Genomic DNA, 288,358 nt, shown 5'->3' with positions numbered 1-288,358 from the left:
CAGCCTCCGTCTGATCATGCTGTACTCCGGATGACATTGAACCTCCCTCTATATTGTTCAGACTGCTTAGCTGTTTAGTGATTTCTTGCTTGGGTAATTTGACAGTTTTGCTCTGTAGTTTTTAATCGATCTTCTGACCGCATCTTATGGCAGGTGAAGTTAAAGAGCTGGACTGAAGCCAGTTGTAGACTGGATAAGAGGAATTGGCTTTTATATAGTGTGATGTGGATGAGAAGGTATAAGACTTTTCTTGGATGGAGAATAGTTGAGTCAGTTTAGGCCCTTGGGTGCAAGAAGTGTTATATTTTTGACATATGTTAATGTGAAATATTGCTTAAAGGTCTGTTTATTTAATTCTGTAACTTGTTTTATTGAGTGATAATGAATAGCAATACTTCACATGTCACTTTGTATTCTTTTTTGTGTGTCAGTTTTATAATTTCTGCATCTGCTGCTGTCATTACTTGCAATATGGTTTAAAAAAGGCAGAACAGCAAAACATTTTTAGACAAGTCCGAAGTTGTTCTACTAGCAAAGCAATGAAATGCATACCATGCATCACTCCTAATACTATGTATGAAAAACTACAAGCAATTTCCATCCTTGTTAAATTCAATAGAAACCTTTAAGATATATGTGTGTGTGTATATATATATATATATATATATATATATATATATATATCTGCATTACTGTGCAAATGTTTTAGGCAGGTATAAACAAAAAATAGTAAAGTAAGAGTGCTTTCAAAAGTAAAAGAATTAATAGTTTTTTGTCAATTAATAAAATGCTAAGTGACTGAGCAAAAGAAAAATGTAAATCAAATCACTATTTGGTGTGACCAACCTTTGCTATCAAAACCCTATTAATTCTTGTAAGTACACATGCATATAGTTTTAGAAGGACCTCAACAAGGAGGTTTTTCCAAACATCTTGGAGAACTAAGCACAGATCTTCTGTGGATGTAGACTTTCTCAAATCCTTCTTTCTCTTCATATTTAATCCCAGACAGATTCGATGATGTTGCGATCAGGGCTCTATGTGGGCCATATCATGACTTCCAGGACCCCCTGTACTACAAATCATATATAGAGATGTAGCAATACACATAAGAATACATCTGGAATGAAGAACTAAGCATTATCTATGGAACATGTGAAAAAATCCCCAAATGAAACTTATGTACTAAAGTATGTATTTAATATAACTGAAATTAGTACATAAGAATATATAAGTTCTGAATGTACTGATCATTATTTCAACATACGCAATGTGGGCTAAAATCATATATTAGAGATTATCTAGCACACAAATTACATGCTAAAATTGAATTAGTAACTCTTTGGTGTCATAATATGCTCTAATAGAAAATCTGATATAAATTGCTTTACTTTCATATACATGTTGTTCATCCATTAACTTTAATTTGTTCCTTACTCATTTTCTAATCTTAATGCTTTCCTTCTATTCTGTGATTTGCGCTAATAATAAGAATATTACACTATAAGACAATGTGTAGCACTAAGATATTTCTATAAAGGGGAAATATTGGATGGACTGTTAAATAATAAGCATTGTTACATAGCTTACATGAATATAAAAGAACTCATTACAACTAGCAGGGCATTGTTGGAAATTCAGTTAAGTTTCAAACTTTGATTTGTTCATAGTTTCTTTGAGAAGTTTAGAAGTTGAGATTTAACACAAGTAAAACTTTTCAAGGAAACTGCAGTAAAAGATAGATAATAGAAAAAAAATAATATGTGACAATGATTTTATGAATATCTAATATACCTCATTCATTTTGGTGTTATTACATTCAGCTTTTTCAGCTACTGTATTGCCAACTTTCTAATACATGGAGTAAGGCCAATCTCTTGATAATTTTGCTTCTGTGTCGAGGTGCTGCTACAACTTAAAAGATCCAGGCTAATATTCTCCCAGGAATTTAGGCTGGTTATTAGCTTCTTTTTTGGGACTTTATGCTTCTCAGTATAGGTTAACTGTTCTGTACAGTATAACAGGGTAATTGGATCGCACTGGTTATAAACTTAGTGGTTTAGTACACCAATTGTAGCAAAGTGATTTTATTACGCAGGTTATTATTCTACTGGTCTAATACATCATTATGAATACACATATTAAGAAGGAAGTGTAAAAAGTTACATACTGTATAAGCATAGTAGTTTAGTGTATACATAGTAATAATACACCCAACTGTGGCTATTAAGTGAGAGCCATAGGAATCAGAAGTCTGTGTAGATAAAAGTATACTTTAGTCTGGCTTTTTATTCTATAGTATATTCGGAATATATTTAAAGGGTACTTTGATGCACAACAACATAAATTCAGAGTGCTGTATGCATCTTGGATTTTACACATTCTAATCTAATTCCATGAAGGTGGAAAGTCGTTTTACAAGTTGAAACATTTTACATTTTTAAAATTGTGATGTTTTGGAATGGCAACTCAAGTAAGAAGCAGAAACTTTTCATATAAGTTACGCATTATATGCACACCTGCTAACACACAAACACATTATGCACACCATTAAGTACTCATACAAAATACTATTACCAGCTAAAATGTCTTCACTCATATTAAAAACAATGTAGAAAATATTTGTACTGTAAAGACTAAGTAAAAAAAGTGTTTATTTTACTAATTTATATAGTGAATACATATTCGGCAATGCTGTACAGAGATTGCCATCACTTATGGTCTCTGTCCCTATTGGGGCTCACAATCTGAATTCCAAATTATCCTGTTTTGTATGTTTTTTGAGTGTTTGATTAAACAAATGCAAACATGGAGACATAACACAAATTATATAAAGATGTTATCTTTGGTTGTATTCAAACCCAAGACCCCAGTCCTGTGAAGAATTGTACTATTGTCCAAAATCCAGTAAAGCAAGGAGCTGGGGTAGCATTTTTGGCAACTGAGACTTTAATGATAATTGAAAAGTATTTATCTCACAAAGACCAATTCCTTTAATGTTTCCTACATATCACTATAAACATATTTAAATTGCCCTGGATAGACTGCTATCACTATATTTTTTATTCTTGCAAAATATATCTCACTCTTTTAGTAACTACTGAGTGAGTTGATGTACTTTACCTAAAATGTGAATCAAATAATCGTTACTTTTAAGCATATAATATTATTAAAGATAATTTAAGTTTATATTAACTTTTCTCCTATGTTTGGCAGATGGTGCAAATGCTAATCTGAAGTTAAAATCTCAACATGCAAAACACTTCACATTATCAGTGTAAAGTGTCAGTTTACTAAAATGCCATCAACACAAATAAATTCCTGAGATTATATTGTGGGACATCACTAGTATACTGGTAGAGACCAGTTTTCTCGTGTTATGGAAAAAAGACTTATAGCAATGTATATATTTTTTCTCTTGTGGCAACATCAGGTACATATTTTCATTCTAGTTTTCCCTTAACAACCTATATACATCCAAAGTTATTGTAGGAGTTTTAAATTTAGTATTGGTTTTCATTGCTAACAAACACCAGTAATTATGTTATTGTTATTTCCTCATATTCTACAAGCCACTAGTGTTGACTCCTTGGTGGTCCCATTATAATAAATCACAGAGTAGAGACACTTTACAAAATATGCAACCACTATCTGTAGATGAGCCCATCTCTCATTGGTGTGTATTCCTCACTGACTGCAATATCAGTGTCATGTGAGAGAGCAGAACAGATGTCAAATTTACATTTATGATGCTTGGAAACAAGAGATGTGAATGTGTCAATGTTATCTCTTGAGTATTTACATTCTTGTCAATCTACTAAAGTACTTCTTCAATAAAAATTCTAAGAAATTATGCTTTGATTGTACCTACCAATGGTTGACCTCAGTGTCCCATAGTTTGCTAAATATTGTGAGGGCCTCATATAAAGTGGTTCTACAACTACAAGAAAACTATTCTATGTACTTGCTTACACATACAGCTTTCACAACATAGAATAATAGGTAAAGTCATTAAGTAGTACTGTCTAAATGATGGCATTCCATTAACAACGGCTTAATAAACATTTTTCTTTTTCACTTTTATATATATATCAAAATATAGTATAGTGTACATAATGTATTTAGTAATATTTCATGTTAACTGTGATCCTTTAATATGTAAATATCAAAAGGTCTCTTCTATAGGTTTGTCATGACACCCTAGCAAATACTTTCTTATAGTAGATGTTTCTGTTAAAATTCCTTTCCGCTGTCATTGCAGTGTATTTAAAATATGTTGATGTGTGTATATACAAGTGCTCTGCAAACGTATTAGGCAGGTGTAGAAAAAATGCTGCAAAATAAGAATGCTTTCAAAAATAGAACAGTTAACCTTTTTTTGGTGAATTAACAGCATGCAAAGGGAATGAACAAATTAGAAATCTAAATTAAGTCATTATTTGGTATGACTACTCTTTGTCTTCGAAGCAGCATTGATTCTTCTAAGTACACTTGCACACAGATTTTAAAGTAGCATGGAGGTTGTTCCAAACATCATGGAGAACTAAACACAGATCTTCTGTGGATGTAGGTTTGCTCAAGTCCATCTGTCTCTTCATGTAATCCCAGACAAACTCGATGATGTTGACTCATGGCTCTGTGGAGGCGGTATCATTACTTTCAGCACTCCCTGTTCTTCTTTACGCTGAAGATACTGTAGTTGTTCATTATATTTGCTTTATGTGTAGGACTGTTGTCCTGCTGCAGAAACTGTCAGAAACTTTTACACAGTACAATATACAACATTATATATGTATATATATGTATATATATATATATATATATATAAATATATATGTATCCAGGTATATATGCACATATATAATATTAGTATTCATATTTACAATTCATACAGTGTCTGTTTTGCAATCCTATTTCATGCCACTTTCCAAATCTTCTGGACTATTTCTACAGTTTTTTTATTCAGAGACATCTTTATAGCAAAGTAATATTGGAAAATTACTAGACCCTCCCGCTGGGTTACAGTTGTTTATCTTAATGCACTTTAAGAAGTGGGAAACTGTGAGATATCCAGCAGATGGAGCAATGGCAAACTGTGTTTAAAATGATCAAGAAGAACTGTTTGTCTGTGTATCAAATGAAAGATGCCACAGTTCAGATCACACTAAACAAACCAATATTGACTTGTTTACCGCAAAGTTCATTGCAAAGATTTCTCAAATAAAGTTTCAAAAATATTTTAGCATAAAACTATTATACTATTTGTTGGTTAATAATCTAGTTTATAGCATGTACAATATATGATGAAATTAGCAGTATGAATAGTATGTAACATATTAGGCTGGTAACACTAGTAATACTATGATATCTCAGTTTTTACTGCTTTAATGATGGAAATCTAAAAAAATATTAGGATAATAGTCTCTAGGGAAACTTCCTTTAACTTACAGTATAAGTTTATAGCTAAATATCTTTGCATTGGAATGATCATACTCGCATCTACAGCTGCCTTTAAGAGCCTGTCAGCTTTAACTAGTCTATTCTTAACTCAAGCTAGATATATATATATGGAAAGGTTTCATTATAAAACTAAAGTAAATTATGTAGATTACTAATATGTACATTGTATGTTCAATAGTGATTTGAATTCAACAGGAGAAATTAAACAAATAAAAGTGTTTTGTAGTGTGGTCTGATAAAGTTCAACTCCTAAATAGCAGTACAATACAGTAGTAAACAGTGCTTGCTGAAATTTCTGGACAAGCTTGTATAACACAGTCAAACAGAACATTTCAACAAGGAGGTTGAAACAGGCTGAACTAGATGGATATTGTCTTCATTCCGCCTAACATACTATGTTACTATTCCAGACACAGCAGTTTTTTTGCTATAGCTCTCTACTCTAGCTAATAGAGGGGGTTCTAAGCTGATATATGAACAGGTGTTTTCCTGAGTAAACAGCATCTTAAATACATATTATTTTGAGTAAATTATAAGTATTGGAAGGTGGACTGTGAGGACTAAAAAGGATTTTATAGTTTACTCTTTGTGGTGAAAAAAGGAAGCATTTATATTCATTTATTTTGCATTAAGTTTATGGATACAACAAAATGCTGTATCAATTAAGCTATGCGATGTATACTATCAGGGTTTTTTCCTTAATTAGGCCTCAGTCACACGGGCGCATCGGCATCCGTACACCGGCACCGATGCGCCCGTGTGACTGACACCAGCAGACGGACGTACCTGCAGACGGCTATCTCTCTGCAGCGCTGGAGGAAAGAACATGTGACCAGCTTCATTGCCGGTCATGTGTTCTTTCCTCCGGCGCTGCAGAGAGACGGCCGTCTGCAGGTACGTACGTCTCCTTCCTGCAGTCAGACGGGCGCATCGGCGCCGGTGTACGGGTGCCGATGCGCCCGTGTGACTGAGGCCTTAGGTCTTAGTCAGACGGGTGTTTTTTTGCGCGATTTGTGCATGCGCATGCATCCGGCGATTTTTTAAAACCATTGCTTTGCAATGGTATCGGACACATGAGCGCTTTTTATGCGCTCGTCCGATAAATTATAGAACAGAAATCGCAGATCGCACCTATCTGCGATCTGTGATTCCTGTTCTCTTCTCTATATGCGCTCAATGGGGCCGGCGGCAGCAGCGCCGACCCCATTGAGAACATATAGAGGACAAATCATTCTTCTCTGCCACAGCTGTAACAGCTGTGGCAGAGAAGAACGATGTTTGCCCATTGAATTCAGCGCTGAGCCAATCAGGGGGCAGGTCTGACTCACACCCCCTTCACACCCACTGCAGGCCGGCCGCGGGGAACTCCGACTGCCGGGAGCAGGTGAGTATGTATATTTTTTTTATTTTAACACTTTTCTGGATGAATTGCAGGGAAGGGCTTATATATTTAAGCCCTTCCCGACAATTCATCCTACACTCGCCCGCAGCGCATTGCTTTCAATGGAGCCGCTGTATTGCCGGTTTCATTCAATGCAATGCGCTGGACAGCTCCGGCCCGTTTCTAATGAAATGCGGCTAGGAGCAGATTTTCGGGCGATTTTCGGGCACCGGTCACGCAATTTGCGGATGCGCATCCGTCATGCGATCCGCAAATCGCGCGAAAAAACGCCCGTCTGACTAAGGCCTCAGATTGCATTTCCTGGACAAAATAAAGAATGGCCTTCTTCTTCTATCTTCTTAGTTGTAGAAGTATTGCAGCCAGACCAGGTAGCATTCCCAACTGAAATCCATAGAAAGCTCACTGTTTTGAATTAGGGTATTTCATAAGGCACACATTCTAATCTTATGAGTTGTATCACAGACTTTCTTAGACATAACTATTATTTATCGGGCCTCCCAGCAAAACTTAAAAATGGAACTTACTCCGCTATGAATAAATGAATTAACATATGAAAAAGCAATCATTTTTATGATCCTTTTAACTTTGTTGCTCATAGTTTTATATTCCATTGAGCTGTGCTCTTTCATTTTCTCTTACCTTCTCCTCATCTCCAGCAATCATATTCTGTCTCTTAATTCTGAAACTATATGCCTTTAACTCAAGTACAAGACCCCATAATAGCTGCTATGCTTATTATCCTGGTAGTTATTCCTCAGATGCTTGTGCTGAAGATGGGAAAAAGAAAAGTCATTCTTAGTTTTCAGTTTCGGCAGATTATTAAGCATGGACTCTATGGCTCTAGATGCAATATCTCAAATAAAGTAATCCACCAAATAGTCTTACTGAATGCATATCCTGCACTGTAAGTTCTGCATATTTAGGCCTTAGTCACACGGGCGCATCGGCACCCGTACACCGGCGCCGATGCGCCCGTCTGACTGTCAGTGAGAAGACGGACGTACCTGCAGACGGCCGTCTCTCTGAAGCGCTGGAGGAAAGAACACATGACCGGCAATGGAGCCGGTCACATGTTCTTTCCTCCAGCGCTGCAGAGAGACGGCCGTCTGCAGGTACGTCCGTCTTCTCACTGACAGTCAGACGGGCGCATCGGCGCCGGTGTACGGGTGCCGATGCGCCCGTGTGACTAAGGCCTTATAAAGAAGTTATGTAAATGTTAAAATTCTGAAGTTGAAAATGTGTACACTACAAGTGAGTTTAATCAAAGACTCTTTAAATTGAAGCGTTGACAAAAGAGAATCTTTACCTTAAAGGGGTTTTCCAGAACTAAACTATTGATAACCTTAGGATAGGTCAATATTAGTCCACCGCAGGGGTGTGCCACTTGTAACTCCTTCTGATCAGTTAACAAGTCATTATGCTTTGCTGAGTGCCATGGCCTCTTAACAGGCTTGTGACATCACATTCACAAGTCACAAAGCTTCAGAGCAGCTCAGTTTCATTCAATTGAATGTGATTTAGATGCTTTACAAGGTTTAGCCACTATACAATATACAGTACTGTGCTTAGTATGGACTAAAGCGGCTGTGGCATGCTCCTGAGTGCCACTTCAAACAGCCAATTGCTGGGGATCCTGGGCAGTAGACCCCCACTGACTATTGATGACTAGAAATGAGCGAGTATACTCGCTAAGGCTAACTACTCGAGCGAGTAGTGCCTTAGCCGAGTATCCTCCCGCTCGTCTCTAAAGATTAGGGGGCCGGCAGGGGGCGGGGGAGAGCAGGGAGGAACGGAGGGGAGATCTCTCTCTTCCTCTCTCCCCCCCCCCCCCCCGCTTCCCCCTGCTCACCGCCGCAACTCACCTGTCACCCACGCCGGCAGCTGAGTCTTTACAGGCGAGCGGGAGGATACTCGGCTAAGGCACTACTCGCTCGAGTAGTTAGGTTTAGCGAGTATACTCGCTCATCTCTATTGATGACCTATCATGTGGACAGGCCATAAATAGTTAAGTCTTGGAAAACCCTATAAAATGGATCTCAACGTTTTTGTAAAATAGCCTAGTTACAGAATATTAGATGCTATACTTAGCTTATATATACTGTTTAGGTTATTAGATATGAGTCCACATTTAAAACTAAAACTAGTGTCCTTGGTCATTATGAATATTATTACATTCAAACAAGATAATGTGAACAAGAGTTGAAATCTCTGCACTCAGTATTCTGCTCTTTTAATTTATGGTGATATATTTGAGCATTCGTGACTCATATACATTTACCTTGTGAAATAACTAACAAGAAGATATCATATCAAAAGAATGCCTCTTTTTGGCTAGCACCATAAGATAGCTTGTTCATCACTCACTGATTATGTCAGCATTATGTTGTTAAATTTACATTTTGTAAAGTAGGAATGTTTTTTGTAGGTTGACAGTTATGAACATTCTTATTGGTCCAAACATAACTTTATTATTACACATACATAGTGTACAGTGTTTGAGAACACACTGATTCACATCCGCCCATTTTCTCTCTTCTTCTTCCCTGTCCTATATTTCCAATTCAATACCAAAACATAATTCTTGAGCAAACCAGGCTTCCCTGTTAGTTTATTTAATTGTTTTTCAAACAGGAACACCTGCATTGTTAAAATAATGTATGAAGATAGTTTAGAAATTCTTAGCGAAAAGGGCCAAGTGCAGTTCAGTGTAATTATTAACTCAAAGAAGAAGTACACTTTTCTACATTTACTGAAGGTAATGAGCTTGTTCTGTTGCACTGTTGCTATTGGGAAAAATGTTAAATTAAATGTAGTAACCTGAATTAAATAAGAAATGTTAAATGTCAGCTTGAAAAGTAGCACTGCTATATTTTTTAAACCTGCTTCAGGGAATAATAAAATATTAAAGAATATTTTTTTTTCTCTAAGGTTTCACATTCATATAATGGCATTTCCAAACAAAATGTAATAATGAGTCACTTTACTCAAAGAATCTTTTTGTTTCAATGTCATGTAGTTCTGATTACTTTTACAGTCTTTTATAATCTTTTGTCTACTTTTTAAAGCACAAACACTTAAGTGTAATGTTCTATTTAATTTAGAATTTCTACCTGTTGTTTTTAGACTTCCTAACAGAATTATTTCAGCCTATTCATTTGTCATGAATTGTCACACATCAATGTTTCTGGTGTTAAGGGCCACTCCATTATTGTCCTTGCTGTCAGCAAATGAAACTAAATATCTGGCATATTAAATTATTTACTGGGGAAATAGGAGGGAAATATTTTGTATCCGACAATATAGTATATCTGCATTTTACTATAAAGCCACGTACTCTCTTCAATAAAAAGTTTAAATTGTCAAAAAATAAAGGACAGTGGGTAAGTTGCAAATTAAACTGACATTCAGCAAAACTTGCATTTGTGTACTTGGTAATAGTTTTAAGTGTAATTTGGCATAACTTTGTAATATTATAATATACACAGTTGTAGATTACATATATTTTCTAATAATTTCACAGTCAATTTTCGGGTCAGCAGTGATGGCCCAGTGGGCTTATTCATAATAAATGAATGGCACACTTAACATATAAAAAAGAAAATTGTGCATAGAAAATGTATGTTTACAAACAATACAAAAAAGGAAAAACCTGCAGCTCATAATATTTTAAAGGGCTGTCTTGAATGTCAAATCCTGCACTAGCATTTAAGAAATTTAAGAAGTAGCAAGTCTTATTTATGGTCTCATAGTAAAATAACTACCAAAATGGCATACAAAATAGTTTTAGTGCCTTTTTTTATTGTTTGATGACATTATTACTTTATTCTAAATTCATAAAACTTGGAAAGTTGTGACAAATTTACCTACAGCATGTTGTGTATTATATACTTTACGTAAAAAGGGATATGCTTAAATTCATACAAAAGTCATACACAATACACCTTCGCAACAACAATAAAGTTTATATTTTACCCCAGTTATATTAACATTTGGTAAAGTTTTGTCTGCCCAAGACATTGAACCTTTAAATTTTTACAGACTTAATGCATTTTGAGAGAATGCTTTTATGCGCTGTAGAGATTGTACAAGTCATACAGATGTACAATAAACAAATGTTGAGTTCACTACATTTAATAGTGCAGTTCATTGAAAATTTGTAAGCTATTTATGTAGCATGGCTATTCACATGCAAATAGCGTAGGTGTGCTATGCTGACAGAATGATGTGCCACACAGGCATTTTAAGGCTTGCTATATCAGTATGTCTTTTGTCAAAGGCTTCTTTCAGGCCTTAGTCACACGGGCGCATCGGCACCCGTACACCGGCGCCGATGCGCCCGTCTGACTGTCAGTGAGAAGACGGACGTACCTGCAGACGGCCGTCTCTCTGAAGCGCTGGAGGAAAGAACACGTGACCGGCAATGGAGCCGGTCACATGTTCTTTCCTCCAGCGCTGCAGAGAGACGGCCGTCTGCAGGTACGTCCGTCTTCTCACTGACAGTCAGACGGGCGCATCGGCGCCGGTGTACGGGTGCCGATGCGCCCGTGTGACTAAGGCCTAATAGCGTTTTTCAATCTAGCACCAGTTCCTTTTTCTATTTCCATCTTTTAGGTCAGGAATGGCATGAAAATGTAAACTTGGATGGAACTGGGATGGAACCATAGTGTTAAATGTGTAAAATAAAGACCTCTTTGGTTCCCATTTCATCATGTTTCCATTCTAATCAGTCCTTCTAGCTTGATAGAAAAGCACCATTCTCCATTTCATCCATCATGGTTTGTATTCACTGCGTATACAAATATGATTGTTTCTGTGTTGCTTATCATTTGCTCTCTCTGATTAGATGGGAATATTTGGGAGTACTTATATTTGCTATAATCTCCAATAGATTGTCCTTGCAGAATTATGTTTATGCTGATTATTACATTATTTTAATGTGGAATCTGACTTCACAGTTACTGATAGTTATGCATGCAGAGGTCATTTATACTTAATATTATTAACCACCCCAGGTGGTGCATGACTGTGCCCTGGTCTTTTAATCATGTTTTTTATTTTTGGATATCAATAAAGATATAATTTAATAGTGATATTGTGGTATTCTGTGTGTTATATGTAGGTGTTTATAACCACTGTCATGCAGAAATAACCATTACTAAGATATATTTAATGTGATAATATTTACATGCTAAACAAAGACTATATTGAATGATATGCTCCTATTGGAATTTAACAGTATATTACCGTCACCAAATTATAAAAATGGCAGTAGAGATAGTTTTCCTTCTTCATGTAAGGAGACCTTAATTGCAAATAGATTATTGAACAAATATGACACTCTTTATTTGGAATTTCTTACCAGTATTTGATTATTTATTTACCTGCTACCTGGTTATAATTTATTTTCTAGGCAGTCTAAGACACTTTAAGTAGATTGGTATTGTTTTAGCTTGAGTCGCTGATATATTCAGGATAATACTGTACTTGATTATTGTAATGTATTTTGCTTATTATACAAAAATATTATACAAAAGCAAAGTTGAATTTTTATGTTCTTTTACAAATGTGCAATACTACTAAACATATAGCATAGTGTTATAAAATATGAATTCATTTTAGAAAGTAATCATAAGGCATGCAATCCGTTATTATGTATTAAGGCTGGTTTCAGACAACTGTATTACGGTCTCTATGTTGCGCAAGTTTGGGTCAGTAAACATTGAAATGGGTCAAGACAAATTTCCATATTATGGATCCTGAAATGCAGGTGTAATATGCTCGTCTGATAAACATTATTAATAATAGATATCAAATAACATATTTGAAGGACTTACATTTCCTTGTGGTGTGGTAGAAGAAATTAGTAGCGTACATAGTGGATAGTAATGCTCTGATAATAATTGCCTCATTATGATAATATAAAAAAATCCACATGAAAAAAATGTACTTTCTGCTATTTTTAATCTCAGAGAAGAAGTTATTAGCTACAATATGCAGCACATTTTGAAAAATTGATGCAGACAGTATTTTGAAGTAGATCCGAAGCAGAAATGTTATGCATATGTATGTTATAGCTATGTATCGTTTTTGCCTTTTATCTTCATGGCAGATAATTTGTACTTTAAGCATGTGATTTCAATTGATGAAATTAATGTAACATTATCTACTCCAAAAAAACTTTTGGCCAGGTGACATAAAAGGGTTATGATAAAAAGATTAATGTTCTTCACTTATTTATAGATTTCATTAATTTGGTGACATGTCAGCTTTTAATAATTAGCATAAGTAAATAAGTTAACTGTGTGTATTTTGAACTGGGTGTATACTTGCTGGAATTTGTTTTTGATCGCTCTTCATATTACTGTTAGAATTTCCTATACCTCAATTAATGGTTTCAACATGCTATTCCAAGTACAGCACATGTTTCACATCTGACAAGACATTTTTCATTTCAAATGAGAAAAAGTTGCAAAATGTTTCTTTTTCTTGGACTTGTTACATATATATGTTTAATTTTACTGGTCGTCTATTAAAGAACACCTGTCACCAAGAAAATCAATTTAAGTCTGCCTTCATAGCGTTAAGCAGTCTTAAACAAGCAGGTTACACATGATTTTACAAAAAAAAATTAAAGTTTCAGCATTCTTACTTTTTTGATGCGCACCCAGAATGCAAATTATTTGCTTCCAGTCACTAAGAGCTCTCTGAGTCAGTGTGTTTGTGCTTAAACATTGCCTTTCCTCCCGGTAGCCACCAACCATAAGTCTATATGCCAGCACTGGTAGTTCTGAGGACTTGCACATCTGCTATGCACCACTTCTTACACATCTTCTGGGGCATGCACAGTGTGACAGCAAAATAGCTGTATTAAGACTTTGTGGACTTCATTGTTAGCCTGCATGTGTGCCATAAGACACAGGGTTGACAGCCAGCGGTGAAGAGGCAATGTTTGAGCAATGACATGCTGACTCACAGAGCTCTTAGCACCACCCTTGTGACTTGAAGCAAATAATTTGCATACTGCACACACATCAATAAAAGTAAGAATGTCTGGAAATGCAAAAAATGCTTTTTTTGGTAAAAGCATGTATGTCCTGTTTGTCTTAGACTGCATAACGCTATTAAGGTAGATTTTTATTGATTTTCCTGGTGACAGATATCCTTTAAATGGTAAAAGCAAATATCAGGGCTCAGTCACACGGGTGCATCGGCGCCCATACACGGGCGCTGATGCGCCTGTGTGACTAAGCCCTCACTGCAGGAGGAAGACGGCCGTACCTCAAGACGGACGTCTCTCTGCAGCGCTGAAGATAGAACACATGACCGGCAATGAAGCCGGTCACATGTTCTTTCTCCCGGGGCTGCAGAGAGACGTCCGTCTTGAGGTACGGCCGTCTCCTTCCTGCAGTAACACGGGCGCCGATGCACCCGTGTGACTGAGCCCTCAACAGGAATTAAATATGTATTTTCTCCAATCCAGTAATTCCTTTGCTTTATTATAATATAGAAACACAATTAAAGGTTAAGAAAACTAAAAAGAAGTATGGAATTTAAAAGCAAAACAACAGTTTTAGAGCATTTTACAGTTTTCTGCTTTCCAGTTTCTCTCCATGTCTTCAAAAGGGAACTTGTTGGTTTGTCTTGCTTGTACTATTGCATTTTGTATTATTGTTACCTCTATTAACAATCATTGAGTTTTGCTTTCTTCTGTCTAGAATGTAACTGTTCCATAGTAAGTTCCTTGTAGCGTTTTTCCAGTTTTATTCAAAAAAAGCTTATGTTATTTTTAGAATTAAATATTCAGCAATTTTCAAATATAGTTGGCTTTTAATACTGCACTATTTTAAGTTGTTTATTTCAGTATCAATGGATACAAATATTATTTTTTTACATTCAGAATCTGAAAACCTTGACAAACTTAGGCTCTGTTCAGACTTTCTATAGCTCCAGTAACTCTTTCTATCCAGGGGTTCCATCATAAATTCTGGAACAAATAGCAAATACTGTGCTATTTCTCTCAGTAAAATAGTGGAAACCCTGGCAGACACCGTCAGCAACCCTTTATAGTCAATGGGATCCATCAGACACTAATGTTGTCCATCATTTTGACAAATTGGGTATGCCATTTTACTTTCCTTCTTCTATTTCATAACAAAACAGAAGACTGAAAATGTGAACAAAGCCTTAGGCCTCCTTCCCACGAGCGTGACGGGCTCCGCCGCGTAATATTCCGCTGCGAAGCCCGTCACGGCGCCCCCCAGAGCCCCTATACTTACCTGCGGGAGATAGCGTGAAATCGCTTCCCCGCCCACCGCCGCCGCGTCACCGCCCGTCACCGCCCACCGCCGCCACGTCACCAGCCGTGTCACGTGCCGCGGCCGGCCGTGTCACGTGACGCGGCCGGGCGCGTCATATGACGTCATATGACGCGCGGCGGTGGGCGGGAAAGCGTTTTTTCACGCTATCTCCCGCTGGTTGCAGCGGGAGATAGCGTGAACGGACGGCTTCCATTGACTGCAATGGAAGCCGTCAGTGCGTACAGCCCGTCCTCACCCGCAGAAAATAGAGCATGCTGCGGGTGAGGACGGGAGAAATCGCGGTGCGTAATTCCGCGGTGGAATTACGCATCGTGAGCACTGAGCTATTAGGTTCAATAGAACCTAATAGCTGCGGGCAACGCAGCGGATTTTCGCCGCGAATTACGCGGCGGAAATCCGTTCGTGGGAAGGAGGCCTTAGTCCTGCAATGCCCAAAGCTGAGAATTGAATACAATTCTATCTAGACATGGTAATAATGTGTGAGCTCCTATAAATACATCATCAGTAGCACAAAGCTCTCTGATACAGAGAGCTTAATCTATTGGTCTGAAGCCCTGGCCATTTAGATCAGAGAATTTAATTGTATCCGCTGCTCAGCTAGGAGAAATATTAGGTCTGTGCAGATTTTCAGTCTCTGGATTTAACCCTTTCCAATCCAATTTCCCTGCACACTCCGCAGCTCTATTTTTGGGGGGTGGGGTGGGAAAGCATGTTGGAATTGCTCAAAAGAAACACATAAAAATGAACTGTCACGATGATTTTATTAGCAATTTTTAGAAAATTAAATGTTAGTTAATATGTATATGATACTATATGTATATTACATATGCATTTTATTAAATAGTATTATTATATATGTATATTACACTATGCAGGAGAGAGGTCTGTTAACAGAGTTCTTTTCAGCATATGCATATTACACTATGCACGAGAGAGGTCAGATGTCGGATCTTTCCTCTACATACTGTAATATACATATGCAGAAGAGAACTCTGAAGTCGGGCCTCTCTCCTGCATAGCGTAATATACATATTCAGAAGAGAGCTCCGATAACAGAGCTCTTTTCTGCATAGTGTTCGAAATGTGTCAAACTTCGTCCGATATGGGAGCTATGCAGAGAAATCTCAATGTTGGACAAGGTCTAACACTGGATTAAAAAGGGTTAAACAAGATTTGGACAAACTTATAAATGTTTTATGCCAGTTCTGTGGCATAAATGAAGATCATAATTATAAAGACTTGGTAACAGGTAAAACTTTCCTTTATACATATGAATGTGAATTGAAAATAGAGCTTTGGGACTTCAGAATTGTAACTACCATGACTCGATTATCAAAGTATTTGGACACAGATGTTTCAGAAAAACAATTATAGGTTAAAATTGCTTCTATTTTTAGTCAACAGCCAACATTTCGTAGTGATATCCCATTATTAACTTAAGAGGCAGGAATTCCTGAAAATGGTCAAAAACACAGTATATTAGTAACTTCCCAATATACAAAGATTAAAAGGGGGATTTTACCAAAATATTTATCACTTCTCCACATGATATGGGATTCATGTATGATTGTTGGGGGTTCGACTGCTGGGACCCCGAGCAATCACTAGAAAAGTGTGCATCAAGTTGCTCTAGTGAATAAAGTCTTGGTGTGTAGGCTTGACCATGGCTCTATTCACTTCTATGGTTCTGAGGGAGTTATCCAAGCACATTGCTCAGCTATAGCCATAGACAGTGAATAGAGTGATGGTCACACATGTGCACCACCTCTCCATTTACTAGGGTGACTCAGTATGCACCATTCTCAATCATACATTTGTCACCTATCTTGTGGTTAGGTGATAAGTAATTTTGCTGGAATAACTTGGTAATTTGTAACTTGGCAATTGATAAGTTGATAATTTGTTGCTTTTTTATCACCAAATTGCAAGCTCAACTTGCATAAAATCAGAAAGCCAATTTTAATTTTAGTTTAATTAAATAAGAGTGATCTATAAAGGAAATTAAATACCAATAGAAAGTGTATATTAAAATATAACTGGTTTATTTGGACCATCATTCAAAATAAGCCAGTTATTGTACAGCTGCAGTCAAAAATATTGAAACAACAGCATTAAACAAGAGTAATTTGGGGTGCTCTGACATGGGTCAGAATTTTCATGCCCTCCTGGGGGATCTTCAGCACCAATATCCTTACTGCTAACATGAAGATTTTGATGCAGAAAAGAAAGTGGCAGAGTTCTGCAGTCAATTCCAAATCCACATAGGATTTTGATGTGCTGTTGTGCAATATTCTGTCCGGTGTGAAACAAATAAACAATTTACCACAGCTAATATAACAAATGTTTTTCTCCAAATTCAACAGAAAATATCACTTTTAAGAACTGCTACAGTCACAGAATTATTCATCATCTTCATGACAAGCATCTTTAATATACATAGACAGACACCAGCTTCTGTCAGTGTTCCTGAGAAATCTTCGCTCATTCCTCATGAGCAATGACCTCTAGTTTACTAATATTTTTGGGTGCACATTCTGTAACTGTAATCTCAATTCTCACCAGAAATTTTCTATGGGGTTCAAGTCAAGAGACTATGCAGCCACTTCAGAATCTTGCATGGCCTCTTATGAAACCAAACTTTGGCGGACTTTGAGGTATGCTTGGGATCATTGTCCTGTTTGAAGGTCTAGTGACACTACTGCTTCCTCACAGAAGACATGATGTTTTCTCTTAGGATTTACTGATATTTAATTGAATCCATCCTGCCCTTCGTATGTTGCAGGTTTCCACTGCAAAAGAAAGCAAAGCTGCCCCAGCGCATCACTGAGTAACTGCCATGCTTAACGGTAGGCAAGATGTTGTTTTCAGCATATGCTATATTCTTTCTCCTCCACGCATACTGCTGAGCCATAATCCCAAAAAGTTCCAGTTTTGTTACATTGCTCCAAATAATAGGATCCCAGAACTTCTTTATATATTTATTTATATGGTTTTGAGCATATTGAAGCTGACTTTTCTTGAACTTTTGGGTCAAAATAGGTGTACATCTTAGAGTTAAGGCATGAAGACCTTCAGCATTTAGTATGTGCTTTACAGTGTAAAAAGAAATCTCAATACTTGCTGCCTCACCAAAAACTCCGCTCCAGACCTTGCACAAACTGTTGGGTTTCCCTCGAGATCCGGGGATAACCAGTATCTGGAGGGGGGCTCACAACGGACGGGTAGAAGACTTGCAAACTATAATTCACAAACCCCAGAGGAAATAAGACAGACTCTACTTCCCCGCCAAACCTTCTCTTTCTTGCAGATAAGACATATCCACAAGATCTTCAGCGAATTCCAAGCAAAATATAAATCTTCACGCCCTAAAGCGCAATTTGAAAGAATTCTTAACGAAAATAATCCTAAAATGCATAAAATCTCAAATTTGAGAAAATATTTTATTTCCCCACAGATTTCTACCAAACCCGCTTTTCTCATATCATGGGAAAAAGAACTAGGAATATCTAATAATGAAGATGGCCTACGGCCTATCTCCATGCATTCTTATGCAAGAGAGTCATTATAAATTGCTAGTTAGATGGTACAAAACTCCACAATGGCTTTTCAGCTACAAGCTAGCATCCCGCAACAGATGCTGGAGATGTGACTCCGGGGTGGATCCTACTCCCACATCTGGTGGGACTGCCCAGACATTATACCCTACGTCAAAAAAGTCCTTAGATTGATCCACCCAAATCTAATCATAAGAGCAGAAATGATCTTTTTATGGAAGCCTTCACCTAACTTCCACCCTCTGAAGAACAAACTGACGGCCTTCCTTTTGGATACCGCCAAAGCCCTGATCCCGCTACACTGATTGCAAAAGACACCTCCTACCATAGTCCAATGGAAGGAAAAAGCAGACTTATTGTGTAACATGGAGGAGCTTTCGAGCTGGTCAAAAGGTTCTCATGACAAATTCCTCCAGATCTGGACCCCATGGAGGAAACTGAGATCCAATCCCTAGCCCAAGAAATACCAAAAAAATATCTAGCTAAAGAGGAGAACAAACCGCTTCCCCCACTTCTCCCCTGGGGACCAACTCTGGCTGGCCATCTCCTCTAAGACATCGGGCCCACTGAAACTCGAGACCTTGGGCGTTGGACCTCGGCCTTGGACCCCAACCGTGGACAACAGTCGGAATTGATGCCCCCGCCGGTCCGAAGTGGGTAAGAACCGAATATACACATTTAGGGGATTGACTCCCCACCCATCTACACTCAACCCCCCCACTTCCCTCCCATCCCTCCCTTCCCTTTTCCCATCCCTACAATCTCTCTCCCCCCTCCCCCCTCCCTACTACCTCTCTTTCTATAGTTACTTCTGTTACAAATTTTGACCTTACTCCCAGTATGTGTACTCACATACTGCAGGAAAATTGTTATTAAGAGCATGATTTACAGATGCTCTAATTTGTTTTTGACAAACTTAAGTTTCAACAAACATTGTACACCATCTATCACTATAATTGTAAAATTGCTACTGGAATATCTGTCAGAAGGAGTAATATTTTCAATTTTGGAGCCTTTAATGCAACTTTTACTGTATGGAATATATATGAAAACTCAATAAAAATTGATTTAAAAAAAAAAAAATCTTTTGTGAGTGCATTAATTATTCGTGGCATCATAGGCGACTGTGTTTTTTTATTCCTTCACTCAGCATCTATGGAAGAAATATTCAGTCTGTGAGCAGATTACTACCAGCAACCAGACGAACTGATGCATATTTTGCTTAGAGATGACTCTTTATGACATCATTCACTTGAGAATTTTATGTATATATGTATATAATCTCTATTTCATAACCCTTAAATAAACAACACTGGTCTAGATAGTATTGTTAGTTGGTTAAGAGCTGTATCCAACCATAAGTACAAGTACAATGTCAATGCCGCCTGTATCCAACCTAAGTACAACGCCAATGCCACCAGGACTTATGGTTCGTATGGTTGCAAAAGTTAGACTTTTAGAAAAACAAACAGAAGGAAAATTGATGTGTTTGAACTATGATGCTGGAGGAGAATGCTGCAGATACCTTGGACTGCCTTGACAATGAACAACTTGGTGTTAGATTGCATTAAACTAAAAATATCACTAGAGGGCAACTATCAAACAGTGGTTCTCTTTTTTTGGACACGTGATGTGCACTAACTCACTGAAAACAGTATTGATGCTTGGCAAGGTCAGTGAAAAGATAGGATCAGGATGACAAAGAACAAGATGGCTAGATACAACCAAGGCCACCACTAACATGTCAATCGCCAAACTGTAAGACATGGTGCAAGACAGGAATGCGTGGAGAACATTAATCCATAGAGTGACTGAAAGTCGAATGCGACTGAATGGATAACTATTACTAGGACTTAAACACAATCATTTTCTTTTATTGGACTCAATAACTTTGTGTGACCTGTGATAGCTCTGTTTATAAGTCCTGCAATAACTGGAGTTTTAGGAGCATAACTATTACTATAGGACAATAGGGTACTATGGTGTAAAAGAATATGATCCACTAGGACCTGATTTCTAAAATATCACAATATATTATTACCTAAAACAAACAAAGAATCATGCAAAATAAAGTTTTGATTAATATTTTTAATATCATAACAAGCAAACCAGGCTTAAGCTGTTTGGAATCCTCTTAAATAACAAAATTTCCAAATAACACTACAAAGCAATCATTGCTTAGGTTCCGTTCCTAAGTAGCATTTTGCTGCTAAGCAAACAGATTTTTCTGTGTACTTGGTATGTGGATAGAATTTTAAACATTATTGATTATGCAGAATCCATTGATATGCTGCTTAATAATTTATCCATCTTAAATGCCTTGGTGCAGAAAAGACAAACACAAGCTGAAGACATTAGGAGTTTGTTATGCTCAAAGTGAAAGTATAGTACAGATTATCGATTAAAATGTTCTTGACAAAATATGTACTGGATAATCTGATTTATAGTTGGGATATGTTAAGATATATGAAGTTGTTAATGTCTAGGAAACATAAGAAGGTTTACATTTGTTATATGTATATATTTTTTCTTGGAATCTCTAATTTTAAGACAATACTGTACAGATGTTGCAGGAATGTGTTTGTCATTTAGCTTCTTATGCACAATGATATCTCAAGAGGATAAAATAAAGTTTCACTTTTGGAGTAGCATCAACTAATATATTAAGAACCTGCATGATGAGTAGTTTGCTAATATACTACAGTTACAGAATTCACTCATGTTGTTAGTTGAAGCAATTCAGGAAATGGGGGGGTCAGTAGTTGTGAAAAACCCATTTCCCACTGCACACCTGGCATTTCCCACTGCGCACCTGGCATCTCCTTTCTGTGAAGGAGAAATTTTTTTAGGTTAACAGACCTATTACATTCCACACCCAAAGACTACAGGCTTCTTAAATAACATCTGGATTGTGATGATGGCACTGTAATAGAATAGAAGCAGTTTGAATGGGTAACATGTTGAAATGGCATCCAAAGTAAAGCCTTCAACATATTGCCCAGTATGGTTTAAGGATGGCAGTACACATTAGATAATAGTCAGCCTAGGTTTTCCTATTGCATCTGTGTTTGTAATCTATGTATAGATTTTTCTGTAATATTGCATACAATCCGAGCTCCTCCTTAAAAACACAACTTTATTATTTATTCCATAAAAAGCAGTTTTGATGACATGTATAATACAGCTCCTATGCAGTTCTAACATTGCCACTTTTAGTCATGGCATCCTAACTAAGAAAATTGGGTTTGTTTGTGGTGAATGATGGTGTGACTGACAATACCACGTGACTACCTGTATTGTTTCTGATTGGCTGAGATTGCTTTTACTGTTTTTCATGCAACGTTAAGTTACTTTTTAGCTACAATTCTTCCATGAAGACTGCTTCTCTACAGACTTTTCCGATGGTAGATGGGTGTATCTGGGTCCCACTGGTTTCAGTCAATTCTGAACTGAAAGCACTGCTGGATATCTCCTGCTCTATGTTTCCTTGCCCAACTGCTGTTTCTACAGTCCTTAACATTACCTGTTTCTTTCTGCTTCTTCAAAAGAGCTTTAATAGCACATCTTAAACCCCAGTCTGCTTTGAAATCTTTGTCTGGGAGAGACCTTGCTGATGCAGGAGAACTACCTTGTGTCTTCTTGCTGTGCTTAGTCTTGTCCTGGTGTATGACCTGTGACATGAAACTGCCTTCCACAACCTCACATTTGTAGTGGAATTTGACTATTCCACACCAACTTTTAAGCCTTCTACACAGCTGTTTCTGTTTCAGCTACTGACTGTATTTCAACCTGTATATGGGAATTATGATCATCATCACCTGCTTCATATGATTGTTAAGTTATACACCTGACTATAATCCTACAAAACTCTTAACTTTGTTCAAGTCTACCCAGAAGAATTGATGATGTTTTAAAGTAAAGGGTGGTCACACAAAATATTGATTTGATTTAGATTTCTATTTAGTTCATTCACTTTGCATTTTGTTAGTTGACAAAAATAAACTATTAGCACTTCTATTTTTGAAAGCGCTCTTACTTTACAGCTGCCTAAACCTTTTGCACAGTACTGTATATATAACAGCATAAGACAACTTTTTTTAACACAGAAGGCTTACAATAGCTCACCGCTATTCAGTGAAAGTAATTACAATGCAGTTACTGCATCTCCAGTAACTCATAGGTGATGTCTCCCCCAATTGTAGTCCTTCCCTTTTTATTTTCTTCTCCATCTGGGCCCAGACCCCATTGAAACTTTCTTCCAATTATGACTCATTTCTGCACACTCTATTTATCTTGCAGCTATCTTCCCCTCTCAGTGTCACGCTTTAATAAATTGCCTTTATGTTGTACCCTATCTCCTTTCTAGCACACATATGGTGTTATATTATCAGAGTGCCAGAGCAGGAGACTGGGGAAGGAGTCTGGCTATGCTATGCATGGAGCTGTGCTGTGTTGGGCAGCTGCATGAGTAGGTAATGAAGTTGTTCCTCTACTGGCTGGAGTTTTTAAAAAGAGGGGACTAGTGACAGCAACCCTTGATGATACTTTGATGAGGCCAGACATTTAGACTCCCTAGCTTATGGTGTTCATTTGCAGTTGTGACTATTGCGGTCCCTACAGTCACACCACTGGTGTATCTAAAACAAGAGACAACTATAGAAATCCTACATTAGACTAATAATTCTCTTTTTTATCTAGTCCTGGTTTCAGCTGAAATAAAGCTCTAACAATATCAAAATCTGTGATTTTTAAACTAAACTTTAATGGGATTTACCAGTTTGTACAATCTCTTATTATATAGTACTCCTGTCCATGGACTATGTCTAAGACTGCAGCTCAACTCCTTTCAAACGAATGAGCCTGAGCTACATCGCCATTCATAACCCGTGGACAAGAGTTGTGCTGTTTCTGGAAGAAAGCAGCTATGTTTTTCTAAGGGACCTTTCACATGGGCTGAAATTAGGACACATGGCACACCCACAGCTACAGAATTCCACAGCCAATTTTGCAGATCTAACTGCGGACTTTGGTGCAGAATTGCAGGTAGCTTTCAAGTCATTTTCAATTCCACATCAAAGCTGTAGATTTTGGTGCAGAATTTACAGTGGCTTGGGATGCATCCTGTGTTCTAATTCTGGCCTGTGTGATAAGCCCCTAATTTGATGTTCCCCATTTTAGCTCTTCAGCAAAGGATACAGCATGCTGTGGATCTGAAAATCCACAGCATGCCTAAAATCTATGGTGGATTTTTTATGCTGTGAGTGAATAGAGTTTGCTAAAATTCCATTCACTAACATTGTACTATTAAAATTATGTGTAGATTCTGCAACAAAAACTACTTAGCAAGTACATGATGCATGAGTCCACACTTAAGGACTTTCTAGATATGATTTCTCTCGACTGGCCAAAGGCTGAATATACAATATGCCCAGTTAAAGGGAGTTTGTCAGCTCGAACATGCTGTCCAAACTGCAGGAATCATGTTATTTTTCTTACAGTGTTCAGTTTGTGGTGAAAATTTTGTGTTAGGTAACCACTCCATTGAATCTTTTCTTTTCATTCATTCTGTAACTAGTCCCCAAGTATATATAAGTTATATAGTATTATCTTATTTAGTTATTCCTTTCTATCTGAAAATTCTCAGAGACCTTCTTTTCAGGTGGCTCATGTAATCTCAATGTGACCACCTGGGATTTACAGACACTTCACATAGGGGTAGATACTCCTATATCAGTTATTGCTGTTAAATATACAGCTCTCTTCACACAGCGGATTCCACAAATGGCCACAGCCATGGGACATTTTAGGACACTTTCTTACCTGTCCAGCTGTGGTGCAGGTCTTTTCTGTCCCAGCCGGATCTTCTTTCTTCTGCACAGCATATGCGCTCGGCATGCCGGCCGACGTGCCATGCGGATACGCAGTGAATTTTTTTTTTAAAGTCTTCTGCTTTCCTGAAGATCTGCTGCACAGCCACAGTGTCAGCTGCAGGACTGTTACGGATCACGTGGCTTCGATGCACTTCAATGGAAGCTGTCTGTGTGTGAATCTGGAGAAAATTGAGCATACTGCGATCTTTTCCCACGCGTGCGATCCGCACGCCGGGATAAAATGACATCTGCATACTTTTAATTGTTTTGCGGACGCTAATGCATCCCTATGGGCAGCTTGATTTGTGGATCTTCCGCGTTGGTTCTGCAAATCAAATCCGTCCATGGACATTGGCCCTTATTTTCTCATACAGTACTTAAAATTGTCTTAAAAAAACATAGAGCTAGACTTCTGCAGCTGCCACTAGAGGGAGCCAAGTATCTTACTCATAATGTGTATACTGTTTCTTGAATTCAATGATAACAAAGAATGCAGTAAGTTGCTAAGTGCCCCCTAGTGGTGACTGCAGGCAGCTAGAATGGTATGGTATATTTTAACTTTAAGTCCAAAGAAAATGACTTAGTGCTTTATCAATAAAAGAACTCCATCTGCTGAAAGGATGTGCAAAAATTTAACTGCTGTTAATGTTGGATGTATATCTGGAGACCTTTCACATTGAAAGGAATATTCCACAACAGCATTGCGAAATATGCTATCCCTGAATTGCGCACCTAAATCCGCATGGCTTGCTGTGGATTTTGATACAAAATTGCCGTCAAAATTCTGATGTTCTCAATTCCGTGGAAAAATCTGCATGTTAGCAGCGCAGATCTTGGGGTGTATATTCCTCAGGAGAACATATTTTGCAATACTGTTGCGGAAGATTCCTGCGAGAGAATGCAAATATATAATGTTGTTGTGCAATAGGTGAACATTCACTTTTCTACCTATATTCACAAATGCCACTGTGATTTTACTGTGATTTTTTAAAGTACTTTTTAAACTCCCAAAAAATATTTAACTGTTATTTAAAGAAAAACAGACATTCATCATAATAGCCACGGAACCACAGTTATTTTGCTGCTAGTATTCCGTTAGGTAACAGTGGCCACAACAGGAAGTTGTGATTATTAAATTCTTTGGGCCACTGCAATTAAAAACATCTCATCAATTGCAAAGTAAAGTTCTATATTTTGACAGCTTCAGTAAAAAAAACATGCCAGCCATCCGTAAACAGTATGTAAAACTATCAGTGTGATTGAGTGTTTATGTTACTAGAACACTTGATATAGATACTTAGTGAAATGTCAGCAGCTTATGAATACAAACCTTCTTGCGGCTCATTATTTTTCATTACGATTTCTGTTTACCATCTACTTTGTGTGTTTTGTATACATTGCAAACAATAACCTTTGTTTTGTCTTCTTTATTTCTTACACTGCTTATTGAAATGCTTGCAATGACTTACACTTATAACGTTACAATATTTCATTATAAGTATGGCATATCACAGGCTTGACTAATAAAGCTAAAGTAGAGCCCAACCAGTAGAGGGCATGTATCTTGAGTAGGAGATAAGTTATTTAGGTTAAGAGCAGAGGTCCTTGTTTGACAGTGAGGGCGCTTTCAGAAGGCCGTATATGCAAGTGCGCTCACCGCTATAGAGTGTAGTTGTGCATAAATAGGGTTATTTTTCCCCTATTCATGCTTTTCAAACTCTGCGTCAATACCGCACGAGAATCCTGCTAGTGAAAACAGAATCATTTAAATTGATGGTTTTGTTTTGTCTCGTTATGTGGCCATGATTATCACGGCCACATAACAGGGCAAAAACACATTTATCTGTTTCAGCCCTCACATTGAGACCTAATATGTAGCTTGGAACCTGAAAACACATTGAGGGCTTAAACACAGGGGCATGTATTAACTACATGCAAGAAAGAAAGGGCAGAACCTATCTTCCCGGGTTTTTTTTTTTTCAAACTTCTGCGTTATGGCGTGGAGTTTGAACGTCCTGAGGGGAAAACAAAAACCCTGTTCATGCGCAACTACGCTCCGTAGCCGTGAGCATAGTTGCACATACAGCCGTCAGAAACTGCCCTTATACTTTTTTCATGTAATCATCTGCAGGAATAGGATTGTCAAATGCGGAATAAAATGTAATCAGGTCCACATTCCTATTGCACTTCCTGTTACTGGCATGGTCACATCCATTATTGGCCAGGAGAGAAGTAGGAAGTGGAGTAACAGCTTGGTGCTCCCATTGATTTTGATGGCAGTGAATCCGGGGCACCAACTTCCTGTGCTGACCACTGTACTGGATAGTGAGATGGATGATCAGCTGTTGGACGGTAATCCCATGGCATTTTGTGCCTTTCTGAAAAAATGTCATAAAACCTCTTTAAAAAAGGATACATTTTCCCACCAAGTCACATTGAAAAAATACAACTAGGCCACCATGTGTGGTATTTTCACTAAGGTTTAAGAATAATGTAACAAACAGTTAAACACTAATATATTTACAGACCAGACCACCACATTATCAGACTCCAGACCAGACCTCTTAATTATAAGACCTCCGAGTGGAAAAAAAAACCTCATCTCAGACCAGATCTCATTATACTTATCATGTCACTCCTTATAGATTGTAAGGTCCTTGACTGTCAGAACATTGTGCACTAGCTGGCCTGAATCCCTGTGACCATAAGCATCATAGCAGATGCTACAGCTACTATAATGATAGTTAATGCCCTGCACCCAACATGTGGCCTTTCTACAGCTCAGTCCCATTCAAGTAATATGTACAGTGTTGTGCCTGGTATATGGTGAAGAGACCACAGTGCTTGTGGCCTCTTCAAACTGCTGATTGGCAGAGGTCCTGGGAGGCAGACCCTCACTGATTGGATATTGATGAGCTTTCTTGATGACAAGTAATCAATATCCTAGTTTTGCAAAGCATCTTTAAAATATAATCCACATTGAGATTTTTTTCTTGCATTGTTGAATTGAATAGTATTATAGCATCTATACACATGGTTGTACGTACTGCATAAGCATTTCCCTTTAAAGGTGCTTATCAAACATGAAGTGTTTTATACTTTCCTGATTTAAAGCGTTTCTACCTCAGCTTTGTTCTCAGGGGTTTCCCATTGTAATGTTTTCTGCATCCTGCCATGTGGTTGCTCTCTCTGTGAATTGTCTAATTTTCATGTACTGTGCTTTCATTTCTGCCTCACACATCTTAAATGCATGTGCTATTTTAATTGCATTACCTATGGTGAAATCATCTTGTAACAACTTTTTCAATTCCTTCACTTCTTTTGAATTTGATCCCATCAGACTTCACTTTTATCATATGATCACTGTCATAAAAGCTCTGTCTTTTGCTATCAAATGTAATTTTGTAACACATTCATCTATGGTTTGGGTTGCTCCCTGCTGTCTTTCATAAAGGCCCGTTATTTTTTTTCTTTCAGCATTACAGGATGTTTGAAATATTTTAAATGCCATCAAGGTTTTTTTTTTACTTGGCAGAAGAACATTCCCCACTCAATTTGTTAATAGGTCACCTACCTATTTGCTACTTCCTCTGTTTATCTGTAATTGACTTTTCACATATACAGCCTGTTGTACATACATATTCCAGGATTTTTTTTTACTTGGATGTTAAATTTCGGTAAAAATGCATCCAGTTTACGAATAAGAAGAGACCTCTCTTGAGATTTGTGTAGTCACACCATGGAGAAATCATAGCTTTAATAGCATTTATATGTTGCTAGATTTATAGAAACTCAACTGCATATCTATCTATATGTATTATAGATAGATAAATATGCAGTTGAGTTTCTATAAATCTAGCAACAGATGGATACTATATATATATAAATAAATATAGATACATACATAACTACATACAAAACTATAGGGCAGAACCAAATAAAAATGCTTTGACTCTCACATTGCCTTAATGTCCCATGCTGGTTGAACTTCAGGGGTGGTAACAGATTCATAAAACATGTAGCCTTATCTGTAAGTTCTTTAAACATGACAAATCACAGACCAATCGTATAGTGAACTTATAACCCTGTCCTAAACCACAATGCATGGTTCTTACTTCTTATCCATTAATTGTGACATTCTCCTATATTTTACATTTCAACTGTCTCATATATTTCCCTGGTGACAACATTTCGTACTATGTTATTTTCCTTGAGAAATTTAGACCTCATACCCTACTGACACTGAGTATACACAACAACCTTTATTGGTTTCTGCCCAAAGTATTTCTCTCTGAAGATCTTTGAAAACCTCCAGTTTCATTATGATTAGTGATGAGCGATTAGTGGAAAAACTGGTTTGTGTTGTTATCAGGCCGATTTCACATTCACAAACATCATGATAGACTCTCCTCAACATTTTATTCTGAAGACCTTTCACCATTTTGTATGGGTAGCTAGTCATGCTTATAGGCCAGAAACAAGTGCAAGAAGTTAGGAAAATAAGATCATAGTTGTAGCTAGGGATTTCCTTCATCTGGGGAAACAAATATTTTGATGCCCTCACTCTGTTTTTAAATACTCTGGCCAATTCATATTGGCTTGTTGTTAACCAACTGCCAACCAGCAACCTAGCAAATGCCCTAACAGCACCTCCCCTTCAGCTACACCCAATAGGAGAACATATAGAAATTTACACAATGCATGGAATTGCTGTGATAAAAATCCAAGAAGCTGCCTTCGATAGACCTGGTATAAGGCCCAAATAGCCAATTTCTCTAAGAGGTGCCAAACCTTGGTATTCTCAATGCATATTAAAGTTGCAAAGAGTAAGTATGATGTAGGTAGCCCTAGATTAAAATGAAATATTAGACCTTATCTGCCAACATTACAATTCTTGCTAATCTTTATTATGTGATAACCAAGACTAACTCTGCAAAAAAACTGCTACTTACTATATACACAGCACTCATTGAGCATGATATATTTACAGTTCTACAAAGCACATTCCTATCTTCTTTATACAATGTCCAGCTCTTTAATTTTAAAAAAAGAAGAAGAAAACATGAAGGAAGCAATTGGTAGGAGACATGTCAGTGGTGGTGGTCGAGGTGGTAGAGGATGGACCAAGTATGCACCTTAAGTGTCTTCCACTGAAGCAACAGCTCCGGTCAGGATTTTGACTCAGCTATTCCAAAACTTTAACTTTATTCTTTTTTAACCATTCTATTGTAGAATGATCTGAGTGTTTTGTTTTGTTTTTGTGCTGCATGACTCACATTTTCTTGAAATTCAGCTTAAAGACAGGTGTCCTGGCATTTTCCTTTAGAATTTGCTGGTATAATTCAGAAGTCATTGATCTATCAATAATAGCAAACTATCATGGCCCAGATGCAGGAAAACAGGCCAGAACTATGACACTACCACCACCAGGTTTCACAGATGGTATGATGTTTTTATGTTGTAATGCAGTGTTTTTCTTTTCCAAACATAAAGCCTTGCATTAAAGCCAAAAAGCTCTATTTTGGTCTTTTACATTCACAAAACATTTTTCCAATAGCACGCTAGCGTGTCTTCAGCAAACTGTGGATGGGCAGCAATGTTCTTTTTGGAGAGGGTCTGCTTTCTCCTTGTAATTCTGCCATGCACAATATTGTTGTTTAGTGTCCTCCTCATGGGGGAGTCATTAACATTAGCTAATGTGAGAAAGGTCTTTAGTTGCTTAGAAGTTACCTTGGGTTTCTTTGTGACCTTGCGGACTATTATATGCCTTGCTTTTGAAGTGATCTTTGTTAATCAACCACTCTTGGGAGGGTAATATTGAGATGTTTTTTTCAGTCTGATGAGCATTAACAACTCTTCTATCGAGGTCCTCAAAAAACTCTAGTTTGTTCATGCCATGATATATTTTCACAAACATACTATGAAGATCAGACTTTGATAGAACCTTGTCCGTAAAATAAAACTGGTCGCCCGCTTACACCTGATTGTCACCCTTTTCAGTGAAAACACCTGACTTTCATTTCAAATCCACAAATTCTAAAGACTCACAGGCATGTGATATTGGATAATCTTCCTCAATAAATAAATAACTAAGTGTAAAATTTAATCTCATTTGCTTCATTTGTTTGTCTTTATCTACTTTCAGTAAATCTAGTTTAATTTAAGGTCAAATACACTCACTGTAAAAATCAAGCACCTAGAAGGAATTGTCAGAATCTAATAAACCTTTAGATTGTAATGTGTGATTGTAACATTGATATAAGTAAGCAATTACAAGATATTATTCAAAGGTTAATATTGCAGAAAACACAACACTTGAAGTGAGGATCTAGTTCCCTGTTTGGCCGCCTCTAGTTTGGATGCCAGGTGGGCATGGAGGCATATAGATTCGGTATGGTATTCTGAGGCATATCAGTCGACACTTGCTGTAACTGAGCCCCTAGATTATGCAAACTTGTTGGCTGTCAAAGTTAGCATCCCAGATGGTCATGGAGTTAATGCGGCTGAGCATTATCCTGCAAGAAAAGACCTTTTGGAAGCTGCCATGAGAGGAACACATGTGGCTGCAGGATGTCCTGAACATATTGCCAAGCTGTAATTGTGCCTTGTACTACTACTACCAGGCCATGACACCAGCAGTAGGAACAGTGTGCCACTTAACAACAAAGACAGGATTGAGGAGCTCAACCTTAGGTCTCCAGGCATGAACACAGCCAAGTTATACCTCGATTCATCACTGAAGGCAACCTGGTTCCACTCTGTAGCAGTCCAGTCTCATCATTCATGACACCACTGCAAACAGAGGCGACGGTGGGTAGGTGACAAAGGCAGTAGGTGTAATGGAATCCGTGAGACTAATTGTCCTTCAAACAAGCACCTGGAAATACTTCCAACACACACAAGAGCCTGTAACAATGGTGCCACCTGTCTCTGGATGGCGGACATTGAAACAGTTGGAGCTGCTTGTGCTTGTCAGACAATCAGATGATCCTATCTACTTGTCATATGTTGAGGGCATCCTGAGCCTGTTTGCCTTGTGTGCATGCCCTTACACATCTATTGGTCCCAACTAGAGATGAGCAAGCACCAAAATGCTTGGGTGCTCGTTGCTCGAGTCGAGCTTTCCGCGATGCTCGAGGGTTCATTTTGAGTAACGAACCCCATTGAAGTCAATGGGTGACTCGAGCATTTTTGTATATCGCCGATGCTCTCTAAGGTTCTCATTTGTGCAAATCTTTAAAACCTACGAAAGTGATGGAAATGACACAGAAATGGATAGGGCAAGCGAGGGGCAACATGCTGGGCTGCATCTCAGGCTCCCAGGACCCACTATTAAGCCACAATAGCAGCAAGAGCGAGCCCCCCTCCCCCCAAAAATTTTTACTTCAGACAAACCCTCATTAGCAAGGCACACCTTAGCTAAGCACCACATTACCTCCAACCAAGCACAAGCACTGCCTGCGGGACACACCGCTGCCTCTTCTCCTGGGTTACATGCTGTCCAACCCCCCCCCCCCCCCCCCGCGCACGACCCTGCATCTGCAGCGCACACAAAAGTGTCCCTGCGCAGCCTTCAGCTGCCCTCATGCCACACGCTGGCTGCATAGCCACACCACCCTCATGTATATTTATAAGTGCGTCTGCCATGAGGAGGAACCGGAGGCACACACTGCAGAGGGTTGGCAGGGCCAGGTAGCGACCCTCTTTAAAAGGGGCGGGGTGATAGCCCACAATGCTGTAGAGAATCGATGAGAAATTGACGTTCGATCTTCATTCCAATCCTGTGCCACCTCCGTCAGGAGCTGCAAACGTGGGCATGAGTTACTTAGCTATGGGGAATCCATGTGCCCACACAGTATTCATTCTGTCTAGGTGTCGCATAGCTCAATCGACACTGCAAGGAGAAAGCCATCTGCACTCTGCCCCCTACCCAAGTCAGTCAGTGACTTTCTGCCAGACAGGTCAAACACCGCGATGGGAACTAAGTGTGCACCAACAGCATAGGTGGATCCTAGACAACCCAAGACATGAACAATAAATAAATCAGAGCGGCCAAACATGGCAGACTTGCACCGCGCCGACGACATAGGCCTCGGCCCAAAGCTTCAGCAATCGTAGGCATGAAGCAGGCTTCAATGCTAGTTCATCTGCGACAGGCTCATTAAATCAGTTAGCTTTCCTTTCACCGCTCCAATGACTGGATTAGCAGGAAAAAGCTGCACAGCCCCAACCTGGCGTACTTGCACTTCCTCCGGGACATAGGCCTCGGCCCACACCCTCAGCAAACGCTGGGATGAAGCGGACTTCGATGCTAGTTCATCTGCGACTGGCTCAGTAAATCAGTTACCTTTCCTTTCACCGCTCCAATGACTGGATTAGCCAGGAAAAAGCTCCACAGCCCCAACCTGGCACAGTTGCAGTTCCCCCGGGACGTAGGCCTCGGCCAACAGCTTCAGCAATTGTAGGCAGGAAGTGGACATTCACTGCACCCAGGACATAGGCCTCTGCACAAACCCTCAGCAATCGCGGGCCTACAGCAGACTCCAATGCTAGCGTAGCTGTGAACGTCTCATTAGCACTGTATCGCTCCTCTTGTTTGTCCCAATGAAGTGCCCCGGATAACTGAGCTAACGTCAGATAAAATACAGGTGGGCTTCGGCCCACACTGCATGCCCTAGTCAGACTGGGTTTTTTTTATTAATAGTCACAGGCAGGTACAACTCCGCTTTGGGAAGTCTGTGAGGACCCACAGCATGGGTGGGTCCCAGGAGCTACCGACGGTACATAAATAAATCCCATTGCAGTGCCCCCGGACAGCTGAGCTAACATCAGATAAAATACAGGTTGGCTTCAGCCCACACTGCATGCCAGAGTCAGTCTGGCCTTTTTTCATAGTCACAGGCAGGTACAACTCCGCTATGGGAAGTCTGTGTGCACTCACAGCATGGGTAGCTCCCTGGAACCCACCGACGGTACATAAATAAATCCCATTGCAGTGCCCCGGATAGCTTGAGCTAACGTGAGATAAAATACAGGTGGGCTTCGGCCCACACTGCATGCCCTAGTCAGTCTGGGTTTTTTTCATTAATAGTCACAGGCAGGTACAACTCCGCTCTGGGAAGTCTGTGTGGACCCACAGCATGGGTGGGTCCCAGGAAGCCACCGACGGTACATAAATTAATCCCATTGCATTGCCCGAATAGCGGAGGTAACGTGAGATAAAGTACAGGTTGGCTTCGGCTCACACTGCATGCCTTAGTCAGTCTGGCCTTTTTTAATAGTCACAGGCAGGTACAACTCCGCTATGGGAAGTCTGTGTGCACCCACAGCATGGGTGGCTCCCTGGAACCGACAGACGGTACATAAATAAATCCCATTGCAGTGCTCCGGATAGCTGAGCTAACGTGAGATAAAATACAGGTTGGCTTCAGCCCACACTGCATGCCAGAGTCAGTCTGGCCTTTTTTCATAGTCACAGGCAGGTACAACTCCGCTATGGGAAGTCTGTGTGCACTCACAGCATGGGTGGCTCCCTGGAACCCACCGACGGTACATAAATAAATCCCATTGCAGTGCCCCGGATAGCTTGAGCTAACGTGAGATAAAATACAGGTGGGCTTCGGCCCACACTGCATGCCCTAGTCAGTCTGGGTTTTTTTCATTAATAGTCACAGGCAGGTACAACTCCGCTCTGGGAAGTCTGTGTGGACCCACAGCATGGGTGGGTCCCAGGAAGCCACCGACGGTACATAAATTAATCCCATTGCATTGCCCGAATAGCGGAGGTAACGTGAGATAAAGTACAGGTTGGCTTCGGCTCACACTGCATGCCTTAGTCAGTCTGGCCTTTTTTAATAGTCACAGGCAGGTACAACTCCGCTATGGGAAGTCTGTGTGCACCCACAGCATGGGTGGCTCCCTGGAACCGACAGACGGTACATAAATAAATCCCATTGCAGTGCTCCGGATAGCTGAGCTAACGTGAGATAAAATACAGGTTGGCTTCAGCCCACACTGCATGCCAGAGTCAGTCTGGCCTTTTTTCATAGTCACAGGCAGGTACAACTCCGCTATGGGAAGTCTGTGTGCACTCACAGCATGGGTGGCTCCCTGGAACCCACCGACGGTACATAAATAAATCCCATTGCAGTGCCCCGGATAGCTTGAGCTAACGTGAGATAAAATACAGGTGGGCTTCGGCCCACACTGCATGCCCTAGTCAGTCTGGGTTTTTTTCATTAATAGTCACAGGCAGGTACAACTCCGCTCTGGGAAGTCTGTGTGGACCCACAGCATGGGTGGGTCCCAGGAAGCCACCGACGGTACATAAATTAATCCCATTGCGTTGCCCGAATAGCGGAGGTAACGTGAGATAATGTACAGGTTGGCTTCGGCTCACACTGCATGCCTTAGTCAGTCTGGCCTTTTTTAATAGTCACAGGCAGGTACAACTCCGCTATGGGAAGTCTGTGTGCACCCACAGCATGGGTGGCTCCCTGGAACCCACAGACGGTACATAAATAAATCCTATTGCAGTGCCCCGGATAGCTGAGCTAACGTGAGATAAAATACAGGTTGGCTTAGGCCCACACTCCATGCCCTAGTCAGTCTGGGTTTTCTTTTTAGGGCCAGATACGTAGAACACTGCGATGGGAAAACTTAGTGCACCCATACTATGCACAGAACCCTGTAAAATTTCTGTAGCAAAAGTATAAGCTGACCCCACTAATAGTTATGTTGCAGAAGTCTAGGGAGACCCCAGTAAGATTTCTGTAGTTACAGTATAGATAGACCCCAGTTACATTTCCGTAGCAGCAGTATAGGCAGAGCCCAGTAACATTTCAGTAGCAGCAGCATGGGCAGAGCCCAGTATTAGTAACATTTCAGTAGTAACAGTTTAGACAGACCCCAGTAACATTTCAGTTGCAGCAGTATAGGCAGAGCCCAGTAACATTTCAGTAGTAACAGTATAGACAGACCCCAGTAACATTTCCTTAGCAGCAGTATAGGCATAGCCCATTAAAAATTTAAGTAGTAACAGTATAGACAGACCCCAGTAACATTTCAGTTGCAGCAGTATAGGCAGAGCCCAGTAACATTTCAGTACCAGCGGTATAGGCAGAGCTTAGTATTAGTAACATTTCAGTAGTAACAGTATAGACAGACCCCTGTAACATTTCAGTTGCAGCAGTATAGGCAGAGCTCAGTAACATTTCAGTAGTAACAGTATAGACAGACCCCAGTAACATTTCCGTAGCAGCAGTATAGTCATAGCCCAGTATTAGTAACATTTCAGTAGTAACAGTATAGACAGACCCCAGTAACATTTCAGTTGCAGCAGTATAGGCAGAGCCCAGTAACATTTCAGTAGTAACAGTATAGGCAGACCCCAGTAACATTTCCGTAGCAGCAGTATAGGCATAGCCCAGTATTAGTAACATTTTAGTAGTAACAGTATAGAGAGACCCCAGTAACATTTCAGTTGCAGTAGTATAGGCAGAGCCCAGTAGCATTTCAGTAGTTACAGTATAGACAGACCCCAGTAACATTTCAGTTGCAGCAGTATAGGCAGAGCCCAGTAGCATTTCAGTAGTTACAGTATAGACAGACCCCAGTAACATTTCAGTAGCAGCAGTATAGGCAGAACCCAGTATTAGTAGCATTTCAGTAGTAACAGTATAGACAGAGCCCAGTAATATTTCCGTAGCAGCAGTATAGGCAGAGCCCAGTATTAGGTACATTTCAGTAGTAACAGTATAGCCAGACCCCAGTAACATTTTAGTTGCAGAAGTATACGCAGACCCCAGAAACATTTATGTAGCAGCAGTATTGGCAGACCCCTGTAACATTTCTGCAGCTGAAGTATAGGCAGACCCCTGTAACATTAATGCAGTTACCCTCCTCTCCATGGGCAAAATCAAACCTTCAGATATGAATAATAGCCAATGGACAAAGATAAAGCCAAAGAACAAAAGTGAAAGCAACAGCAGCTATATGGAAAAGCTAGTATTTTCTGAGACAAGAGGGGCATTTGATAGCAATGAAAAGGATATTCTAGGTACTAAAAGTCTAAGCGCCTCCTCATCTCAATCAGAAATATGGAAAGGCTTCATTCATATGTTTTCTGTTGACCATTTCAAAGTGTTAGCAATGCAAGTTTTTGGCTATACCACTCATCTTTGTCAGGAATTACCAAAGATGATGACAAGTAAAGGCCTCATCAATCAGTCCAAAATCAGTCCGGGAGTATGTGGATCTCAGCTGGCCTGCTTCCACCAAGGATATGTGCCTGCTGCTCCTCTGTCCCCAGTCCTGCAGGGATGCTGTGTTCTATAGTCGGCTCTATTCCTACCTCAGCTGTACACTAAAATATGTAATTATTATCAGTACCAACAAGATGGAAGCCACTATTGCTCTACCGGTCGGCTGAATGCTTCAGCTAAGAATAATCGCATACGACCCCTGTTGTCATTAGTTGGTTTTCGGAACTGTGGCCAGGATTAAGCCAGCGGTCGGTCTGCTCTGTCAGACCATGCAACAGTTCGTGGGCCGCGTGCCTCTTCTCTCCTAAGCTGATTAGTTTCAGCACGGCCTGCTGACGTTTGCCCACCGCTGTGCTGCCGCGCGACACCGACTGCTGGCGACGTGCTGCTGACACATCTTAATTGCGAGGTAGAGGTTGCGTAGGAAGAGGAGGAGGGGGAAGGTTTAGTGGAGGTGGCATACACCGCAGCAGATACCAGCACCGAGCTGGGGCCCGCTGTTCTGGGGGTGGGTAGGACGTGAGCGGTCCAAGGCTGTGACTCGGTCCTAGCCTCCACTAAATTCACCCAATCTGCAGTCAGGGAGATATAGTGGCCCTTCCTGCCTGTGCTTAATATATTACAAACACAATAGTCAATATTTGAGAAGGCCTAAATAACACACAACTTAGAAATTTAAGGTAGAGAGTCATAAAACATTAACTATTTTGCCCAAATAGATAAATGTTGGCTAGAATTACTCAGTCTCTAATGCATCATTTGTTCCAAGGCATAGTTATGAGAGATGAGCGAGCACCAAAATGCTCGGGTGCTCGTTACTCGGGACGAAATTTTCGCGATGCTCGAGGGTTCATTTTGAGTAACGAACCCCATTGAAGTCAATGGGCGACTCGAGCATTTTTGTATATCGCCGATGCTCGCTAAGGTTTCCATTTGTGAAAATCTGGGCAATTCAAGAAAGTGATGGGAACGACACAGCAACGGATAGGACAGGCGAGGGGCTACATGTTGGGCTGCATCTCAAGTTCCCAGGTCCCACTATTAAGCCACAATAGCGGCAAGAGTGCCCCCCCCCTCCCAACAACTTTTACTTCTGAAAAGCCCTCATTAGCAATGCATGTCTTAGCTAAGCACCACACTACCTCCAACAAAGCACAATCACTGCCTGCATGACACTCTGCTGCCACTTCTCCTGGGTTACATGCTGCCCAACCCCCCCCCCCCCACACACACGGCGCAGTGTCCACAGCGCACACCAAAGTGTCCCTGCGCAGCCTTCAGCTGCACTCATGCCACACGCAGGCCTCATAGCCACACCACCCTCATGTCTATTTATAAGTGCGTCTGCCATGAGGAGGAACAGCAGGCACACACTGCAGAGGGTTGGCACAGCTATCGCCCCACTCTTTAAAAGGGGTGGGGCGATAGCTCACAATGCTGTACAGAAGCAATGAGAAATATAATCCTGTGCCACCGCCATCAGGAGCTGCACACGTGGGCATAGCAATGGGGAACCTATGTGCCACACACTATTCATTCTGTCAAGGTGTCTGCATGCCCCAGTCAGACCGCGGTTTTTTATAAATAGTCACAGGCAGGTACAACTCCGCAATGGGAATTCCGTGTGCACCCACAGCATGGGTGGCTCCCTGGAACCCACCGGTTGTACATAAATGTATCCCATTGCAGTGCCCATCACAGCTGAGGTAACGTCCGATTAAATGCAGGTGGGCTTCGGCCCACACTGCATGCCCCAGTCAGACTGGGGTTCTTTAGAAGTGGACACATGCAGTTACAACTCCGTGTGGACCGACAGCATGGGTGAGTGCCAGGAAGCCACCGGCGGTACATAAATATATCCCATTGCATTGCCCATCACAGCTGAGGTAATGTCATGTTTAATGCAGGTGGGCTTCGGCCCACACTGTATGCCCCAGTCAGACTGGGGTTCTTTAGAAGTGGACACATGCAGTTACAACTCCGTGTGGACCGACAGCATGGGTGGGTGCCAGGAAGCCACCGGCGGTACATAAATATATCCCATTGCATTGCCCATCACAGCTGAGGTAATGTCATGTTTAATGCAGGTGGGCTTCAGCCCACACTGCATGCCCCAGTCAGACTGGGGTTCTTTAGAAGTAGACACATGCAGTTACAACTCCGTGTGGACCGACAGCATGGGTGGCTCCCTGGAACCCACCGGCTGTACATAAATGTATCCCATTGCAGTGCCCATCACAGCTGATGGAACGTCACCTTTAATGCAGGTGAGCAAAAAATTAATTGGATTACACTGTAGGCGAGGGCCCCAAAAAATTGGTGTACCAACAGTACTAATGTACGTCAGAAAAATTGCCCATGCCCAACCAAGAGGGCAGGTGAAACCCATTAATCGCTTTGGTTAATGTGGCTTAATTGGTAACTAGGCCTGGAGGCAGCCCAGTTAAAACAAAAATTGGTTCAGGTGAAAGTTTCAACGCTTTAATGAGCATTGAAACGTATAAAAATTGTTTAGAAAATTTATATGACTGAGCCTTGTGGGCCTAAGAAAAATTGCCCGTTCGGCGTGATTACGTCAGGTTTCAGGAGGAGGAGCAGGAGGAGGAGGACGAATATTATACACAGATTGATGAAGCTAAAAGGTCCACGTTTTTGATGGTGGTAGAGAACAATGCTTCCATCCGCGGGTGCAGCCTACGTATTGTTTAGGTATCGCTGCTGTCCGCTGGTGGAGAAGAGAAGTCTGGGGAAATCCAGGCTTTGTTCATCTTGATGAGTGTAAGCCTGTCGGCACTGTCGGTCGACGGACGGGTACGCTTATCTGTGATGATTCCCCCAGCGGCACTAAACACCCTCTCTGACAAGATGCTAGCCGCAGGACAAGCAAGCACCTCCAGGGCATACAGCGCGAGTTCAGGCCACGTGTCCAGCTTCGACACCCAGTAGTTGTAGGGGGCAGAGGCATCACGGAGGACGGTCGTGCGATCGGCTATGTACTCCCTCACCATCCTTTTACAGTGCTCCCGCCGACTCAGCCTTGACTGGTGAGCGGTGACACAGTCTTGCTGGGGAGCCATAAAGCTGTCAAAGGGCTTAGAGAGTGTTCCCCTGCCTGTGCTGTACATGCTGCCTGGTCTCTGCGCCTCCCCTGCAACTTGGCCTTCGAAACTGCGCCTTCGGCCACTAGCGCTGTCAGATGGGAATTTTACCATCAGTTTGTCCGCCAGGGTCCTGTGGTATAGCATCACTCTCGAACCCCTTTCCTCTTCGGGTATGAGAGTGTAAAGTTTCTCCTTATACCGTGGGTCGAGCAGTGTGTACACCCAGTAATCCGTAGTGGCCAGAATGCGTGTAACGCGAGGGTCACGAGAAAGGCATCCTAACATGTAGTCAGCCATGTGTGCCAGGGTACCTGTATGCAACACATGGCTGTCCTCACTAGGAAGATCACTTTCAGGATCCTCCTCCTCCTCCTCAGGCCATACACGCTGAAAGGGTGACAGGCAAGCAGCATGGGTACCCTCAGCAGTGGGCCAAGCTGTCTCTTCCCCCTCCTCCTCATCCTCCTCATGCTTCTCCTCCTCCTCAACGTGCTGAGATATAGACAGGAGGGTGCTCTGACTATCCAGCGACATACTGTCTTCCCCCGCCTCTGTTTCCGAGCGCAAAGCGTCTGCCTTTATGCTTTGCAGGGAACTTCTCAAGAGGCATAGCAGAAGAATGGTGACGCTAATGATTGCAGCATCGCCGCTCACCATCTGGGTAGACTCCTCAAAGTTTCCAAGGACCTGGCAGATGTCTGCCAACCAGGCCCACTCTTCTGTAAAGAATTGAGGAGGCTGACTCCCACTGCGCCGCCCATGTTGGAGTTGGTATTCCACTATAGCTCTACGCTGCTCATAGAGCCTGGCCAACATGTGGAGCGTAGAGTTCCACCGTGTGGGCACGTCGCACAGCAGTCGGTGCACTGGCAGATGAAACCGATGTTGCAGGGTGCACAGGGTGGCAGCGTCCGTGTGGGACTTACGGAAATGTGCGCAGAGCCGGCGCACCTTTCCAAGCAGGTGTGACAAGCATGGGTAGCTTTTCAGAAAGCGCTGAACCACCAAATTAAAGACTTGGGCCAGGCATGGCACGTGCGTGAGGCTGCCGAGATGCAGAGCCGCCACCAGGTTACTGCCGTTGTCACACACGACCATGCCCGGTTGGAGGCTCAGCGGCGCAAGCCAGCGGTCGGTCTGCTCTGTCAGACCCTGCAGCAGTTCGTGGGCCGTGTGCCTCTTCTCTCCTAAGCTGAGTAGTTTCAGCACGGCCTGCTGACGCTTGCCCACCGCTGTGCTGCCGCGCGACACCGACTGCTGGCGACGTGCTGCTGCTGACACATCTTGATTGCGAGACAGAGGTTGCGTAGGAGGAGGAGGAGGGTGGTTTAGTGGAGGAAGCATACACCGCCGCAGATACCACCACCGAGCTGGGTCCCGCAATTCTGGGGGTGGGTAGGACGTGAGCGGTCCCAGGCTCTGACTCTGTCCCAGCCTCCACTAAATTCACCCAATGTGCCGTCAGGGAGATATAGTGGCCCTGCCCGCCTGTGCTTGTCCAAGTGTCTGTTGTTAAGTGGACATTGGCAGTAACCGCGTTGGTGAGGGCGCGTACAATGTTGCGGGAGACGTGATCGTGCAGGGCTGGGACGGCACATCGGGAAAAGTAGTGGCGACTGGGAACTGAGTAGTGCGGGGCCGCCGCCGCCATCATACCTTTGAAAGCCTCCGTTTCCACAACCCTATACAGCAGCATCTCCAGGCTGATAAATTTGGCTATGTGCACGTTTAACGCTTGAGTGTGCGGGTGCGTGGTGGCGTACTTGCGCTTGCGCTCCAACACTTGCGCTAGCGACGGCTGGACGGTGCGCTGAGAGACATTGCTGGATGGGGCCGAGCGCAGCGGAGGTGAGGGTGTGGGTGCAGGCCAGGAAACGGTAGTGCCTGTGTCCTGAGAGGGGGGTTGGATCTCAGTGGCAGGTTGGGGCACAGGGGGAGAGGCAGCGGTGCAAACCGGAGGCGGTGAACGGCCTTCGTCCCACCTTGTGGGGTGCTTGGCCATCATATGTCTGCGCATGCTGGTGGTGGTGGCTCCCCGGCTGATCTTGGCGCGACAAAGGTTGCACACCACTGTTCGTCGGTCGTCTGCACTCTCAGTGAAAAACTGCCAGACCTTTGAGCACCTCGGCCTCTGCAGGGTGGCATGGTGCGAGGGGGCGCTTTGGGAAACAGTTGGTGGATTATTCGGTCTGGCCCTGCCTCTACCCCTGGCCACTGCACTGCCTCTTCCAACCTGCCCTGCTGCTGCACTTGCCTCCCCCTCTGAAGCCCTGTCCTCAGTAGGCGTAGCAAACCAGGTGGGGTCAGTCACCTCATCGTCCTGCTGCTCTTCCTCCGAATCCTCTGTGTGCTCCTCCCTCGGACTTACTGCAATTACTACTACCTGAGTGATAGACAACTGTGTCTCATCGTCATCGTCCTCCTCACCCACTGAAAGCTCTTGAGACAGTTGCCGGAAGTCCCCAGCCTCATCCCCCGACCCCGGGAACTTTCCAAAGGTTGGGCATCGGTCACGACAAACTCCTCCAGTGGGAGAGGATTCGGAACCATTGCTGCCCATTCTGGGCAGGGGCCCGAGAACAGTTCCTGGGAGTCTGCCTGCTCCTCAGAATGAGTCATTGTAATGGAGTGAGGAGGCTGGGAGGAAGGAGGAGCAGCAGCCAGAGGATTCAGAGTTGCAGCAGTGGACGGCGTAGAATTCTGAGTGGTCGATAGATTGCTGGATGCACTTTCTGCCATCTACGACAGGTCCTGCTCACACTGCTCATTTTCTAATAAAGGTCTACCGCGTGGACCCATTAATTGTGAGATGAATGTGGGGACGCCAGAAACGTGCCTCTCTCCTAATCCCGCAGCAGTCAGCTGCGATACACCTGGATCAGGAGCTCAGCCTGTGCCCACACCCTGACTTGGGCCTCCGCGTCCTCGCCCGCGTCCACGTCCTCTATGCCTACCCCTACCCCTCAGCATGCTGTATTACCAGTAGTGCAGAAACAGAACGCTGTAATTAAATGTGCCGCTTATTGGCCTGTGGTTGGAGGCTGACTTCCCTTATGGAACGCACAGCAGAGCCAGGAAACAATTTTGCGCACGCCTGTAGTGACACGTAGGTGCGTATGACTGAGCTAGTGGAATTCACAGCGCAGAAGCAGTCAAGTGGCCAAAGGCCAGTAGTAGGCCTTAAGTATTTTGCTTCTATTTTTTTAAAATGCTGAGCTGATACAGCAGACAGATACTGTAGGCAGCGTATAATATTATGTATACTCTTTCCCTCTGGCGGGATGACAGCGATCATGTAACAGAGGCAGCAGAACCAGATAACAATTTTGCGCAAGGTTGCTGTAACGCTTAGCTGCGTATTAATTAGGACTACTACCCCCAGCAGACAGATACTGTAGGCAGCGTATAATATTATGTATACTCTTTCCCTCTGGCGGGATGACGGCGATCATGTAACAGAGGCAGCAGAACCAGGAAACAATTTTGCGCAAGGTTGCTGTAACGCTTAGCTGCGTATTAATTAGGACTACTACCCCCAGCAGATAGATACTGTAGGCAGCGTATAATATTATGTATACTGTTTCCCTCTGGCGGGATGACGGTGCTGATGTAACAGAGACAGCAGATCCAGGAAACAATTTTGCGCAAGGCTGCTGTAATGCCTAGCTGCGTATTAATTAGGACTACTACCCCCAGCAGATAGATACTGTAGGCAGCGTATAATATTATGTATACTATTTCCCTCTGGCGGGATGACGGCGATCATGTAACAGAGGCAGCAGAACCAGGAAACAATTTTGCGCAAGGTTGCTGTAACGCTTAGCTGCGTATTAATTAGGACTACTACCCCCAGCAGATAGATACTGTAGGCAGCGTATAATATTATGTATACTGTTTCCCTCTGGCGGGATGACGGCGCTGATGTAACAGAGACAGCAGATCCAGGAAACAATTTTGCGCAAGGCTGCTGTAATGCCTAGCTGCGTATTAATTAGGACTACTACCCCCAGCAGATAGATACTGTAGGCAGCGTATAATATTATGTATACTGTTTCCCTCTGGCGGGATGGCGGCGCTGATGTAACAGAGACAGCAGATCCAGGAAACAATTTTGCGAAAGCCTGCTGTAACGCTTAGCTGCGTATTAATTAGGACTACTACCCCCAGCAGACACGCTGTAGGCAGCGTATAATATTATGTATACTATTTCCCTCTGGCGGGATGACGGCGATCATGTAACAGAGGCAGCAGAACCAGGAAACAATTTTGCGCAAGGTTGCTGTAACGCTTAGCTGCGTATTAATTAGGACTACTACCCCCAGCAGATAGATACTGTAGGCAGCGTATAATATTATGTATACTGTTTCCCTCTGGCGGGATGACGGCGCTGATATAACAGAGACAGCAGATCCAGGAAACAATTTTGCGCAAGGCTGCTGTAATGCCTAGCTGCGTATTAATTAGGACTACTACCCCCAGCAGATAGATACTGTAGGCAGCGTATAATATTATGTATACTATTTCCCTCTGGCGGGATGACGGCGCTGATGTAACAGAGACAGCAGATCCAGGAAACAATTTTGCGCAAGCCTGCTGTAACGCTTAGCTGCATATTAATTAGGACTACTACCCCCAGCAGATAGATATTGTAGGCAGCGTATAATATTATGTATACTGTTTCCCTCTGGCGGGATGACGGCGCTGATGTAACAGAGACAGCAGATCCAGGAAGCAATTTTGCGCAAGCCTGCTGTAACGCTTAGCTGCGTATTAATTAGGACTACTACCCCCAGCAGATAGATACTGTAGGCAGCGTATAATATTATGTATACTGTTTCCCTCTGGCGGGATGACGGCGCTGATGTAACAGAGACAGCAGATCCAGGAAACAATTTTGCGAAAGCCTGCTGTAACGCTTAGCTGCGTATTAATTAGGACTACTACCCCCAGCAGACACGCAGTAAACTGAAGACGGTCACAGGCAGCCCAAATATAGTATGTTTCCCCAATTTTTTGGAAAAAGCCCACTGCCTATATAGCCTGAATATCTCTTTCCCTGCCTCACCAGTACTGGCCCTATACTCTGTACAATGACTGTAGACTGCGGACGCAATGCTCTGCACGGCCGATATAGAAAAAAAAAAATTGTGCAATACTGCTAAAAGCAGCCTCAACAGTACTGCACACGGTCAGATGTGGCCCTAAGAAGGACCGTTGGGGTTCTTGAAGCCTAAAATCACTCCTAACGCTCTTCCTATAGCAGCTCCGGCACCAGCAGCACTTTCCCTGATCTCTGTCAGAATGCATCTGTGGCGAGCCGCGGGAGGGGCCGATTTATATACTCGGGTGACACCTGATCTCGCCAGCCACTCACTGCAGGGGGGTGGTATAGGGCTTGAACATCGCAGGGGGAAGTTGTAATGCCTTCCCTGTCTTTCTATTGGCCAGAAAAGCGCGCTAACGTCTCAGAGATGAAAGTGAAAGTAACTCGAACATCGCGTGGTACTCGTCTCGAGTAACGAGCATCTCGAACACGCTAATACTCGAACGAGTATCAAGCTCGGACGAGTACGTTCGCTCATCTCTAATAGTTATAGTAAATGGCATTGATAATTTCAACTAGTGAAAGAAGATTGGTACTCCTCCAGTTACTAGCAATATGGTATCTAACTACCATGAGAAAAAGCGAACTTAGAAATCGGTCTAAGATAGGCAATGAATCCAGCATTTAGGAGAGTAGGACTGTGGCTGGAAATAAGTGAATAGGTTAGCCTAGTATATATTTAATAAAACCAAAGACAACCTTCCAGAAACGCTGCAGCAGGTTACAAAACCCCCAAATATGGAGAATACTGCCATATAACATACAGTATTTTGGAAGCTTTTCAGTATATTTTGGATAGGCTATAGAGTGTACCATATGTATATGAGTTTTCTGGATGATCAAGATTCTTAGCACATTTTGAAGATTTGGGGTTCAGTGAGAAAATTAAATCCCATTGATAGAAAACTTAATATCCAAATCTTTTTCATACTTGTTAACAAAGGGAAAATCATGAAAGGGGTCCCAATAATCGCTCTATAACAATGAAAGAGCACTTTGGTTAGCTTATTAGAATTATAAAAAAAAAAGCTCAAAAGAGGTCCCTGGGAGTTAATTGAACTCAGCCAGGGATGGCAGGAAATTGTGAAGTCTTGGGTATTTGAAGAATTCCCTACCTGATAGGGAGTAAATGCCTGCCATTTGCTCAAATGGGTCTGAAAGAGCATTAAAAATAATATCTTTTAGATAGGTGATATGGTTATCAATATTAAATATTATGTTTTGTATAACCTCAACGGGAATGCTCCTCATAGCAGGTGGTTGCAAGACTTTTAAATCAATAATCTTTTTCTGCAAAATAAGGCCGATAGAGATTGGAGGAGTTAGAAGCATTTACTGAGAGAGGCGATGGGTAGGAAACCAGAGAAATGAAGAAACACCTGGAAGACTTACAACATCAAAGTCCATAGAGAATCATTGTTTGTCAACATTTAGCAACTACCAAAACTGCATTGATCCAGAATGGCAGCTCTATAGTAGGAAACAATGTTTGGGCAACCCAAAGCACCTTCTTCAATTCTAGCCTATAGTGTTTAGGCTGATACTCTCATTTCTGAATATGGGCCAAATGGGAGCTGGAAAAATGAATGGGAATGTTGCAGACATGGTAAATATTTTTGGCTGGAATAAGCATTTTACCTGTTGCAATCCTGCCAACCCATTAGGTAGGGAATTTAAAAAGATTGGAGATGTCTTTTTGGAGTGTTTTTAATTATTATTATTAAATTACAGTGAATAACAGTGAATTAATAGTGAAGTTTAGATATGATATAGGTGATTGTGATAGGGTAGGCTGTCCATTGTCCATCTGAAGGGAAATGAATTCTGTAAGCCAGATTTGATATTAGATCAAATTCCTAAGTCTAAAATGAATCATTTTGGAGCATTGAGTTTGTAGCATGAAATATCCTCAATTCATTTCAAAAGACTGAATAATGCTAGTAAGGAGGTTTTAGACGAGGAACGTGTGAATATTACGTCATCGGCCAGAAAGCCTACTTTATGTTCCCTCGGCCAACTATGATACCTTTGAAATAAGAAGAATTTCTAATGTGTTGGGCTAGCGGCCCCATAATATTAAATATCAACGTAGATAATGGGCAACACTATCTGGTTTTGCTAAAAAGAAATCAAGGAAATCATTCAGAGCTTCTGTTTTAACAGACTCTGGAAAATTACTGAAATGGACATTATTACGCCTTGACCCATCCTCCATATACATTACTTTTGTATGAAGGCTTGAAATTTCAGCATCCAAGGTATTAGTTGCATCTGCTAGTTTATTATGAGCAGAGGTAAGATCTGACATTTTAGATTTAATATGGTATGTGTGATTACCCAGAGACAATATTTTATTACAGATTTTGTAAAGGTGGAATGCAAATCTTTTTGCAAGGAGATTTACAAACAGCTTCACAGTCTGAGTTTGTTTGCTGCTGAACATAATCATTGAGAGCTTTGACAGACAAGCGCATGCACAAATACGCTTCCTGCTACAGAGCATATTTGCTCATGAACAAGCCCAAAGTTCTTTTTTTTTTGCAGTTCAAACTCTGCGCTATTGCGAGCGTAACAACAAAAAAGCAGAAAGATAGGGCAGGATCTATCTTTTTTGCACAAACAAAAACTACGTACGAGAAGGATAGTGCACAGCCTATCTTATCTTGCGCATTGGAATATCAAGTGAGAAACACGCTCGTGAGAACAAAACCATTGAAATCAATGGCTTTGCTTCGTCACGTCTTGCGGGTATGAAAATCACGCCCGCAAAATGTTCCGCAAATACGGTCATCTGTTTAAGCCCTGAAGGAGAGCAGCTTTGGAAGCAGTTTCCTCTGTATGATAGGAAGTTCTTGACACAATGTGGATGCCAGCACTATGATCCTGCCAGAGAAGAAGCACTCTGTGAATGGAACCATCTTGCTGAATTGCTGCTGCTGTTAAGGGGAAAAATTCAGTGATTTTGAGATGACTCTTCTTGTTTCACCATCCTTGCAGCAGGATCTAGAGAAACTTCTGAAGTTGGATATGGCTCCTGAATGTGTCCTATTTTCAGGGAAGTGGGGGCTTATACTCACTTGATCTGCAGCGTTTGGGTCCCTGGTGCTGCTGATCTCTGGCGGTGATGCAGCAAGCCGCAGTGTCCTCAGCGTTCACGCAGAACTGTCCTTCTGGTGACGGAGCTTTGAATACCCCACCTCCAACAAACGAGTGCTGTGATTGGCTCATGAGCTCCGTGACTCAGCCAATCAGAGCCGGCACTTGATGAGCCAATCACAGCCATTCAGTGATGTCATTCACTAAATGGCTGTGAATGATCGAGCGTCGGCTCTGATTGGCTGGCGCTCGATCTAATCACAGCACTTGCTTGCTGGATGCAGGGTATTCAAAGCCCCATCACCAGAAGCAATGGTCTGTGTCAGTGAAGAGGAAGCGGCAGCCTGCCACAGCCCCGGGGACCAGCACAAGAGACTCCGGCACCACCAGCTAGGTGAGTATTGATGTTTTTAATTTTTTTTTCTGTTTTCTAGGGCTTATTATCAGGGTAGAGATTATTTTCATGGAAAACTGGTAGTTCTGTCGTGGACTATTGTGTGAATTCACATGCAGGTTTAGACTCTGTCAGCGATGGCTGCCTGGTGCATTTTCATACATGCCAAATTTATTTTTCCACAACTCGGACTTGCAAATCCTTATGTGGTAAAGACCCCGAAAAATGGGTTAATGTGTTTAAGCCCCTAGAAATACTATTACTACTACTCATTTATATCATAACATCCCTGTGTACAAAGTTCTGAAGTAGACAAATTAAACTGGCTTTCATTTCCCCTGACTGTATATTTGTATTCAATAAAGAAGGAGAAAAGTCACTGCCAGACAGATTCAGCAGTGACTTATCTCCTAACAGTAGTGAAAAGTGTAGCTTTTTATATCTTACAATTTACAATTTTTACATTTTTATATTAACATATTACTGTCAATTTCTCATTGTAGAGCTGTATTTCCCATATAAAAGATAACAGAGGTTAAATTTCTTTAATACAAATACAAATTTCAGCCTCCATTGTATTAAACAAGAGAAATATCACCCCAAATAGGAAAACTCTCACTTGTCAGAACAATAGCAAGGAAAATTTTAGCTGATTTGATCATTTTTGCTTGTCAGAACAAAAAAAAAATCGATCTTGTTGGAAGGTTAAGCCAACATTTCTCTAGTACAATATGAGCAGCTTAAGCTACAGTATAAAAAGGTAAGTTGCTGCAAATGGAGGATTCCTTGATGTATGTAAAGTCTAATGTACTGTTAAGGTAATGCAGAGGGAAGGACGCAACAACATGATATTATTGTGACTAAGGCATATGCGAAGAACACTGTGCATCTCTTCAATTTTCCCTGAGTATGATCGCGTATGCATGTGTTTTTGGGCGCGTATACCTGCATATGTACATGCATATGCTGCAATTTAAATCCCGCAAGCGGAGAATCACTATGATTCTCTGCTCGTGGACAGCGGGACTGCTCTTTTCATAGTAAGTTTATGGAAAGCGTTCACTGCATGTACGCTGCTGTGTTCATGGCCGGCCGATATACGCTACGATCTGATGCTTTGGATTCCAATGCATCATATCACACAGGCGTATTTCAACGGCGCACAAGTGCCTGGCTGGTTAATATAGTGATGGGCGTTTTTACGCTGAGCAGAAAAGATAGTCCCGGAACTATCTTTTTTCCAAGAATACGTCAGCGGCTGCATAGACTCCTATGGGAGCCAATAACAGTGGCCAGAGAAGGGAGGTGGGAAGGAGATTAGAAGCATGACTGCTAAACTCCCTCCCCCTTCTCTCCTCCTATCTCCTCTCCTCCGGTTGTTTGCAATAGGGGGGGGGGGGAGCTAAGCTTTGCCCCTCTCATTCCTGGCTCCGGACAAGGAGCGAGAAGGGGGTGGGAGCTTAGCTCCACCCCCTCCCCGCCCCCTTTGATTGCAAACAGCTAGAGGGGAGGAGAGAGGAGGTGAGCTAGACTGTCTCCCCATGCCCAATGGCATTGCGGCCTCAGTGTACATGCGCCAGGCCTGTGCGTCTGAACGGGCACTCAAACGTTAGATTTGTGCACCCATTCATGCGTTTTTACGGCGCCGGTGAGCAAATAATGTGAAAAACATTGCAAACTGCATAAGAAAATATCTTCATACTGTGCATTTCCGTGATATATATAAATAAATTGTGTGACTGTAGGCTTTCTATTATAAAGACAGGATTTGTATTTCATAATATAATTTTTAATAGCAATAAGAGTTTAAAATTACTGAATAAAATGGGAAAGGAAAAATCTCTCCAGCAATTCCATCTGCTGCACTCAGAGGTGCTTTTTGCACTTGGGAAATTTCAACCATCTGTTGGTCGGATGCTTAAATGCAGACTGGTGCCTAAAAGGCATTGTCACAATTTTGTGACAGTGTGTAGCTACCGCACTGCTTTTTAAAAGGAAGGAAGGCGGTGGGGGGGGGGGGGGGGGGGACCTTGTAAATGTTTAGTGTACTGTAATAGGTTTCTTTGTAAAGTAGTATCAGAATACATTGTTTCTTAAACGGAACATTATGAATAGATATCATGAGACAACTAAGGGCTCATGCAGATGACTGTTTTTGCACACATTTCCGCACACACAAATAGCTTGCACAAATCACAGACAATAGAGCCCATCGGTTCCTCATATTCAGCATTGTTGCACTATATTTTTACACAGGCGAACATATGCAAACATGCTATATTTTTGTGTGCACTAGTGCACCCAAGGCATCATAGGAGTCTATGAGGGTGTGCAAATGTGCACCCGAACCGAATGCACAATTTTGTGGTGTTAATTGATAATCTGGGGTCTAATTAGACAGCTCAGTCGGATAAACCACGGCGCGAGTGTGTCACCTGCCAATGTGAATGGGACCAGCAGCGCAAAAAAGTACAGTAAACAGCACTACTACATGTGTAAAAGCGCTTGATAGTGTCCCTTCACAGCGCAAGCACAGCACACTCTCACAAGCATATATACACCTAAGAAGGAGCTCCAAGAGCTAAGAGATCATTAAGTCTCGCATGAGAATCTGAATGATTGTCGTTCAGTGTAAAAGCATGCACAGACCGAAGTGGAACAAAATGGCGAATGATAATTAGTTTATTGTTCAGTTTTTGCATGCTGGAAATTCAAATGGACTGCCTATTTACTGTCAATGAAAGCGTACGGGCCGGAAATATCACAGACCTGCTCTGCCTCCATTTAGTCATTAAAGATTGTTCCTGTATTAAAGCACAGGAACTATCATTGCTGGGACAATCTGTCGGATGCCTGCGCCCAAAAGGTCATCCTGTATAAAAGGACCCTAAGATTGTATAATTAAAATGTGCTGTTTAATTGTTTTATACAACATCCTGTTCTATGCAATATTGTGGTGATATTGGTATTTTCCATCTGTTGTAATAAAGATATGTGCATATTTTCGATGTCTATATCGAGGAACACATGTACGTGTTGCAGATTAATTTTTACCTTTGGTGTAGATGCAATTTTGTAATATAGAGTATATTATATTGTACTGTGTATAATGTGTGTTTGAAGTGTCAATATTAAAGGTGTTCATTTGATGAGACAATCTTTTAGGGTCCCTAAACACATTAAATGCATTTTGGCCATACCCGTCATTTTTAGCTGACCTGTTGACTATTTGATATTGTGGTGCTGTAGTACACATAATGGCCTGCAGAGGGCTGTAGACAGGCATTCAGGCTGAAGAAACAAGAGGTAACATCTGTGGGTGTGGCAGGAAGCAAAATAAGTGTCAGTTCCTGCCACACTCAGAGGGAAAGTTGATAGCTCCCAAGAGCTGAAAGGGCTGCAAGTCTGAGGTCCAGTGTTGACCAGTGGAGGCCTTGAGTCTGACAGGAAGGAGGACCCTAGACTCACACCCTGGTGGGGTTCGAATAATGGACTGTGTTGTATGTTGTATACATGTTTGTTGTGATGTGGATTAAAAGGAAATACAAGTTTCTGGAGTTTTTGTATATGTGTGTGGCCAGTCCAGACGGAAAGGATGGCTCTATTGCAGACGAGTGACCCCAACTTGTCACAATATATACGGTGACTTGACAGCTCTCTCGCAGCAGATGATGTTAGTGGAAAAAAGAATTGGGTGCGTTGAATTTCAATGCACAATGCTTTTTTCCTATATGGAAAATAGTTGCCTCCAAAGCTGTCTAGATGCAGCTTTTTCCACTCTACCTATTGCAGAAAATTCATGCTCAGGAGACAGCTATTGATGTGTATAGACATCTCCAGAACATATAGACATAGTTAAGAGGAATCATCCAGAGCAGAGAGAACCCAACAATTCTTACTTTCTCCATCATATAGACCCAACCTGCACATGTATATGTACATGGTGGGCCATTCACATAAGCTCATTAAAACTAAAACCAATAAGATAATCACAAACTCCAGTCGCAAAGGGATTATTCAATATTCGATTGCTTGGGTTTGCTGACCAGCTAATTGAAGATGTTGGCCAGGGGTTTGCATATTACTGTCCCGGGGGTAATTGGCACACTCATGAACAGCTCCTATGTTGTCTCCCAGTTCCTGCTGTGCTGCCTCAACCTGTTCGACACCACCACTGCAGTGTCAGACAAATGCAGAGAGGGAGACTTCCTTTTGTCCCACATGTTGCAGGGCGCTTCACTGCAGGGATCTGATCGGTCTGCCATTTATATGCCCACTGTAGGGTGCCAGAATCCCCCACACTTAGTGCTTAGGGAGAGTGCAGTGCTTTGTACTTGCAAACATTCACATGTGTGAACATTCACCTCCACGAGTGAGGGAATCTTCTCTAATGCCTTCACATGGAACTCTTCTACACATATTAGACCTAGTTGCAGATAAAATACCGCCTTCTGACATGCACTGCATCAGGGTCTGCTCAGGCCTTGCAGCTACCCATGATTGCCACGACTGTAGCAGTAAGTGGCATTAGCGCTTCCTGATCTGCATACATGGAGCTAAGGGCTCAGTCACACGGGCTCATCGGCGCCCGTGTTACTGCAGGAAGGAGATGGCCATACCTGAAGACGGACGTCTCTCTGCAGCGCCGGGAGGAAGAACATGTGACCGGCTTCATTGCCGGTCATGTGTTCTTTCATCAGCACTGCAGAGAGACGTCCGTCTTCAGGTACGGCCGTCTTCTAACTGTCAGTCACACGGGCGCATCGGCGCCGGTGTATGGGTGCCGATGTGCCTGTGCGACTGAGCCCTAATTGAGCACCATATATACAGTTATCTGGAAGGCAGAGATAGAAGTGAACCATCTCTGCCCTCTCTATGGGAAATCTAGGTTTCTGACAGCTAGTTTCTCTGTCTACAGCTGCGTGATCTCCTTGCAATTAATTGCAAACTTTGCAGGACCCTTAGAAATTTCTATCAAATGCAGACCAATTGGACATTTTAAGATGTTCAGCGGTCCTCAAGCAGATAAGCTTGATAAGTAAACAGCAAAAATTTATAAAAATCAAATTATAAATTAAAGGTGTATTATATTTCATTTTTATATTGGACGGTGTCAGATATATAAATTCTGAAAAAATGAATTAACTATAACAGCATATACCCTCCAAATATTACTTTCATTGCAAAGTCATCAGTACGATAAATTCATCCTCCTTTACACTAAATCTGTTCTTAACTGAATTTATAATATACTGCAAACTCTCAGCATAGAAGAAGAAAAGTATGCAAATCACTTTAACAGCAGCATAGTTAAAGAAGATAAAATGTGTAATAATCTATTTTAAAAGTATTTTTAACACTATTAAATTTGTTTTTGGCACTTTATACAATAATGATATAAATTAAAAAACAACCCCCTCCAAAAGCTAACATCCTAGAACTTAAAGAATGTATAGAACATTAAATTGTAAACTGCATTATCATTACCATAAGTCGCAAGCTTCTTCGTAATTGTTAAAATGAAATACAACAGCAAATAATGGTAATAATAATAAATAATAAAAGGAAAAAACCTGGCTATGGTTAACACCGGGAACTCTAAAAAGACAGAAGGACTGGGTTTAGCTGCATAGAAACAGAAAATCAGAACTAATGTGTTAAAACCAGGGTGGAAAAATCTACAATAAATACAAAATGCCAACTGTGTAAAGAAATAATTGAACACAGATTAAGTACACACAAAATGATTCATTGAAACATCTGTAAAAAACTACCATATGCCAACAGCAAAGAACTGGTGGGACAATAACCACAAAAAGAGGTTACAAATTAAGCAGTTAAAATGCTGTGGGGCATTCCAAATATAAACAAAGTCCTGGTCTATAACTCGCCCAATTTGACCATCATCGAAAAGAAAAGAGTGTGATTTGTAAAAAGTGCTATAACTGGTGATAATAGGGTCTATGAGAAACAACAGAAAATGACCAAATATGAAGATTTGAAGGTCGAAATAATTAACACCTGTCAGTTATAAAAACCATGCTACTGGGCTCTGCACATATTTTACGCCAATACATAACATCATGCTAGGTTCCTGGGTGGTTTACGATGCATTATGAAGAATAGTAACCAAGCTGTGGTCTTGTGCTTGTATTGTACTGCATAATAACAATCATAATAATAATATGTACCACATACACTACACAAGTCTAGAAACTTTAAATCTAAACAAAAACATATTCATGTTGCTGCAGAAAGCAGCTGTATTAAATACATGTCAGGAAGTTTCTAGACCTGGACACACACAGGTTTAACCCTCTCCAATCCACTGTCTGACGTCTAAAGACATTATGATTTAAGGCTGTACAGCTCCGATGTTGGAAGACGTCCATTGGGGTTCTCTTACTGTATATGGCCAGCCTCTCTGCTGTCGAAGCCTATCCAAGGTGTCACCTCAAGCAGTACTGGCTTTAGCCAGCATATAGCGCCATTGTATAACAGTAGATAAAGAGTAAGCCCCCTAGGAAAATCAGGATACAAATTGGATTGGAAAGGGTTAATATTTGCATTGCTTTGGTCGCTCTGCCTTGACCACTGCCCAACTCAGCACTTGGTACTAGTAATAACCGAGTTAAACATTTAACTAATAATGACAATAATTCTTTCTTCCAGAACACTGGAAGACAGAATTGTTAGTTGTAAACAGTCACATCACGCATGGAATCTTCCAGGATAACTCTCTGTTATCACTGCTGTTTATCATCACTAAGAACTCAAAATTTCACATCTGCTGTACATAGATTACCTGAAACTGTGCAGAAAAACAAAAATACAAATCCAGTCATTGTTTAAACCGTTTGAATCTGCAGTACAGATATCGCCATGGATTTATACTTGGAAAGTAAAGAATGGACATTGATTGAAGTCAACAAGCAGAGGCTGCTTAAAGTGCAGCAAACAAAACAAAAGAAGAATGCCGGAAAAAACTTGTATTGTTATGAGTGCCGTTCATTAAAGATTTCCCCTGACCCACTTCTATTTATTTATAATGACATAAGTCTCTATAGGTTACATGCCAATTTGCAACTCTGAATTGATAACGGTCTCTTTTTTAAAGGTGCTGAAGTGGTGTAAGGTCTGATAATGGACTCAGAGGAATACAGAGCAGTTATCAAGTTCCTTTACTTGAAAGGCCACACACCAAGGGAGACATTCAATGAGATGAAAAAGGTTTATGGGGAGGATTCCCCATCATATGATGCAGTCAAGAACTGGCATCATCAATTCAAATGTGATCAGACTTCGGTGGAAACAGCTCCAATTCCAGGGAAACTCCACTCCACTATTGATGAACACACCATTCTTTATATGCATAAGGTATCCTCTCGCTTGGTTTCCCAGGCTGCTCACAGCTTTCCAGAAGCAGAAACAAATCAAATGCTCCCAGGCTTTTTTGACTGTGTGCCATGGAAACCAGGAGGACTTTTTCAACAGATTGATCACACGGGATGAAAGCTGAGTCCATCACTATGAGCCAGAGACTAAAGTCCCATCGATTCAATGGAAGCATTCGGACTCACTGCCTCCAAAGAAGGCACATGCCCAACTCTCTGCAGACAAAGTCATTCTCATATTCTTTTAAGACTAGCACAGAGTACTCTTGATGAATTTCCTAGAAAAGTGTTCCATGATTACTGGGGCATACTATGTTTCACTGCTGTGGAAATTGCGGGAGGCCATCAAAACAAAGAGACGTGGCATGCTCACCAAAGGTGTCCACCTTCTGGAAGACAATGTCCCAGTTCACAACTCACATGTTGCCCAGATGGAAGCATGCTGCTGCGGGTATGCAATTCTACCGCATACCCCTTATTCACCTAACCTCGCACCATCAGACTTCCACCTCTTTCCAACAATGAAATGATTTTTGAAGGACAAGCATTTTCCTGATGATGAGACTCCGATGTCCGAAGTCACAATGTGGCTTTTGGAGCAATCTATCGACTTCTACAAATGAGGTGTTTACAGTTGCATAAAGAGATGGGAGAAGTGTGTGCGTGTGTTCTCCTAGGTGGCACCCATGTAGAGAAGGACTAATAACTGTGCCAAGTTTTGTTGCTCTCAGTCCACAGAAAGTGAGTCAGGGGAAATCTTTAATGCATACCCCTTATAACTGGCACAGCAGAGCATCACATGGCCAGTTTCCAGAAACAACAAGGGTAAAGTGGATAAAGAAAATACCAGATTTTGGTTAACCTTCGGAACTCTGAAAAAAGGAACAGAAGGACTAATTTTCACTATACAAAAAAAGGCAATCAGGACTAATGTGATTAAAGGTGGTTGGAAAAAAATCTACAATAGATGCAAAATGTTGACACTGACACATAACAGCAACGTTCGACCCCACACATGGGATTTTCTCAAGCTGATTAACATATATTGTCATTATCCAAACATTTATATAAAAAATTACCCAATCATTACATCAACATTAATTTAAAAAACTCCCCCACAGCTGCATAATAGCCTTTTACCTTATCTGCCATAGGTTGGCGTGTGAGTGGCATAGGCAGAGACCAATGAGCTGGAAAAATGAACAAATCCTGTTTTGATAATCCTGTGTTTTTGGCTTACTATTACACCTCCGATGCTGCTTCTCTCTTTGAATTTACTGGAGCATACTGGGATTGGGGTCTGATTCCTTGCAAGCGTGCATCTATTCCACTCTACCCATATTTTGGAGTCTGGTGAGTGCTGTCGACAGTTTTTGCCTTTCTTTGAAGTTTATGCGATAGACCCAAGTCAGTGGGCACCTGAAAGGAATGAGAACTTATTTGTGGATCTGGGTGGTGGTGTCCCAGAATCTTCCTGGTCATTCACTTATATTGATGCAGATGCCACTAGAATACTTGCAGATGTTGCAGTTGATGGTGCCTTCCAAAGTTCCCCATCTGTGAATATTCTGCAGAATAAATCTGAGACAGAAAGAAAACGGATGATTTCCTATAGCCTGCATATGGTGACCTTAAAAGAATATTTCAATACCAAACAAATTCCATGGGGATTACAGATTAACATCTGTTCTACCTTAATGGTAGATAATATGGCTTTTGTGCAAAATTTGAAGCTTTTTCAAATAAATTCTGATTTGATATCATACTTCTAAACATTGAATATCAAGCCTTAAAATAAAGGTTGACAAGATGTGTAAACAACATAAAAGTGAAATAGAAATTTTTAAAATGGGCAAAATGGCAACGAGACCTAGAGGATTATAGATCTGGGAAAATTTACAGTTGGCAAGATGAGTGGAAAAATGGCCGACAAAGATTAACATCAATAACTAATAGACTTCCCAGAAGCAAGACACGTCTAGGCCGCTCTCCACATTATGGGTTTACGTCAGCAGGGTCAGACTCTACTGATAACTCATCCCGACACGTTAATGAAGCTGTCTCTGAGTTATCTTTTTTAGACTGCTGTCCATCCCCCCCCCCCCCCCCCTTCATTAGATCAAGGGGACAACCATATTCAACAAAAGAAGATGTCATGGAGATCACAGACACAACAGGGCAAGGAAGAGGGATAATGAAGACACACTCGGGAACCAAATGAGCGCCACAATGAACGCTCCTACTTCATTGGTGGTAAACCTCTCTAGTAGAACACTTACAGATAATGAAGCTAAAGTGTTATCTAACGGTTTATCCTTTTGTCCCTTCTCTCCTGTAGATTGGCTCCAGCTGGAATTGGATCGTGATAATTTCCTTAGAAAACTTAAATTTAGATTATTCTTTATGTTAATCAGCTTGAGAAATACCCATATGTGGGGTCGAAACATAGCTGTTATGACCATGGAAGAATAAACAAATACTGTGTTTTTGGATTACTATTGTCCCATAAAACAATTGATTTGACCATCACTGAAATAGGAAGAAGGTGTGGATCATTGACATTACTGGTGATGGGAGGGTCGATGAGAAATAACAGAAAATGGCCAAATATGAAGACTTGAAGGTTGAAGTACAGCATCTCTGGCACAAGCCAGAAGTAGTTGTCCCAGTGGTATTTGGCACACTAAGTAGAGTCCCTAAAGACCTTGACCAGCACTTTAAACAACTCAATATCAACAAAATTAACATCTGTCAGTTATGAAAGGCCACACTGTTGGACCTGTACACATTTTACACTGATACATAATGTTGTCCTAGGTTCCTTGGTCATTGCTAATACGTTATAAAGAATCATTATACGCTGTGATCTTGTGCTTGTGGTGGTCTCCTTTCCAATTCCAATTATTTTTGTTTGTTAATAATAATAATAATAATACACACAGGTTTATTTTTTGCATTGCTTTGGTTGCTCTGCCTTGACCATTGTCAGGCTTAGCATTTTGTAATGGTATTAACTAAGTTAAGCATTTAACACACCCTAATAATATCTAAATAATAGCAATTGTTTGATCAGTAATGGAGCAAGAAAAAATGACATTATAAACAAACTTTAAATAAAGTAAATACTCAGCAGCACTCACTAAAGTCTGAATATGGGGAGGTTTGCCTGGACCGAATCCAGGTCCCAAATGTCATAAAGAAGAAAGCAGTCATAGCAGCAGGTTATGGTGCAAATTCATACATCCATAAGGATGCTTCTTTATTCCATGTTTATCACACTAGATATGTGACTTTTCAACCTCTTACATGGGTTTTTGTCAAGCTAACTAACAATACCATAATGCTGACTAAAATATAGGTTACACCCGAACACCAGCATTAAATTATAATGCAAATTAATTACAGGTGTCAGACATACCTCAATATGTGTCCTTCATTGCTCCACACCTCCTCAATGTGATAGTCAATTGACTGGTGTCATATGATGTTTAAAGTGCATATTTGAAAGAAGACATATTCAACAGTGGGACTTCACAGTGGGTTTAGGCGATGGATGTTAAAGTTTTAGTTGTAATTCATCGATCCACCAAATATACTCAAACTACAGACAATATATCAATGTCCATATAATATACGATAGTGCATCACTCTTTAGGTATGATTACAGTAGAGAGAAAATAATATCCATAGGATATAAAGAATCAGGTTCTATCAATACCTACCAAAATTAGGGACATAGGCCATAGTATTGTAAAGACAAGCCCAATATTTAAAGCCCCATTAATGCATCACATATTAATAATCTCTCATGTCCTAACGGAATCAATTCTCTATCTACCATGAACAACACAACTTCATTTCACATATTAATATATTCTTTTAATTTTTATTAAGATTACAAAAAAAATAAATATAACACCATCAGATAATGTTTTTAAAAATTAAGTTTAAGGTAGTACTCATCTATCTTTTCATCAAGGCAAATTGTTTATATGTCTGTAGGTACCGTATATACCGGCGTATAAGGCGACGGGGCGTATAAGACGACCCCGCAACTTTCACCTTATACGCCGGTATTACAATCGAGAAAAAAAAAATCATTACTCACCTCCCCCGGCGTTCTGTCGCGCTCCGGCAGGATGTCGCTCGCTCCTCGTCCCCGGCGCAGCATTGCTTTCTGAATGCGGGGCTTGAAATCCCCGCCTCCAGAAAGCTAATACACACGCCGTCAGCCAGTTACATCCATTCAATGACATCATTGAATGGCTGTGATTGGCTAAAACACACGTGGCTTCAGCCAATCACACTATTCAATGACATCATTGAATGGGTGTGATTGCTAACACACGCGCGCCTTCAGCCAATCACAGCCATTCAATGATGTCATTGAATAGTGTGATTGGCTGAAGCCACGTGTGTTTTAGCCAATCACAGCCATTCAATGCTGTCATTGAATAGCTGTACCGGCTGACGGCGTGTGTATTAGCTTTCTGGAAGTGGGGATTTCAAGCCCCGCATTCAGAAAGCAATGCTGCGCCGGGGACGAGGAGCGAGCGACATCCTGCCGGAGAGCGACAAAACGCCGGGGGAGGTGAGTAATGATTTTTTTTTTTACACTTTTTTTTTTGTATTACCGGCGCATAAGACGACCCCCGACTTCAGAGCAGATTTTTCGGGGTTGAAAAGTCGTCTTATACGCCGGTATATATGGTAGGTATTACATTTGGGAATCAGAATGGAGCACGGGAGTAGACACTTGAGGAGTCAAAGACTGACACAAAAAGTGTCAATCAAAATATCTCTAAAAAGACAAAAAAACACATAAACATATGAAAACCATATATAAACAAGTGAACAATAAAAAGTAAGGAAGCAGCAAAATTCACAGGAATGACAGTGTGTTATATTCAAAATTAAGGCCCAGTGGGGTGAGCGTATCAAGATTAAATATCCATCCAGCTTCCTTCTTTTTCAATAATTTGGCCCGGCCACCACCCCGGATGTTATAAGGGACATGATCTATTACCCTGAATTTTAATTGGCTGATGTTGTGGCCTGCATCCAAAAAATGTTTGGGGATTGAAAGATCTGAGTTTTTAGTTCTTATAGTACTTTTGTGCTTAATTGACCTGATCTTTAAGGTTGTCTTCCCCACATAAAGGAGGCCACAAAGGCATGAAATCAGGTATATTACAAAGGATGATTTACAGGTGTACCTATGTTTGATATGAAAAACGTTTCCTGTTCTTCGGTGATTAAATGTGTTGCCTCAGCTCATATTACCACAACACGAGCAACTGAGGCAAGGAAAGTTCCCATTTTTAACCAGATAGAGGACATGCTGGCTTTCTTGCTGTGCATCAGGTAAGTATGAATAAACCAAACGGTCCTTTAGATTCTGTCCACGCTGATAGGCCATCAATAGCGGAGTTTGAAATTCCTGGATGTTCTGGCAATTTCTAGTTAGCAAGGGCCAATAACGTCTCACAATATTCGCAACCTGTTCACTTATTGGGTTATACGTAGAGACAAAAGGGTTCCGTGCATATTTAGGATCTTTGTTTTTGGGAGTTAACAATTTATCCCGTGTCACCTTTCATGCTTCAGAAATAGAGGAAATAAGATCAGGCAGATAGCCCCTTGACAGAAATTTCACGCATATTTGATCTAATCTATTATCGATCGTATCATTACAGACAATACGCCGTGCTCTCAGGAGCTGACTCCAGGGCAACGACTCAAATGTTCTCTCAGGATGAAAATACTAAATGTCAATAAGTTATTTCTTTCAGTGGGCTTCACAAAAAATGTCTGTATCTAAACAAGTACCACTTTTAAATACCAGAACATCCAGGAATTGTAATTCAGTGCTAGAAGCAGACATGGTAAATTTGAGCTTAGGGAGCACTCTATTAAGTTCAGAATGGAAAAGTAATAGTTTCTCACATGACCCCTCCCAGATCATAAAAATATTGTCAATATACCTCCACCATCCACGTACATTAGACCAGGATGGGGAGGTAAAGACTTCGGTGTTTTCAATATGATTCATGAAGATGACCGCATAGGTCGGGGCCACATTACAACCCATCACAATCTCGCAGCACTGACAATAGAAAATATTCCCAAAAAGAAAAAGGTTGTTAGTCAGGATAAACTCCAACAATGACAGAATAAATTGCATAGCATTGTTTGCAAGACTAGACATCATCAGGCATTCATGTACTGCCTCCAACCCTTTTATCATGATTAATTATGGTATATAGTGATACCGCATCAAACGTGACTAGAATGGTATGCTCGTTAACCACGACTTCCGTGATCTTAGCGAGGAATTCACTGGTATCACGTACATATGATACAGCATTAGGCCTCGGTCAGACGGGCGTTTTTTCGCGCGATTTGTGCATGCGCATGTGACCGGCGATTTTATAGAAGCATTGCTTTGCAATGGTATCGGACACATGAGCGCTTTTTATGCGCTCGTCCGATTAATTATAGAACAGAAATCGCAGATCGCACCTATCTGCGATTCCTGTTCTTCTCTATATGCGCTCAGTGGGGCGGGCGGCAGCAGCGCCGACCCCATTGAGAACATATACTAGACAAATCATTCTCCTCTGCCACAGCTGTAACAGCTGTGGCAGAGAAGAATGATGTTTGTCCATTGAAAGCAATGGGCTGCCAGCGAGCGCGGGATTAATTTTCGGGAAGGGCTTAAAAATATAAGCCCTTCCCTGGAAATCATCCAAAACTGTGTTAAAATAAAAAATATATACTCACCTTGTCCCGGCAGACGGAGTTCAGTCGCAGCCGGCCGGCAGTTCTCCTGAACTGTTGTGAGTAGTATTCAGCAGCCGGGGATTTAAAATCTTTCAGCTGAGAGCTGCCCCTGATTGATCCCTGCGCTGAGCCAATCAGAGGCAGCACTCACCCACCCATTCATGAATTCATGAATGGGTGAGTGAGTGCTGCCTCTGATTGGCTCAGCGCAGGGACCAATCAGGGGCAGCTCTCAGCTATTGAATGACAGCTGAGAGCTGCCCCTGATTGGTCCCTGCGCTGAGCCAATCAGAGGCAGCACTCACTCACCCATTCATGAATTCATGAATGGGTGAGTGAGAGCTGCCTCTGATTGGTGAGGGCTGTGACCAATCAGAGGCAGCCCATTCAGCAGGCGGGGATTTTAAATCCCCGACTGCTGAATACTACTCAGAGCAGTTTAGGAGAACTGCCGGCCGGCCGCGGCTGAACTCCGTCTGCTGGGACAAGGTGAGTATATATATTTTTTTCATTTTTACACATTTTTGGATGATTTTCAGGAAAGGGCTTATATTTTTAAGCCCTTCCCGAAAATTCATCCTGCGCTCGCCGGCAGCCAATTGCTTTCAATGGAGCCGCTGTATTGCCGGCTCCATTGAATTCAATGGGCAAACATCATTCTTCTCTGCCACAGCTGTTACAGCTGTGGCAGAGGAGAATGATTTGTGTAGTATATGTTCTCAATGGGGTCGGTGCTGCTGCCGCCGGCCCCATTGAGCGCATATACAGAACACAAGGAATCACAGATCGCAGATAGGCGCGATCTGCGATTTCTGTTCTATAATTTATCGAACAAGCACATAAAAAGCGCCCATGTGTCCGATACCATTGCAAAGCAATGGTTCTATAAAATCGCCAGTCGCATGCACAAATCGCGCGAAAAATCGCCCGTGTGACCGAGGCCTTATTTGCAGTTTAATGATTGATTTATTTTCACTCAAATTATTAATCACTTTTATTTCATCCTTATTTAAGTTGGACCTAGACGACACTTGAATACTACGCCATCTTAATGGATGTATATCATGTTTCAATAACTTAGCAAACGTCTCAACAGGAGTCCATCCTGTCGCGTATATTTCCTCTTATTTTCAAGTTGTACTGACAGCGTGGTACATGTCTACTTCCGTACATGCACTGCAAATATCACATAACACCAGTCAATTGACCATCACATTGAGGAGGTGTGGAGCAATGGAGGAGACATATTGAGGTTTGTCTGACACCTGTAGTTAATTTGTATTATAATTTAATGTTGGTGGTTGGGTGTGACCTATTATTAAGTCAACATGGTGGCATTATAAACAAACTTGTCTTATTCAGTATCCACAATGAAAAGGTATTAAGGGTTTTATGTATGGTAGTTAAGGCCCATTTAGATGGGACGAATGTCGGGCGAACGATGCCCGACACTCGTCCCCGCACATACTTGCTCTCATGCAGCTGCATGGGAGCTAGTATCACTGTCTCACAGCAGGATGGCTGGAGGAGATTTCTCTCCTCGCGCTCTCCCGCTCCTCTCCGTTGACTTAACATAGCAGCCATTCAATACTGAACAGCTGCTATTTACACTGAACGCTCAACTCTCAGCTCCTCATCCATCATTTATGCTGCATAAATGATGGACAATCAGATGAATGATCATTGTTCTATGTAAATAGCAGCTGTTCAGTATTGGATGGCCACTATGTTAAAGGGGTTGTCCCGCGAAAGCAAGTGGGGTTCAGCACTTCTGTATGGCCATATTAATGCACTTTGTAATGTACATCGTGCATTAATTATGAGCCATACAGAAGTTATTCACTTACCTGTTCCGTTGCTAGCGTCCTCGTCTCCATGGAGCCGTCTAATTTCAGCGTATAATCGCCCGATTAGACGCGCTTGCGCAGTCCGGTCTTCTCCCTTCTGAATGTGGCCGCTCGTGCCGGAGAGCTGCTCCTCGTAGCTCCGCCCCGTCACGTGTGCCGATTCCAGCCAATCAGGAGGCTGGAATCGGCAATGGAACGCACAGAGCCCACGGTGCACCATGGGAGAAGACCTGCGGTCCACCGTGGGTGAAGATCCCGGTGGCCATCTTCGCAAGGTAAGTAAGAAGTCACCGGAGCGTGGGGATTCGGGTAAGTACTATCCGTTTTTTTTTTTAAACCCCTGCATCGGGTTTGTCTTGCGCCGAACGGGGGGGCTATTGAAAAAAAAAAAAAAACGTTTTGGCGCGGGACAACCCCTTTAAGTCAATGGAGAGGAGTGGGGGTGCGAAGAGTGAAATCTCCTGCAACCTCCTGACTCCCCTGCTGGCTGCTTTGTGAGTGAGCCAGCAATGCTAGCTCCCGTGCAACAGCACGGGAGCAAGTGTATGAGGGTGATGAGTGTCGGGCATTGATTGTCCAACATTTGTCCCATCTATATGTACCTTTACACTGTGTTTTGTTAGAGACTAGCTGATTATCCGGCGTTGCACATGTATTTTATTTTTAAAAACGAAAAGAATGTAAGTGTGTGTTTATGTGTGTGTACTGATTTAATATATTAGTATATAAGGAGGAAGAGGTCATCTGTGTAATATATTAGTATATGAGGAGGAGGTCGTCTGTGTAATATATTGGTATATGAGGAGGAGGTCATCTGTGTAATATTAGTATTTGAGGAGGAGGAAGTTGTCTGTGTACGATATTCTTATCTGAGGAGCAGGAGGTCTGTGTAATACTGGTGAAATTAAAAATCAAAAACTCACCGACTTCCCTGTAATTTTTTTGTTTGTTGGTTCTTATACAGCTGAGGTAAAATGAAAGCTGCACTGTGATTGGTTGCTATTTATTATACTGCTGAGGTAAAATGAAATGAAAGCTGCACTGTGATTGGTAGCTATTACTTGTACTGCTGAGGTAAAATTGAAGTTGAGCTGTGATTGGTTATTATATATTATACTGCTGAGGTAACTCGAAAGCTGTGCTGTGATCGGTTGCAATTTCTTATACTGCTGAGGTAACATGAAAGCTGCACTGTGATTGGTTGCTATGGGCAACACAGATTTCCTTTACGACAGCTTTCATAAGAGTGGGTGCTGGGCTCATTTCTGTGTGGTACACAGTGGCTTAGTGCTGGTGGGACGTTGTGTGATATTTGGAGCAGAGGAGGAGGTTGTCTGTGTAAGATATTATCTGAGGAGCAGGAGGTCTGTGTAACATGTATAGATTACTTTATTACAGAAAAATGTTTACTAGTGGGACATGTCATAGCAGGTGACAGGTGCTCTTGAAGGAATTTTATATTTCATATGAGGTATTGTAGCTTTTTTTTTGTCCATCTTCATGTTTTGAATTTACTGTACATTAATGTTCTTCCACAAATATCTGTAACACATTTTCAGCATGATACCTTTTCATTATTACATTGCTTTCTTGCCATGCTATGTACCGTAGTAGTAAAAAAAATCTGTGACTTTTCATCTTGTTTTGAACTTTAACTGTGCAGATGAGTAAATTGAAGCTCTACTTAGCATATTTTTCTGCTTAAATGTCAATATATTAAATGTTCTAGGTCTACGCATAGCAGATATTCATGCAAATGATGTATTAATTTTAAATAATTTAGCATTGAATAGATTTTTTTCTGACATTCAAGGAGAAGATTAATTATAACTTAAAAAAAACTTTCAGTTTATATGTGAGTGCCTCCAATGTCATTTAACATATTTCAGGTACTCAGCTTCTGAGGTACTGTATTGCCACTGATTTGTTCTTTGCTAAAGAATGCTTGTTATTTGAAAGTAAAATGTTGTGTAGTGCCAAGCAGTGCATTAATGACATTAAAAGAGAGTAATTTAGAAAAGATTTTAAATTAGTACTTCAGTTTAATTGACCATGGAAATATCCTTAAATTAGCCAATGAATAAATTGAGCTTCATCTTTTGCCTCCACTTCACTCATATAGACTCTTAGCTTTAAGGTGGAAATAGTGTTGAAGTATAGACCAGTAAGAAGAAACATTATATCTAAGTTATAAAAATGTAATTGTGCTTTATATTTGTAATTGGTAGGTCAAAACACGTTAGCATCACAAATGGTTTGTAACATAAAGCAGACTGTAGCTTCAAGTAAAGAACTCGGAATTCATTATAAAAACTATTAAACGCAGATTTTAATAATATACTGTATAGTTTATAACCATATGCATATTTGTAATATAAAAGTATAATATCTTCAACTAGTTCTCTGCTTATTCATTATGGTGTTCTACCACACTTTTGCTAATCCTTATCTGTTATCAGTCAGCTATTGCTATCGGAGGCTTAGGGGACACAACTTCGGATGCCCTTTTGGAAAGTCCATATCCCTGTGAGGGGTGATTTTAGATAAAAAATAAAAGAATAAGGGCTCTGTCCCTGGTTTAGCCCTAAATCTATTAGTAATGCCATGAGCCTCCACTCTATTTCTGTCTGTGAAATAGAGTGGGGGCCCACTTGACATTTTATGTCAATCAGTTAGTTACTGGTGGAAAAAAAGCATTCTGCAGAAAAGAGGTTCTGTGTTTTAAGGGACAATGTGTTTCCAAGTGCTGTCAAGGCTATTCCCCTTTGCTTATTGCAGCCATCATTATTGTGAAATGTCATTTGTACTGAAACCTCTAGCATCGACAGGCTGTTGTACACTAACCTTATTAATCTGATACTTAAAGCCTCGCTTCAATGCATAGATAAGTTATTGCAATTACTGAGAATTTCAGAGTGCTGTGAATTTTTCTAATTCCATTAATACATATGTTTAGTCAACCATTTTTGCCACAATTTTCTTATAATATAAACCAAAAAAACTACTAGTAGTCGACTACTAGAAGGAAATGGCTAGTGAAGTTGCTTAGCATCTATGGAACTAAAATGGAATAATACCTATTAAGCAAACTATCAGCAAAGTTATCATTCATAAATAGAGATGAGCGAACGTACTCGGATAGGCACTACTCGTCCGAGTAATGTGCCTTATCCGAGTACCTCCCCGCTCGTGCTGAAAGGTGCGGGAGCTGCCGCTCCTGACAGGTGAGTCGCAGCGGGGAGCGGGGCAGAGCGGGCGGGAGAGAAGGAGAGAAAGATCTCCCCTCCGTTCCTCCCCGCTCTCCCCTGCAGCTCCCCGCTCCGTGCCGGCACCCGAACCTTTCAGCACGAGCGGGGAGGTACTCGGATAAGGCACATTACTCGGACGAGTAGTGCCTATCCGAGTACGTTCGCTCATCTCTATTCATAAACATATACTATAATATCTAAGGGATGACGAGATGTAAAACCAGGTTTGCAAATTAATATTCACTTACCAAATGTAGCCCATCTGCACATATAACCAGATATAGGGCTTAAACAGATGGGCGGGATTTCGTCCCATTATGTGGCCGTGAAAATCACAGTTGCATAACGGAACGAAACAAGCCATTGATATCAATAGTTTAGTTTTTACTATCTGACTAATCACTGTGACAGTAGGGTTCTTTTTAAACTTAATTATTTACACTGGGAAGAGCCCACTAACTAATTTTAAACATAAAATATAACTTTTATTCACTCTGTTAAAAATTGAGCTCACTGACAAACATACACAGATATATATCAATCTAAATGATCAATTTACGATCAGTAAAGTATCAACACTGTAGTTCCAATATTAATAGATTCTGTTGGTGGACAAAAAGTATATAAATTATGCACGATCAACTTGTTTTTGTGTATCGTGCAGAAATTAATTTATTCTCCCACAGTCGACGCGTTTCTTCAGTCACCTCCAACCTGTGACTGATTCATCAGGATGGGGAGACAGTATATTACAGAAATAGGTCCACTTTGATGATGGATAGTGAGGATGTATTAATCACTTATCAAAAACTCCCTTTTTTTTCCATTTCCTGTGGATTTTTATATAGTACGGGAGTTTTCTTTTCCCCAAAATTTGATGATACTTGTGTTGCAAATGGTCTGAATTCTGATATTAATTGGTTTCAGCTCAGTACTTGAAGTATCCAGCCCAGATTGATTTAGGTTTAATCATGGTTAACGGATGCCACCCGAGCTAAATCTCTAACCACATTAATGATATCATTCAGGAATCATGTGGTTACGATAATACACTTAAATGAAAGGAGCAAACGACAAACATTCATTCAAGCCATTTGGAGCCACTGAATTCAAGCGATGGATCCATCTTGATTCCTTCTGAAGTAGATCACGATCTACATTGCCTCTACGTGCCGTCAAACGCAGGGTCTCGATTCCTCTAAATACCACCTTATGGGGATCATTCCCATGTACGTCTCGGATGTGGTTTGCTAAACTAGTGCTCTCATTCCTGTTTATGTTTCCTATATGTGAGAGCACTCTTCTTCGCAGTTCTTGTATCGTCTTACCTACATAGTCCTTTGGACAAGGACATGTTGCGACATATATAACGGCTGTGGTTCTGCAGTTTATGAAGCTCCTAATAGAGTAGGTTTTACCCGTTGCTGCACCAGTGAAGGTTTTGGTCCTCTCCATAAAAGGACACTAATGATAACACAGTTTATCAATGGGCTCATAATATTGAGGCCCAACTGTGTTTATGACCGCCTATATAAAAACATTTCAAGTAGCTGTGTAACATCTGTTAGCTACTTACTGATGGTTTATAAACAAACATCAGGGACAGCTATACAGAAGTACCCCAGTAAGTTACTAGAATAATTTATGGAATAAGATCACACTGATGACCATTAGTCTAACAGAGTCACAGTGAAGATACATACATCAGTTGGATACCAGTCCGTGTATTATCGTAACCACATGATTCCTGAATGATATCATTAATGTGGTTAGAGATTTAGCTCGGGTGGCATCCGTTAACCATGATTAAACCTAAATCAATCTGGGCTGGATACTTCAAGTACTGAGCTGAAACCAATTAATATCAGAATTCAGACCATTTGCAACACAAGTATCATCAAATTTTGGGGAAAAGAAAACTCCCGTACTATATAAAAATCCACAGGAAATGGAAAAAAAAGGGAGTTTTTGATAAGTGATTAATACATCCTCACTATCCATCATCAAAGTGGACCTATTTCTGTAATATACTGTCTCCCCATCCTGATGAATCAGTCACAGGTTGGAGGTGACTGAAGAAACGCGTCGACTGTGGGAGAATAAATTAATTTCTGCACGATACACAAAAACAAGTTGATCGTGCATAATTTATATACTTTTTGTCCACCAACAGAATCTATTAATATTGGAACTACAGTGTTGATACTTTACTGATCGTAAATTGATCATTTAGATTGATATATATCTGTGTATGTTTGTCAGTGAGCTCAATTTTTAACAGAGTGAATAAAAGTTATATTTTATGTTTAAAATTAGTTAGTGGGCTCTTCCCAGTGTAAATAGTTTTTACTATCTGGATTCTTTTTCTACGTGCAAGAAAGATAGGGCAGAAACTATCTTCTGGCTTTTTTTCCCAAGCTCACGTGCAATAGCATGGATTTTTAATAGTAAAAAAAACTTAGGGTTCATAGGGGGTTGTCTTTGGTGTTTATGTGCCATCGGACCATAATTACTACTGCTTGGGTTTCCCTTTGGGTTCAAGTTACCAAGGTTAGCAAGAGACTACAAAGTGGAGCTGTGTGTGAACTGGAAAATATAAGCATGGTTTTTTGTTTCAAAATGACTTGCGATTTTATCTACAATACTTTGAAAAAAACAAGTGATTTTTATGGCCACTGACTGCCAGGGTTCAGGTCATCGATCCATTTATGATTATTATAAGTGACAACACTAAAGGATTGCTGTCTCAGCAAACGTTGAAAAAAATGAGTAACACATTTCTGAAAGTGTACTGCACTAAAAGCATCATATTCATTAATGAATTTGATGAACTCCAGACAAGAAAATGTAAGGTTGAAACATTGAAAGTTGTAAGCTTTACATTCTGTATACTATAAATGACTTGGAAATAAAGAAACACTTGCCAAAAATTTGGCTTCAGTGGAAACTAATGTTTTGCCTTAATTTGTAGCTTTTTCCTGGTGAAAGCAATAAAAATTGCATATTTGCTTTACAAATAAAAAATTCTCAATTTGTAAATATTAAGAAGCTGTTAATCCTTTAGTGACTGATATATTTTACACTCTAATAACCAAGCACTTTTTTCATTGTTGTGTTCCAAGAACCATAACCTTTTTTATATTTTGTTGACATAACTGTATAAGGGCTTATTTTGTGCAGTACGAGTTGTATTTTAATGGCACCACTTTGGGGTATATAGAAAATGTGGTTTAACCTTTTAGAAAAACTTTTTGATGGGAGGATGACAAAATAAAAAAAAAAAAAACAAGTCTAGCCATTCCTTTATCTGGTTTCCTCTTTGCAGTATTCATCTTAAAGAATAAATGACATTTTACAGTAGCTTTATCCTGCAGATCAATATATTTATGGCTACACCAGATTTACATTCTTTTTATGTGTTACTACTATTGCACAATACAAAAACTGTAAAAAATGAAATTGTATTTGCATCACCATATTCCAAAGCCCAGAAGATTTTTATTTTTTCATCAATGAAGCTGCATGAGGTATTTTTCTTTAGACAAGTTATAGTTTTTACTGGTACCATTTTGAGGTACATGGGATTTTTAAAACACTTTTAATTGTATTTTGTTTGGAAGCGGATGAACAAAAAAACAGCAATTTTAGCATAGTTTATTTTTACTTTCTAAGTTGTTCACCATGTGGCCTAAATTACATATTTTTTAATAGTTTGGATCAGTACTGATACGGCAATACCTATTGTTTATATTTGTAACTTTTTTTTTCCATAAGAATTTTTTTTTGTGGAATAATGTGTTTTTATTTTTCTTTTGGTTCCTCAAGGGGAAAATCATTCCATTGCTGATATACTACACTAGGATGGCTTATATAGCAGATATGGAGGCCTTGAGCAAGCCTCTAGTTGCCATAACAACCTTCTGGCACCCTGTGGTCTTATTATGGAGTGCCAATAGATGACAGAGGGAGTCCCCAACCCCTTGTCAACCACTTGCATTTCATGGTGGCTATTGGGGGGTTAAATGGCTGTGATCAGAGTTTCTCCACACCCATCATTACAGCAGGAGGCCAGCTCTGGGTAAACAGCCAAGCCTTGGCTCTTCCTAGCACATGACTCAGACTCGGCTTCTGTGTTTTTACAGTGGCCATGCTTAAGGCCCCTTAGTGACTGCTGTAAAAACTGGTATGGCTGGTCACTGAGAGGTTAAAGGGGCTTTTCAGCACCTAAAAATGCAGGGAAAAAATGGTATGTACTATATTGGCATAAATATGTGGTTGAGCCATCTTTTGCAGCTAAGGCAGCCTCCATTTTTATGGAAAGAAATTCTTAAATATTTTAGAATCATGATTGAACAAAAAGGGCCTTCCACAATCTATTGTTACAAAGATGGTAGCATAAGTCATTGTGTGCTGTAGCATTGCCATAACTTTTTAATATAACATAGAGACCCGATGAAAAACTTGAAAAGCAGTTCTACATCATTATCCCTCACTCAATCTTAAAGCAAGTGCTATGCATTCTAGTAAGTGTGCTCTTCCATCAGCTACATGTCTAGATTTATTCATCTAAGGCCTTAGTCAGACGGGCGTTTTTTCGCGTGATTTGCGGATCGCATGACGGATGCGCATCCGCAAATCGCGTGACCGGTGTCCGAAAATCGCCCGAAAATCTGCTCCTAGCCGCATTTCATTAGAAACGGGCCGGAGCTGTCCAGCGCATTGCATTCAATGGAGCGGCAATACAGCCTGCTCCATTGAAAGCAATGCGCTGCGGGCGAGTGTGGGATGAATTGTCGGGAAGGGCTTCAATATATAAACCCTTCCCTGCAATTCATCCAGAAAAGTGTTAAAATAAAGAATATATATATACTTACCTGCTCCCGGCAGCCAGAGTTCCGCGCGGCCGGCCTGCAGTGGGTGTGAAGGGGGTGTGAGTCAGACCTGCCCCCTGATTGGCTCAGCGCTGAGCCAATCAGGGGACAGGTCTGACTCACACCCCCTTCACACCCACTGCAGTACGGCCGCACGGAACTCCGGCTGCCGGGAGCAGGTGAGTATGTATATATTTTTTATTTTAACACGTTTCTGGATGAATTGCAGGGAAGGGCTTATATACTTAACGCCTTCCCGACAATTCATCCTGCGCTTGCCGGCAGCCCATTGCTTTCAATGGAGGCGGCTGTATTGCCGGCTCCATTGAATTCAATGGGCAGACATCATTCTTCTCTGCCACAGCTGTTACAGCTGTGGCAGAGAAGAATGATTTGTCTTCTATATGTTCTCAATGGGGTCGGCGCTGCTGCCGCCGGCCCCATTGAGCGCATATAGAGAAGAGAACAGGAATCGCAGATCGCAGATAGGTGCGATCTGCGATTTCTGTTCTATAATTTATCGGACGAGCGCATAAAAAGCGCTCATGTGTCCGATACCATTGCAAAGCAATGGTTTTATAAAATCGCCGGACGCATGCGCATGCGCAAATCGCGGCAAAAAACGCCCGTCTGACTAAGGCCTAACTGTGCGATAATGAAAGATGACTCAGCACTCCAGAGAACATGTTTCAGTACTGGTGTGCTATGGAACAATATACTGCAGTGCCTGCCACTCAATGCACTGACATATAGTGCCTCTTTATGGAACTGCAATGTTTTTAGAGGAGAATATCTCATTAATATGGAATATGACAGTTTGTGTCTGTCTGTTTTTCAGCTCTATTCAGAGGTGCAGTATAGACTCATATACATCTGTGGGTGCAGTATTACAGTTCTTTACAACACAGTACTATTATGTATTTGACTTGGTCTAAGTAGATACCGAAATTACATTTAAAGCAATCCTTTTAGGTTCAGGGGCAACATTTGAAATGTGATGAGCTATACAAAGTGTTGGGGTATGTGGTGGCCCTCTTCTTTGTCCCTTCGCTTAGGATCTACTATTGTACAGTCCCCTACGCATCTTCACATAATGACCACAGTGCTTCTCAGACTATCCATTGCTCAAGTCTGAGACATTCCTTGTGTTCTTAGAATAGCCAGTACTGTTCAACCTTTCAAAAAAATATATTGTTAACCTGAAGTCAAAGAGAGTTGTTGAAAGCATTGAGAATCTGTTTAAGAAGGAAGCCGCTTTGGACAGAGAGTAACTTGGTTAGACTGGGCTCAGATTAGCGTAAATTTATTGCATATTGCACTCACAATGTAGGTGCATGTGATATGCGGTAATTCGCAGGGAATCAAATAGTTGCCTTACACTGTTTCACTCACATTTGCGTGTATGCATTGCGTAATACATGAATGCAAAAATAAACACAACATATTCTATTTTTCCCCGTATTATGCGCAAGAGGGCCCGTTGTTCTCTGTGCATGTGCAGTGACCAGGACACAAAGCCCAAGCTGAGGAGCTGGTGGGGTAGAGATGGCACTTGTCACAGTGGCTCTACCAGACTCCTCCCCATAGGGACGCATGCAACCTCAGCCAAGGCACCGCTAGGCCTCTTCCAGACAACGCTGGGGCAGTGGTTACCTGTATAGATGTGTAGGGGACTGAAGAAGTTGTCACTCGTGATGCCACCATTCCTTCACACCATTGATTCTCCGGCAGCAGAAAATAACAGAGTCTACATACTTGGGAAAAATCAATCACTGGGAACAGACAGTGATCGGAAAACTTTAATTCTTGCTTTGCAAGATACAGCTCTACTCGTCAGTGCAGAAAAATAGTTTAGCAGATGGTCAGGGAGGAAGGATACAGGATACAGGATGAAATCAGGACTACAGTTGCCTTCGGTATGACTCCCCTCCTGGACACACACACACTCCGAGATGCAGGATAACACTGGAGTGGGACATAACACTCTGCAGACACTCACTTGGGATTTAGGAGGTTAAAGGGGTTGTCCCGCGAAAGCAAGTGGGGGTATACACTTCTGTATGGCCATATTAATGCACTTTGTAATATACATCGTGCATTAAATATGAGCCAAACAGAAGTTATTCACTTACCTGCTCCGTTGCTAGCGTCCTCGTCTCCATGGTGCCGTCTAATTTCAGCGTCTAATCTCCCGATTAGACGCGCTTGCGCAGTCCGGTCTTCTCCCTTCTGAATGGGGCCGCTCGTGCCAGAGAGCTGCTCCTCGTAGCTCCGCCCCGTCACGTGTGCCGATTCCAGCCAATCAGGAGGCTGGAATCGGCAATGGAACGCACAGAGCCCACGGTGCACCATGGGAGAAGACCTGCGGTCCACCGTGGGTGAAGATCCCGGCGGCCATCTTCGCAAGGTAAGTAAGAAGTCACCGGAGCGTGGGGATTCGGGTAAGTACTATCCGGGTTTTTTTTTTAAACCCCTGCATCGGGTTTGTCTTGCGCCGAACGGGGGGGGGGGGGGGGGGGCTATTGAAAAAAAAAAAAACCCGTTTTGGTGCGGGACAACCCCTTTAATTGCTGCATGACAGACTCTTTCTCTTCTTTCTCACTCCTCACAGGCGGTTTCTGGAATTGGGGACCTCAGGATATCTGTCTTCTGCTTCCATCCCTTCACCACATGAGAGTTGAAGCTACTCCCATGTGGCCAGCACTCTCACTCCTCTCACAACACAGATGGATTCAGCTGAAGACCACACCTAGCTTTCAATCACTCATATTTATATTTATACGACACAACATGACAAGACAAACTTGATACTTTTCCCAGACATATCCCAGCTACTAGCAGACATTAACCTCTTACATGCTGCTGCTGTGCAATACACATAACTAGAGACAAGACACTTTGCACAGCGCATCCACATAAAAGACATGACATGTTTGACTATTATGGAGGGGACAGATATACAGACTTCGTGCCCCTACACGTGCATAATCAACACTGCACATACATGTGCGTGAGATGCAGGTACACAGTTTATTATGTAGTAGATCCTAAGGGAGGCTATCAGATGGATCAAAAGTCTTGGGGCTCATTCACATGGGTGTATTTGCACCACCTATTTTTGTGCATAATGTACAGTGTATAAAACACCTTGACTTTAATTGGTTCATTTACTTGATTTTTTTTCATGTACTGAAAATATATGCAGTATGTACTAATGTTGGTGTGTATTACATTCCACAGTAGGCCATTAAAGTGAACGGTATAGCACAAACATGCAGTAGACTTGCGTATTCACTGCTTATTTGCACAACACAGGCCCTTCTGCATATTTTTTGCATGCACAAATGCGTAGTGTATTTGTGCACACAACAACCCTCAACATTTGGCGAAATACGGAGGGGCATAATTACGTGACTGAAATACGCTTACACCCGTGTGAATGAGCCATTAGAAAGAGTATCTGCTCTATGATTCTTACCAGCTTGGCCATACCCTGTAAGTCAAGATGAAATCAAAACATGAAAGTAATACTTCTCAATGTGTTTGGCATGGGTTGTGTCAATAATCACACTTGGTTAGTCCAGATATTTGTGGTCAGTGAAGATGGTGAAATTGTGTGTAAGGAGAATTTGATTTGTTTACCCAAGAGAAGACAATCTCAGATCTCATGTAGAAAGAATGGGCCCTTAGGAGAAATACAAATCACACCAGCCTGATGCAATATCAAATGATTTTCAATGTATTCAAAGTTGCATGTGGTTTGTATATCATAAATGACATCACAGGAAAAGTATATACTTCCAAAGCCAATAAGATCACATGATAGGCTACAACTAAAGTGATTAACATATGTTACACCTTTTAAGGTGTAACTCTAACACACAAAGAAACAGTTATTATGTCAGTGGGAAGGAATGCAAGAGAGGGGGTCTGGTTACATTTAACCCCTTTACTACTTATACTAGCAGCATGCTATATCTTTATAGTCTACACTCTAATAGCAAAAAGTAATTAACTGATATATTGATCTAAAATTTTCTTAACAATCCCCACTTTAGATCAATACATCAGCACAGTATCTTAGTAAGACTATGCCTCAAATACATATATAAAATGGCTTTACCACAGACCCCCTGGCTTTCTCAGGTGCGAAGCTTTATTACTAGAGATGAGCGAGCATACTCGTCCGAGCTTGATGCTCGTTCGAGTATTAGGGTGCTCGAGATGCTCGTTACTCGAGACGAGCACCACGCGGTACTCGTCTCGATTAAACGAGCACTGACCATTGAATTCAATGGAGCCGGCAATACAGCCGGCTCCATTGAAAGCAATGGGCTGCCGGCGAGCGTGGGATGAATTTTCGGAAAGGGCTTAAAAATATAAGCCCTTCCCTGAAATTCATCCAGAAATGTGTAAAAAGTAAAAAAAAAATATACTCACCTTGTCCCGGCAGACGGAGTTCAGCCGCGGCCGGCCGGCAGTTTTCCTGAACCGCTGTGAGTAGTATTCAGCAGCCGGGGATTTAAAATCCCCGCCTGCTGAATGAGCTGCCTCTAAATTGGTCACAGCCTCACCAATGCCTCACCAATCAGAGGCAGCTCTCACTCACCCATTCATGAATTCATGAATGGGTGAGTGAGTGCTGCCTCTGATTGGCTCAGCGCAGGGACCAATCGGGGGCAGCTCTCAGCTTTTAAATCCCCGGCTGCTGAATACTACAGAAAGCAGTTCAGAAGAACTGCCGGCCAGACACGGCTGAACTCCGGCTGCAGCGGAAAGGTGAGTATTAGAGATGAGCGAGCACCAAAATGCTCGGGTGCTCGTTACTCGAGACGAACTTTTCGCGATGCTCGAGGGCTCGTTTCGAATAACGAACCCCATTGAAGTCAATGGGCGACCCGAGCATTTTTGTATATCGCCGATGCTCGCTAAGGTTTCCATTTGTGAAAATCTGGGCAATTCAAGAAAGTGATGGGAACGACACAGCAACGGATAGGGCAGGCGAGGGGCTACATGTTGGGCTGCATCTCAAGTTCACAGGTCCCACTATTAAGCCACAATAGCGGCAAGAGTGGGCCCCCCCCAACAACTTTTACTTCTGAAAAGCCCTCATTAGCAATGCATACCTTAGCTAAGCACCACACTACCTCCAACAAAGCACAATCACTGCCTGCATGACACTCCACTGCCACTTCTCCTGGGTTACATGCTGCCCAACCCCCCCCCCCCCCCCCCACGACCCAGTGTCCACAGCGCACACCAAACTGTCCCTGCCCAGCCTTCAGCTGCCCTCATGCCACGCCACCCTCATGTCCATTTATAAGTGCGTCTGCCAGAGGAAAAGCAGGCACACACTGCAGAGGGTTGGCACAGCTAGGCAGCGACCCTCTTTAAAAGGGGCGGGGCGATAGTCCACAATGCTGTACAGAAGCAATGAGAAATGCAATCCTGTGCCACCTCCATCTGGAGCTGCACACGTGGGCATAGCAATGGGGAACCTATGTGCCACACACTATTCATTCTGTCAAGGTGTCTGCATGCCCCAGTCAGACCACGGTTTTTTATAAATAGTCACAGGCAGGTACAACTCCGCAATGGGAATTCCGTGTGCACCCACAGCATGGGTGGCTCCCTGGAACCCACCGGCTGTACATAAATATATCCCATTGCATTGCCCATCACAGCTGAGGTAATGTCATGTTTAATGCAGGTGGGCTTCAGCCCACACTGCATGCCCCAGTCAGACTGGGGTTCTTTAGAAGTGGACACATGCAGTTACAACTCCCCGTGGACCCACAGCATGGGTGGGTGCCAGGAAGCCACCGGCGGTACATAAATATATCCCATTGCAGTGCCCAACACAGCTGAGGTAATAATGTCATGTTTAATGCAGGTGGGCTTCGGCCCCCATTGCATGCCCCAGTCAGGCTGGGGTTCTTTAGAAGTGGACACATGCAGTTACAACTCCCTGTGGACCCACAGCATGGGTGGGTGCCAGGAAGCCACCGGCGGTACATAAATATATCCCATTGCAGTGCCCAACACAGCTGAGGTAATAATGTCATGTTTAATGCAGGTGGGCTTCGGCCCACACTGCATGCCCCAGTCAGACTGGGGTTCTTTAGAAGTGGACACATGCAGTTACAACTCCCTGTGGACCCACAGCATGGGTGGCTCCCTGGAACCCACCGGTGGTACATAAATATATCCCATTGCAGTGCCCAACACAGCCGATGTAATGTCGTGCTTAATGCAGGAGGGCTTCGGCCCACACTGCATGCCCCAGTCAGACCGGGGTTCTTTAGAAGTGGACACATGCAGTTACAACTCCGTGTGGACCCACAGCATGGGTGGGTGCCAGGAAGCCACCGGCGGTACATTAATATATCCAATTGCATTGCCCATCACAGCTGAGGTAATAATGTCATGTTTAATGCAGGTGGGCTTCGGCCCACACTGCATGCCCCAGTCAGACTGGGGTTCTTTAGAAGTGGACACATGCAGTTACAACTCCCTGTTGACCCACAGCATGGGTGGGTGCCAGGAAGCCACCGGCGGTAAATTAATATATCCCATTGCATTGCCCATCACAGCTGAGGTAATAATGTCATGTTTAATGCAGGTGGGCTTCGGCCCACACTGCATGCCCCAGTCAGACCGGGGTTCTTTAGAAATGGACACATGCAGTTACAACTCCCTGTGGACCCACAGCATGGGTGGCTCCCTGGAACCAACCGGCGGTGCATAAATATATCCCATTGCAGTGCCCAACACAGCTGATGTTACGTCAGCTGTAATGCAGGTGGGCAAAAAAATTAATTGGATTACACTGTAGGCGAGGGCCCCCAAAAATTGGTGTACCAACAGTACTAATGTACCTCAGAAAAATTGCCCATGCCCAACCAAGAGGGCAGGTGAAACCCATTAATCGCTTTGGTTAATGTGGCTTAATTGGTAACTAGGCCTGGAGGCAGCCCAGTAAAAATAAAAATTGGTTGAGGTGAAAGTTTCAACGCTTTAATGAGCATTGAAACGTATAAAAATTGTTTAGAAAAATTATATGACTGAGCCTTGTGGGCCTAAGAAAAATTGCCCGTTCGGCGTGATTATGTGAGGTTTCAGGAGGAGCAGGCGGAGGAGGAGGAATATTATACACAGATAGATGAAGCAAAAAGGTCCCCGTTTTGGATGGTGATAGAGAACGATGCTTCCATCCGCGGGTGCAGCCTACGTATTGTTTAGGTATCGCTGCTGTCCGCTGGTGGAGAAGAGAAGTCTGGGGAAATCCAGGCTTTGTTCATCTTGATGAGTGTAAGCCTGTCGGCACTGTCGGTTGACAGGTGCGTACGCTTATCCGTGATGATTCCCCCAGCCACACTAAACACACTCTCTGACAAGACGCTAGCCGCAGGACAAGCAAGCACCTCCAGGGCATACAGCGCGAGTTCAGGCCACGTGTCCAGCTTCGACACCCAGTAGTTGTAGGGGGCAGAGGCGTCACCGAGGATGGTCGTGCGATCGGCTACGTACTCCCTCACCATTCTTTTACAGTGCTCCCGCCAACTCAGCCTTGACTGGGGACCGGTGACACAGTCTTGCTGGGGAGCCATAAAGCTGGCAAAGGCCTTGGATAATGTTCCCCTGCTGCGCTGTACATGCTGCCTGATCTCTGCGCCTCCCCTGCTACCTGGCCCTCGGAACTGCGACTTCGGCCACTAGCGCTGTCGGATGGGAAGTTTACCATCAGTTTGTCCACCAGCGCCCTGTGGTATAGCATCATTCTCGAACCCCTTTCCTCTTCGGGAATGAGAGTGGAAAGGCTCTCCTTATACCGTGGGTTGAGCAGTGTGTACACCCAGTAATCCGTAGTGGCCAGAATGCGTGTAACGCGAGGGTCACGAGAAAGGCATCCTAACATGAAGTCAGCCATGTGTGCCAGGGTACCTGTACGCAACACATGGCTGTCCTCACTAGGAAGATCACTTTCAGGATCCTCCTCCTCCTCCTCCTCCTCTGGCCATACACGCTGAAAGGATGACAGGCAAGCTGCATCTGTACCCTCAGCAGTGGGCCAAGCTGTCTCTTCCCCCTCCTCCTCATGCTCCTTCCCCTCCTCCTCCTCCTCTGGCCATACACTCTGAAAGGATGACAGGCAAGCAGCATCTGTCCCCTCAGCAGTGGGCCAAGCTGTCTCTTCCCCCTCCTCCTCATGCTCCTCCCCCTCCTCCTCAACGTGCTGAGATATAGACATGAGGTTGCTCTGACTATCCAGCGACATACTGTCTTCTCCCGCCTCCGTTTCCGATTCCAAAGCGTCTGCCTTTATGCTTTGCAGGGAACTTCTCAAGAAGCATAGCAGAGGAATGGTGATGCTAATGATTGCAGCATCCCCGCTCAGCATCTGGGTAGACTCCTCAAAGTTTCCAAGGACCTGGCAGATGGCTGCCAACCAGGCCCACTCTTCTGTAAATAATTGAGGAGGCTGACTCCCACTACGCCGCCCATGTTGGAGTTGGTATTCCGCAATAGCTCTACGCTGCTCATAGAGTCTGGCCAACATGTGGAGCATAGAGTTCCACTGTGTGGGCACGTCGCACAGCGGTCGGTGCACTGGCAGATTAAACCGATGTTGCAGTGTCCGCAGGGTGGCAGCGTGCGTGTGGGACTTGCGGAAATGTGCGCAGAGCTGGCGCACCTTTCCAAGCAGGTGTGACAAGCGTGGGTAGCTTTTCAGAAAGCGCTGAACCACCAAATTAAAGACATGGGCCAGGCATGGCACGTGCGTGAGGCTGCCGAGCTGCAGAGCCGCCACCAGGTTACGGCTGTTGTCACACACGACCATGCCCGGTTGGAGGCTCAGCGGCGCAAGCCAGCGGTCGGTCTGCTCTGTCAGACCCTGCAGCAGTTCGTGGGCCGTGTGCCTCGTCTTCCCTAAGCTGAGTAGTTTCAGCACGGCCTGCTGACGCTTGCCCACCGCTGTGCTGCCACGCCGCGTGACACCGACTGCTGGCGACGTGTTGCTGCTGACACATCTTGATTGCGAGACAGAGGTTGCGTAGGAGGAGGAGGGTGGTTTAGTGGAGGAAGCATACACCGCCGCAGATACCACCACCGACCTGGGGCACGCAATTCGGGGGGTGGGTAGGACGTGAGCGGTCCCAGGCTCTGACTCTGTCCCAGCCTCCACTAAATTCACCCAATGTGCCGTCAGGGAGATATAGTGGCCCTGCCCGCCTGTGCTTGTCCACGTGTCTGTTGTTAAGTGGACCTTGGCAGTAACCGCGTTGGTGAGAGCGCGTACAATGTTGCGGGAGACGTGGTCGTGCAGGCCTGGGACGGCACATCGGGAAAAGTAGTGGCGACTGGGAACCGAGTAGCGCGGGGCCGCCGCCGCCATCATGCTTTTGAATGCCATCGTTTCCACAAGCCTATACGGCAGCATCTCCAGGCTGATCAATTTGGCAATGTGCACGTTTAACGCTTGAGCGTGCGGGTGCGTGGCGGCGTACTTGCGCTTGCGCTCAAACAGTGGCGCTAGCGAAGTCTGGACGCTGCGCTAAAAGACATTGCTGGATGGGGCCGAGGACAGCGGAGGTGAGGGTGTGGGTGCAGGCCAGGAGACGGTACTGCCTGTGTCCTCAGAGGGGGGTTGGATCTCAGTGGCAGGTTGGGGCACAGGGGGAGAGGCAGTGGTGCAAACCGGAGGCGGTGAACGGGCATCGTCCCACCTTGTGGGGTGCTTGGCCATCATATGCCTGCGCATGCTGGCGGTGGTGCCTCCCCAGCTGATCTTGGCGCGACAAAGGTTGCACACCACTGTTCGTCGGTCATCAGGCGTCTCTGTGAAAAACTGCCACACCGTAGAGCACCTTGACCTCTGCAGGGTGGCATGGCGCGAGGGGGCGCTTTGGGAAACAGTTGGTGGATTATTCGGTCTGGCCCTGCCTCTACCCCTGGCCACCAGACTGGCTCGGCCTGTGCCAACACCCTGACTTGGGCCTCCGCGTCCTCGCCCGCGTCCACGTCCTCTAGGCCTACCCCTACCCCTCAGCATGGTGTATTACCAGTAGTGCAGAAACAGAACGCTGTAATTAAATGTGCCGCTTATTAGACTGTGGTTGGAGGCTGACTTCGTTTACGGAACGCCAGGAAATAATTTGGCGCAAGCCTGCTGTAACACTTAGCTGGCTGCGTATGATTTTGTAGAACTACTACACCCAGCACAGACAGACCCAGAGCACTGAGCACAGTGACAGGCAGGCCAAATAGATTTTTTCCCACAAATTTTTTTGCAAAGGCCCACTGCCTATATTCAATCAATAATATGTCTTGTGTCCCTGCCTACGCACTTCTGTCCCTGGAGTATGTCACAGAACTGCAGAGTGTTGCACTGTCAACTGCAACACAGCGGTGATTTCAGAGCCCAGACAGAGCCAGGAAATAATTTGGCGCAAGCCTGCTGTAACACTTAGCTGGCTGCGTATGATTTTGTAGAACTACTACACCCAGCACACACAGACCCAGAACACTGAGCACAGTGACAGGCAGGCAAAATAGATTTTTTGCCCAAATTTTTTTAGCAAAGGCCCACTGCCTATATTCAATGAATATGTCTTCTGTCCCTGCCTCCACACTTCTGTCCCTGGAGTATGTCACAGAACTGCAGGGTGTTGCACTGTGGACTGCAACACAGCGGTGATTTCACAGTCCAGACAGAGCCAGGAAATAATTTGGCGCAAGCCTGCTGTAACACTTAACTGGCTGCGTATGATTTTGTTGAACTACTACACCCAGCACACACAGACCCAGAACACAGAGCACAGTGACAGGCAGGCCAAATAGATTTTTTGCCCAAATTTTTTTAGCAAAGGCCCACTGCCTATATTCAATGAATATGTCTTCTGTCCCTGCCTCCACACTTCTGTCCCTGGAGTATGTCACAGAACTGCAGGGTGTTGCACTGTGGACTGCAATACAGCAGTGATTTCACAGCCCAGACAGAGCCAGGAAATAATTTGGTGCAAGCCTGCTGTAACACTTAGCTGGCTGCGTATGATTTTGTAGAACTACTACACCCAGCACACACAGACCCAGAACACTGAGCACAGTGACAGGCAGGCCAAATAGATTTTTTGCCCAAATTTTTTTTAGCAAAGGCCCACTGCCTATATTCAATGAATATGTCTTCTGTCCCTGCCTCCACACTTCTGTCCCTGGAGTATGTCACAGAACTGCAGAGTGTTGCACTGTCAACTGCAACACAGCGGTGATTTCAGAGCCCAGACAGAGCCAGGAAATAATTTGGCGCAAGCCTGCTGTAACACTTAGCTGGCTGCGTATGATTTTGTAGAACTACTACACCCAGCACACACAGACCCAGAACACTGAGCACAGTGACAGGCAGGCAAAATAGATTTTTTGCCCAAATTTTTTTAGCAAAGGCCCACTGCCTATATTCAATGAATATGTCTTCTGTCCCTGCCTCCACACTTCTGTCCCTGGAGTATGTCACAGAACTGCAGGGTGTTGCACTGTGGACTGCAACACAGCGGTGATTTCACAGTCCAGACAGAGCCAGGAAATAATTTGGCGCAAGCCTGCTGTAACTATTAACTGGCTGCGTATGATTTTGTTGAACTACTACACCCAGCACACACAGACCCAGAACACAGAGCACAGTGACAGGCAGGCCAAATAGATTTTTTGCCCAAATTTTTTTAGCAAAGGCCCACTGCCTATATTCAATGAATATGTCTTCTGTCCCTGCCTCCACACTTCTGTCCCTGGAGTATGTCACAGAACTGCAGGGTGTTGCACTGTGGACTGCAATACAGCAGTGATTTCACAGCCCAGACAGAGCCAGGAAATAATTTGGTGCAAGCCTGCTGTAACACTTAGCTGGCTGCGTATGATTTTGTAGAACTACTACACCCAGCACACACAGACCCAGAACACTGAGCACAGTGACAGGCAGGCCAAATAGATTTTTTGCCCAAATTTTTTTTAGCAAAGGCCCACTGCCTATATTCAATGAATATGTCTTCTGTCCCTGCCTCCACACTTCTGTCCCTGGAGTATGTCACAGAACTGCAGAGTGTTGCACTGTGGACTGCAATACAGCAGTGATTTTACAGCCCAGACAGAGCCAGGAAATAATTTGGCGCAAGCCTGCTGTAACACTTAGCTGGCTGCGTATGATTTTGTAGAACTACTACACCCAGCACACACAGACCCAGAACACTGAGCACAGTGACAGGCAGGCCAAATAGATTTTTTGCCCAAATTTTTTTAGCAAAGGCCCACTGCCTATATTCAATGAATATGTCTTCTGTCCCTGGAGTATGTCACAGAACTGCAGAGTGTTGCACTGTGGACTGCAATACAGCAGTGATTTCAGAGCCCAGACAGAGCCAGGAAATAATTTGGCACAAGCCTGCTGTAACACTTAGCTGGCTGCGTATGATTTTGTAGAACTACTACACTCAGCACACACAGACCCAGAACACTGAGCACAGTGACAGGCTGGCCAAATAGATTCTTTGCCCAAATTTTTTTAGCAAAGGCCCACTGCCTATATTCAATCAATAATATTAATATGTCTTCTGTCCCTGCCTACGCACTTCTGTCCCTGGAGTATTACTGCAGGGCGCAATGCTCTGCACGGCCGATATACCAAAAAAAAAATGTGCAACACTGCAAAAAGCAGCCTCCACACTACTGCACACGGTTAGATGTGGCCCTAAGAAGGACCGTTGGGGTTCTTGAAGCCTACAATAACTCCTAACACTCTCCCTATAGCAGCTCCAACACGATAGCACTTTCCCTCAGCTATGTCAGAACGCATCTGTGGCGAGCCGCGGGAGGGGCCGATTTTTATACTCGGGTGACACCTGATCTCGCCAGCCACTCACTGCAGGGGGGTGGTATAGGGCTTGAACGTCGCAGGGGGAAGTTGTAATGCCTTCCCCGTCTTTCAATTGGCCAGAAAAGCGCGCTAACGTCTCAGAGATGAAAGTGAAAGTAACCCGAACATCGCGTGGTACTCGTTACGAGTAACGAGCATCTCGAACACGCTAATACTCGAACGAGTATCAAGCTCGGACGAGTACGTTCGCTCATCTGTAGTGAGTATACTTTTTTTTTTTTTACACATTTTAGGATGATTTTCAGGTAAGGTAAGGTATATTTTTAAGCCTTCCCTGAAAATTCATCCCGCGCTCGCCGGCAACCCATTGCTTTCAATGGAGCCGGCTGTATTCCCGGCTCCATTGAATTCAATGGGCTAACATCGTTCTTCTCTGCCACAGCTGTAACAGCTGTGGCAGAGGAGAACGATCTTTATGCTGACAGTGCGGGGGGAGGGGGGGGGTCTCACTCTTGCCACTATTGTGGCTTAAAAGTGAGACCTCGGAGCCCGAAATGCAGCCCTGCATGCTGCTCCTCGCCTGCCCTATCCATTTCTGTGTTTTTCAAATGACTTTGGTGATTTGCTAAGATTTTCACAAATGAAAACCTTAGCGGAGCACCAGTCATATACAAAAATGCTCAGGTCGCCCATTGACTTCAATGGGGTTCGTTACTCGAAACGAACTCTCGAGCATCACTGAAAGTTCGACTCGAGTAACGAGCACTCGAGCATTTTGGTGCTCGCTCATCTCCATTTATTACCAGAAGGTCCGGGTTCCCACTTCCAGACTAAGTATGTAATTAATTCATATAAAAGTATTACATTGTTCTATATATACAGTAAGTATATATAAGTATAAAGTAATTTTACCAATTCTATTCAAAATTAGGCTTGCCCCCAAGAGAAACCTGGCCTTGATTTATTATCCAATTGATGTTTTTTCTTTCTTCATATCATAGAGATTATTGTCCATTATGATATAAAATCTTACTTATCGAAGTGTCAATCAGTTATTTAGAGCAATCCTCTGGTACACAATCAGAGCACACTGGAACCAAAATGTCACACTTTAAAATCATCAAAGTAAAATAGCACTTTCTTTATAGAACATTTAACCATCACTTGCCATACAGAGGTGGACACCTGACCCTGTAACTCATCTTGTTCTTTTTCATCTTGTATATTTTGGAACATAGTTTTGGTAATGGAAATGTCAATAAGGTTTTGTAGCAGTCGCCAGATACATGGAATACAGCAGCAACCGCAGAGTACTAAAATGGAGGCAAATACTGACACAGAGACTAGTATGGAGTATATGACTTGTGACCAGTGTCCGAACAAGCTTTCCAACCAGTCCCTGAATAGATCGTCTATGCCAGAGTTTTCAGCTAGTTCATTTGATAATGTATTTAACTCTTCCAATGCTCGGGTACCATCTGGTGCAGTCCTTTTAGGAATGAAAGTACAACAATATCCTCCAATTATTTTACAAACTCCACCTTTTTCTGCTAGCAACATATCAAAAGCCATGCTATTTTGCTATGCAAAAAGTGAGGGGGGTCCTAGTTGCCTCGCTAGGCCCCTGATTGCATCTCTAGTATAATTAACAAATCTCTGTTTGTTATAGTATATGTATTTAATCCAGTCTACATTTTTATTCACTGTTATCCACCATGCAAGAAGAGACTCAAACCCTGCTGTTATCTGATTCATCACCTCATACTCGTTTGGTACCCTCCTTGGGACCCCGATTGTGTCAATATAAACATTGGCATCAAAGGAACCTTTGGGAGAGGTGTCCCTAGTTTTCCAGAAAGGCCCTGCTATTGCACTCTGAGGTCATGAGGTGCACAGACATTAGCAGCTGTACCAAAGCACAGTCCCTGCCAGGGCCTGTACCTGGCACCTGTTTTAGCCGTCTGTCACTCACAACCACTACACATCTTTGTGTGCTCCTTGTTGCTCAGGCCATATCCCAGAAAACAACAAGCCCTTTCCTGTTCTCCTCTCCATTCAGTACTCCTCAGACAGTCTCCCATAATCTGCATTGGCCCTATTACCAGGTAGCACAAAGCAAGTATAATCCCAGGATCGGAGACAACAGCCGGTGGTATTTGGTCCCCACCCACAAGTGGAAACAGCAAATTTAATGTATAACATGGATCACTTATCTGTGGTGTGTAGGTAGAGTTTAAAAGCGTAAACATTAGAGATGAGCGATCACCAAAATGCTCGGGTGCTCGTTGCTCGAGTCGAACTTTCCGCAATGTTCGAGAGTTCGTTTTGAGTAACGAACCCCATTGAAGTCCATGGGCGACTCGAGCATTTTTGTATATGACCGATGCTCCGCTTAGGTTTTCATTTGTGAAAATCTGGAAAACATACGAAAGTGATGGAAACGCCACAGAAACAGATAAAGCAGGCCAGGGGCAACATGCATGGCTGCGTCTCAGGCTCCCAGGTCTCACTATTAAGCTACAGTAGCGGCAAGAGTGTGCCCCCCCCCCCCACCAATTTTTACTTCGGACAAACCCTCATTAGCAAGGCACACCTTGGCTAAGCACCACACTACCTCCAACCAAGCACAATCACTGCCTGCGGGACACACCGCTGCCTTTTCTCCTGGGTTGCATGCTGCCCAACCCACCGCACGACCCTGCGTCCGCAGCGCACACAAAAGTGTCCCTGCGCAGCCTTCAGCTGCCCTCATGCCACACGCTTGCTTCATAGCCACACAACCCTCATGTCTATTTATAAGTGCGTCTGCCATGAGGAGGAACCGGAGTCAGTCTGGGTTTTTTCTATAGTGCCAGGCAGGTACAACACCGCTATGGGAAGTCTGTGTGAACCCACAGCATGGGTGGGTCCCAGGAACCCACAGATGGTACGTAACGAAATCCCATTGCAGTGCCCCGGATAGCTGTGGTAGCGTGAGAGAAAATACATGTTGGCCTCGGCCCAGAATCCATGCCCTAGTCAGTCTGGCTTTTTTTTTGTGCCAGGCAGGTACAACAGCACAATGGGAAGTCTGTGTGCACCCACAGCATGGCTGGGTCACAGGAACCCACAGACGGTACATAAAGAAATCCCATTGCAGTGCCCCGGATAGCTGTGGTAACGTGAGAGAAAATTCATGTTGGCCTCGGCCCACAATCCATGCCCTGGTCAGTCTGTTTTTTGGGGGGGCCAGATAGGTAGAACACCGCGATGGCAAGACTTAGTGCACCCATAGTATACACAGACCCCTGCAATATTCCTGTAGCTAAGGTATAAGCTGACCCCAGTAACAGTTATGTTGCAGAAGTCTAGGGAGATCCCAGTAACATTCCTGTAGTAACAGTATAGACAGACCCCAGTAACATTTCATTAGCAGCAGTATAGGCAGACACCTGTAACATATCTGTAGCAGAAGTATAGGCAGACCCATTTATGTGGCAGAGGTATAGGCAGACCCCAGTAACATTTTAGTGGCAGAAGTATACGCAGACCCCCTAGTAACATTTCTGTAGCAGCAGTATAGGCAGACCCCTGTAACATTTGTGTAGCAGCAGTATAGGCAGACCCCTGTAACATTTCTGTAGCAGAAGTAAAGGCAGACCCCAGTAACATTTCTGTAGTAACAGTATGGACAGACCCCAAGTAACATTTCTGTAGTAACAGTATAGACAGACCCCAGTAGCATTTATGTAGCAGCAGTATAGGCAGACCCCTGTAACATTTCAGTAGCAGCAGTACAGGCAGAGCCCAGTATTTGTAACATTTCAGTAGTAAAAGTATTGACATACCCCAGTAACATTTCTGTAGTAACAGTATAGGCAGACCACTGTAACATTTCAGTAGCAGGAGTATAGGCAGACCCCTGTAACATTTCAGTAGCAGCGGTATAGGCAGAGCCCAGTATTAGTAACATTTCAGTAGTAACAATATAGACAGACCCCAGTAACATTTCTGTAGTAACAGTATAGACAGACCCCAGTAACATCCTTGTGGCAGCAGTATAGGCAAACCCCAGTAACATTTATGTAGCAGCAGTATAGGCAGACCCATGTAACATTTCAGAAGCAGCAGTATAGGCAGACCCCTGTAACATTTGTGTAGCAGCAGTATAGGCAAACCCCTGTAACATTTAAGTGGCAGCAGTATCGGCAGACCCCTGTAACATCCTTGTGGCAGCAGTATAGACAGCCCCAAGTAGCATCCTTGTGGCAGCAGTATAGGCAAACCCCAGTTACATCCTCGTGGCAGCAGTATAGGCAGACCCCAGTAACATCCTTGTGGCAGCAGTATAGGAAAACCCCAGTTACATCCTTGTGGCAGCAGTATAGGCAGACCCCTGTAACATTTACATGGCAGCAGTATAGGCAGACCCCTGTAACATGTATGTGGCAGAAGTATAGGCAGACCCCTGTAACATTTAAGTGGCAGCAGTATCGGCAGACCCCTGTAACATCCTTGTGGCAGCAGTATAGGCAGACCTCAGTAACATCCTTGTGGCAGCAGTATAGACTGACCCCTGTAACATCTAAGTGGCAGCAGTATGGGCAGACCCCAGTAACATCCTTCTGGCAGCGGTATAGGCAGACCCCTGTAAAATTTACATGGCAGCAGTATAGGCAGACCCCTGTAACATTTACGTGGCAGAAGTATAGGCAGACCCCTGTAACATTTAAGTGGCAGCAGTATCGGCAGGCCTCTGTAACATCCTTGTGGCAGCAGTATAGGCAGACCCCAGTAACATCCTTGTGGCAGCAGTATAGGCAGACCCCAGTAACATCCTTGTGGCAGCAGTATAGGCAGACCCCTGTAACATTTAAGTGGCAGCAGTATAGGCAGACCCCTGTAACATTTACATGGAAGAAGTATAGGCAGACCCCTGTAACATTTACGTGGCAGCAGTATAGGCAGACCCCTGTAACATCCTTGTGGCAGCAGTATAGGAAGCCTCAAGTAACATCCTTGTGGCAGCAGTATAGGCAAACCCCTGTAACATCCTTGTGGCAGCAGCATAACATAGTAACATAGTTCGTTAGGCTGAATGAAGACAATGTCCATCTAGTCCAGCCTGTCTATCCTCCTGTGTTGATCCAAAGGAAGGCAAAAAAACCCAAGAGCAGAAGCCAAATAACCATTTTTGGGGAAAAATTCCTTCCCGACTCCCTAATGGCAATCAGACTGTTCCCTGGATCAACCCCTAATAGTTCCTTCCTGCCTGTATACCCGTATTAATAATTGACCTAAGATTTATAACCTGTAATATCCTTCCTCTCCAGAAAGACATCCCGTCCCCTTTTAAACTCCTCTATGGATTTTGCCATCACCACTTCCTCCAGCAGAGTGTTCCACAGTCTAACTGCACTTACAGTAAAGAACCCCTTTCTATGTTGGTGATGAAACCTGCTTTCCTCTAAACGCAACGAATGCCCTCTTGTTACCGTCGCAGTCCTGGGTGTAAACAGATCATGGGAGAGGTCCTTGTATTGTCCACTCATGTATTTATGCATAGTTATTTGGTCGCCACTTAGCCGTCTTTTTTCTAAAGTAAGTAATCCCAGTTTGGATAGCCTCTCTGGGTATTCCAGTCCTCTCATTCTGTTTATTAGTTTAGTTGCTCTTCTTTGAACACCCTCCAGTACTGTAACATCTTTCCTGAGCACCGGTGACCAGAACTGTGCCTAGTATTCCATGTGGGGCCTGACTAGTGCTTTATATAATAGAAGAATAATGTTCTCCTACACCCCTATACCTCTTTTAATGCACCCCAAGACTTTATTTGCCTTTGCAGCAGCTGACTGGCATTGGTTACTCCAGTTCAGTCTACTATCCACTAGCACCCCCAGGTCCTTTTCCATATCACTTTTCCCTAGCTGTACTTCATTAATTGAATATTGGTGACATCCGTTTTTGCTGCCCATGTGCATAGTCTTACATTTTTCAACATTGAACTTCATTTGCCATTTTTCTGCCCAAGCCCCCAGCTTATCTAGGTCCATTTGTAGCCGTACATTGTCCTCCGTTGCGTTAATTATATTGTATAATTTTGTGTCATCTGCAAATATTGATATTTTGCTGTGCAGTCCCTCTATCAGGTCGTTGATAAATATATTGAACAGAGTGGGGCCTAATACTGAACCCTGTGGCACCCCACTAGCGACTGTGGTCCAATCAGAGTACGAACCATTTATTACCACCCTCTGCTTTCTATCATTGAGCCAATTTTTTACCCAATTACACATGTTTTCACCCAATCCGAGCTGCCTCATTTTGTATATTAGCCTATTATGTGGCACGGTGTCAAAGGCTTTAGAGGAGTCCAGATATACGAGATCAATAGATTCTCCCAGGTCCAGCCTAGAGCTTACTTCATCATAGAAACTGATCAAATTTGTCTGACATGAGCGACCCTTCATGAATCCATGCTGGTGAGGAGTAATTTCCTTGTTCTCCTGGAGGTATTCATCGATGGCGTCTCTCAGAATCCCCTCGAAATTTTTTCCTGTTACTGAAGTGAGACTTACTGGCCTGTAGTTACCAGGCTCACTTTTGGCCCCTTTTTTGTAAAATGGAACCACGTTGGCAATGCGCCAATCCAATGTCTTGATAGTGTCTAGAAATATTAGATACAGCGGCCTAGCTATCTCGTCACTTAGTTCCCTTAGTATCCTTGGGTGTATTCCATCTGGGCCTGACGATTTATCGATTTTAGTCTTCTTTAGTCGCTTCCGCACCTCCTCCTGCGTTAGGTGTGAGATATTTTGTGAGGGGTTCATTTTATTCCCGTGCATCTCGTGTGGCACTTCCTCTTCGTTTGTGAATACACTTGAGAAGAAACTGTTTAGTAGATTTGCCTTCCCTCCATCATCTTCAATGATCTCTCCTGCATTATTTTTTAAAGGGCCAGTGCTCTCCCTGCAAATCCTTTTGCTGTTGATATAGTTGAAAAATAGCTTCGGGTTGTTTTTGCTCTCTTTGGTGATCAGTCTTTCTTCTTCCTCCTAGGCAGTTTTGATCCTATCTGTGCATATTTTGTTTTTTTCACTGTACGATTTTAGCACTTCTTCACTGCCTTGTTGCTTTAGTAGTTTGAGCGCTTTCTTTTTATCGTTAATTGCCTCTCTTACCGTCTTGTTGAGCCACATTTGTTTCCTTTTAGTTGAGATTCTTTTATTTTTAAAGGGAATGAATCGCTCACATGAGGTGATTAGGATCCTTTTAAACTTTTCCCATTTGTCCTCTGTACCGTTATTTTTGAGGCTGTTGTCCCATTTAATGTTACCGATAGTAGTTCTAAGCTGATCGAATTTTGCTTTACTAAAGTTTAGTTTGTCGCTCCCTGATAAGGCTTCCTATTGAATGACAGCTGGAAATTGATTATATAGTGGTCACTGTTCCCCAAGTGCCCCTCAACCTGTACCCCCTTTATCCGTTCCGGTTTGTTAGTTAGTACTAGGTCCAGAATGGCCCTCCCTCTTGTTGGTTCTTGCCCCAGTTGGTTCAGGTAATTTTCTTTAATTACTTTCAAGAACTTATCACCCCTATGTGATTTGCAGGTTTTGTTCTCCCATGTTATACCTGGGTAATTAAAGTCCCCCATGATAATTACTTCATTGCAGTTTGACACCTCTTCTATCTGCCTTAATAGTAAGTTTTCAGTTTGTTCTCTTACTTTTGGTGGTCTATAGAAGACCCCTATCAGGATTTTGTTATTTCTTCCTCCCTGTATTTCTACCCACAGAGATTCCACCTGTTCTTCTCCTACTCCTATATCCTCCCGTAGCCTCGGCTTTAAATTCAATTTGACGTACAGACGTACCCGTCCCCCTTTCTGGTTCCTTCGGTCTCTTCTGAAGAGATTGTACCCCTGCAAATTCGCCGCCCAATCCACTTATCATCAAGCCATGTTTCTGTTATTCCGACTATATCATAATTTTCATTGGCCATTCTTGCTTCGAGCTCACCCACTTTACCGATCAGACTTCTTGCATTCGTGATCATACAATTTATATCTTTTTTTTGGTTTTTTAAATTTGCTTTGTTGTTATTCATACTAATGGCTGAACTAACAGTTCTAACTGTACTAACCCCACCCGCTGCTCGACCCCCATTCCCCTTGCTTGGACCCGGGTCGCTAGTTACACTGGCTACCCCACTATTTCTCAATTTACCCTCCCCCCCAGTCCCTAGTTTAAAAACTCCTCCAGCCTTCTAGCCATCTTCTCCCCCAGCACAGCTGCACCCTCCCCATTAAGATACAGCCCATCCCTACGGTAGAGCCTGTAACTGACAGCAAAGTCAGCCCAGTTCTCCAGGAACCCAAATCCCTCCTTCTTACACCAACTCCGGAGCCACTTGTTTACCTCCCTAAGATCCTGCTGCCTTTCTAGTGTGGCCTTAGGTACAGGTAGTATTTCCGAGAAAACTACCCTGGAGGTCCGCGCCCTAAGCTTCGACCCTAAGTCCCTGAAATCATTTTTGAGGGCCCTCCATTGACCTCTAACTTAATTGGTGCCAACGTGCACTATGACCGCTGGATCCTCACCAGCCCCTCCCAGTAATCTGTCAATCTGAACCGCGATGTATCGAACTCGGGCGCCAGGAAGACAACACATTGTTCGACAAGCCCGGTCTTTATGACAGATTGCCCTATCTGTCCCCCTTATAATTGAGTCCCCCACCACTAGGACGTGTCTAGCCTGCCCTGCGCTCCCCGTCCCCGTCTCACTGGAGCAGTCATCCCCCTGGCGTTCAGAGGGCATGTCGTGCTGGATCTGTAATGGCATCCCCCTCATCTGCCAATGTTGCAGACATGTCAGGTTGTGCCAGTTCAGGACCAGCCTCCCTGGTTCTATTCCCTCTATGCCTCCTTCTATCTGTCACCCAGCTAGCTGCCTGCTCCCCCTGCACTTTCGTACTACCATCCGCCCCCGCCTCTACCCCAGCGAGTGCCTGCTCAGTGAGCAGCAAACTCCTTTCCATGCTGTCAATGGCTCTCAGTGTTGCCAGTTGCTCATTTAGATCCAGAATTTGGGCTTCTAAATGTGCGATGTGCACGTATCTTGCGCAACAGTATGCACCCTTGATCGGCTGATCAAGGACAGCACAAGTAGCACACTGGATGACATTGCCAGGCATGGAGCTCTTCCTAATGGGCATCTACAATTCACTTGTGGAAGTAGTAAAGATAGACTTATTCACACTCCGCTCACACGCTGCCGCCTCTGCGCAACCACTCACACGCTGATGCTCTCGCGCAACCACTCACTCGCTGCCGCCTCTGTGCAACCGCTCACACACAAAAAAATTTTTCCCCCACAAACACTTAGACCCCCAGACACAAACACACACAGAAGACACAACTAGGTTACACTAGAAGACACACACTTAGATTCCCAAACACACACAGAAGATACTTATCGGCTCCTGCTGCAGCTCCTCCACTCCTCCCGGCTCTCCCGTCGGCCGCTCTCTTTGCCCTCCTGTCTCGGTACCTGCTGCTCCGCTCTGCTCAGCCGCTCCGCTTCGCTTCTGCCGCGCTCCCCTTGAATAAAACTTCTGCCGGCGCTGGACTCCGGGTGGCCTCTTGGCTCCGGCTCCTGCTCCACTCCGGTCTCCTCTTTCTGCCCCCCGCACCTGCTTCGGCGCTTCTGCCTCAGAACGCTATGCTGCCACTGGCGTCTGACGTCACTTCCTCCTGGCAGACCCCTGTAACATTTAAGTGGCAGCAGTATAGGCAGACCCTAGTAACATCCTTGTGGCAGCAGTATAGGCAGAACCCTGTAACATTTACAGGGCAGAAGTATAGGCAGACCCCTGTAACATTTAAGTGGCAGAAATATAGGCAGACCCCTGTAACATTTAAGTAGCAGCAGTATAGGCAGACCACTGTAACTTTCTTGTAGCAGAAGTATAGGTAGGCAGACTCCAGTAAAATTTCTGTAGTAATAGTATAAGCCAACCTCTGAAACATTGGGGTACCATGAGTGTAGGCGAAGGCCGGAAAAATTAGTTGGATAAGAGTGTAGGCGTGGGCCCGAAAAATAAGTGTACCAAGAGTACAAGTGTACCTCTGAAAAATTTATCAACCGAGAGGGCAGGTGAAACCCATAAATATTTTTTGAAAGATACAGCTCACTGTTGCTTAATTTGTAACAGAGCCTGTAGGCAGCCCTGTTGAAAAAAATGGTTCATGTTAAAGTATCAATACTTTTGAAACTGAAAAATTGTAAAAACATTGGTAGATGAGCCTTTTGGGCCGCAGAAAAATTGGCCGTTCAGCATGATGACATGTTGTTTCTGGAGGAGGAGGAGCAGGAGGAGGACTAATGTCAGAGACAAATTGACAAAGCTAAATGCCCCGTTTTTCCCATGATAGAGAAGAGTGCTTTTATCATGGTTGCAGCGAAAAGAATCTTTAGGTTCCGCTGCTCTCCGCTGGTGGAGAAGAGAAGTCTGGGGAAATCCAGGATTTGTTCATCTTTATGAGTGTAAGCATGTCGGCACTGGCAGTTGACAGGCGGGTATGCTTGTCCGTGATGATTCCCCCAGCTGTCTCTTCCCCCTCCTCCTCCTCCTCCAAAATCCGCTGAGATATAGACATGAGGGTAGTCTGGCTATCAAGCGACATACTGTCATCCCCATCTCCTGTTCCAACCGCAAAGCATCGGTCCTTATGCCTTGCAGCGAACTTCTCAGCAGGCATAGCAGCAGGATGGTTACGCTAATTCCACCATAATCCCATCGTGTGGACACGTCACACAGCAGTCGGTGCTCTGGCAGATTAAACCGATGTTGCAGGGTCCTCAGGGTGGCAGCGTCAGTGGTGAACTTGCGGAAATGTGTGCAGACGCAGCGCACCTTGCCGCGCAGGTCAGAGAAGAACCACCAGATTGAAGACATGGGCCAGGCATGGCACGTGTGTGATGCTGCCGAGCTGCAGAGCCACCACCAGGTTACGGCAGTTGTCACACATGACCATGCCCGGTTGGAGGCTCAGAGGCGAAAGCCAGAGGTCGGTCTGCTCTGTCAGACCCTGCAACAGTTCAGGGCCGTGTACCTCGTCACCTAGGCTGAGAAGTTTCAGCACAGCCTGCTGACGCTTGCCCACCGCTGTGCTGCCGCGCCGCGCCACACCGACTGCTGGCAACGTGCTGCTCACATTTCTTAATTGAGAGGTAGAGGTTGCGTAGGAGGAGGAGGAGGGGGACGGTTTAGAGGAGGTGGCGTAGACTGCCGCAGATACCCGAACTGAGGAAGGACCCGCTATTCTGGGTGTGGGTAGGACGCGTGCGGTCCCAGGCTCTGACTCGGTCCCAGCCTCCACCAAATTCACCCAGTGTGCCATCAGGGAGATATAGTGACCCTGCCCGCCAGTACTTGTCCACATGTCCGTGGTTAAGTGGACCTTCCCAGTAACCGCGTTGGTCAGGGCACGATTGATGTTGCGGGAGACGTGCTGGTGTAGGGCTGGGACGGAACATTGGGAAATATAGTGGCGACTGGGGACAGAGTAGCGTGGGACCGCCACCGCCATCAGGTTTTTAAAAGCCTCAGTTTCCACAAGCCTGTACAGCAGCATCTCCAGGCTGATCAATTTGGCAATGTGCACGTTTAAAGCTTGAGCGTGCGGGTGCGTGGTGGCGTATTTGCGCTTTCGCTCCAACGCTTGTGCTAGCGACAGCTGGACGCTGCGCTGAGAGACATTGCTGGATGGGGTCGAGGACAGCGGAGGTGAGGGTGTGGGTGCAGGCCAGGAGGTGCTCGTGCCTGTTTCCTGAGAGGGGGGTTGGATCTGAGTGGCAGGTTGGGGCACAGGGGGAGAGGCAGTGGTGCGACACAGGTAGCACACCACTGTTCGACGGTCATCCACTCTCTCACTAAAAAACATCCACACCTTTGAACACCTAGCCCTCTGCACGGAGGCTTGCCGTGAGGGGGTGCTTTGGGAAACAGTTGCGGGATTCTTCACTCTGGCCCTGCCTCTACCCCTGGCCACTCCACTGCCTCTTCCAACCTGTCCTGCTGCTGCACTTGCCTCCCCCTCTGAAGCCCTGTTCTCAGTAGGCTTAGCAAACCAGGTGGGGTAAGTCACCTCATCATCCTGCAGCTCTTCCTCCGAATCCTCTGTGCATTCCTCCCTCGGACTTACCTCCCCTACTACTACCTCACTTACAAACAACTGTGTCTCATCATCATCCACGAAAAGCTCTTGAGACAGTTGCCGGAAGTCCCCAGCCTCATCACCCGTACTCCGGGAACTTTCCAAAGGCTGGGCATCGGTCACGACAAACGTTTTTTCCCACTCAGGGCAGGGACCTCAGAACAGTTCCTGGGAGTCTGCCTGCTCAGAATCTGTCATTTCCATGGAGTGAGGAGGCTGGGAGGAAGGAGTAGCAGCCAGAGGATTCAGAGTTGAAGTCCCTAGGCCGGGAGTAGTGGACTGCATAGAAGACTGGGTGGTCGATACATTGCGGGATAAGCTTTCTGCCATCCACCACAGGACCTGCTCGCACTGCTCTGTTTGTAATAAAGGTCTACCACACAGACCCACAAATTATGATATGAAGCTGGGGAGCCCAGAAACTTGCCTCTCTCCTAATTCCTCAGCAGCCGGCTGTGATTCACCATGCCCAGGAACTCGGCCTGTGCCCACACCCTCATTTGATAAAAGATAGGAGGAAGCGCCAGAGAAAAAATGGATCCCAGAAAAAAATCCAATACAAATTTCTGGTATCTCACCTCAATATGAATTTTCTGCGGTTCTGTATTGAAAATAATCCACTTTTCAAAGGGGAGAGCTGCTGGAAAATATTCAGGGGCCCATCAAAGGTGCCCCCATATATAATGCAAAGAAATATTCATTCAGTAAAAATTTCCTGCCCTCACAGAACCCACTAAAAAAGCACAATATGTATACTTTCAAGTAAGAGGAAACTTACTTTGAAGGAGGGGTTATGATGTCCATTATTCCCCCTCCTATTTCCAATATATCTGATAGCCACCAAGGATTATTCTTCAGCCGAGAAATTTCTCCTTTTTTCTTTATTTAGATCAGTCTTTACAATCCACCAAACAATGGTATACTGACAACGCATTTCGGCACTTAATGTACCCTTGATAAGGCTGGGAACAGGCCTAGATGCGTAATACAAAAGATGGTGCACTACTGCTCACAGCCAGCCACAACTATAATGCACATGGTGAGATGTAGCCCTAAGAAGGACCGTTGGGGTTCTTGCACAGAGGATCAGGAGGACTATAAAACTTTCCCTATATAGGCAGCTCTGTCCCTAAACTCAGCATAATGCACTGCACACACAGAACGGTATCACTGAAATATTTTGCAGTAGCCTAGGAAATTTTAGAGTGAAGTTTCACGGTGAGAGCTTGTTGTAAGGCACTGCAGGCTGAGAACGCTATAACTGCAAGGCTAGGAACAGGCCTAGATGCGTAATACAAAAGTTGGTGCACTACTGCTCACAGCCAGCCACAACTATAATGCACATCTTGAGATGTAGCCCTAAGAAGGACCATTGGGGTTCTTGCACAGAGGATCAGGAGGACTGTAAAACTTTCCCTATATAGGCAGCTCTGTCCCTAAACTCTGCATAATGCACTGCAGGCTGAGAACGCTATAGCTGAAAGGGCCTGCACAGCCTGAGATGCTTAAAAAAAAAAAATGGGTGCACTACTGCTCCAAGCGAGCCACAACTATATTGCAGACAATGAGGAGTAGCCCTAAGAAAGACCGTTGGGGTTCTTGAAGACAGGATCCTACGCTAACACTATCCCTGTATAAGCAGCAGCACTTTCCCTAACCTCTGCCAGCATGTGTCTGAGGCGAGCTGCGAGCGGCACCAGTTTAAGTACTCGGCAGTCACCTGATCGGCCCAGCCACTCACTGCTGTTGGCGGGCAGAGGTCTGGCACGTTACAGCAAGAAGTCGTAATGCCTTCCCCACATGTCTATCGGCTAGAAAATGGCGCTAAACATGCGGGGAAGGAAATGCAATAGACTTGAGTACCGCGTGGTGTTCGTCTCGAGTAACGAGCATCTCGAGTACACTAATACTCAAACGAGCATCAAGCTCGGGCAAGTGTGCTCGCTCATCTCTAGTGACTACCCACTAGCATTTTTTTTCCCGCTGCGAATTTGCTGTTTTTTTCCAGATGTCAATGGGGCTTGCTAATGTTAAAATCGCAATGCACCAGAAATGCAAGTTGCCGTTTTTGGTGCGTTGCAGCGAATTCGCAGTGGAAACAAAAGTGCTAGTGGGTAGTCACCCTTAGAGTTCAGTGAGAAGAAGGGTGGGGGATTGTGTGACTGACCTTGGAAAATCTTAAAGCTGTACTCATATGTGAATGGAATAGAAACTTGTAATCAATCAAGTGAATTATGCTGTCTTAAAAATAAGAAAGATGGGCATTTTAAGGTATATTCTTGCTGTTATTTGGTACATGTTGGTTCAGTGATTGGTTGGATGTGTGTATACTTGTTAAATGGTGTTACTGTTGTGTTTTCCCCGTGAGAATGTCCTGTAGGAGAAATGAGTTATTGATTAACTCTATGTGAGACCTGAGTGTTCCTATTAAGGAAAAAAATATTACAATGATGCTACAGCTAGATGTAGAATTCAAGAAACAGTTAAAGCATTGTATATCTTACTTCATCCCCTCTCCTTGATAAGAGAGGTTCCTGAGGGGGGAGGTTGTTTAGGTTGGAGGATCAAGCCAGTCTGCAGATGATTGGACTAGTAGTAGTTGTGTGAATTTTTAAGCTATGCAGTAAACATTGTGTGTAGAGAATTATAGGATTAATAATATAATAATTAATAATAATAAAATGTATGTTTACTAGAGATGAGCGAGCATACTCATCCAAGCTTGATGCTAGTATTAGGGTACTCGAGATGCTCATTACTCGAGACGAGCACCATGTGGTACTCGAGTCAATTCAATTTCCTTCCCTGCATGTTTAGCGTCATTTTCTGGCCAATAGAAATGCAGGTAAGGCATAACAACTTCCTCCTGTGACGTTCCATCCCTATCCTACCCCCCTGCAGTGAGTTGCTGGTGAGATCAAGTTACCGCCGAGTACTTAAAGCGGTCCCGCCCACGGCTCGCCACAGACACACACTGGCAGAGATCAGGGACAGTGCTGCTGCTCATTCAGGGATAGTGTTAGTGTAGGTTCCTGTCTTCAAGAGCCCTAACGGTCCTTCTTAGGGCCACATCTCACCGTGTGTATTACTGTTGTAATTGCTGGGAGCAGTTTTGCACCAAATTTTTTTTTTTTCATCTCGGGCTGTGCAGGCTATTACAGCTATAGCGGTCTCAGTCTGCAGTCAATTATACAGAGTATAGGGGCAGTGCTGGTGAGACAGGGACAGTGGTAGTGTAGAATCCTGTCTACAAGAACCCCAACGGTCCTTCTTAGCGCTACCTGTGACCGTGTGCATTTTACTGCGTGGCTGCTGGGAGTTGTAGTGCTTCACTATTACGCAGCTAGGCCTGTTTGCAGCCTTCCGTATAATTTTTTTCTGGCTGCAGTTTGTGTTACATTACCGCTGTCAGCCTCCAACTGTACGCCAATAATTCCATAATTTTTTACACCGGTCTGCGTTTGCCGTCAACTTCACGCACAGCATACGGCGACAGCCTCTGATAGAGGGAAAGTCATATACACGCTATATAGCCTGTATTCTTTTTAAAAAAAAATTTTTTAAAAAGCTCCTTCTTACGGCTACCTGTGACCATGTGCATTTTACTGCATGGCTGCTGGGAGTTGTAGTGCATCACTATTGCAGAGCCAGACCTTTTTGCAGCCTTCCGTATAGTTTTTTTTTCTGGCTGCAGTTTGCGTTACATTACCGCTGTCAGACTCCAACTGCACACCAATTATTCCATAATTTTTTACACCGGTCTGTGTCTGCCGTCAACTTCACGCACAGCGTACGGCGACAGCTGCTGATAGAGGGAAAGTCATATACACACTATATAGCCTGTATTCTTTTTTTAAAAAAATTAAAATAAAAGCTCCTTCTTACGGCTACCTCTGACCGTCCAAGTGAGGGTGTGGGCACAGGCCATGTTCCTGGTCCTGGTAAATCGCAGCCGGCTGCTGCGGGATTAGGAGAGAGGCAAGTTTCTGGGGTCCCCAGCTTCATATCACATTTTTTTGGTCCACGTGGTAGACCTTTATTACAAACAGAGCAGTGTGAGCAGGTCCTGTCGTGGATGGCAGAAAATGCATCCAGCAATGTATCGACCACCCAGTCTTCTACGCCGTCCACTGCTGCAACTCTGAATCCTCTCGCTGCTGCTCCTCCTTCCTCCCAGCCTCCTCACTTCATGAAAATGACACATTCTAATGAGCAGGCAGACTCCCAGGAACTGTTCTCGGGCTCTTGCCTTGATTGGGAAAAAATGGTTCCTCTCTCACCTGAGGAGTTTGTCGTGACCGATGCCCAACCTTTGGAAAGTTCCCGCGGTCTGGGTGATGAGGCTGGGGACTTCCGGCAACTGTCTCAAGAGCTTTCAGTGGGTGAGAAGGACGATGATGATGAGACACAGTTGTCTATCAGTGAGGTAGTAGTAAGGGCATTAAGTCAGAGGGAGGAGCGCACAGAGGATTCGGAGGAAGAGCCGCTGGATGATGAGGTGACTGACCCCACCTGGTTTGCTAAGCCAACTGAGGACAGGTCTTCAGAGGGGGAGGCAAGTGCAGCAGCAGGACAGATTGGAAGAGGCAGTGGGGTGGCCAGGGGTAAAGGCAGGGCCAGAGCGAATAATCCCCCAACTGTTTCCCAAAGCACCCCCTCGCGCTAAGCCACCGTGCAGAGGCCTAGGTGTTCAAAAGTGTGGATGTTTTTCAGTGAGAGCGCGAACGACCGACAAACAGTGGTGTGTAACCTGTGTCGCGCCAAGATCAGCCGGGGAGCCACCACTACCAGCCTCACCACCACCAGCATGCGCAGGCATATGACGGCCGAGCACCCCAAAAGGTGGTACGAAGGACATTCACCACCTCCAGGTTACACCACTGCCTCTTCCACTGTGCAACAACTTGCTACACAGATCCAATCCCCCTCCCAGGACGCTGGCACGAGCGCCTCCTGGCCTGCACCCACACCCTCATCTCCACAGTCCTCTACTCCATCCAGCAATGTCTCTCAGTGCAGCGTTCAGCTGTCACTAACACAAGCGTTAGATCGAAAGCGGAAATATGCCACCACCCACCCGCACGCACAAGCTTTAAACGTGCACATTGCCAAATTAATCAGCCTGGAGATGCTGCCTTACAGACTTGTGGAAATGGAGGCTTTCAAAAACATGATGGCGGCAGGGTCCCACACTACTCGGTCCCCAGTCGCCACTATTTTTCCCGGTGTGCTGTCCCAGTCCTACACCAGCACGTCTCCCGCAGCATAAATCATGCCCTCACCAACGCTGTTACTGGGAAGGGCCACTGTTTCTCCCTGATTTCACATTGGGTGAACTTGGTGGTGGCTGGGACCGAGTCAGAGCCTAGGACCGTTTACATCCTACCCACACCCAGAATAGCGGGTCCTACCTCGGTGCTGGTATCTGCAGCGTTTTATGCCACCTCCTTCAAACCCTCTCCCTCTTCCTCCTCCTCAGCCAACTCTACCTCTCAATTAAGAAGTGTGAGCACATTGCCAGCAGTAAGTGGTATGGCGCGGCAGCACAGTGGTAGGCAAGCATCAGCAAGCTGTGCTGAAATTAATCAGCTTTGGTGAAAAGAGGAACACGGCCCCCGAGCTCTTGCAGGGTCTGACAGAGCAGACCGACCTCTGGCTTTTGCCCCTGAGCCTCCAACCAGGCATGGCCGTGTGTTACAACGACCGTAACCTGCAGCTCGGCAGCCTAACACACGTGCTATACCTGGCCCACGTCCTCAATCTGGTGGTTCAGCGGTTTCTGAAAAATTACCTCCACTTGTCTGACCTGCTCGGCAAGGTGCGCCGCCTCTGCGCACATTTCCGCAAGTCCACCACGGACGCTGCCACCCTGAGGACCCTGCAACGTCGGTTTCAGCTGCCAGAGCACTGACTGCTATGCGACGTGCCCACACGCTGGAATTCTACGCTGCACATGTTGGCCAGGCTGTACGAGCAGCGTAGAGCAATAGTGGAATACCAGCTGCAACATGGGCAGCAGAGTGGTAGTCAGCCTCCGCAATTCTTTACTGGGGAGTGGGCATGAATGGCAGGTATCTGCCAGGTCCTCGGAAACTTTGAGGAGTCTACCCAGATGGTGAGCGCCGATGCGGCCATCATTAGCGTTACTATCCTGATGCTTCGCCTGCTGAGAAGTTCGCTGCAAAGCATAAAGGCCGACGCTTTGCGGTTGGAACAGGAGACGGGGGAAGACAGTATGTCGCTTGATAGCCAGACCACCTTCATGTCTATATCTCAGTGTGTTTTAGAGGAGGAGGTGGAGGGGGATTGGAGTAGGAGAAGGGGGAAGAGACAGCTGGCCACACTGCAGAGGGTACCCATGCTGCTTACCTCTCATCTGTTCAGCATGTATGGGCTGAGGAGGAGGAGGATCCTGAAAGTCATCTTCCTAATGAGGACAGCGATGTGTTGCGTACTGGGACCCTGGTACGCTTGGCTGACTTCATGTTAGGCTGCCTTTCCCGTGACCCTCGCGTTAGACGCATTCTGGCCAACACGGATTACTGGGTGTACACCCTTCTAGACCCACAGTATAAGGCAAACCTTTTCACTCTCATTCCCGAAGAGGAAAGGGGTAAGAGAGTGATGCAATACCACAGGGCCCTGGTGGAAAAAGTGGTGCTAAAGTTCCCATCTGACAGTGCTAGTGGCAGAAGACGCAATTCAGAGGGCCAAGTAGCAGGGAAGGAGCAGGGATCAGGCAGCATGTCCAGCGCAAGCAGGGGAACACACTCCAAGGCCTTTACCAGCTTTATGGCTCCCCAGCAAGGCTGTGTCACCACTCCCCAGTCAAGGCTGATTCGGAGGGAGCACTGTAAAAAGATGGTGAGGGAGTATGTAGCCGATTGTACCACCTTCCTCCATGATGCCTCTGCTCCATACAACTATTGGGTGTCAAAGCTGGAAATGTGGCACGAACTTTGGCTGTACGCCCTGGAGGTGCTGGCCTGCCCTGCCGCTAGCGTCTTGTCAGAGAGGGTGATCAGTGCAGCTGGGGGAATCATCACGGATAAGCGTATCTGCCAGTCAACTGCCAGTGCCAACATGCTTACACTCATAAAGATGAACAAATGCTGAATTTCCCCAGACTTCTCTTCTTCACCGGTAGAAAGAAGCAGAATCTAATGATTTTTTTCGCTGCAACAGGAGAAAAATGCATCCTCTATCACCACAAAAAAGGGGGAATTAGCTTTGTCAATCACTCTCAGATATTTTTACTCCTCCTCCTCCTACTCCTGCTCCTAAAATAGCATGTCATCACGCTAAACTGATCATTTTTCTGCGGCCCAAAAGGCTCTGTTTAAGTTTTTTACGATTTTTCAAAGTTTCAGAAGTATTTATACTTTAAAAGAATCCGATTTTTTTCACAGGGCTGCCTCCAGGCTTTGTTACAAATTAAGCAACAGCGAGCTGGATCTTTAAAAAATGTTTGTGGTTTTCACCTGCCCTTGCGGTTTAGCAATTTTTTAGGGGTGCACTTGTACTCTTGGTACACCAATTTTTCAGGCCCTTACCTATACTGTTATCTAACTAATTTTTCTGGCCTTCGCCTACACTCTTGGTAACCAAATTTGTTCCGCCTATACTCTTGCTACAGAAATGTTACTGGGGTCCGCCTATACTCTTGCTACAGAAATGTTACAGGGGTCCGCCTATACTCTTGCTACAGAAATGTTACAGGGGTCCACCTATACTCTTGCTACATAAATGTTACTGGGGTCTGCCCATACTCTTGCTACAGACATGTTGCTGGGGTCCGGCTATACTCTTGCTACATAAATGTTATTGGGGTCCGGCTACACTCTTGCTACAGAAATTTTACTGGGGTCTGCCTATATTCTTGCTACAGAAATGTTACTGGGGTCCGCCTATACTCTTTCTACAGAAATGTTACAGGGGTCCGCCTATACTCTTGCTACATAAATGTTACTAAGGGTCCGCCTATACTTTTGCTACAGAAATATTACTGGGGTCCGCCTATACTCTTGCTACATAAATGTTACTGGGGTCCGCCTATACTCTTGCTACAGAAATGTTACAGGGGTCCACCTACACTATTGCTACATAAATGTTACTGGGGTCCGCCTATACTCTTGCTACAGAAATGTTACAGGGGTCCGCCTACACTCTTGCTACATAAATGTTACTGGCGTCCGCCTATACTCTTGCTACAGAAATGTTACAGTGGTCCGCCTATACTCTTGTTACATAAATGTTACTAAGGGTCCGCCTATACTTTTGCTACAGAAATATTACTGGGGTCCACCTATACTCTTGCTACATAAATGTTACTGGGGTCCGCCTATACTTTTGCTACAGAAATGTTACAGGGGTCCGCCTACACTCTTGCTACATAAATGTTACTGGGTTCCGCCTATACTGTGTATGCACAAAGGTTTCCCACTGCGGTGTTCAGCTGCCTGACACATACACAGAATGAAGTGTGTGGGGACACATGGATTTCCGATAGCTATTTAACTCATGGCACCTTGGGTCACACAAGGTGGAGGCTGGGACCAAGCCTGACCCAGGACCCGCTCACGTACTTCCCACACAGTGTATTGCTGCATTGTGGAGATGTGTAGAATTGCTGGCACCTGAGTCCCCTTTATGCCCACGTTTGCGGCTCCTGACAATTTTGTGACAGAAGTGGCACGGGATTGGAATGATAATCGTATCTCAATTTATCATCAATTCTCGACAGCATTGTGGGCTATCGCCCACACTTTCAAAGAAGGTTGCTGCCTGGCCCTGCCAACCCTCTGCACTGTTTGCCTCTGGTTCCTCCTCATCCAGTATGCACTTATGAATAGACATGAGAGTGGTGTGGCTATGAAGCGAGTGTGGGGTATGAGGGCAGCTAAACACTGTGCAGGGAAAATTTTGTGTGCGCTGTGGACGCATGGTCGTACGGAGGGTTGGACAGCAATGCCAGCATGTAACCCAGGAAAAGAGGCAGCAGTGTCACCCTCAGGCAATGATTGTCCTTGGTTGCAGGTAGTGTGGTGCTTAGCTAAGATGTGCCAGCGCGTGTGCCTTGCTAATGAGGGGTTGTCCCAAGTCAATTGTTAGGGGTGACCGTCAGGCTCTTTCCCCCATTTTGGCTTAATAGTGGGACCTGGGAGCCTCAGATGTAGCCATGCATGCTGCCCCTGCCATTCCCTATCAGTTTCTGTGGTGTTTCCATGACTTTCTGATGTTTTCTGGTGTTTCACAAGTCATGACCCATGCGGAGCATCGGTCCCATACAAAAATGCTCGATTCCGCCATTGACTTCAGTATGGTTCGTTACTCGAAACAAGCTCTCGAGCATCACGAAAAGTTCAACTCGAGTATCGAGCACCCGAGCATTTTGGTGCTCGCTCATCTCTAGTAGTCACCCTTAAGCTGAAGGGTAGGGGTGAGGGTGAAAGTGAAACTGCAGCTTTATCAGAGGTTTGCGAGAATCAAGCATCCTTTAACCATTTATTCTTTTCATCATATTCCCCTTCTAAAGCTAGCTGGTGTTCCATTGTGAGATTTGTGAACCTTATAGTGTCACCCAAGTCTTCAACCATTGTCTCACACTGTGTCTTAGTTATTTCCATATGTTCTATTTTATTTTGAATTACTTGTATAAAGAAATGTCCTATTGGATTTATTCCAGATACCCATGCACCTATAGCAAAGAACCTTTGGTCTTTTAAGATAAGATCCTGCAGTGTGATCAACAATTGATTACAATCTTTGCTATGCATGCATGGAGAATTTACTGCCTTTATTACTAATAACCTTTTTTAAAAAAAACTTTGTGCACTTGTCCTTAATATAATAATTGTATAACCCCAATTCTGGGCCGCCGTGGTCCATAGCGCATGAGTCCATCCTTCACACTGAGTCCTGAGGGAGATGAAACAGATGTATCTGTCTGCCTAGATAAGTTTTTTTGCCTCAGTTTGATCCCCACAGTCTATTATCTGACACATATCTACCAAAATGGTGCTCGTCACTCCTTCTGTAAAAGTTAAATTCGGGCATTTACCAGTTCTATCCCACCATGTAGGTTCAGATATTCCCCAGTAACAGTTCTCTGGTCCCCTCCCCCCCCCCCCCCCAACAAAAAAAACACTCTTCAGATACACCAATATTGCGTAATACTGCCCCTCCCATCCTGTACTAAGGGTGCCCCATGGGTATGGGGGGTTGGAATTCTTCACTGACATCGACCACCTTATGTAGTATCTTTCCTAGTCACCAGACTATTCGGGGAACCTCCAGCGGACAGTCCCTGCTCTGTCTGAAAAACCTTTTTACAATGGGACAGGTGAACCCAGGTTTGTCATTTAGCAATCCTTATTGCTGTGGAGGTAGTGAGGAGTACTTGTTAGAGTCCTTCCCACTTTGGGGTCTTCCAGTTCTTTTTTTATCACTTTGATAAGGACCCAATCACCTGGTCTTATTTCCCTTAGTAATGCTTTAGCCACTGTGGCTGCATCCCATTGACCTGTGGGAAACAATTCTATCCACTTGGTCAGAGCAACTATAATAACTAGACAATATTTTTACCTTCACATTTGTTTAATTCAATATAATCTGTACAAATGTGTGGAATAGATACAGAGGTGTTGGAAAAATACCCCCTTTTTAGTCCTATATTCCTTTGTGCATTGTGTTTTAGCACAAACAATACATGACAAACAAACATTTTTTTTAGAGTAATTTGTGAAGCCATACAATATAAATACTTTAGATATGAGTACAACCATGTTACATGTTACTTTAGATTGGAGTACAACCATGTAAAGACATGGCAAAGGCCATGGCCGAATACTGCTGCATATCTAAATGGTGACCTTTTTACCCTGTGCCCATTGACAGGTCTTAGTCAGAGCTACTAGTTGTGCTGCCTGTGCAGAATAGTGCCTTGGCAAGGACACAGCTATTATGGTCTCTTCTAGTGTAACCACAGCATATGCAGTGGCGTTGTTGCCATTGGGGTTCTTCCCAGATGACCCATCTACAAAGAGAGTGTATTCAGCATCTACAAGAGGTATATCCTGCAGATCTGGTCTGGGTAACACCTTTTGTGCTGTCTCTCCTAGACAGTTGTGTGGAGTACCATCTGAAGAAATAGGCAGTAAGGTAGATGGATTAATTACAATACATTTCTCAGTTGTCAGGTGTGGCTATGAGAGCACTAGTGTCATGCAGGAGATATGTCTGGAAGGACTTAAATATGAGATCTTGTTTTGTAGTAGAACCAACTGCATGCAGTACTTTCAGTGTGAGTGGGTGGAACAGTACTATTGTGGCAGAGGATTTGACTTCTTCAGCTACCGCTGCTACCGCTTGTGCACAGGGTGGGAGTGCTCGGGCCACTAGATCTAGTCTGGAAGAGTAGTATGCCAGTGGTCTTTGTTTCCTACTGTGTTCCTGAGTTAACACAGAGGTCCTATAACCTTCCCTTGAATCAACAGTTTGCCCAAAGGGCTTGTTGTAGTTTGGCAGTCCACAAACTGATGTGCCCACCAGAGTCTGTTTTAATGTGACAAAGGCTTTCTCAGAGAGTGCATCCCACTGCATCCTGTCAGCTGCAGACAGAGGTTCATCATAGATGTGTCTGGTAAGAGGAGCTGACAAGAATGCATAATTTAGGATCCAGGCTCTGCAGAAGTTCTAAAGAAGCTCTAAATTGTTGATCAAACTATCGGGGATCTATTTTTTATATGGGCGTGACGGTTTCTGGGTTCTTTTAACCAGGTTTCAGCAGCGGATAATTCGTAGTTCTGCTGATTCTAGCTTATTTTGTCCATATTTTATCACATAATTCCTTACAACTATAGATTTCTAATTTATTTTTAAATCCATATTTCTTTGCCCCCTTTTCACAATATTTGACATAGTCAGGATTGAACTTGTGCATGTACTTCTTAACTCCTTCAAGGACTTCCTGTCATTGATAACAACAACAGAGGCATGCACAGGAGAATGCCTTATGGTTTGTATTTCCCATCGTTAGTACTTATGTTCTTGACAGTGATTTAAAAGACAAACCACATAAAACAAGCCTTTGGCCACTGAAATGTACAGTGGAACTACAAAGGGTCCAGACCAGAATCAGTGCTTCGCTATATACACGAAGACTCCTTCTTGCCATTTTGAGTAGGGCCTGTGAACATGGAACACAATCAAGGGTCTAGTCCGAAAACAACCTGCACACCAAGGTTGGTCCTTAATGTGTCCAAGAGGTCAGTGCCCACATATCGGATCATCTTATCTCAATCAATCACTCATTCGCTTCATGCAGTAAAAGACAGAGTTATTCTTTCCTGTAGCCTTCTCCCAATGACTATTGTCTCACATAGACTACTGGTATTGACCCTTGACAACCAATTTGTCTATACTTCCTTCTCATTTACAATACACATTGTAAAATCTTCTAAACAATAAAGAATACAGAAAAAAAGCAGAAAGGGAAGGAAAAAGGTATACAACCTTAAGTATACTTAAGTAAGTATATATACTTACTACACGTTATCTGGAAGACTTCTAAATTCTCAGGCTAGTTGGAAAAAAAGGTCACTATTTCGGACAGGGTGCCCGACTTGCCTCTAATGACATCTAAGTAAGACTGAGGTCTTTTAGTGAACAGAGAGTACTTCAGACCCACCTATTCACAGTTAGACTGTCCTTTCCCTCTGCAGTGAGATTTTCAGGCTCGAAGGACCAAATGTAAGGAGAATTTGATTTGTTTACCAAAACGAAGACAATTTTAGATCTCATGTAGAAATCATGGGCCCTTAGGAGAAATACAAATCACAACAGCCTAACGTATTCAAAGTTGCATGTGGTTTATAAATCATAAATGACATCACAGGAAAAGTATATACCTGCAAAGCCAATAGGAATACATGATGGGCTACAAGTAAAATGATTAACATATGTTGCACCTTTTAAGGTGTAACAATAACATACAAGGAAACTGTTATTATGTCAGTGGGAAGGAATACAAGGGAGGGAGTCTGAGGGACTCTTATCTCTGTTCTATACACACTGGTATATAGAAATAGTTACATTTAACCCCTTCACTACTTATACTAGCAGCATGCTATATCTTTTCAGTCTACACTCTAATAGCAAAAAACAATTAACTGATATACTGATCTAAAATTTTCTTAACATTGTGTGCCTTTTAATAGATGCTACTATTTTCTCCAGGGTTCTCAAGTTTCACTATCAACAATGTCTCTCTCTCTCTCTCTCTCTCTCTCTCTCTCTCTTATGGATAGCCTTTTTGTTTGCTGAATAGAACTTCAAGGAGAAAAAGTAATGTGGAATGTGTTTACTATCCTAAGACTATTGAAGAGAACAATACTGACTCCTAATGGGGAATGGACCTCCAAAAAGAATCGCTTACTTGCATTACAATGAGGAAGAAAATGAACTGATAAAAAGCATTATATGAGGTTAATTAAGGTTTGATCTGCAAAAGCTAGCCAATTCCGTTTATTAGCCCCCTTTTGAGTTAAGGTACTAAATACAGAGACCAGCTAAGATAAACTTTTAATTTATTGTCAGAAATAACTTACAAAGCCCATATATCTCTGGGGAGTTTTGAGATTTATGGACTGAGGCCAATTTACAATAGCAGAAATCATATCATGTCTTTAGAGTCCTAATTAAACCAGGGAGGAGCAGGTAGATGCAGTGACAGTACCAGGTGAAAAGCACAGAAGGGGTAGATAACCACAGCTATTTTCTGTAACACAGATCCTACAGATGTCACAGGAAGTGTGGGTTGCAAAATGCTCATGCAAGATGATTAGCAGTTGCTCAGCAATCACCCCTTGTGCCTAATTGGCAGTTTATATACTTTAAGACCAGGACATTTACTAGAGTTCAGATTGTGGCTTCTCACTCAAATATTTATTTATAAAGTTAAAATGTTCTTTACCAATCTTTCTCAAGTCCATCCCTCAAGCACCCTTAGCAGGCCATGTTTCCAGATTTCTTTACTATTTCACTACTGATATAATTTACAATATTGTTAGGGCCTTAGAACTTGCCACCGGTCATTATTATATTCATCTATAGGACATCCTGAAATCAGTGGCTCAGCTATAGGGGTCATAGCAGTTGCAGTTTTGACTGGACCCCTAGGTATAGAGGCGCAGAGTCCCCTTGCCCCTGTAGCAGCTAGGGCTGCCATCACCAGGCTCCCTCTACCTGCACACAACTCAACTCAGGACAAACTTTCTCATTCACATTGATGGTGCTGCCTAAGCAACCCAACTCCTCCCCTGCACATTCTTCTTCCCAGTGAACTGCTCATTATAGTATGAGCTGGGGAAGTGTTGAGCTGCTCAGACAGCAGCATCAATGACCGTAAGGAAGGGTGTCCTTTTTGTTGGTAAACTGCAGGAAAGAGTGATTACAGAAATATAGAGTGGACTTTACAATTATGTGGGGGCACTGTGAAGACACTACAGCTATGTGAAGGTTTAAGAGAGGTAAGCAATTTCCTGCTACCCCTCTTACTCAAGAGGATCCCTGAGTAAGCCCGGTCCTCTACAGATAGTGCTGGGGCCAGAAGGGGCAGGGAGAAGAGATAACGTTGTTCAAGTGCTATGAAGAAGAGCACCCTACTCCAGCCAGTGCCAGGGATGAGGAGGGGAACGTATAGCACCATTTTCAAGCCCTGCCCACTGCCTGTGACACAGCTTGTCAGGGAAAGGAGGAGAGAAAAGAAAGAAAATCTGTGAAACACTGTAAAGGAGGCCCTACTTCCCCCTCCCTGCTGATGTCAGTGGTGATACAACTAGTGTATGACCACTGGGAAAATTTCCCCTTGCTTGTGAAAGTGTATGGGGACTAAGCCCTAACCTCAAACCAAGGGGAGAATAGTCTCAGTGCCTCTGGCACAATGTAAAAAATTTTAGGAGCTGTGTAACATCTCACAGTGGATGCAGCACTAGTGTGTGTGTGCAGCAATTTAGAGAGGGGGACAGAGTGCCAAAATAGTAACCATAATGAGATATCCACAGGCAGCATGGCAAAGTAGCTGTTTTACCCATGCTGCGAAACTGCTAGGAGAGAGAGAGCAATAAGAGGGCCCTTATGATTTGTGGGCCAAAGCGAATGTCAGCCATGGAAGATGGTCAGACTGGCCAGAACGATGAGGCATTAGAGTGGCTTCACACCAGCCTGTTTTTGTGCGTGCGTACGCACGCACAAAAACACGCTTCTATTAGCAACACTGCATTTCCTATGGTGTGTGCACATGTCCGTGCTTTACAGGCATGTGCCTGCAAAGATAGGACATGCGTGCACCATAGGGAATGCACGCATTGTTTTCAATGGAGCCATGGCTGCTGCTGGCGGCTCCATTGAAAACAATGGTCTACCAGCACCCCAGCATTCATTCTCACCCGTCATTCATTCGGTGAGAGCTGCCTGTGATTGGCTGAGCACGTTAGCCAATCACAAACAGCTCTTTCAGCATGCGGGGATTTTAAATCGCTGCCTGCTGATAGATCAGCACTACAGAGCCCGGGACAGCGAGGAGAAGACGCGGCTGAGCCCCGGCAGTCGAAGGGAGATAAGTATGTATTTTTTTTTTAATTTTTAAACCACTTTTACTTGTTTTTCAGGGAAGGGCTTATATTTAAAGCCCTTCCCTGAAATCAATTGACGGCAGCAGAATCCTCTACCGCAGCTGACATGTGTGACAGCTGCGGTAGAGAATTGAAGAATTCCTTTGCTGCATCTGTCACAGATGTGGCAGATGTAGCAGCAGGAAATTCTTTGTACTAGCGGGGATGAAGGAAACATCTGCCACATGCGGCAGATGTGTTCTTCATCCTTGCGGGGGTCACGGCAGTGGCGAACAGGTAAGTATATATATATATTTTTTTTTTTTACACTAAAATTTGTCTTTTTCAGGGAAGGGCTTATATGTAAAGCCCTTCCCTGAAAAAGAATGCAGGGGTGCTGGCAGACCATTGTTTTCAATGGAGCCGCCGGCAGCACCACTGCTCCTTTGAAAACAATGCACGGACCTGCATTCACGCGTGTTCTTGCACGCACATGGGTGCGCACCTATGTCCGCACTTATGTACGCACAAAAACACACTTGTGTGAAGCCACCCTTAGTGTCAAAGGTGAAGTACCTCCAGCCAGTTTGCCTGGACATCAGGAGAGAGGCCAATCTGCAGTGAAGCCTGTTAAGTTCCTGGCCAGGGTGGTAGATGTAGAACTGTGTGCATGTGAGCATAGTACGATAATGGCACCATAGTATTGAGTAAGGCCTTGTGTAGTTAGCTAAGGAATGTATGATGTGATATAATGTTCATGATGTTGGAGAGTAGGACCTCTATGCAATGTGAGTCAGTTATCACGTATCTGGGTGTCAGGGTGTCACGGAATGCACTGGAATATGGAAAATTTAAACCTAGACCCATTGATGTTGAGATTTAGAAAGAAATATAATGTCTGGTGTAAGCTCCCTTTATCGATTGTAGTGAGAGTAAACTTGATTAAGATGATATGGATGCTGCAGCTGCTTTACCTACTCCATAATTCACCCCATTGGATTACACAGAGCCTCTTTTATAAGATAAACAGTCTGTTTAGTTTAATTCTAGGTCCCTTTTTCCTCCAGATCAAGTCTCTAGAGATACTGAGTAATCCAAAGGGAGAGGGAGGGCTTGCACTGCCTAATCCTATGTCGTTCTTTTTAGCTTCACAGATGCAGCACTTTAGAGGGTGGGAATCAGTGGATACATGAGATGGGAGCTTCCAACTGTTTAAAACATTAATAATGCACATTTATTTAAAACCTTGGAGAGCCTCAAATTCAGAGGTGATTTGGGGCTTTGGAATTTTGGAAATTTTTATCAGCAGAAATTATAGGTGAATCCACCTGTACAAGAGGAAAAATATCACAAATATATACATGCATACAGCGTCAGATAAACCTGCATGATCCTCTCGCAACAGGAAGTAAGTGGGAGGAGGATATTGGCCCCATTGAGGAATCATTGTGGGAGGAGATCTTACAGATGACCCCCCAAACTGTCTTTGAGTGAATCCCACAGATTATCACAAATATATCTGCTGCATATAGTATATTCTACTCCAGCGTTTTTACATTACATAGAGGGTTGTCTCTTGGACCTATGTAATAGATGCAAGATTCACACAGCAGACCTTATACATATGATGTGGCGCTGCCTGAAGCTAAAAAGATATTGGACCGAGGTATGCAGTCTGATCTATGATGTGTACGGGCTCAAATTAGGGTTCACACTACTGGTGTGCATTTTGGCATATGTACATGAGTTACCCCTAGATGAAAACGAGAAATTAGCAGTGGCTAGGCTGTTGTACTTAGCCAGAAAACTAATAGCGCAACATTGACTGGATGAAAGCCTGCCCAACTTGGGTGAATTCAAAAACAAAGTTACTTGAATTTTAATGTGGGAGAAAAGTGCTTATTGTAAAAGAAAAACTCTACAGAAATATTACAACATATGCCTCAAATGGCTGCATGCCTTCGGTTTTCTTAGTACAGATTTGCTCAGGAGATAATGTCACAAACTCACCATAGTGACTGTATTTTGGGTAAAGGGGAGACAAGCAGGGAAGGAGGGGAGAATAAAGAGACTGTAACGTGTTATCCTTTGGATTGCAATATATAACAAATACCATTATATGAAGAATCCACATACGACGAAAGAACAGAAAAGGATCATTGATAACTTATTCACGTAGTACATATGAGAGACTTATGGGGTATGTTTAGTTGGGTGTTTTTCCTTTTGTATTGTTTGTTAAAACGTCTTTGGACAGAGAAAACTTAATTGATTAAAATATTTGAATTAAAAAAAATGTTCATAATGTCATATAAAGTGTGATGTGAATTATTTTGTAAGGGCATTGCCAGGTACCTGAGGGGTAGAGTAGCAATGTATATTTATAGGGGCATGTGACACGGTAATAAAGCCACATATATCAGAAGAGACTTCAGACATCCTGTGTGCTATGGATGTGACTCCTACAGAGTGTTAGAGGTAGGGAATATAGTTGAGAAAGCTCAATTTAATGGGTGTGCTGCACATAGTCAGGAGAAGCCAGATAGTCATGTGCCTTGCAGCTGGCAGTTGGAGGAAATGTATAAGGCAATGTATGTACTATTGTGAGATGCCAGGTGACAAAAACAACATGTTAGGGTTTATAATAGGTAATCAGGTACTATCGCTTTTAAGAAACTGTTGAAAACACTTCTTAGGCACTATTTAAGTATGGAAACCCTCCTATGAAAAGAAATAATGTTTTTCTTAAGTAAAGTATGGTTTGATAAAATAAATAAACTGTCTGTCATCGTCACTCCAGCATGTACCATTCATTTGCTTCAAAGGCACTATAGTTTTGTGGGGGCACAGAAAAGATACAACAGCTTCTTGGGGGCACTATAGCTTTAGGAAGGAAGAAAATGCTCAATATAGAGGGAGGGCAAAATGGTAAGTTATCCCTATGTGGCACTGAGAAGGTCATTGCAGGTAGTGGCAGAAAGGAGTGTACAGAGACAAGTTGTGAAAAAGTCTTTATGATGGCCTGAGCTCTGATAGAGAAGAAAAGAGGAAACAGACAATTGTATTCAGAGGAGAGGTTACCTGTGAGCACAGGAGGTAAATGCACTGCAATCACTACAGTATTACTGTGTATAACTTGTATCTGTAATATGGTAGCTGTACTTTTTAGAGGTATACTACAGCTGAGATGCAGTATTTAAGCATTCCATATTATAAAAGTTGTCTAAAATTGTTTTGATTTACATGGGTAATACTTCCCACTAATCAGACAATGATGCCAATCGTAGGGATAGATCTTTAATATTAAGTTCTAGAAACCCCTTATAAAGTATATGTACTATTGTCTAGACAACAGAAGTATGAAGAGAAGGGAGTTAAAACATCACCCTAAGGGCGCCCACCCACTGGCGTTTTTTTACCTGCGTTTTGCGTTTTTCCTGCACAGGCATAGAGATAACATGTGTTCCTGTCCACTGGCGTTTTTTTTTGCGTTGCGTTTGCGTTTTTAACATAGGAACATGTCAGTTGCATATGTGTCCTTATTTTTCTCCTAATGCACCCATGAATGTCAATGGAAATTAATGGAAAAGCCGCGAAAACGCCGCGAAAAACGCGCGAAAAAATCGCGGAAAACACTAACGCCAGTGGGTGGGCGCCCTTAGGCCTTAGTCAGACGGGCGTTTTTAGCCGCGATTTGCGCATGCGCATGCGTCCGGCGATTTTTTAAAACCATTGCTTTGCAATGGTATCGGGCACATGAGCGCTTTTTATGCGCTCGTCCGATAAATTATAGAACAAAAAAATCGCAGATCGCACCTATCTGCGATCTGCGATTCCTGTTCTCTTCTGTATATGCGCTCAATGGGGCCGGCGGCAGCAGCGCCGACACCATTGAGAACATATAGAAGACAAATCATTCTTCTCTGCCACAGCTGTAACAGCTGTGGCAGAGAAGAACGATGTTTGCCTATTGAATTCAATGGAGCGGCAATACAGCCGCTCCATTGAAAGCAATGGGCTGCCGGTGTGCGCGGGGTGAATTGTCGGGAAGGGGTTAAATATATAAGCCCTTCCCTGCAATTCATCCTAAAATGTGTTAAAATTAAAAAATAATTGTATACTCACCTTTCCGCTGCAGCCGGAGTCCAGTCGCAGCCGCTGTCAGTTCTCCTGAACTGCTTCTCCGCACTATTCAGCCGGCGGGGCTTTAAAATCCCCGCCTGCTGAATGATCTGCCTCTGATTGGTCACAGCCCTGACCAATCAGAGGCTGTAAACACTCACACACCTATTCATGAATTCATGAATGGGTGAGTGACTGCTGCCTCTCAGCGCTGAGCCAATCAGGGGCAGGTCTGACTCACATCCATTCATGAATTCATGAATGGGTGTGAGTGAGGCATGCCTCTGATTGGCTCAGCGCTGAGCCAATCAGGGGGCAGGTCTGACTCACACCCCCTTCACACCCACTGCAGAACGGCCGCGCGGAGCTCCGGCTGCCGGGAGAAGGTGAGTATACAATTTTTTTTTTATTTTAACACATTTTAGGATGAATTGCAGGGAAGGGCTTATATATTTAAGCCCTTACCGACAATTCATCCCGGGCTCGCCCGCAGCGCATTGCTTTCAATGGAGACGGCTGTATTGCCGTCTCCATTGAATGCAATGCGCTGGACAGCTCCGGCCCGTTTCTAATGAAACGCGGCTAGGAGCAGATTTTCGGGGGATTTGCGGGCGACTTGCGCGCACCGGTCACGCGATTTGCGGATGCGCATCCGTCATGCGATCCGCAAATCGCGCGAAAAAACGCCCGTCTGACTAAGGCCTAAGGCTGGACATACACTTGCGATTTTATTTTCTCTGTGATGCGACAGCAATGATTATGAAACCAATGATTTTCAATGGTTTCGTACTCAGTTGCGATGTTTCAGCATAGCTGCGCATCGCAGAGAGGAAATCTGCAATATCGCTCAGTGTTCTTAATGGGGTCAGTGGCAGCAGCACTAGTCCCATTGAAAGGAATGGGATAGCATCTTGGACTTCTGCCACAGCTGTCACAGCTGTGACAGGAGTTTCCTTCATCCCTACGGGGACAGCAGGGATAAAGGAATCCTCTGCCACAACTGTCACAGCTGTAACAGAAGTCCAGGATGCTATCCCATTGCTTTCAATGGGGTCGGCACTGCTGCAAACCCCATTGAGAGCAGTGGTTTTGTGGCAACCTCCGCAGCATGATTTTTCGGGGAAGGGCTTAGAATATAAGCCCTTCCCTGAAAATCATCCCTAGCTGGTTAAAAAAGCAAAAAAAAAAAAACTTTACTCACCTCTCTGCTACTCAGACGTGTCCTCTGGCTGGCTCCCCTGCACTGCTGTCCAGCACTTTCAGCAGGCGGGGATAAATCCCCGCCTCCTAAAACGGCTGTGCTGATTGGCTGAGCGCTTAGCCAATTACAGGTAGCGTTTGGCTATTCAGCTGGAATAGCTGGACAGCAGCTGAAAGTGCTGGACAAGCGGTGCAGGGGAGCCAGCCGGAGGACGCGTCTGAGCGTCAGAGAGGTGAGTAAAGTTTTTTTTTTGTCTTTTTAACTAGCTAGGAATGATTTTCAGTGAACGGCTTATATTTCAAGCCCTTCCCCGAAAATCATGCTGCCCGGGTTGCCATAAAACCACTGCTTTCAATGGGGCCAGCAGCAGCATCGACCCTATTGAAAGCAATGAGATAGCATCCTGGACTTCTGCCACAGCTGTGACAGGATGCCTTGGTGGAGGATGTGGGCAAGTCTGGTTGCTAAGGGCAATGGCCCTTAGCCATTGCCTGTTGATGTTTAAGGACTAAATCTGCATATCTTGTGGGTGAAACCTGCTACTATTATTCAATCACAGTTTGTTGCTCTAGAGGAGCTTGTCAAGCAGCTGATTCAGAAAAACACTCAGCAGCAACAGACAAATGCCCAGCTGCAATAGATGAATGCCCAGCAACTGGAATAAAATACTCTGCTGAAAGAGGCACTTTGGGAACCCGCTGAGAGAAAGGAAGAAAGGGCTCCTGAAGTTGTAAGGGCAAGAAAAGCTGTGCAATGGTCTCTGCAAAAGATGACAACTGAGGATGATGTAGAAGCATATTTAATGGTTTTTTAGAGGGCTTCAGAGAGAGAGAGAAACTCCCAGAAGCAGAATAGGTGGAGGTTCTTGCACCATATTTCACTGCTTAACTCCAAAAAGTCTAGCATGATCTCAGCAAGCTAAAAGCTGAGATACTGGACTCATCCAGTGGGTCACAGCTGCTACCTGTGTCCAACGGGTACATAACCGGAGCTACAGGGTTGACCAACCTGCCAGGTCCCAGATGTTTGACCTTTTTCACCTGGTCAATAAATGGCTGGAACCAAAGGTCTTAACCCCAGTCCAGATGGTAGAAAAGGTAGTGATCAATCACTACATCCATGCGCTCCATGTAGAGCTACAATGCTGGGTTGGACATGGAGACCCCAAATATGCAAACCAGCTTATCAACTTTGTAGACAGATATGTTGCAACAGAGAATTATCTCTATGATCCCACTACTGCCCAGACCTCCTGACAGACCATCTGGCCTACTGCTGGTAAAAAAACTCCATTTGCTGCGGAAGGTTTGAGGGGTGTGGAGAAAGAACCAAGGGCTCCTAAAGTGCAAGCCTATGTGCTGAAGACTTATGAGCCCATTGTGCAGTACCAAAGTTTTCCTGTGAAGTATTGAGTGAACCCACTCTCACAACTGTGCGAGAAAGTGTTGTGGTCTGAGGCTCCCAGATCCCACTATTAAGCCAAATTGGGGGCAAGAGCCTGGCGGTCACCCCCCTAACAATTTACTTGGGACAGACCATAAGCAGCAAGGCACACGCGCTGGCACATCTTAGCTAAGCACCACACTAGCTGCAACCAAGACCAATCACTGCCTGCAGGTGACGCCACTGTCTCATCTCCTGTGTTACATGCTGGCATTGCTGTCGAACCCCCTGCACGAGCCTGCGTCCACAGCGCACACAAAATTTCCCCTGCACAACGTTCAGCTGCCCTCATGCCACACGCTGCCCAGGGTCAGACTCGACCCTAGCCTCCATCTGGTTGACCCAATGTGCCGTCAGTTACGGTTCCTTTCATCGCTCCAAAGACTGGATGAACCAAGAAGAAGTTCCACAGGCCAAACCTGGCACAGTTGCACCCCCACCCCCCAGGACCTCGGCCTCTGCCCACACCCTCAGCAATCGTGGGCAAAAAGCGGACTCGGATGCTCGTACTGCTGTGAACATCTCATTAATTCAGTTACACTTCTTTTGATTGCTCCAAACCAGTGTCTCAGATAACTGTGGTAACACGAGAGCAAATACATGTCGACCAGCGCTGATCCCTAAGAAGGAGGGGGAGGTGGCATAATAAGCCTGAGATACTGTGACCAAGGTAGGACCCGCAATCCTCTGTGTGGGAAGCACGTGAGCAGGCCCAGGGTCAGGCTCAGTCCCAGCCTCCACCTCGTGTGACCCAAGGTGCCGTGAGTTACATAGCTATGGGAAACCCATGTGTCCCCACACAATTCATTCTGTGTATGTGTCAGATAGCTGAACAACACAATGGGAAAGCCGTCTGCACCCTAATAAAGTCATACAGTGTATTTGTGCCAGACAGCTGGACACCGCGCTGGGAAACCTTTGTGCACCCACAGCATAGGCAAACGCATTAAAAACCCAAGGACAGTATTAAACAGGAAGAAAAGAGAGTGCCCAAATATGGCAGAGTTTCACCCCGCCAAGGGCCTTGGCCTCTGCCTGCACTTCTGCCCTTTTCATTATGTGTATGTGTCAGATAGCTGAACAACGCAATGGGAAAGCTTTTGTGCACCCACAGTATAGGGGGACCCCTGAAATATTTCTGTGGCAATAGTATAGGCGAACCCCTCAAACTTTTCTGTAGGAAATAGTATAGGCGATCCCCTGAAACATTTCTGTGGCAATAGTATAGACGAATCCCTCAAACCTTTCTATAGCAAATGTATAGGCGAACCCCTGAAACCTTTCTGTAGCAAGAGTGTAGTCGAACCCCTGAAACATTTCTGTAGCAAGAGTATAGGCAGACCCCTGTAACATTTCTGTAGCAAGTGTATAGGTGGACCCCTGAAGCATTTCTGTAGCAAGAGTATAGGTGAACCCCTCAAACTTTTCAATAGCAAGAGTGTAGGCGAACCCCTGAAACATTTTTGTAGCAATAGTATAGGCGAATCCCTCAAACCTTTTAGTAGCAAGTGTATAGGTGGACCCCTGAAACATTTCTGTAGCAAGTGCATAGGCGGACACTTGAAACATTTCTGTAGCAAGAGTATAGGCGAACCCCTCAATCCTTTCAGTAGCAAGTGTATAGGCGGACGCCTGAAACATTTCTGTAGCAAAAGTGTAGGTGAACCCCTCAATCCTTTCAGTAGCAAGTGTATAGGCGGACCCCTGAAACATTTCTGTAGCAAGAGTATGGGCGAACCCCTCAAACCTTTATAGACGGACACCTGAAACATTTCTGTAGCAAGAGTATAGGTGAAACCCTGAAACATTGGTGCACCAACAGTATAGGCGAACACCTGAAAAAATGTGTTTACCAAGAGTATAGGCGAAGCCCTGAAAAATTAGTTGTCTAAGAGTATAGGCGAGGGCCTGAAATATTGGTGTACCAAAACACCTGAAAAGTTTGTTTACCAACAGTATAGGCGAAGCCCAGAAAAATTAGTTTGCTAACAGTATAGGTAGGGCCTGAAAATTTGGTGTACCAAGAGTACAAGTGTACCCCTGAAAACTTGCTTTACCACGAGGGTAGTTGAAACCCATAAACATTTTGTAAAGATACAGCTCGTTGTTGCTTAATTTGTAACAGATCCTGGAGGCATCCATTCGAAAAATTGGTTTAAACAGAGCCTTTTGGCCCGCAGAAAAATTGGCAGTTCAGCGTGATGACATGCTGTTTTAGGAGGAGGAGTAAGATCCGAGAGGGATAGACCAAGCTACCTCTCCCCTTTTTGGGGGTAATAGAGAATGCATATTTCTCCTGTTGCAGCTAAAAGAATCTTTATGATCCGCTACTTTACACCGGTGTAGAAGAGACATCTGGGGAAATCCAGCATTTGTTCATCTTAATGAGTGTAAGCATGTCAGCGCTGTCAGTTGACAGGCAGGTACGCTTATCCGTGATGATCCCCCCAGAAGCACTAAACACCCTCTCTGACAAGACGATAGCGCAGGGCAGGCCAGAACCTCCAGGGCGTACAGCGCAAGTTCATGCCAAGTGTCCAGCTTTGACACCCAATAGTTGTATGGAGCAGAGGCATCACGGAGGACGGTGATATGATCAGCTATGTACTTCCTCACCATCTTTTTACAGTGCTCCCTCCGACTCAGCCTTGGCTTGGGAGTGGTGACACAGTCTTGCTAGGGAGCCATAAAACTGGCAAAGGCCTTGGAGAGTGTTTCCCTGCCTGCGCTGGACATGCTGCCTGATCCCCGCACCTCCCTTGCCAGTTGGCCCTCGGAACTGCATCTTCTACCGCTAGCTCTCTCAGATGGTAACTTTAGCATCACTTTTTCCACCAGGGCCCTGTGGTATTGCATCACTCTCTTACCCCTTTCCTCTTCGGAAATGAGAGTGGAAAAGTTCTCCGTATACCGTGGGTCGAGAAGGGTGTACACCCAGTAATCTGTGTTGGCCAGAATGCATCTGACGCGAGCGTCAAGGGAAAGGCAGCCTAACATGAAGTCAGCCATGTGTACCAGAGTCCCAGTACGCAACACATCGCTGTCCTCACTAGGAGGATGCTCCTCCTCCTCTTCAGCCCACACACGCTGAACAGATGAGAGGCAAGCAGCATGGGTACCCTCTGCAGTGTGGGAAGCAGTCTCTTCCCCCTCTTCTTCCCCCTCCTCCTCCAAAACACGCTGAAATACAGATGTGAGGGTGGTCTGCCTATCAAGCAACATACTCTCATCCCCCATCTCCTGTTCTAACCGTTGGCCTTTATGCTTAGCAGCGAACTTCTCAGCAGGAAAAGCAGCGGGATGGTAACGCTAATTATGGCTGCATCGCGGCTCACCATTTGGGTAGACTCTTCAAGTTTCCGAGGACCTGACAGATGTCTGTCATCCATGCCCACTCCTCTGTTAAGAACTGCAGAGACTGACTACCACTCCGCCGCCCATGTTGCAGCTGGTATTCCACAATTGCTCTACACTGCTCGTAAAGTCTGGCCAACATGTGCAGCGTAGAATTCCAGTGTGTGGGCACATCGCACGTGGTGGACTTGCAGAAATGTGTGCACACGCGGCGCACCTTCCCGAGCAGGTCAAACAAGTGGGGGTAGTTTTTCAGAAACCGCTGAACCCCCAGATTGAAGATGTGGGCCAGGCATGGCACGTGTGTGAGGCTGCCAAGCTGCAGAGCCGCCACCAGGTTACGGCCGTTGTCACACACGACCATGCCCAGTTGGAGGCACAGCGGAGAAAGCCAGAGGTCGGTCTGCTCCGTCAGACCCTGTAACAGCTCGGGGGCCGTGTGCCTCTTGTCACCAAGCTGATTCATTTCAGCATGGCTTGCTGACACTTCTCCACCGCTGTGCTGCCACGCTGCGCGCTACTGACTGCTGGCACCATGCTTACACTTCTTAATTAAGAGGTAGAGATGGCAGAGGAGGAGGAGGGGGGTTTGGAGAAGGTGGCATAATACGCCGGAGAAACCATCACCGAGGTAGGAACAGCTATCCTCAGTGTGGGTAGCACTTGAGCGGTCCCAGGCTGTAACTCGTTGCCAGCCTCCACCAAGTTCACTCAATGTGCCGTCAGGGAGATATAGTTTCCCTGCACGCCAGTACTTGTCCATGTGTTCGTCGTTAAGTCGACCTTCACAGTAACTGCATTGGTGAGGGCATGGTTTATGTTGCGGGAGACGTGCTGGTGTAGGGCAGGGATGGCGCATCAGGAAAAATAGTGACTACTGGGGACCGAGTAGTGCGGGACAGCTGCTACCATCATATTTTTGAAAGCCTCTATTTTCACAAGCCTGTACAGCAGCATCTCCAGGCTGATTACTTTGGCAATGTGCAAGTTTAAAGCTTGTGCATGCGGGTGGGTGGTGTCATATTTCCGCTTTCGCTCCAATGCTTGTGTTAGCGACAGCTGAATGCTGCGCTGAGAGACATTGCTAGAGACAGTGGAGGACCGGGGAGGTGAGGATGTGGGTGCAGGCCGGGAGGTGCTCATGCCTATGTTCTGGGAGGGGGATTGGATCTGTGTAGCAGGTTGTGACACAGGGGAAGAGGCAGTGGTGTGACCCGGAGGCGGTGAATGGCCTTCATTCCACCTTGTGGGATGCTTGGCCATCATATGCCTGCGCTTGCTGGTGGTGAGGCTGGTCATGGTGGCTCCCCGGCTGATCTTGGTGTGGCACAGGTTGCACACCACTGGTTGTCCGCGCTCTCACTAAAAAACATACACACCTTTGAACACCTAGCCCTCTGCACGGAGGCTTGCTGGGAGGAGGTGCTTTGGGAAACAGTTGGAGGATTATTGGCTCTGGCCCTGCCTCTCCTCCTGGACACCCTACTGCCTCTTCCAACCTGTCCTGCTGCGGCACTTGCCTCCCCCTCTGAAGTGCTGTCTTCAGTAGGCTTAGCAAGCCAGGTTGGGTCAGTCACCTCATCATCCAGCAGCTCTTCCTCTGAATACTCTGTGCGCTCCTCCCTCGAACTTACTGCCTTTACTATTACCTTACTGACAGAGGTAATAGTAAGGGCAGTGTCTCATCATCCTCATCCACAAAAAGCTCTTGAGGCAGTTTCCGGAAGTCTCCAGCCTCATCACCCGGACTCTGGGAAATTTCCAAATGTTGGGCTTTGGTCATGATGATAACCATTGTGTTGGAGATATGTTTTCCCTCAAGTCTTTTTCCCAGTTTAGCATGCACTTTCTTTTAGTCTCATGTCTCCTGAAAAGGTGTCACAGCTCCTCCTTGTTATGGATCTCTGTATTGTGGGGACCTTAGACAGAAGAGGAATCATGTTACTTGGAAGTGCGTTCTTTTAAATGAGATTTGTTCAAAAATGATTGAGTCTGGCAGAGGTCAATTCTCACCCTAAGAGTGTGGAATGGGATGATCCCTTTATTTTCCACGAAATGTTATGGATGAAGTGAGTGAATATCTCAAGGGGTAATTCTAGAGGTTTCCTCTCAGGGGCATTTTTGAATTTGTAGGCAAACAGATTCCAAGCCTGAAGGGAAGTCAGCATAGGAGGCGACGTAGCTCATGTCTCAGGATAGGGAAAGGTTTGGGTACAATATAGTAAGAGTTCAGATCTTGAGAAGAGCGTCTAAGGCTCTTTTTCTATTGATATGCCTTTCTATATGGCTGCAAAACAGAAGTTGGGGACCCTCCAGCCATAGGATAGATTTATGTTTAGGATAGATTTATGTTTATTGCTTGATGGGACCATAAATTGGGTACCCCCAATCCTCCCTGCCTGTAGTGTAGGTGTAAAATACCGGCTGCAACCCTGGATCTTTTACTGTTCCATATACATTTTAACAATTGTTTTTGGAATTCTTCTACAGCAGAATGTAAGATCAGAATGGCCAGGGTGTGAAATATATACAAGATTTTAGGTAGTTTTAGCATTTTGTACCATATTTGTCTGCCAAACTATGATCTTTTTTTAAAGCAGACCTAGCTCCTGCTGAATTGAGGAGAGCAGTGGGTTTAAATTTAAGGAAACCATATCAGATAGCGCATGGCATACATTTTATGCATAGGTAGGAAATCATGGGAGGCCATTAGAATGAAAACTTATTTCTATATCTTTTTTCAGGTATGTGCTAAGATTTATAGCCAGGATTTGTGATTTACTTAAACTTAGATTGTAGTATGAGGCTACCAAATAAAAATACAATATTCTCTACTGACTTCAGGGAACTCAAGGGGTCTCTCACGGTCAGGAGCACATCATCAGCAAATAGTCCAATTTTGTGCTGTCTGAGCGCCAGCGAGAAGCCCCTGATCTCTGGTAAACCCTAATCAACTCCACCATAAGTTCTATAAACATTATAAATAACAATGGGAGAGAGAAGACCTTGTCGGGTGCCATTGGTTATGTGAAAGGGTGCTGACAAGGCTCCATCTATTAAGACTCTGGCAGAGGGGGTAGCATATAATGCTTAGATTGCTTATTACTATTCTCTTATTTCACATTTTTGGAGAGTTGCGAATGCAAACCCCAAGTGGAGTCCATCAAATGCCTTTTCTGCATCCAGGGCAAGGAGGAGAAAAGGTGTCCGACTCGACCCCATCGCAGCAATCAGGTTCATTGTTTTCCTAGTGCCATCTGCTGCTTGTCTGCCTCTCACGAATGTCACCTAGCCAGGCAGAATCTCTAGGAGTCTCACAGCCAGAATCTTTGAGTACATTTTTGTATATCTGTATTCAGCAGCTAGATCAGTCTAACGTTTGCTGGGGAGTCTGTAAAGTCTGTATAATATTCATTCGAGAAGCCATCAGGGCCTGGGGATTTAAAGTTGTTTAGAAATAGAAATGGGTTTATCTAAATCATGTTAAGTGGTCATCGACCATGGGGAGGTTCATTTTTAATAAGAATTTGTTGATTATGATGGATATTGGCTGCACTGTAAATGGATTGTTTTTTAAATTATAAAGTTTAGCATAAAATACGCTGAACTCATCCGCTGTGTCCTGTGGATGGGAAAGTCTGATTTTGTAGTCATCTGCTTTTAAGATATATGGTATTTTGGTTTTTTTGTGTCTTTTCTTTGCTGAATTGGACATCAATCTCTAGGGTTTATTCAAGGAAGAATAATAGTTTGCATGCATTAATTCCGTGTTTTTGTTAAATTCTTCCATCAAGATTGATTTTAGTTCCCGCCTCAAAGACATTAGTGTTGATTGACCATCATTTGAGAGCAGGCTTTATAGAGTTCTCTCCTGAGTTTGTATCTGTGTCAGAAGACCATTCATTTGTGCTTGCCTAGTTTTTTTGTGCTGAACACTAAATTTTATCAGAACTCCTCTAATGAAAGCCTTGTGAGCATTCCAAAATTAAAAAATGTTGAACTCTGGGTTTATACTTACTTCAAAATATTCCTTTAAGGAATCACTAATAAGGGAGTTGTATTTTGTTGTTAAGTAGTGGGACGTTGTTACGCCAAACTTTTGCATTTTCTTGGCCTTCTCCCAACTTAAGTTTTAGGTAAATCAGGGAGTGATCTGACCAAGTAGTTATTCCAATTTTTGAGCCAACGATCTTAGGAAGTGTCCATCTGTCAACTAAAAACATATCTATTTGCAAAAATGAATTATGGCGTGAGGAAAAAAAGTATATATTCCCTAGAAGAGGAATTAAGCCATCTAAAGGTATCATATAATGTTTCTTTATGGAGCCCTGGAAACAAAATGGGGGTTGTTCTATTTTTGGCTGTAGAGTCTATTGTTCCATCTGAGATTATGTTAAATTCTCCACTGATGATACACTGAAAATATTGGGCAGGTGTTTCTTGTATACACATTATATCAGCTTTAAACTGGTTGGTATCCCTCCAAATCATCAATCTCTTAAAGGGAGTGTTTAGGCCTTTAGCACATTATGAGAGGATCTTAATTGTCATGACAGTATGAGCAAAAGCTTAGTAGTGTGGGAATCTGGAAACTCACTGTGCATGTAAACAAATTTACTGTAACTCGCAAACAAAGATGAAAGTGTCTGTAACAATTACTGTCAGACATATACTGTAAAATACAAACAGGGACATGAGAAAGGGGGAAACAGGGGCAGGAACAAGGGGAAAATAGATATGAACAAATGTCCCCTTATCCATGTACATATATATTCTCTAACATTAAACTGGGACACAAACACTCAGCAGATTCTTACCGGTACATGGACTGCAGAACTGCGAACTGGACTCAGAAACAGTGCACATGTCCGAGCTGCAGACATAAAATCCTGACTGACAAACACTCACAAGCACACCCACATGAATAAACAGATGGAATTGCTATAATAATTATGAGGAATTAGTTTGTGGATTGGCCAAGTCACGTAAGCCCCGATCCCACTTCAAGACTCCTCGTTGTTTCACAATCCCTACTCTAAAGAGACAACTAACCCCAGGATACCTGCCTGCAAGCAGGGCGATTGCCACGATAGGGACTGCCCAGCACTTGAACCTAAGGACCTAAAATAGCCCTAGATGGTAAATGATTCCCAGCAAGACAGTTCACACGACATGCACCAAGAGCTGAACATACACATAGGAGCATGACACTGTTCACACTGAAGTTAGTGAACTCTGCACAGACAACTCATGTCCAGTCACATGCACAGAAGATATAGAAGACTGCATAAACAGTCCGCTGTCCATGCGAGTAGCAGTTATCTACCGCCCCCAGGTGCTGCTCGCCTGTTTTTGGACCCCTTTGGTGCCTGGCTCCCCCACTTCCTATCCTGTAAAATTCCAACCCTCATCTTAGGTGATTTTAACATCTCCACTTATGACCCCAACTCCCCATCTGCTTCTCAGCTTCTTTCGCTCAACTCCTCCCTTGGTCTCTCTCAACTCACAGCCTCTCCCACTCACAGGGATGGCAATACTCTTGATCTGGTCTTCTTCCCTCTCTGCTCTGCTTCCAACTTCATTAACTCCCCTCTCCCGCTCTCGGATCATAACCTCCTCTCTTTCTCAGTCACGCTCCCTAACATCTCTCCAGACCCACCTACCTACTGTACCTACAGGAACCTTAAGGCCATTCACACCCAGGACTTTGCTGAATCCCTACAGTCCTCTCTGTCAGCATAGAGGAGGGAGCAACAGCCTGCAGCAGTGCCGCAGATCATCGCAGAACGCCGCGAGAGGTGAGTATTGATTTTTTTTTTCTGCAGGTAGTTAGTCCGGCGTGTAATACGACAGGTAGTTAGGTTCGCCATTGAAATGCATTGGAAAGCATTAATGGCATTTCAATGCATTACAATGGGAAAAGGTGCTTTGAAATACGAGTTTTTTGCCTTACGTGCTCCATCTCGGAACGGATTAAGCTCGTATGTCAAGGCACCACTGTATATCCCAATGGATGTAACTGTGCTCAAATTCCTCTTTTTTCTTTATGATGTTGAGATCAGGGCTCCATAGGTGCCATTTTATCGGTCCTAGGACCTCCTGTTTTTTGGGTTTTTTTTTGTGGGGGGTCCATTTATTTATTTTTGCTGAAGACCATCGTTAATGATATTACCGACATGTTTGGAGTCAGACATCTTCTATTTTTGAAAAAGTCTTACTGTGTGTGTGTGTATATATGTATATGTGAGTGTGTTTGTATGTATATATGCAATATGTGTGTGCATGTACTATGTTAATGTGTCCATGTTCATTTTTACAACTCCTACTTGCAAAATCCTGCATACACACCTGGAAAGACTTAAGGCCCATTTGACACAACGATTATCGCTCAAAATTCACTCAAAAGCCGTCTTTGGAGCGATAATCACTGTGTGTAATTGCACTGACATTGTGCAGTTTTCGTTATGCCGTCGCTCATCGTTGTCTTTCAGCATGCTGAAAGACCACGATGAGCCTTATCAGGGATTCACAGTGGGATACAGCTGAAACTATTGTTTCAGCTGTATCCCGCTCCCTGATGACAGGCTGGGTATGAAGAACAGAGCGGTCCAGCTCTGTCCTCCATACCCTGCTCGGAGTGCCAACCTGTATAACAGCCGGGTACTCGGAGCGGGGAACAGCTGTCAGGTACAACCCGCTTGTCTTCTACATCCTCTGCTCAGAGCGCTCGGCTATATAACAACCGAGTGCTCTGAGCGGGGAACAGCTGGATGCAGAAGACAAGCGGGGGCAGCCTGCTTGTCTTCTGCATCCTCCGCTCAGAGCGCTTGGCTGTATAACAACCGAGCGCTCTGAGCGGGGAACAGCTGGAGCGCAAGGTGATCGCTTAACATTGAGCGATCATCTTGCGCTTTAAATGACACAACAATTATCATTTAAAAGTCGCTCAAAAGACATATTTTGAGCGATAATCGTTGTGTCAAAATGGGCCTTTATGTTATGGAAAAACATTTGTAGATCAAAATATAGACATGCATACAAAACAGTCTTTGGACAGAACTAACACAGACTACATTACAAAAGTCAAGGATTAACCTACTTTTAAGTCTAGAATAATTCCTTTAACTTTTGCCCTTTAGTAACGACATACATAAAGATACATTATTTTCATATCAATCTTTTAATGAAACATTTTCTACCATGTCATTGTAATCACTTAAGTAAATGATTATCCATAACAAGCTTTTTAGTCTTGACAGGGGTGATGGGAAAAGTAATAATTTAATTCAGAAAATTAAGATACTTCTCACTTCATTTCCTAATAGCTGCTGTAATTTTTCTGCTAACCATATTCAATTTGCATTAATTTAAGCAAAATGGATAGTTGCCAGCTAGTAAATATTCGTTGATCAGAAAAGTTTCCTAACAAATCATATTTAATGAGTTGATGCTTTTTTACCACTTACCAAATGCATATTAAAAATATTTATCCAAATAAAGAAGTGCACTGGGAATAAATCCACAGGCCATTAATTTATAAATATTGTCAAATATCATTTGACAGACTGAAGTGCTTCATATAAAGCTATGGTGAAACAGTTTGGCCTCTCATTTAGAATATTTAATGAATCTGGGGAGGAGGCTATTTATTTGCATAATAGGGCATAATTTGCAGTGGTGAAGTTTTAATTATTTATAGACTCTCTGAAATATTTAAAATGGCATCACTAAGGAGCATAAACTCTTAGATAATGCCTTCATTTTAGCCTTCCTGCTATTTTCTTTATAGCCCCAATGATTTACTTTTAATTAGCATACCGGGGTACTTGCACTAAGACACAAGGTAAGCAAACTTGCTCAAATTAAGTTACAGCATGAATGGGTTCAGACAGTCAGGAGTCAAGGAAACCTCAATAGTACGGCATTGAAGAATCAAAGAAGGTAGTCTGACTGTCCTGAATCTCTGATTTACAGTTCAATGTTATAAACTCCTTTCAATGTAATCAACATTTTCGTCAAGTCCTCAAGAATGAATTGATTTTATCTAAGTTTATTTGAAGGGAATTAAAAAACAGATAATGAAGCATTTTCCAGTTTTTTTGATCCCCTGATCTTAGTATGAGAGTGTTTTTCTGTTCTCTCACCAAGGTCAGGGAAAGAAAGCTCCTGGTGGAGTGGTATGTCATGGTACTGCAAAAAGAGGTGGAACTCCAGGCAACCTACTAAGAGGAAAAAGCGGTATGTGGGGTTGGGTCTGTAGTGGATGTTTCCAAGATGATTGCACTCTCCTTCAGCTCTGTGGTGAATTATAATATGGTCTACTCCTCATTTACAAACAAAAATATTTTGCACCGTGTTAAGGCCCATATAGACTCAACAATTATCGCTCACAGTTTGCTCAAAAGCCGTCTTTTGAGCGATAATCATTGTGTGTAACTGCACTGACATTGTGCAGTTTTTGTTATGCCATTGCTCATCGTCGTCTTTCAGCGTGCTGAAAGATGACAATAAGCCTTATCAGGAATTCACAGCGGGATACAGATGCTACTATTGTTTCAGATGTATCCTGTCCCTGATAACAGGCTGAGTATGAAGAACAGAGCGGTCCAGGTCTGTTCTCCATACCTGGCACGGTAGACCTCGGCTCGTGCAGAAAACATCTGGATGCAGAAGACAAGCGGGGACACCCCGCTTGTCTTCTGCATCCTCCGCTCCGAGCGCTCGGCTGTATAACAGCCGGGCACTGGAGCGGGGAAACAGCTGTATGCAGAAGACAAGCGGGGACACCCAGCTTGTCTTCTGCATCCTCCCCTACGAGCGCTCAGCTGTATAACATCCGGGCACTGGAGCGATAGAACAGCTGTATGCAGAAGACAAACAGGGACACCCCGCTTGTCTTCTGCATCCTCCGCTCCGAGCGCCCGGCTGTATAGCAGCCGGGCGCTCGGAGCGGAGAACAGCTGGATGCAGAAGACAAGCGGGGTGTCCCCGCTTGTCTTCTGCATCCTCCGCTGGCAGCGCAAGGTGATTGCTCATCTTGAGCGATCATTTTGCGCTGTAAATGACACAACAATGATCACTCAAAAGTCGCTTGAGCGACATCTTTTGTGCGAGTATAGTTGTGTCTAAATGGGCTTTTAGCCAGTAGAAATTTTTTTTATTGCTGTCAGTAAGAGAAACAAAATAATCTTGTAGATATGATACCAGAAGTCCAATGCTCCAATACATAAAAAGAGACCATATCAATTGTGTACCTTTTTGGTCGGGATCTACACTACAGAGCTAGAAGTACTAAGAAAACAGCAAGGAGATCCATCATACCCATACAAGGATGACAACTGGAAAATACTATTACCAGACACTCCGTGGCATGTGACAGAAAACATACAAACTAAAGATACTTTATAATCAGGAATGTATTTTCTTTCGACACACAAAAAGGAAACTTACTGCAAAACCTGTTCTGATATTGACATGGTAATGAATTTATTTTATGATAGCGGATTTTTTTTAACTCTCTTGCCTGTACATGACTGAGAGCTGTAATGTTGCCTGAGCTGTATTCAAAAAGATTTAGATCAATGTGAAAAACAGAAAATTAACCAGCGCTCCGGTGCTTTGGAAAATGGCAGATGATGCAAGGTAGTGCAAACGAGGTGTATATGATGTGGATGTTTACTTACTTCGCAGGGGTGCTAGTGGTTAAGCACCCTTAACCCTTAGTGGTAATTTTCTGTTTTTCACATTGATCTATCCCTATCCCGTGGTGGTTTTTTCATCGCCGGGAGCAACCAAGACGCTCTCCTCAGGATGTCTCATGAGACCGGTGTGAGGAATTTCTTTCTGGATTGACACGCCATCTTGGATATTGACGCACGGGCACCCCACAGACGGGCCCGGCGTCACGGGGTGAGTTACCTTCTGCACACGATTGCCCCATATTTATTTACGTATATTCTCTGTATTTTTTGACAACCACGTCTTATCCATTTCTTGGAGCGCTATCCATCTTTATCTTCAAAAAGATTTAGAGCTATTGGATACTCCTCACAAGCCAGTCACACAATGGACTGCTGGAGGGGATCCATTAATCTATAGGAAACTTTTTTTTAAATCATTTTCTGTGACCTGTGCAGATATTATTTTGCAGGGAGTGGGAATAGATGAGCTGTAATCATCAAGTATAATAAATGATAAATTATGTGTTATATGTATGTGTGTGTGTTATCTTTTATTGTATTCCTGCTTGCTTGCTTGTGATGATAATGAGATGATTGCTGAAAAGTTTTCTCTATAGAACAGGAAGAATCATCCTATTACTAAGTTCTGTGGCTAAAATTGAGGATTTTTTAATATAAATGCAAAGTGGGCCAAAAATGTATGTACACTTCAATAGTGGTTATCAATGCTCGTTTTAAAGATTCAAATTGAATTATAGCAGCAATATGTAGTATTATGTTGTCTTTAAAGGTTTTAGTAGTCACACAACTGCTAAAGCTAACATGTGGACATTAGGAGAGTCAAATAAAATGGCAGAGGTGCACAAATTCCCTGTAAATACTATAACCGATGCTCTTTGTGCATTAGTTTGCCAAAGTCAGGTGCATATGGATGTTAATGGTGACCATTTATGCAAATAAGGAAGATGGGACAATACCTCTGCAGCGCCACCTATTGGATGGCAGCATTCCTTTAAATCAATGTCAGATCCTTTATACAGGTCTTTATAAGAATGATTGTAAATAGGAAGCCTAGCAAGAAAACCATACATGCATAGCTGTTTCGGGGTGCTTGCCCCTTATCAGTGTGCAGTAGGTTTCTGGCTTGGCTGGTGAGAGGCCTGTGACATGGGTCAAGAGGGGTGTCGTCTCTTCTTAAGGAGAGCACCCAAAAAGTGTGTCTCCAAAACACTTTTTGGGTGCTTTCCTTAAGGAGAGATGACACCCCTCTTGACCCTGGTGACAATTTTGAACACCTAATATGATTGCAGAAGTCAAGAATGACTTGCAGCTATCTTTTGATGTTTATATAAATCTAGTAATAAAGCTTTGATGCAGATTTTTTCATGTTGACATTTTTTTGTCCTACCTGATATAGATCCTTACATTGGAAATAAGAAAAAGAAGTTACTAAAATTCCAAAAAAAAAAAAAAAGTTTAATATAAAAACTTGCTTTATACAATAGGTCATTTTGTGAAAAAATGTTTACTTTAAACCTGTACATGAAGCAATAAAAGTTTGTGCTAGTACAGTCAACAAATATAATGAATGGCTACTATGGCTGCCTGCACACATGCAGATTTACATTGCGGAATTTGGAGTGGGCGTCCGCCTTTGGATTCCGCAACAAATACTGCCCATAACATGCTATTAAAAAAGCACTTTTCTCCACACAAGCAAAAATCAATTGTGATTTTCTGCTCATGGAGGAAAAATCACAGCATGTTGTATTCTGTGCCGACGGCTTTCATTGAAGTCAATGGAAGCTGCCCAATCGATGGCAATTCTGCAGATTCTACATTATAGATAGGCCATCTGCAGTACAGATGAAGAAAAAATAAAGCATGCAGGTACAGGTACACACATACAGATACAGGTACACACGGATGTCACCGCTGCCAGGGCCGGCCTCTACTGTGGGATTCCGCATGCGCAATCTGAACCGCCCTTTGCAGGCGGCCTTTTTAGTGAAATCCATCTAGTATGACGTTGGATCTTCTTTGGGCTTCAGAACTACAGCAATTCATCATGACATAGATTTCACTACGTGTTACAATCATATTGGCCCATGTGGACGCTTCTTGCAATTGACACAAATTTGACACTCTTGAACACCTGACAGGAAGGGATCATTGAGTCATGCTGCTAGCACCAAATTCAGTATGGTGCAACAGAAATCTGGATTCATCTAACTATGCAATGATTTTTAACTGCTCAGGGATCTAATGTTTGAATGTTTGTGCTCTTTGTCCACTGTAGTCTTGTCTTTCTGTTCCTCTTAAATAGCATTGGCACTTGAAGTAGTCCTCTGTTGTTATAGCTCATCCATGTTACTTGACTGTGTACTGCCTGTTCATCAGAATGATTTTTGACACCTTTCTTTAACCCCTTCCATCAACGAGTTGTTTATGTTTACAGGATTCTCTTTCCCAGGATGTTTTTACTTGGCCTCAGTCTAGCACCAATGGCATATCACATTCAAAGTCACTCAGATCACTTAATTTTCCTATGTTGATGTGGATTCGCGCTGCGACCGATCCAAGGAAAACTTACGTGATTTCATGATGCACTATGGGGTCATATGTCTAATTTCCATATAGGAATCTCCACTTGTGAAATGACTGGTATCTCTTCTAAAGTTACCTTATAGTATATAATGCTATACCATACTTCTCTCTGTGGGTTTTATAGTAACACAGTATGTAAGGCAGAAAAGACATATGTCCATCCAGTTTAGCCTACTAACCCCCAATGTTAATCCAAAGGAAGGCAAAAAACCCCAATGAGGTAGAGTTAATTTTCCCTGTTTAAGGAGAAAAAAATTCCCTCCTGACTCCAGTTGGCAATCAAAATAATCTCTGGATCACCGACCCTCTTTGAAGTTATGAATGTTTAGAACATATAATATTGTATTGCTCAAGAAAGGCATCCATGCCCCTCTTGAACTCTTTTTGCGAGCTTGCCATCACGACATCCTTAGGGCGCCCACCCACTGGCGTTTGCGTTTTCCGCGGGAAAAAAACGCAGCGTTTTTCGCAGCGTTTTTCGCGGCGTTTTCGCGGCGTTTTCCGCGATCTTTCCGTTAATTTCCATTGACATTCATGGGTGCATTAGGAGAAAAATAAGGACACATATGCAACTGACAGTTCCTATGTTAAAAACGCAAACGCAACGCAAAAAAAACGCCAGTGGACAGGAACACATGTTATCTCTATGCCTGTGCAGGAAAAACGCAAAACGCAAAACGCAGTTAAAAAAACGCCAGTGGGTGGGCGCCCTTAGGCAGAGAGTTTCATAGTCTCATTGGTCTTACAGTAAAGAATTCCCTTTTATGTCAGTGTAGAAACTTTCTTTCCTCTAGATGTAGATAATGCCCCCTTGTTACAGTCACAGTCCTGGGTATAAAGAGATCATGGGAGAGAGCTCTGTATTGACCCCTGATATATTTATATATAGTTATTAGGTTGCCCCTCAGTCATCTCTTTTGTAAACTAAATAATCCAAATTTTGATAACCTCTCTGGTTATTGTAGTTTACCCATTACCTTTATTACTTTAGTTGCCCACATTTGTATCCACTCAAGCTCTGATATGTCCTTCTTGAGGGTGGGGTCACACGAGCGTGTTTTCGTGTGTACATGGGTGCGCACATAGGTGCATACCTACGTTCGAGCAAAAAACGTGTGTATGCATCTGTGTGCTGGTTATCAATGGAGCTGCGGCTGCTGCCGGTGGCTCCATTGTAAACCATGCTCTGCTGGCACCCCTGCATTCTTTTTCAGGGAAGGGCTTTACATATTAGCCCTTCCCTGAAAGAGAAACATTTTAGTGTAAAAAAAAATAAAAACGTACCTGTCCGCCGCTGCCGTCACCCCCGTGGGCATGAAGAACACATCTGCCGCATGCGGCAGATCTTTCCCTCACCCCTGCTAGTTAAAAGAATTCCCTGCTGCTACATCTGCCACATCTGTGGCAGATGCAGCAGAGAAATTCTTCAATTCTGTCATGTGTGACAGCTGTGGTAGAGATTCCTGCTGCCGGCATCCCCGTCAATGGCTTTTCAGGGAAGGGCTTCATAAGCCCCTCCCTGAAAATCCATTTAAAATATTGTACAAAAAATAAGAAATAAATACTCAGCTGCCGAGGCTCAGCAGCGACTTCTGAATTTTAAATACCCGCCTGCTGATAGCTCAGCACAGCAGTGCAAAGCCGGGGACATAAGCCCTTCCCTGAAAAGCCATTTAAAATAGTGTAAAAAAAAAATCAATACTCACCTGCCGGGGCTCAGCGGCGACTTCTGCCGCTGTCCCCTGCTCTGTAGCGCTGCTGAGCTATTAGCAGCCAGGGATTTAAAATCCCCGCTGCTTGGAGCTCTGATTGTGATTGGCTGAAGCACTCAGCCAATCACAATCAGAGCTACTAGCAGGCAGGGATTTTAAATCCCTGGCTGCTGATAGCTCAGAACTACAGAGTCGGGGACAGCGGCAGAAGTCGCAGCTGAGCCCCGGCAGGTGAGTATTGATTTTTTTTTTTTTACAATTTTTTAAATGGCTTTTTTCAGGGAGGGGATTATGAAGCCCTTCCCTGAAAAGCCATTGACGGCTGCCGGGGCTCAGCGGCAACTTCTGCCGCTGTCCCCGGTTCTATAGTTCTCAGCTATCAGCAGCAGGGGATTTTAAATCCCGGCCTGCTGGTAGCTCTGATTGTGATTGGCTGAAGCACTCAGCCAATCACAAATTAAAACTACCAGCAGGCAGGGATTTTAAATCCCTGGCTGCTGATAGCTGAGAACTACAGAGCCGGGGATAGCGCCAGAAGTCGCGGCTGAGCCCCGGCAGCTGAAGGGAGGTGAGTATACTTTTTTTTTTTCTTTACACTACTTTTCTTAGATTTTCAGGGAAGGGCTTATGTTTAAAGCCCTTCCCTGAAATCCAATGAGGGGGATGCCGGCAGCAGTATTCTCTACCGCAGCTGTCATGTGTGACAGCTGCGGTTGAAAATTGAAGAATTCCTCTGCTGCATCTGCCACAGATGTGGCAGATGTAGCCGCAGGGAATTGCTTTAATTAGCGGGGGTGAAGGAAACATTTTTTTTTACACTAAAATGTTTCTTTTTCAGGGAAGGGCTTATATTTAAAGCTCTTCCATGAAAAAAAAATGCCGGGGTGCCCGCAGACCATTGTTTTCAATGGAGTCGCTGGCAGCAGCCGCGGCTCTTTTGAAAACAATGCGTGCATTCCCAATGGTGCACGCATGTCCTATCTTTGCAGGCACACACCTGCAAAGTACGGACATGTGCACACACCATAGGGAATCCAATGTTGCAAATATAAGCGTGGTTTTGTGGGTGCATATGCACGCACAAAAACACGCTTGTGTGACCCCACCCTGAATACCAGTGCCCAAAACTGTACCCAATATTCCATGTGTGGTCTGACCAATGTTCTCATCATGTCCCTCCTGAGTTCATTTGGTGCACGCCATGATCCTATTTGCCTTGGCAGTAGTTGCCTGACACTGGCTGCTGCCGATAAGTTTACAGTTAACTAAACTCCCCTGGAAAAGTCCTTATCCGTGTCAGTGTTACCCAGTGGTTTCTGATTTAGGGTGTAACGGTGACATGTATTTTCCCTGCCCATGCGCAGAACCTTACATTTATCAGTGTTAAACCTCATTTGCCACTTTTCTGCCCAAGCCCCCAACCTACCCAGATCCTTTTGCAACCGGCTTGTGTATGACTTGAATCAGGAAGTAGAGGATCTTGGGGACAGTGCAATCATACTTTCCTTATGTAAAAATGTCCCCTGGCTAAATACATTATAGGAGACATAGAGATCAGCTTATATAGGGAGACAAAAGCTCTCTAGAGAGCTTCTTCATAAAACCATACTGTAACTGCAGTTTAAAACCATTAAGGCCAGATTGGTTTCTATTTATTGTTACAGACCAGCTCTAGTCTTCGGCAAATTTCTCATATTGAGATTGGGTTCAGTGATATAATGGGTGACTAGTTATAAACTGTACTGAATAGCAAAAGAAAAAAATATTCACTTAGCAAAACTAACACCATTTGCAAAACAACATGCCACGTTTTACAGCCAAAGGTTGAATGGTTGATAGTGGCACTGTAGGTTTTAATTATGCTAGGCTTGCATTCAGATGGATGGTCTGCATACATGCAAGGAACTCAGCTGGCTATATGAAACATAATTATCAACATCATGAATTTTTAATAGGTAATGATATTAACTGGATAGCAAATGTAAACTATCTGTGTTATTTGTTTAGATACTTATTGTGGTACGAGGACTTATAGCTATTGTTTCTCTGTTACCGGCTCAAAGGCTGAAGCATATTAAACATATATTGTTCTGTTACACATAAGTATAAACGTAACTATAAGTATCTAACAAATGAAATATAGCTACTGTATACTAACTTCACATAATCTTTCAGTTCCCTTACTATGAACATGGGAATGCAATCTCCTTTTCTCAAGAATGTAAACTTTTGCTGTGTGCCGTAAGTGGTAGTCAGGGAGACCGTGCAACACTGTACTAGGAGCTGGCACAGGAATTCACAACTTTGTACATATGAAGAGTAGAGTGTAAACTGGATGTTGGAATGCAGCGATGATCCCCCTGCTTCCCCCCCTTAGCTCTGCCTACCACTACTTTCTGTACATGGAACTAGTATAAGAGATAAGATGAGCCAATAGGTGTTAGATTCCAATAAGGCTGCCTATCTAGTATTTAAGAATCTGTAGTGATGTCACAGGTCAGTCTGAATTTGAGAATCTTTATGTCTCCTAGACTCATTAATGTCGACATGGAATAAATCTTCATTTCCTATGTCCCTGGTATCGTGTTGGATTTCGGCTTCTATTTTATTATCTTATACTTCTCTTGTGAATGCAGCAGAAAATTAACAAGAAGGAAGTGTAAAATAACTATGTAAAACTAAAAAAAGATCAGCTTTTAGGCAAAAGTTGGCATATCCTCATTGTGTAGATGTCATCTGAGCCTATTGTTGGAGATATACGGCGACCTCTTATAAACATCTCAAGTGTGTAGGCACAGAGTGTCGAAGTGTACATCATGTATTGGCCACAATGTAAAAACAAAATTACTCAGTATACATTTTTCTGTGGGAGCCCTCTTTATAGGAAAGTGCAGTCTGCTGCATTTTTACAGCAAGGCATTTATATGGGTTATTCTACTAATAAAAACTTCACTACTCAATTCTAGTAGCTTCAAGTAGGACACCATCCTGTTTAGTGCTGCATAGAGAAGTTTACAAGGTTATAAGATACCATTTAGTGTTGAAGCCCAGATCAGACTGACATAATCATGCAATGTTTATAGGAGAAATCCCCTTTCTCAAGTGTGTCTTGCTTCAAATGACTAAAACGTGACTAGTGAAGTTCTTTATTAATGGAATAACCTATATAAATGCCTTACTCTAAAGACTGTGAATAGTATATGTAAGAGAGTAATCCCTGAGGACAGGAAGAGTTTAAGAGGGGAAATCTATGGTCAGGCATGTTCATTGTGCTATTGCACTATTGTGTTTTCCCACACAGCTGAAAAACAGGTACAACAGCCCTAATGGAGGCCATAATGACGCTCCGTGAGATGAATTGAGCCTCATGGATACATTGCAAGGGGGGGGGGGGGGGGGGAGCGTATTAATGCTTTACTTCCGCTGTGCTAAAGTGGAAGTATAGCGTGATGGGCGGCTTCCATTGACTACAATGGAAGCAGTCCACGCCTATTCCCTCGGCAAATTAGACATGCTGCAGGTGATTTCACGCTGTGGAATTCTGCAGCCTGAACATTGAGCTATTAAGTTCAACAGAACCTAATAGCTGTGGTGAAACACTGCGGATTTCCAGCCGTGGTATTAGAAAATTGCACTAAATCTTTAATGCCATTGATATATTGTATATTTTATGTTTTTACATTTTCTTGATAGTACTGTATAAGCCTTTCTCTTAATAAAAGAATAAAAGCATCATACGATACTATTCTCCTCTATAGAGATGCCATCAGACTAAGTTTGCTCACATCCACCCCAGCAAGCATTACCAAGGCATCCTGTGAGCTTCTTCGCCACAAATGCTAGGCTATATTCCATTAAAACTGCTGTACATATTGAACAGATGTTCTTACGGAGGTGATTGAAACTTTTTTCATCTTCTTTCTAGTAGTTTTCTCAAATCAGAAATGACCTTGCAGTGAAAGAGCTAGATGACTTTTATGGCAGTATAATAAACATGTTTTTTGTTTTTTTGGGGGGGCTAGGAACACAACATAGGTTGAGACGAATATTACGTTTTCCAGCAGAGTATAATGCATTTACAAAATCACTATGAGACACATGGTTTTCTAATTGAAATTTGCATTTATATAGAGTGTTTCAGGAAAACTATATCCCACTGCATACACAGACAGAAGTTGTATCTACCTTCTGATTGTTTTACAGCTGTCCAATAATTATCAAATCGCTTCCTTATGTCACAGGGATTTAGATATTTTTATGTTCTTTGTTAGGTGTTTACTTTTTGTGTCTTCAAAGCACAATAAACCGTGAAGGTCTATAGTGATATGGAGCATAGACAAACAGCTATGCATTAGAGATGAGCGAACGTACTCGTCCGAGCTTGATACTCGTTCGAGTATTAGCGTGTTCGAGATGCTCGTTACTCGTAACGAGTACCACGCGATGTTCGGGTTACTTTCACTTTAATCTCTGAGACGTTAGCGTGCTTTTCTGGCCAATTGAAAGACAGGGAAGGCATTACAACTTCCCCCTGCGACGTTCAAGCCCTATACCACCCCCCTGCAGTGAGTGGCTGGCGAGATCAGGTGTCACCCGAGTATAAAAATCGGCCCCTCCCGCGGCTCGCCACAGATGCATTCTGACATAGCTGAGGGAAAGTGCTATCGTGTTGGAGCTGCTATAGAGAGAGTTTTAGGAGTTATTGTAGGCTTCAAGAACCCCAACGGTCCTTCTTAGGGCCACATCTAACCGTGTGCAGTACTGTGAAGGCTGCTTTTTGCAGTGTTGCACATTTTTTTTTTTTTGGTATATCGGCCGTGCAAAGCATTGCGCCCTGCAGTAATACTCCAGGGACAGAAGTGCTTAGGCAGGGAGAGCGTTAGGAGTATTTTAGGCTTCATGAACCCCAACGGTCCTTCTTAGGGCCACATCTAACCGTGTGCAGTACTGTGGAGGCTGCTTTTTGCAGTGTTGCACATTTTTTTTTTTTTTGGTATATCGGTCGTGCAGAGCATTGCGCCCTGCAGTAATACTCCAGGGACAGAAGTGTGGAGGCAGGGACAGAAGACATATTATTGATTGAATATAGGCAGTGGGCCTTTGCTAAAAAAATTTGGGCAAAAAATCTGTTTGGCCTGCCTGTCACTGTGCTCAGTGTTCTGGGTCTGTGTGTGCTGGGTGTAGTAGTTCTACAAAATCATACGCAGCCAGCTAAGTGTTAAAGCAGGCTTGCGCCAAATTATTTCCTGGCTCTGTCTGGGCTCTGAAATCACCGCTGTGTTGCAGTTGACAGTGCAACACTCTGCAGTTCTGTGACATACTCCAGGGACAGAAGTGTGGAGGCAGGGACAGAAGACATATTATTGATTGAATATAGGCAGTGGGCCTTTGCTAAAAAAATTTGGGCAAAAAATCTATTTGGCCTGCCTGTCACTGTGCTCAGTGTTCTGGGTCTGTGTGTGCTGGGTGTAGTAGTTCTACAAAATCATACGCAGCCAGCTAAGTGTTAAAGCAGGCTTGCGCCAAATTATTTCCTGGCGTTCCGTAAGCAAAGTCAGCCTCCAACCACAGGCCAATAAGCGGCACATTTAATTACAGCGTTCTGTTTCTGCATTACTGGTAATACAGCATGCTGAGGGGTAGGGGTAGGCCTATAGGACGTGGGCGCGGGCGAGGACGCGGAGGCCCTAGTCCGGGTGTGGGCACAGGCCGAGCTCCTGATCCAGGTGTATCGCAGCCGACTGCTGCGGGATTAGGAGAGAGGCACGTTTCTGGCGTCCCCACATTCATCGCACATTTAATGGGTCCACGCGGTAGACCTTTATTAGAAAATGAGCAGTGTGAGCAGGTCCTGTCGTGGATGGCAGAAAGTGCTTCCAGCAATCTATCGTCCACCCAGAGTTCTGCGCCGTCCACTGCTGCAACTCAGAATCCTCTGGCTGCTGCTCCTCCTTCCTCCCAGCCTCCTCACTCCATGAAAATGACACATTCTGAGGAGCGGGCAGACTCCCAGGAACGGTTCTCGGGCCCCTGCTCAGATTGGGCAGCAGTGGTTCCTCTCCCACCAGAGGAGTTTATCGTGACTGATGCCCAACCATTGGAAAGTTCCCGGGGTCCGGGGGATGAGGCTGGGGACTTCCGGCAACTGTCTCAAGACCTTTCAGTGGGTGAGGAGGCCGATGACGATGAGACACAGTTGTCTATCAGTGAGGTAGTAGTAAGGCCAGTAAGTCCGAGGGAGGAGCGCACAGAGGATTCAGAGGAAGAGCAGCAGGACAATGAGGTGACTGACCCCACCTGGTTTGCTACGCCTACTGAGGACAGGTCTTCAGAGGGGGAGGCAAGGGCAGCAGCAGGGCAGGTTGCAAGAGGCAGTGCAGTGTCCAGGGGTAGAGGCAGGGCCAGACCGAATAATCCACCAACTGTTTCCCAAAGCGCCCCCTCGCGCCATACCACCCTGCAGAGGCCGAGGTGCTCAAAGGTCTGGCAGTTTTTCACTGAGAGTGCAGACGACCGACGAACAGTGGTGTGCAACCTTTGTCGCGCCAAGATCAGCCGGGGAGCCACCACCACCAGCCTCACCACCACCAGCATGCGCAGACATATGATGCTGCCACTGAGATCCAACCCCGCTCTGAGGTCACAGGCACTACCGTCTCCTGGCCTGCACCCACACCCTCACCTCCGCTGTCCTCGGCCCCATCCAGCAATGTCTGTCAGTGCAGCGTCCAGCCGTCGCTAGCGCAAGTGTTGGAGCGCAAGCGCAAGTACGCCGCCACGCACCCGCACGCTCAAGCGTTAAACGTGCACGTAGCCAAATTTATCAGCCTGGAGATGCTGCCGTATAGGGTTGTGGAAACGAAGTCCTTCAAAAGTATGATGGCGGTGGCGGCCCCACGCTACTCAGTTCCCAGTCGCCACTACTTTTCCCGATGTGCCGTCCCAGCCCTGCACGACCGCGTGTCCCGCAACATTGTACGTGCTCTCACCAACGCGGTTACTGCCAAGGTCCACTTAACAACGGACACATGGACAAGCACAGGCGGGCAGGGCCACTATATCTCCCTGACGGCACATTGGGTGAATTTAGTGGAGGCTGGGACAGAGTCAGAGCCTGGGACCGCTCACGTCCTACCCACCCCCAGAATTGCGGACCCCAGCTCGGTGGTGGTATCTGCGGCGGTGTATGCTTCCTCCACTAAACCACCCTCCTCCTCCTCCTCCAACGCAACCTCTGTCTCGCATTCAAGATGTGTTAGCAGCAGCAGCACGTCGCAAGCAGTTGGTGTCGCGCGGCGTGGCAGCACAGCAGTGGGCAAGCGGCAGCAGGCCGTGCTGAAACTACTCAGCTTAGGATATAAGAGGCACATGGCCCACGAACTGCTGCAGGGTCTGACAGAGCAGACCGACCGCTGGCTTGCGCCACTGAGCCTCCAACCGGGCATGGTCGTATGTGACAACGGCCGTAACCTGGTGGTGGCTCTGCAGCTCGGCAGCCTCACGCACGTGCCATGCCTGGCCCACGTCTTTAATTTGGTGGTTCAGCGCTTTCTGAAAAGCTACCCACGCTTGTCAGACCTGCTCGGAAAGGTGTGCCGGCTCTGCGCACATTTCCGCAAGTCCCACCCTGCGCACCCTGCAACTTCGGTTTAATCTGCCAGTGCACCGACTGCTGTGCGACGTGCCCACACGGTGGAACTCTACGCTCCACATGTTGGCCAGGCTCTATGAGCAGCGTACAGCTATAGTGGAATACCAACTCCAACATGGGCGGCGCAGTGGGAGTCAGCCTCCTCAATTCTTTTCAGAAGAGTGGGCCTGGTTGGCAGACATCTGCCAGGTCCTTGGAAAGTTTGAGGAGTCTACCCAGGTGGTGAGTGGTGATGCTGCAATCATTAGCATCACCATTCCTCTGCTATGCCTCTTGAGAAGTTCCCTGCTAAGCATAAACGCAGACGCTTTGCGCTCGGAAACAGAGCCGAGGGAAGACAGTATGTCGCTGGATAGTCAGAGCACCCTCCTGTCTATATCTCAGCGCGGTAAGGAGGAGGAGGAGGAGGAAGATGAGGAGGAGGGGGAAGAGACAGCTTGGCCCACTGGTGAGGGTGCACATGCTGCTTGCCTGTCATCCTTTCAGCGTGTATGGCCTGAGGAGGAGGAGGAGGAGGAGGAGGAGGAGGATCCTGAAAGTGATCTTCCTAGTGAGGACAGCCATGTGTTGCGTACAGGTACCCTGGCACACATGGCTGACTTCATGTTAGGATGCCTTTCTCGTGACCCTCGCGTTACATGCATTCTGGCCACTACGGATTACTGGGTGTACACACTGCTTGACCCACGGTATAAGGAGAAACTTTCCACTCTCATACCCGAAGAGGAAAGGGGTTCGAGAGTGTTGCTATACCACAGGACCCTGGCGGACAAACTGATGGTAAAATTCCCATACGACAGCGCTAGTGGCCGAAGGCGCAGTTCCGAGGGCCAGGTAGCAGGGAAGGCGCGGAGATCAGGCAGCATGTACAGCACAGGCAGGGGAACATTCTCCAAGGCCTTTTCCAGCTTTATGGCTCCCCAGCAAGACTGTGTCACCGCTCCCCAGTCACGGCTGAGTCGGCGGGAGCACTGTAAAAGGATGGTGAGGGAGTACGTAGCCGATCGCACGACCGTCCTCCGTGACGCCTCTGCCCCTACACCAACTACTGGGTGTCGAAGCTGGACACGTGGCCTGAACTCGCACTGTATGCCCTGGAGGTGCTTGCTTGTCCTGCGGCTAGCGTCTTGTCAGAGAGGGTGTTTAGTGCGGCTGGGGGAATCATCACAGATAAGCGTACCCGCCTGTCAACCGACAGTGCCGACAGGCTAACACTCATCAAGATGAACAAAGCCTGGATTTCCCCAGACTTCTCTTCTCCACCAGCGGACAGCTGCGATACCTAAGCAATACGTAGGCTGCACCCGCGGATGGAAGCATCGTTCTCTATCCCCATCAAAAACGGGGACCTTTTTGCTTCATCAATCTGTGTATAATATTCCTCCTCCTCCTCCTGCTCCTCCTCCTGAAACCTGACATAATCACGCCGAACGGGCAATTTTTCTTAGGCCCACAAGGCTCAGTCATATAATTTTTCTAAACAATTTTTATACGTTTCAATGCTCAGTAAAGCGTTGAAACTTTCACCTCAACCAATTTTTCTTTTAACTGGGCTGCCTCCTGGCCTAGTTACCAATTAAGCCACATTAACCAAAGCGATTAATGGGTTTCACCTGCCCTCTTGGTTGAGCATGGGCAATTTTTCTCAGGTACATTAGTACTGTTGGTACACCAATTTTTGGGGGCCCTCGCCTACAGTGTAATCAAATTAATTTTTAGCCCACCTGCATTACAGCTGACGTTACATCAGCTGTGTTGGGCACTGCAATGGGATGTATTTATGTACCGCCAGTGACTTCCTGGCACCCACCCATGCTGTGGGTCCACAGGGAGTTGTAACTGCATGTGTCCACTTCTAAAGAACCCCAGTCTCACTGGGGCATGCAGTGTGGGCCGAAGCCCACCTGCATTTAATCGGACGTTACCTCAGCTGTGATGGGCACTGCAATGGGATACATTTATGTACAGCCGGTGGGTTCCAGGGAGCCACCCATGCTGTGGGTGCACACGGAATTCCCATTGCGGAGTTGTACCTGCCTGTGACTATTTATAAAAAACCGCGGTCTGACTGGGGCATGCAGACACCTTGACAGAATGAATAGTGTGTGGCACATAGGTTCCCTATTGCTATGCCCATGTGTGCAGCTCCAGATGGAGGTGGCACAGGATTGGATTTCTCATTGCTTCTGTACAGCATTGTGGACTATCGCCCCACCCCTTTTAAAGAGGGTCGCTGCCTATCCGTGCCAACCCTCTGCAGTGTGTGCCTGCGGTTCCTCTGGCAGACGCACTTATAAATAGACATGAGTGTGGCGTGGCATGAGGGCAGCTGAAGGCTGCGCAGGGACAATTTTGTGTGCGCTGTGGACACTGCGTCATGCAGGGGGGGTTGGGCAGCATGTAACCCAGGAGAAGTGGCAGCGGAGTGTCATGCAGGCAGTGATTGTGCTTTGTTGGAGGTACTGTGGTGCTTAGCTAAGGTATGCATTGCTAATGAGTGCTTTTCAGAAGTAAAAGTTGTTGGGGGGGGGGCACTCTTGCCGCTATTGTGGCTTAATAGTGGGACCTGTAAACTTGAGATGCAGCCCAACATGTAGCCCCTCGCCTGCCCTATCCGTTGCTGTGTCGTTCCCATCACTTTCTTGAATTGCCCAGATTTTCACAAACGAAAACCTTAGCAAGCATCGGCGATATACAAAAATGCTCGGGTCGCCCACTGACTTCAATGGGGTTCGTTATTCGAAACGAACCCTCGAGCATCGCGAAAAGTTCGTCTCGAGCAACGAGCACCCGAGCATTTTGGTGCTCGCTCATCTCTACTATGCATCTTAGACTGTATGAATCATAAATGTAATTGATATGGTTATGGACCACCAGTGCAAGGAAACATTCATACAAGTTGTTTTCCATGTATATAGTGATATGAAGCATGCTGCTATAACCTGGGTATCTTCTGTATATAATTATATATGTACAGCTGGTATAAGTTATACATTTCCTGTATATAGTGATATTCCAGGGTATACCAGCATGATTTATATCACTACATACAGGATATATAGCTTATACCAGCTATACATATATAATTATATACATCCCCCTCCCTGTATATAATGAAATGGTGCATGCTGTTATAACCTGAATATCTCTTGTATATAATTATTTATGTACAGCTGGTATAATTATACCAACTATACATATATGATTACATGTGGTATACAATTTATTACACTGCATGGTCGCCACTACCCTCCTCCACTATTGGACACCACCAGCCGGACCAATCGTGCGACCTGCAGTGCACTGGTAGACTGCAGTTGTGACGAATCACAACTGCAGTCTCTCAGTAGAAAAAAGGAATGCTCACTGGGGGAGGGGGAGTCTGCAGCATGGAATTGGCTGCCAACGCCTCAGGTAACAGTCCTCCCACCATATACAAGCAGCTCTTTCAGCAGGCCGGGATTTTAATTCCCTGCCTGCTGAAATAACTGCATTGCAGAGTCGGGGACAGCGCAGGGAGGACGCAGCTATATAGAGGCACCTGTAAGCTTTTCGCAGCGTCGGATGCTTTAAAAATGCCTCCCCCTCCCTTCTCTTTCCTTGCTCCCATAGGAGTCTATAGGACCCGCTTGGGATATGTTGGCCAAAACATAGTTCCAGAACTATGTTTTGGCTGAGCGTATATGCACCGGCCACGTATATGTTATTGTTTTCGCTCTGCCAGCGTATTTACACACCGTATATTCGCCGTGTGAACGGCTGCATTGGCAATCAATGCTTCACATGGGTACCGTATATGCGTCCGGACGTGAAAACGCACCATATATGCAATCGGGGGAATAAAGCCTGTGGTATACATTTTTTTATCCGAATAGCTCAAGAATATATCATGAGATATTGGAGTTTTTAATGAAATTCAAACCAAGATATAATATATTTGGACTCTGAATAAAAACTTTCTTCAGTGCTATTTTTGTAAATGTCGCCTTGTTTTATCTGACATTTAATTACTGATCTTTAGTTAATCTCTATTTCCCAAAAAGAAACACAGAACCTCACAGATCTCCTGGTATGCCTGTTGTAACAAATTCTTTCATTACACATGAAACATGATGGAGCATATTTTCTTATAACTTTGCATTGCGCTATTAGTCTATTATTCTTCTAGAATTTCCCTTGTCAAAAGAATGTATCTTTATTCAATCTGATACCGTTCATCTAGAGAAACCTCCAATAAACAAGGGGAATGTACATTTACAGGAGGAATAAAGCTGCATACACATTCAACAATAGTCGGACAAACAATCGTTCATTAAACAACTGGTACCCCTGGCAGCCTCTTAGACATGAATGTTAACTTTTTCATTAATTTAGGGAGGTACAGTAAAGGTCCATTTAAACACAACTACGATCACTCTAGCTGTTATCTGAATGCAGATAACAGCTAGAGGTCTGTTATCTGCATTCAGCTCCATTGTTCTCCAGAGGGATAGTTGCTGAAGGAATGCCATCAGTGCTACCCACGGAGAACTCAGTGTGCGATCCTGATAAGCAGGAACGTCTGTTTTCAAGCTAGTGCATGATGGGAGCACGTTTAGACGCAGCGATTATAGCTCAAAAGATTTTTGAGCGATAATCGTTGTCTAAATGGGCCTTTAGTCACATACAGACAACTCTGGTGCAGGCTTATCTCATGGGGAACAAAAGGATTGGGTGTTGAAATTTAATGTGCCCCATCCTTTTTTTCCTAGACATCATCTGGCAGAAGAAAGCTTAGACAGCCCTATACACATTAGAGAGTTATCCAGCTCTGCAGTTATTAGCACATTTGGGCTACTAAAGTCTAATGTGTATGGGGCCTTAACAGAGGCACAATGCAAAGTTCTAAGAAAAGGTGCTTTCACATTGTTATTTCATAGGGCATGTATGAACTTAAAGAGGTTGTCTCGTGAAATCAAGTGGGGTTCAGCACTTCTGTATGGCCATATTAATGCACTTTGTAATGTACATCGTGCAATAATTATGAGCCATACAGAAGTTATTCACTTACCTGTTCCGTTGCTAGCGTCCCCGTCGCTATGGATCCGTCTAATTTCGCCGTCTTCTGGCGATTTTAGACACGCTTGCGCTGTGCGGTCTTCTCCGTGGTGAATGGGGCCGCTCGTGCCGGAGAGCTGGTCCTCGTAGCTCCGCCCCGTCACGTGTGCCGATTCCAGACAATCAGGAGGCTGGAATCGGCAATGGACCGCACAGAGCCCACGGTGCACCATGGGAGAAGACCCGCGGTGCATCGTGGGTGAAGATCCCAGCGGCCATCTTGGTAAGGTAAGAAAGAAGTCGCCGCAGAGCGGGGATTCGGGTAAGTACTAAACTTTTTTTTTTTAACCCATCCCTTGTGTTTGTCTCGCGCCGAACGGGGGGCCTATTGAAAAAAAAACAAAACGTTTCGGCGTGAGACAACCCCTTTAAATGCCACAATTTAATTGCCAAAATCTGAAATGTTTTTTCTTAAATTAAAACTGTCTTATCTCAAGCTACTCACATCTATGTAACTTTTGAAGATGAAGACAAAGAAAAAGAAAAGTGCTCTTAGCTATTCATGAATCTCTAGTTACAAGATTTATTGGATGTAAAAGTACATAGGGATTTTTGTGTCTCCAAGCTTCTGCTTACACACCTGTGCAGTAAATATGCTTCATTGTTTTCTGGTTCTGCCTTACAGGACCAAAGCAATTTTCTTATTTAAAATTCATATGAGCAAAGAAGCACTGAGATTCTTCTAATTATTTCTCTGGCTTTGACTTTTTAAAACAAGTCTTAGCAATTGTTTCTCTTGATACAGAAATAATATTTAATTTCATTTTTAATTCACATGTGAGAATCTTTGTTGCTGCATTGTAGTCTATATTGTGAATAATAATATTATTAATGATTATAGTAATAATTATTAAGGCCTTTGATGTCAGTCGGGATCATGTTAACAAAACTGCATCAAACTGTGGGCTGGCTCCAGGTAACCTGTTTAAAGATACAGAGGGGTTCATGATTGCAGTACAATATCATGTCATCATAAACACAAAAACTACAGAAAACACACGTAAAAGACACCACACTTACTGATGATACCTGCAGAAAATTCCACATCATGGCAGAAACCATACAAAACATCATCGTTGCAAGCTTTTGCAGATTTTTTACACAGACATAGGGTTTCAATAGATGAGCATATTGCGTAATATGCTAACTCTTGCACAATTTTTTGCACAGTGAACAAGTATAATTTGCACTCATGCTTCATTAACACGGGTGAAGGAATTACCATGCCCTGATTTAAATGGCTAATTAGCCTAAAGGGGTGTCGGTGATCATGGGTATGTGCAGCGTTTAGGGCATACCGGGCAGATGTGCATGTTTGTGTACCTCCTATAGCCCTCTATGGGGCTCTTCAGTGAGTAAACACGTACAAGATAGAGCTGTTCCAATTTTTTTCACACCCATGAGAACAGGCAGAAAAAAAGTGAGAGTGAACCCATTAAAATCAATGGGTTCTATTCTCCGCATTATGCGTGTGGGTTTTCCCCGCGCACAAAAAAAGCAAAAAAACTGTTTAAGGCCTTAAACAAATGGCAAATATAATCCACCAAGAGCTTGTACACAAATACAAACTATCAGACACTCGTATTCTATACTACAAATGCGCTCCTACAGTCTTAGGAAACAACACACACAAATTGCACAAAGCCATAATCACAGACAAACAATCCTCCACAACAGACCGGACATCACACTCATTGACAAACATAACACAACCACATCCATCATAGACACATCCATCCCAAACATTCATAACATTCACAATACATACACTGAGAAAATCACTAAATACCCTGAACCCAGCTTTCTGCCTCTCTCCTCACCTCCGGCTGTTTGCAATGGGAGGGGGTGGGCAAGGGCGGAGCTTAGCTCCGAGGGGAGGAGAGAGACTGAGAGCCAGCGAGGGGGAGGGAAGGGGGAAGACAGCTCAGATGGTAGCGTATATAGGCTGGCCATGAAAATGGCAGCTGACATACACTTCTATGAATAAGCCCAGATGTTCAGACGTCTGTGGAGAACAGACGGGGTACTTATTGTGTCGGTCATTCTTTCTACAACTGGGGTTGGACCACATACACCTCACAAAAGTCTACAAACTTTACATCTAAGCAAAAACATATTCATGTTGTTCCAGAAAGCACCCGTACTAAATCCATCTCACATTGTCAGGAGGTTTCTAGACCCGACCACACAAACAACAGACAGGTTTAATGTTTGCATTGCTTTGGTCGCTCTGCCTTGACCGCTGTCTGGCGTAGCACTTGGTACCTATATCAACCAAGCTAAACATTTAATACATCATTTACCAGTAATAGTAATTATTATTATTATCATCATTTTATCTTAGAGAATACACAAAACAGAGGGACTTCACACGTGGAAGGTTTGTTGCAGACACTTTTGTAACCATTCTATTTATCTAAATGGAGCTTGCAGAAATCCATGCTTATGCTGCAAAAACAAGTCCATTCAGATATTTGGAACTGATTTTTCATTTGCAGAAAATTCTGTAACAAATCCTTTGTGTGTGTGAATTCACCCTTGAAGCTAATCGGTTAATACACATTATGAATTAGGGCAATTGCCTTGCTCATTTTGTACTTTAGGGCGGCCACACACGGACATAAGCGCGTATACGAGCACGATACTATGATATATGTGCTATGCAGGGCATGCGGGCACGTGCTATTGCACTCGTAGTGGCGCTTTTTACTGTACCTTTTTGAACTGCTGTGACACATCAGCGCGGGCCTGGCAGTGTCATCTTGGAGTGGGCAGGCCAGCCATCTTAGTCCCAAGTGTTTTTGATTTTACCTGCCTTCGGTGCGCAATTGTGTACTAAAATAGAACATGTTACGTTTTTTCTGCGCGCTCGAAAAATGCATGCGGAAAAAAACGCCATCCAAAGGAACCCATTTAATTAAATCGATGTGTTCTATTCACTGTGCATTCCGCGTGCAGATTTTGGGGGAGCAAATATGCATGCAAATGCTCCCGTGTGAAGGAGCCCTTAAAGGTGCTAGTGTATGAATATTTCCCGGCCTCTCTGTTTGCCTCTATAGCATCTCTGCTTCTTTTACAACTTCCTGTAACTGTCAATTCAGATTTGGCGCAGCTACCAATACATCTTTTAAAGGGAACATTTCACGTTCTGGTGAGCAATTAAAGTTAATGCCTCATAGGACAGTGGCTGGTGATTTTTATATTCTCCTGCCTCCTCATATCCTTACTGTCCGCCTGCAAAACCACGCAAACTCCACTTCATTGTGTGCAGGAGCACACAAACTGTCCTCTTATTGTGACATTAGTGAAGGGCATATGCCACGGCAGCCCAGACTGCAAGAAAGAGGTGTCTTGTCCCGTCTTATGCCATAAATACATGGATATAGTTTTAAAAAAAGCTTTTGAAGCTTGCATGAACAAGTAGTTAAAGGTTCTCAGTAATAAAGAGCATTATAACCTTTTTTAATGCAGCACTGTAATTTAGCAAGATTATTTTTGTCTTTTTAAGATTAATATAATAATCCATTTTATGACTTCACACCTACTATTAATGATTCACCTTTTATTCAGGGTACTATAATTTATTTTTGTGACCAGAAAAGATTCCAATTTTTTGGAATGCTGAATTAAAAACTGTATTTTTAAATCTTTTTCCACTAGACATACAATTTTATATATTATGATACTATATTGTAACACATAGAAATCAATATCATTACAAGGATTTTGTAGGAACTGGGAGAACACTGTAAATTTATGTCTGTGATATAGTTAATTTAAATAATAAAATCTGACTTACATTTTTATATAGTTAATCCAAAATGTGGACCTTTTTCAATATCTGATAAAGTAATAAAGTCCAGCAATTAGGTTTTCTGCATTAGTTAACTATTAATAATAGTAACACTAATATTTTAATGGCTAAATTTGCATAGCTTGCATATAATTAGTAACTTATTTTGGAATAGGGGCAGAAGAAAGGTAATATGACTGCGGAATCAGATTAAACACATAGAGATTTATTCTGACTGGCATTTCCTATGCCAGCCTTAATTCATACTTTGTTGAAGTAAAATGTGGCAAATTTAGTAAGAGATTAATGCGGGAATAATTTGTGCTATAATTTACAACAATTTCTTTAGTAAATCATAGCCCCTTCTACTAATCCCACCCACTTTTCTCACTGGTATGTGAAAACTCAAAAATTATAACACATGATTAGTACACGTATGATGTGTACTTTAGTTTTATATTATTTCTACTCCATAAAAACTATTATTAAATCCCCTCCTTTCTGTAGAAATGGAGACAAATAGGTTTGCATAGGAAGTATTGATACAAAAAGGCAAGTTGCAGTATTTTAATCAAAACTACTGTATTTGCAAATTTGCTTATATTTTTAAGTGCATTAGAGTAATAAGTGTATTGCTTGCAAAGGTAGTCATAGTAATTAAGGAGGTTAAGCAGGGAGACCATTAAGAACTATTTTCTAGCTGCCGTCTACTGTGTGCTACTGCTACTGTACTCTGCTGTCACCTAGTGGGTTCTTGCTGAGAGAATGTTTTACATAATACCCCTGCTGCAGAGTTTTGATCTCGAAAGTATAAATTGGAGAGTGTGTTGCAGCTAACGCAACAAACTCATGATGATGCACAGTAGCGGTAGCGGTGGAAGTCCTGAGAGAACTCCTCTGTGGTGCAAAATATCTCTGCCTAAGTGACGTCTTTGCTTCTCAATATGTTTCTCTATTCTTCAATTACACCCTGCGCCTAAATGGCCCCCCCTACAAAACAAACAAAGCTATGCAGTACAGCAACTTGTGAAACCTGGCACTATGGAAGAAACTCAACTTCATGCATCCAGCTCACCTCAGGGATCTCCCCCTGCTCCCACCACCCAAAGTCCAACTATTGCGGACATACTCAGAGCCATAACAGAGTGTCGATCTGCTCTTATTGGGAAGATTGCTGCCCTGCAGTCCGACTTTGACCTGCTTCGGGCAGATGTCCACAACCTGCGAGAGCGCACCACCACTGTGCAGACGCGAGTCTCTGATCTAGAGGACGTAGTCGCACTACTTAGAGGACAAATACAGGTGCTTGAAACTACCTTCTCTGCTCAGCAGTTAAAGATTGACGACTTGGAAAAACGGTCTCGCAAATGTGATATTAGGATGGTCGGCTTGTCGGAGGGAGTGGAGGGGAGGCAACCCTGTGAATACCTCAAATCCTTACTCAGGGAAGTCTAAGGCTCCAATTCCTTCTCAACCCGCTTGTGTGTGGAACGTGCATACCATATTCCAACCAGAACCCCACCTCTGGGAGGGCTGCCACGCACATTTATAGCCAAACTCCTAAATTAGAGAGACAGAGATAAAGTGCTGCAATTGAACTGAAGGATGGACCCCCTAAAAGTACAGGGACAGCACGTGAGAATCTTCCCCGACTTCTCCCTGGAAGTACAGAAGAGTTGCCGGCAGTTCATGGAGGCAAAGCATTTGTTACACACTAAGCAGCTGGTATATGCAATGATGTATCCGGCTACTGAACAGGCTACTGTTTTATTTTGGATTGAGCTATTTTCCCATGGCTGAACGGGTTCTCCTCCTTTATTAAGTTACTTGGTAATCTGCAGAATATGTGATCTACAGTTTTCTATATGGGTTTATGGATGTCAGAATGTTTGGGACATAGACAGGGGAGTTCTCTTTCTTTTCTTCTCTCCTTCAAATCTTTCTGCTGCTTCTTTCGTTTTTAAGAGTAGCCTGGTGGGCCTGTGCCCCCCTTCTGATTGTAATGGCTATGGGATTCAAACCTAACCTCTGTTGGGTTGGATGGGTAGGGTTCATAACAGTTTAAATCTTAAGTTTGACCCACTGTGTGATTGTTCATGTGCAGTATGGTTTGTAAAGATGTGACCTTCTCATATTTTTTATGGCTTCCCCATGGCTGATAAGCTTAGGCTGATTTCATGGAATGTCAGAGGTCTTAATTCCAAGATAAAGAGGGCACTGGTGCTCAATTTCCTTAGGAATTATTCTCCCCACATTCTTCTTCTACAGGAAAAACATTTGCAGGGCTCGAAAGCGATGGCATTCAAACGTTCATTTTTTGGCTCGGCCTATTACTCCACATAGTCTAACTATGCTAGAGGGGTGACATTCCTAGTGGCTAAATCAGTCCCATTCACATTTAAACAGTTGCACATTGACCCTAATGGCCGCTTTCTTATATTGCAGGGCTTCTTTAACAGACAGCTTCTGACTATAGTCAATGTTTATTTGCCACTTCCAGCTGATATCCAGGTGCTGCATGATATCATGGCTAAGGGGATACTCCTAGAGGCAGCCCCATTAATACTGATGGGCGACTTCAACCACCTAATGGACCCAATGTGTGACCGTCTTCGACAGACTATGTGGGCTTCTGCTTATCTGCTGGAGGAGATGTGGCGTTGAAGCATCCACACGACTTTGCATACTCTTGTCATTTAGACTCAGTTCTTTTTCTAGAATTGACCTGTGCTTCCCTGGAGTGTCTTCCTTTGGTGTGTGACGTCTCTTATCTACCGCAAGATATTTTGGACCACTCACCGCTACAGCTGGTCCTCAATTTGAGGGGGGAGAGCACTCGCATGCATTGAAAGAAAGCCATTTTCCACCCAATGTACTTTGACATTATGGAGGTTCTCTCTTGATAGGTGTCTCTTGCAAACACAGTTTGAGCACATGATATTGCTTTATCAATTGAAACACTGCAAATCGTTGATACTATAATAAACTTTCATCCATTTACATAGTTTCATATATATTGAGAAACTCGGCAGCTACCCTGACATTTGCACATACAAGTGGTCTCCTATTTGATGTTTCCATTCATCTAGCACATTGGACTTGCAAACACGAGAGGACATATAACACTAGCAAGTGTTTTTTATACAGAACTAATAAACCTGGGAAAACCCCTCAAACAGGTCAGGGCACCAGTCCTCCTTAAATTGAAGAGTTCTGAAAATATTTTCAGCCATTTATAATTTTTGACTGCTCCACTGTGTGTGCTTGGTATTTTGCTTTCAATTTCAATTAAAGCCTTAAAGGGGTTGTCCCGCGGCAGCAAGTGGGTCTATACACTTCTGTATGGCCATATTAATGCACTTTGTAATGTACATTGTGCATTAATTATGAGCCATACAGAAGTTATCAAAAGTTTTATACTTACCTGCTCCGTTGCTGGCGTCCTCGTCTCCATGGTGCCGACTAATTTTCGGCCTCTAATGGCCAAATTAGCCGCGCTTGCGCAGTCCGGGTCTTCTGCTGTCTTCAATGGGGCCGCTCGTGCAGAATGCCGGCTCCGTGTAGCTCCGCCCCGTCACGTGCCGATTCCAGCCAATCAGGAGGCTGGAATCGGCAATGGACCGCACAGAAGCCCTGCGGTCCACAGAGAGAGATGATCCCGGCGGCCATCTTCAGCAGGTGAGTATGAAGACGCCGGACCGCCGGGATTCGGGTAAGTACTACCCGGTTTGTTTTTTTAACCCCTGCATCGGGGTTGTCTCGCGCAGAACGGGGGGGGGGGGGGGGGGGTAAAAAAAAACAAAAAAACGTTTCGGCGCGGGACAACCCCTTTAAGTACCAGTACATTAGCTGCCATTCTATTGTTCTGTTTTTGGGCTTTTCATAGAACTTATATCACAATCCTTAAAATGCAGGAGTTTAATCAGGATAGATCATGGAGGAGCCCCTATGTGCCCTTTCCACCGCAAACATTGGTGATAGAGTCTTTACTCTTTACTGAATAGGTTAAAGGGGTTGTCTCGTGAAATCAAGTGGGGTTCAGCACTTCTGTATGGCCATATTAATGCACTTTGTAATATACATCGTGCATTAATTATGAGCCATACAGAAGTTATTCACTTACCTGCTCCGTTGCTAGCGTCCCCGTCGCCATGGATCCGTCTAAATTCGCTGTCTTCTGGCGTTTTTAGACGCGCTTGCGCAGTCCGGTCTTCTCCCTGGTGAATGGGGCCGCTCGTGCCGGAGAGCTGGTCCTCGTAGCTCCGTCCCGTCACATGTGCCGATTCCAGCCAATCAGGAGGCTGGAATCGGCAATGGACCGCACAGAGCCCACGGTGCACCATGGGAGAAGACCCGCGGTGCATCGTGGGTGAAGATCCTGGCGGCCATCTTGGTAAAGGAAGAAAGAAGTCGCCGCAGCGCGGGGATTCGGGTAAGTAATAAACTTTTTTTTTTTTTAACCCATCCCTTGGGTTTGTCTCGCGCCGAGCGGGGGGCCTATTGAATAAAAAAAAAAAACGTTTCGGCGTGGGACAACCCCTTTAATTATCCAGGATTCAAAGTAATCCGAGAGGTTATTACCCTCTAATTTCTCAGGGAGACCAACCACACGGATGTTACTGTGTCCCAACCTGTTTCCAGGTCATCTATTTTAATTAGTGATAGTGATTAGTGACTAATTAGTGACAGTCTGAGTGTTTCTAGTAGTAGAAAGAAGATGCCAGCAGCACAATCTTCATGCTAAATATAGCCGGACAGTCACCATGCAGAGTCACAAAAACGGGCCTTATCTAAGAAAGCCCCAATAAAATGCCATGCAAAGAGGAGATGCAAGAGCATGTGTGGTGTAGTTTTAAAGTTTCTTTTTATTCCTCCAAACAACAAAATATACAATGTTTCGACTCCTATGAGTCTTTTTCAAGTCTATTCACATCTCATTTCAGTGGTATTATCTGACCTTCCATTTTACTCATCCTTTCCTCCACTACAGTCATGCATTCTGATACTTTTTGGATATTGTGCCTGAGATGTCCCATATTTTCTTGTGTGGAGACTACTTGCAGTTGTAGTGTCATTACGGCATTATGATGACATTTATTGACTACTCCTAGGATATCTTTGTGTGGGTTCAGCTTGCAGTATTATATGTGCCTTCTCTGGTGGTTTATATGCTATGGAATGCTGTATCAGAGACATCTCCTCCCCTCCAGTCTGTCATCCCCATCAGGCTCCCAGTTTGTAGCAGCACTCACCGCTGTCACAGTAGTGATGTCCTGCATATGGTTCCCATTGGTCCCCTGCATAGATGTCCGTTCTGCTAGTTTTGCAGTACATTCTTCACTTCTGGCTGCTCTTATGACATGTTCTATCTCCTGCTGCTCTCCGGCATCATCTTGCTTCTCTCTTTCACCAGCTTCATCCCGGCTTGTGGTGGGTCATTGTCCTGGAGCAGTGAGCAGCTTCAGTTCTTTTAAGGCAACCTGGCAGCTATGTATCCCTAATATTGCAGCACGGTCCCAGTATTTAGGATCATATACAGGATATGTCATGGGAGCCAGTGGCGTAGCAAGGTCAGGTGGTACCCGCTGCAAAAAAAATTTTTGTCACCCCCTCACACTCACAATTTTGAAATTATTAAAAGATGGAAAAACAGATGATACAGAGACTTCTTAGCCCATGCACTAGCATCACATAGCTGCAGGCACAAGCTCTAAGCAGCTTCCTGACTGCTGGCACCATGGCAGCTCCTCCAGTAACCTGTATAAGCCAGCACTGAGCACTGGACCGTTATTTAGACTGGGCCAAAGGCCGCCTGCACACAGACGGGTCAGATTCCGCATGCAGAATCTGACCCTGTGACCAGCCAGCATCCGCGCGTACCTGCTTTTCTCTGGCCCAATGTCCACAGGCGGATTTCATTTGCAGAATCCGCATGAAAGATCTGCAAAACAAGCCACCCGTAGGGAAGTATGGGTGTCTGCACATGAATTAAAGCATGCAGATTTGTTTTTTGGACCTCTTAGTTTGAAAAACAAATTGCAGCCTGCTCTATTTTTAGTGTGGTTCCTGCACGGATGGCTTCCATTGCAGTAAATAGAAGCCATCTGATTCGCTGCCTGTCTGCAATTGACATTGTGGAGGGGCTGCATATTCTGTGGGAAAGTAGTAGTTAAAAAAAAAATTCCACCGCACATATGCTGCAGCGTGAGGGCAGACGCTTCAGCACACATCAGGAGTGGAGAAAATAGAAGACCTAGACCGGTACACAGAAGACCCGTATAGGTACGCAGTATCCTCGCCTATGGGCAGGGTCAGGTTGCTGCATGCGAAATCTGAACCGTCCGTGGACATTGGGCCCCTAAAATGTCATTGGAAGGGCCGCAGATCAGACAGCTTTCATTGACTTCAACGGAAGCTGTCTGCGCTGAAATAGAACATGCTGCGATCTTCCCTTTGTGAGTGGGAAATTGCAATTGATTTCCGCTCATGGAGAGGGAAAGGTGATTTTCAATAGCATGTTCATGGGCAGGTATTTGCTGCAAAATCTGGAAGTGGATGCCTGCTGCAGATTCCATAATGCAAATATGCCACTGTGCAGGCGGCCTAAGGCTTAGCACCCGCTAGGACATGCCAGAATTGCTCATCTGCCATGTCAGTAATCTGATAGACACCTTCTCTACAGCACACCGGAACGTGTGTAACCGGTAATCGCTCTGCACCCATGATCCGGGCACAAGCTGCCCTCTGTGACCCCGTGCCAGCACACTGTACCGGATGCCAGTATACATGCCTGGATAAATGCCCATAGAGCTCAGTGCTTGAGCATAATCAGTGCTCCTTGTTACATGGGCACCAGTCTACTTCTCACCTCCTTATTCTTGTCCCACTTCTACTTGACATCAGGGTCGGGAGGCTCCTTCCCTACCACTCCGGAAGGCTATCTGAAGGGTCGGGGGTTAAGCCTGCCCACAGCAGTCACCCTACCTTGCCCCTGCAGTTTGTCTTTCTGCTCCTGGATCTCCTCCTTGATCTGCTCAGGCAGCTGGTTCTGTGTGTCCTTGGCTTCCCGCAGCACCCTCTCATTTTCCTCCCAGATCCGGGCAAAGCGACCACCATCCTCTTCATCCAGGAGCCCTGAACTGAACAGGGTTGTCTGCAGAGGGGGTTGCTGCAAGAACATTCCACTGAGCAGCTTGGGAATGTCGGGCAAGAAGAAGATGGCCCTGAAGCACAAACTGATAAAGCCACTGAACACCAGGAGGGGGACAAACTTCTCAGTCAGCCGAAATCCAGAGAGCTTCCTGCCCATTGGGCCCAGCAAGTGCAGCTCGGACACCCCACCTCCGGAGGCCAATCCCCCTGGCCTGACCCCAGCGGGGACATGGCAAAATGCAGGAGACTGCCGATGGGCATGACCGCTGGACACGTCCATGCAGAGACCCTGCTGCCTCCGGTGAAAAAGTGCATAAAGTTGAGTGCACAGTTACAAAGTGCAGCTCCATCCTGAGTTTTGCTGCCACTTCCCGGGCTGTTTGTCAGAGTTTTTCGGAGGGGAGGAACGAGAGAAGAGTAGGAGGGGGAGTCTGCTGTGTGGGAATTCCTGCAATTTGCAAATAGGAAAGCTGGGGCCACCCCTCTTAGTGCTGGCACCCAGGGCGGCCTGCACCTGCTGCACCCCCCTTCCCACGCCAATGATTGGAGCTCACTCTCAGCACATCTGCTCACATCCTCTGTTAGGCTCCGCCCCTCCACACCACCTTTTTTAGCACAATATAGGTACTGTATTATAGTATTTGTGGCCTCCCTTTTAATTTTACCCAGGGCTACACTTTTTCTATAACCAACCCTGTCCAAGTAAAAAGTTATGTGCATAAGGCCACATAGGCTCTTCTGTGGCAGTGAATAATAGGATGCATATTGCAAGCCTATGGTGGGCAACCTCTTCTCATGTAATCATCTATAGACAGTATACCTGGGAAGAAAACAATCCCTGTGACTGCTGCAAAGTCCCTAGAAATGTACTATGTTTTATACTATGTCGTATTGCAATTATGGATGTATTATGGATGTATCACTATTATTGCTGTATTCTTGTGATGTTGAAAGACTTGTATGTCCATTATTGCTTGTATCTCATGTGTCAGACTCTAGAAATGATGTTTTCTGTGATGTGCTGGTTCTTGGACACCATTTGAATTTGAACTGTCTGCAGTTGCCAAATGGCCTTTTACCAGCAAATCCCTAATATGGGTTTGCTGAGCCATATTAGTCTAGTAACAACTATGTTTGTGTCATGAGAAGGCATGCCATACTCTGTTTTCTGCAATATTGAGTACATTTAAAAATTGGCCACTACAGGAACCAAGTTTACCAGTTTACATAGGAGATGTAACACACGATCCAAAAATTTAGTACATTTCTCTGACATCCAGAATTATCCTTAGTTTTTAGGACAAGTCTAATAAATTATACTACAGCTTCTTTACTTCAGTCCTTATGAAAGCGAGACATAGAGTTGCATGAATTTTTAAAACTTCTGTTATCCAATAATACTCCAATAGATTATGTGTATCACTCTGATTCACTATGAATCTCTAACAGTTGATTTCTACTGTACAATGTTTATTCAAAAAATCTAAAATCTCTATCACCCAATAATAAGTTATTAGAGGATTATTTAATGTGGTCAATATCCACTTAATCAGAATGCAAGGGGAAAGAACTTTGCAAAGTAGCTTTTTTCAAAATTTTTTGTACATTTTCTCTATATAATGCAGACAAATTAAAAACATGATGGTTCCTTTTCGTTTCTATATAAAAAAGGGCAGAATGTCATACAAAAATGTTAAATAGTAGTATTTACAATTTTGTATTATAATTACCATTAATAGGTTATTTTCTCTGCTTACATTGTTTAGTTTGCTATATTTACATTTTTTGTCTTTTTTTTTACAGTCCAGGAAAAATGAATATTGCAGTCATGTGCCAGTGGATAAAGTAATGAGTGTAACATACAACTTGTGAGGAACTGGATTACTTGGAGCACATATAAATGATATATTTTACTCACTGTTGATTTTTAAACAAAAGGAATAGACACTGGAGATGGTCTTTGGCTCATCCTAATATTTTCCCACCAGGAGTACAGTATAACAGTGTTTGGACTCATTATTAAACTTCCAACTGCTAGCACAGCATATGGGTAAGTACCATGTTTGCTTCTCTGTCTGTTTTGTCTGCCTCACTATTCAGGTCCACCTGTTTTATCCATTATTTTTTTCTGGATGGGGGGGGGGGTATTTCTGCTCTGGGTGGTGCTTTAACGTGTCTTGTTTTTGCTAAGTATCTGGACATTGTGTGTTTTGCTATGTACTATGTACTGATGCTGGATCGCATAAAGACACAGTACAGTAGGGCTCAGAGTAGAAGTGGAGCCAGGACCAGAAGGGGGAAGCCGGCGGAGAAGAGAAATAGGTAGCAGTTGCCTGGTCTTTGGTTGTCTTAGCCAAAATGCAATTATTCACCAACACAAAAAATGGGGATATGTGCCACGGCAACTCTTACCTTTTATATGTTCAGATGTACTAAAGTGTATGAATATGTAGTCTACACACATGAAGCTATCTATATCTAATCAAAGATGCCTTTGGAAAATCATGGCAAAAAACGCACCGAGGCTGCTTAGCTATGAGCTTTATTTACTGCGGAGAAGCACCTGATGACCTCTGACACTGTTTGGGCAATGCAGATTGTGTCAAAGCGGGTTACACTATATTAGACTATATATCCATGGTACATATGATCTTGAGAATGACTGAGATATAATGCTGATTTAGAATTGCGTTCCATTCTACGTTTTTCCTGCATGGCATTGTTCCCATTCACCCGGTTGTGCACGGAAACATGTGAAAATTGGACTGCTACAGGGAAAACTTGGTTGGGGACATAATGCAAAAGTATTGCATCCCATTCATTCTCTGGTTCAGTAGGGTTCCCAGAAGTTGGACCACCAACTGAATATAAAGTAATGGCACATCCTAGCATATCATTTTGTAAAATGGGAAAACTCATTTAACTGTGCTACCATCACTTATAAGTGCTGCTGAGCACCTTTGTAAAACCTTAGAACATGTAACGTTGATCCAGGGATTATTCTGACTGCCATTATGGAGTCGGGAAGGAATTTTTTCCCCCAAGTGGGCTAAATTGTCTTCTGCCTCATTGGAGTGTTTTGCCTTACTCCGGATCAAGAAGGTGAGGGAGGGTGGAAACAGGCTGAACTGGGTGGACATTGTCTTCTCTCAGCCTTACATACTATGTTACTATGTTAATCTATCACTATATGGTCCCTGTATGGTTGTAATATTAGGCTTTAAATAATAGTTTTTATTCAATTATATTATAGTAATCATATTGGGCCACTATGTAGTGGTAATGATAATGCTCAATGTGTGCCGTGATTACAACATTTGGGCCTTGCCTAATGGTATCTTGTGATTTGTATAGCACAAACTTATTCTGCAGTGCTTTCAAGTAATTTTATTTATTACTCCCACCAAGCTGGGTACTCATTTTACCGACCTCTGAAGGATGGAAGGCTGATTTGACTTTGAGCCGGCTACCTGAACCGTGTGGGGATTGAACTTGCAACCTTCAGGTTGTGAGCAAGAGCTTAGGAGTGCATTTCTGCTACTTTAGCACTCTGCGCCACAGAGTAAAACTAAAATGACCACAACACACAGGTACCCTTCATCAGAAGTGATGTTAAATATAGCCAAAGCTGACATGAGTTAGGCAGCAGAGCATAATATTTGGTGCACACCTCCCTTTAACAGGATGGCTAGGAGTGTATGTGTGTCTTCTGGGCTGATTTAACAGTGTGGGCAGATGCTCAAGCCGGGCTTCTACCATGAAGAAGAGCAGCACGAGATATGCCAAGAGGGGTAGGTCAACTGCTGCAGCCACTAACTGTGACAGTAATATTTGGTCTTGGTATAGTGGTATTATTTGATAACTATATATGTATTTAAATGCTTTCTATTCTGTGTGTGGGGCAGGAACATATGTGTTAAAGGTTGTGCACCTGATCTTTTAAGACCCTAGCAACACCCCTGAACATGCTAGAGATTAGTGCTACAGGTCTCTTCACACCACTTTCTGATTACAATATACCTATAGTATTGCAGTATTTGGGGCACCCATTTTAATTTTACCCAGGGCCACACTTTGTCTGAGACCATCCCTGTCCAAGCAATGCGTTCTGTGCACAAAGCCAAATAGGCTCTTGTGCGTCAGTGGACAATAGGATTCATATTACAGACCTATGGTGGGCAATAGAGATGAGCGAGCACCAAAATGCTCGGGTGCTCGTTACTCGGGACGAAATTTTCGCGATGCTCGAGGGTTCGTTTCGAATAACGAACCTCATTGAAGTCAATGGGCGACCCGAGCATTTTTGTATATCGCCGATGCTCGCTAAGGTCTCCATTTGTGAAAATCTGGGCAATTCAAGAAAGTGATGGGAACGACACAGCAACGGATAGGGCAGGCGAGGGGCTACATGTTGGGCTGCATCTCAAGTTCCCAGGTCCCACTATTAAGCCACAATAGCAGCAAGAGTGGCCCCACCCCTCCCAACAATTTTTACTTCTGAAAAGCCCTCATTAGCAATGCATACCTTAGCTAAGCACCACACTACCTCCAACAAAGCACAATCACTGCCTGCATGACACTCCGCTGCCACTTCTCCTGGGTTATATGCTGCCCAACCCCCCCCCCCCCCGCACGACCCAGTGTCCACAGCGCACACCAAACTGTCACTGCGCAGCCTTCAGCTGCCCTCATGCCACACCACCCTCATGTCTATTTATAAGTGCGTCTGCCATGAGGAGGAACTGCAGGCACACACTGCAGAGGGTTGGCACGGCTAGGCAGCGACCCTCTTTAAAAGGGGCGGGGCGATAGCCCACAATGCTGTACAGAAGCAATGAGAAATATAATCCTGTGCCACCGCCATCAGGAGCTGCACACGTGGGCATAGCAATGGGGAACCTATGTGCCACACACTATTCATTCTGTCAAGGTGTCTGCATGCCCCAGTCAGACCGCGGTTTTTTATAAATAGTCACAGGCAGGTACAACTCCGCAATGGGAATTCCGTGTGCACCCACAGCATGGGTGGCTCCCTGGAACCCACCGGCTGTACATAAATGTATCCCATTGTAGTGCCCATCACAGCTGAGATAACGTCCGATTAAATGCAGGTGGGCTTCGGCCTACACTGCATGCCCCAGTCACACTGGGGTTCTTTAGAAGTGGACACATGCAGTTACAACTCCCTGTGGACCCACAGCATGGGTGGGTGCCAGGAAGCCACCGGCGGTACATAAATATATCCCATTGCATTGCCCATCACAGCTGAGGTAATGTCATGTTTAATGCAGGTGGGCTTCGGCCCACACTGCATGCCCCAGTCAGACTGGGGTTCTTTAGAAGTGGACACATGCATTTACAACTCTGTGTGGACCGACAGCATGGGTGGGAGCCAGGAAGCCACCGGCGGTACATAAATATATCCCATTACAGTGCCCAGCACAGCTGATGTAACGTCAGCTTTAATGCAGGTGGGCAAAAAATAATTGGATTACACTGTAGGCGAGGGCCCCAAAAAATTGGTGTACCAACAGTACTAATGTACGTCAGAAAAATTGCCCATGCCCAACCAAGAGGGCAGGTGAAACCCATTAATCACTTTGGTTAATGTGGCTTAATTTGTAACTAGGCCTGGAGGCAGCCCAGATAAAATAAAAATTGGTTCAGGTGCAAGTTTCAACGCTTTAATGAGCATTGAAACGTATAAAAATTGTTTACAAAAATTATATGACTGAGCCTTGTGGGCCTAAGAAAAATTGCACGTTCGGCGTGATTACGTGAGGTTTCAGAAGGAGGAGCAGGAGGAGGCGGATGAATATTATACACAGATTGATGAAGCTAAAAGGTCCACGTTTTTGATGGTAGTGCCTGTGTCCTGAGAGGGGGGTTGGATCTCAGTGGCAGGTTGGGGCACAGGGGGAGAGGCAGTGGTGCAAACCGGAGGCACTGAACGGCCTTCGTCCCACCTTGTGGGGTGCTTGGCCATCATATGCCTGCGCATGCTGGTAGTGGTGAGGCTGGTGGTGGTGGCTCCCCGGCTGATTTTGGCGCGACAAAGGTTGCACACCACTGTTCGTCGGTCGTCTGCACTCTCAGTGAAAAACTGCCAGACCTTTGAGCACCTCGGCCTCTGCAGGGTGGCATGGCGCGAGGGGGCGCTTTGGGAAACAGTTGGTAGATTATTCTGTCTGGCCCTGCCTCTACCCCTGGACACCGCACTGCCTCTTCCAACCTGCCCTGCTGCTGCACTTGCCTCCCCCTCTGAAGACCTGTCCTCAGTAGGCTTAGCAAACCAGGTGGGGTCAGTCACCTCATCGTCCAGCTGCTCTTCCTCTGAATCCTCTGTGCGCTCCTCCCTCGGACTGCCCTTACTACTACCTGACTGATAGACAACTGTGTCTCATCATCATCGTCCTCCTCACCCACTGAAAGCTCTTGAGACACTTGCCGGAAGTCCCCAGCCTCATCCCCCGGACCCCGGGAACTTTCCAAAGGTTGGGCATCGGTCACGACAAACTCCTCCGGTGGGAGAGGAACCATTGCTGCCCATTCTGGGCAGGGGCCCGAGCACAGTTCCTGGGAGTCTGCCTTCTCCTCAGAATGTGTCATTGTAATGGAGTGAGGAGGCTGGGAGGAAGGAGGAGCAGCAGCCAGAGGATTCAGAGTTGCAGCAGTGGACGGCGCTGAAGTCTGGGTGGTCGATAGATTGCTGGATGCACTTTCTGCCATCCACGACAGGACCTGGTCACACTGCTCATTTTCTAATAAAGGTCTACCGCGTGGACCTATTAATTGTGAGATGAATGTGGGGACGCCAGAAACGTGCCTCTCTCCTAATCCCGCAGCAGTCGGCTGCGATACACCTGGATCAGGAGCTCGGCCTGTGCCCACACCCTGACTTGGGCCTCCGCGTCCACGTCCTCTAGGCCTACCCCTACCCCTCAGCATGCTGTATTACCAGTAGTGCAGAAACAGAACGCTGTAATTAAATGTGCCGCTTATTGGCCTGTGGTTGGAGGCTGACTTCGCTTACGGAACGCACAGCAGAGCCAGGAAAGAATTTTGCGCAAGCCTGCTGTAACACTTAGCTGGCTGCGTATGAATTAAGACAACTACCCCAGCAGAGATGCAGTACACTGAGGACGGTCTCAGGCAGCCCAAATAAATTTTTTTTCCCAAATTTTTTTGGAAAAGCCCACTGCCTATATAGACTGTATATGTCTTTCACTGTCCCTGCCTCACCACTACTGGCCCTGGACTATGTAAAAAGACTGTTTCACTCTGGACAGGAATACAGCGGCGATGTAAGAGGCAACGCAGAGCCAGGAAAGAATTTTGCGCAAGCCTGTTTTAAGATTTCTAATTGTTGGAGTAGCCAGGGTATCTGGTCTACATTAGGAGCATAGATGTTTGCGAAGGTTATTTTAACGTTGTTTAATGTACCCCTTATGTACAGGACTCTTCCCTCGCCGTCCCTGTATTGGGCCTTTTCAACAAAATTAATTGTTTTATGGAAAAGGGTCGAGTCCCCCTTTGAGGCCGATGAGGGGTGAGTGCTGTGAAACGCTTTGGGGAAGTGTTTGCCCGGGAGGGAGAAGAATTTGGTTCCTTTATAGTGCGTTTCCTGTAGAAAGAGCATTTTGGTGTCATACCTTTTGATGAGAAGAGCGAGGTTATGTCTCTTGAAGGGGGAGTTGAGACCTCTGGTGTTGAAGAAGGTGATGCGAAGTCCCACCATGGTTACGTTTCTAGGCTACGGCGAGAGAGAGTGGACAAGTGAGAGAAAAGCAGACGGGGAACCAGAGCAGGTACCGAGAGATAGAATAGATGGCAGTTGGTTCAGGTCCTTTGGGTGACTCCGGTGAGCTGGATGTCTGGGTATCCGAAGTTCCGGGGGAACGGGGGGTACTGGGAGGGACACACGAGAAATGAGAGGGATGAGAGGGTAGGAAGGCCGAGGAGGGGTAGGGTGGGGAGACAACACAAAACAGTAAAGCGCTGTAAGTATAGCACAAAATACAGTTTAACTTAACTTATGCAGCTAACTTAGTGCTTTTGAGCAGGCAAAGAGTAGGGAGAGCCGAAGGCCCCCAATCCCCTGGCCTGCAGTTGGGCGGGCTACTGAAGTCTCGTAGGGTCGAGGACCACGACGAGAGTTCAGAGAATTAAATACAGCCTGGACGGACCAGCAGCCCCGTGGCCCCTGAAGAGGCAAACTAAGACAATAGCCACTGGGCCAACAGTCCAGTAAATTGTAATTAAAGTAATCATACTCGACGGAATTTTAAACTTAAATTTAAATGCGTAAACATTCCTGTCAACACAATTTCTGGGAAACCAACAATAATCTAGGATATAATGGAAACACTCAGTCTGGCAGGGCAAGGTGTCTCAATTCCTCCACCATCCTCCTCCCAACTTACTGCTCCCGAATCGAGAGTCCAAGAAGTAAATCAACAGCTCTTGCGCTACGGCGGTCCTAGTCGGGGGAAGACATTGGTAACTTTGATCGACCAATTGCCAGACGAGCTCAAAATTCCACAGGAGGTTCAAGTCGCTCCCCAGTGGGCAATCAGGTCGAATCGTCCCTTGGTTTCTTCTTTTTCCCCTTTGGGGATTTAGAGCTACCCGCTACCAGCCATGTTTCCGGATCCTCCAGCTGGTGGAATTTGGGTGGGTCCGGCAGTGGCTGCCAGTTAGGCAGTTCAATAGGGTCAATCCCAAGGGTTTTCCAAAGATTCTGTAGGTCTTCGTTAGTGCGGATATTGATTCTTTTGCCCTTATGGAAGCAACTCAGCCCAAACGGGAAGAGCCATGAATATTTTATGTCCATAGATTTGAGTATTTCTAGGAGCGGACGAAGAATGCGGCGCTTTGCCAAGGTAGAGGGGGCAAGGTCCTGAAAAATTTGTATCGGGGACTCGGCAAAGCACACCTCTCTGTTGAATCTTGCGGCTCTCAATATGGCGGCAGCGTCTGGGAAGGCAAGGACCTTGCAGATGATGTCGCGAGGAGGCTCGGATGCCCTATGGATCCTTTCAATACAAATAGAGCTGGCTCTGTCTGCCCCCAGAAGCAAAGCAAAAATTTCTTTTGCGACCTTTGGCAGATTCTCGGCAGTATGAGATTTGGGCAGCCCCTTGATGCGCACATTATTGCGACGGCTTCTGTTTTCAAGATCCTCCTGCATCAGGAGGGTCTTGTTAAGGTAAGTATGCTGCTCCTTTAAGGCCCGCTCTAGCTGTATGGAGTGGGTAGTAGTGGCTGACACTGCAGTCTCCAGCTCTTCCACTCTGTGCCTCCTCTGTCTAAGGTCCCCCTTGATCTCAGCGAGGTCAGCACTTATGGGGCGCAGGGCATGTGAAATCAGTTCTCTCATGAAGGATTTAGAGACTGTTTCCTCACCTTCATCCTCGGAGCACGTCTCCTCCTCCTCCCCCTTGCTGGGAGCAGCTATTAGTTCCCTCGCCGGCGCCATCTTGGCGGGGGGGGGGGCGCGGGGACCGGGCAGATCTTTCTCTGAAGAAACGCTGCATATCTACTTGCCCTTTAGCCGCTCGAGGTGTTCCCTGCAGGTCAGTGCTCTTTTCTCTTGTCGGTTTGCCCATTGTTCCGTCTGTAAGTTGCTGTTTGGGGTCAGCGTGGGTGCTTGGTCAGAGGAGCGCTTCTCTCAAGCAGCCATCACGCTCGATGTCCAGGCTCCGCCCCCTTCATTTTTCTTCTGTAAATTAATGCTTTGTTATTGGTTAAATAGTTTGGACAGCTTAGATAGCATGTTCGAGCTGACAGGTTAAGGTCCTTTTACACAGGACGAATGTCGGGCAAACGATGCCTGACACTCGTCCCTGTGCTTCCTCGCTCCTGTGCTCCTTCACGGAAGCTAGCAGAGCTGTCTCGCTCACAGAGTGGCCAGCAGGAGGGAGGGGCAGTGCAGGAGATTTCTCTCCTCTTGCTCCCCTGTCCCTCTCCATTGAGATAACACAGCGGCCGTTCACTACTGAATAGCTGCTGTTTAAACTGAACGATGAGCTCATCACTGATCTTTTAAGCTCATTGCTCATCGTTCAGTTTGGGCAGCATCCGTTCAGTAGTGAACGGCCGCTGTGTTATCTCAATGGACTGGGCCGGGGGAGCGAGAGAAGAGAAATCTCCTGCACTGCCCCAGCCCCCTGCTGACCACTCCATTAGTGAGACAGCACCAGTAGCTCTTGTGCAGAAGCACGGGAGTGAGGAAACACAGGGATGAGTGTCAGCCATCATTTGCCCGACATTCGTCCTGTGTAAATGGACCTTTACCTTTAAAGCTCAATATCCATTAATAATGTAAATATTTTTTTGTCTAAATATCGTACATTAAAAATCAACCATTAGGGAGTCCTAGTGAATTAGAGTGATACATATAATCTATTGGAGTATTACTGGATGAAAGAATTTTAAAAGATTCACAGCGCCTATGGCCAAGCCGGCGAGATGAGGGTTCAGAAACCAGACCCAATTCCCACCAGAGCCTCCTATAAGAAGCAAATTAAGGTTAAGCCCCTATCTCTCAAACCTAGGGACCCACCTGTCATAAATGTAGCAGTTTACTTAGTAAGGTACATAAAGCAGATGTACTGAATTTCTTGACCCTGTGTTACATTTATTTGACATTCAAAATTATCCTCAGTTTTTAGCACCAGTCTAGTAAATTATACTACAGCATGTTTACTGCAGTCCTCATGAATGTGAGAGATAGAGATGAGTGGATCGTTTGAAATTCTTTTATCCAATAATATTCCAGTAGATAATATGTATCACTCTGATTCATTGAGTTTCTAACAGTTGATTTCTACTATACGATACTTAGTCAAAAAAATATTTAGAGTAGTAACGGATATTTAGCTTTAAAGGTAACTGGTCAGCTCGAACTTGCTGTCCAAGCTGTCCAAACTATTCAATCAATAAAAAGCATTATTTTACATAAGAAAAGTGAAGGCTGGGACGTCTGATTTGCATCCCTCTTGTGCTTGACAGAGGTCTCCATGACTGCAATATTTCACAGTGCATGGCAGAGGAGAAGTATGTGCTAGTAGTAACTAATATTATTTTCAAATATGAAATAGTAACAAGTCACATTTTAATGCCACAAAAGGCTCCAGTATATTACATAGTAATTTACATATGGTGCTTTATGTCAAAATGTATAAGTCTAATGGCAATAACACTTCAGATATTAATACAAGTACAGTAAATTTAAAGGGCAAATTCTATAGGCCTTAAAGAAAATGTACTTGTGAATAGTGAGTTGTTGGTGTTGCTCAAAGCTCATTAGCTTTTGATTACAGATCTTTCAGCAGTACTCCAAACATTAATCAGTTGCACAGATGGAAAAATTGTCTCCACTTCTGAATCTGTATCCCTCCTGAACGCTCTTTACACAGTTTGCATTTGTGTTTTGAGTAGATAATTATTTGCCTGACAACTCTTAAGGGATTTGTAATAACAACATTAGAAATGTATGTGCAGCTCTCCGTATGGTGTCATTATACAGAAGTGTAGCCTTCATAGTTTATAAACAGTTTACATTCTAGAAAGTTGTCTATATTAGCTATACATACAATTCAGAAAGAGTGAAATTCCTAATTTCAATTATATTTAGCTTGCAGTACATACTGTATATCTTATACAGTTTAGTGTGATTGTAATCATAATATATGATGCAAGCCCCAATGCCCAAAAACATACAGCATTGAAAAGTGAAAAAAAAAAAGTTGGACATTGAAAAGGAATTAAACCTCCATTAATACTATACTGTTTATTAAATGCTTAGTGTATATTTACATTCCAAGCACGTGGGGTTAGAATAGTGACTTGGTAGCTGAGCCTGCTCCATACATGGCCAGTGTTGGCTATCTTTGACAGCTGACACCCAGCCACAACAGCCTTGATCAAAGTTCATGCCAATTGTGGCTGTTAAGCCTTTAAAGGCTGTTGTCAATTCTAGAGTTGGTTTTCAAATGCCCCAATCAGCGTTTCGGGGTCTTGACAGCCCGCATGAAGAAATTGCAAGGCACCATTTAGTTATCATGGCAGTCCAGAACCTTCTGAAGGCCCACAAGGCTGCTATGTATTTCTGCCTATTTAGAATGCCTGCAGAAATATATGGTACAAGGGATCAAACAATTGCAAGGTCAAATGCCCTGTTGGGACTGAAAAATAAGTAAATGTAAGGGGAAATTTTTTTTTAATATTGTATAAAATAAAGAATATTAGGATATTTTTAAAAAAAACCTTTTCCCATATGAATAATAAAAAAGTCAAAACAAAAATCCCTCAAACATATTTGGTATCGTTGCAACCATAAAAGTTTGATTTATCAAACAATGCATTATTAATCTCACACAATTAATAGTCTGAAAAAAAGTTAAATAAAAAGTAAACAAAAAAGTCATATGTACTACAAAAGTATTTCATTAGAAACCACAGGTTGTCCTGAAAAAAAAAATACCCACAATGTTTAAAAATGGAAACTGGGGAAGAACAAACCCTAACAATTAGGAAGTGAAATACCTATGTATATTCCCATTTCAAGTGATGGGTTAATCAGGGGCTAATTTGGAGTGGTGATATGTGTGGAGTTTTCATTTCCCATCTAGTGGTGTCTAAGGAAGACTATCCCTTACCATGGCATGTCCCATCTGACATTTTGCCTTACTGTTTTGTAATGGTACCCATGAAGCATTACAAATTTAAGATGTATGATACAGATGTAGCCAAATTTAACTTGCATCTTAACACATTGAGATATCTTTCTGTGCCACAGTTTATTTGGCTTTGAATACCTTTTCAGTGGATTTGATTGTGTTAATATTAAATAGGTTTTCAATGGCTTTCGATGAGATAACTTGTTGCAGATAGTTAGCACTGTCAAGCTAAAGGGGTTTTGTCATTTAAAAATAAAAAATAAGTACTTAACTATTCCTCCCCAGGCAGCCTTCTTTAAGCATCTTCTCCTTGCTGATCATCTCTAGTCCCCCGGGTCACTTCACTGCAAGCCGGCTGGATCTTCTTCTTCTTGTTATGATGCGTCCATTCTCTGCATTCTTCCGGCAGGTCAGTGTAGGTTACGTCACTAGTGACGTAATGTTCACTGCGTAGGAAGCAATGCCAATCTATTGCCAAAACTGCACATGCACGCTGTCTCACCGCGAGAGTTCATATACTATTGCAGAGAGACAGCGCGTATGTGCAGTCTCTGCAATAAATCGGCACTCCCTGCTAGGCTATGAACGCTATGTCACTAGTGATGTAGTGTACATTGCCCTGCAGGCAGGAGACTGCAGAGAATGGATGCTTTATCACTGAGAGATAAAGAACTATCTCGCTTGCGGTGATGTGACCCAGGGGACTACAAGAGAAAGGGATCAGATGTGGTAAGCAGACTGATGGGGTAAGTATATATAGGTAAGTATAGAATTTTTGTTTTCTAATGACAGAACCCCTTTACACTTGACTACGTGTGTATACACAATATGGCCAAAAGTATTTGGACACTGCAGAAAATCAGCAAATATGCAAATACTGAGTTTGCTGAATGGTATGCTGGGAAGGGCATGGGTAAAATAAATAACTGCTCATTTTGTAAGAACTATTCATGCATCTGATCGAGCACTTTTGGGATGAACTGGAGCGACATGTACACCACCACCAGCCAAGCCCATCTTCACAACAATCTCTTCCTTTCACGAGAAATGGCGAGCTATTCCTGCCCAGACTTACAGAGAACTTGCCGCTGTAATACAAGCAAAAGGAGGGCCGACAAGTTACTAAATAGGATAATAAAGCATTTTTTCTAAAAAAAACATGCAGTGTCCAAATACTTTTGTCCATATATTGTATATACTGTTGTGCTTTTTCATGTAGTTCTGGTAAGTATTTGCCATTCAGATGCTGAGTAGCCCCTGAAGAGAGGGGGCCATTACAGGAGGGTATTTTTTCTATGGGTTGTAAGAGCCTGCACAGTCATGTGATGCACATACGTATTGCAAAGCAGGGATGAAAGCACAAAGTGTATTGAAGTCATGGAAATTGGATGGGGTCATTGGGTTATCTTATTGCATGTATTTAATACTGTAGTCTTGTAAATCAGCCTAATATTCATCTTTGCTATGGGCCCCGACGTCCTGCACGTAGGCCACCGTACCTAAGATTCTACTAATGTAGTCTGCATCATTTGACAATTTAATAATATTATCTAAACAGTTGCCAGAAAATGCAATTATTTTAGTCGCATCTATATAAACAAGTGCATCTAAGCATACCAGTTCCAAAGGACTTGGCTGAGGTATCTTAAGTGTGATCCAAGCTTTTTTTTTTTTTTAATTATGCAGTATCTAAACTGCTGAAATAAATATTCTAGTCATGGACATGCAAATGTGCATATAAAATACTGTATGCCTCATAAGTCAGTAGTATACTGCATTAAGTAGCTTACACGGTTTAGACTTGGTTAAAGAACTTGGTTAAGGAAATGATATCCACTGTAAGAAATGTATTGGAATATCTACAAATTATGTGATTCCTAATGCAAATTAATATAACTTACTGAACTCCAAGGAGCATAGCATTTCACACATATTGCTTGTGCAGTAAAAGTAAACTGTGCACTGACAATGAATGCCACAACAAGATGATTTAAATTGTAGTGTCAGCAATTTTCTTAAATTAATCAATAGTGTTGTTTAGACTAGATCTGGAAAAAGTAAAGACATCAGTTTCAGAACCAAGTGCTGCCTAGTAAATGTGATTATTTTTCCCATTGCAACTTCTGCTTGTGAAAGCTGGACACTTAAAAAGGATGACAGGAGTAAGTTAGCTGCTTTTAAATTATGGTGCTGGAGAAGAATGTTTCGGATCCCATGGACAGCGAGAATCACTAAAAAAAAGTACTAGATTGTGTCAAGCCAAAAACGTCCCTAGAGGTGAAGATTTCAAAACAAAAGCAATCTTATTTCGGACACATCATGCGGGCAAATGGACTGGAGAAGATATTATGCTGGGATTTGTCAGTGATTCATGACAAAGAGTCATAGAACTTGCTGGTTAGACACAATCCAACACTGCATGACTACCGTATTTGTCAGTTAAAAGAAGCTGTACTTGATAGACAAAGATGGTGAGAGTTGATCCATATGGTGTCCCAGAGTCGGCAACAACTGAATGTTTAATCATCATCAATCATTAGTAATACAGGAATTTACAGGGTTGCTCCACAATTACATTTTAGTTCACTTTTTTGTCCTGTTGTCAAGGATTCTTTAACAGCGGATGACTGGGAATGTGCAAATATCTCTTAAAAATAAGGGAAAGGGGCATGGCCTAACTGCAGGACAAGACGGATGTCTCACTTGGAGCTCCGCTCAGCCTCAGCAAGTACTAGCAGCTAAACAGACATTAAACAAGCACAGCTGTCTGACAAGTGCCTCATCATGCCGAAGTGGAGGTCCTCCAAAGCTGCACCTCAGAAGGTCTTGGACTTCTTTATAGCATGGGGTGCCGGATGAGTGCAGGTCACAATCTCCCAGGGACTTCCCTCCCCCACTGGATGAACCGCAAGTGAAGGAGAAGATCTGGTCCCGTTCAACACAGCTGGCAGCACTGCCGACTCCACCGCAAGCAGCAGATAGCCACAGAATAGACATCGGGAATTCCCGTCGCTAGGAGGGGTGAGTAACAGAGAGGGAGGTAGACACCATTCCTCCAGCAGTGCACAAAATGGCATCTGAGCGCTCTTCTCCCTTCCCCAGCAGCACTTTCTACGAGCCCTGCTGACAGCACACCTAATACTGTTTGCATTAGCAGGCAGATACAACAGGTAGTGATAAGAGATTCATCTGGGGATGGAGTGAGGGAGGCAAGTAAAGAGACATGCACCATTCATACACAGCCAAACAAGATGGCTGCAGTCCATCCTTCTCCCCCTCTTCTTCTTCTTCTCCCTCATCCCCATCAATGAGCCCAGAGAAGCAGAAACCTAGGCTCTCACCACCTTTCTCACCACAAAAGAATCCTATACTGGATAAAGATCCCATAGCAAATGTCTCTGCAACCAGTCACCCAGCCTCAGAGGAATTCATTAAAAATATAGTGATGGTGCTGAGTGATATCAGTCAGTATTCCTCTGGATCAACACCTCTCTCCAAGAGTTGGGAGACTGCACAAATCATATTGAGAATAAAATGGAAGAAATCACCACCTCACATAAAAGTCTTATAGATGCACACTATGCCCTAGAAGAGGAAGTAGCTCTTATAAAAAATAAAATGGCAGACCGCGAGATGTGATTGCGAGAATTCACTTTTTTTTGCATAAAAGAGGCTTTAATGTTTGTCATACCAGTTTACCTAGCCCATACTCCTCTATTCCCCTATACGCTGGCCTTTCTCCATCGACCATCCAAATTACGATCCACCAAAATCCATTACAGATAGGGCTTCCCCACAAATTTGCTTATCCAAAAAGATAATGCGCTCCACATCATAACATTCCCTAAAGAAGGAGAAAAGATTCTAAAAAAATGGAACATCCCTGTTCTGAGAGAAAAAACAGATACAAATCGGCTACATCCTAAAAAGACCCTCAGGGACTAGTCACACAAATCTCCATCAAAAAGGCCCTCTTGGTCTATCATCTGTTTTGCTGAGATCATCTTGCAGCTGCTGGTCTTAATTAACTGCAAATGGCTAAATAGGCTGATTACTGTAAGGCAACACAAAATTGATTTTTTTTGCTTTCAACGTGCTCCTGTCTTTAACTGACCCATTTGTGGTGCAAATATATTTGGCTATTTCTAGCCCTCCATCTTGTATGAATACAGCCATGAATGTTCAATGTATAAATTATAGGGATTGTAATGCAAGCTTATATAAATGACTATTTATGTTCCTTCATCCTCCATTTTGTATCTTATATACAAATAGCTATGAACATTCATGTGGACTTTAAACCTGTTTTGTGTAGGATTTGGTTTTAGGTTTAATAATGTAACTGTGAAATGTTTGTATGTGACTTGTTAATTTTTTGTATAAGATAGAGGTCTAACATACTTCATTGTTTGAATGTATTGGTCTTAGTTATCCATAACAATGTTAATTGAATTAACTACAGTAACAATGTTAATTGAATGAATTACAGTTACAATGTTAATAGCAACAACTACAATTATCTAGAACAATGGTAATTCTATTAACTATAATTCCATTTGTATAGATTTGTTTAGACTCTGTACATATGCATTGTATCACCATGAATCTGTCTGTTGAACCTGCCATATACATTTTCTAGGAGGTAGCCCTTGTTTGTCTAGTTCTTATCACTCTATCGAAACTGATCAATTTTAGAGTTTGATAACATCTTTGTTTAGTATAATGACATATGACTAAGCAGTTATAATGTAAAGAATCAGAAGCACCTTGTACCTGTAAGGAGAAGACAATCTCTCCATGAAACCTGTTTGCTTTTCACTGTGGCTTTTCCAGTGAAAAGATGAACTCCAGGCAGAAGTGTTTAAGGAAGGCTCCTAATAATGGATGCAGTTAATATGTTGTAAGTATGTCTTTGTAAGTCTTTTGTATTGTAAAGTGTGTTCATGTTTTATCATTTGCCGTATGTATTTTAGCGGTAGAGAAAACATTTACGCAATATCACCTATTTTTATGTAACTTTGTTTGATTTTTATCATTTTTATTCATTTGTATTAATAAATTGTGTTATATCAACCCACTTGTCCTTCTATAAAGCCGTATCCGAACTTGTTGTTTCCAGTTGGCAAAATACCCGGTCATCAAAAAACAACAGGTCATTAGGCTCCCTTCCTAAGGCCTTAATGCTGGGTATACATTACCCAAAGCTATCTCCAAATTTGAATATTCAAGGTTTGTCTTCCCCTATGCTCTTGACTCTCCAGGTTTGGAATTTATGCGTATATAAAGTTAAACACTCCACAGAAAAAAAATATCTGGAGCTGCCCATGGAGATTCTCACATAATTTGTCCCCAATCTAAACATTGGGAAGTGAGGCAGACAGGGGATAAAGTTTGTCTCAGATCTCTTGGATGGGAAGAGTATTCTGTCATTTCTCCTATTCAAAAAAAAAAATCTACCTGCTACTGACTTTCACGTCTATTGCCAAATACAATCTGACCTCCATCGGTCTCATTTAGAGAGCTCTACTTTCCAGACTGGATTAGTATCCCTTCTCACTAAAGGCCCTGCCTCACAAAAGTCCCTCACCAGGACATTCTAAAATGCCCTCTCCGGAGACACAAAAAAGATTGATCTATTAATTGGAAGAGTAACCTGAAGAGGAAGTTCTCTCTAGATCAAAAGGTTGTTGTCCTTTGAGTAGGCCAATAAATTCACTTTGCTATTCTTCTGCAAACCCACTATAAGGTTCTAACCAGATGGTACTATACTCCCACGAGGTTGGCGAGATATTTTTCTGTGTTGAGTAACGAGTATTGGAAAAATCTGTGTCCAGGAGGGCACTTTATATCACATTTTTTGGGAGTGTCCCTGGATTCAAATATTTTGGAGAGATGTGTTTCGGTTCATACACATTATAACATGCTTATCCCTAAGTCATGGTCCACATTTAGCCCTCCTACTTCTGGAGTGTGATAACATTTATCGACAATATGGAAACTGGATATGCCATTTCCTATTAGCTGCAAAACTCATCATAGCTAAGAGATGGAAATGTTACTCTCCCCCAAATATTGAAAGTTTACTGAGCACTACACTTATGAGGGAATGCATGCTAGCTCTAATAATAGTCTAGACAAGTTCAATTCTATGTGGAATCCTTGGCGGCGCTATACATTTAAAGCCTTAATACTACTCATTAGTTTAATGGTCTTCATAGTTAATGTTTCACTTTTCTATAATGTATCCCCTAGAACTAGTTCAATATATCTTAATATACTTGGAAATCTAGTAATGATAATGCTAGTCAGTATATATTCATGAATATTGTTTGAATCCTCCTTTTTTTTGCTGATTACCTATTGAACTAAGTTTGTATGCAACAATGTGATGTCAACTGATTTGCTGAAAAATCAATTTAAAAAATTCTTGTTAATAAATAAGGGTCAGGAAGCCCTTGTTCTCGAATCATTTGGGTTTTATTGACTCGATATCTAACAATCAAACATTTATGGAAAACCAGCTGATATGCTGTATATTTTCCTAATAAGCATATTGGGAATATCGTGTGATGCCCAAGTTTGGCTTGCCATGAACCTTGGGCAACAGAAAATGGGTCTAATTTTTTTAAAGACATTGTATTTTTAAACAGTAAAAAGATATTAAATACATTTGTTGTTATCATAATCATACCTATCCACTGAATAAAGTTGTCATGCCATGTCATTTTTACTGCAGTGTGCAGGCTGTGAAAACAAGATCCCAACCAAAGATGGCATCATTGATTTTTTTGCCACTTGACTTAAAATTTTTTAAAGATTTTTCACTACATTATATAGTGCATGAAAAATACCATTCGTACTGCAAAAAATTAAACCCTCACACAGCTACATCGATGGGAAGAAAAGCAGAAAATGTTCAGTGTTAAAATGGTTCGTTACAGCTAAATCTACTTAAAGAAGGTGGTGGTCCTATTGTTATCATTGTTGCCTTGCAGTGCTGGGGTCCTAGGTGCAAATCTGACTAAGGAGATCATCTGTGTAGAGTTTGTATATTCTTCCTGTATTTGTGTTTCTTCTCAATAAATATATGCACTTTATAATGTTATTATTATTATTATGAAGAAACCCACACAAACACAAGGAGAACAAACAAATTCAGCAAGGATGTTGTCCTTGGTCAAATTCAAAGCTAGGACCCCAGTGCTGCAAGGCAACTAGTGTTGATTGTCGTGATCGTCTGGGGCATCCTGACCTGATTTTTAGCAAAAACATCAAATTTCCAATAGAGAGATATAAGTGTGTGTGTTTTAAAGAACTTGGCTCAGTAGTTAGCACAATTACCATTCAGTACTGGGGTTCTGGGTTCAAATCCCATCAAGGACAACATTTGCATGGACTTTGAAAAACTCCATCCAGATGTTATCCTTGGTAAGATTTGATTCTTGAACTCCAGGTTTATTTTTTCCCATTCTTTCACTTTCAGAGGAGAACAAGTGTTGTGCAAAATTTTTAGCGCTGCTGCTTTGCAGTGCTGGAATTAAAGGTTCTAATCTTTCCAAGAGGAACATCTGGATGGAGGTTTTCAAAGTTCATGCAAATGTTGCGCTTAATAGGATTTGAACCTAGAACTCAGCCCTTCAAGAACAACTGTGCTAAACACTGGGACAAATTCTTTGAAGAGGATCCTCCTCTTCCTTACCAATAGCCAATAATCACTCAACACAAGTGCTAAACAATGAGCTACCATTCTTTTTAGCGTTTTTCTTCCTTCTCCTCCAAGGGGAAAGCAAGGAAGAATATGAATGAGAAGATCTTTTTCTCCCTCTTCTCCTGAGAATGAAGGAAGGAAGAAGATGTATGGTGGCTCATTAGTTAGCACTGTTGCCTTGCAGTACTAGGTTTCAGTCTGACCAAGGACAACATCTGCATAGAGTTTGTATTTTCTCCCTGTCTGTGTGGGTCTCTTCATAATAGTCATTGTATAGTGTATACATTTATTCAAAAGAAGAAACACAAATACAGGGTATAGCGTTTCAGGCGCTAGATTGGAGCCGCAGGTGTAGTAGCCATGCAGGAAGTTAACAGGCTGTTGCAGTTTGCAGTACAAATGGAGGAGGCGGGTAGCGTTGTCGGGAGGAGAGACAAAGGTCATTAACAAGTAGTTACTGTTTGCAGGAGAAGAGCAGGTTGAGGAGATAATGGTTGATCAAGGCAGTGGAGCACAATAATCACGCAAGGAGGGAGGAACCAGGGCAGTTTTATATAGTATACCTAATCAAGGAAACAGACAGAGCAAATCAGGGAAACAGGCACAGGAAATATTACAAATAGCAAGGAACAGGATTGCAAGGGAACTATCCAGCAGACTGAATAGCTGAGCCAGAAGCACGAGAGCTCCCAGGTTCAAGCCCTGACACAGGGAGAACATGCAAACACCATACAATTGCTGTCCTTGATCAGATTTGAACCTAGGATCGCAGAACTGAAAGGTAACATTACTAAGCGCTGAACCATTCTAACTTTTCAAAAGTTCACTTATCTCTAAAAATAATATAGAACACATAGCATACCATGATGCACTTACTGCACTCACCTACCCATGGAAAGATGGAAGAGAGGAGACGAGCCATTGGATGAACTTTTAAAGACTTCTGCTTTAGACTTCAGTATTATAGAAAATAAGTGATTGCTTCTTACATTGAAAAGGAGGTTCCAGGAGGTGTGTATTCAGCACACTTCGACTCTGAACAGCTACTATACCTCTCATTCTTCTCTGCACTGGGAATTCTGCAAGCACATATCACTGCTAATTAAGAGTATAAATCCAGCATGATACTGTATGTAGTAGACAGAGAGAAGCAGAAAGAGCTTGAACTGCTGTGTGAACTGACTGTTGTGTTCTTAGGCTGCTGTGCTTGTAATGAAGTTGAAGCTCAGAAAGATAAAATGGAAAGGGAGATATTATGTGGGAGAGTTTTTCCACCACATATTTCAGTGAAAGATCCACTGAAAATTCTTCTACAGTGAATATAAGGAAAAAATTAATACTTTTCATGTGGATTTTGCCAATAATTTAGCTGAATATCTGCAGCAGATTTTATTCTTTGCAATTCTGTATGTCTGTATGCATGTATGAAAAAATCTATCTGAAACACAGTGGGCTATTTTCATATTAACCATCACATTTTGCTGCACAGGGTTTTATGTACGAATTTCTTTTTCTGCTGCTATTCAAATTCTCACTATCCTCATTTATTGGTTAAAAGGCTTATCTGGGGAGAAAAAAAACCAATCCAGACTGGGTCTAGTAATGCCGTCACATCCACTTCTGTCCCTATTCCGTTACTGGGTTACATGGTATGGAGTCTTTGTCCCCACCCCCTCCTCCTCCCTGGCGCTTAGTTATGTCATCCAAGGGGACTGGCTCATATCAATAAATTGGCCATCTCTCTTCTCTGTCTTTGCAACAACCATGATAAAGAAGGGAGCTAGACTCCTCCAATGACATCACCGACTAGAGGAATGGACTCAAACCTACATGACCCGATATTGGAAGCTGGCCAGAAATGGAGCGGCTGCCACCACTGGATCTGGACTACACAGGGTAAATAGTTCCCTCCCTTGATAGGCCCTCTAACATTGAGCTCAGCAATTAAGCATAAGTAACAATTTTTCTACAATCTCACTGAGAGCGAGAAAAGAATCATTATCAATAAATTTTTAATAGACTCTGAGATAGTCTTGGGTGGGCATTGGAATCTTTGTGCACATTAGGGTATGTTGATTTATGGCAGAATTATTACAAACATTTTTGCACACTTGAAAACAGTTTCTGCAGTGGGTGCTTGGAATTTTACAGACTGTAATCAGATGTATGTGACAGTCGCAGAAACGTTTGCAAAAAATCTCATGCATGTGATCACACACTTTAAAGGGAAAGCAGATGGATATATAGTTTTATGGGAATAGATTCAGTATAACGTGCATTTTATTCATTTATATATTTGCTTTTTCTGAGCTGAACAGTCTAATGGTCAAAAATATCAGTGATTTACAGCCTTCCCAGTGTGTACAGTCATACACAGATTGCTGTCAATCACTGATAGGACCGCCCATTGGACTGTTCAGCTCAGAATTAGCAGAGATATAAATGAGTAAAGGACAAGCCATACTGAATCTTTCCCCATAAAACGATATATCAATCTTCTCAGCTACCCGTGCTCTATAACATCATGCCTACAGTTGGCACACGATGTTCGAGCTGACAAATTCCCTTTAAAAGCAATAGGGAAAGTTTCAGGCACAGAATGCAACATGAGACTTTCTAATTTCTATTACTAGGTGCTTGTTCACAGCTGTGCAAAGGGGTTTTATTTTCCTGCTATGTAAGGACTCAGTAACGCGGGCGTTTTTACGCGCGTATATACATGTGTAAAAACGTTCGTACTGCGTTTGTCAAAAAAAAAAACGCACCTACGAAACATTGAACATATGGGTGGCAATAGACATGGTCACGTGTTTTTTTTTTACGTGCGTAAAAACGCCCGTGTGACTGAGCCCTAAGGGTGACTACCCACTAGCGTTTTTTTTTCCTGCTGCAAATTCATTGCGTTTTTTTTTCCAATTGTCAATGGGACTTTCTAATGCTAAATACGCAATGCACCAAAAACTCAAGTTGCGTTGCACCGTGTTTTTAACATTAGAAAGTCTCATTGACAATTGGGAAAAAAAAGGCGCGAATTTGCAGCAGAAAAAAACGCTAGTGGGTAGTCACCCTTATGTGAGCAGGAAAACAGCATCCACTGGCCAATCTGATCCATCTTATGATAGAACCAGGCACTGAACTGATCCAATTGACTATAATTGGGTCTGTTCAGTTTCCGCCCAGGCATTCATTGCAAGCAAAATATCAATATGGGACTTTCATAATCTAGACCATTCTCACAGTAATAATAATCCCCTGAAAACAAATACTTTATTAATTATTTATTGAAAGTACCCAAGCAGACACACACACACACACATATATATATATATAAAACAACGACGTTATGAGTGTAAAAAAGAACTGGTTTGTACACAAGGCTCCACAAATATATCACTGGCCACGCGAGGTGACTTAAAAAGCGATTGTATTCCACCAGAATTATGCCAAATATATGAAAAAATTAAATTAACATCAATGCAGTTCATACTGTGAGGAAATTAGCTGGGGATCACCCAGGATTGTGTACCTCCGGGTACACTTTCAATCAGGGGTGTAGCTAAAGGCTCATTGGCCCGGGTGCAAAAGATTATCTTTGGGCCCCCCAACTCCTCTTGACCCCTTAGTGTAGAGGCGTAACTTGAAGCTCCTAGGCCCCAAAGCAAAACCTGTAACAGGGCCCCCAACTATAATGCTTTATTCATAGTACTGGGCTCTCTATATGATGAAGATAGGCCTTATGGGCCAACTAAGGCTCCTGGGCCTAGGTGTAACCGTATCCCCTGCATTCCCTATAGTTATACCAGTGCCTTAAATTCAAGCAGCTTGGACATGGGACTTCAAACTCAAAGGGAGGTTTATTTTCTTAAACGTTAGGTAAAGCTTTATAGATATCAGCCACTTGAGGTAGTAGCACAAAAAAAAAATCTGCCTGCCCAATTCTAAATTTACATAAACTGGCCCTAACTGCCAACTAGTGGGCTACCCTCTCCCAGCCTAACTACATAAGCAACACAAGTTTAGCTATAATCTTGTGCTCACACAATGTTTTACAGCATAACCACTACCACAGCTTTGGATGTCTGAGTCTTCAGGCAAAGAAAGAGAGATTGCACATTTCCTCTGCCCTTTTAAATCACACACTCACTCAGAGCTCACCATTAATTAACTAGCAGGTTAGTGCGTTCCCTGCTGCTTCACAGAATGACACGAGTCTAGGAAAAAGATACCTCCCATCCACTGATGTCATGAATAAACTTGCTTCAGTGGAAGAATCAGATACACTCATGGTTAGTGGACCTTCAATAATAGCAATCATAATTTATCTGTATATGTGTCTTCAAATTGTTGTCAATCCATTTAACAAGTGGCTAATACTCGCCCTAAACTGTTGACTATTATATCCTGCCTGTCTGTGGGTCAATTGTCCTGAAACTGATGGCACCATTCCACGGATGCTGACACCGGTTATATCCTGTAACACCCTATGGTTGCCGTACGTTATTAAAAACAAATGTCCTACATGTTTCTCCTGAACTCGTTGTTGCCAGGATCATCTAAGGGTGAAAGCAACGCACAAGAGACATAAAATATTAGATAGGTCTCACATATGATATCCTGATATAAAAAGTCAGGGTCTAATGGAGGACCGTCAAGGGTGAATATTAGCCTCTTGAGTTTATAGATCACTATCTGCTGATTGGACTAACGATGAAGTTCAATGTTTAGAGACACAAAGGGAAAACTGGTAATTTCCATTTATGAAGGTTTGCTAACTGTTAGTGTATCAGGTTTTTCCACTGAGGCAAGTTTATTAATATCCTTATAAACTGTACTGATCTTGATGTGACTTTTTTTGTCATATTTTACATTATTGCGGTGGAACACAAAATGGCATAAGTATAAAGGTTGCAGGAGGTGCAGTCACACCTGGGCCCAGAAGCCCTAGGAGGCCCATAAAGTCTCTCTCCCCCATACTGCAAACCAATACTATCAATGAAGTTTTATATTTTAGGGCCCAGTTCCAAATTTTGCACTGGGGCCCAGCAGCTTCAGGTTACGCCTCTGACAATAGTTAATAATTAGAGATGAGCGAACACCAAAATGTTCGGGTGTTCGTTATTCGTAACGAACTTCCCGTGATGCTCGAGGGTTCGTTTCGAACAACGAACCCCATTGAAGTCAATGGGCGACCAGAACATTTTTGTATTTCGCCGATGCTCGCTAAGGTTTTCATGTGTGAAAATCTGGGCAATTCAGGAAAGTGATGGGAATGACACAGTGACGGATAGGGCAGGCGAGGGGCTACATGTTGGGCTGCATCCTAAGTTCACAGGTCCCACTATTAAGCCACAATAGCGGCAAGAGTGGGCCCCCCCCCCCTCCCAACAACTTTTACTTCTGAAAAGCGCTCATTAGCATGGCATACCTTTGCTAAGCACCACACTACCTCCAACAAAGCACAATCACTGCCTGCATGACACTCTACTGCCACTTCTCCTGAGTTACATGCTGCCCAACCGCACCCCCTCCCCCCCACAGCGCACACCAAACTGTCCCTGCGCAGCCTTCAGCTGCCCTCATGCCACACCACCCTCATGTCTATTTAGAAGTGCGTCTGCCACGACGAGGGACCGCAGGCACACACTGCACAGGGTTGGCACGGCTAGGTAGCGACCCTCTTTAATAGGGGCGGGGCGATAGCCCACAATGCTGTACAGAAGCAATGAGAAATAGAATCCTGTGCCACCGCCATCAGGAGCTGCACACGTGGGCATAGCAATGGGGAACCTATGTGCCACACACTATTCATTCTGTCAAGGTGTCTGCATGCCCCAGTCAGACTGGTTATATGCACCTTAACAGTAACCGCGTTGGTGGTAATGTGGTGGTGACTGCGGACCTAGTACCACGGTTGTATTTTGTTGGTTTTCGGAATGTGGCCAGGATTAAGTGGGCCGTGGCGGGGGGATGGTGGGGGGGCTCTCTTGTAGTGTCGGTAAAGGTGAAATTCTTGGACTGCCGCCAGACGAACCAATGCAAAGGCATTTGCCAACAATGTTTTCCCTGTTGGAGGAGGAGGGGGATGTTTTTGAGGCACTACGTGTCCTCTCCACGTGTCCGTGGTTATATGCACCTTAACAGTAACCGCGTTGGTGGTAATGTGGTGGTGACTGCGGACCTAGTACCACGGTTGTATTTTGTTGGTTTTCGGAATGTGGCCAGGATTAAGTGGGCCGTGGCGGGGGGATGGTGGGGGGGCTCTCTTGTAGTGTCGGTAAAGGTGAAATTCTTGGACTGCCGCCAGACGAACCAATGCAAAGGCATTTGCCAACAATGTTTTCCCTGTTGGAGGAGGAGGGGGATGTTTTTGAGGCACTACGTGTCCTCTCCACGTGTCCGTTCCATGTAAGCAATAGTAGCACTCAAGACAGGCCCCAGTAACAATTCTGAAGCAGCAGTATAGCGGGAGCGCAGTCTTCGTTCCATGTAAGCAATAGTAGCACTCAAGACAGGCCCCAGTAACAATTCTGAAGCAGCAGTATAGCGGGAGCGCAGTCTTCGTTCCATGTAAGCAATAGTAGCACTCAAGACAGGCCCCAGTAACAATTCTGAAGCAGCAGTATAGCGGGAGCGCAGTCTTCGTTCCATGTAAGCAATAGTAGCACTCAAGACAGGCCCCAGTAACAATTCTGAAGCAGCAGTATAGTGGGAGCGCAGTCTTCGTTCCATTTCAGTAGCCTTAGTATAGCCAAGGCACAAGTGACATTTATGTAGCTAAACTGTAGGCCAACCCCACACACCTTTCTGTACCATGAGTGCAGGCGAAGAACATAGAAATTACTATGATTACACTGTAGGTGAGGGCCCCAAAAAATTGGTGTACCAACAGTACTAATGTACCTCAGTAAAAATTGGCCATGCCCAACCAAGATGGCAGGTGAATCGCTTTGGTTAATGTGGCTTAAGTGGTAACTAGGCCTGGAGGCAGCCCAGTGTAACGAAAAATTGGTTCAAGTTAAAGTTCCAACGCTTTTAAGCTAATTGAAACTTATAAAAATTGTTCTGAAAAATTATTTGAGTGAGCCTTGTGGCCCTAAGAAAAATTGCCCGTTCAGCGTGATTACGTGAGGTTTCAGGAGGAGGAGCAGGAGGAGGAGGAGGAGGAATATTAGACACAGATTGATGAAGCACAAATGTCCCCGTTTTGGATGGTGAGAGAGAACGTAGCTTCCATCCGCGGGTGCAGCCTACGTATTGCTTACGTATCGCTGCTGTCCGCTGGTGGAGAACAGAAGTCTGGCGAAATCCAGCCTTTGTTCATATTGATGAGTGTTAGCCTGTCGGCACTGTCGGTTGACAAGCGGCTACGCTTATCGGTGATGATTCCCCCAGCCGCACTAAACACCCTCTCCGACAAGACGCTAGCCGCAGGACAAGCAAGCACCTCAAGGGCATACAGGGCTAGTTCAGGCCACGTGTCCAGCTTCGACACCCAGTAGTTGTAGGGGGCAGAGGCGTCACCAAGGATGGTCGTGCGATCCGCTACGTACTCCCTCACCATCCTTTTACAGTGCTCCCGCCGACTCAGCCGTGACTGGGGAGCGGTGACACAGTCTTGGTGGGGAGCCATAAAGCTGGCCAGGCCCTTAAAGACTGTTGCACTGCCTGGGATGTACATGCTGCTCGATCTACGCACATCCCCTGCTACCTTGCCCTCGGTACTGCGCCTTCTGCCACTAGCGCTGTCGGCTGGGAATTTTACCATCAGCTTGTCCGCAAGGGTCCTGTGGTATAGCAACACTCTCGAACCCCTTTCCTCTTCGGGAATCAGAGTGGGCAGGTTCTCCTTATACCGTGGATCGAGCAGTGTGTACACCCAGTAATCCGTCGTGGCCAGAATGCGTGCAACGCGAGGGTCACGAGAAAGGCATCCTAACATGAAGTCAGCCATGTGTGCCAGGGTACCTGTACGCAACACATGGCTGTCTTCACTAGGAAGATCACTATCAGGATCCTCCTCCTCCTCCTCCTCCTCCTCCTCAGGCCATACACGCTGAAAGGATGACAGGCAATCAGCCGGTGTACCGTCAGCAGCGGGCCAAGCTGTCTCTTCCCCCTCCTCCTCATCCTCCTCATGCTCCTCCTCCTCCTCCTGTACGCGCTGAGAAATAGACAGGAGGGTGCCCTGACTATCCAGCGGCATACTGTCTTCCCCCGCCCCCGTTTCCGAGCGCAAAGCAGCTGCCTTTATGGTTTGCAGGGAATTTCTCAAGATGCATAGCAGAGGAATGGTGACGCTAATGATTGTAGCATCGCCGCTCACCACCTGGGTAGACTCCTCAAAATTACCAAGGACATGGCAGATGTCTGCCAACCAGGCCCACTCTTCTGAAAGGAATTGAGGAGGCTGACTCCCACTGCGCCGCCCATGTTGGAGTTGGTATTCGACTATAGCTCTACGCTGTTCATAGAGCCTGGCCAACATGTGGAGCGTAGAGTTCCACCGTGTGGGCACGTCGCACAGCAGTCGGTGCACTGGCAGCTTAAAGTGATGTTGCAGGGTGCGCAGGGTGGCAGCGTCCGTGTGGGACTTGCGGAAATGTGCGCAGAGCCGGCGCGCCTTTACGAGCAGGTCTGACAAGCGTGGGTAGCTTTTCAGAAACCGCTGAACCACCAAATTAAAGACGTGGGCCAGGCATGGCACGTGCGTGAGGCTGCCGAGCTGCAGAGCCGCCACCAGGTTACGGCCGTTGTCACACACGACCATGCCCGGTTGGAGGCTCAGCGGCGCAAGCCAGCGGTCGGTCTGCTGTGTCAGACCCTGCAGCAGTTCGTGGGCCGTGTGCCTCTTATCGCCTAAGCTGAGTAGTTTCAGCACGGCCTGCTGACGCTTGCCCACCGCTGTGCTGCCACACCGCGCGACACCGACTGCTGGCGACATGCTGCTGCTAACACATCTTGATTGTGAGACAGAGGAGGAGGAGGAGGAGGAGGGTGCTTTAGTGGAGGAAGCATACACCTCCGCAGAAACCACCACCGAGCTGGGGCCCGCAATTCTGGGGGTGGGTAGGACGTGAGCGGTCCCAGGCTCTGACTCTGTCCCAGCCTCCACTAAATTCACCCAATGTGCCGTCAGGGAGATGTAGTGGCCCTGCCCGCCTGTGCTTGTCCACGTGTCCGTAGTTAAGTGGACCGTGGCAGTAACCGCGTTGGTGAGGGCGCGCACAATGTTGCGGGAGACGTGGTCGTGCAGGGCTGGGACGGCACATCGGGAAAAGTAGTGGCGACTGGGAACTGAGTAGCGCGGGGCCGCCGCCTCCATGATACTTTTGAAGGACTCCGTTTCCACAACCCTATACGGCAGCATCTCAAGGCTGATGAATTTTGCGATGCGGACGGTTAACGTTTGAGCGTGCGGGTGCGTGGCGGCGTACTTGCGCTTGCGCTCGAACACTTGCGCAAGCGACGGCTGAACGGTGCGCTGAACTACACTGCTGGATGGGGCCGAGGACAGCGGAGATGAGGGTGTGGGTGCAGGCCATGAGGCGGTAGTGCCTGTGTCCTGAGAGGGGGGTTGCATCTCAGTGGCAGGTTGGGGCACAGGGGGAGAGGCAGGGGTGCAAACCGGAGGCGGTGAACGGCCTTCGTCCCACCTTGCGGGGTGCTTGGCCATCATATGTCTGCGCATGGTGGTGGTGGTGAGGCTGTTGGTGTTGGCTCCCCGGCTGAGCTTTGCGCGACAAAGGTTGCACACCACTGTTCGTCGGTCGTCAGGCGTCTCTGTGAAAAACTGCCAGACCTTAGAGCACCTCGGCCTCCGCAGGGTGGCATGGCGCGAGGGGGCGCTTTGGGAAACACTTGGTGGATTATTCGGTCTGGCCCTGCCTCTACCCCTGGCCACCGCACTGCCTCTTGCAACCTGCCCTGCTGATGCCCTTGACTCCCCCTCTGAAGACCTGTCCTCCTGAGTAAGCGTTGCACACCAGGTGGGGTCAGTCACCTCATCGTCCTGCTGCTCTTCCTCCGAATCCTCTGTGCGCTGCTCCCTGGGACTTACTGCCCTTACTACTACCTCACTGCAAGACAACTGTGTCTGATCGTCATCGTCCTCCTCACCCACAGAAAGTTGTTGAGACAGTTGGCGGAAGTCCCCAGCCTCTTCCCCCGGACCCCGGGAACTTTCGAATGGTTGGGCATCAGTGACGATAAACTCCTCTGGTGGGAGAGGAACCGCTGCTGCCCAATCTAAGCAGGGGCCCGAGAACAGTTCCTGGGAGTGTTCCCGCTCCTGAGCAGGTGTCATTGTAGTGGAGTGAGGAGGCTGGGAGGAAGGAGGAGCAGCAGACAGAGGATTCGGATTGGCAGCAGTGGACGGCGCAGAACTGCGGGTAGACGATAGGTTGCTCGAAGCACTTTCTGCCATCCAGGACAGGACCTGCTCACACTGCTCATTTTCTAATAACCGTCTCCCGCGTGGACCCATTAATTGGGCGATGAATGTGGGGACGCCAGAAACGTGCCTCTCTCCTAATCGCGCAGCAGACAGCTGCGACACACCTGGATCAGGAGCTTGGCCTGTGCCCACACCCTCACTTGGCCCTCCGCGTCCTCGGCCACGTCCACGTCCACGTCCTCTAGGCTTACCCCTACCCCTCAGCATGCTGTATTACCAGTGATTAGATTTCCCAGGCAGGAAATAAATTGGCGCAAGACTGCAGGCCAAATATAATTTTTGCCCTTTTTGGAAAACGAAAGGCCCCACTGCCTCTAGTGAATGAATTATCTAAGTTTAATAACTGTGCTGTGTCCCTGCTTATGTGTCACAGAACGTGAGGGTAGCAGAGTTATTAACTGTGGCAGAGCAGGTATTTTTTTTCCCAATTAAGGAAAGCAAATGGCGAACCCAGCAGTAAAGCGTAGCTGGCTGCGTATGATTTAGCAATGTTTTTCACGCAGCTCACACGTCTCCACAGGCGTAAGGACGGACACAGGCTGGACAAATAGATTTCTTTTCAGTTTTTTCCCACCAACAGGCAGCACTGCGTATATTCAATGAACCTGCGAAGTTTAATAACTGCGCTGTGTCCCTGCTTATGTGTCACAGAACGTGAGGGTAGCAGAGTTATTATAACTCTTGGAGAGCAGGTATTTTTTTTCCCAATTAAGGAAAGCAAATGGCGAACCCAGCAGTAAAGCGTAGCTGGCTGCGTATGATTTAGCAATGTTTTTCACGCAGCTCACACGTCTCCACAGGCGTAAGGACGGACACAGGCTGGACAAATAGATTTCTTTTCAGTTTTTTCCCACCAACAGGCAGCACTGCGTATATTCAATGAACCTGCGAAGTTTAATAACTGCGCTGTGTCCCTGCTTATGTGTCACAGAACGTGAGGGTAGCAGAGTTATTATAACTCTTGGAGAGCAGGTATTTTTTTTCCCAATTAAGGAAAGCAAATGGCGAACCCAGCAGTAAAGCGTAGCTGGCTGCGTATGATTTAGCAATGTTTTTCACGCAGCTCACACGTCTCCACAGGCGTAAGGACGGACACAGGCTGGACAAATAGATTTCTTTTCAGTTTTTTCCCACCAACAGGCAGCACTGCGTATATTCAATGAACCTGCGAAGTTTAATAACTGCGCTGTGTCCCTGCTTATGTGTCACAGAACGTGAGGGTAGCAGAGTTATTATAACTCTTGGAGAGCAGGTATTTTTTTTCCCAATTAAGGAAAGCAAATGGCGAACCCAGCAGTAAAGCGTAGCTGGCTGCGTATGATTTAGCAATGTTTTTCACGCAGCTCACACGTCTCCACAGGCGTAAGGACGGACACAGGCTGGACAAATAGATTTCTTTTCAGTTTTTTCCCACCAACAGGCAGCACTGCGTATATTCAATGAACCTGCGAAGTTTAATAACTGCGCTGTGTCCCTGCTTATGTGTCACAGAACGTGAGGGTAGCAGAGTTATTAACTGTGGCAGAGCAGGTATTTTTTTTCCCAATTAAGGAAAGCAAATGGCGAACCCAGCAGTAAAGCATAGCTGGCTGCGTATGATTTAGCAATGTTTTTCACGCAGCTCACACGTCTCCACCGCCCGTAAGGACGGACACAGGCTGGACAAATAGATTTCTTTTCAGTTTTTTCCCACCAACAGGCAGCACTGCGTATATTCTATGAATAATAACTGTGTTGTGGCCCTGCCTATACAATTCTTTCCCTGCAGTATCAATGGAGGGTGGAATGCTCTGCAGAGGCGATTTTGAGAAGCCCAAAAAAAATGCAGCACAGCCAACAGCAGCCTGGACAGTACTGCACACGGATAAATATGGCCCTAGAAAGGACCGTTGAGGTTCTTGAAGGCTACACTCACTCCTAACACTCTCCCTGCCTATGCAGCACTTCTGTCCCTAATGCCAGGTGCAACGCTCTGCAGAGCCGATTTTGAGAAGAAAAAAAAATCCCACTGCTAACAGCAGCCAACACACAGCTATCAGTGGCCCTAATAAGGACCTTTGGGGGTCTTGAAGCCTACACTAACTACCAATTCTTTCCCTACAGCAGCTCCGGTACAAACAGCACTGTCCCTCATCTAACTCACACCGCATCTGAGGCGAGCCGCGGGAGGGGCCGACTTTTATATTAGGCGAACACCTGATCTCGCCAGCCACTCACAGCAGGGGGGTGGTATAGGGCTTAAACGTTGCAGGGGGAAGTTGTAATGCCTTCCCTGTCTTTCAATTGGCCAGAAAAGCGCGCTAACGTCTCAGGGAAGGAAGTGAAAGTAACCAGAACACCGCATGGTGTTCGTCACGAATAACGAACATCCCGAACACCCTAATATTCGCACGAATATCAAGCTCGGACGAACGCGTTCGCTCATCTCTATTAATAATATATCAATAAAGTGTATCTGCTTGCGGTAGTATACATTGGTATACCATATATTTAATTCACCTCATGTGATAGTTGATATATTTGTGGAGCCCTGTGCAGAAACTATGTCCTTTTTACACCCATAATATAAGTGTTCTTGACATGAATGTATACTTTTATCTACATGTGTATTCTTTGTTTGGATATTTTAAATATATATATATTTAATTTCGTCCAGGCATCTGACATTTTACAGGACAAAATAGTGGTACATGCAGTGGTATTTTATCCTGTATTTTACAGAATTCAACAATGGAGATTCTGAACGAAACCTCCAACACTGATGTGAACAGTGTGTTTTTGGGTGTTGCAAATATGTAATTCCTGATTAAATACTATAACAGTTTACAGCATCTTTTCTTACAAAATCCTCTCTTATTCCTCATGGAAATGCATGAATAAGTAGACAAATGTGCAATACCATTCATCTTGTCAATTTCCTATGGATTCAGACACTGCCCAATCATTATGGACAGTGTAAGACTGTGTAGAAGCATGATTTATCACCGTGACAGCCAATATTCCCTAAGCTTAATATATTAGAACTGTCTCACCGAAGGGAACCAATGATTACTAAAATATAACTTTTATTCAAATAAAATTAAAAACCGTGCGTGATCAAACTCGTGAATTGTGTGCCTCTTTTTTATTTTCTAGGGTAACACTGATATATTGATATTTCTTTGTTATGTTTATGTCCTGATGTTTTACGCTCACTGTGAATTTGGAAATAGAAGATACCCCACACTCAACTTAGTTGCGTTGGAACAAGAAAAATTCCTTTATTACTTTTATTCTTCTATTTCGTAAATAAAGGCTCTGTTCACCATCTTGGGTTTATCTAGTGAACAGCAGATTATCAGTCACCGATTATTCTATATGTTCACTCCACCAGTGATTTGGTCAAAGACTGTAGCGTAATATAGACCAGACACCTGTGTCCTTTAACACACTGATATCAACTTTATCACAGTCAGCTTCTGATATCTAATAGGACATATCCCAAGCCATCTATATCAGTGTTCAGTGCTGTGATAACAACTAATGGCGCTGTATTAAACTACTGCATAGTATGTCATTGCATTCATTCATTACTCAGCCATACTGTTTTTTTGTGAATAGCTGGTATAGGGTTATGATAGACCCACACAAACTTTATTATGTGGAGGCTATCAGCCCTTTATTTACATATTCATGTTCAACATCTCAAATTGAGGGGACTGAGTATTGGTCTGATGGACTTAGATTTTTTACCCATCAGGACTCTCTCTAACCCCTTTTTTTATAGTCATATTCAACATCTAAAATTTAGGGGATTGAGTATTGGTCTGATGGAATCAGATTCTATCATCCATCAGTACTCTCAATAACCCCTTGTTTATCCCTATAAAACACCATCAAAGTTCTGGGGATTGAGTATTAGTCTGATGGATTCAGATTTTATAACCCATCAAGACTCTCAATAACCGCCTATAATTCATATAGAACACCATCAACGTATTTCTACAGCTATCATTGATATAGCTGCGTCATCAGCCTGACCAGCTGTTCACATCTATAGCACTTTATACCATCCTGATGACGCAGCTATATCAATGATAGCTGTAGAAACGCGTTGATGGTGTTCTATATGAATTATAGGGGGTTATTGCAGGTTCCCAATTGTTTTGAGGGAATAGCGAGGTTAGGTTGACACTTTGTTTAAAAGTGTTTTTATTAATTTTCAATACTCAGTTGTACAATCATTTTCAAAAACATTTCAACAGCCTCTATTGCTTTCTTGCTCATTAAACTTCTTGCTTGTACTTAATAAAGGTTTTCATCCCACCCACCCCTGCTAATTACACTTGTAGTTGCTTCTAGTAAACTATTATGATCGTAGGAACTATTAGGGGTTGATCCAGGGAACAGTCTGATTGCCATTAGGGAGTCGGGAAGGAATTTTTTTCCCCAAAAGGGCTAATTGACTTCTGGCCTTGGGGTTTTTTGCCTTCCTCTGGATCAACACAGTAGGATAGACAGGCTGGACTAGATGGACAATGTCTTCATTCGGCCTTACATACTATGTTACTATGTTACTATGTCTTATTCTAAAACTTTGTAACATCATGGAAGGGAAAAGGGGTAGGAGGGGTCTAAGGTGTGTTAGTAATGGGAGGGGGGAAATATTTGAGACATGGGGTAGGGGCTGGCCCCCAGCCTTACCTCGGCATCCCCTAGGCCCCCAATAGGGGGGTGGCGGGGGTGCGGAAGATGGCCGTCGTGGACCGCGCCCAATTGTATGCGCATGTTGCACAAGGGTCTATGAAGCATCCAGAGAGATGGGTGTAGGACAGGGGAGGGGGGGGGGGGGGGTTCTTGGCTCCGGGGCTGTTTTGCACCCTTTCACGTTTGGTTTCAGCTAGGTAATATTCCACTTACCAACCATTGGTCAAATCTTGGGGAACTACGAAATGTTAGCCAGGGTTCCCATGTGGCATGATATACTGGATATTTCGTGTCGTCTCGCGCTTTCAGTTCTTCCATGCGGCCTATTTCATCTAGAACGGTCACCCACTGCACTTTGGTAGGGGGGTCCTGGGATCTCCACAGCCTGGGTATCACCGTGCGCATCGCTAGAAGATAGAACCTAAGAGAGCTTTTCCTATTGTTTTTTAGTGACCCCGGGAGGATCGATAAGAGGGCCATCTCAGGGGTCCACACATGGGATCCCTTGTTCAGCGCATTGTACAGGGCTTCTATTTCCCTCCAAAGTGTCCTAACCTGGGGGCATGACCACCATATGTGCGAGAGTGTACCCGCCTCTTGTAGGCATCGCCAACACCGGTCAGATACCCCCCCTCCATACTTAGCCAGCTGCACTGGTGTTCGGTACCACCTCGTTAATAGCTTGTAGTTAAGTTCCTGGTGGCAGCTGGAAATCGTCATCTTATGCGTCAAGCTTATGGCTTTGTCCCATTCCTCCTCCGTTATTTCCCTCCCTAGTTCTCTCTCCCAGGCTCTCCTGTGCCCCCCTCCAAGGTCCAGTCCCTCCCCGGCAACTAAGAAGCCATAGATCGCGGAGATCTCTCCTTTGGACCTCTGAGGTTGATCACATAGCGTTTCAAATTGTGTGTTTGGTGCCATCAGACCTGATATTGGTCCTAAGGATCGTATATAATGGCCTATCTGGTAGTACTGGAGCCACGCACCTGTCTCCTGGTTCCCCACCCCCAGGAGGTCTCCCAGCGGTTTTAGACCCTCTCTATCCATCATGTCTCTGACCCTAGGGAACTCCACATCCAGATCATCCAGGAGGGGTAGTCCCGAATCTCCCTGAGGGAAGTCTGGGTTCCCTCTCAGTGGTGTCCATGGCCCTGGCACTTTTATCAGCTCGTGTCGCGTCCCGAAACCATCCCATATTTTCAGCAAGGAATTTATGAAGGGAGAGACTCTGATGCCTCTCCTTCCTAACCCGCTTCGCAACCACGCAAGGCCCCTAATTCGCCCTGCCGTTGTCTCCCTTTCCAGCTCAACCCAGCGTTTAGTGGTCCCCTTGTGTACTAGGTCCAAGACTGTCTTGCATATGTCCGCTCTATAGTAGAGGAGTAAGTTTGGCAGTCCAGTCCCTCCTCTCTTCTTCCGTTGGGTTAGTAGTTTGTATTTCAGACGCGGCTTATTCCCCCCCCCCCACACAAACCTCGTCACTGCTTTTTGTAGTTTGATGAAAAAGGTCCGCGGGACTCGTATGGGCAGGGTTTGATATAGGTATAGTAATTTGGGCAGGGAGTTCATTTTAACAGAGTTTATCCTGCCAAACCACGAGAGGGTTGTCGGCTTCCATCTCTCAAAGTCTTTTGTTATGGTGGAGAGCATGCGTTCGTAGTTTAAGCTGTACGTTTTTCCGGTGTCTGCAGGGAGAACCACCCCTAAGTATTTGATGTTATCTTCTTTCCAGCTCATGGGGGTTAGGTGTTTAAGTTGTGCAATTTCTGATGCCGGGAGTGTAATGCTTAAAAGATCTGATTTACTCAGGTTGATTTTAAAGTTACTATCATAACTGTATCTTTTAAATTCTTCTAAGATTGCGGGTAGGGCCTGTCTGGGATTGGTGATATATATTAGTAAATCATCTGCGAACAGGGCGGTCTTGTGCTCCTGTCTGGCTTTTGTATATCCTTTTATCTCCTTATTTTCCCTCAACGCGTTAGCCAGCGACTCCATTACTAGGATATATAGTGTCGTTGACAGCGGGCAGCCCTGTCGCGTTCCATTTTTTATGGTTATTGGCGCGGAGAGCTTCCCATTAACCCGTATCTGAGCTGTAGGGTTGTTATAAAGTGCCATTATCCAGCCAATCGTCCTATTGCCTAATCCTATTTTTTTTAATGTAGCCTCTAGGAACCTCCAGTTTACGCGATCAAAAGCTTTTTCCGCATCAGCCGACAGCAGACAAAGTGGGCTTTTTTCCTCTTGTGCTCTCTCTATCAGGGAAATGGTCCGGATTGTATTATCCCTGGCTTCGCGTCCCGCCACAAACCCAACCTGATCTCTGTGGATGAGCCCAGGGACAAGGGGACGGAGGCGGGAGGCTAGTTAGTGTTTTAGCAAATATTTTAGTGTCGACGTTTAGCAGGGATATTGGCCTGTAGTTACTACATGACATGGGGTCTCTGCCCGGCTTTGGGATTACTGTAATTATTGCTTGCAGGGCTTGGGATGGGAATGGGCAGTTTCCAGATACCGCATTAAAGGCTCTACTTAACTTAGGGGTCAATAGGTCTCCGCATATCTTATAGAACCTGGGCGTGAAGCCATCTGGTCCCGGGCTTTTACCGATCTTTAAGCTTTTAATTTCATCCATTATCTCCTGGTCTAATATGTCATCCTCCAGCTGTTGCGCGTTTTCCATCGGGATCTCCGTCGGGGCATATTTTTGTAGATATTGATCTATCGCCGTTATTTCCTCTACCCCCTCTATGTTATATAGCTCCCCATAGAATTCCCTGAAACATTCCAGGATGTCTTTCGTGGCATGTACTTTGCTTTTGTCAGCTTTGCTCAGTGCAAAGATGTATGACTGGTTCTCCCGGGGGTTTAATGCTTTCGCCAACCAGGAGCTGCATTTGTTTCCGAATTCGTAGTACCCCCTTTTTATTCTGTCTCTTATGTGTAGGTATTTTTGGTCCATGATCCCAAGTATTTGTTGGCGTAGAGCCGAGATCTCCGCCTTTAGTGTCGGGGAGGCGCTAGCCTTATTGGCCAGCTCCATTTTTTCCAGTCTAGATATCAGGTCAGCTAACTTTGCTACTCTATCCCGTTTTAATCTTGTCCCGTGGGATATGAAGACTCCTCTTAAGACACATTTTAGCGCCTCCCATTGGATAGTCGGTGAAGTAGTGTCTGTCTTGTGGGTCTCCACAAATGTTCCTATTGTCCGCCTTATCTCCTCTAAGCAGCAAGCGTCGCCCAGGAGATTATCGTTAAGTCTCCAACTGTTTAGGCCTCTTGTTGTCTCCCCCCGCATAGGGCCCCATAGACAGGTGCGTGGTCCGACCAGATGAAGTTTCCTATTGAGCATCTGGGGCTCCAGTCTAGAAGACTATGTGATACAAATATGTAGTCCAATCGTCCATAATTGTTATGGGCCATGGAGTGGTGACTATAGTCCTTGGTCTCTGGATGGAGTGTTCTCCAGAGATCAAGGAGCTTCAGTTTAGATAGTTTTCTCCGCAATCTATGTAGGGCAGTATGGGATAGACTGGACTTACCCGTTGAGGCGTCAAGAGTGGGGTCCAGGGCCACGTTGAGGTCCCCGCCTAGTACAATGTGTGAGCCTTCCGCGAACCGTGTCAGTTCTCGTAGCATCCGGCAGGCATAGGCGACCTGACCTGTATTGGGAAGATAAATGTTGGCGATTGTAATTATGCGATTTCCCAGGTCTATTTTAAGAAAAAGGTATCTGCCCTCTGTGTCCGCCATGGAGGCTAGGACTCTGTGGGGGAGGTTCTTGTGTATTGCAATGGAAGTTCCACAGACTTTCTTGTCCGGGTGTGTGCTATGGTACCACTTTGTGTAGTATCTGTTGTTGCCCTTAGGGATGTGATCTTTCTTATAATGCGTTTCCTGGAACATGGCTATTGCAACCTTTTTTTTGTGTAAGTGCGCAAGTATTTGACCCCTTTTGGCCAGTATGTTCAGACCTCTGGTGTTGTAAGTGCAGAATGATATATTAGTCATGATCGTTTACTGGTGTGCGTGGCGGCGTCTTAGAGTACCACAGCTCCCAGAACCAAGATTGGGGTGAGGGAAATAGATTTAAGGACGCTTGGGAGGGAGGAGGATGGGGGGAGGAGGGATAGGGTGACAGAGAGTAGACCATCTGTCGACTAGGAAGTATATTCCCAGTTCAACTGGCGGGTAACCAACCTACGGTCAGTCGTAGACGACACTGTTGTGTCGTCCCCCCGAGTAGGCGGAGGTGTCGCAGGTGCCAGAGCATCTCAGGGTTCCCTCCGCCCCAACCGGCATAACATTCAATCAGTAAACGAGTTATACTACCAGGCACATTAGTAACATTTGTAACATTAGTAACATATGCATTTGGCGATCAGTCGGCTCAAGAAAACTACATCCATCTGGTCAAAAGCCAAGTGGATTTAGAGCTTTAGCCGCTACTGTCCAAAAACTTTTATCTTTAATCAGGACTAGAGATGAGCGAACGTACTCGTTACGAGTACTTACGCACCCGAGCACCGCCATTTTCGAGTACAGCAGTACTCGCGCGTAAAGATTCGGGGGGCGCCGTGGCGGCACGGGGGGTAGCAGTGGGGAGTGGGGGGGAGAGGGAGAGAGAGAGGGCTCCCCCCTGTTCCCCGCTGCTCCCCCCCCCCCCGCACCGCCGCGCCTCTCCCAGCCCCCCGGCGCCCCCCGAATCTTTACACCCGAGTACTGAAGTACTCGAAAATGGCGGTACTCGGGTGCGTAAGTACTCATTACGAGTACGTTTGCTCATCTCTAATCAGGACCATGCAGTATCTAACCGCTAATACTAAGGCATCTTATCTATAAAGGGCTCCTTCGGGCGCTTCGGCCTGCCCAGGTGGTCTTAGTCAGGCCGTCTGGGTGGTGTGCATTCAGCGAGGCGGTCTGTTGGTACGGCCGCGAGCTCTCGGCCCCGGTGAGTCCACCCCGTGCCAGGTTTCTCTGGGCCCGGGGATGGGCAGGGACGGCAAATGCGGCCAGTCTGGTAATGCCACCTTTGGTAGTTCCAGGATGTCCAGAAATCTAGAGAGATCGGCAGGGGATCTAAAAGTCCCTGTCCTGCCGTTTTTCGTGGCCGTAAGCTGAAAAGGATACCCCCAGCGATACAGGATTTTGTTGGCTTTCAAGACTTCCAGAAGGGGCCTCACTGCTCTGCGCAGTTGCAAGGTGCGCCTTGCCAAGTCTGAGTATATTGCGATGGGGGTGCCGTTGTGGGTTAAAGTGTCCCGTTCTCTGGCGCTTTTCAGAATTGCCTCTTTCTCTTTGAAATAATGTAAGCGACAGACAACATCTCGTGGCCTTTTAGGGTCTTCTGGTCTGGGCCCCAGGGTTCTATGTATACGATCTATTAAGACCGGTTGGTCCGCAGTGCGATTCAGTAGTGAGCTAAAGAAGTTACGAGCCCACTCCTCCAGTTGGGAGGGCTCCACTTCCTCTGATAGTCCCCTCAGCCGTAAGTTATTGCGCCTGTGGCGATTTTCGAGGTCGTCGATGTGTACTAGGATGTCTGTTATTTGTTGGGCTTGTGCGCTTATTACTTGGCTATGATCGTCGAGTGTAGTAAGGACTTTTTCCTGGGTCTCCTCCACCGTGTCTAGTCGATGGCCTACGTGTTTAAGCTCTTGTTGCAGAAGGGATAATGCTTCTTTATGTGAGGCCTCCAACCTCTGGAAGTCCCGTTTTGTTGGGAGAGACCTTAAGTGCTCCTTCCAATCCCATTCGTCATCTATTGAATAGCTGTCTGGGGAGGCTGCATTGGGTTGTGGGTTTCTTCCTGACGCAGTGGTGGCCTTGCGAGTTCTTTGTGGCAGACCGCTGCCTCTGTCTGGACTAGTCGGTGCACCTCCTGTGCAGCGTGTTTGGTGTGGTGTCCGGTTTCCACCAGGAACCCCCCCCTCAGGCCATGTATGGGGAGAGCCCCTGGTGTACTCAGGACTCCCACTACCTGCAGAGCATATGGCCTGCCCCCCTGTGTTTTGTGGGGGCGCGGGCTCTTTTCTGGGATAGCCTGCTGTCTTATGCTGGGCCTCCTTTAACTGGGGGGGGTGGCATAGCTGCTCCCTTTATCACTTCTGTCTGGGGGTTGGGGCCTCCGCCGATCCCACCATTGCTAGATCCCCTTTTGGGGTTTATGCTGCACTTATCTGTCCCTGGTGGTGCTAGTGGTGTCGGCATTCCTGGTTCCTCCGCTCCGCTCTCCCCTCCGCTGGAGCCGCTCCTCCCCCCCCTGCCACAGGCGCACAAGATCCGGCGCCATTTTGGAGGTGGCCGCCGGGGGCCCGCGGCCGCCGCTCCCGACCCCGCCGGGCTCTCTCCTGGGGGCTTCGCTGCGCTCTCCTGCCTCTGGCAGCCCCGGCGCTCTCGCATCCTCCGCGCCGGTCGTTTCCCCGCCGGTCCCACCTGCTTCTCTCTGACGCTGGCTCACGTGATTCGGCGCCATCTTGGAGGTGGCCGGCTCGGGTCCGCGGCCGCCGCTCCCGCCTCCTCTGGGATCTCCCCTGGGGTGGTTGCTGCTTTCCGCTGCCGCCGGTGGTGCTGGTATGATCGGCGCTCCCGCCTCCTCCGCGCCGCTCTTCTCGTCCGCTGCTCCACTCGCCTCCTTCTGCTGCGGGCACATGTGGTCCGGCGCCATCTTGGAGGCAGCCGCCGCGGGACCGCGGCCGCCGAAGAACTTCTCTATAGACTGCGGCTCGTCCTCCGCCGCCTCCTGCGCCCTTGCTGCGGTCTTCCTCTTCCCCATGGTCCTGCTGACTGGCCTTTCCTGGCGCTGTTTGCCCGGTAGGTGCTTTTAACTGGTCAGTGTGTCGGGAGCCCCGATGGAGTGTGTCTTACTCCGGCATCGGCTAGGCTCCGCCTCTAGGTTGACACTTTTTGCTGATGAAGTCATGCAATTTTTGGCCCATCCTCTTGGGAATATCCAATTATCTTTAATACAAAAAACATATAAAACCCACTGTTATATGTAGTTATCCATTGATTGAAACAGTAGGGGTGAGGGGCCTGCTCCAACGAGCTTGCATACAACATACAATGGGGTGATACAGAAGGTAAAGGGCCTGAAAATGTGCATTGTATGGTGATGTGGAGAGTGTGGGATGCTATACTCATAGATAATAGTCAAACTTAAGCCATGTGGTGGCTGAATTGGTATGACTGCAGGGGGTTGTTGATTACAGTTAGCAGGGATTGCAGTCAGCAGGATAGGGAGCATTTTATCAGGCAGAGTAAAGAGGGGTTTAGTTAGGGGATATAGTATGCCTCCCTGAAGAGGTGCCTTTTTAGAGCATGCCTGAAGTTTTGTGTGTTGGGGATTTCCTGGATAGTTTTGGGTAGTGCATTCCAGATGACTGGTCCTGCTCTGAAGAAGTCTTGGCGGTGGGAAAGTGAGGTTTGAATTAGAGGGGCACTTAATCTGATTTCATTAGCGGAGTGAAGGGCATGGGCTTTTTGGTGGATTGTGATAAGGGAGGTAATGTATGGTGGTGCGGTACTGTTGAGAGCTTTATGGATGAAGGTTGTGAGTTTGAATTGAATTCTATATTTGACAGGCAGCCAGTGTAGTGACTGGCAAAGGGCAGAGGCTTCTGAGTAGCGACTAGACAGGAAAATGAGCCTGGCTGCCGCATTCAGGATGGATTGAAGGGGGGAGAGTCTGGTGCAGGTGAGGCCAATCAGCAGCGTGTTGTGATAATTGAGCCAGGGGTACAACAGTGAGCATTTTTATCATGTCCACAGTGAGATAGCTTTTCTCCCCAAGCATTCTTATATGCCTTTAGTAACTTTATTTGGTGGGATAAACATTTGTACATATGTATGTGAAAGCTGTCTCTACCGAAGAATAGTAGCAGCGCCAATTTACCAGATATCAGAAGTTACAACTTGGCTAGTCTGATGAGACACAGTATAGACTGGATCAATGTGACCCACTGGTTTTCGAAATGTACTCTGCAGCAGCAGTTAGCCACTCCTTGGAGATTAAATGCATTACTATATACCAAATTAATTTCTCTGACAAAAAAACAAATTAAGTCATCATTGGTCTTAAACGATACTATGATAGCATGGAAGGAAGTGAGGAAGATATTCCACTTACCATTTATTCTTTTCAAACACATGTCCCCATGGAACCACCCAGATTCCTACATGGATTTCAGTTCAAATTATGGAGGGAGCAGGGGATAACAACATTTCAAGCTTTATTACACAATCACAAGAATCTTTGCTTTATAGAATTTATATTGAAATACAATTTTCTAACTTTTCACTTCTTGTGGGGCAGTCAAATAAAGGCATTTTGTACTAGCAAACTCTAAAAAGGTATACTAAGAAATAGAGTAAAATTAATTTGACTGTCTGGCACTTGCAAAGTCACAGCGAAACACTCCATCAGGTCTTTAGTGCTCCATGAAAACTAAACTTGATTCTCCAATTTCAGGTTCCCTGTATTAAAGGTTGTATAACATTTTTACAAAATAAAGTAACATGAGATCTTATACTCCAGGGCGACAGAGACTGCAAAAAAAAAAAAAAGAGTTTTCAGCAGGAGGTGGAAGAAATCTCACTTTTGCCTCATCTATAGAATTTTTTTTGAAAATTTCTTGAAAAAAACAAATTCAAATGATAGTGGTTAAGTGTAGACATGGTCACTGAAAGGTTGACGAGCGATGATTTGCTGGTCGTTTTCTTTCAACTTGCCAAAATAAAAAGATCGCTGGTTGATCAAAAGTCCTTTGATGTAAAGTCACAGTTGATCGTATTTGAAGGACTTGCAAACGAATTTGCATCTTGATCCCCAGTATGAACATTATCTTAGCAAACAACTAATAAACAATCATTGTTCTGTCTAAAAGCAAACATACAAATGTTGTTTGTACACTTCAATGATTTTCTGACCCACTATCTAAATGATAACTGCTCCATGTGACGGTATCTAAGCTTTGACTAGAACCTGGTAATAATGTACCACTATAAAAAGTCTACGGAAATGGAAGTGTTTTTTAAACTCTGTTTACAGTTTGTAATTGGAGAATAGCTAGAATATCCACAGCAGCCTGACAATAAATCATTTAGCTAAAATTTGCAGATAACTTCCTCCCATGGCTAAATCACTGAAAAGTCCCCCGTTTCCTAAGTAATTTGCAGCAGTTTTATTTTTGCCAATTTGAAACAAATCATTAGAGAGTCAATTCAGTACATATGTTAATCTTTAGCAAAACTGCAAATAATTATGGATGTTCCTAATTAAACTTAAGAACTATCTTTAACCAAAAATCCTTCCACCTAAATGAATACTATTTGGAACCTCTGTCAAGAGGCACACATGTAAATTGATTAATTACTGAATCACCATAATTTAGGGTAGAGCAAAAATTGCTAATTTATGAGTAGTGCTATTATGGGAGAAATTAGTTTAGAGAATTTTAATTGCAGATTGCATATTAGAACCTAACTATGTTACTGTTACAGAATTACTCACACACAACTGATTTTAAAGATGAGAGTTTATCACTTTGTATACAATTATACAACATGGAAAGAGTACAATTTATGCAAAATGCTGTTACAAGAGAATCATTCTAGAAATACACCACCTGCTAAGAAGAAATATGTGAATACGTGAAATGTGACTGTGATTGTCATTTCTGAAAAAAATACACTTTTAGAGCTCATGAATATAACAATATTATGGCCATGTGGATAGGTGCATAATACAGCATTCACTGAATTGTTTGGCCCATGCTCTACCTCTGCATGCCCTTGATCTTACATTGTGTTTCTCTCTCAATGATTCTGTGATGCTTACAAGAGAAAATTGTGTTATGCTCCACTATATGTAATGTTAGGAAAGTACTCTTCTCCAAATGCATTTGGTTACCGCCTTGCATCACTTGTAACCAATGTTTGGACATCCATAGGTGGTATCTGTATACTGGATAAACACACAACAGTATACTTGACACTATTATTGGTTACTAGAATCACAAAAGGTGAATACACTCTATACTACCGGGGCATGTGCATTACTACATTTCATGATGCTATAAGGACATGAGAGTGGTTGCTTTATACAGTGCTTGGTTAAAGCATTTAAATCACTTTATTTCTCTGTATTGTGCATAAGACTTTAGGATTTTTATGCATTTGCTATACATTTATTATGATTGTTTGAGAATTTTTATCTGTTCATAATCATCACTTATTATGTGTACTATTAGTAATTATTAGGAAATTATAGTACCAGTGTTTCTGCTGGCACAGTGCACCACACAGCTCTGCTGCATCCACGTCACACACACACAGCTTTGCTACATGCACTTCACACATCCACAGCTTTGCTAAATGCACTCACACACACAGCTCTGGTATATGGGCATGTGACAGACACACACAGCTGTGCTACATGCCATGCGCCTGACAAACACAGCTCTGCTACATGACATGCACATTACAAACATGGCTCTGCTAAATGACATGCACGGCACAGACACAGCTCCGCTACATGACATGTGCAGCACAGACACAGCAATGCTACATGACATGCACATGTCACAGACATAGCTCTGCTACATGACATGTGTATGTCACAGACACAGCTTTGCTACATGACATATGCATGTCACAGACACAGCTCTGCTACATGACATGTGCATGTCACAGACACAGCTCTGCTACATGACATGCGCATGTCACAGACATAGCTCTGCTACATGAAGTGCGCATGTTGCAGACACAGCTCTGCTACATGACATGTGCATGTCACAGACACAGCTCTGCTACATGACATGCACATGTCACAGACACAGCTCTGCTACATGACATGTATGTCACAGGCACAGTTCTGTTGCATGACATGTGCATGTCAAAGACACAGCTCCACTGCCTTATATGCACATGTAACAGACACAGCTCTGCTACAAGACATACATCCATGCTGACAATACACATTACACACACAGCACATTACAGACACATCCTGACCCCACTGACTCTGCACATTACACACACAGCTCTACTAAATTCATCCTGATTCCCATACATGACACACACAGCTCCTGGATACAGTGATGAGCCCCTGGTCATGTGATCCCTGACTCCACCCACACAGGTGATCACATGACGGTGACATCATCACAGGCCCTGGTAGCTGCTGTTAGCTTATGCAGTATACAGTACTTTCTACCAAACTCCAGAATGGCTCCACCCACAGCAATGATGTCAACGCAGGTCCTTCAGCCCACCGAATCTCTGTGGTGGGGGTAGGTCAGTGTCTCCTGTCAGGACCACCTGCAATGACATCACCAGGGGCGGAGCATGAGAAGCACCCACACACACACATACCTACATACAAACAAGTGGTCGTTAGTAGTTTGACTATAAGTGACTAGTGACCTGGACCCCTCCTACATTGTTTCAATGCATGTAAAGTTGTTTCAATGCATGTAAAGTTGATCCACTCTAATGTTTCCCATGCTTGAGAATGGCTGTTTAAGGAGGTTGTCACAGGATCACAGGTTATCCCTGTGGATAGGAGATAACTTGGTGATTGGTGGGGGTCTCACAGTTGAAGCTCTCATCGATCTCAACAACAGGGGTTCCGTGTTACCCTCTACCTATCCCTGCAGAGTTGCTCCTCCTCCTGCAGCGACATCTAAATGAATGGAGCATTGACTGAGCATGCATGGTCAGTGGTCCATTCATTTCAACGAGGCTCACGGAAATATCTAAACACTTGCTTGGCTATTTCCACAGTTCTATTGAAAGTGGATGGAGTGTATTCTTGTGCAACCAGCACTACATTCAGTCCCCTTCTTACTGTGGGGGGGGGGGGGTGAATTAAGTCCACAGCGAGTAGGATAGGGGACATGGGACCTTCATTCATGGGATTGGTGGGGGTCTCAGCAGTGAGACTACCACTGAAAGCAAATTTTCCCCTATCTTGTGGATAGGGGATAACTTGTAAGCCTGCTAAAGTCACATGACTGAAATAAATTCTACAAAGTACTTCAGTAGGTGAGTGCTGTATTGTACTTGTTTTTATCTGGTGCATGCGCTGACCTACGTATATAATTTATTGGCCAATGTTATACCAAATAAGTGTCTTATAGGCATAGATATGGCTGGTTTATGTAGAGATTTTCAGTATAATTATATTAAAAGTATATAGTGCTGAATACTCTTTTAGTAGCAGGCCATGACAGATGCATAAAATTATATTTGAATACAGTTACATATATTTAGCCATTTGAAATGCTCACAGAGTGTTATCGCGCAAGTTGGTGTGTGCCTAACCTTACTAAAACTCCACTATGTAAAGTTCTTACATTATCTTAGGTTGCTATTACATCTGCATCGGGATTCAGTTTTCCTTATCCGTTATGATAGCAGGAAAGGAGAATCCCCATGCCAAACAAATCCATCTTATGATAGAACCAAGCGGCTTAGAATGGAAACTATTGACTATAATGGTGCCTGTTTGGTTACCGCTCAGCTGTCCAGCATTTTGCCAAGTGAAAAGGTGCATAAGTGAAAGCAGCCTTAGGGCTTATCTACACAAGCGTATATTGGCCGGCGTTTTCACGGCCGGCCGATATACACTTCCATCTAAGCAGTTCCCTCCCCCTCACTTTGCCTTTCTCCTCCACTCCGGCGTTTGCAATGGGAGGGGGTGGTAAGGGGGCGAAGCCAAGCTCCGCTCTGTTCTGCTCACTCCCATTGCTGGCTATACAAAAGGGGCGGGGAGGGACGGGAGCTTATCTCCGCCCCCATCCTGCCCTCTCCCATTGCAAACCTCCGGAGGGGAGGAGAGAGGCACAGAGCTGGTGAGGGGGAGGGAAGGTAAAAACTGCTTAGATGTAAGCATATATCGGCCGTCCGTGAAAATGCCGGCCAATATACGCTCATGTAAATAAGCCCAGAGGTCCACATTTTCTGCATACTTGTGTTTGTTAGATGAATACAAAAATAAAGTTGCCCATCTTTGTGTTTGCAAACAAGTCATGTATAGTGATTCTTATTTCAAAACAATTGTAAAAATGACAAGTTGTTTTATTTAAGCATGCTGAAACTAATTCTCTGATGTACCCGGTTTTCTTCAACACAGAGATTTAATTAACTTTATAGTCTTTTTGTATTTTATAATGCACCTGTGATATTATTAGGAATGCACGTCTATCTTTTCTCATTTATAAATAGGAAGTTGTTAGACATATAAAGAATTGAATCAAGCATGTATCCCTAATGAGTTAATTAAAGCAGGAACAAGCTTTAGAGAAAGAAAAAAGGTGATAATTCATTAACATGCATAGCACAATGCTATATAACTTGCATAATATATTCTGCTAATTAATGGTGAAAAGAAGCATTAACACCAATGACTTGATAATTGTAAGTTTAAAGGACTATTTATCAAACTTTATAAATTTGTACAATTGATTTTGCCAATCATTATCACTGCAACTGATTTGAAAGATCAAGCTGTAAATTAAATTGAATAACTCTGAAAGCCAATGCATAGATGTAGAAGAGAATATGTATTTAGTGCTGGCCATGTACTCCCTGATTTTCCTTTCCAATGCAATGCTTGTGTATGGACACTGGGGGAAATATATCAAGATAGGTGTAAGTAGTGCACTGCACTGAAATGAAATGTGCCTAATTTATAAAGAGTTGCTTGCCTCTTAATAAATTAGACGCATCTCTGACCACTAGGGAAACAAGTCTACACCAGTTATAAGCTTCTTAGCTTTCAAGCGTATAAGACTTGCACTATATTTTATACCAGTTTCTAGCAGATATGATGTGTGAAACATAAAAAAACTTCCCTTTTTTCTTCAAAAACCTGCTTGTGCCAGAATTGCAACAATTTTTTTTCTGCTGACTGAGGCAAAGTAAAAGAGTGCCTCTTCCCACATTGGTAAAACACAGTACATACATGTAGCAGGCACAGTATCCCATGACAAACTAGTCTTATGTAAATGCCTTCAATAAAAAATTAAATAATGGTTAGTGAACCCCGATGGGCAAATGTCTCCCCAACCAAAAGACATCTGCTTTTAATGGTGAATGCTAGACAGTTCCAAATTAATAAGCAAATAAAATATGTACTGCATATCCAATTTAAAATGAGTATACCCCTGAGCTATTTCTTTAAAGTGATTTTCTAGCTATCAAAATCTATCACCTATCCACCGAATAGCTAATACATTTTAGATTGCTGTGGGCCCACCACTAAGACCCTTTTTGTTCCACCTTACTGTGTTTATATCTATGTTGAAGTGAAGTTTGTATGGAGCAACAATGCACATGCATAATGTCTCTATGGGAGTTATGGAAACAGAACAGTGAGATTGCTTAATTTGTACGCAGTTTCTATTGTGTTGAATAACTCTGAAATAGTGAGGAGTCCGTAAAGCCACATGATTGCTATATAGATACTAGGGGAAAAACTCTCTCAATAGTACTGTTAGTTGACTGCTAAGGGGAATACTAATGATGCATCTCGGGGGTTCCCTATACAAATGAAAATCCTTGAATCTAGTAATATCCATAGATCTTCTTGTTACAGCTGCTTCTAGTAGAAGTCTAAAATTTGACCAACCAATCATAACATTAAAACCACTGATAGGTAAAATGGAAAAAATTGATTATCTTATTACAATGACAACTGACAATGGATATAATGTATTAGGCAGCAAGTGCATAACCAGCTTTTGAAGTTGATGTGTTGGAAGCAGGAAAATATTGGAAAGCAATTTGAACAACTTTTAGAAGGATAAAATTGTGACAGCTAGATCACCAGATCACAGTATAAAATGGCAGCTCCAATGGGATCTTCTCAGTATGCAGTTGTAAGTATGAAGCAAAAGTGGTCTAAGGAAGGACAAACTCATCCCAATCCGATCAAGAATCTCTAGGATCTGCTGGAAAAACAGGTCTGATCCATGAAGGCTCTACTTCCCAACTTTTGTTTGACTACTTAGGGCTCAGTCACACGGGCGCATCAGCACCCGTACACAGGCGCCGATGAGCCCTTGTGACCGAGCCCTTCCTGCAGGAAGAAGACGGCCGTACTTCAAGATGGATGACTCCCCGCAGCGCTGAAGAAAGAACACATGACCGGCAATGAAGCCAGTCACATGTTCTTTCTCCGGGCGCTGCAGTAAGATGTCCGTCTTGAGGTACGGCCGTCTTCCTCCTGCAGTAACACGGGCACCGATGTGCCTGTGTGACTGAGCCTTTAATGTGTATAGGTTTTTCCCCAAAACAAAGTACCAGTCTTGTTGAATTTCAATGCACGATCCTATTGTTCCAATAATTAATGGGCTGCTGCAAGAGAGATTTGTCATCAACCTTACTTTCATCTTAAGTGTTGAAAAAACTGAAATGGGTGAACAATGTTTTGGGTCAAACTTTGCTAAAAGTTTGGTACAAACTCGAATCTTGTCAGTTCCTCTCGGTCAAACTCACTAATTTAAATTTGCCTTTTCATGCTATTAGCTAAATGCATGAAAATTGTGACACATTACATATGAAATGTATCTATACTTTCTGTGGCATTTCTGTAACTAATGTAAGCAATATAAAGTTTACATAACACACATAGTATTAAAAAATTGTGTATAAAAATAAGTCAAACTGATAGTTTTGTCCATCCACTTATATCCACTTTTTCAAAGACTATCACTGGCTAATAACAAATAAATCCAGTTTTTGTTAGACAAACTAGGCCATGTAGATAGGTCATTTTTCAAAACTATCTAAAGAAGAAACTGCCTTTTTTGCCCATGGCAACCAATCAGAGTTTTCATTTCTGAAACTGCTCTGGTAAAATAAAAGCTACACTGTGATTGGTTACCAAGAGCAACAAATACAATTTTTCTTTTAGACAGTTTAGAAAAAAGAGGTCCAGTAAGTTTAGTTTTTTCTTGATTTATTCTGGCTTTTCTTAGCATATTGAAAAAGAGACAAAAATTAGCATAACAAACAGTGCTAAACTGACTCCTGTTTTTGCAGATCAGTAGCATTTTTTTGTTATGCATGAAGAATTTTTTCCTTATCCCATATTAAGAATGCATTACATCTACATGAATTACTGGCAGATCCCATCATAGCAGTAAAGAGAAGGGTACTTTAGCATACAGTGCATATGTAAAGCACATACTGTATAAATGTGCTTTAGAAACACGGCTGCATTTACAAGAAAACATTCTATCATAAGTAATGCAATAATGACTGTGATGATCTGCTCACATCTATGTTATATTTCTATCACATGATGGACACCAATGATGCCCAACAAACCTCAGTGAATTGTAATAGTATCCATTCAGTCATGCTAGTTTGCTAGATAAAATAGTGCTATTTTTCCCTCGAATGTGATGGAACATGTGATAGACTGAATTCACATTAGATACCTCTAACATGTAAATATTTTAGAACATCTGTTTTTGTACAGATGATGCAGTTAGCATGAAAGGTTTGCCGTGTAATCGCCGTGGGGATTAACAAAACCATCGTGGAGTCCACTAATCCCCACGGGACTAACAGGAGTTTACAGCGGGACATTTAAAATGTGCTTCTGGGCAGCACCTTTTAAATGCCCTGCTGTAAGCTGCGGGGAATCTATGCTGAGTTCAGGAGTTTCCATCAACTCATGCTCCCATAGGAGTCAATCGAAACTCCTGCACAGCACGCACCAAAGATAGCCAATGTTGTAGCTTTGTAGGTGCACGCCGTTTTGCGCTATTACATTCTCCCTTGTGAGCGCTTCCATAGGAACCCACTGATTATTTTACAAGTGCTTTTCTTGCACACCCACAAACAACACTCGTTTGACCGAGCCCTTACTATAAATGCAAGAGAAACAAAATTCAAATACCTCCGTATTAAATCGAAGGCACATAAAGGCGCTGTATCTGTCTGTGCTCTATTATGGCTTTGTACAACTAGGAAATGTGCACAAATGTCTACATGTGCCCTAAGATCCAGTATTGTCACTCTTTACTTGCCGAGCGCAAATAAATTCAGATGCTACCAGTCTTATAGAATACCAAACAAATAAAAGGGAGATTGAAATGCTTCCCATAGATTATTACTAGAGATGAGCGAGCACCAAAATGCTCGGGTGCTCGTTACTCGGGACGAAAATTTCGCGATGCTCGAGGGTTCGTTTCGAATAACGAACCCCATTGAAGTCAATGGGCGACCTGAGCATTTTTGTATATCGCCGATGCTTGCTAAGGTGAAAATCTGGGCAATTCAAGAAAGTGATAGGAACGACACAGCAACGGATAGGGCAGGCGAGGGGCTACATGTTGGGCTGCATCTCAAGTTCCCAGGTCCCACTATTAAGCCACAATAGCGGCAAGAGTGCCCCCTCCCAACAATTTTTACTTCTGAAAAGCCCTCATTAGCAATGCATACCTTAGCTAAGCACCACACTACCTCCAACAAAGCACAATCACTTCCTGCATGACACTCCGCTGCCACTTCTCCTGGGTTACATGCTGTCCAACCCCCCCACCCCCCGCACGACCCAGTGTCCACAGCACACACCAAAGTGTCCCTGCGCAGCCTTCAGCTGCCCTCATGCCACGCCACCCTCATGTCTATTTATAAGTGCGTCTGCCATGAGGAGGAACCGCAGGCACACACTGCAGAGGGTTGGCACGGCTAGGCAGCGACCCTCTTTAAAAGGGGCAGGACGATAGCCCACAATGCTGTACAGAAGCAATGAGAAATATAATCCTGTGTCACCGCCATCAGGAGCTGCACACGTGGGCATAGCAATGGGGAACCTATGTGCCACACACTATTCATTCTGTCAAGGTGTCTGCATGCCCCAGTCAGACCGGGGTTTTTTATAAATAGTCACAGGCAAGTACAACTCCGCAATGGGAATTCCGTGTGCACCCACAGCATGGGTGGCTCCCTGGAACCCACTGGCGGTACATAAATATATCCCATTGCATTGCCCATCACAGCTGAGGTAATGTCATGCTTAATGCAGGTGGGCTTGGGCCCACTCTGCATGCCCCAGTCAGACTGGGGTTCTTTAGAAGTGGACACATGCAGTTACAACTCCATGTGGACCGACAGCATGGGTGGGTGCCAGGAAGCCACCGGCGGTACATAAATATATCCCATTGCAGTGCCCATCATAGCTGAGGTAATGTCATGTTTAATGCAGGTGGTCTTCGGCCCACACTGCATGCCCCAGTCCGACTTTGGGTTCTTTAGAAGTGGACACATGCAGTTACAACTCCGTGTGGACCGACAGCATGGGTGGGTCCCAGGAAGCCACCGGCGGTACATAAATATATCCCATTGCATTGCCCATCACAGCTGAGGTAATGTCATGTTTAATGCAGGTGGGCTTCGGCCCACACTGCATGCCCCAGTCAGACTGGGGTTCTTTAGAAGTTGACACATGCAGTTACAGCTCCATGTGGACCGACAGCATGGGTGGCTCCCTGGAACCCACCGGCGGTACATAAATATATCCCATTGTAGTGCCCAGCACAGCTGATGTAACGTCAGCTTTAATGCAGGTGGGCAAAAAATTAATTGGATTACACTGTAGGCGAGGGCCCAAAAAAATTGGTGTACCAACAGTACTAATGTACCTCAGAAAAATTGCCCATGCCCAACCAAGAGGGCAGGTGAAACCCATTAATCGCTTTGGTTAATGTGGCTTAATTTGTAACTAGGCCTGGAGGCAGCCCAGTTAAAATAAAAATTGGTTCAGGTGCAAGTTTTAACGCTTTAATGAGCATTGAAACGTATAAAAATTGTTTACAAAAATTATATGACTGAGCCTTGTGGGCCTAAGAAAAATTGCCCGTTCGGCGTGATTACGTCAGGTTTCAGGAGGAGGAGCAGGAGGAGGAGGATGAATAGAATGCACAGATTGAAGCTAAAAGGTCCCCGTTTTTGATGGTGATAGAGAACGATGCTTCCATCCGCGGGTGCAGCCTACGTATTGCTTAGGAATCGCTGCTTGGTACGCTTATCCGTGATGATTCCCCCAGTCGCACTAAACACCCTCTCTGACAAGACGCAAGCCGCAGGACAAGCAAGCACCTCCAGGGCATACAGCGCGAGTTCAGGCCACGTGTCCAGCTTCGACACCCAGTAGTTGTGGGGGGCAGAGGCGTCACGGAGGACGGTCGTGCGATCGGCTACGTACTCCCTCACCATCCTTTTACAGTGCTACCGCCAACTCAGCCTTGACTAGGGAGCGGTGACACAGTCTTGCTGTGGAGCCAGAAAGCTGTCAAAGGCCTTAGAGAGTGTTCCCCTGCCTGTGCTGTACATGCTGCCTGATCTCCGCGCCTCCCCTGCTACCTGGCCCTCGGAACTGCGCCTTCTGCCACTAGCGCTGTCGGCTGGGAATTTTACCATCAGTTTGTCCGCCAGGGTCCTGTGGTATAGCATCACTCTCGAACCCCTTTCCTCTTCGGGTATGAGAGTGCAAAGGTTCTCCTTATACCGTGGGTCGAGCAGTGTGTACACCCAGTAATCCGTAGTGGCCAGAATGCATGTAACGCGAGGGTCACGAGAAAGGCATCCTAACATGAAGTCAGCCATGTGTGCCAGGGTACCTGTACACAACACATGGCTGTCCTCACTAGGAAGATCACTTTCAGGATCCTCCTCCTCCTCCTCCTCCTCCTCAGGCCATACACACTGAAAGGATGACAGGCAAGCAGCATGGGTACCCTCAGCAGTGGGCCAAGCTGTCTCTTCCCCCTCCTCCTCATGCTCCTCCTCCTCCTCCTCCTCCTCCTCAATGCGCTGAGATAAAGACAGGAGGGTGCTCTGACTATCCAGCGACATACTGTCTTCCCCCACCTCCGTTTCCGAGCGGAAAGCGTCTTCCTTTATGCTTTGCAGGCAACTTCTCAAGATGCATAGCAGAGGAATAATGACGCTAATGATTGCAGCATCCCCGCTCACCATCTGGGTAGACTCCTCAAAGTTTCCAAGGACCTGGAAGATGTCTGCCAACCAGGCCCACTCTTCTGGAAAGAATTGAGGAGGCTGACTCCTACTGCGCCGCCCATGTTGGAGTTGGTATTCCACTATAGCTCTACGCTGCTCATAGAGCCTGGCCAACATGTGGAGCATAGAGTTCCACCGTGTGAGTACGTCGCACAGCAGTCGGTGCACTGGCAGATGAAACCGATGTTGCAGGGTGCGCAGGGTGGCAGCGTTCGTGTGGGACTTGCGGAAATGTGCGCTGACCCGGCGCACCTTTCCGAGCAGGTCTGACAAGTGTGGGTAGCTTTTCAGAAAGCGCTGAACCACCAAATTAAAGACGTGGGCCAGGCATGGCACGTGCGTGAGGCTGCCGAGCTGCCGAGCCGCCACAAGGTTACAGCCGTTGTCACACACGACCATGCCCGGTTGGAGGCTCAGCGGCGCAAGACAGCAGTCGGTCTGCTCTGTCAGACCCTGCAGCAGTTCGTGGGCCATGTGCCTCTTCTCTCCTAAGCTGAGTAGTTTCAGCACGGCCTGCTGACGCTTGCCCACCGCTGTGCTGCCACGCCGCGCGACACCGACTGCTGGCGACGTGCTGCTGCTACTGACACATCTTGATTGCGAGACAGAGGTTGCATAGGAGGAGGAGGAGGAGGGTGGTTTAGTGGAGGAAGCATACACCGCCGCAGATACCACCACCGAGCTGGGGCCCGCAATTCTGGGGGTGGGTAGAATGTGAGCGGTCCCAGGCTCTGACTCTGTCCCAGCCTCCACTAAAGTCACCCAATGTGCCGTCAGGGAGATATAGTGGCCCTGCCCGCCTGTGCTTGTCCACGTGTCCGTTGTTAAGTGGACCTTGGCAGTAACCGCGTTGGTGAGGGCGCGTACAATGTTGCGGGAGACGTGGCCGTGCAGTGCTGGGACGACACATCGGGAAAAGTAGTGGTGACTGGGAACTGAGTAGCGCTGGGCAGCCACCGCCATCATACCTTTGAAAGCCTCCGTTTCCACAACCCTATACTGCAGCATCTCCAGGCTGATCAATTTGGCTATGTGCACGTTTAACGCTTGAGCGTGCGGGTGCGTGGCGGCGTACTTGCGCTTGCGCTCCAACACTTGCGCTAGCGACAGCTGGACGGTGCGCTGAGAGACATTGGTGGATGGGGCCGAGGACAGCGGAGGCGAGTGTGTGGGTGCAGGCCAGGAGATGGTAGTGCCTGTGTCCTGAGAGGGGGTTGGATCTCAGTGGCAGGTTGGGGCACAGTGGGAGAGGCAGTGGTGCAAACCGGAGGCGGTGAACGGCCTTCGTCCCACCTTGTGGGGTGCTTGGCCATCATATGTCTGCGCATGCTGGTGGTGGTGAGGCTGGTGGTGGTGGCTCCCCGGCTGATCTTGGCACGACAAAGGTTGCACACCACTGTTCGTCGGTCGTCTGCACTCTCAGTGAAAAACTGCCAGACCTTTGAGCACCTCGGCCTCTGCAGGGTGGCATGGTGCGAGGGGGCGCTTTGGGAAACAGTTGGTGGATTATTCGGTCTGGCCCTGCCTCTACCCATGGCCACCGCACTGCCTCTTCCAACCTGCCCTGCTGCTGCACTTGCCTCCCCCTCTGAAGACCTGTCCTCAGTAGGCGTAGCAAACCAGGTGGGGTCAGTCACCTCATCGTCCTGCTGCTCTTCCTCCGAATCCTCTGTGCGCTCCTCCCTCGGACTTACTCCAATTACTACTACCTGAGTGATAGACAACTGTGTCTCATCGTCATCGTCCTCCTCACCCACTGAAAGCTCTTGAGACAGTTGCCGGAAGTCCCCAGCCTCATCCCCCAGACCCCGGGAACTTTCCAAAGGTTGGGCATCGGTCACGACAAACTCCTCCAGTGGGAGAGGATTCGGAACCATTGCTGCCCATTCTGGGCAGGGGCCCGAGAACAGTTCCTGGGAGTCTGCCTGCTCCTCAGAATGTGTCATTGTAATGGAGTGAGGAGGCTGGGAGGAAGGAGGAGCAGCAGCCAGAGGATTCAGAGTTGCAGCAGTGGACGGCGCAGAATTCTGGGTGGTCGATAGATTGCTGGATGCTCTTTCTGCCATCCACGACAGGACCTGCTCACACTGCTCATTTTCTAATAAAGGTCTACCGCGTGGACCCATTAATTGTGAGATGAATGTGGGGACGTCAGAAACGTGCCTCTCTCCTAATCCCGTAGCAGTCGGCTGCGATACACCTGGATCAGGAGCTCGGCCTGTGCCCACACCCTGACTTGGGCCTCCGCGTCCTCGCCCGTGTCCACGTCCACGTCCTCTAGGCCTACCCCTACCCCTCAGCATGGTGTATTACCAGAAGTGCAGAAACAGAACACTGTAATTAAATGTGCCGCTTATTGGCCTGTGGTTGGAGGCTGACTTCGCTTACGGAACGCACAGCAGAGCCAGGAAAGAATTTTGCGCAAGCCTGCTGTAACACTTAGCTGGCTGCGTATTAATTAGGACTACTACCCCCAGAAGAGACGCAGAGCACTCAGGACAGTCACAGGCAGCCCAAATAGAATGTTTTTTCCCTAATTTTTTTGGAAAAGCCCACTGCCTATATACACAGTATATCTCTTTCACTGTCCCTGGCTCACCACTACTGGCCCTGGACTATGTAAAATTACTGCAGACTGTTTCCCTCTGGAGAGGATGACAGCGGTGATGTGTAACGCACAGCAGAGCCAGGAAAGAATTTTGCTCAAGCCTGCTGTAACACTTAGCTGGCTGCGTATTAATTAGGACTTTTACCCCCAGCAGAGACACAGTACACTCAGGACGGTCACAGGCAGCCCAAATAGAATGTTTTTTCACAAATTTTTTTTGGAAAAGCCCACTGCCTATATACACAGTATATCTCTTTCACTCTCCCTGCCTCACCACTACTGGCCCTGGACTATGTAAAATTACTGCAGACTGAGGACGCAATGCTCTGCACGGCCGATATACAAAAAAAAAAAAAAGTGCAACACTGCAAAAAGCAGCCTCAACAGTACTGCACACAGTCAGATGTGGCCCTAAGAAGGACCGTGGGGGTTCTTGAAGCCTAAAATCACTCCTAACACTCTCCCTATAGCAGCTCCACCATCAGCAGCACTTTCCCTGAGCTATGTCAGAATGCATCTGTGGCGAGCCGCGGGAGGGGCCGATTTATATACTCGGGTGACACCTGATCTCGCCAGCCACTCACTGCAGGGGGGTGGTATAGGGCTTGAACGTCGCAGGGGAAGTTGTAATGCCTTCCCTGTCTTTCTATTGGCCAGAAAAGCACGCTGTCTCAGAGATGAAAGTGAAAGTAACTCGAACATTGCGTGGTGCTCGCCTCTAGTAACGAGCATCTCGAACACGCTAATACTCGAACGAGTATCAAGCTCGGACGAGTACGTTCGCTCATCTTTAATTATTACATCTTAGTGATCAATTTTGTTTTATTTTTTTTGCTGGAGTTTTTCCTTACATGTATGTTTCAAGTTAACTTTTATCATAAGTTCATGCTGACCACAGAACAAGATACAACAAAAAGATTAGCTATCAAAAGGGTTGGCCACCTTCAATAAAGTACTCAGTAATTGTCATACTGTACATCGTGAGAAGTACACCCTTACTAAATATAGCTTTTAAAAAAACCTATATCCTTTTTTAACCTAATTTTTCATCTTGCAGCTCAATTTACCTGACCGTCACATCTATAAAATAGTGATGGGGAACACGTGACTGATTTTCTCCACTGTATTTCCAATGTTTTGATGCATGCCCTGGTGGACAGTTCATTCTCTTTATCTAGCATATGAATCAAATTCAAACCATTCATGTGTTGTGCCATTAAGTCAATCACAAGCTTATCCTGATATTGGATAGCCATCTTTGTTCAAGGACCTACACATATTTTAGAACCAACAAGTGCACATAAACTAGTAGGGATGCAAAATGACAGCGAATGCCCATACAAGTAAAATAATATTTGTGGCTGCCAGTATTCTAGATGTGTTTATCCTTACCTTAGCTCTAATTTGGTTAAGGATTACAATTTCTCATGATACCAATTGAATACAATATAGTGACATCCAGCCAAAACCCTCGATAGGCTGCAACTCACATCACAATAGACTCATATGGGATAGACATCTCGTGACAAAGTATTGGAAAAATCATGTTGTTTTGAAAAGCTAGTGATCTTGTGATACATATATTTGAACATATCCAGCCAAAAAGCCAGATAAAGAAGAACATTTCTTGGCTGACCTGCCACATGCCTGCAGTACTCCTTATGAACTTACCAGTAGATGCTGGTTAACCCTTCCACATATATTATGCGCAGCAAGAAAGGTGTGAAGATAGGAAGATCAAGTTTGTAATCAAAATAAAAGCTATCTACTTCAATTTAATGTGACATTAACACATATTCCCTTGTATATGTGCAGTTAAAAGTCTGTGTGTAGAAGCAAAACATGAAATCCAATGTCCTGTTTGGATTTGAAATATTTATTTTATAAAAAGATTACAGTTATAAAAATCATAACTTGTAATAAGTCATGGAGCAAAAATTAAATATCATTTTATAATTAAAATAAAGTTAAATGTTTTTTTTTTGCCTTAAAACTACAGCCAAACATATTTAACATTTAGAAATGCTGTAAGGATGCAGGTTTGTAATTTATTGTAAGTGTATGCTCATTTTCATGTTTATCTTCTTGGAACACATTGTGAAGAGCTGTACGGATTAAATATGTATATGTATAATTGGATGTGTTATGCATTCTTATTCATTCATGAAAAATACAATTTAGTTCTCTAAATAGTTTATGCCATGAAAAGTTTGATCCCCCTGCAGCTACAATACAAAGAGCTACAGTAAATGTATAGGGCAGATCTGTCCACAGTGACATTCTTGTGCCTTGCAGAAGAAATTAAAATACCCAATTCATTTTTTCCTATATATTCTATACACAATCCCACTTGATTTTTGTAGCGTGTACATGCGATAGTAAAGAATATGCAGCCAGGTGAGATTTTAGTCAGATTTTTAAGCAACTGAAATCATCAACACTTGAAACCTAATTGCACATAGCATTAAAGCCATAGTTCTCTAAGTTACTGCATATCAATTTTATTTGTTTTGCATTCCTAACCATTCCAAACAAAGAGTCAAATGTTGACTTATATGTTTGCTATCCAATGGGTGACACTAAGCAGATAGCTTTTTTCCTCTTTGAGGAGAACTTATTTGCATAGTTCTAACCATTGTCATTAGAGATGAGTGAGCATGCTCGGTAAGGGCAGCTACTCGAGAGAGCAATGCTATTTTCGAGTAACTGCATGCTTGTCGGAGAAAATTCGGGGGGGGGGGCCGCAGGGGTGAGCAGGGGGGGAAAATTCGGGGGGGCCGCGCCCCCCCCCCCCCGGAATTTTTTCCGACAAACACGTAGGTACTCGAAAATAGCATTGCTCTCTCAAGTAACTGCCCTTACCGAGCATGCTCGCTCATCTCTAATTGTCATAGTTTGCAAATATAATTTTCAGGGGTTCTGTCACAAAAAAAAAAAAATACCAGGGCTGTAGGGTCTGAGTCACTATAGGTGGAGCTCGTAGCCTGAGCAGAGCTAGTAGTCTAGGTGGAACTATCCAATTAGCACCAGAACAACACAGGCCTTCTGCAGACCATATATTAATTATAGAAGTACAGATAAATCTAGTGACTCACAAGTGAAGTCCTTTCTGATTGTAGACATACTAATTATTTCTCTACACTAACCAGCCCAGACCACAATGATAACTTCTCCTGACTGTAGAGTTTACTTCCAAGACCCCTTCGACCCTTTGCTTCTCCATGCATTTCAATCGTCTAAAGCAACAAGCAAATTCAGACCCCAGACCCAAACGCTAAACTATTTCAGACCTCTAAATTAATCAAATTTAAGTAATTTTTCTCTATATATGGATAAGGGTACGTACATGGAGATTAAGGTACAAGTATTAATAGCACGGAATGCCTAGAAATAATCTGGGTTTAAAGATACTGAATTTGAATTGCCATAAGCAAAATTAACCCTTTGGTAGTAATTCAAAATAAAATATAAACCTTTATTATAACGTAGACAAACACCTATGTTTAAAAACCCAGTCTGCAAAGGTCAGTCCATAAACATGGCAGTATCAAGACTGCTCCTATATAATATAATAGTTTGGTAACTGAAGTAATCTACGGAGGATGGCCAATCCTATATTCTTAGTACAGATAAACTTTCTGACTATCAGAGATCGATATCTAAAAACTAGCTGCATGATGATGCTGTTTAGATAGGGAAACATGTTGGAGTTTTACGATTAGGAGTGATACAGCTAGTTTTTAGATATCAGTCTCTGGTAGTCAGTCAGAAAGTTTATCTGTAGTCAGTAGATCTCCATAGGAAGAGGATTCTTCAGTAGGTCATAATTGGTGGGAGATGGCCTCATAGACTAAGTATGGTCACATCCACAAAGCCAAGTACCTGCCTGCTCATAACTTCCTTGGCTCCAAATCCCATGGCTTCATGAGTCTCCATAGAACTGGCAGACTGATCCTCTCACTGTCTAGTTTTAATTGCTTTGGGGTGCAGAGGGTTTCTTTTTAGAGTACCCTGACATGCTTTGGTTGTTAAGAAAGTGTTAAGATGGTGCCCTGGCATGCCTTTGGTCCACTACAGCCTTGATTATTATACAGTTTTGATCCAGAGGCAAAAACCTGTATGAGGATGCTGCCAGTTGTCTTCATATTAGAAGAAAAGAATCCTTCCTAAAATGATAATCAGAATAAAATCATTGACAATGATCAATCTTTAGCAATCTACTACAGATAACATGTAATATTATGTTTCTCAAAACAAATCTCTGTAATGACTATCAATATAGTTCACATGTAACATTACTGCTATGGTCCATCAATTTCTTAGGTCCATTTTGATACATCCCATGATCTTATTCACATTTTTGTTCTTATTCCGGGTGCATACTTGTAAATTGAACATCAAGGTTTATACACCCTTTATCCTTTGTAAATGGAGTCTACTCTAGTAGTAACAATCTGAGGATTTTCTGCAAAAAGGTCATACCTCTTTTACAGTCCCTTAAACTTCACTTCCTGGTTTAGCCCAGGCCAAATGTGTCAGCAATTCAGAAGGCTCGCATGACCAATTCTGCTGGCTTTGTGTCAGCTATTTTTGAATAAATTTCAACATAGTAGTATATAGATTTAATTAGTTTTTATTGTCTTCTATTTGTATGACTTTGTTTTTTATTATTATCTGGGATAGAAAGAGTATTGAAAAATCTGGAAGAGACTGGAGGAGAGGGCAAGGAGTTGCTCTTCTACCCATCTGGCATTGGAATATTTTCTAGGGGATTAAAAGACAGAGTATGCTCAAATTCTAGACAGTGGCATAATAATAGAGGTCACATGGTTCACAGTTGCACCCAGGCCCATAAGCTAAGGGGCCCAAAGCCCCACCTCACCACTAACATCGCAGGTCTTTGCTCCAGATGTACTGCAGGTTTTTTATCCTTTTTTACAACTTATGATTTAGAGTGAATGTAATAAACAATGAGGATTCAGCCTGTAAGATTCTGTCAAACACATAGATATAAAATTTGATCCATATAATACATTTTGCTAAGTTATTACATTTCAATCTCCACTATAATCCATTGCATCAGAGCAGTTATATAACATTCCCTCCTAGAATGGGGCATTTCCAAAATCTAGTTGCCAACCATTGTTCTCTGGTTTGCTACTCCCAGGTGTACTAAACTATTTCCCCATATTTTGAAATATTTGTGGCCAGCGTTTCTCTTGAGATATACTCCTTTTTCCCAGAGTAAAAGACAGTTAACTTTGGTTTTAAATTCTCCCACTTGGGAGGGGGGCATTTCATACAACCAATGTTGGACTATCAGCTTTTTTGCTATATAGAGTAACCTTGCTACCATTATTTGTTCTGGTTCTTCAATTGGAATATCACTCAAATAACAGAGTTTGCATACTAGTGGGGAAAAGTCCTAATTAACTTTGTACACAGTATTTATTAGTGATTGCACATCTATCTAATATCTAGTTAATTTTGGACATCTCTACATCATGTGTATTAACCTTGCATTTTGTAACTTATGGCGTATACATAGCGGGCTTTACCTTACCTCTGTCATGCAAAAAAAGCAGGGGTGTGATATATTCTGCGTAGCAGATACGGTTGTGATAGCCTGTGCAACTTAGTGAAAGTTTGGGGGTCATACTGAGAATCTCATCCCATTGTGAGTTCTCAGTGGGGCCAATATCTGCTTCCTATTTATTTTTAATCATCGGTGGGTTTTGTAGATTTAGTTTTCTTTGTAGACGTTCATACATCATAGATATTTTTCCTGTGGTAGTGGAAGATGTACCAATGATGTCGGCCGCAACAAAATTGGAAATCTCTACGTCTCTGGTCATTGACTCTGCCTAGTACGCGTGTCTGAGTTGTCGAGAGGGGACATCCTTGGTGTGTTCCTCTAATTAACGAGAATGTGTCTGTACAGCACCTATTTACAGCTATCGAGGCCCTAGCATCAGTGTATAATAATTGTGCACAGCCTATGAATTTGAAGCCTATACCCATTTTATCCATAGCCTTCCATAGAAAGGGCCACTCTACACTATCAAATGCCTTAGCGGCATTTAGCGAGCATATTGTTCTCTCCCCTGTATTGTCTGCTAGTAGCTGTAGATTGAGAAATAGTCATCACCTTCGCTAGGATCTTGACATCTTCATTCAATAGAGAGATGGGCCTATAAGAATCCACCATCGGTGGATCTTTTCCTGGTTTAGGTATAAAAGTTATCATTGCCTCCTTTATAGAGGGAGGCAATTTATGCCTGTGCTCCTCCTCTTGAAATATTGTAAGCAAATGCAGGAGCAAATTTTCCACAATTTTTTTGTAAATTTCAGCTGGTAACCCATCAGTACCCAGGGCCTTATTGTCCTGTAGAGTAGCTTAGGCCTCCTGTAATTCCTCCAGCTCCACAGGAGCCTCTAGAAATTTCTTCTGCTTTTGTGATAGGCAGGGTATTGCTATAGCTGCCAAGTATTGTATGATTTGCTCTCTGGTCCTGTGTAGGTCAGAGGACTACAGTGAGGCATAAAAGAAGTATACAGATAGTCTCCAACTTGCGAACGTTTGAGTTACGAACTTCGCAAGATGCGAACAATCTGCCCTCCACAGTATGATGTAATGCTATGGCATTACATCGTACTGTGCCGGGAGCGGACAGGCTTCTATCAAGCCTGTCCGGTCAGATCGCGGGTCACAGTGCGGTTGCTAGGCCCCCGGCTGCCTAGCAACCACACAGCATCCCGCGATCCTATTGCAGGACAATGTACGGGACCCCTGAACATCGGGTGCAGGCTGTTCTTACAGCAGACACCCGGCGGCAGCAGTTCTGACGAGCCGCGCCGCTCGTCGGAACTGTTAACGCTCTTCTGACAGCGGCATTTAGAGTGTTAACAGTTCCGACGATCTGCGCGGCTCATCAGAACTGCTGCCGCCGGGTGCCGGCTGTAAGTACAGCCTACGCCCGACATTGTATGGAGCGGGCTCCACCCGCCATCCTGCTCCATACAAGCATTTGTTTGGATATACGAACAAATGTGCTTGCAAACGGGCTCCTAGAACGGAACCTGTTTGCAAGTAGGGGACTACTTGTATTGTCTTACTGATTGAAATAGTGTCGGTGTCTATACTTCCCCTTTCATTCCTCAGTCCAGTAACGTAAGTGGATCCCATCTGCGCTCTAGCTCTAACTACCAGCATACGGTCCATCTTTTTTTCCCTCTGCAAAATATGTTTGCTTCATAAAACACTGTTTATTTGCTGCCATCTCAAGAGTATACAGGGTAAATGCTTTTTGCGCCTTCCTTCATTTAGTTGTAGTTTCAGGTGTATTATTGCTAACAAACAGAGATTCTGCTTTAGACAATTTCTCCTGTAGTTCCTGGCCCAATGCCCTACGCTTCCGTTTGACCTGTGGAATATTTTGTATAAGGAGACCTCTGAGATAGGCCTTCATTGCCTCCCATTCTGTAAATATGTTAGGTCTTTGATTGTTTAAAATAAAGTATTCATTCATTAATCTCTCTATTCTTGGGCTATTATGTTTAGCCAGAAGGGGTTTAGTCTCCATTGGGGGCATCTTAATCTGGCTCCCTCTGCATGCCGTATTTTGAGTAGCATAGGTGAGTGGTTGGATATCGATCTGGGTAAATATTGGATCGCTGTTATGTGGCTATGTAGTAGGGCGTTACCAAGTGCCACATCAATACGTGATAGGGATTGGGAGGAGCTGGATTGACAGGAGTAATATTTGGTCCCCGGATTTCTGATTTGCCATATATTTATAAGGAGTGTTCCTTGTAATAGGCGTCCCAGCAGGTTTAGTTGACCCTTCACAATACCTTCCTCTGCCCATGTTCTATACTAATAAGGGTCATCAACCCTCATTAATATTGGGGTGTTTGGAATTTCTGTTACAAACTCCAGTATCTGACCCATAACCCTGCGGTTGTAAGGAGGTGGAATATGAACAAAGACAAGAAGGCACGTAAAATTGTACAGTTTACAATGCAGGCATATACATTGCCACTCCGAATCAATTTTACGTGAGAAACAGTAGAATGAAATTGATTTGTGTATCAAGATACTTACGCCCCTTGAATTGCTTGTGCGCACAGAATTGAAACGTTACCCACCCAGCCCACATTTGCAGTATGTAGGTTTTCCTTAGACAAATGTAGGCATAACACCAATTGGTGATACTGTTTGATTGTTTGAACTATTGCTAGTCTTCTAACTGAATTGCTCATGCCACGTATGTGGCATTCCATGAGACAATTGTAATTTTTTCACTCATCATTTCTACTGGAGAAAATATCTTGTCCAAGGAAGACTCACTAATAGAGATGAGCGAGCATACTCGTCCGAGCTTGATGCTCGTTCGAGTATTAGGGCGCTCGAGATGCTCGTTACTCGAGACGAGCACAACGCGGTACTCGTCTCGATTAAACGAGCACTGACCATTGAAAGCAATGGGCTGCCGGTGTGCGCGGGATGAATTGTCGGGAAGGGCTTAAATATATAAGCCCTTCCCTGCAATTCATCCAGAAATGTGTAAAAAAAAAATATATATATACTCACCTTGTCCCGGCAGAACGATGTTAGCCCATTGAATTCAATGGAGCCGGCAATGCAGTCGGCTCCATTAAAAGCAATGGGCTGCCAGCGATCTCGGGATGAATTGTCGGGAAGGGGTTAAATATATAAGCCCTTCCCTGCAATTCATCCAGAAATGTGTAAAAAAAAAATATATATATATACTCACCTGGTCCCCGCAGACGGAATACTACTCACAGCTGTTCAGAGCAGTTCAGGAGGACTGCAGCCGGCCGTGCTGAACTCCGTCTGCCGGGACCAGGTGAGTATATATATATTTTTTATTTTTGCACATTTCTGGATGAATTGCAGGGAAGGGCTTATATATTTAACCCCTTCCTGACAATTCATCCCGCGATCGCCGGCAGCCCATTGCTTTCAATGGAGCCAGCTGTATTGCCGGCTCCATTGAATTCAATGGGCTAACATCGTTCTGCCGGGACAAGGTGAGTATATTTTTTTTTAATTTTTACACATTTCTGGATGAATTGCAGGGAAGGGCTTATATATTTAAGTCCTTCCCGACAATTCATCCCGCGATCGCCGGCAGCCCATTGCTTTCAATGGAGCCAGATGTATTGCCGGCTCCATTGAATTCAAAGGGCTAACATCGTTCTTCTCTGCCACAGCTGTAACAGCTGTGGCAGAGGAGAATGATCTTTATGCTGACAGTGGGGGGGGGGGGGGTGTCTCACTCTTGCCACTATTGTGGCTTAATAGTCGGACCTGGGAACTTGAGATGCAGCCCAACATGTAGCCCCTCGCCTGCCCTATCCGTTTCTGTGTCATTCCCATCACTTTCTTGAATTTCCCAGGTTTTCACAAATGAAAACCTTAGCGAGCATCGGCGATATACAAAAATGCTCGAGTCACCCATTGACTTCAATGGGGTTCGTTACTCGAAACGAACTCTCGAGCATCACTGAAAGTTCGACTCGAGTAACGAGCACCCGAGCATTTTGGTGCTCGCTCATCTCTACTCACTAACCATTTAGGTGATGCCGTCCAGCGACATTCACCGACATGCCCTAAAAACCCACTGACCATCCTTCTTCAGAGTGCGAGAGAGAAAAACAAAAAAAAATAAACATCCCCTGTAACAAAACTTGTGAACCTGTAAATTCTCCAACAGGTCGGGACACAAGTCCTCTATAAATTGGGTTATGCTATTCGAGCAAACCTCAGATTAAAAATGAGAAATTATTTTTTGTGAACAATCATGTAACATTTCTGCTCCATTTGTAGACCTGGAGTTTGCACTGTAGATCTTGTAAGGTCCCCTGCTTTAGTTATTTCTAGCTGTTGTTGGGATGCGATTTGCTCATGAATCCCTTCTTATTCTGTTTTCATTTTGGTCTAGCCAGGCATTGGCATCTAAGGAATTTTCCAAAAAATATCTCACACCATCTGTCGCAATTCTCAACCTTGCAATGTACGGCATAGTATTAAGTATATTCATATTATGCAGACAACGTTTTATGCCCTGAAAGGTTATGCGCTTCTTTTAGACTTCTGCGAGATATCTGGGAAGAATGAAATTCTTGCTTCCTCCACTACTATGTTTTCTGGCTCCCTTGCTTTGGGCAGGATTATCTCTCGATCCTTAAAGTGAGGAAGCTTGATAAGGAGGGGGGGGGGGGGGGGTCATGGAGAGGTCCCCGGTGGCGGTGGCCATGTTGGGACATGATGCACTCTTTCTACTGCAAATAATGGTGTCAGAATTCCTACCAAAGGTGTTAATTAGCCATGTTTCAAAGAAATCAGAGGGATTATTCCTTTCCATTTTCTCCGGAAGGCCCACAACACAGATGTTGTTGTGTCTTGTGCAGTTTTCCAAGTCATCAGTTTTATTCAACATGCTGGTTATGCCTAGTCATGTCGTGTGTTAATGGTATTAGGTCATCTTCCACTGTGCTCACCCTTTCCTCCATTGCTGCCATGTACTCAGAAATCTTCTGCATATCATGCCTGACTAGCTTCATATCTTCTTGCACTGAGCCTACTTGCATATGTAATGTGTTCAGGGCAGTGCTACATTTATTTATTGCCCCTAGAATGTCTCCGAGAGAGGGTTCTGCTTATATGGCTAGAGATGCATTCTCTGCTTTACACTGTGCTGCGGGCCTGGCTGCTGCTTGGATGCTCATTCCTCTCCTCACTCTGAGATCCCCATCAGGCTCCCTGTCAGCTCCGTCAGCAGGGGCACTCACCCCTTCCTCAGCAGCTTTATCTTGTCTCCAGGCTGTTGTCTGCTTGTTGATGTTCTTTTCCCTCTAGGGCTCTATTCTGGCAAATTTTGCCAGTTTTGCTGCTGGGTGAACACTGCTGGCAGTCCCAGCCACATGTGCCCTCTCTCCATGCATGCTGGCACCATCTTGGGACTCTCAGCCTCTAGCTTTCCCCGCTCTCCACTGATCTTTGCTGCGGGTCATAGCTGCGTGTGAGTACTGGGGAGATCCCCTATGTGCAGGGTTGTGTATTAACTAGCAGCGGTCCTCTGCTGTGAAATCCACCAGGTCCAGGATGTTTTATAGACCATGTAATATAGAGCTCTCTCCTAGCACATCCTCTCACATCTCGATCAGGCTCCTAATTATCCTCACTGCTTTATTGCTGGTACAAGAGCTCTTTCCAGCTCTCAGAGCAGAGCCAACTCCTATTATTCACCTTTCCTGTTTTAAATGTTCTCTTATATCTGCTGTCTGAGATATAGATAGTGTGTGTATATATTTTGGGGCAGACTACAGTTGGTAGCCACACAGAATAGCTGCACATGGGGGGAGGGCAAACTGAATTCTTCCCCTGAACCCATGAGTCTTTAAGTACACCCCTGATGTCAGACATCCAAAGCTCTTTGGACACACCAGAGGGCATGAACCTAAGGTCCCGTAATTCATGCAAAGTATATTAATGTCCATACTTATTTGCATACAATTTTTTTTCATTATGCCCCACACAGGACATCATTATTGAGGTCTATTAGGTTACTTGCAATTGAACTAATAATAATATCCTAAGTGAATGATTGTAAATTCAGCACCATATGGGTTTTGAGTTATACTAGACTTTTTGGACCCACATATTTTGGTACCATGCTAGGCCAGTCTGCCTCTTCCAATCCTTATTTATCATAAATAACTACCTTCAGAAGAATATCAGGCAGCCCACATACAAGTTCTCTGAACTAGGCAATATGGTAATATTAAAATAGATCGCAAAGAATTTTAAAGTTTAATTTTTCACTGGTCCATGAATTACGTGAAAGTTCTTAAATAAATCTTCAATAAACAAGGTGGTACACGATCTGCTTGTAAACTCAGCAGAGGACTTGAAATGAAGTTTATTTTATCAGTCACAATATTTCACTCTATTGGCCAGTGAAAGATGATTTGTGCCAGTTACAGATCTTGCTTGTGAGCATTCTTTGAGAAAGATAAATTGGATCAGTCTAGTGAAAAGCTGTGCTTCCATTCCTCAAAAACCTCAAAAGTATACAGACTTAATAGACGTAATTAAAAGGAAAAACAAAATACTCCAAGAAACACAGATTTTTTTTTTCAGGATGTATTTTCTTCAATATCAAGTACACATGTAGGATTTAATACCAAGCACACATAGTATTTTTATAATGTCTAGCATATTTAGTAAAACATTCTGCCTATTTAATAGCTTAGTCAGTCTCAGATTAAGACCACTTTTACATGGGAGAGAGCCAAAACTGATAGTGGATCCAAAGCATGAAAGAGATGCCAGTATCTCCATTATGGTTTTTTTTCTGTTTAAGTTCCAGTCTTGGTTTTGGCTTAGAAATACTGATGAAAAATACTGAACAAAGTGCTGCCATGTGAAATTAGCCTTACAACAGTGGTTCTTGTTTTTTTGAAATTGGATAGAATTATGTAACTATGGCATGTAAGGATGGTGGAAAAAAACAAGTAATTACCTACATATTTATGCATGCATGGTTTCTGCCTTGGTTTAAAAATCCCAATCATTGTAGACTTTTTTTATAAGGTCACTTTGAATTAAAGTGATGCTGCAATCCAATATATGGCGCTGTAGAGGTATTTTTCCATATTTCTGATTTGCATAAATTTACCAGAGGACCATTGTCTTGTAAGTCTCCTTACTTAGCTTTTAGGTGTCCCCACACCCCTTCTGTGTGCTCTTCTTGGGGAGAGACTATACCATCCCCATATTGACTCACCCCCTAGGTGTCCCCCCACACTTTGTGGGTGCTCTCCTTAAGGAGACATGACACCACTTCTGACCCCCCTTTGGAGAGAATTCTGTTGCTACTCTCCCTAGGAGTAGATTTCCTGTTAAGATGACTTGAAGAACACAATTGGCAATTCTGAAAGAGTTGAGAAAGAACTCAAAGGTGACAGCAACAGACCTATAGAAGACTCTACAAGCTGAAAAAAACATATGTTCAGGTGTCCACTATTGTAAAAACAATAAAGAAGAGCAATGTTCATGGAAGGACACCATGAAGGAAGCCAATGTTGTCCAAAAAACACTGCAACTAGTTTCAACATTACTTATGACCACCTAGATGTTCCTCAATGCTTCTCAAAAATGTTCTATTAAAAGATCAGTCTAAAGTGAAATTTTTTGTCACAGCGTGCTACCACAGCCCCCATCTTGCTCACCTGCTGAAGTTAGTTAGCATTCACATTTCTGGAGCAGGTCCCACATCCTCCTCAGTGCATAGTCCCCTGTTTCAGCCTATAGGGTATGTACACACTCCCACCCTCATACTTACCCTCTTAATGATTCGTCCCTTTTTTTTCCTTTCCCATTTTTGTTTCTTCCTTCCCCCTTTTAAAAAAATCATAACTCCTTTATTTATCCATCAATGTTGCTGTATGAGGGATTGTTTTTGTGAGACGAGTTGTATTTTTCAATGGTACTATTTAATGTACCATATAATGTACTGAAAAACGTTAACAAAAATTCTAAGTGGAGTAAAATGAAAAAACCCAGACATTACACATCTTGTTTTTTACGGCGCACAAACGACAACAAAAATGACATGATAACTTTATTCTATCTGTCAGTATGATTAATACGATACCAAACTTGTATTGAATTCATGAATGGGCGAGTGCTGTCATTCAATATTGGCAAAAAAAAATCACAGAGGCAGAGGGAACTAATTTATATAAAAGCCCGAATCACAGAAGATCCCTTAAAACTATATATCTTTCAAATATCTTAAAAAACACATTGGGCTTGATCATCAACTGATGAAATAAAGGACAGAGACAAGACAATAACAACAAACAAAACACACGTGCTCATAAATGTCACAGTGTTGCTACACAAGGGAAGTTTCAGAGTGAGACTAAATTCATATGTCTAGGATGTAGCTACGTAAATCTCGTGCTGAAAAAACTTCCCATTAGAGAAACCAGTGTTTCAAATCGTATCTCATATAGGTCTGGGGTGTTGTAGTGTGATCGTTTTGAGGTCACACCTCCGCACAATATATTGTCCCAGTCTATTTGTTGGTTTGGTTGAGCACTTTCATTTATTGATTCAGTTAAATGGACTAACCAAACACTTTTTTACTGTTCACATAAAAATTAGCCTAAGGGCGCCCACCCACTGGCGATTTTTTTTCCTTTGCGTTTTGCGTTTTTTCTCAAGGGCAATTAGAATTGAATGTGTTCCTGTCCACTGGCGTTTTTTTTTTTGGTCCGTTGCAATTTTTAACATAGGAACTGTCAGTTGCATATGTGTCCTTATTTTTCTCTTAATGCACCCATGAATTTCAATGGAAATTAACGGAAAAGGCGCGAAAAAGCCGCGAAAACGGGCGGAAAACGCTGCGTTTTTCACGCACGAAAATCGCAAACACCAGTGGGTGGGCGCCCTAAATGAGCAAATAGTTCCAGACCTTCATAGGTTAATATAATCAACAACTAGATCAGTTCAAAGTTCAAGGTTAAGAATTCAAGGTTCAATGCATTTCAGTCGGACCCTCGACTTTTCAAGAACCAGGTGGTCAATGGTCTAGAGTGTATTCATAGGTCTGTCCGTGTACAGACTTGACAGACATATGACTAATGACATCAGGGTAGATTTATCTAGATAATTGATTCTTTTGTAAAGGAGCAAAGATAGTTACTAATATAACCTGATCTTAATGGATAGAAGATTTGAGACCTCAGGATAGTTATTCCATACTAGATGGTACTAATCACAGCTCCCTTGATTTGGCAGATATCAATCAAGCTATATGACCCGTCTCCTAATATCTAGAGATGGGTCAAAGCGATTTGATAATATCGCTAACTAAGCCAAGGTCCGTTTACCATGACCCCATTGCCCTGATATCGAAGCCAAAACTTTCAAAGCTCAGCATAAAATAGGGGGCAATACACCTTAACCTAAGTCTAGATCTGCAGAAGTAATCAATCAACCGGCTTGCTATACTAGCTCAAGCCTGGGTCAGATAGTCGTGGCCGCATTAGCTAACTGTCTAGACTAAAATAGGAGCGCTGAGTAGAGAGCATCTTTCTATTAGGCTACGTTTAGATAGAGAGTTGTGTAGCCTCCTGCCCTGATGTGTAGCCTCCTGCCCTCTCAGTGGCATAGAGGGATGGGCCTCAACTGCAAACGTGTCCACAAAGTGCCTCCCTCAGGAGTACCACTGTACTATAGCTGACTGTTACAAAGCTTCCAGTTTCAGAACCTATTTTGACTTCCTGACTACTGAGCACTAGCTCTGTGACTATAAAAGTAGTGAGGTATTCTAATTGTCTTTAGTCTCTTCAAATCACAGCTGTCTGCACTGTACAATGGCATTAACTCATTCATGTAAACAATGGTCCTAACTAATGATGAGCCAACTTTGCAAAGTTGCATGTGACGCTGCAAAGTCACGCGACTGTGTAGCGTCACATGCGAAGATTTTTGGAGGAGGCTTGAAATATAAGACCTACCCCGAAAATAAGCTGTAGTTGAAGAAGAGAAAAAAAAATATGCATACATCACCTTAGATGTGCTGTCAGCCTGGCCGCATCTTCTCCCTGGGTCCCGGCACTGATCTTCTTCTGTTCTGGCCGGGGATTGAAAAATCCCGGCCTTCTTAAAGCGCTGGCTGTGATTGGCTGAAGCTTAGCCGATCATAGCCAGCACTAGATGAATGGCTGTGATTGGTTCAAGTGAAAAGGCTGGAAAAGGCTGACATCATATAAAATCATTATAGTAAGCCAATATTTGCAATTACTTCTGGGGGTATTAGAAATGTTCTACTACACCGCCTTATGCAAGTTAGCCAAACAATACTATTTTCGGGAAACATAGGCCCAACCACTGTGCATAGGTATAACATAAGACTTATTTCCACAAAGTCAATGCAATGCATTTGTGAAGCATGCTGTCACTTCCTTTCCCAAGCATGCTTAACAGCAGAAGTCAGTCATTTAACAAGAGTCTTTTGATGTTTCACACAGTAATTCTGTTAAATGTTGTTTTTGTTAGCCATTTAGTCATTCACAATCATTGGTGACCCTAAAGACTCCCTCCATGTATGTTTTTTGGTTTTGCACTGCCGCTCTCAGTTGTGTGATATCCATGCCAGCATCAGCTCTGACAGTATCAGCTATTGTGTCCTTTAGCGGCCAGGCCTTCTTTTGCCACTGATCTGTCCAAGCATTATAGATTTTTCTAGCAACTCTGCTCGCATTACATGGCCAAAATCTGTGAGTCTGAGTCTGGTCATCTTGCCTTCCAGTGATATATCGGGTCTTATATGATTCAGGACTTCTCTGTTTGTTACTTTCGCAATCCTGGGCATATGCAGCAGCTTTCACCAGCACCACAGCTTAAACGCATTGAACCTCCTATCAGCTTTTTCCCGTAGCCCAGCTTTCACACCCATACATGGCTATGGGGAAAACGGTGGTTTGCACTTTCCCCCATTGAATGTAAAATATTAAAACATATACAGACAGCATAAGTGAATCATTGTGAAATTATTCACTTGTGCTGTTATGTATACTTGAAGAAGGAGCGGGGAGCATACTTCCAAAGTTCATTGCATTGACTTTGTGTAGCCTAATAAATCCTATGCTATACTTACCCATGGTGTTTGGATCGCTATTTCTGGAAACTGATATTCTATTTGGCTGATGTGGATAAGAAGATGCAGTAGTGCATTTCTAATAACCCCCATAAGTAAGTGCAAATATTAGCTTACTATAATCATTAACTTTATAGGACTTCAGACTCCTGAGCGCTATTTTTTTAGGGACGTCACAGAAAGGGAAGTATAAAAAAAATAAATAATCACAGAAAATGGCCATATACTTACTGACTAAGGAGGGCAGATTGCTGCATCCTCTCACCATGCAGGTAGCAGACTACCAAAATGAGGGAGCTAATTACACCTGTGAGGGACACCGATGAGGAAGCCACTCACACAGCCTCTTAATATAGAGGGGGTGGCTGCTTGGTGTATACTCCCACACAGAGTGGATACAAAGTGGCAGACCATTCTGATACATGTAGTGCACCATGCAGACCACCAACCTATTAATGACGCCATAATAGTTCGGCGGGTTGTCCTGTACTTCAAACAGTGAACCACATTGGTACTGCCACCCTGGGCTACCCCTGGAGTTTTTAAGACACACTGCATGTGAATGATAGATAATAAATGCAAGGAGTGGGGGGTTACTGTTGTTGTATGCTACACTGTCCATCGGGGCTGGATCAATTGATAACTAACCCCCTCCTAAGGCCTTAGTCAGACGGGCATTTTTTTTGCGCGATTTGCTCAGCGCTGAGCCAATCAGGGGGCAGGTCTGACTCACACCCCCTTCACACCCACTGCAGGCCAGCCGCGGGGAACTCCAACTGCCGGGAGCAGGTGAGTATGTATATATTTTTTATTTTAACACTTTTCTGGATGAATTGCAGGGAAGGGCTTATATATTTAAGCCCTTCCCGACAATTCATCCCGCACTCGCCCGCAGCGCATTGCTTTCAATGGAGTCGGCTGTATTGCCGGCTCCATTGAATGCAATGCGCTGGACAGTTCCGGCCCATTTCTAATGAAACGCGGCTAGGAGCAGATTTTCGGGCAATTTTCGGGTATCGGTCACGCGATTTGCGGATGCGCATCCGTCATGTGATCCGCAAATCGCGCAAAAAAAACGCCCGTCTGACTAAGGCCTAATAAAGTTAATTTATCACTTAGGCTTCATTTACAAGAGTGTATATTGGCTGCATTTTCATGGCTGGCCGATATAAGCTACCCATCTGATGCATTAGATTCCAATACCTCAGTTCAAATGAACATTTTTACGGTGCGTAAAAACCATCAGCTGGAAAAGAGAGTGCACAGCATTCCAGTCGTTTTTATGTTTTTACGCCAGCTCGAAAAGATAGTTCTGGAACTGTATTCCGGTAGGAATACAGTGGCTGGCTCCATAGACTCCTATAGAAGCCTATGGTTGCGGCCAACAGAGGGAGATGCTCTCTGCTAAACTCCCTCCCACTCTTTGCCTCTTGCCGACTGTTGGCAAAGGAAGGGGGCAGGAGATTAGCACACTAGCTTCCGCCCCGTCTCACCCCCTCCCATTGCAGACAACTGTCAAGGGGTGGAGAGGGGGAGGGAGTTTAGCAGAGCTAAACTCTCTCCCTTCCCCCAACGGTATTCCTGGTGCGGCATATACTCGCCGCACTTGATTGTCTAAATGGGTGCATAAACGCGAGATGCAGCTGTGACTTGGTCATGGCTTCCTCTCGTTCATGCGATTTTTGATAACACTGCGGCCGTGATACAGCCGGCCGAAAATCGTAGTGTCCGCATGGAGGAGTCCTTATATTGCATAGTGGATGTCATAAAAATAGTTCTCAACTATGGCGGAATTGCTGAACAAATGAAGACGTTTTGCATTTTAACTAGTCATGCACCAGAGTGTGCCGCATATGACTATATACATATTTTTATTCACTGGAAGTAAACAATGAAAGTTCCTTTCGAACAACAGCAAACAGAGTGTTTGAAGTCCATGAGGAATTGATATAGAAATCATTTTCTATAATTTTAGATCTTTTCACTAAACAAAAAAAATGTATTTGCTGGACTATATATATATATATTTTAATTTTTTTTCATATCATTTTTACATTTCACTAAACTGTCTGAATTTCAGATATTTGAAGTGTTAAGCATTGATTGTATTCTTGATTCATCAATGTTAATGTTCTCATTGTAGTGAAATGTATGGGATGCAAAATATACATGTTGGAATTTTTGCTTGACTTGGCTTTTCTATCAGCACAGCACAATCTAGTGGTAGTTTTCTGTAAATGTTGCTTAATCAACTTGAAAAAATTTGATGCACATTTATTCTCCTTTAGACGTTCATAAAATGATTTTCTTTTCATAAAGAAAGAAAAAAATAATAACTGATGTTTAGAGCTGAATTACTTATATGTAATGATATTAATATTACAGTTTTTATTTCCCAGGTTGCAGTGCAATAATTTGCACTATTGACAAATATGATATTTTTTTGCATTTTAAAAAAGACAATGGCTCTTTAAAGTAGTAAATTAGGTTCAGCACAGTGAAACAGTGACACACTTATTCCAGACTTTGTCTTGAAGTTTTCCAGGATATGCACAAGGAGATTATAGGCATCAAGTGTGAACTATATTTGGTATGGTCCTACCCTCTCTTTGAGACCAAAAGTGCATTAATAATAAAAGGTAATACAAAATTCTGTTGGTTCCCATTGTATCCTTCATTTTTTTTAATGATATACATAAATTATGACATCTGATCTGTAAGATGCACCAATAGAAACAAGCCACCTAGAGAGCGATACCCTCACTAAACACACTTCTATTTCCAATGTTATGTTACTAATCTGACATTGACATATGCTTGACAGAACTGCAGTCCTACAATGTACAACTGATTTTTATACAGCACTTATGACTGCCTTCAGTGCAAAAGCATATACGAGTATCAAAAGCATTATTTGTGATTTTATATTTAATTGGCTCTGAGGTGCAAAACATGACCCTGTCTGTAGTTCAAAGCCACTGGAAGAGGAATTGTGAGCCAAAACCTCAGACAGTAGTACAGTATGTCATCCTTTGCCCCCCATCAGGCAGTGTATCTATTTTTTGCAGTTATATGAGTTTACACCCATGGGCAAGGAAAATACATATCATTACATACTAAATTGAAAATTGCTAGGTAAAACTGGGTTGCAAAAGTACTTGGGGATAACTAGAAACTTAATTGGAACAAACCAAAGTCACCTAGCTGCTGCTGAGGCATTGTGGGGTGCATTAAGAGGGGTCTAGGTGCACATAACATTGTTCTTCCTCATTATAAATCGCTGGTCAGACCACACATAGAATATTGTGTAATGTTTTGGGCACCAGTACTGAAGAAATAAATATTGGAGCTTGAGTGGGTTCAAAGATGGGCAATTTAAGTAATAAATTGAATGGGTGAACTACAATACCCAGAGATGTTATCAAAATTAGGGACTTTTTGCTTTGAAAAAGGTGGCTAGTGGACGACCTAATAACTTTGTAAAAAAAGATGAGGCGTCAATACAGAGATCTCTCCCATGATCTATAAGGGGCATCCTCTACATCTAGAGGAAAGAAGGTTTTTACAAAAATATAGAAGGGGCTTCTTTGCTGTAAGAACAGCAAGACTATAGAATAGAACTCTCTGCCTGAGGATATGGTGACGGCAAACTCACTAAAAAAGTTTAAAAGAGACCTAGATGTCTTTTCTGAGTATAACAATAATATAAGTTATAGTCACTGGCTTTTTTGCAGATGGGTTGCTGATGCAGGGATTTATTTTGATCGCTAAATTTAGAGCTCAGAAGTATTTTTTTCATTAAAATATGAAAAATTTATTTTTTTTGCATTCTCCTGCATCAATATTGCATGATAATAGGCTTAACTGGAAAGATATACTTTTTAACCTAACAAGTTACTTTGTCAGGGCTTAGTCACACGGGCGTTTATTGCCGCGATTTGCGCATGCGCATGCGTCCGGCGATTTTTTAAAACCATTGCTTTGCAATGGTATCGGACACATGAGCGCTTTTTATGCGCTCGTCCGATAAATTAGAGAACAGAAATCGCAGATCGCACCTATCTGCGATCTGCGATTCCTGTTCTCTTCTCTATATGCGCTCAATGGGGCCGGCGGCAGCAGCGCCGACCCCAATGAGAACATATAGAAGATAAATCATTCTTCTCTGCCACAGCTGGAACAGCTGTGGCAGAGAAGAACGATGTTTGCCCATTGAATTCAATGGAGCGGCAATACAGCCGCTCCATTGAAAGCAATGGGCTGCCGGCGTGCGCGGGGTTAATTGTCGGGAAGGGGTTAAATATATAACCCCTTTCCTGCAATGCATCCTGAAAAGTGAAAAAATAAAAAAAATGTATGTACTTACCAGCTCCCGACAGCTGGAGATCCCGGCGGCCGGCCTGCAGTGGGTGTGAAGGGGGTGTGACTCAGGCTTGCCCCTGATTGGCTCAGCCTGAGCCAATCAGAGGCTGATCTCAGTCACACCCATTCATGAATTCATGAATGGGTGTGACTGAGACTTGCTTCTGATTGGCTCAGGCTGAGCCAATCAGGGGCAAGCCTGAGTCACACCCCCTTCACACCCACTGCAGGCCGGCCGCCAGGATCTCCAGCTGTCGGGAGCTGGTAAGTACATACATTTTTTTTATTTTTTCACTTTTCAGGATGCATTGCAGGAAAGGGGTTATATATTTAACCCCTTCCCGACAATTCATCCCACACTCGCCCGCAGCGCTTGCATTCAATGGAGCCGCTGTATTGCCGTCTCCATTGAATGCAATGCGCTGGACAGCTCCGGCCCGTTTCTAATGAAACGCGGCTAGGAGCAGATTTTCGGGCGATTTTTGGGCCGATTTTTCGGCGCCGGTCACGTGATTTGCGCATGCGCATCCGTCATGCGATGCGCAAATCGCGTGAAAAAACGCCCGTGTGACTAAGGCCTCACTGTGTAAAATAGATATCTTTTTTAACCTAACACATTATTGTGTTATTATGTAAGGAGGTGCAGCACTCTACACTTTTTTATACAATACACAGAAAACCCAATCCTGTGTACCTGCCCGGCGAATGCTAGTAGAGCACTCTCAAGCCATTAATCTGGTCTAAAGGGGTGAACATTTTTGTGCTTATATTGACAGTTTAGGAAACACGCTAAAACTCTCAGTATGACTAAGAGGAGTCTAGAGATGAGCGAACGTACTCGTCCCAGCTTGATACTCGTTCGAGTATTAGGGTGTTCGAGATGCTCGTTACTCGTAACGAGTACCACGCGGTGTTCGGGTTACTTTCATTTTCTTCCCTGAGAAATTTGTGCACTTTTCTGGCCAATAGAAAGACAGGGAAAGGCATTACAACTTCCCCCTGCAACGTTCAAGCCCTATACCACCCCCCTGCAGTGAGTGGCTGGCGAGATTAGGTGTCACCCGAGTATTAAAATCTGCCCCTCCCGCGGCTCGCCACAGATGCATTCTGACATAGTTCAGGGAAAGTGTTGTTGATGCCGGAGCTGCTATAGGGAGAGTGTTAGGAGTGATTTTAGGCTTCAAGAACCCCAACGGTCCTTCTTAGGCCATAGAAATCGCACATCACACCTATGTGCGATCTGCGATTTCTGTTCTCTTCTCTATATGCACTCAATGGGGCCGGCGGCAGCAGCGCCGACCCCATTGAGAACATTTAGAAGTCAAATCATTCTTCTCTGCCACAGCTGTAACAGCTGTGGCAGAGAAGAACGATGTTTGCCCATTGAATTCAATGGAGCCGGCAATACAGCAGGTTCCACTGAAAGCAATGGGCTGCCGGCGATCGCGGCATGAATTGTCGGGAAGGGCTTACATATATAAGCCCTTCCCTGCAATTCATCCAGAAATGTGTTACAATAAAAATATATACCGGCGTATAAGGCGACGGGGCGTATAAGACGACCCCCCAACTGTCACCTTATACGCCGGCAATACAGTGGAGCAAAGAATAAAAATCATTACTCACTTCTCCTGGCGTTCTGTGCCGCTGCTGCAGGCTGTCGCTCCCTCCTGGTTCCCAGCAGAGCATTGCTTTCTCTATGAAGGGCTTTAAATCCCCGCCTCCAGAAACACACGTGCCTTCAGCCAATCACAGCCAATGACAATGATGTCATTGAATGGTGCTCGCTCATCTCTAGAGGAGTCTTAAAAGGATCCAGAAGTTTTCAAGATGTGCAACATTTCGTGGTGTATAATCCTGGTGTATGTATTATGTTAGCCATGGGGTGTTGCAATATGGCAGAGGAGAACGATCTTTATGCTGACAGTGGGGGGGGGGGCCCACTCTTGCCGCTATTGTGGCTTAATAGTGGGACCTGGGTACTTGAGATGCAGCCCAACCTGTAGCCCCTCGCCTGCCCTATCCGTTGCTGTCGTTCCCATCACTTTCTTGAATTGCCCCGATTTTCACAAATGGAAACCTTAGCGAGCATCGGCGATATACAAAAATGCTCGGGTCGCCCATTGACTTCAATGGGGTTCGTTACTCGAAACGAACCCTCGAGCATCGCAAAAAGTTCGTCCCGAGTAACGAGCACCCGAGCATTTTGGTGCTCGCTCATCTCTAGAGGAGTCTTAAAAGGATCCAGAAGTTTTCAAGATGTGCAACATTTCGTGGTGTATAATCCTGGTGTATGTATTATGTTAGCCATGGGGTGTTGCAAGGAAGAGAAGTATGTTGAACATAGAGTATCTAGTGAATTACAGCAAATGTATGATGAAAAATGTGCCATATTGACGATAAACCCGATTTTGATTCATATTAATACATCTTTTGTGGATAAATTGATCAATATGGAGACTTTGGAAATACATTCCCTTTACAGTAGATGTGTTTAGTATAGAAGAATATTTCATTTCTCTGAACAGTTTTCTCCATGATTCCTTAGAATATCTTTGTATTTGTAATGAACATCAGCCACAAACAAATATGTGATGGTTTTACTTCTGCTACAATAAAATAATTCCAATTGTCAGTTACAAAGTATTGCTTTTAAATAAATGGTGGTGAGCTAAATGAACAGTGCCCGGGCAAACGTCATAAATAATTTTTCAGATATGATGTGTAATATATAAAAAATGGATTCAATCAGTTGTAAAGCAAATTGGGAAATGTACATTAGATGATCGAGTAAGAAAAAAAATGTCTCTCATCAGTCACAATTGACTGAAGCAAAAACAAGTTTCCAAGGATGAAAGAAACTGAATGGTTGACTAATATTGTCCAAATGTTTCACTATATATCAAAACTGTAATACATGCCTATACATTTCTAATACACAGTGGTATTTGATACTTCCACTTACAAAGTTACTCAATAAGATTGATATTTCACTTTATCTAAAAATGTAATTAATGATACTGGTTCATAAACATGGCAAAGGAAGATTTGTGTTGTATTACTGCAGATCGTATCTCTTGAATTTAAAGCATGAACCAGTGTTCATCTATAGTGATATTTAGACCTCACTGTGTGCATTAAATGCTTTGCAATGAAAATGAAGAACTAACCAAAGTTTGTAGTCTCAATTTATCTAGGGTTTCTCAAGGTCACTTGGCAATGCTTTCCAAATGCTTGGCTGAAATCATGAGAGTAGGTTGTAAATTGATCTGCTATTGTATTCACAGTAGTTACATCACAGCAGTGTAATACATTGGATCACAGCAGTAGTAAAACAAAATCATCCTATAAGATATCATGAAAAAATAGACTTTTTTAGAGGATTAAAGAAAATAGTTCTATACAAATAACATGAAAGCACAATTTATGGAATTTATGGCTCAAAAGCTTGCAAAATAATGCCCTGCCATAGTTTCACAGTGAAATCAAAGTAAAAACTAAAACATTGCTTAAATCTTTCCTGATAGGAGGTCTTTTGGGCCTATGTAAGCAGACAAAAGATCTATCATTTTGCAACTATGAAATATTTCTACTTCTTAATCTACTATATATTTTATTAATGTGCAGGGAAGATGGGATTTTCTTACTATACAATATTGTGAATAAAATGTACAAAAATTAAAAAAAAATACACTTTTTCTTGGATCTTACTCTTTGTTTTCTAATTTACGGACTTGGAGATACAAGGGGGTACCCAAAAGAAACAGGACTTCATTTATTAAAAATAATCTGTTTATTTGTACATTTTGAAACATGAGTCTCCCTCAAATTACTCTCCATTTGAAGCAATACATTTGTCCAAACATTTTTTACACTGCTCCAAGCATTTTTTCAATTCGTAGTTATTGATGTCTCTTAGTGCCTGAGCCTCTTTTTTTTGTTTCACCACTTCAACATCAGCAGCACATTTCCTTTGAGGTCTTTTTTAACCCCAGGGTAAAAAAAAAAAGCACAAAGTCAGATCCGGTGAACACAGAAGGTGAGGGAAAGAAGTCATTTTGTTTTTTGTAAAAAAAAAAATCCTGAATACTCAGTGCTTTGTGTTTTGTCATCATGGAAGGACCAGTCACCTGTTTACCAAAAATCAGGACAATTTCTCCATACATTGTGACATTTCATCTTGTTTGAAAGAAAAGAACCATTTGTAACATGTGTTTTACTCATGCAGCTTTCTTGTAGGCTCATTGTAGCTTAATAACCATATATGTAGCTCTTTTTTTCCCAAAAGAAACACAATTTTGCAGCTGTATGTTGTTTGTATAAATCAGCCAACACAAAATAGGCAAAAAACTGAACAAACTGCTGAAAAATAAATCAGCAAAGCCAAACACAACTTTTCCCAACAACACTGGCTGTCATACTGCCTTAAGGGCCATTTACACAGGAATATTACTGCTCAAAATCCATTAAAACAAATACATTTGAGTGATAATAGTCCAATGTAAATGCAAAAAAATTGTTTACTATTCGTTCACTATTCATTACCGCTGACCTTCAGTCAGCATAAATGACATTGCAGGATCGTCGGCTTGTCATTGCATGTAAACGCTCCCTGCTCAGGGTTTCACATAGAATGTGAAGTACTGAACGAAAAGCCAGCAAGAATCCAGCGATCCAGCAGAGAATTCTGCCTGTCTAAACTTTCTGGACGAGTGCTGATAACCTTATCGGTGACATCAGCATTTGTGCAATCATTTAAAAGGGTTCCACAGCAAAAGAAGCCTGTACTAGTAACATCCCACCCACCAGAAAATTATTCTTGTTTCTTTTGGAAGAAAAAATGACCCCAGCGCTCACTGGGGAAGAACGTTCCGGATGCTTGAAAAAGGCCCCTTTTTGTGGTGGGCTGAAACGCGTTGCAATAAACTAAAAAGATTTTACTATTAAGAGTAACATTCTTCCCCAGTGCGCACTGGGGTCATTTTTTCTTTCACTTGGTTGACGTACATTCTATTTGGGTCCCCTAACATTGGGTCGTCACAAAGATCCAAGCTGCTCTCCACTTGAGGATTGGGAGGAAGAACTTTCCATAATAAAGGCACCCTTGGACCAGGAGGTTCTAGTGAGGTACCCTTATCCCATGGGGCCTCACTGAGTACCGGGTAAGTCCATTTGAGTGATTTACTCATTTCTTATAATTACATGCCTGTAGGAGCGCTAATCTGATCTCTGCATACCTATTTTCTCTTGTTTCTTTTGGGTAACTCCTCGTATATAAGATACTATTTCTTAAGTCTGAAATGCTCCACACACCAAAGGGGTTGATTTTTTTTAAAATTAAAACTATAGAATAGAATTTCTTTAGGACCTCAACATTTTCCTAATGTTCTGCCTTAGAGATGAAAATGTACCAATAAACGAAGACGTTCATTAAACAGTAATCTTTATTCTGAATTTACAAATGCTCAAGTAAACAACATAATTTTGCATTTTAATATATCAGCATATTTTCCCTTCTGCTGTCTTAAAAGTAAAAGTTGAAAATTAAACTATGACACATTCACATTGCAAAATTTCACAAATGTACTTGATCTGCAAATGAAGCATTTGTAAATTAACTATGAAATTTAATTAGGCTTTTTATATTTACTTTTGTGTAGCTGCCTGGAAAATGTAACAGTAGTTAGTTTAGAATATTTAATTGAAACACAGTTGAACTAAATGAGAGCTATGGTGTAAGTTTTCAGACCCCAAGTGTGAACTTCATCTTCATCACTGTTTGATTCTTTATCCAAGAACAGTTGAAAACCAAATTGCCAGAACCACTAGAAAACCAAGAATTGAGCTCCTATGATAGAAAAAAAAAAAAAGAGAAAACCATTGGATACCTCCGGTCGAATCTTTAATCGACATCTGGAGATGCTGATAGTAGCTGCATGGAAACTAGAACTGCAAGATGACCACTTAAGATCAGACCCTCCTTCTTCTGTGTTATATACAAAACTTTATATCTGAGAATCATCATTGGTAGAAGCTCACTATCCTCTCCATCAACAAGAGAAACATTTCCCTACAACCACCAACAAAAAACAACTTGTCTTTACATACTCACCACAGACACAGGGATGGCTTGATAGGCAGTCTGCTAAGACAGCCCTGGGGCCTTTCAGAAGGCCCCCGGCTGCCATGACACCTGCACGGCTCCCCCCGATCTTACCTGATTTAAATGCCACTGTCAGAATTGACAGCGACATTTTAAGGGTTAATAGCCGCGATCGGCCATACGGCCGATTGCGACTATTGCCCGCGGGTGTCAGCTGTAATAAACAGCTGACGCCTGCACTGTATGGAGGGAGATAGCAGCGCTATCTCCCTCCATACACGTCCTTCAACAGGAAGACGTAAAAAGACTATTGGGCAGTCACTAAGGGGTTAAAATTGCCTATTCTTATTAGTCATAAAAAGGTATCATAACTACAAGATTACTTTGTTTCTCTTACTAAGAGCAATTACATTTTTTTAGGGCTGACCACATCACAGCCATGAAAATATTGGCATTGAAAGGTAATTTCTAGAGATGAGCGAACACCAAAATGCTCGGGTGCTCGTTATTCGGAACGAACTTCCCGCGATGTTCGAGGGTTCGTTTCGAACAACGAACCCCATTGAAGTCAATGGGCGACCAGAGCATTTTTGTATTTCGCCGATGCTCGCTAAGGTTTTCATGTGTGAAAATCTGGGCAATTCAAGAAAGTGATGGGAATGACACAGAAACGGATAGGGCAGGCGAGGGGCTACATGTTGGGCTGCATCTCAAGTTCACAGGTCCCACTATTAAGCCACAATACCGGCAAGAGTGGGCCCCCCCCCCCCTCCCAACAACTTTTACTTCTGAAAAGCCCTCATTAGCATGGCATACCTTTGCTAAGCACCACACTAGCTACAACAAAGCACAATCACTGCCTGGATGACACTCCGCTGCCACTTCTCCTGGGTTACATGCTGCCCAACCGCCCCCCCCCCTCCCCCCCACAGCGCACACCAAAGTGTCCCTGCGCAGCCTTCAGCTGCCCTCATGCCACGCCACACTCATGTCTATTTAGAAGTGCGTCTGCCATGAGGAGGAACCGCAGGCACACACTGCAGAGGGTTGGCATGGCTAGGCAGCGACCCTCTTTAAAAGGGGCGGGGCGATAGCCCAGAATGCTGTACAGAAGCAATGAGAAATAGAATCCTGTGCCACCGCCATCAGGAGCTGCACACGTAGGCATAGCAATGGGGAACCTATGTGCCACACACTATTCATTCTGTCAAGGTGTCTGCATGCCCCAGTCAGACTGGTAATATGCACCTTTACAGTAACCGCGTTGGTGGTAATGTGGTGGTGACTGCGGACCTAGTAGCACGGTTGTATTTTGTTGGTTTTCGGAATGCGGCCAGGATTAAGTGGGCCGTGGCGGGGGGATGGTGTGGGGGCTCTCTTGTTGTGTCGGTAAAGGTGAAATTCTTGGACTGCCACCAGACGAACCAATGCAAAGGCATTTGCCAAGAATGTTTTCCCTGTTGGAGGAGGAGGGGGATGTTTTTGAGGCACTACGTGTCCTCTCCACGTGTCCGTGGTTATATGCACCTTTACAGTAACCGCGTTGGTGGTAATGTGGTGGTGACTGCGGACCTAGTAGCACGGTTGTATTTTGTTGGTTTTCGGAATGCGGCCAGGATTAAGTGGGCCGTGGCGGGGGGATGGTGTGGGGGCTCTCTTGTTGTGTCGGTAAAGGTGAAATTCTTGGACTGCCACCAGACGAACCAATGCAAAGGCATTTGCCAAGAATGTTTTCCCTGTTGCAGGAGGAGGGGGATGTTTTTGAGGCACTACGTGTCCTCTCCACGTGTCCGTGGTTATATGCACCTTTACAGTAACCGCGTTGGTGGTAATGTGGTGGTGACTGCGGACCTAGTAGCACGGTTGTATTTTGTTGGTTTTCGGAATGCGGCCAGGATTAAGTGGGCCGTGGCGGGGGGATGGTGTGGGGGCTCTCTTGTTGTGTCAGTAAAGGTGAAATTCTTGGACTGCCACCAGACGAACCAATGCAAAGGCATTTGCCAAGAATGTTTTCCCTGTTGGAGGAGGAGGGGGATGTTTTTGAGGCACTACGTGTCCTCTCCACGTGTCCGTGGTTATATGCACCTTTACAGTAACCGCGTTGGTGGTAATGTGGTGGTGACTGCGGACCTAGTAGCACATACAAATTGCTATGATTACACTGTAGGTGAGGGCCCCAAAAATTTGGTGTACCAACAGTACTAATGTACCTCAGTAAAAATTGGCCATGCCCAACCAAGATGGCAGGTGAATCGCTTTGGTTAATGTGGCTTAAGTGGTAACTAGGCCTGGAGGCAGCCCAGTGTAACGAAAAATTGGTTCAAGTTAAAGTTCCAACGCTTTTAAGCGCATTGAAACTTATAAAAATTGTTCAGAAAAATTATTTGAGTGAGCCTTGTGGCCCTAAGAAAAATTGTTTTCAGCGTGATTACGTGAGGTTTCAGGAGGAGGAGCAGGAGGAGTAGGAGGAATATTAGACACAGATTGATGAAGCAGAAATGTCCCCGTTTTGGATGGTGAGAGAGAACGTAGCTTCCATCCGCGGGTGCAGCCTACGTATTGCTTACGTATCGCTGCTGTCCGCTGGTGGAGAACAGAAGTCTGGGGAAATCCAGCCTTTGTTGATCTTGATGAGTGTTAGCCTGTCGGCACTGTCGGTTGACAAGCGGCTACGCTTATCTGTGATGATTCCCCCAGCCGCACTAAACACCCTCTCCGACAAGACACTAGCCGCAGGACAAGCAAGCACCTCCAGGGCATACAGCGCTAGTTCAGGCCACGTGTCCAGCTTCGACACCCAGTAGTTGTAGGGGGCAGAGGCGTCACCAAGGATGGTCGTGCGATCCGCTACGTACTCCCTCACCATCCTTTTACAGTGCTCCCGCCGACTCAGCCGTGACTGGGGAGCGGTGACACAGTCTTGCTGGGGAGCCATAAAGCTGGCCAGGCCCTTAAAGACTGTTGCACTGCCTGGGATGTACATGCTGCTCGATCTACGCACATCCCCTGCTACCTTGCCCTCGGTACTGCGCCTTCTGCCACTAGCGCTGTCGGCTGGGAATTTTACCATCAGCTTGTCCGCCAGGGTCCTGTGGTATAGCAACACTCTCGAACCCCTTTCCTCTTCGGGAATGAGACTGGGAAGGTTCTCCTTATAGCGTGGGTCGAGCAGTGTGTACACCCAGTAATCCGTAGTGGCCAGAATGCGTGCAACGCGAGGGTCACGAGAAAGGCATCCTAACATGAAGTCAGCCATGTGTGCCAGGGTACCCGTACGCAACACATGGCTGTCTTCACTAGGAAGATCACTTTCAGGATCCTCCTCCTCCTCCTCCTCAGGCCATACACGCTGAAAGGATGACAGGCAATCAGCCGGTGTACCGTCAGCAGCGGGCCAAGCTGTCTCTTCCCCCTCCTCCTCATCCTCCTCATGCTCCTCCTCCTCCTCCTGTACGCGCTGAGAAATAGACAGGAGGGTGCCCTGACTATCCAGCGGCATACTGTCTTCCCCCGCCCCCGTTTCCGAGCGCAAAGCAGCTGCCTTTATGGTTTGCAGGGAATTTCTCAAGATGCATAGCAGAGGAATGGTGACGCTAATGATTGTAGCATCGCCGCTCACCACCTGGGTAGACTCCTCAAAATTACCAAGGACATGGCAGATGTCTGCCAACCAGGCCCACTCTTCTGAAAGGAATTGAGGAGGCTGACTCCCACTGCGCCGCCCATGTTGGAGTTGGTATTCGACTATAGCTCTACGCTGTTCATAGAGCCTGGCCAACATGTGGAGCGTAGAGTTCCACCGTGTGGGCACGTCGCACAGCAGTCGGTGCACTGGCAGCTTAAAGTGATGTTGCAGGGTGCGCAGGGTGGCAGCGTCCGTGTGGGACTTGCGAAAATGTGCGCAGAGCCGGCGCGCCTTTACGAGCAGGTCTGACAAGCGTGGGTAGCTTTTCAGAAAGCGCTGAACCACAAATTAAAGACGTGGGCCAGGCATGGCACGTGCGTGAGGCTGCCGAGCTGCAGAGCCGCCACCAGGTTACGGCCGTTGTCACACACGACCATGCCCGGTTGGAGGCTCAGCGGCGCAAGCCAGCGGTCGGTCTGCTGTGTCAGACCCTGCAGCAGTTCGTGGGCCGTGTGCCTCTTATCGCCTAAGCTGAGTAGTTTCAGCACGGCCTGCTGACGCTTGCCCACCGCTGTGCTGCCACACCGCGCGACACCGACTGCTGGCGACATGCTTCTGCTAACACATCTAGATTGCGAGACAGAGGAGGAGGAGGAGGAGGAGGGTGCTTTAGTGGAGGAAGCATACACCTCCGCAGATACCACCACCGAGCTGGGGCCCGCAATTCTGGGGGTGGGTAGGACGTGAGCGGTCCCGGGCTCTGACTCTGTCCCAGCCTCCACTAAATTCACCCAATGTGCCGTCAGGGAGATGTAGTGGCCCTGCCCGCCTGTGCTTGTCCACGTGTCCGTAGTTAAGTGGACCGTGGCAGTAACCGCGTTGGTGAGGGCGCGTACAATGTTGCGGCAGACGTGGTCGTGCAGGGCTGGGACGGCACATCGGGAAAAGTAGTGGCGACTGGGAACTGAGTAGCGTGGGGCCGCCGCCTCCATGATACTTTTGAAGGACTCCGTTTCCACAACCCTATACGGCAGCATTTCAAGGCTGATGAATTTTGCTATGCGGACGGTTAACGTTTGAGCGTGCGGGTGCGTGGCGGCGTACTTGCGCTTGCGCTCCAACAGTTGCGCAAGCGACGGCTGGACGGTGCGCTGAACTACACTGCTGGATGGGGCCGAAGACAGCGGAGGTGAGGGTGTGGGTGCAGGCCAGGAGACGGTAGTACCTGTGTCCTGAGAGGGGGGTTGCATCTCAGTGGCAGGTTGGGGCACAGGGGGAGAGGCAGCGGTGCAAACCGGAGGCGCTGAACGGCCTTCGTTCCACCTTGTGGGGTGCTTGGCCATCATATGTCTGCGCATGGTGGTGGTGGTGAGGCTGTTGGTGTTGGCCCCCCGGCTGAGCTTTGCGCGACAAAGGTTGCACACCACTGTTCGTCGGTCGTCAGACGTCTCTGTGAAAAACTGCCAGACCTTAGAGCACCTCGGCCTCTGCAGGGTGGCATGGCGCGAGGGGGCGCTTTGGGAAACACTTGGTGGATTATTCGGTCTGGCCCTGCCTCTACCCCTGGCCACCGCACTGCCTCTTGCAACCTGCCCTGCTGATGCCCTTGACTCCCCCTCTGAAGACCTGTCCTCCTGAGTAAGCGTTGCACACCAGGTGGGGTCAGTCACCTCATCGTCCTGCTGCTCTTCCTCCGAATCCTCTGTGCGCTGCTCACTCGGACTTACTGCCCTTACTACTACCTCACTGCAAGACAACTGTGTCTGATCGTCATCGTCCTCCTCACCCACAGAAAGTTGTTGAGACAGTTGGCGGAAGTCCCCAGCCTCTTCCCCCGGACCCCGGGAACTTTCGAATGGTTGGGCATCAGTGACGATAAACTCCTCTGGTGGGAGAGGAACCGCTGCTGCCCAATCTAAGCAGGGGCCCGAGAACAGTTCCTGGGAGTGTTCCCGCTCCTGAGCAGGTGTCATTGTAGTGGAGTGAGGAGGCTGGGAGGAAGGAGGAGCAGCAGACAGAGGATTCGGATTTGCAGCAGTGGACGGCGCAGAACTGCGGGTTGACGATAGGTTGCTCGAAGCACTTTCTGCCATCCAGGACAGGACCTGCTCACACTGCTCATTTTCTAATAACCGTCTCCCGCGTGGACCCATTAATTGGGCGATGAATGTGGGGACGCCAGAAACGTGCCTCTCTCCTAATCGCGCAGCAGTCAGCTGCGACACACCGGGATCAGGAGCTCGGCCTGTGCCCACACCCTGACTTGGCCCTCCGCGTCCTCGGCCGCGTCCACGTCCTCTAGGCCTACCCCTACCCCTCAGCATGCTGTATTACCAGTGATTTGATTTCACAGGCAGCTAATAAATTGGCGCAAGACTGCAGGCCAAATATAATTTTTTCCCTTTTTTGAAAACGAAAGGCCCCACTGCCTCTAGTGAATGTATAATCTAAGTTTAATAACTGTGCTGTTTTCCTGCTAATGTGTCACAGAACGTGAGGGTAGCAGAGTTATTAACTGTGGCAGAGCAGGTATTTTTTTTCCCAATTAAGGAAAGCAAATGGCGAAGCCAGGAGTAAAACGTAGCTGGGTGCGTCTGATTTTTAAAGGTTGCAGACGCAGCCGACACGTGTCCACCGCCCTTAGGACGGACAGAGGCAGGACAAATAGAATTATTTTCCGTTTTTTTGCACCAAAAGGCAGCACTGCGTATATTCTATGAACATGAGAAGTTTAATAACTGTGCTGTTTTCCTGCTAATGTGTCACAGAACGTGAGGGTAGCAGAGTTATTAACTGTGGCAGAGCAGGTATTTTTTTTCCCAATTAAGGAAAGCAAATGGCGAAGCCAGGAGTAAAACGTAGCTGGGTGCGTCTGATTTTTAAAGGTTGCAGACGCAGCCGACACGTGTCCACCGGCGTTAGGACGGACAAAGGCAGGACAAATAGAAATATTTTCCGTTTTTTTGCACCAAAAGGCAGCACTGCGTATATTCAATGAATAATAACTGTGTTGTGGCCCTGCCTACACAATTCTTTCCCTGCAGTATCAATGGAGGGTGCAATGCTCTGCAGAGGCGATTTTGAGAAGTAAAAAAAAATGCAGCACAGCTAACAGCAGCCTGGACAGTACTGCACACGGTTAAATATGGCCCTAGAAAGGACCGTTGAGGTTCTTGAAGGCTACACTCACTCCTAACACTCTCCCTGCCTATGCAGCACTTCTGTCCCTAATGCCGGGTGCAACGCTCTGCAGAGGCGATTTTGAGGAAAAAAAAATTGCCACTGCTAACAGCAGCCAACACACAGCTATCAGTGGCCCTAATAAGGACCTTTGGGGGGTCTTGAAGCCTACACTAACTACCAATTCTTTCCCTACAGCAGCTCCGGTACAAACAGCACTGTCCCTCATCTAACTCACCAGGCATCTGAGGCGAGCCGCGGGAGGGGCCGACTTTTATATTAGGCGGACACCTGATCTTCCCAGCCACTCACTGCAGGGGGGTGGTATAGGGCTTGAACGACGCAGGGGGAAGTTGTAATGCCTTCCCTGTCTTTCAATTGGCCAGAAAAGCGCGCTAACGTCTCAGGGAAGGAAGTGAAAGTAACCCGAACACCGCATGGTGTTCGTTACGAATAACGAACATCCCGAACACCCTAATATTCGCACGAATATCAAGCTCGGAAGAACACGTTCGCTCATCTCTAGTAATTTCAAATCTCTGAAATACAGGAGAGTCTGAAGTGAAAGCTCATAACTTTTGACACACTCTGAACAGAAGTGAATGTGTTGCATGTAGAGATGAGCGAACGTACTCGTCCGAGCTTCATACTCGTTCGAGTATTAGCGTGTTCGAGATGCTCGTTACTCGAGACGAGTACCACGCGATGTTCGAGTTACTTTCACTTTCATCTCTGAGACATTAGCGCGCTTTTCTGGCCAATAGAAAGACAGGGAAGGCATTACAACTTCCCCCTGCGACGTTCAAGCCCTATACCACCCCCCTGCAGTGAGTGGCTGGCGAGATCAGGTGTCACCCGAGTATATAAATCGGCCCCTCCCGCGGCTCGCCACAGATGCATTCTGACAGAGATCAGGGACAGTGCTGCTGGTGCCGCAGCTGCTATAGGGAGAGCGTTAGGAGTTATTTTAGGCTTCAAGAACCCCAACGGTCCTTCTTAGGGCCAAATCTAATTGTGTGCAATAGAGTGGAGGCTGCTTTTTGCAGTGTTGCACTTTTTTTTTTTTTTGTATATCGGCCGTGCAGAGCATTGCGTCCTGCGGTAATGTTACATTGTCCAGGGCCAGTAGTGGTGAGGCAGGGACAGAAGACATATTTAGTGTATATGGGCAGTGGGCCTTTCCAAAAACATTTGGGAAAAAAAATCTATTTGGGCTGCCTGTGACCGTCCTCAGTGTACTGGGTCTCTGCTGAGGGTAGTTGTCCTAATTCATACGCAGCCAGCTAAGTGTTATAGCAGGCTTGCGCAAAATTCTTTCCTGCCTCTGTGTTGCCTCCTACATCACCGCTGTATTCCTGTCCACAAGTGTACTGGGTCTCTGCTGGGGGTAGTTGTCCTAATTCATACGCAGCCAGCTAAGTGTTACAGCAGGCTTGCGCAAAATTCTTTCCTGCCTCTGTGTTGCCTCTTACATCACCGCTGTATTCCTGTCCACAAATGTACTGGGTCTCTGCTGGGGGTAGTTGTCCTAATTCGTACGCAGCCAGCTAAGTGTTACAGCAGGCTTGCGCAAAATTCTTTCCTGCCTCTGTGTTGCCTCTTACATCACCGCTGTATTCCTGTCCACAAGTGTACTGGGTCTCTGCTGGCGGTAGTTGTCCTAATTCATACGCAGCCAGCTAAGTGTAACAGCAGGCTTGCGCAAAATTCTTTCCTGCCTCTGTGTTGCCTCTTACATCACCGCTGTATTCCTGTCCACAAGTGTTACTGGGTCTCTGCTGGGGGTAGTTGTCCTAATTCATACGCAGCCAGCTAAGTGTTACAGCAGGCTTGCGCAAAATTCTTTCCTGCCTCTGTGTTGCCTCTTACATCACTGCTGTATTCCTGTCCACAAGTGTACTGGGTCTCTGCTGGGGGTAGTTGTCCTAATTCATACGCAGCCAGCTAAGTGTTACAGCAGGCTTGCGCAAAATTCTTTCCTGCCTCTGTGTTGCCTCTTACATCACCGCTGTATTCCTGTCCACAAGTGTACTGGGTCTCTGCTGGGGATAGTTGTCCTAATTCATACGCAGCCAACTAAGTGTTACAGCAGGCTTGCGCAAAATTCTTTCCTGCCTCTGTGTTGCCTCTTACATCACCGCTGTATTCCTGTCCACAAGTGTACTGGGTCTCTGCTGGGGGTAGTTGTCCTAATTCATACGCAGCCAGCTAAGTGTTACAGCAGGCTTGCGCAAAATTCTTTCCTGCCTCTGTGTTGCCTCTTACATCACCGCTGTATTCCTGTCCACAAGTGTACTGGGTCTCTGCTGGGGGTAGTTGTCCTAATTCATACGCAGCCAGCTAAGTGTTACAGCAGGCTTGCGCAAAATTCTTTCCTGCCTCTGTGTTGCCTCTTACATCACCGCTGTATTCCTGTCCACAAGTGTACTGGGTCTCTGCTGGGGGTAGTTGTCCTAATTCATACGCAGCCAGCTAAGTGTTACAGCAGGCTTGCGCAAAATTCTTTCCTGCCTCTGTGTTGCCTCTTACATCACCGCTGTATTCCTGTCCACAAGTGTACTGGGTCTCTGCTGTGGGGAGGTGTCCTAATTCATACGCAGACAGCTAAGTGTTACAGCAGGCTTGCGCAAAATTCTTTCCTGCCTCTGTGTTGCCTCTTACATCACCGCTGTATTCCTGTCCACAAGTGTACTGGGTCTCTGCTGGGGGTAGTTGTCCTAATTCATACGCAGCCAGCTAAGTGTTACAGCACGCTTGCGCAAAATTCTTTCCTGCCTCTGTGTTGCCTCTTACATCACCGCTGTATTCCTGTCCACAAGTGTACTGGGTCTCTGCTGGGGGTAGTTGTCCTAATTCATACGCAGCCAGCTAAGTGTTACAGCAGGCTTGCGCAAAATTCTTTCCTGCCTCTGTGTTGCCTCTTACATCACCGCTGTATTCCTGTCCACAATTGTACTGGGTCTCTGCTGGGGGTAGTTGTCCTAATTCATACGCAGCCAGCTAAGTGTTACAGCAGGCTTGCGCAAAATTCTTTCCTGCCTCTGTGTTGCCTCTTACATCACTGCTGTATTCCTGTCCACAAGTGTACTGGGTCTCTGCTGGGGGTAGTTGTCCTAATTCATACGCAGCCAGCTAAGTGTTACAGCAGGCTTGCGCAAAATTCTTTCCTGCCTCTGTGTTGCCTCTTACATCACCGCTGTATTCCTGTCCACAAGTGTACTGGGTCTCTGCTGGGGATAGTTGTCCTAATTCATACGCAGCCAACTAAGTGTTACAGCAGGCTTGCGCAAAATTCTTTCCTGCCTCTGTGTTGCCTCTTACATCACCGCTGTATTCCTGTCCACAAGTGTACTGGGTCTCTGCTGGGGGTAGTTGTCCTAATTCATACGCAGCCAGCTAAGTGTTACAGCAGGCTTGCGCAAAATTCTTTCCTGCCTCTGTGTTGCCTCTTACATCACCGCTGTATTCCTGTCCACAAGTGTACTGGGTCTCTGCTGGGGGTAGTTGTCCTAATTCATACGCAGCCAGCTAAGTGTTACAGCAGGCTTGCGCAAAATTCTTTCCTGCCTCTGTGTTGCCTCTTACATCACCGCTGTATTCCTGTCCACAAGTGTACTGGGTCTCTGCTGGGGGTAGTTGTCCTAATTCATACGCAGCCAGCTAAGTGTTACAGCAGGCTTGCGCAAAATTCTTTCCTGCCTCTGTGTTGCCTCTTACATCACCGCTGTATTCCTGTCCACAAGTGTACTGGGTCTCTGCTGTGGGGAGGTGTCCTAATTCATATGCAGCCAGCTAAGTGTTACAGCAGGCTTGCGCAAAATTCTTTCCTGCCTCTGTGTTGCCTCTTACATCACCGCTGTATTCCTGTCCACAAGTGTACTGGGTCTCTGCTGGGGGTAGTTGTCCTAATTCATACGCAGCCAGCTAAGTGTTACAGCACGCTTGCGCAAAATTCTTTCCTGCCTCTGTGTTGCCTCTTACATCACCGCTGTATTCCTGTCCACAAGTGTACTGGGTCTCTGCTGGGGGTAGTTGTCCTAATTCATACGCAGCCAGCTAAGTGTTACAGCAGGCTTGCGCAAAATTCTTTCCTGCCTCTGTGTTGCCTCTTACATCACCGCTGTATTCCTGTCCACAATTGTACTGGGTCTCTGCTGGGGGTAGTTGTCCTAATTCATACGCAGCCAGCTAAGTGTTACAGCAGGCTTGCGCAAAATTCTTTCCTGCCTCTGTGTAGCCTCTTACATCACCACTGTATTCCTGTCCACAAGTGTACTGGGTCTCTGCTGGGGGTAGTTGTCCTAATTCATACGCAGCCAGCTAAGTGTTACAGCAGGCTTGCGCAAAATTCTTTCCTGCCTCTGTGTTGCCTCTTACATCACCGCTGTATTCCTGTCCACAAGTGTACTGGGTCTCTCCTGGGGGTAGTTGTCCTAATTCATACGCAGCCAGCTAAGTGTTACAGTGGGCTTGCGCAAAATTCTTTCCTGCCTCTGCTGTGCATTCCGTAAGCGAAGTCAGCCTCCAACCACAGGCCAATGAGCGGCACATTTAATTACAGCGTTCTGTTTCTGCACTACTGGTAATACACCATGCTGAGGGGTAGAGGTGGGCCTAGAAGACGTGGACGTGGCCGAGGACGCGGAGGCCCAAGTCAGGGTGTGGGCACAGGCCGAGCTCCTGATCCAGGTGTATCGCAGCCGACTGCAGCGGCATTAGGAGAGAGGCACGTTTCTGGCGTCCCCACATTCATCTCACAATTAATGGGTCCACGCAGTAGACCTTTATTAGAAAATGAGCAGTGAGAGCAGGTCCTGTCGTGGATGGCAGAAAGTGCATCCAGCAATCTATCGACCACCCAGAATTCTGCGCCGTCCACTGCTGCAACTCTGAATCCTCTGGCTGCTGCTCCTCCTTCCTCCCAGCCTCCTCACTCCATTACAATGACACATTCTGAGGAGCAGGCAGACTCCCAGGAACTGTTCCCGGGTCCCTGCTCAGAATGGCCAGCAATGGTTACTCTCCCACCGGAGGAGTTTGTCATGACCGATGCCCAACCTTTGGAAAGTTCCAGGGGTCCGGGGGATGAGGCTGGGGACTTCCGGCAACTGTCTCAAGAGCTTTCAGTGGGTGAGGAGGACGATGACGATGAGACACAGTTGTCTATCACTCAGGTAGTAGTAATTGGAGTAAGTCCGAGGGAGGAGCGCATAGAGGATTCGGAGGAAGAGCAGCAGGACGATGAGGTGATTGACCCCACCTGGTTTGCTACGCCTACTGAGGACAGGTCTTCAGAGGGAGAGGCAAGTGCAGCAGCAGGGCAGGTTGAAAGAGGCAGTGCGGTGGCCAAGGGTAGAGCAGGGCCAGACCGAATAATCCACCAACTGTTTCCCAACGCGCCCCCTCGCGCCATGCCACCCTGCAGAGGCCGAGGTGCTCAAAGGTCTGGCAGTTTTTCACTGAGAGTGCAGACGACCGACGAACAGTGGTGTGCAACCTTTGTCGTGCCAAGATCAGCCGGGGAGCCACCACCAACAGCCTCACCACCATCAGCATGCGCAGACATATGATGGCCAAGCACCCCACAAGGTGGGACGAAGGCCGTTCACCGCCTCCGGTTTGCACCGCTGCCTCTCCTCCTGTGCCCCAACCTGCCACTGAGATCCAACACCCCTCTCAGGACACAGGCACTACCGTCTCCTGGCCTGCACCCACACCCTCACCTCCGCTGTGCTCGGCCCCATCCACCAATGTCTCTCAGTGCACCGTCCAGCCGTCGCTAGCGCAAGTGTTGGAGCGCAAGCGCAAGTACGCCGCCACGCACCCGCACGCTCATGCGTTAAACGTGTACATAGCCAAATTTATCAGCCTGGAGATGCTGCCGTATAGGGTTGTGGAAACGGAGTCCTTCAAAAGTATGATGGCGGCGGCGGCCCCGCGCTACTCAGTTCCCAGTCGCCACTACTTTTCCCGATATGCCGTCCCAGCCCTGCACGACCACGTCTGCCGCAACATTGTACGCGCCCTCACCAACGCGGTTACTGCCAAGGTCCACTTAACAACGGACACGTGGACAAGCACAGGCGGGCAGGGCCACTATATCTCCCTGACGGCACATTGGGTGAATTTAGTGGAGGCAAGGACAGAGTCAAAGCCTGGGACCGCTCACATCCTACCCACCCCAAGAATTGCGGGCCCCAGCTCGGTGGTGGTATCTGCGGTGGTGTATGCTTCCTCCACTAAACCACGATCCTCCTCCTCCTCCTACGCAACCTCTGTCTCGCAATCAAGATGTGTCAGCAGCAGCAGGACGTCGCCAGCAGTCGGTGTCGCGCGGCGTGGCAGCACAGCGGTGGGCAAGCGTCAGCAGGCCGTGCTGAAACTACTCAGCTTAGGAGAGAAGAGGCACACGGCCCACGAACTGCTGCAGGGTCTGACAGAGCAGACCGAAGGCTGGCTTGCGCCGCTGAGCCTCCAACCGGGCATGGTCATGTGTGACAACGGCCGTAACCTGGTGGCGGCTCTGCAGCTCGGCAGCCTCACGCACGTGCTATGCCTGGCCCACGTCTTTAATTTGGTGGTTCAGCGCTTTCTGAAAAGCTACCCATGCTTGTCAGACCTGCTCGGAAAGGTGCACCGGCTCTGCGCACATTTCCGCAAGTCCCACACAGACGCTGCCACCCTGCGCACCCTGCAACATCGGTTTCATCTGCCAGTGCACCGACTGCTGTGCGACGTGCCCACACGGTGGAACTCTACGCTCCACATGTTGGCCAGGCTCTATGAGCAGCGTAGAGCTATAGTGGAATACCAACTCCAACATGGGCGGCGCAGTGGGAGTCAGCCTCCTCAATTCTTCACAGAAGAGTTGGCCTGGTTGGCAGACATCTGCCAGGTCCTTGGAAACTTTGAGGAGTCTACCCAGATGGTGAGCGGCGATGCTGCAATCATTAGCGTCACCATTCCTCTGCTATGCCTCTTGAGAAGTTCCCTGCAAAGCATAAAGGCAGACGCTTTGCGCTCAGAAACAGAGGCGGGGGAAGACAGTATGTCGCTGGATAGTCAGAGCACCCTCCTGTCTATATCTCAGCGCGTTGAGGAGGAGGAGGAGGAGGAGGAGGAGGAGGATGAGGAGGAGGGGGAAGAGACAGCTTGGCCCACTGCTGAGGGTACCCATGCTGCTTGCCTGTCATTCTTTCAGCGTGTATGGCCTGAGGAGGAGGAGGAGGATCCTGAAAATGATCTTCCTAGTGAGGACAGCCATGTGTTGCGTACAGGTACCCTGGCACACATGGCTGACTTCATGTTAGGATGCCTTTCTCGTGACCCTCGCGTTACACGCATTCTGGCCACTACGGATTACTGGGTGTACACACTGCTGGACCCACGGTATAAGGAGAGCCTTTCCACTCTCATACCCGAAGAGGAAAGGGGTTCGAGAGTGATGCTATACCACAGGACCCGTGCAGACAAACTGATGGTAAAATTCCCATCCGACAACGCTAGTGGCCGAAGGCGCAGTTCCGAGGGCCAGGTAGCAGGGGAGGTGCAGAGATCAGGCAGCATGTACAGCACAGGCAGGGGAACACTCTCTAAGGCCTTTGACAGCTTTCTGGCTCCCCAGCAAGACTGTGTCACCGCTCCCCAGTCAAGGCTGAGTCGGCGGGAGCACTGTAAAAGGATGGTGAGGGAGTACGTAGCCGATCGCACGACCGTCCTCCGTGACGCCTCTGCCCCCTACAACTACTGGGTGTCGAAGCTGGACACGTGGCCTGAACTCGCGCTGTATGCCCTGGAGGTGCTTGCTTGTCCTGCGGCTAGCATCTTGTCAGAGAGGGTGTTTAGTGCGGCTGGGGGAATCATCACGGATAAGCGTACCCGCCTGTCAACCGACAGTGCCGACAGGCTTACACTCATCAAGATGAACAAAGCCTGGATTTCCCCAGACTTCTCTTCTCCACCAGCGGACAGCAGCGATACCTAAACAATATGTAGGCTGCACCCGCGGATGGAAGCATTGTTCTCTATCACCAAAACGTGGACCTTTTAGCTTCATCAATCTGTGTATAATATTCATCCTCCTCCTCCTGCTCCTCCTCCTGAAACCTGACGTAATCACGCCGAACTGGCAATTTTTCTTAGGCCCACAAGGCTCAGTCATATAATTTTTCTAAACAATTTTTATACGTTTCAATGCTCATTAAAGCGTTGAAACTTTCACCTGAACCAATTTTTTATTTTAACTGGGCTGCCTCCAGGCCTAGTTACAAATTAAGCCACATTAACCAAAGCGATTAATGGGTTTCACCAGCCCTCTTGGTTGGGCATGGGCAATTTTTCTGAGGTACATTAGTACTGTTGGTACACCAATTTTTTTGGGCCCTCGCCTACAGTGTAATCCAATTAATTTTTTGCCCACCTGCATTAAAGCTGATGTTACATCAGCTGTGTTGGGCACTGCAATGGGATATATTTATGTACCGCCGGTGGGTTCCAGGGAGCCACCCATGCTGTGGGTCCACAGGGAGTTGTTACTGCATGTGTCTACTTCTAAAGAACCCCAGTCTGACTGGGGCATGCAGTGTGGGCCGAAGCCCACCTGTATTTAATCGGACGTTACCTCAGCTGTGATGGGCACTGCAATAGGATACATTTATGTACAGCCGGTGGGTTCCAGGGAGCCACCCATGCTGTGGGTGCACACGGAATTCCCATTGCGGAGTTGTACCTGTGACTATTTATAAAAAACCGCGGTCTGACTGGGGCATGCAGACACCTTGACAGCATGAATAGTGTGTGGCACATAGGTTCCCCATTGCTATGCCCACGTGTGCAGCTCCTGATGGAGGTGGCACAGGATTGGATTTCTCATTGCTTCTGTACAGCATTGTGGGCTATCGCCCCGCCCCTTTTAAAGAGGGTCGCTGCCTAGCCATGCCAACCCTCTGCAGTGTGTGCCTGCGGTTCCTCCTCATGACAGACGCACTTAAAAAAATAGACATGAGTGTGGTGTGGCATGAGTGCAGCTGAAGGCTGCGCAGGGACACTTTGGTGTGCGCTGTGGACACTGGGTCGTGCGGTGGGGTTGGGCAGCATGTAACCCAGGAGAAGTGGCAGCGGAGTGTCATGCAGGCAGTGATTGTGCTTTGTTGGAGGTAGTGTGGTGCTTAGCTAAGGTATGCATTGCTAATGAGGGCTTTTCAGAAGTAAAAGTTGTTGGGAGGGGAGGCACTCTTGCCACTATTGTGGCTTAATAGTGGGACCTGGAGACTTGAGATGCAGCCCAACATGTAGCCCCTCGCCTGCCCTATCCGTTGCTGTGTCGTTTCCATCACTTTCTTGAATTGCCCAGATTTTCACAAATGAAAACCTTAGCGAGCATCGGCGATATACAAAAATGCTCGGGTCGCCCATTGACTTTAATTGGGTTCGTTACTCGAAACGAACCCTCGAGCATCGCGATAATTTCGTCCCGAGTAACGAGCACCCAAGCATTTAGGTGCTCGCTCATCTCTAGTTGCATGTCATGCTCCATCACTTAGGGAGTGTGCTCCTGAGACCCTTTGAGAGCATCACAGCCATGGACCAATGCTCACTCAGTAGACAATAAAACCTTCACACTCCTTATGTATTACCTGCTTCAATTATTTACTGCTTCAATGGATTACCCCCCTCCTCCCTCCTATTACTAGTTCAGCTTTACATCACTGTGTTTGGCCACTCTAACATATGCTCTTTTTATCGTGATTACTGCAGTGTTTGAACATCGCACTAATTGCAGTATAACACTTCCATTGGTTTCAATGAAGCCTCGCAGACCTGCACTAGGGCACTATCTGCTCTATTTTGGTGCATTTTCACGCTTTTTAATGCACCTCATTGCCCATCAGACTGATGGGGTGCATAAAAAAACTCTGTCGAACACAATATGCATTCAAAAATGCCAATGAAAATCATGGTAAAAGGCAGCAATCAAAATCATGGCATTTTATCAACGCCATATATGAGAGTGGCCTTAGGATACTTTTTCACAAGATGGCTTTCAGGTAATAGCAAAAATCAACAGGGTACTGAGCAATAAATTGCTCATCAGTCTCTAAGTGCTTCATTTCTGCTCACTGAAATGAAGCAATTAATGAGCAACATCGCACTTAGTATAAACAGGCAGCCGTTCATGTCTGAATGACGGCCTGTTCACTGTTAATGAAGGTGGGCAGATGGAATAGATGGACTTGGAACAAAAAATATATTTGGTCTATGTTCTTTTCATTCATGATACTTGTTGGCCATCAAGTGGCTGCCTTAGGGCGCCCACCCACTGGCGTTTTTTTACCTGCGTTTTGCGTTTTGCGTTTTTCCTGCACAGGCATAGAGATAACATGTGTTCCTGTCCACTGGCGTTTTTTTTGCGTTGCGTTTGCGTTTTTAACATAGGAACTGTCAGTTGCATATGTGTCCTTATTTTTCTCCTAATGCACCCATGAATGTCAATGGAAATTAACGGAAAAGCCGCGAAAACGCCGCGAGAAACGCGCGGAAAAATCGCGGGAAACGCGGCGAAAACGCTGCATTTTTTCCCCGCGGAAAACGCAAACGCCAGTGGGTGGGCGCCTTTATTCTGCCATGACTCTCGATGCCTGATGTCAGATCAAGTGATCAAGTGAAAAAGTATGCCTGGACAATCTCTTTAAGTACTGAATATTGGTCAGGCAATTGATCTATTGTAGAAATGTCCGTATAAGGGCTCCTTTCCACTGGCGATGGCGATATCTATGCGAGAAAATCGCAATGTTAAAATCGCATTGCAACGCTGCAAATTCGCAAGCTTTTGCATTGCGATGTGAGAATCTGTTTTGCCATTGCACTGTATGGGCCACAGAAAAATGCAAAACGCTGAAACAATCCTCCTGCTGCGAATTTTTAATCCTGGCATCGCAGCTTGCCCTTAAATATCGCTAGTGGAAAGGTTGTCATAGAACAACATGTGCGGGACATTCTTGCGAGAGCTCGCAGTCTCGCATCGCACTGAAAACGTGCGATTACCTCGTCAGTGGAAAGGAGCCCTAAGGGTGACTACCCACTACAGTTTTTTTTCACTGCGAAATTCGCAGCTTTCTTTTTTTCTGCAGGGGTCTATCGGACTTGTAATGTTAAAATCGCGATAGCGCAAAATCGCAATTTACCGTGAAATCACGATTTTGCGCGATCACGATTTTAACATTACAAGTCCCATAGACCCCTGCAGAAAAAAAAACGCTGCAAATTTTGCAGTGAAAAAAACTGTAGTGGGTGGTCACCCTTAGGGGTGGGGGCGGCAATGACACATGGGCACAAGTCCATAAAACTTACTTCAGTTTTATTGTACATTCATATAGCATAGGTTCCAAAAGTAAATAACAGCACAGCAAATCACACAGTCCCCTTAGCATATCACAGGCGGGAATGCACCACTCAGGGTGCTGGCAGAACAGTCACTTTCTGCAATATAAAACCACTGGCAGCAGTTTTCGAGCAAAGATGATCAGACATCCACACAATTTGTGTTCACTCCTCCGTTCTCTGACCCTGACTGCAGGGTATTGCAGTCTTTTAAGCCCCAGCTCAGTAATTTCAGCTGAGCTGACTGGGACTCACCAGGAAATTCTGGACCAGACGTCTATCTCACCCAGACTAAGTGTCTTGGTGTGATATAGACCCCATCCAGTACTTTACCTTTAAGGCACCTACACTATATATGGGAAAATCTATACTATACTTCTTATCTTTTTTAGCAGTAAAAAATACCTGGTTGGAACAGTTGTCAAGCTACGACTGAACACAGCCATAGTTTCTTATAAATGAATTTCTTTAACCCTTTCCAGTCCAATGTCGGGCCTGCCCTGACATCATCATTTTCCTCCACAGCTCCGATGTCGGGGCAGGCCCAACACTGCAGTGCAGGAGTGGATCTTCACCCGATCGTCAGGCACATCGGGTGCAGATGCACTCCTTTACTGGTCGTCATCGAGGACCCCCGAGGAGAAGGCAGAAAGGGTTTTTAACCCTTTCTGCCCACTTCTTTATACATTACATAGCGCTCAATTAGCGCTATGCAATGCATAGATTCCGGCCGGCGATCATGTGACCGCCGGTGTTACCTGACCCCCGGCGGTCACATGAACGCCGAGCCGGGAGCCTGCACCGTGCAAGGACCTGCTTACCTGACCAGCGTCTTGTGCATTCTCCTTCTGTCTCCCGACCCGGCGATCATGTGACCGCCAGGTGTCACCTGACCCCAGCGGTCACATGATCGCCGAGCCGGGAGGCAGAAGGAGAATGCGGAAGACGCCGGTCAGGTAAGCAGGTCCCTCCCTGCACCCTACTGAACTCTGTCAGATCAGGAGGGTGCAGGGAAAATGTATTTTTTCTCACCCATTCTCCCAGCTCCAATTTATTTGGAGCTGCGGAGAATGGGTGAGAAAAAATAAATGGATTGGAAAGGGTTAAAGTACCTCTTAGGCCTTGGTCACATGGGCGTTTTTTCCCGCGATTTGCGGATCGCATGACGGATGCGCATCTGCAAATCGCGTGACCGGGGCCGAAAAATCGCCCGAAAAAACTGCTCCTAGCCGCGTTTCATTAGAAACGGGCCGGAGCAGTTCAGCACTGTCCAGCGCATTGAATTCAATGGAGCCGGCAATACAGCCTGCTCCATTGAAAGCAATGGGCTGCGGGTGATCTCACGATGAATTTTTGGGAAGGGCTTAAAAATATAAGCCCTTCCCTGAAATTCATCCAGAAATGTGTAAAAAGTAAAAAAAAAATATACTCACCTTGTCCCGGCAGACGGAGTTCAGCCGCGGCTGGCCGGCAGTTCTCCTGAACTGCTATGAGTAGTATTCAGCAGCCGGGGATTTAAAATCCCCGCCTGCTGAATGAGCTGCCTCTGATTGGTCACAGCCCTCACCAATCAGAGGCAGCTGTCACTCACCCAATCATGAATTCATGAATGGGTGAGTGAGTGCTGCCTCTGATTGGCTAAGTGCACAGATCGCCGGCAGCCCATTGCTTTCAATGGAGCCGGCTGTATTGCCGGCTCCATTGAATTCAATGGGCAAACATCATTCTTCTCTGCCACAGCTGTTACAGCTGTGACAGAGGAGAATGATTTGTCTAGTATATGTTCTCAATGGGGTCGGCGCTGCTGCCGCCGGCCCCATTGAGCGCATATAGAGAAGAGAACAGGAATCGCAGACCGCAGATAGGTGCGATCTGCGATTTCTGTTCTATAATTTATCAGACGAGCGCATAAAAAGCGCTCATGTGTCCGATACCATTGCAAAGCAATGGTTTTATAAAATTGCACATCGCATGCGCATGCGCAGATCGCACGGAAAATCGCCCGTGTGACCGAGGCCTTAGGGCGCCCACCCACTGGCGTTTGCAATTTTCGTGCGTGAAAAACGCAGCGTTTTCGGCGCATTTTTGGCGCGTTTTCCGCGTGTTTTTTGCGGCTTTTTCGCGGCATTTTCGCGGCTTTTTCCGTTAATTTACATTGACATTCATGGGTGCATTAGGAGAAAAATAAGGACACATATGCAACTGACAGTTCCTATGTTAAAAATTGCAACGGACTGAAAAAAAAAACGCCAGTGGACAGGAGTACATTCAAAACTAATTGCTCTTGAGAAAAAACGCAAAACGCAAAGGAAAAAAAATCGCCAGTGGGTGGGCGCCCTTATAGTGGAAATCCACTATAGGTCTGGACAACATAACAGTAGCATTTAATGTAGTACTTTTAAATGCTACTATGTGAAGTGATATAATCTGTGGATCACAGCAAGATTATTAAGCACTCTAATATTCTAAAGATAAATTCCTGCTAATTATCTATTGCATTCTGCAAACATCACACTAATAGATGTTTTGCCAGAGGATAACACTCATTTAACTAATCAATGTGTGATGTTTTCATAGGTTGAAAATAATTGGTGTGATTTTTTTCAGTATCACTTTGTAGCTATGTTACTACGGTATGTGTGTCATGTCAGATCATAGGCCTAGTTTAAGAACTTAGAATAACATTTTATTTATTAATGAAATGCGTAATGTACAAAGAAAATGAACAATTGAAAATATAAAAGTGTACAATAGTTTGTAAAAGCAGGAGGTGTGTCTCAGAATACTTCAGACTCCCAGTAGATACAGTAGATAGCTGTAGTCACAGATTAAAGCTCTGCTCTAATAGAGCCAAGCTAAATGGCAGAGAAGAAGCAAGACTTGAAGAGATTAAAAAGGTGAGCTTCCACTGTAGGTGCATATATGTCTTCCAACTAGACAATTGCCTCCAGCCTTTACGTCTTTAGCCACTTTGAAGCTATCAGATTTTTGAGTATAAATTTAAACTAAGCTTATAGGCAGAAAGAACCAGATGCACAATCTAGCCTGTCCTTTTATTATTTCCTTTATATTTTTCTCTTACGATAGATATGTTTATTCCTGGCACTATTTATTTTAAAAGTATATCTACTGGAAGTTTGTTCAAGCATCTCCTACTCTTACAGTAAGATAAGAATTTATGACACTGACTTGATCTTCTCCCCAACTAATTTCAGATTGTAACTGCTTGTTTTTGTGTTTAATTTCTATTTAACCATTTCCCAACAATGGTATCTACTCCTTCTATATGGACACTTAGAGTGTTTTTTCAAGCTATTTCTATGAATAGGTAATCAATGGTTTATTGGCTGGGATACACTGCCAAAACATAATGTAAGTAGCTTAAGCAGATGGTGACTAGACAGAGGCTGGAGCAAACACTAGTAATTGCAGGCTCAGCTGTAATTGATTTTAATGGGAGCTGTGCCTGTACTTACCAGGACTGGCCACTACATAGGGTTCAGAGCTATCTGCTTCCACTCAATACACTGTGTTTTGGGACTAACAACAGCCACCAAAAAGCTGATTGGCTGGGATCCTGAGCAGTAAACCATAGCTCATCAACTATTGATCACTTGTCCTGCGGATAGATCATAAATAGCAATAGCCAAGAAAACCACTTTAAGGCAAGGCCTAAAAGGCTACCTGTTAGAGATGAGTGAGCATGCTCGAAGGTACTCGTCACTCGAGCGAGCACCACGCGGTGCTCGAAAAAATTTCACCCTCTCCTCCCCACCTGTTTAGCGGACTTTTTAGCCAATGAACATGCAGGGAAGGCTATAGCACCTCCTGCTATGATGTGCCAGCCCTGTGCACGTCTATAGCAGTGATTGGCTGGCCTGATCAGGTGAACTACGAGCATAAAAACTGGATTAGCTGAGGGACAGAGCTGTTGTGAATGAGGGAGAGTGTTAGTGTTGGTTAGAAGGAGCGTTTAGGCAGGGATCCATCTTCGAAGAACCCAACAGTCCTTTTTAGGACTACAACTCCACTTTTGTGCATCATCAGTTTTGCTGCCTGTGACCAGTAGTACGCACAAAGCAATCACAAGCATCCTGGCTGTATACTGCATACTGTTACCGATTCTATACAGTATACTGTAACTGGTGTACACAGACTATATAGGAACTAACAAACCTCCTCTCATTTTTCATTTTTTTATTTGTTTTTGGCTGAAAGCATTTGCATAATAGGCCCAAGTGTGTGTCCTGTTCATCCACACTATATAACAATACTGTACTCATTTTACACTGTCTATTTTTTGCTAAAGTGTACACAAAATACCCCTGTGTGTGACTTGTTGATCCACACTATATAACAAGACTGTACTCATTTTACAATGTCTATTTTTTGTTTAAAGCTTACATAAAATACCCTAAGTCTGTGTCCTGTTAATCCGCACTATATAACAAGACTGTACTCATTTTACACTGTCTATTTTTTGCTAAAGTGTACACAAAATACCCCTGTGTGTGACTTGTTGATCCACACTATATAACAAGACTGTACTCATTTTACAATGTCTATTTTTTGTTTAAAGCTTACATAAAATACCCTTAGTCTGTGTCCTGTCAATCAGCACTATATAACAAGACTGTACTCATTTCACACTGTCTATTTTTGGCTTAAAGCATATACAAAATGCCTCGCAGTTTGGGCAGCATTATGATGCAGTGCATTATACAACATGATTAACACTAGGGGTAAGGGTCGAGGTTGAGGACGTAGACGTGGATGTGGGCATACGAATGAGGGTGTGGGCAGGGGCCGAGGTCCTGGGCAGGGTGAAACAGTGCCTGCTGCTAAAGGAAGAAGTAGAATGCCGCGTATCTACACTCCATAGCTTCATCTCACACTTTGCAGGTACGTGTGGTACACCATTATAAAAATCACAACAGTGCTATCAGGTGATGACATGGATAGCGGATAACGCGTCCAGTAATTTATCCACCACCCATTCTTCCACACAGTCCACTCACGCTAGCCAAGGGACTGGACCTGTGAATCCTCACGCTGATCCTCCTTCCTCCCAGCCTGGTCACTCCAGGAAATGCCCAAAATTTCGACCTTTCACAGTCTCAGGGTGATGAGGATGGGGACTTCCAAGTAGTGTCTCAAGAGGTATTTGTTGATAATGATGAGACACAGCTGCCTGTCAGTGAGGGCAGTAAGTCTGAGGGATGAGCAGACTGAGGATTCACAGGAAGAGCTGGTGGATGATGAGGTGACTGACCCGGCCTGGGTTGGTAAGCCTACTGAAGACAGTGCTTCAGAGGGGGAGGCAAGTGCAGCACCAGAACAGGTTGGAAGAGGCAGTAGAGTGGCCAGAGGGAGAAGCAAGGCCAGAGCAAGTAATCCCCCAACTGTTTCCCAAAGCACCTCCTCACAGCAAGCATAGGATTAGGTGTTCGAAGGTCTGGAGGTTTTTTAATGAGAGCGCGGACGACCGACAAACAGTGGTGTGCAAACTGTGCCACTCCAAGATCAGCAGAGGAGCAACCACTACCTGCCTGACTACCACCAGCATGCACAGGCATATTATAGCTAAGTACCTGACAATGTGGAATGAAGGCCATTCATTGCCTCCGGGTCACACCACTGCCTCTTCCCCTGTGTCACATGCTGGCACTGAGATGCAATCCCCCTCCCAGGACGCAGGCACGAGTGTCTCCCACTCTGCACCACCCCTTAACCTGCATGGTCCTCCACTGCCTCCACCAATGTGTCCCAGCGCAGCGTTCAGCTGTCCATAACACAAACATTAAAGCGCAAGCACAAAAATGCAGCCGCCCACCCGCATGCATATCTCCAAACTGCTGAGCCTGGAGATGCTGCCGTATAGGCTGGTAGAAACTGAGGCTTTACGCAACCTCATGGCAGTGGCCATCCCTCGCTACTCGGTCCCCAGTCACCACTATTTTTCCCGGTGTGCCGTCCCCGACTTACACCAGGAGGAGGAAGGGGAAGAGACTGCTGCCCACACTGCAGAGGGTACTCATGCTACTTTCTTCACATCTGTTCAGCGTGTATGGGCTGAAGAGGAGGAGGAGGAGACTGAGAGTAATCCTCCTAGTGAGGACAGCAATGTGTTGCGTACTGGGACTCTGGCACACATGGCTGACTTCATGTTAAGCTGCCTTTACCGTGAACCTCACGTTAGACACATTCTGGCCAACACGGATTACTGGGTGTTCACCCTTCTCGACCCATGGTATGAGGAGAACCTTTCCACTCTCATTCCCGAAGAGGAAAGGAGTACGAGAGTGATGCAATACCACGAAGCCCTGGTGGAAAAACTGAAACGAAACTTTCCATCTGACAACGCTAGCGGTAGAGGGCCTAGTTCAGTGGGCCAACTAGAAGGGGAGATGAGGGGAACAGGCAGCATGTCCAGCGCAGGCAGAGGAACACTCTCCAAGGCCTTTGCCAGTTTTATGGCACCCTAGCCAGACTGTGTCACTACTCCCCAGTCTAGGCTGAGTAGGATGGAACAGAGTAAAAAGATGGTGAGAGATTACATAGCTGACCCTAACAACATCCTCCATGATGCCTCTGCTACATACAACTATTGGGTGTCAAAGCTGGACACGTGGCACGAACTTGTGCTGTACGTCTTGGAGGTGCTGGCCTGCCTGCCGCTAGCGTGTTATCAGAGAGGGTGTTTTGTGCTGCTGGGGGGATTATCAGGGATAAGTGTACCCACCTGTCAACTGCCAGTGCCGACAGGTTTACACCTATTAAGATGAACAAAGCGTGGATTTCTCCACCTGTTAGAAGCAGCTTAACGTAAAGTATCTTTAAGCTGAAACTGGAGAATCATGCACCCTCTATCACCCCAAAAAAGGGTAGAACTAGCTTGATCTATCCTTCTCTGATCTTCCTCCTCCTCCTAAACCAGCATGTCAGCATGCTGAACAGCCAATTTTTCAGAGGGCCAAAAGGCTCTGTAAAAGCTATTTTTTCGGGGGCCTGCCTTCAGGCTCTGTCAAAACTATTTTTTCTGAGGCCCACCTCCAGGTTTTCACCCCCAATTTTGAAGAGATTCACGACTAGAGTTCAGAAAACGTGCTGGTTCCAGCTTCATACGCCCACAAATGTATCCCAGTGCAGTGTCCAGCTATCTGACACCAAGACAGAATCAATTGTCCTGGTTTGGCCACTCTAATTTCTTCATAGTACATGCTGTCATTTCCCTGGGGCACTGGTTAAAAAGCCCCTTGGGGAGAAGCAGGGGCTGGGACAGGCAGTAGCTTACCTGTAGGTGGACCGGTACCTGGATCCCATTAAGCAAGTACGAGCTCTATGTTAAAAAAAAAATATTTCAGGGGTTCACCTGCACTCTGGGTAAACAAATCTTTCAGGGGTACACCTACACTCTCGGTACACAAATCTTTCAGGGCTTAGCCTATACTCTCGGTAAACAAATCTTTCAGGGGTTCACCTATACTTTTGGTAAATAAATACCCTGCACTCTTGCTCAAAAAATCTTTCAGGTTCTCACCTGCAATCTTAGTAAAAAATATTCTTCTTTTTAAAATGGGTTGTTTTCTTCATTAAAAATGTAGAAGTACTGGCCTCTAAGTCCCCCCTATGCTGGTGTTTGTGGCTAATAAAATGCTACGATGAAGGTGGCATGGGATGGCACTCACAATCATACATTAATTTGTCTGCGATTTGTCAGCTATGAAGCACAATTTTAAAAGGGTCACACGGCATGCGGAAATGTATCCCAGTGTGGTGTCCATCTTTGGGCACTAATTCCCTTACTGTTCATGCTGTTTTTCCCTGGGACACTGGTTAACAAGCCCATTGGGGAGAGGTAAGGGCTGGGACAGGCGGTAGCTTGCCTGTGGTGGACTACCACCTGAATCCCATTTAGCAAGTACGAGCTGTCGCTCAAAAAATCTTTCAGGTTTTTACCGGAACTCTTGGTAAACAAATCTTTCAGGGGTTCACCTATACTCTTGGTAAACAAATCTTTCATGGTTTCACCTGCACTCTTGGTAAACAAATTTTTCAGGGGTTCAACTACACTCTTAAACAAATCTTCAAGGGTTCAACTATACTCTTGGTAAACAAATCTTCCAGGGGTTCACCTGCACTCTGGGTAAAAAAATCTTTTGTTTTAGAATGAGTTGTTGAATTGTGGAAATGTGTAGAAGTACTGGCATCTGAGTCCTCTTTATGCCCACATTTGTGGCTCATGAAATTTTGTGACAGAGGTGTCATGGGATTGGAATTATGATCATACGTTAATTTATCAGCAATTCTCATCAACGTTGTGGGCTATCACCCACAATTTCAAAGAGGGTCGCTGCCAAACCCTGCCAACCCTCTGCAGTGTGTGTCTCCTGTTCGTCCTCATCCAATACACACTTATAAATAGACATGAGGGTGATGTGGCTATCAAGCGACCATTTGGCATGAGGAAAGCTGAACGCTGCGCTGGGAAAATTTGGGTGCACTGTAGCTTACTGAGTAGGCAAAGGGGTGCGCCTTACCTCATCTGGAATGGGGACAGCTGGACGCTGTGCTGGGAGAACTTTCAGTACGCTGTGGACTACTGAGTAGGTGAAGGGGTGCACCTTACCCCATCTGGGATGGGGACAGGTGGATGCTGCACCAGGCTCTTGCCCACAATTTGGCTTAATAGTGCTACCTAGGGACCTCAGGTGCATCCATGCATGCTGCCCCTGCTGTTCCCTATCCATTTCTGTGGTGTTTCCATCACTTTCTCATGTTATCAGGTAAATCACACACCCTCCCCTATGCAGTGCATGGGTCACCTAGAAAAATGCTCGAGTCTCCATTGACTTCAATGGGGTTCATTACTCGAAACAAACTCTTGAGCATTACAAGACATTCGGCTTGAGTAACGAGCACCTGAGCATTTTGGTGCTCACTCATCTCTACTACCTGTCTAATCTACCTTGACAGTTGTTATACACTGCAATATTGAAGTATTGTAGTGTATTATATGAGTGTTAAGAGGATCCCATGTCCAAAGTCTTTGGAAGGATAAAAAAATAAAGGTAAAGCATGCAACATTTGAACAAAGGGGCACAGTCTGAAATTAGTTGTGGGGGAGGTCAGAAGCAATATCAGAAAATTTTACTGAAAGAGTAGTGGATGCCTGGACCAAACTTTCAGCAGATGTGGTTGGAAAGCAAAGAATAAATTACATTCAAGCATATCTGGAATAAGGAAAAGAAAATAGTATAATGCAAACTTTATGGGCCATTAGCTTCTTTTCTTCCATCAATCTCATATGTTTCTGTGCCTTTAAGCTTAATTTTAAATTATTTTACACAGTACTTTATTTTTGTACACACAAAAAAACTGTACATAATCAGTATGACCACATTTGTAATGACCCATAGAATAAAATGCATGCATTATTTATTATGAGCAGTTATCATTGTGAAAAAAATAAGTAAATAATGCCAAAATACTGTTAAGTAAAAATGTTGTGGATCTTTAATCAATTTTTTTTATTGGTAGTTTTATTTTTCAAATAAAGAATGAATCGGACCAGTGGGTCCAAAACATAAACAATATAGCAATTAATTAAACATGTAATTACAAAATGACATCATACTTGGTTCCAATCATCTGCAAGTAAAACTGAAATGGAATATATAAGTACACGCAATGTCAGATTTTGTTATAGAAAATATTCTGTAACAGATTCATACCTGAATGCAAAGAAAAAGCAAAAATTTTAAAAAAGAAAACACAATGGTCACATAGCCAATACTGCAAAGCCTAAACAAGTAACAAATAGGAGGTAGAGGGGAAGTTGTATGAAGGTGGAGAGTTGAGAGACTTATGCATCCTATTAGTGAAAAAATTAAAAGTTTGTGACTTATTATAATTTAATATGGGAAATTCCTCTACTCATGGAAACCAAGTGCAATTAGACTTAAGAATAGAACCCTGTTGTAGGGCAACAATTTTCTCATGACGGTTATTGCTTGACACCATTTCATTATTATTCATAATGGAGGGGATAACCATTTCAATCTTCTAGCCAGTGCAAGTCTGGCAGCATGAAGTACATGAAAAATTAAGATCCTATTAATAGATGTGATTTCTTTGATACCCACCAGGAATCTTATAAACTATGGGCCTACAGGGCAAGGTACTTTGGCCAGTCTACAGCTCAATATTATGATGCTTACAAAAAATCCCAAAGAATGACATATAAATCCAATTGAACAGCAATACGGAGACAAATTTGACCTTACATTTGCTGATTTCAGAGCTGTGTAGTACCACTTGGTTAAAAACTTTTGACGTTGTTGCCTATGGTTCGCACAGCTTGTAGACTTATCTGCCCAAAATAGTGTTCTATCCCACTAATTTTTGGAGCATACCTTTCCCTAGCTTAGTATTGATAAGAGAATTATTTTAAGTTAGAATATCATAGAACATTTTTGCTCCTTTATATAATATGTTACGTATCTTTGAATGTAGCGACACAAAGTAAAATTTCATAAAATAAATTTTTTGTATTGTGTAAAATTCCAAAAATGTTAAAAAGAAACTTGTATCATGTTGGTTATACAGCATGGTGAACACATATCAAAACCCAAAGAATAAAGGCAGAACTGCTATCTTTTTTCACCCTGCCTTTGACACCCACCAAAAAATTGTGACGTAAGTTAAAAAATACATTATATGTACGAAAAATAGTGCCATGAAAAAAATATAACCCATGTCTCAAGAAGCAAAGCTTCATATGACTATATTGATGGAAGAAATAAAATGCTATAGCTTTAAAATGTGGAGATGAAAAATAAATAAAAAAATCATTGTGCCATTAGGTACTAAACTTGGCCTCAATCTAGATGGATTAAACACACTTCCCTCCTCAACTTTATTTGAACCTTTAAAAGTTTTATCATATCCCCTCTCCCAGCTTCCTTCCAGACTATACAAATTAGGTTGTTTAAGTCTTCTGATACATTTCGTGCTGGAAATTTAATATTTTTGTGTCTTTGGACCTTTTCTATCAATGTTTCTAAAAAAAGATCCAAAGATCAAGTCAAATCACGCAACTTTGATCCAATTATCTTTCTTTTACTGAAAAGGATATGACATTAGTATATGAATAATTTTCCTGTCTCTAACCAATAAAGCAGCCAGTGGTCCCACAAGATGTTAATTTTATTGCCTTAGCCATTCAAGCAAAAACACAACCTAACAGGCACTCTGTCTACAGATTACCCCAGGAGATGAGAACTGCATTAGAATAATGAGGAGATTAATAGCTGAAAATTCTGGGTGATCCATGTAGACTGCACAAAATCATATCTCCACAATTGCGAGAGGGTGCTAAACCCAATGCATCCAATCCCATCTTGGTGCGGCCTTTGGGTCAAACTGAAATAGCTGAAACAGATATCGACTTAATGATTAATCTCTTCTATGCTATGTTTGGTGTCTGTAGATAAAGTAACAGTATGAAATATGGAGGTCATGGCTTACCCCTAGGAGAATCTCATGGGCAGATATGACTGAAATATTTAATTTTATATTCATCCTGGAGTATTGTGCATCCAATTAGTTTGCTTCCATATGATGTCATGAATGGGAGGTAGGAGGTGTAGCCGAGGGTGCACTTAAGACACTGGCAATGCAAAACCCCTTTTTATCAGACCCCAGGAGATTGTATCTACTGTACAGAACTGCCCATGATGTACCCGACATGTCTCTGCGCCCAGATTCAAACTGATTTGCTCAATATGATCTGGTACTCTACTTTTATTCCCTTTTTCATTTTTGTAACTGTTTTGTGTTGTACCGTATGTCCTACCCTTTTTATATTATCCTTTTTATATTGCCTTTTATACTTCTTATATCAATATCTGTACAGAAAAAAACCTTTACACCACAATAAGTGTAGTCATTTTGACTGCTGAAGTACAGTGAGTACCCTGCCTCAGAATGATACTAAGCTTTAGGTGGCTGACTTACATTACTGTAAAATGGCCAATGGTGGCAATGTGTTTTTTGTTTTTTTTTTTGAGCAAATAAGATTGTGCTCTATCTGGCAATGAGTGCAAAATTGAGGGAGTGGAATTAGGGCTATCCCATGTGGTTACATCCATGTCACTTCTGTGAAGACCTGGCTTATAACAAGGGTCTTCAGAGGTTACAGTTTTGTGACCATTTTGACCAGGATTTCTACTAAATTGTGGCAAAGAAACATAACTTTCAGCAAAACATGTGTATTTATTTACCACAATTTTTGTATAATTAAAAAAATGTTACAAAACTAGCAAAATACATAAGTGAACCTTTTATAGGTGTTTAACAGTTTGGCTGCCTTACTACTATGGTGTTCAACAGGTTGTCCATTTTCTTCATAGCCCTCAAAAATATACTATTGCAGTATGTTAATTGGCTTCATACAAAATGTTTCTGTGTGTTGGACATTATGCAATGGCATCACAGAGTAGCCGAAGGGCAGTATAAGTATTGAAAAAATGTCACTAAACACACCCCTAAAATAAAACTTTTATTATAAGTGTCTGAAATATCAAATAAGGGCTGATAAATACCAAATAAATACAAAAGTATAGAAATATACCACTAGACGGACAGGGTATTGGTATGGAGACAACCCCTGAGCCTCTAGTTATAACTAGAGATGAGCAATCGTACTCGGTAAGGGCGATTTCGCAATCGAGCACCGCGATTTTCGAGTACTTCACTACTCGGGTGAAAAGTACTCGGGTGCGCTGTGGGTGAGCGGGGGGTTGCAGTGGGGAGTGGGGGGGGAAAGGGAGAGAGAGAGGGCTCCCCCCTGTTCCCCGCTGCTACCCCCCACTCCCCTCTGCAACCCCCCGCCCCACAGCGCACCCGAGTACTTTTCACCCGAGTAGTGAAGTACTCGAAAATCGCTCGATTACGCTCCTTACCGAGTACGTTCGCTCATCTCTAGTTATAACCCAACGAGACTGAGGTGCAACGGCATAGGTCTGCCAAAAATGACCATCAATAATGTTTGTGAGTTGGAAAAATTGCTGACCAAAGTCGTGTCTCCAAAGCAGAGGAAAAAGGACACACAATGTGTACACCCAACAATGTTTGTAATAGATATTGTGGGGAAAAAAACACTTATTCCTCAGAGGAAAAAAGATAAAAATGCTCTAATAACTTAAACCACTACAAGAGAAGGCCCAGATACAAAGACAAATTTACTGGTTCCCAAACTTGGTGTGGAAGAAAAGGCAGAGGAACCAACAACAGTTCACAAGGCCTAGAGAGTAGTCAGGATGTATGAATAGCATTAATGCATGATGTCATCACATAGGCCACAGTAGAAGCCTATGAGAGTATATGATATAGACTTGAGCTAATATAAGCTTGCAAACATGGAAAAATGGGCGCTCATCCCGGACTCTGAGCCTGGGTTCCTGGGAGCCTATAGGCAGGATGGATATTCTGATGTCTCTGATTCTGCTGGGGTTTCTGACTCGAGCTCAGACTCCAGGATTAGTCCCATTTTTCTATCTGTTTGTGAGTTTATATTACCTAAATTGTTACATTTAATGGTGACTGATAGGATTAATTACAATCTTTAAAAAGCGAAGAGAAATGTGATAGCTAGATAAACAATTGGAATTGAAAATGAACATTTCTGCACTAGATTATGACACCCACTATTGTGCCTTTTGTTATTTTAACTTTTGGAACCTAGCAAGACAATGGTGTAAATAAGAATAAGTACACTTGTGTTCCTTATCTATGAATTCCTTCACAAGCTGTTCAGGTGATGTACTATTCTTTTATCTCTTTTACTTACATTCCTGTTGCAATAAATGGGTTATTTTAGAGTGAAATCTTCCAACATGTATCCTGCCATGGATTCTTTTCTTGAGTTATGCTTAATGCTTTTTGTCCAAATAAGAGAAATTCAATTGTTACATTGTGCTGACAGGCCTGATCAGATGTAACACATTCTTAGTGGCTTGCCTTCTTTAATTATTGCAGATAAATAACATTTCAGCTTTGAGATTTGCAAAAAGTTCCTAGCTGAGGTTAGAAATAAATTGTGCATATAGTCCAGAGTTGCAAGAAGACACATTCTGGATGGACCTGGGAAATGCAAACATTATGTAAGTCAGCACACATCTGGGAGAGGGAATAGTGAGAACCTATAAATCGACCAGGAAAATCAAGATCTCTCATTAATGGGAGGCAAACTGTGTAAAGCTTTGCTAACACTGTCCCAAACTGAGAGAAAAGTGGCTAAGATGCTGAGGTGTTGTGTTGTCAGGGGAGATTATTTAGAATATCAAGGAACATGTTACATTTCCCAAAGGGACTCGAGCTCAGGACTTCTTAACAGGAACATATAGCTTATGAGTGGGTCATTTAATTCCTTCCTGTGTGGTTTGAGCTCTGTTAAAGTGGAAGCAGACAAGGAATGTTGGTGCTGAATTTTCAATATATCTATATACATCTAACTGAAGGTCATAAATCTCTTAATTTCATTTGTGTTTTGCATTAGCTCCTAAGGAAATAATCCTGCTTTAGGCAAAGGCTTTGTAGGCCTCCCATGTTATCAGAGGTTACGTATCTCCATCTGCATTTGCTTATCAACAAGGCTTTATGTATTTTCCTGTTAACCCTAGACCACAATAGAGTCTCATTTAAACGCCAGTTACAATCTTTGAGTGGCAGTGGTGGAGTATTTAAAAACAGAGGAATGGGTTTATGATCAAATATGGAGATGTGAATGACTTTTGGGGCATGGACCAGATTTAAATAGGGTTTGCTTAGAAACATGTAATCCAACCTCTGGTAAGATCTATGTGCTTTGGAATAGTAAGTGAAGCCTTTAGTAGATGGATTTAAAAACATGCCAGTTGTCAAGCAAAACATATTGCTGCAAAGATTTAATGAGGTGTCATATGGCCCTTTGGGAAATTACTGGTTGTAACTGTTGAGGCTTACTACTTGATCTCTAGGAGTGTTATAGTCCCTAAAATATGGCATACACTCTAGTATATTGGAATTATAAGGAAAATTTAAGGAGAATAATAACAATGATTAAACTTCCCGATATATAAACTTCCCAGAAGACAGAGTAAAAAAAAAGCAAAAGTTAACCATTTAAAGTTAAGCAAGATATTAAGAGGGTATATTTATCTTTGATATGAAAGCCAGTAATTTCCCTAGAGGGTGGGACTTCTCAGTGGAGACACATGGGTTTTTTTAACATAGAGAAAATGCAGTGACTACAGCTTTCAACAACATGTTGAAGTTCTTATGCCCCTTCCTAGGAGATCTTAAACTTTTATAACCATTGAACGCAGAAAACCTTAGCAGACTCAAGATTTTGAAAACAGTGTATGCATTCTTCCATATACACATTCTGCCTCCTAGGACGAGCTGACACGGGTGTATGATTACCATATATTATATGGGTGCTGTACACTCATGTGATTCACCGCAGTTTGCAGGCAATCAATTACATTGCCTTATGCAGTTACGCTTACATTAGCGTGTCGAAATTGCATAATATGTGAGTGCAAAAAAGAACACAGCATGTTCTATTTTGCCGCATATATACTCGTGTGTTACAGTCCATTGTTCTCTATGGGCGCATATATAAACGTACCCATATGGAAATACATTGCATATTGACATGTATATAAGTGCCGTCGCTTTGCAATGGTGCGGAACATATAAACAAAAAAAACCATAACAATTTCACTGCTATATGCGGTAGTACGCTTGGTCCCTGCCAGCTCCACAGCTGTAAAACAGTATCATTTTATGCTAATGACTGTGTGAGCCCGACCTTATAGTAATGACTAATACATCTTGTGACCTGTGACTTATTTTCTTAATGTTATATAAATTTAAAAAAAAAAAAAAAACTATATATATATATACAAAATGTAGCAGGTGTGAAAGATGAACCCTGGGACAACTGATGACTTAGTCGAGGGGTCTAATTGTGGTTCAATAGAAACATTAAAGCTCGGAAATGAAATCTTTAACAGTGTTAAGAGTGTTAAGGGTTTTCAAAACCCTTAACATCTACATATCTGGCTGGAGGAGAATGCAGAGATGTTCCTTATGGATATTTGTATAGTGTTAGCCAATTACTCTTTAACAAATTTAGAATCGCCTTCCTTTCCCTCCAAGTTCAATGTGTAAATAAATTGGATGAGTTTGCTAATAGCAATAAATATCCCTTTAGGTTTGCAAGTAGCATGGGAAAAATAACATATATTTATCAAAATATTTGATGGGAAAGTTGGGAACTCTTGAAAGGGAGTAATAGCAGCATGGCTGTGTTTTAGGTAATGAAGACTTTGGATCCCTTTGAGACAGTGACAGTATAAGAGAAAATATGCACTTTAAACTTAAGCAAATTTTAAGTCAATAACCAAACCCCCTCAAGACCAGAGGTTTTTTTTCAGCTTTTATTTTGACCTTCCACGAGCCATAACTTTTGGTTTTTCTCAATATATATATTTATGAGGGCTTGTTTTATGTAGGATTAGTTATATTTTTTAATTACACCATTTAATCTATATATATAAAATTGAATGTATGCGTGTGTGTCTGTCTGCATGCGTGTCTGTCTGTTTGTCCTTTATGCGCTACTACACCATTCATCCGATCGCCATGAAACTTTGGGAAGTTGTTGAGTACACGCCTGGGAAGATTATAGGCATAGTACATTTATGCAATGATAAATGGCGCGCGTGCGTGCGTCGTCGACAGTTACGACCCCCCCCCCCACATAGATCGTTCGATTTCCATCATTGCCACTAATTCTCACACTTCCCGATGTTGTAGAAACATGAAATTTGGCACGAGCATTGATTATGTCATAAATAGGAAAAGGTAATGGGTCCCAACTCGATTATTCAATTCTAAGCGCAAAATAATTAGCGTCCAAATTTTACGTACGGAATCTAATTTTCTCGCTTCCCAATGTCATAGAAACTTGAAATTTGGCACAAGCATTGATTATGTCATAAATAGGAAAAGTTAACAGGTCCCAACTCAATTATTCAATTCTAAGCGCAAAATAATTAGCGTCCAAATTTTACGTACGGAATCTAATTCTCTCACTTCCTGATGTCATCTATATATAAAAAAAGGAATGTATGTCTGTCTGTCTGTCCTTTTGGTGCTACTACACCATTCATCTAATCACCATGAAACTTTGGGAAGTTGTTGAGTACACTCCTGGGAAGATTACTGGCATAGTACAACTATCCTATGATAAATGGCGTGCGTGCGAGCATCGTCGACAGTTATGCCACCCAGACAAAGATCGTTTGATTTCCATCTCAAGCACAAAAGCAAAAGGCATAACGAGCAAGCATGTTCAACTACAAAATGATGCATCCGCCGAATGTTTCGCAAGACAATTGCTGGATATTGAGAATGCTGAGGTAAAATGAAAGCTGTGCTGTGATTGGTTGCAATTTCTTATACTGCTGAGGTAAAATGAAAGCTGTGCTGTGATTGGTTGCTATTTCTTATACTACTGAGGTAACATGAAAGCTGTGCTGTGATTGGTTGCTATATATTATACCGCTGAGGTAACATGAAAGCTATGCTGTGATTGGTTGCTATATATTATACTGCTGAGGTAACATGAAAGCTGCTGTGCTGTGATTGATTGTTATATATTATACCGCTGAGGTAACTTGAAAGCTGCGCTGTGATTGGTTGTTATCTAGATATATAAAAACGAATGTATGTATGTATGTCTGTCTTCGTAGCAACACGCGACGGGTACGCTAGTGTATTATATAATGTACTGAGAAACTAAAATAGAAAAATGGCACATTACTAATGCACCTACAGTGCCCCCTAAAGAAGACCCATTACAGTGACACTGTCCCCCACATAGTATCCATGGTCCCTAAATAAAAAGTATTCCGGCGATTCAAATGAAAAGTTATATGTGACAGTTATGTGTCACACAAGGCGATAACATGTAATTTTGAAGTATAGCCTTATAACTAGTTGTACAAAGCTGCAGAGATATTGCTTTACCTGCTGTCTCCCATGCCTGCTTAGCTCTCATGGTATCCAATGGGTATGACCTGTATGCCCTGAGATTTTATTAGTCAGGCATGCTCAGTGCCTTCAAATTCTGCAATGAAAACCTAGTTCATACAGTTGTGAATGCCCTTGTAAATGTACTTGAGAAAAAACTATTTAATAGATTTGCCTTCCCCTCATCCTCATCTATGGTTTCTCCTGCATTATTTGTTAAAGGGCAATCTTTTTACTGTTTATATAATTGAAAAATAGTTTTATTTTTGCTCTCTTTGGCAATCAGTCTTTCTGCTTCCTCCTTGGCAGTTTTTATCTTTTCCTAATGTATGTTGTTTTTTCCCTGTATGTTTTCAGCGCTTCTTCACAACCTTCTTGTTTTAGTAATTTAATCGCTTTATTTTTTCCACTTATTTTCCCCCTCACAGTCGTGTTGAGCAACATTAGTTTCCTTTTATTCGTAGTTCTTTTATTTTTGAAGGGTATGAACTGTTCATATGAGGTATTTGAGATGTTTTTGAACTTTTCCCATTTGTCGCCTGTACTGTTATTTTTGAGGACATTGTCCCATTTAATTTTGCCAAGAGTAATTCTGAGCTGATCAAATTTTGTTTTACTAAAGTTTAGGTTTTTTGTCATTCCCTGATAGGGCTTCTTATTGAATGACAACTGGAAATGAATTATATTATGATCACTATTTCCCAAGTGTCCTTCAACGTGCACCCTCATGATTCTGTCGGGTCTGTTGGTTAATAATAAGTCCAGAATGGCCCTCCCTCTAGTTGGCTCCCGTATAAGTTGAGTAAGGTAGTTAGCTGTTCTCAAGAACTTATTGCTCTTGTGAGATTTACAAGTTCCATCTTCCCATATTATATCTGCATGATTAAAGTCCCCCATAATAATTACTTAATAGAGATGAGCGAACGTACTCGGTAAGGCCGATTTCGCAATCGAGCACCGCGATTTTTGAGTACTTCACTACTCGGGTAAAAAGATTCGGGGGTTGCTGGGGGGTGGGGCGGAGCGTGGTGGAGTGGGGGGTAGCAGCGCGGAACAGGGGGGAGCTCTCTCTCTCTCCCTCTCCCCCCACTCCCCTCTGCAAGCCCCCGCTCACCCACAGCGCCCCCGAATCTTTTCACCCGAGTAGTGAAGTACTCGGAAATCGCGGTGCTCGATTGCGAAATCGGCCTTACCGAGTACGTTCGCTCATCTCTATTACTTAACTTTGGTTTGACAACTTTTCTATTTGTCTTATTAATACGTTTTCAGTTTCTTCTGTTATTACTATTACTCCTATCAGGATTTTAATAATTTTCCCTCCCTGTATTTCTCCTCATAGAGATTCCACATGTTCATCTCCTATACCTATATCTTCTCGTAGCCTCGGCATTAAGTAGCATTTAACATAAAGACATACCCCTAAAGGCATACCTTCCACCTTTCCGGTTTCCACTGTGGTTGTAACCCCCTTAATTCACTGCCCAGTCACATTCTTCATCTAGCCATGTTTCTGTTATGCCTACTATATTGTAGTTTTCTTCAGACAGTCTCGCTTTAAGCTCACCCACTTTGCTGATCAGACTACTTGCATTTGTTGCCCTACAGTTTATATGTTGTGGTTATTTGTATTTATTTGTATTCATTATGCTGCTTATGGAGCCACTTGTTTATCTCCATAATCTCCTACTGCCATTTTGGTGTGACTCATGGTACATGTAGTATTTCTGAGAAAACTATCTTGGAGGTCCTTGCCCTGAGCTTAGATCATAGATCCCTGTAATTGATTTTAAAGGTTCTCCATTAACCTCTTACTTTGTCATTGGTGCCAATGTGTACCATGACTACTGGATTCTCACCAGCCCCTCTCAGTAATCTGTCAACCCACTCTGCGATTTGTCGAACTCAAGCGCCATGAAGGCAACACGCCGTTCAACAATACCAGTCTTTGTGACAGATTGCTCTGACTGTTCCCGTAATAATTGAGTACCCCACCACTAGGACCTATCTAGCCTGCCCTGCACTCCCCTTCCCCTTCTTACTGGAGCAGTCATAACCCTGGTGGCCAGAGGGCATGTCGTGCTGCAGCAGTGCTAACCTTGTAATAGCATCCCCCCTCATCTGCCAACTTTGCAAACTTGTTGGGGTGTGCCAGTTCAGGACTAGCCTCCCTGGTTTTCTTCCCTCTACCCCTTTTAACTATCATCCAGCTAGCTGCTTGCTCCCCTTGCTCTCCCGAACTACCATCCATCCCCAAATCTTCCCCAGCGAGCATCCCCTCAGTGAGCAGCAAACTCCTTTCCAGGTTGTCAATGGATCTTAGTGTTGCAAGCTGCTCATTTAGATCCAGGATCTGGGCTTCAAAACACGTAATGTACTTGCATCTCATACAACAGTACCCACCCTCAACCGGCTGTTCAAGTACTGTATACATTGAACGAGATGCTTCAGGATAATAATTTGTTAAACATTTTCTTTTTATTGAATGTAATAGCCCAAAAATTATAAAACATTCAGGTCACGCAGGACCAAGATATAACAGGGTAATAGCGTTAAACATGCAGCCAGTGAGGTCAAGAAACAATAGTTTCATTACAGCAACATGAGAGTACCACTGGTAGCAACAATGAATGTAGTAGTAATGGAAAGGAGAAGTGGGGATAAGACCGGGGAAAACATTAGGAAGGGAAGGGCAGGGGAGGATATGGGGAAGTAACAAACAGCAAGTATATTTGCTTATTATCTAGGTAGAAAGAGAAGAGTTAGGTGGATGTTACTTAGGTTATGATTAGTAACCTGATATATTAGTGAGCAAGGTTATCCCTGTTTTCCTGAAACTGAATCCAAGGCCACCATAGAGATGTAAATTTGTCTCTCGTATCCGTTTCACAGGCTAATACTTTTTAGAAACGGAAGATTTGTGTCACCCTTTCCTTCCATTGGGATATTTGCAGAGGCTCCCTTTCCCTCCAGCAGAAAGGAATAAGAAGTTTAGCTGCTGAGATTAGCATTGTCGGTAATTTTTTTTTTTTGAACGTTTAAATTGATTTTTAGGCTTCCAGATCAGAATCTCCTCCGGTGTGAAGGAAAAGGAAGTACCACGGATTGTGTTGATGAGATTAGTGATAGATTTCCAATAGGGTTTGATTCTGGGGCAATGCCACCAGATGTGTAGAAAGGTTCCTTTCTCTGTCTCACATCTCCAACATCTGTGAGGGATCTCAAGAGTTTCATCTCTATTGAGGTTAACTCTTAAGCCTCTTTCCGACTCCCTGATAAACCAGGGCTTGTCAGGTGAGGACTGCAAGAGAAGACCTTTATATAGATGTTTTACCATTTTCTTAGGACGTGAGGGGAGGGAGAGGTAAGTCTCAAACCAGAGGGGGTCCCTAAGTTTGCTGAAACTAGAGCTCTGGAACCTCTTCAAGGAGTTATAGAGGCCTGCCCTGTTCAGGAAATCTAGCGAGAGATGGGTGAACAGGCTGTCTATCTGGGCCTTATTTACTAACATAGGGCATTTAATGATATCATATATAGTAAAGTCTTTAGGTTTGTCCCATATTAATTCTATGCCAAAGGGTCTATTGGCTAGGATAGCTAGAATCGGAGAGGCGGGGGTCATTGGGAAGAGTGACTCTTTGTCTGCTGTCCCCAATCTTAGTGACCTGAGCACCTTAATTGTGCCTTTTGTGATGGAGCTAAGTGACGTGGACTTGCCCAAAGGAGGTCTGTCCGCTTAAGGTAAATTTTGTTATCTTTTTTCAACATAACCATCTCCATATTAAGAGTGGGAGAGGCCGAGTCAGTATCTACCAGAGAAATCCACCTGCCAATGTGGATCGCTTTGTAGAATAAATGAAGTTTTGGTAAGCTAGTTCCTCCTTGGGGTCATTTCTGGATTAAGTCAGAAAATGCTAGGAGTGGCTTCTGTCTGTTCCAGCAGACAAATCCTCTAAACAGTCTATGTATCTGGGAGAAAAAGGAGCCAGGCACTTCTATTGGAACCGTGTGAAGGGTGTAAATAATAAATGACAGGATATAGGTGGAAATTAGATTCTTCCTAACAAACCATGAGATAAGTCGAATGTTAAGTTGCATGAGCTGGTTCTTTAATTTTTTAATGAGCAGAACATAATTAGCATCATACAAGTGGGTAGGGTTGGAAATCAGGGATATTCCTAAATATTTGATGGCTGAGGGGGGCCATCTGAAGACGTATTTTTATTTTTTTGGGCTGGAGGTGATGTGAACTGGAGCAGAGATATTGAGTACTTCAGATTTGTCAAAATTGATTTTGAAGTTGTATAGCCTGCCAAAGAGGATTAAGAACCCCATGAGCACTAGGAACGTCCTTTTTGGGTGTAAGAATGAGAAGGTCACCAGCAAAAGCTGATGTAGTATGCATAGTATTACCTATACTTAAACCCTCTATATCTGGGCTCTGTCCAATCCCCTGGAGCAGTGTCTCCATTACTAAGATGAAAAGTGTGGGGGAGAGTGGACACCCTTGTCTAGTGCCATTCCTTATGCCGAAGGATTTTAACAATGTGCCATTGACCTGTATTTTAGCTGAGGTATCTGAATATAGTGAGAGAATGGCTCTGATAAAATGGGTCGGGAAGCCAAATTTCACCAAGGTGTGTTCCTTAAATTCCCAACTAATCCTGTCGAAGGATTTCTCTGCATCAATTGCAGTTTGTTTGCTTTGGCAAAGTGCACAGCATGGATTACGCATGTTGTATTGAATTTCCCTTCCCTACCTGGCACAAAACCTGCTTGGTCTGGGTTTACTAGTTTGGGGAGTAAAGGAGCTATCCGTTGGGTAAGCAATTTGGCCAGAGTTTATTGTCTGTGTTTAGTAATGAGATAGGGTGATAATTACTACATAAATCAGGGTCTTTTCCCTCTTTGGGAATGAGTGTAATACAATCTTCTAGGGACTGTTTGGACAAAACCCAACTGGAGAGAAGAGAGTTGCAAAGTTTAGTAAGATACAGGATGAGGATTTCAGAGAATTTTTTTATAATAGAGGATCAGAAGTCCGTCTGGGCCTGGGCTTTTCCCATTGGGAATAAAGGCAAGAACCTCAGCCACCTCGTCTGCAGTAACTGTCTTTAAAATTAAAGAGGTGTCCTCTTCAGACAAGCCTAGGAGTCTGAGAGTATCCAGTAAAGCAGGAAACGTGTAGGCACAGGGGCTACCTGCCGTATCCCCCTGTAGGTTATATAATGCATTGTGGTACTTCTCAAACTCCTCAGCCATGTTCTTGGTGGATGTCACTATTGTACCTGTGGGGGCCTTGATCTGTGAAATGAAAGTTTTTTCTTTTTGTTTCTTAATATGCCTGTACATTGTTTTTGAGCCCTATCCCCGTGTATATAAATTTTGCATTTGGATGTAAACAGGGTCTTCAAAGATTGTATATTTAGGACTTTTTTAAGTTTATCTCTCAGACGCTTTAATTCCTTGTGTGTGTGTCAATGCTAAGGTTATTTTTATGCAACGCTTCTGTGCTGGAAATTTGGGTGAGGAGGGAGTTAATTTCTTCATCTTTTTGTCATTTA

The sequence above is a fragment of the Eleutherodactylus coqui genome, chromosome 7 (genome assembly GCF_035609145.1).
Source record: "Eleutherodactylus coqui strain aEleCoq1 chromosome 7, aEleCoq1.hap1, whole genome shotgun sequence".
In the NCBI taxonomy this organism is placed as follows: domain Eukaryota; kingdom Metazoa; phylum Chordata; class Amphibia; order Anura; family Eleutherodactylidae; genus Eleutherodactylus; species Eleutherodactylus coqui.
The sequence above is the reverse complement of the archived record's forward strand: the minus strand, read 5'-3'. Positions refer to the sequence as shown.